Source organism: Oncorhynchus keta, chromosome 12 (genome assembly GCF_023373465.1).
Source record: "Oncorhynchus keta strain PuntledgeMale-10-30-2019 chromosome 12, Oket_V2, whole genome shotgun sequence".
In the NCBI taxonomy this organism is placed as follows: domain Eukaryota; kingdom Metazoa; phylum Chordata; class Actinopteri; order Salmoniformes; family Salmonidae; genus Oncorhynchus; species Oncorhynchus keta.
Genome location: NC_068432.1, coordinates 36,202,923 through 36,439,943, shown reverse-complemented (window position 1 = coordinate 36,439,943; position 237,021 = coordinate 36,202,923). Strand labels below are relative to the sequence as shown.

Below are 237,021 nucleotides of genomic sequence, written 5' to 3'. Positions count from 1 at the left end.
TTTGGGAAGCTTGTGGAAGGCTACCCAAAACATTTGACCCAAATTAAACAATTTAAAGGCAATGCTACCAAATAGTAATTGAGTGTATGTAAACTTCTGACCCACTGGGAATGTGATGAAAGAAATAAAAGCTGAAATAAATAATTATCTTGTCACGTTCTGACCTTTATTTCCTTTGTTTTGTCGTTATTTAGTATGGTCAGGGCGTGAGTTGGGGTGGGCAGTCTGTTTGTTTTTCTATGATTTTGGGATTTCTATGTTTCGGCCTAGTATGGTTCTCAATCAGAGGCAGGCGTCATTAGTTGTCTCTGATTGAGAATCATACTTAGGTAGCCTGGGTTTCACTGTTTGTTTGTGGGTGATTGTCTATGTTAGTTGCTTGTGTCAGCACCGTTCTCAGTATAGCTTCATGGTCGTTATTTCGTTTATTGTTTTGTATAGTTTGTATTCAGTGTTCAGTGCTTTCTTTTAATAAAAAATCATCATGAACACATACCACGCTGCATTTTGGTCCGCTTCATACGACGATCGTGAAATCTCTCTACTATTAATCTGACATTTCACATTCTTAAAATAAAGTGATGATCCTAACTGACCTAAAACAGGGAATTTTTACTAGGATTAAATGTCAATAATTGTGAAAAACTTACTTTAAATGTATTTGGCTAAGGTGTACGTAAACTTCCGACTTCAACTGTATTTACCTCAAATACCTCGTACCACTTCAGGTTTTCTCGGATACCAAAATTAAGATCTGAACCAAATTGGATATGTGAAATTCCCATCTGACACCCAAGGTTCCTGTAAATAAAATAAAAAATCAATACCGATCTGATTCGGTTCCGAGGTGGATCAGATCATGAACCAGATTGGACCCAAAATATATAAGAGATGAGGGAGAATCTGATCCAAATTGGGTCAGGTCTCTATCAGAACCAAATGGATCTGAAAGATTAAAAATGCAGCTTTATTGCTGTGTAAGCCATCAGAATTGTTTTGACTTGTCTGGCAGGCAGTGAACCTTTTCACATGCATTTTCTGTTGTAGGCCATTTTCAAATAATTGAGTTGTGGTCTACACTACAGCTTTGAATTTTCATAAATTACATGCCTAATTTAAAATGTCGGCACCATACGGGAAGGGGTGTGTCACGAAGATGGCACCTCTCTGCCAACAATGAGCTTTCTGTCTCCCGCTAATTCATGCACATTCATTGTGTCAATTGTTTGCCCTTTGTTAATGTTAATGTTTATTTTGATTGAGCAAGCATAGAAGTACCTGGCCTGAGCGCAAATGTAGGTCTATAAAAGTTCACATTTGGGGATGTCTAATAGTATTTCTGATTGCTGACTCAAAGTTTTTTTTCATCACCTCACACAGAAAGTCAACAGTGTTTCCATCCACTGCGAATAACACTAGTTATTCACTGTATTTGAAAAATCTTTCCAACACTTTCCTTCTTTATAGGCCTAACTAACCACCATGCCTCAGTGTGAAATAGAAAAATGCTGATCCCATATCTCCAGTGGAAATGTCAGAAAATGGGCTACCTGAACCCTTCTCCCTTGTGCAAATACAGCTGTGTCAATTCCAAGCTCATTTGCGTGGAAAAGGGTGAGGACCCAGTTGAAATAATGTTGCAAGTTCGCTATAGCTAGACAGAGAGAGAGGCAGACAGGCGGAAGATATATTTTAATGCTATTGCCTGAACCAACTGCGATGCTTAGCAAATGTGATGCGGAGGATATTTATTTTCGTCAGGATATTTTATTCTTCAAATGTAATTTCGGATCTGGATGGTATTTCACACATTTTCAGACATATCCCAGGTCCGTGGCTACAAAGCGTGATCCGACCCAGGATCTGAGGGTCAACTACAGAATTTTGGATCCAACCTGTTCAGATACTGAGTTGGATCTCGGGTAATCGGGTTCAGGTATATCAGTGAAGACATTTACACTGCGCATTGATCTGGTACTGGTACGCCCTGTATATATTCGGCGCATGTGACAAATAAAATGTGATTTGATTTGACAGAAACACAGAACCAAGCATAGTCTTGTTTAGACTGTGTTGGGAGCCATGTTAGTGTATGTACCCCATCAGCCTTTAACCCAAACCAGCAGCATACCACCTTGCATCCCACTGCTGGCTTACCTCTGAAGTTAAGCAGGGTTAGTTCTGGATGGGAGACCAGATGCTGCTGGATGTGGTGTAGGAGGCACTCTTTCCTAAGGTGTAAAATATGTCATAGGGCAGTGATTGGGAACATTTCCCTGTGTAGGGTGCTGTCTTTAGGATGGGATGTTGAACGCGTGTCCTGACTCTCCGTGGTCACTAAAGATCCCATGGCACTTATTGTAAGAATAGGGCTGTTAACCCTGGTGTCCTGGCAGAATTCCAAATCTGGCCACCTAATCACCCCCAGCTTCCAATTGGCTCATTCATCCTCCCTCTGACCTGTAACTATTCCATATGTTGTTGCTATAAATGAGAATGTGTTCTCAGTCAACTTACCTGGTTACATAAAAACCATGTGTATGGAGTTGTTAGATCCTCATTGAGTTTTCCTTGTGGACTGCCAATGCGTGTCCCAGAGAAGGCCACTACCACAGTAATGACACATTCTGCTTGACCAACTTAGCTCTGTGTGTTTGATGAATTCTAGAGAGTTGTAGAGGTGATTTTACTATTGATCTCAATATCTGATAAAGATTTACTGGGCATTTGAAATGGTGCACTGTTGTCAAACATCAAACATATTTTTTGTGAAACACAGAATGATCTTTCAATTTTTCAAAGTATCTTGGAACTAATGCTGATCTTACAGCACCAGACACTGACAGTCAGATCCAGGGCTTCCTTCACCAGCAACATCACTGCTGCTGATGATGAAAGGTCCTGTTTGTCAGGACTGTGGGAGAGGTTACACTGAAGCAGAGGGTGACAGCCCTACCACCTTGGGTTGCGGTTACACTGAAGCAGAGAGAGAGAGAGTCCTACCACCTTGGGCTGAAGTTACACTGAAGCAGAGGGAGACAGCCCTACCACCTTGGGCTGTTACACTGAAGCAGAGGGAGAGAGCCCTACCACATTGGGCTGGAGCAGAGCTCGCCTACGGGTCCACAGGCTTTATCTGAAGCACCCCAGTGAGGGATGAATAGCCCAGCAGATAGGGGAAGAGGATGGAGGAGAGGATGGGGAGGAGGGAAGATGGGAAAGGAAATGATAAGTGGGAGGAGGAGAGCAGGGGACAGCAAGAAGAGGAGTAGTGAGAGGTAAGTGGAGATGAAAGATGCGTTCTGAGTAAAATGCAGCAGTTTGCATGAGAAAGCAACCCTTTTGAGTTCTAGATAGCACCTTTTTTTCTTCTAAGAGTGTATAAGGAATAGCCTACTGTCCACTCTTACTCACTTCTGCTTTCTGAGCATCACTGAGGGCAGTCTCATTGGAATGAGTTAGGTACATAACATTCCCCAAATCATAGAGAGACTGTGTCAACTGAAACAGTGTAAAATTAATAGAAAAACAATAAATAGGAAGGGCTATCATCTCCCCTCACTGCCTCCTCCTCTCTCTCTCTCTCTGAGTTTTAAAGTCTCCTCCCTCTTCAGAGAATGGGAGTATGAGGGATTGCTTCAGTCGTCTTAAGAGAACATATACGCACATCTACCATTCTCTGTGTGCCCGTCTCTCTCACTCCATCTCTCCTCCCTTCTCTGACTTCTTGACGGACCCACTGCTGCTCCCTGCCTACCTGACCTGCCTGCCTGCCTGACCAGGCTGAGGATAACCCTGAGCATCGTCAGGAATAGGAGTTTGTCTAAAGAAGGAACATCTACACTGGTGAAGGTCAGTGTTCTGTTTTGCTTTTCCCTTTTTAGGATTTCTTGAAGTTCCTAACAACTGAGAGTTGTTGGTGGTGTTGAGCAAGGGAATGGCCAGGTCTGTGTGGACCTTGTGTTGTTGTATCTGTATATCAGGGGTACATACTGTTGATGTGGCCACTCATGAAAGGTCTCATCCTTTGTTCTGATTTTCATGACATTTTACACTATCCATAGTAACATGTCCACATCATTTACATTAATTGAAATGCAAACAGAATCTTTGTATATAAATGTGCAGTTTGTTCAGAGTGTTGCCAACTGGCATTTTCAATCAAACAACTGATTGACAAATTGTGCCTTTCCAACATAGAGCTAGCTGTAAGGTGCTTTCTGTTAAGTTTCTTTAATGCATGACGGGGCATCTATTAAATGTACGAGGGCACAAACACATTTCCTCTAAGAGTAATGTTTTTTTTAAAGAAAGCACAAAAATATTGTTTTTGTTATTCCATTATTCTGGTGTGCATGAGTTTTTGTATTTATAATCCTCCAGGATAGACTAATGATTTGCCATGATGTATTATGGATGCAGAGCTGCACCTGCAGGGTTCCATGCTTCCTGTGTTCAGTGTCTTCGATGCTTGTCATGGATGGATTCATAATGGAAAAAAATGCTGGCTTTTTTGTTATACTAAAATTACTTGCTCTCTTCTCAAGGTTCTGTGATTATTTTATCATATCAATTTATGTACTGTTATGTATTGTTATTTTGATTACACACCATATGGTCAAGATTTGCGATAAGAAAAAGAAGCTATCCTTTTTTTCTCTTATCAAGTGCATTGCAATATCAATGTGAACGTCTGCATGTGTCATTTCAACTGCATGTGTATTGCCATGTGTCATTTCATCTATCTCCAGTAGCTATCACCAAGGTAAGGTCCAGTCCGACCCATTGGTTCAGGTTCTCTGGGTGTTTAAGAGGTGTGTGAGACACCCCTAGTCCCGTCTGCAGTCATGACCAGTAATGAGGAAACTCTCCCGGCTTTGTATTTCCCCACTAGGATGCAGCGGATCCGGGAGGGCATCCACATAAGGACCATGAAGGCCAAAAGGAAAGTGGAGGATATCTCTAAAGAAGATGTCCAGGCATTCTTCAAGAAGCACGCCTTCGTGCTCTTTACTGTAGCTGCCGTCATTGTAGGTGAGTGAACCCCCCCCCCCCCGGTGGGGCCTACATACGGCAGGGTAGCCTAGCGTAGCCCATGCTCATCTATTGCAATCCAAAATCCAATAGGGAGACTCACCTACAAACCTCATTCTAGAGGTGATTGAGAGACAGACTGTTCTACATGCAGTTTCATGTTCATGTTTCAAGCCCACTAATCAGCCCTTCTGATTCTCCAGGTATAATCCTAGGCTTTGCACTGCGTCCCTATAAAATGACCTACCGAGAGGTGAAGTACTTCTCTTTCCCCGGAGAGCTGCTGATGAGGATGCTACAGATGCTGGTGCTTCCCCTGCTAGTATCCAGTCTAATCACAGGTACACCAAGTCACTATACGGATGCCCTCCACCAGAGGCAAGTTTAGATGTTTTGAGCATGCAGATGAGGGGTTGATTTAGTGGTGTATGAAAGACAGGTGTGGAGGCCCAAAGGAAAAAGGAGAATGCCAAAGGGGCTTGAGGCACAAGCACAGGTACTGTAACTTGTGCTTGATCCGTGTGAAATGTATTTTTCTCCAGATTCCCATTGGTCTCTAGGCTCTGGTATGGAGACAGTCACTTCATTGTACTCCTTTTCTATTAAAATGTGGTGTAGAGAATGAGGGAAGAGGGATGGAGGGAGTGGGGTTAGCTTCAGTAGAAAAGACACCCACTGCCTGTGGGTCTGAGAGGGTAGCTTTGGGATGGGTACCCCCTTTGAACCTCTTCCTCCAGCTTCACTTCACAAGGATAAAAGCACACAATGTGCCACTCCGCCACTTTCTACACAGCTGTATTGTTTTGTGGCATTCCATGACACCCAGCACCAAAATACAGAAAGTGGTTTGGAGGGTGGTGGGATAAGAGGTTACGACCTAGAAAAAAGAGGCCACTGCCCAGGTACACAAGCAGACATGTAACTACACCATCTAGTATCTTCCTGAGTCCTCAACAAGGTTAGGATCCATATGACCTAGCTTGGTATGACGTATAGTATAAATGACATCACTATGCTAACGCTAAGCTCTAGTCATTTCTCAAAGTAAGATTGAGCTGATCTGTATCTAATTTTCTTTTCAAACTAACCTCTTTTTAAACTAACCTAATTAGTGAATGTTCACACTGGCTTGAAAAAAGCAGTGAATGTTTACCAAGAATCCTTTCTCTGATCACATTTTAAACACTAAAAAACAGTAGAACTGTGGAGAGCGGCAGAAAAGGAGATGTGTGGGGTCAATTTTTGTTTCATCCTTCGTCTTTGTAGTAACCCCTGAAAAGAACCCACATAAGTCATTTCTTTAGTCCTGTGAAAGTGGTCACACAGTCTTGTTTGCAGTTTCCATGGCAATGTGGAGATGCAAAGTCGTTATGGGCGCATGGCAAGTGGACAAGTTTCTGAGGACTCAGAGAGAGGATGGAGGGAAGAGACAGAAAAAGAGAAAGGGAGAAACAGGGAGAGATAGTGAAATAAAGAGGCACAGAACAGAGAGAGACACAGAAAGGAGCAGAGGGGTGATTGTGGGAGAGGGAAGCGGGATGAAGGAGATTGAGAGTTGAACGAGGGTTAAATGGAGGGTGAGGAGGTTTAGTCTAATGGCAGTGCCCCTAACAGAATTAAAGCACAGACATCTCACTTACACAAAAAATGCTTACTCCATCAGCACACCAGAACGGCCCCTGACACCTTGTAAAATCCAAAGCAAACTTTATTGCAACGCTTTTTCAGGTAGAGGTCTTTCTCTATAATGGCTCTCTTACCCGTGGCCTTTTCGTAAGATTGAGAGATGTCAGTCGGGAGAAGCAAACCATAATCCTTATCTAATTTCAGATGGAGAACCTCAATACATTTGCTCGCCTGTATGTTTTGCTATTAACCTGATTTCTGTCAGATGACTGTCAGGCAGCCCATTAATCTGCACACCTGCCTCATTTACTGCCTTTTTTTATAAAAACATAGCTGATGTGGCTAACTTGCTTAAACAAATTTGGTTTCTAATGACAAATGAGATGTACAAACTATGGCATAAGGGGACGACAAGAGGATAAGACGCAATCCGTCATTTCGATTAAGACATTAACGAGCGAGCTAAGACGGACGTAGTCGATATAACTATTTGTTTAGCACTTTTGAAATGTACAGTGACAGAATTCAGAACATGGGTCGTTCTTACAGTGTTCTCCCTGTACACCAAGTCAGAACCGTAGGATAAATAAAGGGGGCATATAAGTAGACAGTGAAAGCTCTTACAATATTCAATGATGGCATTTATCTAAAACAGGCTATATAGGCTACATGTGCACCACCATGTCAGAACAGTAGGCAAAATTAAATAGACCAAATTATTAGTAAAGTAAATAGACCAAATTATTAGGGTGAGGCACATGGGTTACTAACATCTTACTACACAACATACCCATAGTCTAATCAAATGGCTACCCAGACTATTTGCATTGTTCCTCCCCTCTTTTACGCTGCTGCTATTCTGTGTTTATTATCTATGCATAGTCACTTTAACTCTATCTATATGTACATATTACCTCCATTTCCACGACCAACCAGTGCCCCACACATGGACTCTGTGCCGGTACCCCTGTATATAGCCTCGCTATTGTTATTTTACTGCTGCCCTATAATTATTTGTTACTTTTATTTCTTCTTCTTAAAACTGCATTGTTGGTTAAGGGCTTGTAAGTAAGCATTTCACTGTTAGGTCTACACATGTATTCGTTGTATGTGACAAATACATTTTGATTTGATTTTGAATTACTTTCTTAGCGACAGTAAACATATCTCCCTGGCATATTACATCATTTATGCAGCATCATACAATACATTTTTGGACTCACATTGTTGTGCTGTGTTCACTTGAACAGGAAGGTGGTCCTTCGTGGGCAAATTTTGTCATCAAAGTCTGGCATTCTCTGGATTTATGGTGCTTTCAAAACAACTCAGAAAAAAATAAGGTTGAATCTTGATAACTTCATTAATCTTTAGGTCGTAGCTCTAGAAAGAGGCCAGATTTACAATTCCGAGTTGGATGACCGTTTAAATCATTTTTTCCCAGTCGGAGCTTGTTTATTCCCGACTGCCCAGTTGTCTTGAACTCACTGAAGTCACGTTTTCGCAGTTCTGAGATAAGTTGTTTTGAGCGCAGCACAAATCATGCTTCTGTCACATGGGATGACACTGGAGAGACGAAGCAGGTACGGGGAGTAAAACATTTAATGTAGAACGGACATGGAACGAGACTGGAACAGCGTCAGGAAACGAGTAACACAAACAAAAGACACTCAATGCAGAAGCGGAGAACAGAGCTGGGGAACTGACAAATATAGGGGAGGTAATAACAGGTGATGAGTGAGTCCAGGGGAGTCCAATATCGCTGATGTGCGTGATGAGGGAAGGCAGGTGTGTATAATGGATGGAAGGAGTGCGTGATGCAGGGCAGGAAGAGCGGTGAGCATACGTGACAGCTTCATTGGCAGCATGGCCAATGTTGAATGTTTATCATTTTAAACTTGGAAAAGAGCCCCTTAACCGCAGATTTGGGACCACACAGCCAGTCACTGATTCCTTCCAAACCACTCATTGGTGAATTTGCGATTTCCAACTTGTTGTGTAATGTTTATGTCCAATGGACAATGAGCACCGATAAGTTTTATCTATAATCTCTTCATTATTTCTCTTCATATGACAAGGATTAAAAATGATTTGCCAGTAGATTGTTGACTTGATTCATAATGACTGGTAGCGAGGATTTTGAAAGTATGATGTTGACATGAACAGTCCAATCAAAGCTACTGTACATTCAGTTGAAGTCAGAAGTTTACATCCACTTAGGTTAACTCGTTTTCCAACCAGTCCACAAATTTCTTGTTAACCAACTATAGTTTTTGCATGTTGGTTAAGACATCTACTTTGTGCATGACACAAGTCATTTTTCCAACAATTGTTTACAGACATATTATTTAACTTATAATTCACTGTATCACAATTCCAGTGGGTCAGATGTTTACATACACTAAGTTCACATTTGCCTTTAAACAGCTTGGAAAATTCCAGAAAATTATGTCATGGCTTTAGAAGTTTCGGATAGGCTAATTGACATCATTGGAGGTGTACCTGTGGATGTATTTCAAGGCATACCTTCAAACTCAATCAGCCAAGACCTCAAAAATAATTGTAGACCACCACAAGTCTGGTTCATCCTTCGGAGCAATTTCCATAATGACCATCGTTATGTTTGGAGGAAAAAGGGGGGCGCTTGCAAGCCGAAGAACACCATCCCAACCGTGAAGCAAGGGGGTGGCAGCATCATGTTGTGGGGGTGCTTTGCTGCAGGAGGGACTGGTGCACTTCACAAAATAGATGGTATCATGAGGAGGTAAAATGATGTGGATATATTGAAGCAACATCTCAAGACATCAGTCAGGAAGTTAAAGTTTGGTTGCAAATGGGTTTTCCAAATGACAATGACCCCAAGCATACTTTCAAATTTGTTGCAAAATGGCTTAAGGACAACAAAGTCAAGGTATTGGAGTGGCCATCACAAAGCCCTGACCTCGATCCTATAGAACATTTGTGGGCAGAACTGAAAAAGCGTGTGCGAGCAAGGGGGCCTACAAACCTGGCTCAGTTACACCAGCTCTGTCAGGAGGAATGGGCCAAAATTCACCCAACTTATTGTGGGAAGCTTGTGAAAGCCAACCCAAAACATTTTACCCAAGTTAAACAATTTAAAGGCATTGCTACCAAATACGAATTTATTGTATGTAAACTTCTGACTCACTGGGAATGTGAAGAAAATAAATAAAAGCTCAAATAGATCACTCTCTACTATTATTATGACATTTCACATTCTTAACATAAAGTGGTGATCCTAACTGTCCTAAGACAGGGAATTTTTAAAAACTGACATTAAATGTATTTGGCTAAGGTGTATGTAAACTTCTGACTGCAACTGTATAACGTGATTTGACGTAATTATATCTGTGGCCAATGACCTTGAGCCTTCTTGGATGGGCACTTCTAATGTAACTCTATGGCAATACCCAAATGGCTAGAATTTTCGAGGTCTACCCATAGACTTGGTGGTGATGGGTAGCCTAGTGGTTAGAGCATTGGACTAGTAACTGGTAGGTTGCAAGTTCAAATCCCTGAGCTGACAAGGTACAAATCTGTTGTTCTGCAGTTAACCCACTGTTCCTAGGCTGTCATTGAAAATAAGAATTTGTTCTTAATGGACTTGCCTAGTTAAATAAAGAAAAAAGAAAATGTAGTGTCCCCATGAGAGCAGAGCTCTGTATTTTCTGCTGGCTTGCCCCACCACCACCACAGAAAGCACTAAGCTAGACTGAAACACCTGCAATTTGGAGCTGCCTTACTCAAGAAAATAAAGAAGAGACCATGTTTGTGTGCATCTTTATTTTTTTAAACATGATTTTGAACTGATATCTATTAATGCCAAAATAACATGCAAAACAGGCAAGCCCCCCCAAAAATAAAATATATTTTATAATTTTTTTGCTAAAAATATGGGGCTCAAAACAGAATGACGGGTCGCCAATGGTCTCTTGATGTTACAGCTGATAGCCCCAGTTCACTGAGTTCAACCTCATTTTCACCTATGATGAGATATCTGAGAACCCTGCTGTTCCAATACCAGCCAACAATTGCCTGTTATGGCATAGACACTTCTCAACAATTCTCAATCAATTCTCCTCAGTTCTCACAGTGTTCCTGTCTCTGCCTTAGGGCATTGGGTTTTTCTTGACCAGAGCAAGGACTCACCCTTCTGTCTCTCTGGCTCCAACACCATGCAACACATCAGCATAGCTTCAGGAGCTATACAGAATGCAGGCTAATATGGCTAGGCAATTGCTATTTCAAGTGTTTTCATGCCACTGCTATGAAGAAATGATAGAAATGTTGCACAATGGGATAATACTGTTCTTCTAAACAACATCTCCCCTGTCTCTCCCAACCAGGCATGGCAGCACTGGACAGCAAGGCTTCAGGAAAGATGGGCATGCGAGCTGTGGTGTATTACATGACCACCACCATTATCGCTGTCATCATCGGCATTATCGTGGTGCTCATCATCCACCCTGGGAAAGGATCTAAGGATGAGTTCATGAAACAGTCGAAGATAGAGGACATCAGCCCTGCCGACGCCTTCCTGGATCTGATCAGGTAGCTAGCTGCATACTAGAGTAGGAGGAGGGTCAGGGGTTTAGTGGAGGAAATATGAACTGTTTTTGTGCCATTGTACCCCTGTGTTCATTCATTGTGATGATCATGCTCTTTCATTTCAGAAACATGTTTCCACCAAACATGGTCCAGGCCTGCACACAGCAGGTAAAGCATTTAATGACTTTATTACTACAAACGGATGCTACAAATTTAACTATGGTTCTACGAATTCCTTGAAGACCGTCAGTACGGTTTAAATTGTGGATGATATCCCTCGCACTCCCCACAGGTCGAGTAATAACAACAACAAAGTCACGTCGGTGATGTGACAGCATGGTAGGAGGTGCCCCCGCAGTTCATATAAAACCATACATCAGACCACACACGGTCTCAGAAAATCTTCTTGCCCAAAGATTCAGTGTGACAGGAAAGTACTGACGGTCTTACAGATATTCGTAGAACCATAATTACAATCGTAACTTCTGTTCTACTTCATACCTTTCAGACGTCAGTACAGTTATAGTACTATTAACCTCTGAGTAATGCGACAATGTCACTGGGAAAATGGCAGGTCCCATGGTGTGGCAGGATGAGACGTTGACCTTGTAAAATCTTAAGAATGTGCAGGGCGACGACCAGGTAGCAGCTGCACATATCTCATTCATGGGGACGCCTTTTAGGGGAGCACTGGATGTGGTGACACTTCTGGTAGAGTGACATATCACATGTTCTGGAACAGGGAGCCCTACACCATTATAGGCCTGAGCGATGACATCCACAACCCAGTGTGAAAACCTCTGCTTGGACAATGCAAGGCCTTTTGACACAGGAACAGCTGGTCTGACTTCCTGTAGTGCTCCGAGGCTTGCATATAGAGTTTTGTGGCCTTACCCTCTCTTGGTGGCGCTGAGTGGGTACTGGCGAACAATGCTATGAAACCACACACTATTGCAGAGACTTTGATATTACTAGCCACAATTGATATGGTGAAAAAACAATGTGTGGGGAGACAGAGGCACAGAGACTCAAATTATCTGTGAAAACCAGGCCCTCAACTCTGGCTAGCTGCGCTTCCCTCACCTTTACAGGCATGATGGTGCAGTTAATGCTGTGGTCAGATAATGCATCTCGCAGGTGGCCAATGCCTAGGCAGGCGGGGAACAGGTCATGACCATCTTCCACTTGTAGTTCAAATCCAAATGAGGAGCAGCAATGCATGTCCAGCAATGGTGATGTGGTAGTCTCTCAGCTAAGAAAGTGAATAAAAAAAATATATATATATATATTCTCATGCAAATATACTAATTAATCAAATTAACTAATATAATAGTAACCAGAAGCTGTATAACAGAGCAGCTACCAGTAAAGGTAGAGGGCTACAATAATCTGGCAGGAGTTGTACAGCAACCTCAAAATAATTTATTGTGGGCCCAGACTGTCGCAGCCGGCCGCGACCGTGAGGTCCATGGGGCGACGAACAATTGACCTAGCGTTGTCTGGGTTCGGGAGGGTCCTTATCCTTATCTCATCGCGACTCCTGTGGAGGGCCGGGTGCAGTGCACGCTAACCAGGTCGCCAGGTGCACGTCGTTTCTTCCGACACATTGGTGCAGCTGGCTTCCGGGTTGGATGCGCTGTGTTAAGAAGCAGTGCCGCTTGGTTCGGTTGTGTTTCGGAGGACGCATGGCTTTCGACCTTCCTCTCTCCCGAGCCCGTACGGGAGTTGTAGCGATGAGACAAGATAGTAACTACTAACAATTGGATACCACGAAATTGGGGAGAAAAAGGGGGTTAAAAATAAATAAAATTATTTATTGTGAGCCAACTGCAGGAGAGATACCATGTTTAAATGTAGGCTTAATTTATGAAAAACACTCGTTTGGTAAGCAGCTAGGTTGAGTGTTTAGCTAGCTGAGAACACACAGTGGCAGCTAGGTTGAGTTGGTTAGCTAGATAGCTTGTAGTGTCCTAGAGGAGGAGAGGGATGCCTGGGGGAGGCAGTTCGAATCTTACTTCATATAGCTGGCGAGGCTAACAATCTTCCTAGACTGCCTGCACGCTATGAGACGTGGTTATCTAGGGAAAGGGACTTGTTTTGAGATTTAAACAGTCGAAGGATGACTAGTGCCCCGTGGTCTCGATAACATGCATGTCAGTGGAGGATATCTTGACACACACACACATACATACACACACTATCGTTCAAAAGTTTGGGGTCACTTAAAAACTGTATTGTTTTTGAAAGAAAAGCACATATTTTGTCAATTAAAACAATTGTACAGAAATACAGCGTAGACATTGTTAATGTTGTAAATGACTATTGTAGCTGGAAACGGCAGATTTTTTTATGGAATATCTACATAGGCATACAGAGGCCCATTATCAGCAACCATCACTCCTGTGTTCCAATAACACGTTGTGTTAGCTAATCCAAGCTTATCATTTTAAAAGGCCAATTGATCATTGGAAAACCCTTTTGCAATTATGTTAGCACAGCTGAAAACTGTTGTTCTGATTAAAGAAGCGATAAAACTGGCCTTCTTTAGACTAGTTGAGTATGTGGAGCATCAGCATTTGTGGGTTCGATTACAGGCTCAAAATGGCCAGAAACAAAGAACTTTCTATTCTTGTTCTGAGAAATGAAAGCTATTCCATGCGAGAAATTGCCAAGAAACTGAAGATCTCGTACAACGTTGTGTACTACTCCCTTCACAGAACTGCGCAAACTGGCCCTAACCAAAATAGAAAGAGGAGTGGGAGACCCCGGTGCACAACTGAGCAAGAGGACAAGTACATTAGAGTGTCTAGTTTGAGAAACAGATGCCTCACAAGTCATCAACCAGCAGCTTCATTAAATAGTGCCCGCGAAACACCAGTCTCAACATCAACAATGAAGAGGCGACTCAAGGATGCTTATCTTCTAGGCAGAGTTCCTCTGTCCAGTGTCTGTGTTTTGCCCATCTTAATCTTTTCTTTTATTGGCCAGTCTGAGATATTTATTTTTCCTTGCAACTCTGCCTAGAAGGCCAGCATCCTGGATTCACCTCTTCACTGTTGACGTTGAGACTGGTGTTTTGCAGGTATATTATAATATTGTCTTTGTATCTCAAAATCATTGTAATGTGATTAACCTTAAAAATCTAAATGAAAATGATTCTAATCTAAAAAATCAAATTGAACCAGAACGCCCTTAGATCATGGGAAAAGGCTGCACTTGCCCGTTGCATTTGAATCATTCCCACAGTGAATGACTAGGCCCGCTACGCTATGAATCCACAAACTATTGCAGAGACTTTGATATTACCGGCCACAATTGATATGGTGAAAAAAGAATGTGTGGGGAGGCAGAGACACCGAGACTCAAATCAATACCTTTGTGAGATAACACTGTTAAACGAACAATTTTTGCTATTGTTAGCAATCAAGAGGAAACTAATTGAATGACTCAAAACTCCCCAGCTTATGCTCTCCAAATGGAGAGATATACTGCAGCAGGTAACTTCGATTGTAAACTTTATCAAACCACATCCACTGTGAGCACGCCTGTTCGCAAAACTATGTGGAGGCATGACAATGTTCTATTTCATACTGAGGCTTGATGGTAATCGAGGGTTAGAACAATTTTTCACATTGAGAGAGGTACTGTTGTCATTCTCAATGTATGTAAAAGAAACTGACTTTTTGTGTAATGAAAAGAATGTGACAGACATATTTGGGAAACTGAACGAATTGAACACAAACATGCAGGGGAAATACAAAAACATTCTATGGGTGGCCTCCCAAGTGGCGTAGCGGTCTGAGGCAGTGCTAAAGGCGTCACTACAGACCCGGGTTCGATCCTAGGCTGTGTCGCAGCTTGCCGCGACCAGAAGAACCATGAGGTGGCACATGATCGGCCCAGCATCATCCAGGTTAGGGAAGGGTTTGGCCGGCCGGGATGTCCTTGTCCCATTGCGCTCTAGTGACTCCTTGTGGGGGGCTGGGCATGCATGCTGACTTTACTCGCCATCTGTACGTTATTTCTTCCGACACATTGTGTATACAACCTGCTTCCGGGGTAAGCAAGCAGTGCGGGTTGTGTTTTGGAGGATGCATGGCTCTCGACCTTTGCCTCTCCTCAGTCTATACGTGAGTTGCAGTGATGGAACAAGACTAACTGGAATACTAAAAAAACATTTTTTTTTTTTAAAACCACAACATTTTTAAAAATTTTACCTTTATTTAACCAGGCAAGTCAGTTATAGATATTCTTATTTTCAATGACGGCCTGGGAACAGTGGGTTAACTGCCTGTTCAGGGGCAGAACGACAGATTTGTCAGCTTGGGGGTTTGAACTCGCAACCTTACGGTTACTAGTCCAACGCTCTAACCACTAGGCTACGCTGGTGAGTGACCGAATCAGTGGATTCAGAGGAAATAATTCTTATTGGAGAGTCTTCCAAAAGCCATGCCCCCTTCCCTCGCCTGTGCATGTTACTGACAGAAAACAGCATCTGTAAGTGTCCAACATGAGTGATGATTGCTCACCTCCAATGCTTGGAAGAGCACTTTAGGACCTACTTCCCAATCTGTTTGACTGTGACCCTGGCTCAGTTGACATACCGGTAAGTGAAATCGAACAGCTAATCGAGCGGTCATGTGACTGAATGCATTCACGGGTCACTACGGAGCAGTTTTTGTTCCTGACTCAAAGGGAATAAATACCCTGCCGTCTCCCTCTAAGCATTTATGCCACATTCAAAACAACTGGGAACTTGTAAGTGGGAACTCGGAAATCTCCGACTTCAGTGCATTCAAGACAACTGGGAACTCTGAAAAAAACAAGCGCAGACTGGGAAAATCGTTTTAAAAAATCGTTTCTCGAGCTCCACCTTTCCGACCTGAAGATCACTGAAGCCATGATTTGAGCTCGTATTTTTCCAGAGTTCCCAGTTGTTTTGAAAGCACTATAAACCTCATGGTACCCTTCACCCTGCTCATATCTGTGTGAAGCTGGATTCAGTGCTATCGTCTGCATTAAAACCAAATATAGATCCAGGTTGGATGTGACAGCAAATATGAGGTGTGCGCTGTCGACCACACCCCCTGATTTTGAGAATCTCCGACGTGACATGCATCAAGCACACCCATTTTATTAGTGGTGATGAGATAAGAGACATTATGTCAAACTCATTTGGAATTGACTGTCACAGCCCCACATTAAAAGTATATGATGGTGAGTTGAGAAGCCAATCAGAAATACTGTTAGAATGTTTTTCAATTCTGCCAAAGCCCCAAATAAAAAAGTAAACATTTGCTGTTAATTACATCATTTTTTTTCACATGGTTGGGCTCGCAAGAATTTTCAGATATCAAAATGGGGTCTTGGTCCAAAAAAAGTTTGGGAACCCCTGCTTTACCAGGACCTGGGAAAATGTAATTTGAAAAATGGGAGCAGCGAAGCAGTCAACTTGAGCAATATGGCTAAAATAACTTTGCGAGAAGAAATAAGAGACAGTGCGTGGTCTGACGTATGGTTTGTTGTGAACCGTGGGCACGTCTTCTCAAGCTGTCACATCAACAGCGTGACTGTTTTAATTATTACCTGACCTGCGTGGAGCGCGAGGGATATAATCCATACTTTCAACTGTACTGACAGTCTGAAAGGTATAAAGTAAAACAGCTTTCCTCATTCAATAAGCAGATTAACCCCTAAGTAAAAGTTTGCCACGGAAAATGGTTCTGTTGAAATAATGATGGCAATAAAAAAGGATACGTTTTGCGAAATACTTTTTGTGAATGGACACATTATTGACACTTTCAGAAGAAGCTTTCTGGTTTTGGATTTTCTGAGTAGAGATAAATCATTACACAAGAGACATAAAATTAAAAAAACTGAGGGCGACTTTTATTTACACTGGAAGAAAAATTCCGACCACGCGGAACAAATGACAAAATCAGATTTGAATTTTTTTAAACATAAAAAAAAAAAAAAACTTTATTTAACTAGGCAAGTCAGTTAAGAACAAATTCTTATTTGCAATGACGGCCTATCCCGGCCAAACCCTAACCCGGGCGACGCTGGGCCAATTGTGCGCCGCCCTATGGGACTCCCAATCACGGCCGGTTGTGATACAGCCTGGACTTCTGCTGTAAATAAAAAATGATCACCAGCGGCAGATAAGAAAGAACCCACTTCCATTATTCATCTGAATGTTTTGGAGTTGTTGTGGTATGGTTGATGGACACAGTGGGGTCTGAACTGCAATGAAGCATTGGCAGTGTTGCAATAGTAGCATTGTGGGGGTTGTGGCGTACCGCAGTTTCGCAGGGCCCCGGGCAAGTCTGAGCTAATTTCCTGTCATTCTAAACCTTTTTCCCATGGCTTTTGGTGGTGGGGGGGGGCATGTCCATGGGGAGCTCAACACTTTGTGGTCTGGATCCTCTCCCCATACAGCAGTGGTCACCAAACTACGGCCCGCGGGCCGGATACGGCCCGTCAGCACATTTGGCCCGGCCCTCTGAACAATACCAGAGACGCTATCGAATTTTTTTCCTATTTGGCCTCCAGAAAAAAAATCCTAGGCCCGGCCCTGTCAAAGAGAGAACGGAATAATGTTTTTACGAGCTGCTACCCGAAATTAACGCATTTCTTCATTTAAAAGACAAAACGGTCCCAGAGCTGATCGACCCAGAATGGAAATGGCACCTCGCATTTTTAACAGACGTGACAGAAATACTTAACAGCCTTAACTTGCAGCTACAAGGCGAGGGGAAACTCATTTGCGACATGTATTCACACATAAAAGCATTTGAGGTGAAATTAGCGCTGCTTTTGGAACAAGTGAAAAAGCGCAACTTCGTCCATCTTCCTGCTACCCAAAACCTGTCGACAGAGAACCCAGCGGTCCCGTTCCCAGCTGAGAAGTGCGTGGAAGCACTGGAAATGCTGAAGGCGGAGTTCGGTGTGCGATTCAGTGAACTACATGTTCATGCAAAAGAAATCCGTCTTTTTCAGAACCCCTTTGTTGCCGACATTGATGAAGCCCAGCCTTCATATCAGTTTGAGTTGGCTGAGTTACAGAACTGTGATGTTCTGAAAGACGCATTCAAGCCCAACAGTCTCATTGACTTCTATGCCGCCCTCCCAAACGACACATATCCAAACATCAAAAAACACGCAATGAAAATGTCCACAGTTTTTGGCAGCACGTATATCTGCGAGAAAACCTTTTCTCGCATGAAACTGCTGAAAACCCCGATGAGATCAAGATTGACAGATGAACATTTGCATCAGTACTTGAGACTGGCTGTAACTAGAATGGAACCTGATATTCAACTTCTCACCAGCCAGATGCAGGCCCACAGTTCACACTGATGAACATACATAGGTAAGCTCACTTTTCTGACTTGAATGAGTCATTCTGAGCATAAACAAATATAATCATAATAAAATCTACTGGGATAAAATCCATCTTTACAACCATACTGGTAGTGAAATGTATTGTGCTGTGTAGGTGCTGTATCACTTAGTTCAGTTTCTCAACCTGCTTCTTTTGTGGTTTTCACAGGGAAGTTGATGAGAGAGAGCTGCAAACAGCGGTGTCTACAAGCCTACTGGAACCTACAAAAGGATTATAAGGAAGGAACACAAGAACTTTAAGAGACTGCTCATATGTGTCAGAGAGATTCTGCTCTGACAACTGAGCTGAACTTTTATCTGTTAAGATTGGCTTTTTTTTCTATGAAGAACTCAGAGAGGGTTATTTAGTTATTATTTATTTCATTAATAGTGTTATTATTTGTTTCCTGACTTTTTTTCTGTAAAGAACCTGGAAAGGGTTATTTGGTTATGTGTGGCTTTCTGGAAAACAATAAATTTTTTAAGCTCCCCTACGATCGTCACACTTTTTCTGTTACAAACTGACACCGGCCCCCCATCAGAGAAGGGAAAAGTTATGTGGCCCTCACAGGAAAAAGTTTGGGGACCCCTGCCATACAGGGTCATCATAGATCCAGCTGAACCTTACAGAATACTGCTCCAGCCATACAGAGGCCCATTGTTTAATTCACAAGGCTGTGATGAGTGGAGCAGGTGTCTTTAGAGTTTTTGCTCTCTAGTCTATCGAAAGGGCACAAGTCTGACAACCTTCCCTAGACACCTTATCTATGTTCAGTAGATGCACATCAAAATCCAACTTGAAGACTGTAGCACAGGCCAAAATGAAGAGGCTGAGTTAATATTCAGAAACATTACTTAAAAAATACTATTTCAGTAACACTTTCACTAAAGGAAATTACATGCTATCATCACTTTAACAAGACAATGATAACCCATCACTCACGTAACCGGCTCTTTCCCTCCAGTTCAAAACCAAATACGGGAAGCGAATTGTCCATGTAACGGTGACGGTGAATGACTCGGTCTTCAACCTGACCAACCTGACTGAGCAGATTACCCGGGAGGAGGTGATCCCTATCCCAGGCACGGTGAACGGGGTCAATGCCCTGGGGCTGGTGGTCTTCTCCATGTGCTTTGGCCTCATCATCGGCAACATGAAGGAGCAGGGCCAGCCCCTCAGGGATTTCTTCGACAGCCTCAATGAGGCTATCATGAGACTGGTGGCAATTATCATGTGGTGAGTAGTTGGTGTGTGTATAGGTGTTTATAAGGATGGTGTGTGTGTGTGTGTGTGTGTGTGTTATGATGATGGTCCAATAATCATTCATTAGGTGTGTGTGTGTGTGTTTATGCAAACCCCCTGCATTGCATGTGGTTCATGATTAGATCAGGCACAGAGAAATCTACACATCAATGCTTTGAAATGCTAAGTCTACCAATAGAGTGCCTGTAGAGTTGGGAGTTACTATGTGTATCTCTCCCTCTCAATTCAATCAAATGGCTTTATTTAGCCTCTTGCCTGAGGTATTGCTATGAATTATCTGGTAACTATAAACATGCATGATCTGATATAGGTCTTTAGGGTTACTGAGATAATTGCAGGACCGCAATCTCATAATTGGCCAACATAGAACCATCTCGGGGCATGTAGCTTCCTGATGCTAAATGATTCCACAGATGAATTACAAGGCTTTGTAACCAAGACCAGTGACATGTTCACTCAAATAAATCCAAAATATTCCCAGTCAGATATTTGACAGATTTAAACCAAGTTTTGTTTATCAATAAAGGTAATTTCATAGCCCGCGCTCTGCACTCTCAGAATGCACTGATGATTTCTCAAATGTCTGTCCGTGAGAGACTAAACATTTGACTTTTTCAGGCCTATAGTATTACACAGAAAAATAAGTCCCTTTTAACTATGTGACCATACCCTTCCCAAGCATAACCTCTTCTCCGTCCTCTGCTCTACAGGTATGCACCAATCGGCATCATGTTCCTCATATCGGGGAAGATCGTGGAGATGGATGACATCACTGAGATGGGTGGTCAGCTGGCCATGTACACCATCACAGTGATCATAGGCCTGTCCATCCACGCTTTCATCATCCTCCCCGGCCTGTACTTCGCCATCACACGGCTGAACCCCTTCATCTTCATCATGGGGCTGGTGGAGGCCCTCATCACAGCCCTGGGAACCTCCTCCAGGTTGGTCCCCTTACATTAATCTCCTCCCTGGCCTGCTCGGACTACGCCACACTGTAGCCTCGCCTGACTTGGCCCTGACTCATGACAAATCAAAACCTATTATAGTAGGGCCAGGAGTGTTCTTGATCAGATTGTGCCTATAAGACATCACCATCCTCGTTAGTAGTGTTACTAAAGTTTACCCCTGGAGAATATGATGAATAGATCTAATACAAAATATCTAAAACAACAACCACTCAAACACCATCTGTTTCTCTCTCCGTCTCTATCTCAGCTCAGCAACCCTTCCCATCACCTTCAAGTGTCTGGAGGTAAACAACAAGGTGGATAAGCGCATCACGCGGTTTGTGTTGCCGGTCGGCGCAACCATTAACATGGATGGAACAGCACTTTACGAGGCTCTGGCAGCTATCTTCATAGCTCAAGTTAACAACATGGACATGAACTTAGGTCAGATCATTACAATCAGGTAAGAATTAGTATCTAAGGTTAATAAGCTAAAGTTTATGTTTACAGAATCAAAAGATGTTGATATGATTACAATTACATTACATGATTTATCAAGATAAGAGTTTAAAATATATCATGTTGTGCTATAAAACAGCATCACAGCCACTGCAGCAAGTATTGGAGCTGCTGGGATACCACAGGCTGGACTTGTCACCATGGTGATTGTGTTGACCTCTGTTGGACTTCCCACTGATGACATCACCCTCATCATTGCAGTTGATTGGTTCCTGTGAGTAATTTTTCCCATTTTCAGATTGAGACATGAGAATAGATAAATTATATTTGAATAATGATAAATCTGTTATGGTGCAAATATACGCACACTACTTATTGTGTATAGTATACAAATTGTATAATGACTGGAACTGAAATGCAAACCATTTATCTTTCATTTTAAAGGTCGAACATCCTTTTTTTATCAACTACAACCCTAGTGACACACTTGTACTATCCCTCGGGTCTTGCTCCACTTTTCGGAATTGCATTTTTTTTTGTTTTAACATAGAAACATAATTAGGTTGCCCAAATTAATGATTTCAATTAGAATTCCCTTCCCAGAAATTACACAGCTAATTGGGTAGTGAGAAAAAATCCCATTCTCCATAAACTAGGAGGGATGGAATGTGCAGACAGAGTCAAAGCCTCATTTAATGAAAACATGGATGTTTCTCACAGTGATTAGAATATGAGATAGCCTATAGGGAGTGTTCTGACTACTCTTTAACAGGATATATTGGAATTGTCTCTGCTGATAATGCTGTGGACTATTTCCCCTCTGCATTCGTTTGACTATGAGTAATCTAAAGACGTTAGTTTACCTTTAATCAAAAGCAGGAAATAGGTAAATGTTTTGACCTGTTCAATATAACATGACCAAACGTCCCAGCGGACATAGGCTAGGGTTTTCTTTTAAAAACTGTATGTCCCGCCACCCCTCTCGATCTCTGTCCCTCCTCCCACTGTATATGACTCCTTCACCCTGGTTAAGCTTTTTCTTCTTACGTTATTCCTGGATTGTAGTGATCGGCTGCGTACCACAACCAACGTCTTGGGTGACTCCATTGGGGCTGGCATTGTGGAATTCCTATCTCGACAGGAGCTGCAGGCCAAGGATGTGGAGATGGGGAACATTGTGCTAGAGGAGAGGAAGAAACCATACCAGCTCATCTCTCAGGAAAACGACCACGAAAATGCCAAACGTCCGAAAACTGAAAGCAAGATGTAGATCAACGCTCAATAGTGCACACAAGCACACGCAAGCACACACACTGAATGTTTTGGTTCATTTTTGTTTTCAATCTGTCATATTTGTCCAGTTATTTTCACTCTACCATATTTCCTTTCCTTTGTTATTTTGTTATTCATAAAGTAACTATTCTATTTACTATCCAACTTTTTAAAATATGTTTCTTTCTCTGAAGTTGCCCAATCAAATTACTTACATCTGCCGCCTCTCTACGAGATAGATAGGCCACCTGTTTTATGGTTTGTCTGGTTATTTTTGTGTTGAGTTAAGTCATGGCCTAGAATATGTATATGGTATAATGGTATAAGTAATGAGGAAAGTGATATGGGGTGTTGATGTCCAAAAGGAATTTTGTAAAATTATGAAAGGACAACCTATGTTTGAATGACTTCATCCTCCAAAAAAAGCAAAAGAGAACACATTTGTATATAACTACCTTAATTTTGGTGGACCCCAGGAAGAGAAGCTGCTGCCTTGGCAGCAGCTAATGGGGATCCATAATAAATACAATTACATTTTATTTGCTACAACTAATGAAATTAGGCCCTATGAGCTGTTTCTGGTGAAAAACAACCAACTTCCTATCATAAGCAGTAATTTAAATAACAATCCCCAAGTGGTGTGTATTTTTTTTTTTTTTTGATTTGATTAACTTTTTTCATGCTGTCAATATTCCTGTTGCATATGACAACTCCAATTGTATTTTTACTTTATTTTGATTGATCAAATTCTTGAAGGTGGTGCTGTGATGCTGACAATATGGTTAAAACGAGATGTATCAAACAATCGTCATCACTATATATGTATCCAACAATTGTTATCACTATATATTCCCTATTTTGTAGCCAGCCCTAAGACAAACGAGTCTTTGAAATATCCTTCACTATTTAGTACATCATTATTTTATCATAGCAGGTGTTTAATATTTTTAAGGCTTTGTAGAGTGATTGTATGTCGATATATGTGTAAATTAACTATATAATATGGATAGTTGTTTACTTGAATATGTCTTCTTTAATCTCAATTCAGAAAGATATTTGTTTTCAGGGCCGAAATGCTACTCCAATGCCTTGGTTAGTGAAATCAAGGAACATAGTTCGTGATAATTACAGTATGTGTGAACTAACTCAAACGGATTTAGAAAATATGTTATTTTCTTTATTTTTTTCTTTAGGTTTTGAGATATGATGGTTCACTTTCTGTAAAGGCAACATTTGTGGTGAAAAGGAAATAAATGGACTGGTAGATTTGTCTTTGGTGAATAACATTTTGAATAAAATTTAAAAAGGAAGCAATGTTTGATTTTGGTGAGTAATAAACTGTTACATAACATGTGTTATAGCAATTATAACAAAGTAAGTATTACCCTACACAGCACACAATGAAAAGTAATACATGTGCAATAGGACAAAATGTGATAAAGGTAACCCAATTTAACAAATGTCTCAAAATGTGCCTTAAAGCCACACTGTTGTTTTATATGAGAACACAACCATAACAATTAAGTAATATGCCTAGGTCTTTATTTTATTATCTAGTTATGATAAGGTAATACAGACAGTTGTACTATTCATCTCACTATAGTATGAGCTACGAGTCACATTCTTCTAAATCAAGGGGCATATTTAATTAGTTGAAATTACTGGAAACGTATAGACTGTGGCTTTAAAAGGTAAATGTAATATCGTATGTATAGTAATGTAATGGTTTCAGACACTGAATAATCTACAATCGTGTAGTTATGTGCGAAGATCTTTGATGGATGTTAGGAAAAAAGTTGATTATTTATCTAAATGCGACATCCTAGTTAAATATGACGTTTGGAAGAGAAAGAAGCTACAGTAGTCCCCCTCTATTCTCACAATCAAGCTGTTCCGGGAACAGCAGGTTGCAATTAAATCGTTGGTGGACATTTGCTGCCATCTTGTGGTAAGACTTGAGCAGCACTATATGTGAGCTGATAAAGATACAGTATCTACCGACATGTGGGCTTTATCAACAGTATTTTATTAAAATGTTGACCCAACTCTGGTTGATACTCTAGCTGATAACCACCTGCAGAAACTAAAATCAGGTAAAACCATCTATACTTACATGAAACATCCATATTTACCATGCGCCGTTGCCGTTTTATTTTTCACTTTTCTTTCGCTGACCGACCCTACACTTGCAACTCACTCTGGGAGAGTGATGTCATGTGACTTGACGATCCTGGCGCGCGAAATATAATTTAAATATTTCTGTTTTTTAGCATCTTGTGGGACGTTGTCGTGAGGAAAACAAAACAAACATTGGCAAGCTACATAGCTATCTGCTTGCAAATATATATATATAAATATATATATATTTTTTTTTTTTGGGGGTAAATTACTTGCTCTCAAATGGTATTTACAATGTCCATTTGTTAGATGGTGTTAAAAAGAAAAGCCCGTTCTCTGCTTGATAGCTTAGCTTGTTAACGTTAGCGCTCAGCGGTTACCACACGGTAACGAACTTTACAAACTGAGGGGAAATTTAGTTTGCTAGCTACCTCAGCTTGCCAGCTCGCGAATTACTTGTATACACAGGAGCATCCCATGTTGATGGGATGACAAGAAACAGGAAGAAACACAAAAAAGGTAAGACAGAAAAATAGTGTGTTTTTCTACTGTTTGTAGATTTTCTGAACTCAGACCTGTTCAGTCAATGACGTCAGTTCGCGCACTTTCAAGTCCTTCCACAAGAGGGAGCTGTCGTAATGTTGTTTGGGCTACATTTATGCCCTAGCACAATTATTTATATATACACTAGATGACAGTTGGAGCGCTGTGTTGACGACACCGTGCCCCCATCTTGGCACTTCCCACCGTTGTAAAAAAATATTTGGAAGCTATAAAAATGCATTTATACTGAACAAAAATATAAACACAACATGCAACAATTTCAACGATTTTACTAAGTTACAGTTCATATAAGGAATTCAGTCAATTGAAATATATTCATTTGCCACTAATCTATGGATTTCACATGACTGGGCAGTGGCGCAGTCATGGGTGGACCTGGAAGGGCATAGGCCCGCCCACTTGGGAGCCAGGCCCACCTACTGGGGAGCCAGGCCCAGCCAATCAGAATGAGTTTTTCCCCACAAAAGGGCTTTATTACAGGCAGAAATACTCCTCAGTTCATCAGCTGTCCAGGTGACTGGCCTCAGATGATCCCGCAGGTGAAGAAGCCAGATGTGGGGGTCCTGGGCTGGCGTGGTTACACAAGGTCTGTGGTTGTGAGGCCGGTTGGACGTACTGCCTAATTCTCTAAAACAATATTGGAAGTGATTTATGGTAGAGAAATTAACATTCAATTCTCTTGCAACAGCTCTGGTGGACATTCCTGCAGTCAGCATGCCAATTGCATGCTCCCTAAAAACTTGAGACATCTGTGGCATTGTGTTGTGTGATAAAACTGCACATTTTAGAGTTGCCTTTTATTGTCCCCAGCACAAGGGTTACCTGTGTAATGATCATGCTGTTTAATCCGCTTCTTCATGTCACACCTGTTAAGTGGATGGATTATATTGGCAAAGGAGAAATGCTCACTAACAGAGATGTTAACAAATTTGTGTACAAAATTGGAGAGAAATACGTTTTTTGTGTGTATGGTACATTTCTGGAATCTTTTATGAAACAAGGGATCAACATTTTACATGTTGCGTTCATTTTTTTGTTCAGTATATTAATATCTAAATTTGTTTTTGCCACATTTATTACATTACAGATACCTTAATGCATACTTTTAAATTATATTATGTGAGCAAAACCTAAACAATTAAAATGACAAAATATATAACTTTTTCCTTAACTTAGAATTCCTAAAAGTATCATTTTTAGAGATTACTAATGCCACTGTCCCCTCTACAACAAATACTTAAAAACATGCAATTTTGTCATTTTAACATTTAATTGAAATACTGTAAAATTCCATTAATTCCTATGGAGGACTACTCCTACTGGGAGTGCAAATATGGCCGACTGGTGACTTCAAAGCCTCTCAATGGCCAATACATAGCATCAGAATTCCAGAGTTTATATACATATTACTCCTTTTCTATTAGTGTTATGCTGATGACATCTTTGATTAACTCGGGTATTGTTGATTCTTTATCATAGGCAGAATGCAGTGTTAGGTCTGACTTAAACTAACATTACCTGTCAATCAAAAGTAAAGTGTGAAAGCGTGTGCTTGTGGGTGCATGCAACAGGAGATAACACCAACATATCTGGAATTATTTGCTATCATGGTGGTCATCATATCTTTATTTCTAAGAACCTCCATAAAGTAACTGTTTTGTAAAGTGTGTGTGTGTGTGTGTGTGTGTGTGTGTGTGTGTGTGTGTGTGTGTGAGTGCCTGTTGATGATTGTTTATTTAATTGTCTCAAAACACTGATAGGTTTCATGCCAGTCCAAATTCCAAATGTTCTTGTACAGTAAATAATAGAATACACAACTACTATGCATGCACAGTCATGTGAAAAAGTAAGTACACCCCCTAGAAAGTTTTTTTTTATTTTTTAAATTTGGACAAATGGATATGTTATCTTCACTTCAACACTATTGACAGATAAAGGTAACCTAATGTAACAAATTAAACTGAAAGATGATACTTTTCAATCATTTATTAATCAAAAATCAACAGAAATGCAATTCCATAGTGCGGAACAAATAAATACACCCCAAGCTTCAATAGATGGTGTTGCCCACTTTGCCATTTCTTTTAACTGTCTATCAGTCTCTTATATCGAGATTTTTTTCCCACTCCTCTTTACAGTACTGTGTCGACTGTGTCAAGTTCGAGGGATTTCTTGCATGCACTGCCAGCTTCAAGTCCCCCCACAACATTTGGACAGGATTGAGATCTTGGCTTTGACTGAGCCATTCTATAAACATTGCTTATTGTTTGAGCCATTCTGTTGTATCTTAGCTTGTGTGTTTTGGATCATTGTCCCGTTGCAAGATCCATGTTTAGTTCAGCTTTAGCTTTTTGACAGATGGCCTCACATTCTCCTCAAGAATTCTGATACAATATGGAATTCATGGCTGACTAAATGATGGTAAGTTGGCCAGGCCCTCAGACAGCCCCAGACCATAATGCCACCGCCTCCATGCTTTATGGTACTTCTGTTCAAAGGCAGTGTTTTGTATTTGCCAAAGATGGCGTCTGGCATTGCAGCCGAACAACTCCACCTTTGACTCATCTGTCCAGAGCACATTGTTCCAGTAGTTTTGGTCCTGTCTTGATATTATTTTTCTTCCTTCCTGACTGCCCATGTAGGCCAACTTTGTGCAGTCTCTTTCTGACAGTTGACTCATGTACTTCGATATTGATTGTGGCACGAAAGGCCTGTAGATCCCTTGATGTTACCTTAGGGTTCTTAGAGACTTCTCTGAGCATCTTTCAGTCAGCTCTTGGGCTGAATTTGGTAGAATGACCTGTCCTAGGTAGATTGCCAGTGGTCTGGAATTTTCTTCATTTGTAGATGATCTGTTGGACAGTGGAACAATGTACTTTGAATTGCTTGGAAATGGATTTGTAACCTCTCACGGGCATCAACAATCTTTCTTCTGAGGGCCTCTGAGGTCTTTGCATGATGTGTTATCACACACCCATATGGTTATGACCAAACCAGACCAAGTTTGTAATCTTTATGGAATGCTGGACCCTCCCAAGGTTCTCTCCAATGATTTCATAATCATTTGCACCTGTTTTGATGCACCTGCTCCTGGTTTTAGCCATTTTAGGTGATGGTAAAGGGTAGGGGTGTCCACTTTTTTCTGCATAAGGAAATAGCATTTTTGTTTATTTTAATTGCATAACGTTTTCAAAGATTTTTTTTTTGTGTGATTTGTTAAATTGGGTTACCTTTATCAATGAATGTGGTTGGAATTTTGCTAAAATATCCGTGTCCAAATATGTAAAAAATAAAATAAATAATTATATATATATATAAATAATACTTTCCAAAGAGTGTACTTACTTTTTCACAAGACTATATTGGAAACGATGTATGTATTGGAATTATCATTATGCTAACGTTACTTATCTTATTTTATTAACTAGCAACAACTACTTACATTGGTTTTACTCGTTGCATACTCACAAGTGACCTCGACCTCTCCAAAAGATTTACTGTAGTTGTGTGGATGTTATTAGTGTACAGTAGAAATCCTAGCAAAGGGTAGCAAATGCAGAAAGCGGCGGAAGTAACTGTTACTGGCTATGATTGCTGCTGCTAGTTGGTTTGGCGCCGGTGGAGGGAGTTATTCCTGCAGCAGTTCTTCCGGTCGGCATTTTGTTCTGCGAGAGAAGGGGGATAGTCTGAGTGGATCCCTTTTATCACCGCGTCAATAGCGTTCCTGTTTTTCATATTGGATTGTTTTCCGAAACCAGTCGGAATTTGCACTCACTTTCTGCTGGGGTAGGGAAACCGGTGCAAGTACCGGTTATGGGAACGTTTGCCCCCTTTAAGCATAGATGTTTGCAGTGAGAAGGAAGACGAACGAACCCTCCCGACCCGGATTATTGTTGTTATATTATTACTGGTACTCGGAGGAGCTGTTAGAGCGATAGAACGGAGAGGGAGCTAGAGACACGGTTCGAACCACTTTGCAACCATTTCTTTTTATCAACACATCCAGAGGTAAATATGATTGTATAAAATAGATTTAGGAGCACCATCACAAAACAATTCGGATCGGCTACACGGGTGTTGTTAATATTCCGTGAACCAGGTTAGATGCTATGGAATGCACCGATAGGTCATTTCTCTTATTGCCTTGTATCCGCTCATAGGCGTCGGGTCGGGGTTACGCTTCCTCAGGCAAGTCCGAGGTTCAGTTAGCAAGCTAATAGGCCGACGTAGGCCATTGAGACGGTGAAAATAAAATCCTTATCTGCACGAGCAATCATGATAACAAACCAAAAGGGATGGCCTTACCGTGGCTAAGGAAAGACTGTGTGGGCGAGTCAAAGCAAGCATGGTTTCGGTTGCAGTCTCGATAGTTAGCTAACGTTAGCTAGCCACAGCTAACTTTTGTTAGCTATCTAGCGAGGTTTGGAATATTACAGCTAGCTAGGTGCGTAACCCAACGAGGTAGTTGTTGGCTATTTAGACAAAACTAACAAATGCAACTACACGATTTTCTCATTAGTTTAATGTTTGCTGACGTTTATGGTGGAGCCAGATGTGCTGAGAAATAGGCGTTTAGCTAGTTATCTAGTGACTAATGCTACACACTAGCTAGTGCTAGGAAATTTTTGCAAAGATGGCAACTAAACTGGTTGAAACGTTTGCCTAACAAGACGGGCAAGCTTCCTTTTCAGTTTAGAGGCTACCAAATTGTACACATTCAGCATAATTTACATTCACTTATACAATTATAGATGCAGCTTTATTTACCAAGTTATCTAGTTACAATTTATCAAATGGAATCATCACATACACCACAGATATTTAACATGTCTTGTCTCGTTGATAACATGTTAAATATACCTATAGCCATTCCCTCTGCACTGGATTGGTTACTTCAAACAAAGTTGATTAATTTGTTTCCATGGAAATTAGCAACATAATCTAACTTAATAAAGAACATACATATAGGTACATTGCTTGCAAAACGATCTTCAGGAAAAAGGATGTGCAACACTGGGTTCTTGTAAACACTAAGTTTGATGATGATAGAAAATAAAGTTGCTGAAATACGTTGGACCCTAATTGGTTTTGGGCTGTGCAATTAGTAACCTACTGGCTACTGTATCCGATTAATGTTACTGTGTTGCCAGAGAGGGAGAGAGACAGATGTGCTGCTATGTTGTCAACCCGAGCAGCAGAGTGTAAAATCAAGAGTCTGTCCGTAATCATGAATCCTGCTTTCCGTCAAACGGTTCTCAACCATCTGGGTGATCAAAGGAATGTCATATTGATCATGGCATCCAGGTATAGCTAGATGAGCTAACTATAACTATGCATCTAGCTGATGTTACTCAAGGAGTGAGTCTCAGTTGCTAACAATGGTTAGCCTCCTGGCTAGCAAATTATGCTTAGAAGGCCCTCCCTGGATCAATCCCAATACCCCCCCTTAGCCCTCCCCCTCGTTTGAGTGCCCCTTGTTAGGGGAGTGTCCCTCAAATAGAGCAACTAGTGGTAGGGAGAGATAAATAACCCTATGGCTTGAGACATCACTCACCAACAGCAGAAGCCACCGAAGGATAGCAGCCTACCACGCAGTTCATTGACGAGAAGCTTTGTGGTTTTCACAATGCCTGTACTTGCGGCAGTAATAGCTTAATTTATATTTCTCATGCAGCAAATACGTACTTAACATATGAGAACTGCAAAATAACAATGTGCCCGCAATGTACCCGTGCTCTGGCTGTAGTTCAATGTTGAATAGTACTGAAGCAGCAGGATTTAGGATTAAGGACACTTTATTGGTCACACAAGGGCCAACCAAAATGTTACTTGTGCTTTTAACACAACCCCTCCGAAAGGCACACATGCATACATATACTGTTTTTTTTTGTTGTAGTGGTGTGGGGGGCTGCCACACTGGGCGCTTGTTCCTTGCTCAAGGGCACAACAGCAGACAATGGTATCTTGGATTTGATACCAGCTGCTCTCTGGTTACCAGCTCACTTCCCACCAATTCTTCCAGTTGGACCCGGGATTCGAACTGGCAACCCTCCAATTGCTGGCACGCCTCTCTAACCTTTAGGCTACCTAACGCTCCTTTCCATAATAGCAGGTTGACATATAACGGTCAAATTTCCTTCACGCTGTCATTTTCTGCAATTTCTTGGCAATTCATGTTGAGTTAATTAGCTACGTTACTTCAGCTGCAATTGCATGACAAATAACTTCAATCTAACGTTACTACTACAATAAAGAACAATGACACGTCAGATTTATTTTTATGAACAGCAAGGCAAGCTTACAAAATGGTTTATTAAATTTGCAGTAAAGTTCAATGCTTATCCACTGGTTTTCACAAGATTACAGGTTGGTTTACTCAGTCCCTAAAGCATTAATCAACACGAATTACAATTCATACAAATGGCAAATGCCCATGTTAGTTGGTCAGATATCGTTTGAAATGGAAATGTACTTTTATTTTTTACTTAACACTTAACAAGTAAGCATTTCACTCTGGTAACGAATCCATCAGAACTAACTAACCTGCTCCGGGGCATGCTAACTCCACTTACCCTGAATGAAATGACTGAGCCACGAGTTGAGGACCAATGAAATCAGATCCCTCTTGTGTCATCATCCTGTTAATTTGAAGAGGTAAACAGATTAAATATTTAATTAATCAAGCGTTTTTGTGTGTGCAAAAATTGTAATGTTAAAATATATCACATGACAAATTTTGTAATGACAATGCATTTTAAACTTCACGCACAGTAACACTTTTGTATGACGTAATACACTTATTTTATCGATAGGAGTGGGGAAAAAGGTGGTTGTGCATTGATAAGCACACCAAAGTTGGAATTAATGATAAGTAATAAAATGAAGACGGCACTTCTAAAAGCCTATTTCACACCATAGCCTGCTGAATTTTCAAGATAACCTTTCTATCATTTTGATTTCGGAACAAATTAAAATGTGACACGGACTCGCCTTTGATGTTTCACCATTGTCTCAATGAAGAGTTCGGCGTTTGACAAGCCATGTGCCACATGCACGCACAGTTACAGGCATATATCCACCATCGTAGTACGGTTGAAGCCTGAGCTGGAATGTGAAGCTAACTGAAGCTGGTTAGCTTTGGAAAACCCTGAGTAGATCTAGCTTACCTTGTACGATACCCCTCTGGTATGACATCAACCCATACTTTGGTTTAGTTTACCTGGCCACTGTTTCAAGTGCTACCTTTAGCATTTATGTCACAAATCAAATGCAATTCTATATTAAAATGTTCACTCTTCATGTCCAAATCATCTTAAAGTATCTAAAAATTGATTGTGGAATGCAATGAATTGCAAAAATGCTAACCTAGGTACCATTGACTTGAATTGGATTTGTGCCACAAATGCAAAAAAAAAGTTAGCATTTAAAACACTGGCCAAGTAAACAACCAACCCATGGGGGGGGGGGGTTATATCACCTAATAGCAAGAACTGCACCATTTAGTGATCAGATACTCGTTGTTGCAGTGGGGGGTCCGTGGATGACTTTTGACCACATCTTTGGATTCTTCATGTCTTGCTCATTGTTTAAAAAAAGTTTGGTAATGCTTCCGGAATGCTTATCTGTTTCAAACAGAAACAATTTTAGAACAATCTGAGATGGTGGGTGTCATTGCATGCTGAAATGAAATGGAACGACCCAGCAACTCTCCAGGGTTGGGTCAGAGTTCAATGGAGTTTTGGGAATTGCTCAATAGAAAGCCTGCATCTCGATTCGCTTGGAGGACCAAATAGTGGGCTGAAAGGGCACTACACCTCGCTGAAAGTTGAATTGGAATACCACTACGACACGCAGGATCATGCTAACGGGGGGTATTGAGATTGAGCCACTATCTCATGTTAGGCATGAAAGAAATACCAAATATTTCTGTAGCTAGTGCTAGTTGGCTAATAAAGGTTGCGTGCACATGTTAGCTAAATTAACAACCTCATTATTAACTATGTTTATTGAGTAGCGTATGCAAATGATGGCAACGTTCACCCGTCTGTTACGCTGCCACGTATTTACAGGGAAGAGGACTAGTTTGACTGGCCTTTGCTAGTTAAATAGCCAGTGTAGCTACTTTTTCAATGTTATTTAATTCAGCTAGTACATTAGCTTCTTCTTGCATAACTAAGCTAAATGGCCCATTATACATTTACATTTAAGTCATTTAGCAGACGCTCTTATCCAGAGAGACTTACAAATTGGTGCATTCACCTTATGACATCCAGTAGAATAGTCACTTTACAATAGTGCATCTAAATCTTAAGGGGGGTGAGAAGGATTACTTATCCTATCCTAGGTATTCCTTAAAGAGGTGGGGTTTCAGGTGTCTCCGGAAGGTGGTGATTGACTCCGCTGTCCTGTCGTGGCTATCCCATATGACTGAATTAGTTTACCGTGTTGGATTGTCATTGACCAACACATTTTAGCCTACACATACAAGCTGCAGGTCTGCTATATTCATGGAAAATGTACTTGTATTAACATATCTATCAAAGTACAATGGCAATGTCTGAATGTTACTGCTTGAATGATGGTTATTGACCGGAAATAAACACCTTAAAGTAATAGTATAGCTATAGTAGCTACCTGCAAATGCAGTTAGGGAGCAATTCAAAGAAAGTGTTTTCAAGAAGACCCTGCTGCTCCAGAGGAATTGCCTTCTTTCAACCAGATAATCCTTTGTGCTGCTTGCTCACCCACCCTCTTACCCAACCAGCACAGCCCCAGAGTGACCATAAGCATTTGGGTCCAGAAAGGGGTGGCAGTTTTCATTTAAGCACACATGGGTGCACACCTCTTTCTAGGATTGTCAAGGAACTACCCCAGTAACCACTGATAACGGAGCTGTACCATGTCACGTCATCTAGGCCTATTCCTATGTGTTGCCGATCCTTGTCTCTACTGTCAATCTCGTGTTGATCATGCTATAGTGGGATAATTACTCCTCTGGTTGTCTTCTCCTCTGAAAGTGGCTTCAAGGAAAATAGTAGTGAATGATAATGAGGTGTTCAGTCCAAATGCAAAAGGTTTGGGAATTTTTTTTAAATGCACTGCAGTTCAATCCTGATGAAAAAAACATACATCTGCATGTATTTTGAATGGGTTGCTTTGATGACACCCCTGAAACTTTTCAGGGCAAGCACCACCAGTACTATGCACATGCATGTCTGCAAAAGTGTTGTACTAATAGTGTGTTTGCTCTGCCATTCATCGACCACTTTCCCCATGTGTACAACAAGTAGCCTTTTTTACTCAGTTTCTTTACTCTGTGAAATTCCCTCAGCCCTGGCTGAATTATAGTGTCTAATTAATGTAAACCCATTTGTTCATCTCTGTCTATTGATGATTCTTGCTCCTCTTGATTTTGTTTTTGCCAAGGCTTTGGTTTAAAGGAATAGTTCTGGATTTTGGCAATGAAGTCCATGATCTACTTTCTCTGAGTCCGACAAACTCATGGATACCATTTATATGTGTCTGTGTCCAGAATGAAGGAAGTTAAGAGGTAGTTTAGTGTGCCAATGCTAACTATCCCTTTAACATGCTTTAGCACCTCTGAGGACAGTGTTGCATATTGAGGAGCGTTGTGTGATATTGTGAATAGGGCATTGCCGGTGGCTGTTCTAATGAAGTCCTCTCTGTTCTGCAGCGGTCGGGAGATGTGAGGAACAGTTGGAGGGCGACGACATTGAGCAACCTGTGCATCGACACGACCCCCACACCCCTATCTTCAGCATGAATGGGGATATGCCTCATGTTCCCATCACTACTCTTGCTGGGATCGCTAGCCTTACTGACTGTAAGTATTACACTGCCACTCACACATTAACTGATATACAGTGCATTCGGAAAGTTAACTGATTTCCTTATATGAACTCAGTAAAATCTTGGAAATTGTTGCATGTTGTGTTTATTTTTGTTCAGTATATTATGAAAGGTACAGTGCATTCGGAAAGTATTCAGACTTTCAGTATTCCACATTTGGTTACGTTACATCCTTCTCCTGAAATGGATTACATGTGTCCCCCCCCCCATCAATCTACACACAATACCCCATAATGACAAAGCAAAAACAGGTCTTCAGAAATCTTTGCAAATGTATAGATAATAAACTGAAATATCACATTTACATAAGTATTCAGACCCTTTACTCAGTACTTTGTTGAAGCACCTTTGGTAGTGTTTACAGTCTTGAGTCTTTTTGGGTATGACGCTACATGCTTAGCACACCTGTATTTGGGGAGTTTCTCCCATTCTTCTTTGCAGATCCTCTCAAGCTCTGTCAAGTTGGATGGGGAGCGTCGCTGCACAGCTATTTTCAGGTCACTCCAGAGATGTTTGATTGGGTTCAAGTCTGGGCTCTGGCTGGGCCACTCAAGGACATTCAGAGACTTGTCCCGAAACCACTCCTGCGTTGTCTTGGCTGTGTGCTTAAGGTTGTTTTCCTGTTGTAAAGTGAACCTTCGTCCCAGTCTGAGGTCGGGAGCACTCTGGAGCAGGTTTTCATCAAGGATCTCTGTACTTTTCTCCGTTCATCTTGCCCTCGACCTTGACTAGTCTCCCAGTCCTTGCCGCTGAAAAACTTCCCCACAGCATGATGCTGCCACCACCATACTTCACTGTAAGGATGGTGCCAGGATTCCTCCAGATGTGACGATTGGCATTTAGGACAAAGTTTTTCATGGCCTGAGAGTCCTTGAGGCGCCTTTTGGCAAACTCCAAGCTGGGTGTCATGTGCCTTTTACTGAGGAGTGACTTCCGTCTTGCCATTCTACCATAACGCCCTGATTGGTGGAGTGCTGCAAAGATGGTGGTCCTTCTGGGAGGTTCTCCCATCTCCACAAAGGAACCCTGGAGTTCTGTCAGAGTGACCATCAGGTTCTTGATCACCTCCCTGACCAAGGCCCTTCTCCCCCGATTGCTCAGTTTGGCCGGGTGGCCAGCTCTAGGAAGAGTCTTGGTGGATCCAAACTTTTTCCATTTCAGAATGATGGAGGCCACTGTATTCTTGGGGATCTTCAATGCTGCAGACATTTCTTGGTACCCTTTCTCAGATCTGTGCCTCAACACAATCCTGTCTCTTCAGAGCTCTACGGACAATTCCTTCAACCTCATGGCTTTGTTTTTTCAATGACATGCACTGTCAACTGTGGGACCTTATAGACTGGTGTGTGCCTTTCCAAATGATGTCCAATCAATTGAATTGGAAACATCTCTCAGATGATCAATGGAACCAGGATTTACCTGAGCTCAATTTCGAGTCTCATATTTGCAAACATTGCTAAACCTGTTTTCGCTTTGTCATTATGGGTTATTTTGTGTAGATTGATGGGGGGGGAAAAAACATTTAATCAATTTTAGAATAAGGCAGCAACGTAATAACATTTGGAAAAGGGGAACGAACGGGTCTGAATATTTTCCAAATCAATGCAGCTAAATTTTTAACAAAGGCTCTACTTACGGGTACCTCGAAAGCAAGTGAAAAGATGTTAGCAGGGCCAGGTTATTTTTTCAGGACTGCGTCTACTGACATTTAGACCAGCTGCAAGCTTTGATGGTACATTGGTAAAGTACATTGGCTGTGGTATCAGACTATACCACGGGCATGACAAAATAGTTATTTTTACTGCTTTAATTATGTTCGTATCTAGTTTATAATAGCAATAAGGCTCCTCTGGGGTTTGTGACATATGGGCAATATACCATGGCTACGGGCTGTGTCCAGACTCTCAGCTTGCGTCATGCCTAAGAAGATGCCTTAGCTGTGGTATATTGGCCATATACCACATCTCAGGCCTTATTGTATAGCATGGCTTACACTACTTCAAAGGTAAAAAACTAAGACATATTTATCTACAACCTTGAGGCTAAACATAGTCAGGTTTCAGGGGAGATCTATTGACAGCATGGGAGTCAATTCAACCATTCTAGGAATATTTATAATGTTGTCAGAATTACACGGACAATGGTGAATAAGCTGGGAATCCCAGTTTTTCAACAGTCATATTTTTCTTATCTACCAATAGATAAGCATTTGAGAGGAGGTTTTACAAATGTATTTATCAATGGTTAATTAACGCATCCATTCATCAATTCACAAAGTTTTTTTTAGGACATCTGACATGACAATGACATTAATAGATGCTAAACGGTAGGCTGTCATTGTAAATAAGAATTTGTTCTTAACTGACTTGCCTAGTTAAATAAAGAATAATGGTTAAATAGGCCTACCAAGAAAACTAGTCAGGCTACATTATATGTTTTGCGTTGGCTACCTATTTTAGTTAGACAGACTATCATTATTTTATAGGCTAGGCTACCTGTTTCTACAGTGTCTCTCTTTCTCCTAGGCCTGGGCACGAACACAGATTCACAACTTTTCTGGGGTTTTCATTTTCGTGCGAACTCGAAAAATAAGCTAGAACTGGGAAAATAACTCCTTACTGTCACAGAATATCAATATATGGACTCACGGCTTTGCTTTTTGTGATCTGTTTTTTTTTTTTTACTTGTCTATTCGAACAATTTAAAATTATATTTTTTGTCTGACTTTTATTTTTTACTTGTCCAGCCCTGTATAGTTTGCAAAGTTATAGTATATACAAAGCTGTTTTTCAAATGTATACAATCCTCTAAAAAAAGTCAGGACCATTTTGCTTGCTTTATGGTCAGTGCTGCCAGCCGCAAAGTTCATTTCTTGGTATTTAGATAATTAATTTACCAAGTTGGCAAGATTGAATTTAGCTTGTTTTTATTGCACTCTTGTTTCCTGTTGTAATAAAACATGAATGTTCTCTACATGAATATTGCTGTCTTGATATTTAGGACACACTATTATTGATGGTACTTTTCAATAGCCTTTGCTTTAGAGTGACATGGGTAGTGTAATGTATAGTGCCGATAGATAGTATCCACCTGTGCACATTTTGTTGCCTTAGTGCTTGGACTTTCAATGCAATAAATTACACCGTGGCTAAGTGTCAAAGTCTGGATGGCAATTTCTCTTGACTACAATTCCAGGCAAATGTTCTGTGCTAGTTATCCAATCGCTTAGGAAGCTTGAATACAAATATGATCTCTGACAAAGAGCCATGAGGCTGAAACATTGGCACAAAATAAACAAGTGACTTTGCAAGTACTGTGTGTGAGAACATCTTTTCTTTTAATTATTCTTTGATGTTTCCTATCCACCTGCTAAGCAATCCCAAGAAGTGCATTTCAGTTTTACAGGGGTTGCATTAGAGTTCAGAAATCTGCATTTTCAAAAGGCTGACCGCCCTAAAAAAATATATAAAATGCCCATTTGTGAATTCTCATCCGTGTGAAGTGCAACTGAATCACAAAAATAGTATTATGCCGAGCAGAAATTATAATAAGCATTTTAGATCTGCGTTTACAAAAAGCAGCAATATATTTCTTTAGGTGTTTTTATTTTAAAAAACATGCATGGAAAAACGTAGAATTCTGCATTAACGCAACCCCTGCTTGTAGGTTATTGTTCTGCCAAAAGGTGCATTTCTCTCCAGGTGTTAGGTCTTTAGCAGACGGAAGCAGGATTTCCTCTATTGTTCATGCTTAAAACCTATGGATTGTTTTATGCAGTGATGTGTAGTGTTGGATTTACCCCTAACCTAATACTTTAACCTAAACAATATCGGGGAGTAGCTGGGATGTTAATCCATCCATGCACTATTTTTCCCATCTCAGGTGTTTTATTAGTCACCCAGACAGCTATCAGTCTAAAGTGCATATCAGAGTCCGTAATTCGCCACATTCAAATCAATCGGAGCTGCGTACGTGGAGCGGCATTGGTTGGGAATTTTAGGGGGGTGCGCGACGGGGGCTGTACACGGATGGTGGTCTCTAAGCTGCGTAGCTATATCACAATGTGGGGCTGTACCATCACAGCTCCGGCCTCTGAATTATGCGTAACCTGTCTGCTCTTCCTCTATGCAGTGTTAAACCAGCTGCCCCTGCCATCCCCTCTCCCCGCCACCACCACTAAGAGTCTGCTGTTCAATGGGAGGATTGCGGAGGAGGTCAACTGTCTGCTGGCCTGCCGGGATGAGAACCTGGTGTCCCAGCTGGCTCATAGCCTCAACCAGGTTTCCACAGAGCACATGTGAGTACCCTCATCACCGCACGCCTTTCAATGCTAGGGGTCACAACCGCTGATAAGAGTGTGAGCTGTAGTCTCTTATTATGAGCCACAGTTGCATTAGTTGATTCCCCCCTCCCATTGCAGAGAGCTGAAGGACAACCTGGGCAGTGATGACCCGGAGGGAGACGTGCCTGTGCTGCTGCAGACAGTGCTGTCTAGGAACCCCAACATCTTCAGGGAGAAAAGTAAGTTAGCCCAATACTGGGTTCAGGATGGTAAGGAGAGAGTGCCTCTGACTCTGCATTGGTGCACAGTGTATGGCCTAACACAGCGCTGACTGTGTCTCTGCCTCTTAGGGCCTTGATTTGTTGTCCTCAGTAACATTTTCTGGGTCTAATGTGTTTTGTGAGTCAAAACTGCTTCTTGAGGCGTTGCAAGGCAAGCTTTGCTGTCTTTATCATTTTTAGAGTTGGCGCCGTACTTGTAGCTTGAAGAGAGTTTGTAGTGGATTTAGTTGGCATCTTGATTGCCTTGAGTATACCTGATAGACATTTAATTGCTTTGTGAAATATAGCACTGTTGGACAGTAGGGTTGGACGATGTCAACCTTTAACCTATCGTGATTATGTACTCATAAAGCATTGTGATATACGGTGGTATGGCCCCTTATTGGCCAACCAAAATGTATATAAAATATAAAAGAAACATCTGATAAAACCACCATTGGGCTAATAGCACGAAATCGGATGGTACTATTTAGGGCTGGGAATTGCCAGGGACCTCACTATACGATTTTGTCATGATACTTAGGTGGCGATATGTATTGCAATTGTCACGATTCTAAACTCAGCAAAAAAAGAAACATCCCTTTTTTAGGACCCTGCCTTTCAAAGATAATTCGTAAAAATCCAAATAACTTCATAGATCTTCATTGTAAAGGGTTTAAACACGGTTTCCCATGCTTGTTCAATGAACCATAAACAATTAATGAACATGCACCTGTGGAACGGTTGTTAAAGACACTAACAGTTTACAGACAGTAGGCAATTAAGGTCACAGTTATGAAAGCTTAGGACACTAAAGAGGCCTTTCTACTGACTCTGAAAAACACCAAAAGCCCAGGGTCCCTGCTCATCTGCGTGAACATGCCTTAGGCATGCTGCAAGGAGGCATGAGGACTGCAGATGTGGTCAGGGCAAGAAATTGCAATGTCCGTACAGTGAGACGCCTAAGACAGCGCTACAGGGAGGCAGGAAGACAGCTGATCATCCTCGCAGTGGCAGACCACATGTAACAACACCTGCACAGGATCGGTACATCCGAACAGCACCTGCGGGACAGGTACAGGATGGCAACAACAACTACCCGAGTTACACTAGTGTAACAGTATAATTTTAAACCGTCCCCTCGCCCATACCCGGGCGCGAACCAGGGACCTTCTGCACACAACGACAACAGTCACCCTCGAAGCATCGTTACCCATCGCTCCACAAAAGCCGCGGCCCTTGCAGAGCAAGGGGAACTACTACTTCAAGGTCTCAGAGCAAGTGACGTAACCGATTGAAACGCTACTTAGCGCGCACCGCTAACTAAGCTCGCCGTTTCACATCCGTTACACTCACCCCCCTTTTGACCTCCCTCCTTTTTCCGCAGCAACCAGTAATCCGGGTCAACAGCATCAATGTAACAGTACAACTTTACGTCCGTCCCCTCGCCCATACCCAGGCGCGAATCAGGGACCTTCTGCACACAACGACAACAGTCACCCACGAAGCATCGTTACCCATCGCTCCACAAAAGCCGCGGCCCTTGCAGAGCAAGGGGAACTACTACTTCAAGGTCTCAGAGCAAGTGACGTAACCGATTGAAACGCTACTTAGCACGCACCGCTAACTAAGCTCGCCGTTTCACATCCGTTACACTAGGAACGCACAATCCATCCATCAGTGCTCAGACTGTCCGCAATAGGCTGAGAGGGGCTGGAAGGGGGCTTGTAGCCTTACCAGACATCACCGACAACAACGTCACCTATGGACACAAACCCACCGTTGCTGGACCAGACAGGACTGGCAAAAAGTTCTCTCACTGATGAGTCACGGTTTTGTCTCACCGGGAGTGGTGGTCGGATTCACGTTTATCGGCGACGGAATGAGCGTTACATCGAGGCCTGTACTCTGGAGTGGGATTGATTTGGAGGTGGAGGGTCCATCATGGTCTGGGGCGGTGTGTCAAAACATCATCACTGCTGTGCATTACAGGGAAGACACCCTCTTCCCTTATGTGGTATTCTTCCTGCAGGCTCAACCTGACACGACCCTCCAGCATGACAATGCCACCAGCCATACTGCTCATTCTGTGAGTGATTCCCTACAAGACAGGAATGTCAGTGTTCTGCCATGGCTAGCGAAGAGCCTGGATCTCAATCCCATTGAGCACATATGGGACCTGTTGGATTGGAGGATGAGGGCTAGGGCCATTCCCCCCAGAAATGTCTGGGAACTTGAAGGTGCCTTGGTGGAAGAGTGGGGTAACATTTCACAGCAAGGACAGGCAATTCTGGTGCAGTCCACAAAGAGGAGATGCACTGCAGTGCTTAATGCAGCTGGTGGCCACACCAGATACTGACTTACTTTTGATTTTGACCCCCCTTTTGTTCAGGGACACATTATTCAATTTATGTTCTTCACATGTCTGTGGAACTTGTTTAGTTTATGTCTCAGTTGTTGAATCTTATGTTCATACAAATATTTACACGTTCAATTTGCTGAAAATTAACGCAGTTGACAGTGAAAGGACGTTTATTTTTTTGCTGAGTTTATATCTATTGCGGTTTTTTAGTAATTTGATGTTCCAAACATTGCTAACGATATGTCTGCTGCAGAGATATGAGAGAGCATGAGAAAACTATATATATATATATATATACACTTTTTCCCCCCTTCAGTATCAATATATTATTTTTTACCTCTATCACTACAACAACTGGAAGAATCATGATGAAAGATAATGTTGTTGAAAGCCTAGGTAGGCAGAGCCACATGATGGAGCAAAGTAACAGTCAACAAACAGTACAGTAGTGAGTTAGGTTTTATATCTACCGTCTTCAGATCTAGATAATGGCTTCATTTGCCTCATCCTCCTGTCTTAAGGGTGTGTAGCATAAATGTAATCAAATTTAACATATGGATTTGCATTAGAATATGAATTAAAAGTCCCAATGGAAAGTTACCTCACTATTAATTTCTCGAGTTATGACATAAAACTGTTCAGAATTCCGAAGACTTGTCGGAAAATGTTTTCCCGAGGTCTGGTGTAATATGGAGGACCCGACAAGCCACCCTATTCCCTATAACGTAAACTCCAACAGCATTAACTTCAAATGAAACCAATTTTCAGCCAAGTTACCATCAAATACTTGAATTGATTGTAACAAATCAATTTGCAAGTTTGCTAGCCAACTAACGTTAGTCCTAGTAGTCTGCTAACGTTAGCCTGAGTCAGCCAGTTGCTATCAACACCTAGTTTACAGCTACATTCAAGTAAGCTAATGTTTTGTAAAAACATAACGTCATCTAACCAGTTATCAAAGATTTTTAGCTGGCTAAGATAAGTGCATATAGCTAACTAGCTATTAGCCTATCCAGCCACCAAGCCTGCTAACAACTGTAGACCAGATAGAACAACTAACATAACACAAACCAAACGGCAGATCAAAAGCAAAGAGAGAGCAGAGACTTAGAGATTGATGTATGGAGCCGAATCGAAGGTAAAACCTTTAAAATAGTGCAGGCTGAGTTGGCTACGAAAGCGAGGGGAGGCTGGCGCTTCACTGGGCCGAGGGAGAGTGAGGGAAATCATATAGCTATAATGAGAAAAATCCCAAGTAGATTTGTCAGTCATCTAGTGCGCTAGCACTAAGCCAAGGTGGAAAATGTTACAAAACTTGCATAGCCTACTTCACAGAGAACATGTAAAAGTTGACAAAACAAAAAGAACAGACAAGGTACTACATACACAATTAGAGCAAGCAGCTATGATTTTCTTTCGTTTTGAGCCCAACCTGTTAGCCTGCCGTGCTAACAGGTTCCCACTAGATAACACAGCCACAAAGTCTGTGAAACGCATGAAGATGCTAACGTTGGCCAGCTTGAGCTAGTTATCGAGCTAGCATATGAACTAACATATGACGTTGAGAAATAGCACTTTGTGGGTAGTTCAGAAGATATCCGGAAATAAGTTAAGAAATATCTAATAACCCCAAAACATAACTATGTTTGTAGTTATCAAATCCAATCAAATTGTATTTCTTACATGCTCTGATTACAACAATAGGGGGGTGTTCCCTTTGCTGTTTCCTGAAGTCCACAATCATCTCCTTAGTTTTGTTGACGTTGAGTGTGAGGTTATTTTCCTGACACCACACTCCGAGGGCCCTCACCTCCTCCCTGTAGGCCGTCTCGTCGTTGTTGGTAATCAAGCCTACCACTGTTGTGTCGCCCGCAAACTTGATGATTGAGTTGGAGGCGTGCGTGGCCACGCAGTCGTAGGTGAACAGGGAGTACAGGAGAGGGCTCAGAACGCACCCTTGTGGGGCCCCCGTGTTGAGGATCAGCGGGGAGGAGATGTTGTTGCCTACCCTCACCACCTGGGGGCGGCCCGTCAGGAAGTCCAGTACCCAGTTGCACAGGGTGGGGTTGAGACCCAGGGTCTCGAGCTTGATGACGAGCTTGGAGGGTACTATGGTGTTGAATGCCGAGCTGTAGTCGATGAACAGCATTCTCACGTAGTTATTCCTCTTGTCCAGGTGGGTTAGGGCAGTGTGCAGTGTGGTTGAGATTGCATCGTCTGTGGACCTATTTGGGCGGTAAGCAAATTGGAGTGGGTCTAGGGTGTCAGGTAGGGTGGAGGTGATATGGTCCTCGACTAGTCTCTCAACGCACTTCATGATGACGGAAGTGAGTGCTACGGGGCGGTAGTCGTTTAGCTCAGTTACCTTAGCTTTCTTGGGAACAGGAACAATGGTGGCCCTCTTGAAGCATGTGGGAACAGCAGACAGGTATAGGGATTGATTGAATATGTCCGTAAACACACTGGCCAGCTGGTCTGCGCATGCTCTGAGGGCGCGGCTGGGGATGCCGTCTGGGCCTGCAGCCTTGCGAGGGTTAACACGTTTAAATGTCTTACTCACCTCGGCTGCAGTGAAGGAGAGACCGCATGTTTTCGTTGCAGGCCGTGTCAGTGGCACTGTATTGTCCTCAAAGCGGGCAAAAAAGTTATTTAGTCTGCCTGGGAGCAAGACATCCTGGTCCGTGACTGGGCTGGGTTTCTTCTTGTAGTCCGTGATTGACTGTAGACCCTGCCACATGCCTCTTGTGTCTGAGCCGTTGAATTGAGATTCTACTTTGTCTCTGTACTGACGCTTAGCTTGTTTAATAGCCTTGCGGAGGGAATAGCTGCACTGTTTGTATTCGGTCATGTTACCAGACACCTTGCCCTGATTAAAAGCAGTGGTTCGCGCTTTCAGTTTCACGCGAATGCTGCCATCAATCCACTGTTTCTGGTTAGGGAATGTTTTTATCGTTGCTATGGGAACGACATCTTCAACGCACGTTCTAATGAACTCGCACACCGAATCAGCGTATTCGTCAATATTTTTATCTGACGCAATACGAAACATGTCCCAGTCCACGTGATGGAAGCAGTCTTGGAGTGTGGAGTCAGCTTGGTCGGACCAGCGTTGGACAGACCTCAGCGTGGGAGCCTCTTGTTTAAGTTTCTGTCTGTAGGCAGGGATCAAAATGGACAAAATGGAGTCGTGGTCAGCTTTTCCCAAAGGGGGGCGGGGCAGGGCCTTATATGCGTCGCGGAAGTTAGAGTAACAATGATCCAAGGTTTTACCACCCCTGGTTGCGCAATCGATATGCTGATAAAATTTAGGGAGTCTTGTTTTCAGATTAGCTTTGTTAAAATCCCCAGCTACAATGAATGCAGCCTCCGGATAAATGGTTTCCAGTTTGCAAAGAGTTAAATAAAGTTTGTTCAGAGCCATCGATGTGTCTGCTTGGGGGGGGATATATACGGCTGTGATTATAATCGAAGAGAATTCTCTTGGTAGATAACGCGGTCTACATTTGATTGTGAGGAATTCTAAATCAGGTGAACAGAAGGATTTGAGTTCCTGTATGTTTCTTTCATCACACCATGTCCCGTTAGTCATGAGGCATACGCCCCCGCCACTCTTCTTACCAGAAAGATGTTTGTTTCTGTCGGCGCGATGCGTGGAGAAACCCGTTGGCTGCACCGCCCCGGATTGCGTCTCTCCAGTGAGCCATGTTTCCGTGAAGCAGAGAACGTTACAGTCTCTGATGTCCCTCTGGAATGCTACCCTTGCTCGGATTTCATCAACCTTGTTGTCAAGAGACTGGACATTGGCAAGAAGAATGCTAGGGAGTGGTGCACGATGTGCCCGTGTCCTGAGTCTGACCAGAAGACCGCTACGTTTTCCTCTTTTACGAAGTCGTTTTTTGGGGTCGCTGCATGGAATCAATTCCGTTGACCTGTTTGTAAGGCAGAACACAGGATCCGCGTCGCGGAAAACATATTCTTGGTCGTACTGATGGTGAGTTGACGCTGATCTTATTCAGTAGTTCTTCTCGACTGTATGTAATAAAACCTAAGATGACCTGGGGTACTAGTGTAAGAAATAACACGTAAAAAAAACAAAAAAACTGCATAGTTTCCTAGGAACGCGAAGCGAGGCGGCCATCTCTGTCGGCGACGGAAGCAGAATTATGCATTTCTGTTTAGTGTTTAGACCCATGATGTACTGTTATTCCGTTACTGGATGTAAATCCACTTCACTTACTGTAGTTGAATAACAAAAATATATTTTTTAACTCAAGGTGTCATGTCATAGCTGACCCCATTCTTTCTGCAGACATCTTTGAATCTTAATTCGGAGTAGAGCTGGGCGGTATACAGTATTTGACCATATACTGGTATTTATGCACGGACCGGTTTGAGTTTTTACTTTACCTTCTATAACGGTATTTGGCTGTTTGGTTTGTTAAATGTGATACGCCGTGTGTAACTTTCCACACAGATCTAGTCCCGCCCGCTGTCACTCAAGGATTGCATTTGTTGTTGCTTGACCACGAGACACTTTCGTTCAGTCTTCATGGTCAATGCAGCACATGCAACAATGTGATGACAACAATGTTGTTTCCACTTTGATCTTAACATAAACCCACAAGCGTTCTATAATCACAATATTAGTTTGTGTTTCTCACATCTGCAAACAGCTAGTTTGTATTTTCTTAGCAAGTTAAACCAAATCGTGTTAGCCACTAATGCTAATCGCCAGTTAGCTGGCTCAAAGTACTGAGTCAGAGCAAACGTACCTAGCTAATACAGCCTTTGATACCAGTACTGGTGGAGGCTTAAATCAGCATGTTGTTTGTACAACAGTATCTTCTAAATCAAAGAGGAAAGGCAAAGCATGAATATGTTGGCTATATGAATAAATATTTAATGTAGCCAAAGATTATAGGGTCCCCTAGGAAACACTGAACATCACTTTTGTTCCTACCTGGTCACAATAACTTGTCCATGGCATTTTCATTCGTTGTCATGTCAAACAACACTGTATTCAAAGTGCCCACTATATTTATATTTTAACTATAGAATTATAATAAACATTTTATTTCCATGATTCCAAAGTTCACCTCCAGTGTTTTGATCTAAATCGCAATATTTGGTTAAAATAAGGCCTAGTATTTTTGCCCATATCATGGCAGTGTGGAAATGATCTCAAATGAGTGCAGGAAATGCAGAAATGTATGGAAATGCTGGAAATTGTTTTAGGTTGAAGTTGAATTGAACAGTATAAAACAATCCAAATGGAGAAAGACCCATTTCAAATCATTTAGAATATATGTATTGCCACCCTAGGGTCACGTACTACTCATAAAGCAAATGTAGAACTTTTATTAATCAAAAGCATAAAGTACCGTCAACCGTTTGAAAAATACCATATTTTGGACATATCGCCCTGCCCTAATTCGGAGCAGATATTTAAAGAGTTTTGGGGGAATGTTTTTTTCTGTTACCAAAGTTTGCATCTGCACAGTTCTTCCACTAAATTTGTTTTTGTAAATGTGTCTTGTGGAAATTGTTTAAAGTAGTCCTTGTGCATAGAGTTGTATGGTTTGTTGAACTTTGAAATCAATCTTTTTTTGTTTGGCATACATTTTAAAGTGGACAAAAACGGAGTCAAATCGTAATTCCGTTATCGTGGAATTGACCATAAACTTTTGCCCTCCTATCTGACATTTAGCTTTGGTGCTCTCCGCTCTGTCTACAATCTACATTGTTCTCTTGCATTATGTTAATAGTCTACCTACCACATATTTATTGAAATAGGCTATGGCAAATTGAAATAGGCCATATGGTATGTCGTCTGGCTCTGCGATGCCCTAACGTGCTAGCTTTACTGCACGGTATCAGTCAAGATCAAATAGGCTAAATTGTCATCTGTCACATCACAATGTCGTCACCATCGACAATGACTGTCAAGCATCGTTGATTTACGATTCTGTTGTAATATTGCCCAACCCTATTGGACAGTGCAATAAGTGATTTCAGACAGCGATACAAGTGGTCCTGAGAGCTGGAGAGAATCTGGTGACAAACTGGTGTCTTGTTGCTGGTGCTATGGGAGAATAGTGTTGTCTGCACTGGTTGCTGGTGGTGGGGGGGAATTGTGTATGCACAGACTGTTGAGGCTGGTGCTAGCAGTGTTTTCCATAAGCGCTGGCTGTCGATAAGACTCATTGTCAGCCAGCCACTTTTTCCACTTCAGAAAATAACAAGGCAACAGTAAACATGTTGTGCCCCACAAATTATGAAGCCCGTCCCCCTTGGGCCATTTAGTGGAATTTTTTAAATGCAGAATCTTTTTGGCAAGACTCATCGTTTACCCAAGTGTTGGCAAAATCGAGCCAGTGTTGTCTGAGATATTGTGTGGGTTAGCTACACTCATCCCTGAGTATGTGTGCCAAATGTAATCACCCTGAATGAACCTTTCTGGGATATGTGGGACTGTAGCGTCCCACCTCGCCAACAGCCAGTGATATTGCAGGGCGCCAAATTCAAAACAACAGAAATCTCATAATAAAAATTCCTCAAACATACAAGTATTTTACACAATTTTAAAGATAAACTTGTTGTAAATCCAGCCACAGTGTCTGATTTCAAAAAGGCTTTATGACGAAAGCACACCAAACGATTATGTTAGGTCAGAACCTAGTCACAGGAAAACACAGCCATTTTTTCAGCCAAAGAGAGGAGTCACAAAAAGCAGAAATAGAGATCAAAATTAATCACTAACCTTTGATGATCTTCATCAGATGACACTCATAGGACTTCATGTTACACAATACATGTATTGTGTTTTGTTCGATAAAGCTCATATTTATATCCAAAAATCTCAGTTTACATCGGCGCGTTACATTCAGTAATGTTTTGCTTCCAAAACATCCGGTGATTTTGCAGCGAGCCACATCAATTTACAGAAAATACTCATCATAAATGTTGATGAAACAAGTGTTATGCATGGAACTTAAAAAATTGCTTTACCGAAAAAGCACACCATGCAATAATCTGAGTACAGCGCTCAGACAACAAAACAAGCCATACAGATATCCGCCATGTTGTGGAGTCAACAGAAGTAAGAAATAGCATTATAAATATTCACTTACCTTTGATGATCTTCATCAGAATGCACTCCCAGGAATCCCAGTTCCACAATAAATGTTTGATTTGTTCGATAAAGTCCATAATTTATGTCCAAATACCTCCTTTTTGTTTGCGCGTTTAGTACACAATCCAAACTCACGAGGCGCGGGCAAGTCCAGGCGAAAGTTCAGACGAAAAGTCATATTACAGTTCGTAGAAACATGTCAAAGTATAGAATCAATCTTTAGGATGTTTTTATCATAAATCTTCAATAATGTTTCAACCGGAGAATTCCTTTGTCTGTAGAAATGCAATGGAACACAGGTCGCTCTCATGTGAGAGTGCGTGATCAGCTCATGGCACTCTGCCAGACTCCTGACTCAATCAGCTCTCATTCCCCCCTCCTTCACAGTAGAAGCCTCAAACAAGGTTCTAAAGACTGTTGACATCTAGTGAAAGCCTTAGGAAGTGCAACATGACCCCATAGACACTGTATATTCGATAGGCAATGACTTGAAAACTACAAACCTCAGATTTCTCACTTCCTGGTTGGATTTTTTCTCAGGTTTTTGCCTGCCATATGAGTTATGTTAAACTCACAGAAATCATTCAAACAGTTTTAGAAGCTCCAGAGTGTTTTCTATCCAAATATACTAATAATATGCATATATTAGCAACTGGGCCTGAGTAGCAGGCAGTTGACTCTGGGCACCTTATTCATCCAAGCTACTCAATACTGCCCCCCAGTCCCAAAGAAGTTAAACAGATCAAGAGATATAAACATGTACCATTATATCGCCACCGTGTGGACGATATGATTGTTCTTGCATATGTTGGGTCTTGACAGCGTTTGCAACTTGTGTACCAATGGTCGGTTACAAGAGACATGTCCTTGACTGATTTATGTGCTAGACCACGTGAATGTTTATTGGTCAATAGCAGCCTTATTGTTTTAGAAAATATTGCGTTGACAGAGTGCGAGACCTTTGGCCATAGATGCCACATAAGTTCCGTGCAGATCGGTCATTCAGTGCCAGAAGTGTAGCCTTTTAAGTGTTTTTCATAAAATTCAAAATGATGGGTCCCAGATGCAAATTTGTTCCTTGTGAGGACCTATGGTGCATTCGGAAAGTATTCAGACCCCTTGACCCTTTCCACATTTTTTTACGTTACAGCCTTATTCTAAAATGGATTACAAACATTTTTCCATCATCAATCTACGCACAATACCCCATAATGGCAAAGCAAAAGCACGTTTTTAGAATTTTTAGCAAATGTATTAATAAAAAAAACAACGGAAATATCACATTTACATAATTATTCAGACCCTTTACTCAGTACTTTGCTGAAGCACATTTGGCAGTGATTAAACCCTTGAGTCTTATTGGGTATGACGCTATAAGCTTGGCACACCTGTATTTGGGGAGTTTCTCCCATTCTTCTCTGCAGATCCTCTCAAGCTCTGTCAGGTTGGATGGGGAGCATCGCTGCACAGCTATTTTCAGGTCTCCAAGATGTTCGATTGGGTTCAAGTCTTGGCTCTGGCTGGACCACTCAAGGACATTCAGAGACTTGTCCCAAAGCCACTCCCGTGTTGTCTTGGCTGTGTGCTTAGGGTTGTTTTCCTGTTGGAAGGTGAACCTTCGCCCCATTCTGAGGTCTTGAGCACTCTGGAGCAGGTTTTCATCAAGGATCTCTCTGTGCTTTGCTCCATTAATCTTTCTTCCAAACCAGTGTTTCCTCTGGAAAATGTGTTAGGTGTGTGGTGAAAGTTGGCTCAAAACAAAATATGTGTAAGTACTGAAAGCCTTGGTTCTAGTGACTTAATAAAAATAAACCCTCTGAAATATAATTTCCATTCCCATAAATTAGCTCAATAACGTATTGGTAAAATTATTATGGTATACAGGATGCAATTTAAGGTTGAGTGCGGCAGCTATATAAAGAAACATATCAGATACCTTCTTTCTGAAATAAGAAAGTTTATCTTGACAAAATTTACAGAGGAACATTTGACTGAGCATGCGTTTATTTGATTTGAGTTAGAGCCAACTAATTCATGTTTATTACAAAAGGAGGGCGGTGGAAATATCTCCAGGTTCTGACAAAAACCTAGTTCTGACATAGGTTACAGCCTTTGTCAGAGCACTTTATTCTTCTGGGCTTTTGGGAAAAGGTTTCCAACTTCCTCCAGTAATTGAGCTCCTTGGCGGGGGGGGTTGACCTGAAATAACAGAAATAATAAGAGAAGGGGGGGGGTGACAAAGAGGATCTACTTTCACATTTAAATATAATTGTTTCCTCATGGCTTGTTTTTTTCTCTGACATGCACTGTCAACTGTGGGACCTTATATAGACAGGTGTGTGCCTTCCCAAACCACGTTCAATCAATTGAATTTACCACAGTTGGACTCCAAGTTCAAGGATGATCAATGGAACCAGGATGCATCTGAGCTCAAGTTTGAGTCTCATTGCTAAGAGTCTGAATACTTATGGAAATACGCTATTTCTGTTTTTTTAATTTTTTTATTTACATTATGGGGTATTGTGTGTAGATTTATGATAATTTTAAAATCCATTTTAGAATAAAAACGTGGAAAAGTGAAAGGGGTCTGAATACTTTCTGAATGCATTGTATGTACCGAATTTCATGGGTTTAGGTCAAACGGGGTGAGTGGCGTGACCTTTCAAAGTTTGCATTTTGTTATAGTGTTATAGCGCCACATCTGGCCAATCGCTGTAATTTAGTAAATGCTAGATCTCTATGGCAAGACTCAACATTCACCCAAGTTTCACTAAAATCGGGCCAGTGCTATCAGAGATTTCACGTGCATCTAATGCCCTGTACACATCGTGATGCATTTCATTATGCAATAAATAATTTTCACAGAGTCTTGCCCAGCTACTGAACGGACAAGTGTTTATTTATTTATTTTTATTATACCTTCATTTAAGCAGGTCGGTCAGTTGAGAACCAGTTTTCATTTACAACTGCGACCTGGCCAAGATAAAGCAAAGCAGTGCGACAAAAAACAACACAGAAGGATAAGCAAACGTACAGTCAATAACACAATAGAAAAATATATGTACAGTGTATGCAAATGTAGTAAGATTTAAGATTAGGGAGGTAAGGCCATAGTGGCGAAGTAATTACAATTTAGCATGAACACTGGAGTGATAGATGTGCAGATGATGATGTGCAAGTAGAGATACTGGGGTGCGAAAGAACAACAAAAAAAAAAATAACAATATAGGGATGAGGTAGTTGGCTGTGCTATTTACAAATGGGCTATGTACAGGTACGGTGATCGGTAGGCTGCTCTGACAGCTGATGCTTAAAGTTGGTGAGGGAGATATAAGTCTCCAGCTTCAGTGATTTTTACAATTCGTTCCAGTCATTGGCAGCAGAGAACTGTAAGGAAAGGCGGCCAAAGGGGGTGTTGGCTTTGGGGATGACCAGTGAAATATGCAGTTGAAGTCGGAAGTTTACATACACCTTAGCCAAATACATTTAAACTCAGCTTCACAATTCCTGACATGTAATCCTAGTTAAAGTTCCCTGTCTTAGGTCAGGTAGGATCACAGCTTTATTTTAAGAATGTGAAATGTCAGAATGATAGAGAGAGTGATTTATTTCAGCTTTTATTTCTTTACTTACATTCCCAGTGGGTCAGAAGTTTACAAACACTCAATTAGCATTTGGTAGCATTGTCTTTAAATTGTTTAACTTGGGTCAAGTGTCTTGGGTAGCCTTACACAATCTTCCCACAATAAGTTGGGTGAATTTTGTCCCATTCCTCCTGACAGAACTGGTGTAAATGAGTCAGGTTTGTAGGCCTCCTTGCTCGCACACACTTTTTCAGTTCTGCCCACAATTTTTCGATGGGATTGAGGTCAGGGCTTTGTGATGGTCACTCCAATACCTTGACTTTGTTGTCCTTAAGCCATTTTTCCACAACTTTGGAAGTATGCTTGGGGTCATTGTCCATTTGGAAGACACATTTGCGACCAAGCTTTAACTTCCTGACTGATGTCTTGTGATGTTGCTTCAATATATCTACATCATTTTCCTCCTCATGACGCCATCTATTTTGTGAAGTGCACCAGTCCCTCCTGCAGCAAAGCACCCCCACAACATGATGCTGCCACTCCCGTGCTTCACGGTTCAGATGGTGTTCTTCAGCTTGCAAGCTTCCACCTTTTTCCTCCAAACATAACGATGGTCATTATGGCCAAACAGTTCTATTTTTTGTTTCATCAGACCAGAGGACATTTCTCCAAAAAGTATGATCTTTGTCCCCATGTGCAGTTTGCAAACCGTAGTCTGGCTTTTTTATGGCGGTTTTGGAGCAGTGGCTTCTTCCTTGTTGAGAGGCCTTTCAGGTTCTGTCGATATAGGACTTGTTCTACTGTGGATATAGATATAGAGACTTTTGTACTGGTTTCCTCCAGCATCTTCACAAGGTCCTTTGCTGTTGTTCTGGGATTGATTTGCACTTTTCGCACCAAAGAACGTTCATCTCTAGGAGACTGAACGCGTCTCCTTCCTGAGCGCTATAATGGCTGCGTGGTCCCATGGTGTTTATACTTGCGTACTATGGTTTGTACAGATGAACATGGTACCTTCAGGCATTTGGAAATTCCTCCCAAGGATGAACCAGACTGGTGGAGGTCAACAAATCTTGGCTGATTTTTTTTTATTTTCCCATGATGTCAAGCAAAGAGGCACTGAGTTTGAAGGTAGGCCTTGAAATACATCCACAGGTACACCTCCAATTGACTAAAAGTATGTCAATTAGCATATCAGAAGCTTCTAAAGTCATCATTTTCTGGAATTTTCCTAGTTGTGTAAAGGCACAGTCAACTTAGTCTATGTAAACTTCTGACCGCTGCAATTGTGATACAGTGAATTATAAGTGAAATAATCTGTCTCTAAACAATTGTTGGAAAAATTACTTGTGTCATGCACAAGGTAGATGTCCTAACCGACTTGCCAAAACTATAGTTTGTTAACAACAAATTTGTGGAGTGGTTGAAAAACAAGTTTTATTGACTCCAACCAAAGTGTATGTAAACTTCCGACTTCAACCGTACCTGCTGGAGCTTGTGCTAAGGGTGGGTGTTGCCATGATGACCAGTGAGCTGAGATATTACATTTACATTTAAGTCATTTAGCAGACGCTCTTATCCAGAGCGACTTACAAATTGGTGCATTCACCTTATGACATCGAGTGGAAAAGCCACTTTACAATAGTGCATCTAAATCTTTTAGGGGGGGGGGTGAGAAGGATTACTTATCCTATCCTAGGTATTCCTTAAAGAGGTGGGGTTTCAGGTGTCTCCGGAAGGTGGTGATTGACTCTGCTGTCCTGGCGTCGTGAGGGAGTTTGTTCCACCATTGGGGGGCCAGAGCAGCGAACAGTTTTGACTGGGCTGAGCGGGAACTGTACTTCCTCAGTGGTAGGGAGGTGAGCAGGCCAGAGGTGGATGAACGCAGTGCCCTTGTTTGGGTGTAGGGCCTGATCAGAGCCTGGAGGTACTGAGGTGCCGTTCCCCTCACAGCTCCGTAGGCAAGCACCATGGTCTTGTAGCGGATGCGAGCTTCAACTGGAAGCCAGTGGAGAGAGCGGAGGAGCGGGGTGACGTGAGAGAACTTGGGAAGGTTGAACACCAGACGGGCTGCGGCGTTCTGGATGAGTTGTAGGGGTTTAATGGCACAGGCAGGGAGCCCAGCCAACAGCGAGTTGCAGTAATCCAGACGGGAGATGACAAGTGCCTGGATTAGGACCTGCGCCGCTTCCTGTGTGAGGCAGGGTCGTACTCTGCGGATGTTGTAGAGCATGAACCTACAGGAACGGGCCACTGCCTTGATGTTAGTTGAGAACGACAGGGTGTTGTCCAGGATCACGCCAAGGTTCTTAGCGCTCTGGGAGGAGGACACAATGGAGTTGTCAACCGTGATGGCGAGATCATGGAACGGGCAGTCCTTCCCCGGGAGGAAGAGCAGCTCCGTCTTGCCGAGGTTCAGCTTGAGGTGGTGATCCGTCATCCACACTGATATGTCTGCCAGACATGCAGAGATGCGATTCGCCACCTGGTCATCAGAAGGGGGAAAGGAGAAGATTAATTGTGTGTCGTCTGCATAGCAATGATAGGAGAGACCATGTGAGGTTATGACAGAGCCAAGTGACTTGGTGTATAGCGAGAATAGGAGAGGGCCTAGAACAGAGCCCTGGGGGACACCAGTGGTGAGAGCGCGTGGTGAGGAGACAGATTCTCGCCACGCCACCTGGTAGGAGCGACCTGTCAGGTAGGACGCAATCCAAGCGTGGGCCGCGCCGGAGATGCCCAACTCGGAGAGGGTGGAGAGGAGGATCTGATGGTTCACAGTATCGAAGGCAGCCGATAGGTCTAGAAGGATGAGAGCAGAGGAGAGAGAGTTATCTTTAGCAGTGCGGAGCGCCTCCGTGATGCAGAGAAGAGCAGTCTCAGTTGAATGACTAGTCTTGAAACCTGACTGATTTGGATCAGGAAGGTCATTCTGAGAGAGATAGCGGTAGAGCTGGCCAAGGACGGCACGTTCAAGAGTTTTGGAGAGAAAAGAAAGAAGGGATACTGGTCTGTAGTTGTTGACATCGGAGGGATCGAGTGTAGGTTTTTTCAGAAGGGGTGCAACTCTCGCTCTCTTGAGGACGGAAGGGACGTAGCCAGCGGTCAGGGATGAGCGAGGTGAGGTAAGGGAGAAGGTCTCTGGAAATGGTCTGGAGAAGAGAGGAGGGGATAGGGTCAAGCGGGCAGGTTGTTGGGCGGCCGGCCGTCACAAGACGCGAGATTTCATCTGGAGAGAGAGGGGAGAAAGAGGTCAGAGCACAGGGTAGGGCAGTGTGAGCAGAACCAGCGGTGTCGTTTGACTTAGCAAACGAGGATCGGATGTCGTCGACCTTCTTTTCAAAATGGTTGACGAAGTCATCTGCAGAGAGGGGGGAGGATTCAGGAGGGAGGAGAAGGTGGCAAAGAGCTTCCTAGGGTTAGAGGCAGATGCTTGGAATTTAGAGTGGTAGAAAGTGGCTTTAGCAGCAGAGACAGAGGAGGAAAATGTAGAGAGGAGGGAGTGAAAGGATGCCAGGTCCGCAGGGAGGCGAGTTTTCCTCCATTTCCGCTCGGCTGCCCGGAGCCCTGTTCTGTGAGCTCGCAATGAGTCGTCGAGCCACGGAGCGGGAGGGGAGGACCGAGCCGGCCTGGAGGATAGGGGACATAGAGAGTCAAAGGATGCAGAAAGGTAGGAGAGGAGGGTTGAGGAGGCAGAATCAGGAGATAGGTTGGAGAAGGTTTGAGCAGAGGGAAGAGATGATAGGATGGAAGAGGAGAGAGTAGCGGGGGAGAGAGAGCGAAGGTTGGGACGGCGCGATACCATCCGAGTAGGGGCAGTGTGGGAAGTGTTGGATGAGAGGGAAAAGGATACAAGGTAGTGGTCGGAGACTTGGAGGGGAGTTGCAATGGGGTTAGTTGAAGAACAGCATCTAGTAAAGATGAGGTTGAGCGTATTGCCTGCCTTGTGAGTAGGGGGGCAAGGTGAGAGGGTGAGGTCAAAAGAGGAGAGGAGTGGAAAGAAGGAGGCAGAGAGGAATGAGTCAAAGGTAGACGTGGGGAGGTTAAAGTCGCCCAGAACTGTGAGAGGTGAGCCGTCCTCAGGAAAGGAGCTTATCAAGGCATCAAGCTCATTGATGAACTCTCCGAGGGAACCTGGAGGGCGATAAATGATAAGGATGTTAAGCTTGAAAGGGCTGGTAACTGTGACAGCATGGAATTCAAAGGAGGCGATAGACAGATGGGTAAGGGGAGAAAGAGAGAATGACCACTTGGGAGAGATGAGGATCCCGGTGCCACCACCCCGCTGACCAGAAGCTCTCGGGGTGTGCGAGAACACGTGGGCGGACGAGGAGAGAGCAGTAGGAGTAGCAGTGTTATCTGTGGTGATACATGTTTCCGTCAGTGCCAAGAAGTCGAGAGACTGGAGGGAGGCATAGGCTGAGATGAACTCTGCCTTGTTGGCCGCAGATCGGCAGTTCCAGAGGCTACCGGAGACCTGGAACTCCACGTGGGTCGTGCGCGCTGGGACCACCAGATTAGGGTGGCCGCGGCCACGCTGTGTGGAGCGTTTGTATGGTCTGTGCAGAGAGGAGAGAACAGGGATAGACAGACACATAGTTGACAGGCTACAGAAGAGGCTACGCTAATGCAAGGAGATTGGAATGACAAGTGGACTACACGTCTCGAATGTTCAGAAAGTTACGCGTACGTAGCAAGAATCTTATTGACTAAAATGATTAAAATGATACAGTACTGCTGAAGTAGGCTAGCTGGCAGTGGCTGCGTTGTTGACACTACACTAATCAAGTCGTTCCGTTGAGTGTAATAGTTTCTACAGTGCTACTATTCGGGGGCTAGCTGGCTAGCTAGCAGTGTTTATTACGTTGCGTTAAAAGAACGACAATAGCTGGCTAGCTAACCTAGAAAATCGCTCTAGACTACACAATTATCTTTGATACAAGGACGGCTATGTAGCTAGCTATGTAGCTAGCTACGATCAAGCGAATCAAACCGTTGTGCTGTAATGAGATGAAATGAAAATGTGATACTACCTGTGGAGCGAAGCGGAATGCGACCGGGTTGTTGTTGGCTAGCTGTTAGCTGTTAGCTAGCTAGCAGTGTCTCCTACGTTAAGGACGACAAATAGCTGGCTAGCTAACCTCGGTAAATTAAGATAATCACTCTAAGACTACACACTCTAAACTACACAATTATCTTGGATACGAAGACAGCAAAGACAACTATGTAGCTAGCTAACACTACACTAATCGAGTCGTTCAGTTGAGTGTAATAGTTCCTACGGTGCTGCTATACGGTGGACGTTAGCTATGTGGCTAGCTGCAGTAGACTACGTTAGGACGACGAAATACGATAATTACGCAATTATCTTTGATACAAAGACGGCTATGTAGCTAGCTAAGAAGAAATTGCTAAGATTAGACAAATCAAACCGTTGTACTATAGTGAAATGTAATGAAAAGTAATGAAAAGTAATACTACCTGCGGACCGAAGTAATACTACCTGCGGACAAGGCTTTACCTAGCAAAGACTTATAGATGACCTGGAGCCAGTGGGTTTGGCGACGAATATGTAGCGAGGGCCAGCCAATGAGAGCATACAGGTCGCAGTGGTGGGTAGTATATGGGGCTTTGGTGACAAAACGGATGGCACTGTGATAGCCTACATCCATTTTGCTGAGTAGAGTGTTGGAGACTATTTTGTAAATGACATCACCGAAGTCAAGGATCGGTTGAATGGTCAGTTTTACGAGGCTATGTTTGGCAGCATGAGTGAAGGTGGCTTTGTTGCGAAATAGGAAGCCGATTCTAGATTTAATTTTGGATTGGAGATGCTTAATGTGAGTCTGGAAGGAGCTTGTGCTAAGTCTACAGTCTAACCAGACACCTAGGTATTTGTAGTTGTCCACATATTCTAAGTCAGAGCTGTCCAAATTAGGGATGCTAGTTGGGCGGTGTGGGTATGAGCAAGGAACTTAAACATGAGCTTTTTTTACATGGCAATTATTGCGCTTTTACTTTCTTCTCCATCTGCATTTTTTAAACCAAAGTGAACATGTTTCATTATTTGAGACTAAATGTATTTTATTTATCAGTTATATTAAGTTAAAATAAAAGTGTTCATTCGGTATTGTTGTAATTGTCATTATTACAAATATATATATAAAAATCGACTGATTAATTGGTATCGTCTTTTTTTGTCCTCCAATAATCGGTATCGGCGTTGAAAAATCATAATCGGTCGACCTCTAGTAGGGATAGCCAGGTGGAAAGCATTGGCTAGCCATAGAAAAATGCTTATTGAAATGATCAATTATTGTGGATTTATCGGGGGTGACAGTGTTTCCTAGCCACAGTGCAGTGGGCAGCTGGGAGGAGGAGCTCTTATTCTCCATGGACTTTACGGTGTCCCAAAACCTTTTAGAATTGATGCTATTTATTTTCTGTTTGAAAAAGCCATCCTTAGCTTTCCTAACTGACTGTGTATATTGGCTGCCGACTTCCCTGAAAAGTTGCACATCGCGGGGGCTATTCAATGCTAATGTAGTACGCCACAGGATGTTTTTGTGCTGGTCAAGGGCAGTCAAGTCTGGAGTGAACCAAGGGCTATATCTGTTCTTAGATCTACATTTTTTGAATGGGGCATGCTTATTTAAGATGGTGAGGAAAGCACTTTTAAAGAACAACCAGGCATCCTTTACTGACGGGATGAGGTCAGTATCCTTCCAGGATAGGTGTAGTGTTTGTAACGCAAGATGGAGGAGACCCTGTCTCACGTCAGATCACATTTTTTTGTGGGAGATTGCGAAATATGACATTTTCATTCAAGACAGGATAAATATATTGTTTCAGGTGATAATAAAACAGAGTGGACTAGATTTTATTTTTGCCACAATACATTAAGTCGAAAGAGTAGACTACTAGTTTTTCTGACTAGATTACTTATCTACAGCCTTCCCTCAAAGTCCCTCCCACAGTGATTGATTGACAGATCTGAAACCCTATCGACTCTGTGACTCACAAACATCCTGCTCAACCCCTGACAATCCCACCCACAATGATTGATTGACAGGCCAAAGTGTTAAAGGGATAATTCACCCAAATTACCCAGCTTGGAATTCATTACATTACATTACATTTAAGTCATTTAGCAGACGCTCTTATCCAGAGCGACTTACAAATTGGTGCATTCACCTTATGACATCCAGTGGAACAGCCACTTTACAATAGTGCATCTAAATCTTTTAAGGGGGGTGAGAAGGATTACTTTATCCTATCTTAGGTATTCCTTAAAGAGGTGGGGTTTCAGGTGTCTCCGGAAGGTGGTGATTGACTCCGCTGTCCTGGCGTCGTGAGGGAGTGTGTTCCACCATTGGGGAGCCAGAGCAGCGAACAGTTTTGACTGGGCTGAGCGGGAACTGTACTTCCTCAGTGGTAGGGAGGCGAGCAGGCCAGAGGTGGATGAACGCAGTGCCCTTGTTTGGGTGTAGGGCCTGATCAGAGCCTGGAGGTACTGAGGTGCCGTTCCCCTCACAGCTCCGTAGGCAAGCACCATGGTCTTGTAGCGGATTCCCTGGCTAACTACTTTTTCGATTTGGATGGCTCCTCCATGTACTCTGTACTGTACTGTGCTGAGATTGGGATACAGAGCCAGACTGAATCCTCTGAAGGTGTTAAAGCTTCTTGGAAGCTTCTTGGTTTGTCATCCACAGTCATGCATATTAGTTTTATAACCTCTGTTCTCGAGCTTCTGTTGCATTCGTCATCATCGGGATCATTTAAATAGCTTATCACTGTCTCTCTCATGATCTGTTTTTTTTAACGGTTATTTTTATGTACAGTGCCTTGCGAAAGTATTCGGCCCCCTTGAACTTTGCGACCTTTTGCCACATTTCAGGCTTCAAACATAAAGATACAAAACTGTATTTTTTGTGAAGAATCAACAACAAGTGGGACACAATCATGAAGTGGAACGACATTTATTGGATATTTCAAACTTTTTTAACAAATCAAAAACTGAAAAATTGGGCGTGCAAAATTATTCAGATAAACCACTCAGATAATTGAGTGAGGATCAGAAAGGATCTCATGCAGTGTCGCTGCTGGAATAACCTGTTAGTCGGGATGTAATGTATTTAGACACAGTTGGAGTCGGAAGTTTACATTCACTTAGGTTGGAGTCATTAAAATTAGTTTTTTCTTTTTTACCATTCCATACATTTCGTATTAACCTCTTGCGACGAGCAATCCGGGATCGTAATCATAGCCTCAAACGAATTAGCATAACGCAGCGGACATAAATACCCCTAGAAACTTTTCCTATTCATGAAAATCGCAAATTAAATTCATTAAATATATTCAAACACAAGCTTAGCCTTTTGTTAACAACACTGTCATCTCAGATTTTCAAAATATGCGTTACAGCCAACGCTAGTTTATAATGGCATAATGCTATGCTAGGCTCGGCTGGCAGCAGGCAACATTTTCACGAAAATAAGAAAAGCAACCAAATTAAATAATTTACCTTTGAAGAACTTCAGATGCTTTCACTCAGGAGACTCCCAGTTAGATAGAAAATGTTCCTTTTTTCCAAAAAATATTATTTTTGTAGGCGAAATAGCTCCCGTTTGTTCATCATGCTTGGCTGAGAAATCGACCGGAAAATGCTACCCCTACAACGCCGACATTTTTTCCAAATTTGCTCCATAATATTGACGGCAAACGTTGTTTAGGATCCATCCTCAAGGTGTTGTTAACCTCATAGTCCGCCCCATCTCGCATGCGGTCGCGTTACTACAGCCTCAAGCTCATTACCATAACGCAACGTTAGCGATTTCTAAAAATCGCAAATGAAATGAAATAAATATGCCTGCTCTCAAGCTTATCCTTTTCTTAACAATCCTGTCGTCTCAGATTTTCAAAATATGCTTTAGAACCAGAGAAAATCAATACTTTGTGTAAGAGTGGTGATAGCTAGCTTAGCATTTAGCGTTAGCATTTAGCACGCAACATATTCACAAAAACCAGCAAAGGGATCAAATAAAATAATTTACCTTTGAAGAACTTCAGATGTTTCAATGAGGAGACTCTCAGTTACATAGCAGATGTCCAGTTTTTCCTGAAAGATTCTTGTGTAGGACACAACGTTCCGTTTGTTACTATGCATTTGGCTACCGAAACTAACCGAAAATTCAGTCACCTACACGTCAAACTTTTTTCCGAATTAACTCCATAATATCGACTGAAACATGGAAAACGTTGTTTGAATCAATCCTCAAGGTGTTTTGTCATATATCTCTTCATTGAAATGCCGTCCCTGGAAGCCTGCATTCTTCTCTGATTCGGATGGAAAAATACTGGTAGCTGACTTTTGCGCACCAATTTCCACGCAGACACCGTGCGGGACACTTGGCAATTGTAGTCTCTTATGGTCAATCTTCCAATGATATGCCTACAAATACGTCACAATGCTGCAGACACCTTGGAGAAACGATAGAAAGTGTCCGTTCATTCCTGTCGCATTCACAGCCATATAAGGCGATCATGGAAAACGTAGCTTCAGAAATCCTGTTCATTTCCTTGGTTTTGCCTGAAGCTTTTGTTCAACGGCACTCACAGTGAAAATCTTTGCAGTTCTGGAAACGTCAGTGTCTTCTTTCCAAAACTATCAATTCCAAGCATAGTCGAGCATCTTTTCGTGACAAAATATTGCGCTTAAACCGGGCACGTCTTTTTATCCAAAAATGAAATAATGCCCCTAATGGACTAACAGGTTAACATATATATCCGTCGAGGCAATTGGTTTCTCATAAGAAGCGATTGGAAAAATGGCTACCCCAGTATTTTACTTAAGATTTTCTGCGGGAGACACAATGTGACCACTTGCTATATATGGTCCCTTACGGCTATTCTTCAATGGAAATGCTCTCAGCAAGGAAGAAGCCACTGCTCCAAAACCACCATTAAAAAAGCCAGACTACAGTTTGCAACTGCACATGGGGACAAAGATCATACTTTTTGGAGAAATGTCCTCTGGTCTGATGAAACAAAAATAGAACAGTTTGGCCATAATGACCATCGTTATGTTTGGAGGAAAGGGGGAGGCTTGCAGGCCGAATAACACCATCCCAACCGTGAAGCACGGGGGTGGCAGCATCATGTTGTGGGGTTGCTTTGCTGCAGGAGGGACTGGTGCACTTCACAAAATATATGGCGTCATGAGGAGGAAAATTATGTAGATATATTGAAGCAACATCACAAGACATCAGTCAGGAAGTTAAAGCTTGGTCGCAAATGTGTCTTTCAAATGGACAATGACCCCAAGCATACTTCCATGTTGTGGCAAAATGGCTTAAGGACAACAAAGTCAAGGTATTGGAGTGGCCATCACAAAGCCCCGACCTTAATCATATAGAAAAACTGTGGGCAGAACTGAAAAAGCGTGTGCAAGCAAGGTAGCCTAGAAACCTGACTCAGTTACACCAGCTCTGTCAGGAGGAATGGTCCAAAATTCACCCAACTTATTGTGGGAAGATTGTGGAAGGATACCCGAAACACTTGACCCAAGTTAAACAATTTAAAGACAATGCTATCAAATACTAATTGAGTGTATGTAAACTTCTGACCCACTGGGAATGTGATGAAAGAAATAAAATCTGAAAGAAATAATTCTCTCTACTACTATTCTGACATTTCACATTCTTAAAATAAAGTGGCGATCCTAACTGACCTAAGACAGGGAATTTGTACGGGGATTAAATGTCAGGAATTGTGAAAAACTTGAGTTTAAATGTATTTGGCTAAGGTATATGTAAACTTCCGACTTCAACTGTACCTATCAAATCGTCTTGAAAAGGAAATATGTACATCCCTACCTAATAGTTTTGAGTGAGGTCTTCTATCTCCCACTCATATAAATAGGACACCCCTCTGTCTTGTTCTTGAGGTTTCCTCAGTGCAGTTCCATGCTAGCGGAGTGACGCTGATAGTCAGATTTTTCGCTTTAAAATGTATGTCAAACAAAAACCAATGATGCAAAGTTAAACTATACTACTCTAAGCACAAGGGCTGGGGTTGGGCGATATGGCCAAAATATATCACAATATTTGTCAAATTCTAAGGTATTTTATGTTTAAAAAAAATATATATATATAAATTATAAATATGCTTCATGAGTAGTACATGACCATAGGGTGGATTATTTAAAAAAATATATTAAGTGGTTTTAATTTTTTTCAATGTTTTTTTCCCTTATCAGAATAACAATTCTTCTCTATAACTAGGTTTCCATCCAATTTGCCATAGATTTCTATGTGAATATTCTAAAATCTGCATAAAACAATATGCACATTTTCTGCGCATGATGACGTAGTGCACATAAAAAATTACGTGAGGTTAAATTCACATGTGCCGAATGGAAAAATGCAAGTTAAATGGGTTTCCATTGCATTTTCAACTCGACTAATGGTTTTGTCACAAACTGTTGCATTATATAGCAAACATGCTCACTCTGGTCTTGGCACATGCTCACTCTGGTCTTGGCACATGCACTCTAGCCAACGGCTTGGCACACAGTGAGGGTAGGCTACCTGCATTATGAGATTATTATGGATAAGAGCAATAACTTATGTATTTGTCAGACGGCAGCCGAGCATCATCATGTCACCAGAATAAGATATTTATTGGAAGGAAGCATCAAGCTCATGTGCACTTTCACCACCCTGTGAAGTTCATCAAAACTTATTTCATCTGTAGCCTAATAAACTGCGTGATTTACCGAGTTGTAGTGGAAGGACCAAGTTTACTTCGATATTATGGTTATTATATGAATATTTTCTGCAGAAAGGCGTTTCCACCATTTTTTTTCGCATTATTAATTTTACAGACACAAAAAAAAAACGCCATGTCGAACAAAGTAATTGTCTGTCGGCATTTATAAAATTGTATCGGCATATCCTGTTTCCATCAGCCCAGTCATGACTTTTTTCATGTGTCAGGTAATTCATCCACATGAAGTGGTTGGATGGAAACCTGGTTTATGACCATGTATTTTCAATGCATTTAATGGCAGTTCCTACTTTCGCCACAAGTAGCACTGTGCAGATTTCTAGGGTTCTTTTAGCACCCACATTGCCTCACAGGCAAGTTTCACGGCAAAAAAGTACATGTGCACTATTTTGGCTCCTGCACTGCCCCACAAGCATGATTCATGGCAAAAAAGTACCTAATATGCGCTCCAGAAGCTCTTGCTGGGAAGTTAACAGTTCTCCGCTGTTAGCAGTCTCTTACTGGCGGAAAGAACGGATGATTGCCATCAGTGTTCGAGTTTCATCACTCAATTATTACATTTAGCAAACCAAACGTTGAAATACCGTTATGTAAGGTAAAGTAAAAATCCAAACCGGTCCGTGCATCAAATATAGTTTACCGCCCGGCCCCAACAAGGACTACTTTTAACAATTTCCACAAACATTTACTCGAACAGTGCAAATGCAAAGTTTGGTAACAGAATGACAGTTTATGCTGGACTCCCATGGAGTGTTTAATTTTGCAATAATTGTTTTTTATTTGACATACATTTTGTGTGAAGAGTCTGTGTCCCTCTGTTACCGTGGAATTGCCCCTCAGTATTGGTGCTGTGCACTGGTCTTCTCTACTCCTCTTTAACCACATCTCTTATTTTCATCTGATAGATATAATGCAGCAGCCAATGATGCCGCAGTACAAGATGTCCCAGAATTCCATGCATGGGAGTCCGGCATCGACAAACTACCAGCAAACCACTATCTCACACAGCCCTTCTAGGTATGACAATAAATTGCTTGTTCAATTTTCTGTAATCTTACAGAGTCCTCTGCTAGTTTATTCAATACTTCTCTCAGATTCCCTTGGAATTGACATGTTCTTCTCATCCTCTTTCTCTACAGTCGCTTTGCCCCTCCACAGATGGGGTCGGATGCCAGGTTCACGCCCCAGCAGAACAGCCCTGTGCCCAGCCCCTATGCCCCCCAAAGCCCTGCTGCTTACATGCAGCAGTACCCTCACCCACCTAGCTACTCTCAGCACCAACAGATCCAGCAAGGTGGGGCTGCACTTCTGCTTTTGTTTCGAAGCATAATGCATGATGGGGAACCTACCAACTAATTCTCAAATAACCATACTGTAACTAACTATTATGCATGTCATTATGTTGATTGTTTGCTGAAGACCCTGTAGAATTTGTACATATGGACAGAAGTGCTCCATGCATTATAAACCAACACAGTTTACCCTGGTGTGTTGTGTTGGTGTTCTGTGGGCGATGAGCTTCATTCTTCCCCTCTCCTTTCACTTGCACCCTCATATACAGGAAGCCCCCAGAGGCCTGTGCAGCCCTGCCTTGAGGTGCAGACCCAGCCGCAGGCCTCCCCCCACCAGAACCCCTCCACCCCAACCTTAGGTATGGGAAAACCCTGGGGACATCATATCAAACATCCACAGTCGGGCCCCATCACCTCCAAGCTGTGACCCATCGGCTTGTGTCTCTGTGACGCATTATTTGCATCACAAAATAGCCATGCTCTGTCTATCCAATTGCAAACCGTATTTATAACAGAGGATGGAGTGTTGGTTAGCAATGTACACTTGCTCGCTGCAAGATTCCTGTAGATGGGCATCATTTTTCAGGTCTCCATTCTTTGGTGTTGTTATATTTCTTGTTTATCTGCATTCATTCTACCTGTTGAGTAAGATGATTAACAGTGTTTAGTATGGGTTTTGCGTAGCTGCAAGGTAATTGAATGAAGGTTGATTGATTGTATCTGGGATTTATTTTGGTGTTTGTTCAGTTGCCAGCCCCATGGTTCCTGGCGGCATGCGGAACATCCACGACAACAAGGTCTCCGGGCAAATTTCAAGCAACTCAGCCAATCACAATGCCAGACATGGCTCCAACGAAGACTACATGAACATAGTCCACAGATTAGGGAATGAGGTAAACATGAGAAATGATTCATACCAAGATGAAACTACCGAGCAAAGATACCATTTTTACATTAAATACAATTTCCTCTCTTGGATCCTCATTGCTGGTACACTGCCTGAATGTTTTTGTTGTGTGGAGTTGTATCCACCCTTGCTGCTTTAGCTATATACAGTACCAGTCAAAAGTTTGGACTTATCTACTTATTCAAGGGTTTTTCTTTATTTGTACTATTTTCGACATTGTAGAATAATAGTGAAGACATCAAAACTATGAAATAACACATATGGAATCATGTTGTAGCCAAAAAAGTGTGAAACAAATCAAAATATATTTTATATTTGAGATTCTTCAAAGTAGCCACCCTTTGCCTTGATGACAGCTTTGCAAACTCTTGGCATTCTCTCAACCAGCTTCATGAGGAATGCTTTTCCAGTAGTCTTGAAGGAGTTCCCACATATGCTGAGCACTTGTTGGCTGCTTTTCCTTCACTCTGTGGTCCAACCCAAACCATCTCTATCGGGTTGAGGCCGGGTGATTGTGGAGGCCAGGTCATCTGATGCAGCACTCCATCACGCTCCTTCTTGGTCAAATAGCCCTTAAACAGCCATGCTTCACAGTGGGAACCACCCATGTGGAGACCATCCGTTCACCTACTCTGCGTATCACGAAGACACGGCGGTTAGAACCAAAAATCTTGAATTTGGACTCATCAGACCAAAGGACAGATTTCCACCGGTCTCATGTCCATTGCTCGTGTTTCTTGGCCCAAGCAAGTCTCTTGTTATTGGTGTCCTTTAGTAGCGTTTTTTTTTTCTTTCAGCAATTCGACCATGAAGGCCTGATTCACGCAGTCTCCTCTGAACAGTTGATGTTGATGTGTCTGTTACTTGAAATCTGTGAAGCATTTCACAATCTGAGGTGCAGTTAACTAATGAACTTGTCCTCTGCAGCAGAGGTAACTCTGGGTCTTCCATTCCTGTGGCGGTCCTCATGCGAGACAGTTTCATCATAGCGCCGGATGGTTTTTGCGACGGCACTTGAAGAAACTTTCAAAGTTCTTGAAATGTTCTGCATTGACTGATCTTCATGTCTTAAAGTAATGATGGACTGTAATTTCTCTGCTTATTTGAGCTGTTCTTTCCATAATATGGACTTTGATCTTTTACCAAATAGGGCTATCTTCTGTATACCACCCCTACCTTGTCACAACGCAACTGATTGGCTGAAACGCATTATGAAGGAAAGAAATTCCACAAATTAACAAGGCACACCTGCTTATTGAAATGCATTCCAGGTGACTACCTCATGAAGCTCGTTGAGATAATGCCAGGAATGTGCAAAGCTGTCTTTGCGAAGGGTGGCTACTAAAGAATTTCAAATATAAAATATATAACACTTTTTTGGTTACTACTTGATTCCACATGTGTTATTTCATAGTTTTGATGTCTTCACCATTATTCTACGATGTTGAATATATTCAAAATAAAGAAAAACTCTGGATAAGAGCGTCTGCTAAATGACTTAAATGTAAATGTTAAATGTAATGAGTAGGTGTGTCCAAACATTTGACTGGTAATGAATATCTGATTCATATTTTTCCAAGGAGAGTGATCCTTCCATGAGAAATGCCTCCTTCCCACTCCGTTCGCCCCAGTCTGTTTGTTCCCCTGCTGACAGCGAAGGGAACCCAAAAGGTATACCAACCGAGACCGCTAATATGCATCATCATACTGTGGTCTGGAAATCATGAGTCAATCTACATATCAAGTGTTCATGCCTGAATCGATCAGTGTTCATATTTGTAAAAAATCACACACAATTTATTTGTATTTATTGTTTTGGTTTCAGCAGGATTACGACCTAGCCTCATCCTTCACTCCCCAAACCCTTACGCTTCCCCCCGTGACAGCGCTCCCGACCTCCTCCTGGACTCTCCTGACTGCAAGAAGAAGCAGAAGAAGCTAACTAAAGAGGAGAAGGAGCAGTTGGATAAAGCTGCTATGTACGATATTGTCAGCTCTCCCTCTAAAGACTCTACCAAGCTGACCCTCAAACTGTCCCGGGTGAAGTCCACTGAGATGGACCCGTCCAGAGAGCTCCTACCTGGGGCAGAGGACCAGGACACTGACCTGGCCTACAACAGCCTGCAGTTCTCCCGGACGCAGCAGGACCTTGCCCACAGGTTAGCCCCGGGCCAGGGGGAGCAGTCAGGCTACCAGCAGGTCCCTGTGCTCCAGAACACTAAGCAGGCTGGAGGGGTGATCAGTGGAGCTGTTTACGACGATGCTGAGATGGACGCGCTTGCTGAGATCGAGAGGATAGAACGGGAGACGCTCATAGAAAGGGAGCGTTGCTCCAAAGAGGTTCAGGATAAAGGTGAGTTTACATTCAATGTTGCACTTAAAAATCTATCCTAAAAAATATTTTTAGTGTGCTGAGAAATAGGAGAAATAACTTGCTGATAAAAATAAGTAATATGTCAGTATATTTTCTGAGCAATGGTTTCCTCACTGCAGACAAGCCACTGAAGAAGCGGAAGCAGGACTCGTATCCCCAAGAGCCTGGAGCTGGTGGTACAGCGGGGGCAACCCAACCTGGTGTGGGAGGGGGCAATGCTGGCAGCAAGCTGGCACCCCAGGAGGCTAGTGCTGCCAGTAATGGTGCGAGCCGGCCTGCCCTAATGGTCAGCATCGACCTGCAGCAAGCAGGTAGAGCTGACGGGCAGCCAGAGGTAAACATAGGCACCCACACCCCTGCCCTGAGGAGCTGGCCTGAGGAACGCCTGTGTCCTGGGGACGGCCCCGACTCCACTGGAGTCCTGCGGCTAAACTCCAAGACAGAAGGAGACACACTACAGACTGCAGACGTCCGGCCAGAGGTCATCAAGCAGCGTGCCGACACCCCCAAGAAGCTGGGGCCCGACGTCCGACCGGAGACCCCCAAACACAAGCACGAAAACAGACGAGACTCGTCCAAACATCGACACGATGGCAAACCTGACAATAGCAAGGTCCGCCCTGACGCCAGGATGCCTGACAAGCCACGACAACGGCACGAGGGTCGCTCAGACTCTGGTCACAGGGAGGACAGGTCCCGGGACAGTGACCCATCCCGCATCCGCAGGCCAGAGACCCCCAGCAAGTCTAGCAGAGGGGAACATGACTCCAAACATGGACGGGACAGAGACAGGGAGCGGGGGGATAAGGACAGGGAGAGGAAACACAGGACAGAGGCAGGGGATCCACGGGACCGACGATCTCCAGAGCAGCGCTCCAGGCCAGAGAGCCCGCGGGTTAAGCAGGAAGGGCGAGGGGGGGTGGACCACAGTGGGCGCCAGAGGACTGACCGGCCAGGCCCCAACCTCAAATCCCCCAATAAAGAGGAGAGGAGGAGCGGGGAGGAGAGGAGGAGTGGGGACGGCAGCAGGAACCGACAGGACTCTAAGCAACAACCTGCTGAAAACAAGCAGGAGTTCCCTGCTTACCTGCTGGGGGGCGTAAAGTCTGGAGGATTTAAAAACTTTGTGATTCCCAAAGTGAAGCGGGATAAGGATGGGCATGTGTTGGCAGCTGAGATGAGGACGCCTGGTCTGGGTTCAGTAGTGGAGGGCTGGAAGGAGCCCCGGGTCAAGCTGGAGCGACTGGGGCTGGTAGAGAAGATGAAGACAGCAGCCAAACCGGTTGTGGTGCTGCAGAAACTCAGCATCGACGAGGTGCAGAAAATCATCAGGGAGAGGAAAGATAGAAGCGCACGCAGCTCCAAGTCCTCCAAGAGCAGACCCTCTCATTGGATCTCTGAGAAAGGTAAGAGGAGACATCCTGATGTCTGCATGACAGACTGGGTCAGCTTGTTGTTTGGGTGAACTTAAGGTTTAGCTATGGTAACCTGTGTTGACATGTGTTTTTGACTTATTGATTTGAGAACTTTGAGAGTTCTAATTACTTTGCACATTGATCCACTAGCAGCACAGAATAACGTTCTGTATTTTACTCTCCTTGAAAGGATTCCGATTTATTGCGGGGTTTATTTGAAATGGTTATGAGGCCTTGCTAATGATCCTGAATAGAAGACACTATCTGTTTTAGTTGTGGCACAAATGTGTCATTGTTAGTGTAATTAGCCCTTTCGTACAAGGGCTAATAGATGACTGGGTGACCTCGCTCTGTGAGGTCTTGATGAATCAGTGTTGAAAGAACTGCCTCTTCATCTGATTGCTGAGATAGAGTCCACCATGCCACTGTGTGAGAGGGTGAAGATGAACAAACGCAAGCGCAGCACCATCAAGGAGAAGCCCAAGTACGCCGAGGTCAACTCCGATGATGACGATGACGACGACGACTCTGTGACGGAGTGTAAATACCAAACATATAGCTTTTTTTTTTGCACAGTCATATCCAAAACGGTGTTCATTCCAATCACAGTAGTTGGGGGCGGGCTAATGGTTGATAACAAACCCCTGGTGTTTATGATCAAAGCTTCATCCTTTAACTTGTTGCTCCTTCTCTCTCTTCCTGCAGCTACGCGGAAGCGTCACAAGAAGGAGCGGGAAAAGACATGGGAGCCTGATGAGAGGAGAGGCTCAGGGCGCAGGGGGTCCGGCAGCCGCCACCGTGAACGCAGCCCAGAGGATTCATACGATGAGTCCCCACCGCCCAGCATGAGTGACCGTAAGTCTGGCACTGTCTTTGACTGACCATCCATCATGAGCATCGATGGTTATCTTTTCCTCTCTCTCTCTCTCTCTTTCTCTCTCTCTCTCTCTCTCTCTCTCTCATATATACATATATACAGTGCATTTGGAAAGTATTCAGACCCCTTGACTTTTTCAACATTTTGTTATGTTACAGCCTTATTCTGAAATTGATTAAATAGTTTTTCCCCCGCTTCAATCTAGACACAATACCCAATAATGACAAAGCAAAAAAAGGTTTAGACATTCTTGCAAATGTATATAATATATATTTTTTTTAAACTGAAATTCACATTTCCGTAAGTAATCAGACCCTTTACTCAGTACTTTGTTGAAACACCTTTGGCAGAGATTACAGCTTCGAGTTTGGCACACTTGTATTTTGGGAGTTTTTCCGATTCTTCTCTGCAGATCCTCTCGAGCTTTGTCAGGTTGGCTGTGTGCTTAGGGCCGATGTCCCGTTGGAAGGGGAACCTTCGCCCCCAGTTTGATGTCCTGAGCGCTCTGGAGCAGGTTCATCAAGGATCCTTCTGTACTTTGCTCCGTTCGTCCTTCCCTCAATCCTGACTGGTCTCTCTGACCCTGCCGCTGAGAAACATCCCCACAGCCGGAATGCTGCCACCACCATGTTTCACCGTAGGAATGGTGCCAGGTTTTCTCCAGACGTGATGCTTGGCATTCAGGCCAAAGAGTTCAATGTTAGTTTCATCAGACCAGAGAATCTTGTTTCTCATGGTCTGAGAGTCCTTTAGGTGCCTTTTGGCAAACTCCAAGCGGGCTGTGCCTTTTACTGAGGAGTGGCTTCTGTATTGCCACTACCATAAAGGCCTGATTGGTGGAGTGCTGTAGAGATGGTTGTCCTTCTGGAAGGTCTTCCACTTCCACAGAGGGAAGTCTTGAGCTCTGTCAGAGTGATCATCAGGTTCTTGGTCCCCTCCCTGACCAAGGCCCTTCTCCCCCGATTGCTCAGTTTGGCCTGGCGACCAGCTCTAATAAGAGTCTTGATGGTTCCAAACTTCTTCCATTTAAGAATGACGGAGGCCACTGTGTTCTTGGGGACCTTCAATGCTGCAGAAATGTTTTGGTCCCTTTCCCCAGATTTGTGCCTTGACACAATCCTGTCTTGGAGCTCTACAGACAATTCATTGGTTCTTGCTCTGACATGCACTGTCAACTGTGGGATCTTATATAGGCAGGTGTGTGCTTTTTTCAAATCATGTCCAATCAAATGAATTTATCGCAGGTGGACTCCAATCAAGTTTTAAAAACAATTAAAACATGATGCACCTGAGTTCAATTTCGAGTTTCATAGCAAAGGGTCTGAATACTTATGTAAATAATGTATTTATGTATTTTGATTAAAAATACATTTTCCCCAAAAATATCAAAATAATAGCTTTGTCGTTATGGGGTATTGTGTGTAGATTGGTGAGGAAAATATTTAATTTAATCCATTTTAGAATAAGGCTGTAATGTAGCAATACATACATACAGTGCCTTAAATTAAGAAAGTATTCAAATGTAATTGTGTTACAGCCTGAATTTAAAATGGATTGAATTGAGATTGTGTGTCACTGGCCTATACATAATACCCCATCATGTCAAAGTAGGATTCTGTTTTAAGAATATTTTACAAATTCATAAAAATTGGAAAGCTGAAATGTCTTGAGTCAATGATGTATTTAACCCCTTTGTTATTGATGGAATGCCTAAATAAGTTCAGGAGTAAAAATGTTGCTTAACCTCTTGCTCCTACCTGGCACGCAGGCGTCCCATCTAGAGCTCTGGAAATGCAAATGCGCTACGCTAAATGCTAATAGTATTAGTTAAAACTCAAACGTTCATTAAAATACACATGCAGGGTATTGAATTAAAGCTACACTCGTTGTGAATCCAGGCAACAAGTCCGATTTTTAAAATGCTTTTCACTTTTGCACTCATACATTTACATTTACATTTAAGTCATTTAGCAGACGCACTCCCAATCTTTCCGTTTTTGATTTGTTAAATAAGTTTGAAATATCCAATAAATGTCGTTCCACTTCATGATTGTGTCCCACTTGTTGTTGATTCTTCACAAAAAAATACAGTTTTATATCTTTGTTTGAAGCCTGAAATGTGGCAAAAGGTCGCAAAGTTCAAGGGGGCCGAATACTTTCGCATGGCACTGTATGTAAATGAGATATTTCTGTGTTTCATTTTTTCTCTACATTTGCAAAAAGGTATTTGGTTAGAAAACAATTATATTTAATCCGTTTTGAGTTCAGGCTGTAACACAGCAAAATTTGGAATAACTCAAAGGGTATGAATACTTTCCGAAAGCACTAAATAGAACATACACCAGCATGGTATACCTGTGCATTAGATACAGGGTAAAATGCTGAGGATGAGTAGTAGTAATATTTCACTAGATAAGTGTTGCAGTCCAATGTCATTGTCCTAACATGTATCAATCCTGTCTAGTTGCCAGAAAGATGAAGAAGAAGGAGAAACAGAAGAAAAGAAAGGCATACGAGCCCAAGCTGACAGCAGAAGGTAATTTCACTCTAAATTCAGTAATGTCTTTGTTTTATGTCTTTGGTCTCATAAGCGCAGGTTATTCACTTTCTCTGTGTTGTTTACTCAACAGAACTGATGGACTCCTCCACGTTCAAGAGGTTCTCAGCCAGTGTGGACAACATTCTGGAGAGCTTGGAGGACATTGACTTCAATGCCATGGGTATGCATTATTCATTATCTACTTTACATATTTATTTATTTGAAGTTTTCTTCAGAGGTTTGAATGACATTTTTTACCAAGAATGGGAAAGATAACATTGTGATTGTTGGATTTCTTTTCAAATGTAATTTGATATCAGCCATAGTAAAGCTCAGTTATAAATGACGGTGACAGAACTGCCAACTGTAACTCCACAACTCTCGTCAACAGATGACGATGAGATCCCACAGGAGCTTCTGCTGGGGAAACACCAGCTGAGTGAACTGGCCAGTGAATCTGCTAAGATCAAGGCCATGGGCATCACCTTCAGGGTAAGAAAGGGGAACATTGGATGCAGGTTGATGTCAATCTTTTTGGCATTCTGTTATATTTTTCTCATCTGTCTCCATAGCTTTCATCTGGTAAGTTGGTGAAGGTCCTGAACATCCTGGAGAAAAACATTCAGGACGGGTCCAAACTCTCCACACTGATGAACCATGTAAGTTGTCCCCACATATGGTTTCTCAGACCCAGATTTAGTCTTCTGGCCTAAGAAGCATGTTCCATAGAGAGGTTCCACTTGTCTGAATGTCTTCTCTCTCTCTCCAACAGGACGCAGACGCAGAAGACGAGGAGCGACTGTGGCGTGACCTCATCATGGAGCGCGTGACAAAGTCAGCTGACGCCTGTCTGACTGCCCTCAACATCATGACGTCGGCCCGCATGCCCAAGGCGGTGTACATCGAGGACGTGATTGAGAGGGTGCTGCAGTACACCAAGTTTCACCTGCAAAACACCCTCTACCCTCAGTATGACCCTGTCTACAGAGTGGACCCTCACGGAGGTCAGCACCCTAACCCCACCTTACTATCAAAAGCATTTGGAACAAACCCATATAACATAATGTGGTGAGAACTGGCTACATAAATGTCCAGTCACAGTCTTCATGCACTCTGTTAAACTTTGAGTTTGACGGTGGTTTGTTCAAGACCAGAGCACCCAGAACATTTGAAAGAGAGTTTATGTGAAGTATATACACGGTGTGTACATAAAAGACAGTGTGGTCCACTCGGAACTACCTGGGCCTGTGTTATGTCTATCCCTGCCATGACTGACTGAGGAAAGGGTCTCTGGTCTGCATTTTTTTCTCTGGTCTGCATTTTTTAGGAACCTTTATTCATTGTCTCTCTTCTCCCCTCTCTCACCCAGGTGGCTTGCTGAGCTCCAGGGCTAAGAGAGCTAAAAGCTCCACACACAAGCAGAGGGTGATCATCATGCTCTACAACAAGGTCTGTGACATCGTCAGCAACATCTCTGAGCTCCTGGAGATACAGCTGTTGACTGACACCACCATCCTGCAGGTGAGACTCTGCTCCTAGTGCTTTCCCTGGGGGTCATGATTTCTGACCTCTGCTTGCTTACCTTATAACTCATCTCTCTCTCCTTCCCTCAGGTCTCCTCCATGGGCATCACTCCATTCTTTGTGGAGAGTGTCAGTGAGCTACAGCTGTGTGCCATCAAACTAGTGACTGCGGTAAGAATCCAAACCAGTGTTTCCACGGAGTTCTGCCGTTGTTCTAGAATATATTCCCTTTTATTGTGCTTCCATTACATACATCCCCTGTATAGCAGTGCCAGGGTTGCTCTTGATGTGGTGCCTCAAACCTGGGTTCCCATGGAGTTCTGGATTTGTTCTAGAATACACTATATTCCCTTTCATTGTGTACAGTCGTGGCCAAAAGTTTTGAGAATGACACAAATATTAATATTCACCAAGTCTGCTGCCTCAGTTTGTATGATGGCAATTTGCATATACTCCAGAATGTTATGAATAGTGATCAGATGAATTGCAATTAATTGCAAAGTCCCTCTTTGCCATGCAAATGAACTGAATCCCCCAAAAACATTTCCACTGCATTTCAGCCCTGCCACAAAAACACGAGCTGACATGTCAGTGATTCTCTCGTTAACACAGGTGTGAGTGTTGACGAGGACAAGTCTGGAGATTACTCTGTCATGCTAATTGAGTTTGAATAACAGACTGGAAGCTTCAAAAGGAGGGTGGTGCTTGCAATCATTGTTCTTCCTCTGTCAATCATGGTTACCTGCAAGGAAACACGTGCCGTCATTATTGCTTTGCATAAAAAGGGCTTCACAGGCAAGGATATTGCTGCCCATAAGATTGCACCTACAACCATTTATCGGATCATCAAGAACTTCAAGGAGAGCGGTTCAATTGTTGTGAAGAAGGCTTCAGAGCACCCAAGAAAGTCCAGCAAGCACCAGGACCATCTCCTAAAGTTGATTCAGCTGCGGGATCAGGGCACCACCAGTGCAGAGCTTGCTCAGGAATGGCAGCAGGCAGGTGTGAGTGCATCTGCACTCACAGTAAGGCAAAGACTTTTGGAGAATGGCCTGGTGTCAAGAAAGGCAGCAAAGAAGCCACTTCTCTCCAGGAAAAACATCAGGGACAGACTGATATTCTGCAAAAGGTACAGTGATTTGGGGTAAAGTCATTTTCTCTGATGAATTCCCTTTCCGATTGTTTGGGGCATCCGGAAAAAAGTTTGCCCGGAGAAGACAAGGTGAGCTCTAGCATCAGTCCTGTGTCATGCCAACAGTAAAGCATCCTGAGACCATTCATGTGTGGGGTTGCTTCTCAGCCAAGGGAGTGGGCTCACTCAGAATTTTGCCTAAGAACACAGCCATGAGTAAAGAATGGCACCAACACATCCATCGAGAGCAACTTCTCCCAACCATCCAGGAACAGTTTGGTGACGAACAATGCCTTTTTAAGCATGACTGAGCACCTTGCCATAAGGCAAAGTGATAGCTAAGTGGCTCGGGGAACAAAACCTCTATATTTTGGGTCCATGGCCAGGAAACTCCCCAGACCTTAATCCCATTGAGAACTTGTGGTCAATCCTCAAGAGGCGGGTGGACAAACAAAACCCCACAAATTCTGACAAACTCCAAGCATTGATTATGCAAGAATGGGCTGCCATCAGTCAGGATGTGGCCCAGAAGTTAATTGACAGCATGCCAGGGCAGATTTCAAAGGTCTTGGAAAAGAAGGGTCAACACTGCAAATATTGACTCTTTGCATCAACGTCATGTAATTGTCAATAAAAGCATTTGACACTTGCTTGTAATTATACTTGTAATGATTGTAATTACACTTCAGTATTCCATAGTGACAAAAATATCTGAAGACACTGAAGCAGCAAACTTTGTGGAAATTAATATTTGTGTCATTCTCAAAACTTTTGGCCACGACTGTATGTATTATGTATTGCAATGTCAGGGTAGCTCTAATGATGAGCCTTTCCTCCGGCACCCCCTCAGGTGTTCTCTCGCTATGAAAAACACAGGCAGCTCATCCTGGAAGAGATCTTCACCTCTCTGGCCAGACTACCCACCAGCAAACGCAGCCTCAGGAACTTCAGGTAACTGCACCGACAGAGAACATGTGCCATGAGAGACCACATAAATCAGGAGTTCTCAAGGAGAATTTCAGAAATGCTAACACTGAACCCAAACCAGCTGCGCGCGTGCGCCAACGTGCGCTGTCGTGCATAAATTTATTTTGCCCCCCCCCCCACACCAAATGCGATCACGACACGCAGGTTAAAATATCAACAAATGACATTAATTTGGGGACAGGTCGAAAATCATTAATGTATGGCAATTTAGGTAGTTAGCTAACGTTAATTTGTCCTATTTAGCTAGCTTGCTGTTGCTAGCTAATTTGTCCTGGGATATAAACATTGAAATGTTATTTTACCTGAAATGTACAAGGACCTCTACTCGGACAATTAATCCACACATAAAACGGCCAACCGAATCGTTTCTAGTCATCTCTCCTCCTTCCGGGCTTTTTCATCGTTTAACTTATATGGTGATTTGCATCTAAACTTTCATTGTATTATCACAACTACCGGCAAAACAGTTTGTCTTTCAGTCACCCACGTGGGTATAACCAATGAGGAGATGGCACGTGGGTATCTGCTTCTATAAACCAATGAGGAGATGGGAGAGGCAGGACTTTCAGCGCGATCTGCGTCAGAAATATGAGTTCTATTTTATCCGTTGTTGTCGCAGACACTCGTTGGCGCGCGCGAGCAGTGTGGGTGCAATAATTGAATAACATGGATTTCTAAATTTAATTTGCGACGCTCGCGCACGCGACGTGTCCGGTCTGGTCAGTATGTTATAATGTTATGAAACCATTTTCTTGTTCTTTTCAGAATGTTTATCTAGTTTCAGGTTTCAATGTCACCTACCCAAAAAGAGTGAAATGCCATTCTTGCTATCGCTAAACCGAACAATGCCGTAATCAATATCGATGTAGCACTAAAAATAACATAAGGTAGAACAAGAACGCGCTATATCTCACCCATCTACACACAATACCCCATAATGACAAAGTGAAATAAAAAAGAATTGGTGGAAATGTATTGAAAATGAAATACAGAAATATCTCATTTATGTAAGTATTCACACCCCTGAGACAGTACTTTGTAGAAGCACCTTTGGCAGCAATTACTTCTGAGTTTTTCCGGGTATGTCTCTAATAGCTTTCCACACCTGGATTGTGCAACATTTGCCCATTATTCTTTTCAAAATCTTCAAGCTCTGCCAAATTGGTTGTTAATCATTGCTAGACAGTCATGTTCAGGTCTTGGCATAGATGTTAATGTAGATTTAATTCAAAACTGTAACTCGTCCACTCTGGAACATTCACAGTCTTCTTGGTAAGCGACTTCTGTGTCGATTTAGCCTCGTTTTAGGTTATTTTCCTGCTGAAAGGTGACTTCATCTCCCAGTGTCTTGTGGAAAGCTGTTCTTAGCTCCATTCTATTTCTTTTTGCCCTGGAAAAACTCCCCACTACTTAACCTCTCTGGTACAAGTGGGATGCTAGCGTCCCACCTCGACAACAGCCAGTGAAATTGCAGGGCACCAAATTCAAAACAACAGAAATCCCATCATTAAAATTCCTCAAACATACAAGTATTATACAACGTTTTAAAGATAAACTTCTTGTAAATCCAACCACAGTGTCTGATTTCAAAAAGACATTACTGCGAAAGCACACCATGCAATTATGTTAGGTCAACACCTAATCACAGAAAACCATACAGCCATTTTCCAGCCAAGGAGAGGGCTCACAAGTCAGAAATAGCGATTCAATTCATCACTAACCTTTGATGATCTTCATCAGATGGCACTCATAGACTTCATGTTACACAATACATGTATGTTTTGTTCGATAAAGTTCATATATATATCCAAAAATCCCAGTTTACATTGGCGAGTTATGTTCAGAAATGCATTGTTTCAAACAAACATCCCGTGAAAGTGCAGAGAGCCACGTCAAATTACAGAAATATTCATAATAAACATTGATAAACGATACAAGTGTTAAACATACGAATAAAGATAAACTTCTCCTTAATGCAAGGCTTTACAGCGAAAGCACACTTTGCGATTATGTTAGGTCAGCACCTAGCCACAGAAACCCAAACAGCCATTTTCCAGCCAAGGAGAGAGTCACAAAAGTCAGAAATAGCATTAAGATTAATCACTTACCTTTGATGATCATCTGGTGGCACTCCCAGGTCTCCATGTTAGACAATAAATGTTTGTTTTGTTCGATAATGTCCCTCTTTATGACCAGAAACCTCCTTTTTGTTTGCACGTTTTGTCCAGTAATCTGAATGCTCAAGGCGCGTGCACTAAGCCCAGACGAAAAGTCCAATAAAAGTTAGTAGAAACATGCCAAACGATGTTTAAAATCAATTGTTCGGTTGTTTTTGTCATAAATAATCAATAATATTTCAACCGGACAAAAGCTTCATCAATAGAAAAAGAGAAACGATCAGACGCATGGCTGATGTCTGGAAATTTCCACTGGCCACAGATTGAAAGTGCTGTATCTCCCTCATTTTTAGAGTAAAAGCCTGAAACAATGCCTAAAGACTGGCCACATGTTGAAGAAGCCATGGAGCTCGTGAACTGGGTCCTAAAGTCTTTGTATGGTGGATAGGCTTTCAATGGAAAAACAGCCTTTCAGAATAATAGTACTTCCTGGTTGGATTTTCCTTGGATTTTCACCTGCCATATCAGACAGTTCATATCAGATATTATTTGAACGGTTTTGGAAACTTTAGAGTGTTTTCTATCCAAATCTACTAATTATATGCATATCCTATCTTCTGGGCCTGTGTAGCAGGCAGTTTAATTTGGGCACGCTTTTCATCCAAAATATGAATGCTGCCCCCTACCCTAGTGAAGTTAATGATTACATACCCATAATATGATGCAGCCACCACTATGCCACCATGTGGACTACAGGAAAAGGAAGTCCGAACACGCCCCCATTCACATCGACGGTGCTGTAGTGGAGCGGGTCGAGAGATTCAAGTTCCTCGGCGTCAACATCACCAACAAACTATCATGGTCCGAACACACCAAGAAAGTCGTAAAGAGGGCACGACAACTCCTTTTCCCCCTCAAGAGACTGAAAAGATTTGGCATGGGTCCCCAGATCCTCAAAAAGTTCTACAGCTGCACCATCAAGAGCATCCTGACCAGTTGCATCACCGCCTGGTATGGCAACTGCTCGGCCTCCAATCGTAAGTCGCGGCAGAGGGTAGTGCGTACGGCCCAGTACATCACTGGGGCCAAGCTTCCTGCCATCCAGGACCTATATACTAGGCAGTGTCAGAGGAAGGCCCAAGGGATTGTCAAAGACTCCACTCAACCATAGTCATAGACTGTTCTCTCTGCAACCGCATGGCAAGCAGTACCGGAGCGCCAAATCTAGGTCCAAAAGTATCCTTAACATCTTCTACCCCCAAACCATAAGACTGCTGAACAATTAATCAAATGGCCACCGGGACTATTTGAATTGATTACCCCCTACCTACATGTACAAATTACCTCGACTAACCTGTACCCCCGCACATTGACTCGATACTGGTACCCCCTGCATATAGCCTCATTATTGTTATTTTATAGTGTTACTTTTTAAAATGTCATTAAATATTTTACTTTAGTTTATTTAGTAAATGTTTTCTTAACTCTCTTCTTAAACCGCATTGTTGGTTAAGGGCTTGTAAGTAAGCATTTCACTGTTGTATTCGGCACATGTGACAAATACATTTGATTTGACTAAGCACTCACCCCTGTGGGGCCCCCGTGTTGAGGAACAGCGTGGCTTCCCTCACCACCTGGGGTCGGCCCATCAGGAAGTCCAGGATCCAGCTGCATAGGGAGGTGTTCAGTCCCAGGGTCCTAAGCTTGGTGACGAGCAGAGAGGAGACAATGGTGTTGAACGCTTAGCTGAATAGCATTCTCACACAGGTATTCCTCTTATCTAGGTGGGGGTGCAGTGTGGAGTGCAATTGAGGTTGTCTGTATGTGTATTTGTCTATATTGTGCGTCCCTAGGCTGAACAGCAGTGATAAGGATGGGGAGCCCATGTACATCCAGATGGTCACAGCTCTGGTGCTTCAGCTTATCCAATGTGTGGTGCACCTCCCAAACAACAGGGACAGTCACGACGAGTATGATAAGAAGGTAGGTTAGGGATGGCCGACTGGCCTAGGAATAATCTTATGGACATCTTCACCAAATACTTTTATTCACAATTGCTTGCTCTTTTCCCAGGTGGACCAAGATGTCCTGATCACGAACTCTTATGAGACGGCAATGCGAGCAGCTCAGAACTTCCTGTCCGTCTTCCTAAAGAAGTAAGATGATCTCTCTTAACAACCTTTCATTATTTCCACAATCAAACTAGATTAGAACTGTTAGAATAGAAAATGGTCTAAGATGTCTCTTTATGATACTGTTAGCTCTTTGACCAAGCCTCTGTGTTCCTCTGTCTGTGTTTCAGGTGTGGCAGTAAGCAGGGAGAGGAGGACTATCGCCCACTGTTTGAAAACTTTGTCCAGGACCTGCTGTCTACGGTGAACAAACCAGAGTGGCCAGCTGCTGAGCTTCTCCTCAGTCTGCTGGGTCGTCTACTGGTGAGTCCATCCGTCATAGCTAAACCGTTTAGTTATTGGTCAGCAGTAGAGCTGTTGATACAAGCACATGGGACTCCTCTGGTGAGTGGGGTTATTTGCTGTTGTGGAAGGAAAAGCAGCCTGAATGACACTCTTCTCCCTATCCTCTGTTCCAGGTGCATCAGTTTAGCAATAAGCAGACAGAGATGGCTCTGAGGGTGGCATCGCTAGACTACCTGGGCACCGTCGCTGCCCGCCTGCGCAAAGACGGCGTCACCAGCAAGACGGACCAGCGCTCCATCGACCGCATCCTCAGAGAGGTAGCTAGGCGTTCAGTCTGACCATAACAATCCTCAAAGTCAACTGTCATTCAAGATTTACACAGCAAAATGCTAACACAATGTTGTTGCTGTTTCGTTATCAACCTAGACTCAAGGCAATGATGAGACCCAGCAGCTGCAGAAGGCCCTGTTGGACTACATGGATGAGAACGCAGAGACGGATCCATCTCTAGTTGTTAGTGTATTTTTTGAACATACTGCAGTTATAGCTACACTATATTCAGTGGTGTAAAGTACTTAGCCAATGAAAAATACTTGAAAGTACTACTTACGTAGTTTTTTGGGGGTATCTGTAATTTACTATTTATATTTTTGACTACTTTTACTTCACTACATTCTTAAAGAAAAGAATGTACTTTTTTACTCTGACACCCCAAAGTACAGAAAAAGGGTCCATTCACACACTTATCAAGAGATCCCTGGTCATCCCTACTGCCTCTGATCTGGCGGACTCACTAAACACGCATGCTTTGTTTGTAAATGATGTCAGAGTGTTTTATCATGCCCCTGGCTATCCGTAAACTAAAATAAATGTAAAAAAATTGTGCTGTCTTGTTTGATTAATATTAGGATTTTGAAATTATTTATACTTTTACTTTTGATATCTAAGTATATTTTAGCAATTACGTTTACTTTTGATAAGTATATTTTAAACCAAAAACTTTCAGACTTTTAATCAAGTAGTATTTTACTGGGTGACTAACTTTTACTTGCGTTGTTTTCTATTAAGGTATCTTTACTGTTACTCAAGTATGACAATTGAGTACTTTTTCCACCATTGCCGTTATTCACATATCAGGTTTGAGATGTAACTGTTGATTTCTGCTTCTGCCTTCAGTTTGCCAGGAAGTTCTACATTGCCCAGTGGTTTAGGGACACTTTGACAGAGATGGAGAAGGCCATGAAGTCTCAGAACCAGCGAGGGGACGAGGACTCTTCTGAAGGCCAGCACCACGCCAAGGACATCGAGACCACCGGAGAGATCATGCAGAGAGCCGAGGCACGCAAGAAGTACCTCCGCAACATTATCAAGACCGCGCCCTCGCAGTTCAGCACACTGAGGTAGGACTCAATCCTCACTGTCCCACTGTCAGTGCTTCAACCTCAGTGTTTGCCTGTGTCTCTTTTTTTCAAATGCGTTCTTCTCTTCCTCTCTTCGCCCACAGGATGAACTCTGACACTGTGGACTATGATGACTCTTGCCTGATTGTCAGATATTTGGCCTCTATGAGGCCATTCGCTCAGAGCTTCGATATTTATTTAACACAGGTAAGAGTATGCGAGAGTGATTTGATTAAGTTCCTTCATGTGTGTTGTGAACCAGAGTGTGGTTAATTTGGTGCTCTAAGTGTGTATGGTTTGTAAATAATCCCTCTCGCTCCTCTTCAACAGATTCTGAGAGTGCTGGGGGAGAGTGCCATAGCTGTCAGAACTAAAGCCATGAAGTGTTTGTCTGAGGTGGTGGCTGTAGACCCCAGTATTCTGGCCAGGGTGAGTCTGCTCTACCCAACAATAAACCTGATGCACCTAAATATGCTCAGCCTTTTTGTCTGTGCATAAGTGTTTCCTCAGTCCTCATCATCTCCTTCTCTCATCAGTTGGACATGCAGCGCGGGGTCCATGGTCGTCTAATGGACAACTCCACCAGTGTACGCGAGGCTGCTGTGGAGCTGCTGGGGCGTTTTGTGCTGAGCAGACCCCAGCTCACAGAGCAGTACTACGACATGCTGATCGAGAGGATACTGGTAACGAACACACACCATAACAACACCTCAACAAGCAGGCTAACGCACATCTTTATACACAGAGACCGAGTCACAGCGGGACATTCACCCTAAACACAGCTGTGAAGTGCAACTCTTTGAGCAATACTCAAACAAGCTGTCAGATAGGATAACATGGCGCAGAACCCTTTCTGTGGGCTGTAGGAGGATGAGAAGGCATCCGCTCACACAGAGCAGTGAGAAATGGAACTGGGCCGATGACTCTTGCCACCTCTAGCTGAGGGTTCATTCCAAGTGTAAAAGTTCATTTAAGGTAATATCCTTTTCTCCACACTGCCACCTATGGCTCTGCTGGAGAACTGCAGGCTTCTCAAAGTAAATGAAGTGCCGATGAGAACCTATCATTTCTGCTCTACTCAACAAGAGTTACTCCGATTTTATCATTTTTTAAATATGAAATATATTTAATGTTTAACTTATTTTGGATAATATATATTTTGATCGCTTGTAATATAATTTAGAAAATACAGGGATAAGTAACCCTGGAGTGACATTGTGTAAATATGGTGGAAGTTGCCTTAGCATCAGCATCTGGGTCCTGTGTGGCTCAGTTGGTAATGCATGGAGCTGACAACGCCACGGTTGTGGTTTTGATTCCCATGGGGGATCAGTATGAAAAAGTACATCAAATGTATGCACTCACAACTGTAAGTCGCCATGGATAAGATCTGCTAAATTACTCAAATGTAAATGTATTAATTCTGCCCCTCTTTTTCCAGGATACGGGTATCAGTGTGAGGAAGAGGGTGATTAAGATCCTTAGAGACATCTGTCTGGAGCAACCTACCTTCAACAAGATCACTGAGATGTGTGTCAAGATGATCCGCAGGGTCAACGACGAGGAGGGCATCAAGGTGTGTATCTGTCTGCATCTGTAAATGCCTGTGTTTCATGTGTGAATGGATACGTCGCAGGGCTTCCAAAAGTTACCTGTCTTTGTTTGCATATTTCAAAATGTTGCACCGCTTTCTTCTTCAGAAACTTGTGAACGAGACCTTCCAGAAACTCTGGTTCACCCCTACACCCAATCACGATAAAGACGCCATGACCCGCAAGATCCTCAACATCACAGATGTGGTGAGTTCCAGGGCTCAAAGCTGAGCACAGAACTACCAAACAGACAAATAACTTTCCAATGTACATATCGGTCTGTGTTACTGTATTTTAGGCATGACTGTTCAACATGTCTTGACCTGATGACATCCATATTTCCTAGGTGTCTGCATGCAAAGATACAGGCTATGACTGGTTTGAGCAGCTGCTCCAAAATGTGAGTATTTTGAATTGTGTCTGTGTATTACATGGTAATAGTTGGCCTGGAGTTTTGTTCATAACTTTTTTTTATCATTGGCTCAGGTTTATTGATTATCACATGTAGGCCATATTTATGGTTATGGAGAGTATCAAGCACATGAAGTAATGCTGTTTACTTCAGGTCATCCTTGAAATGTCTGTACTGTGACTTATTTATCAGTTTTCTCTAATGAGAGCTGTTGCAAAGGAGTTCAAGACAGACTTGTGATGGTTGTGTGCCTCATCTCACAACCTCCCCCTACTTTATCCCTGTTTAGCTGCTGAAGACAGAGGAAGATGCCGCCTATAAGCCAGCCAGAAAGGCCTGCGTTCAGCTGGTGGACAATCTAGTGGAACACATCCTAAAATATGAAGAGTCTCTCACTGGTATGGAGCTCACTCACAGCTATCGTTGGTGTACTCACCGTTTTGATTTTAAATGGCCAGTTATACTGACACATGAATGTACTGTTGATTATGATATGATGAACTCTCATGGACTGTGAGAAAGTCCAGTTGAGTCTGAAGGAAGGATCTGTGTTTGTGTTTCAGACATTGAGAACAAGGGGGTGAATTCCAACCGTCTGGTGTCCTGCATCACCACCCTCTTTCTGTTCAGTAAAATCCGATCCCAGCTGATGGTCAAACATGCCATGACCATCCAGCCTTATCTCACCACCAAGTGCAACGTAAGGACACTTTCTCTCCTCAATTTGTATAAATTTACTGTAGTTATTGTGAAGTTTTTTTTCTTCTGAAATAAGTAATTGGATATTGTGCCAGGTGTAAAAGTTCAAGGCAAAAAACGTCCACTTGATTTTACAGAGAGCTCTAGGGCCATCTAGTGGTTGATCGTTGTAGGTACAAGTTTTATACAACAACATGACCAATGGGGTCAAGCTTCGACTCACAACATAAAAATCTCTCTAGCTGTATCAATTTATTTTCTTTCTTTAACCTTTATTTAACTAGGCAAGTAAGTTGAGAACAAATTATTATTTTACAATGACGGCCTATGCCGGCCAAACCCTATCAATATGGATTTCTCTTGTGTTTCCAGACCCAGAGTGACTTCATGGTGATCTGTAATGTGGCCAAGATCCTTGAGCTGGTGATCCCTCTGATGGAGCACCCCTCTGAGACCTTCCTCACCACCATAGAGGAAGACCTGATGAAGCTCATCATCAAATACGGCATGACGGTATGTCTCTTGTAAAAGCTACAGCTTGTACCCAGGTTCAATACTAAAATAACTGAAGGAACAAATAAAAGGTGTTAAAATGCTGTTTTTAGTTATTCAGTAATCTTGTTTCTCAGGTTGTACAACACTGTGTGAGCTGTCTTGGAGCTGTGGTGAACAGGGTCACTCGCAACTACAAGTTTGTGTGGGCTTGTTTCAACCGTTACTATGGTGCCCTGACCAAGCTGAAGACCCAGCACTCTGAGGACTCCAACAACCCTGTTCTGGCTGCTAACAAACCGGCCTTGCTGCGCTCGCTGTTCACTGTGGGGGCACTCTGTCGCCACTTTGACTTTGACGAGGAGGAATTCAAGGGCCCCACAAAGGTCGGTCCAGGAAGACTCATTTTTCTTAACATTGTAATGACCAACTGTTCTTTTTTTTAAAGAACATTTGTGTGTTGTAGGTTGTTATAAAGGAAAAAGTGATGGAGCTTTTGCTGTACTTCACTAAGCATGAAGATGAGGAAGTTCAGACCAAGGCCATCATTGGTCTAGGTAAAGCTCACCTCACCCTACCACAGACCATGTGTTGCTCTAACAATGACCCTTCTGTATTGGTTTTGCAGCACCTTTCACATTTCTGTCATTCATCACCAATGGCTTATTTCCCTGGTCCCTCGGTGTTGATATCCCTCTTTCTCCCTATCCACTTTTCTCCATTCTCCAGGCTTCCAGTTCATCCAGTACCCAGGGCTGATGTTCATGCAGGATGTGATGAGTCTGTACAATGGCATCCTGTCGGACAGGAAGAGCTCTGTCAACCTAAAGATCCAGGTGCTGAAGAACCTGCAAACATACCTGCAGGAGGAAGACTCGCGCATGCAGGAGGCCGACCAACAGTGTGAGTCTCACCTCTGTGTCCATTCAATATAATATAGATGCTATTTACTCCAAAGTGACTTACAAAATGAAGTGCAAACATTTTTGTATTTGTGGCCCTAGCTCATTCATTCATATCAATACAGGTAGAAAAGAAGTCCACACAAGCACAGAAATATCTTCAAGTTGATAGAATGGAGCTAAGGATATTGGATGTGTTAGTTAGGGCATGCCTCCGTGATGTTGTTGCCTAGTGGCTAGTTTCCTAAATGGCTCTTGTCTTTGTGCGTCTGCAGGGAAGAAGCTGTCGAAGCAGGAGGACCTGAAGGAGATGGGTGATATCTCGTCAGGTATGAGCAGCTCCATCATGCAGCTGTACCTGAAGCAGGTGCTGGAGGCCTTCTTCCACACACAGTCCACCGTACGACATTTTGCCCTCAACGTCATTGCCCTGACACTCAACCAGGGCCTCATCCATCCTGTACAGGTACGCTTCCACCTGACAGTACACACCACTGGGCTACTCTTCTCAAACAAGGCATGCACATCACTCTGGTCAGTTAAATAATTAGAAAAGGCTCTGGCCTAGGGTGGTGTAGCGGTCTAGGCCGCTGCCTCTGGTGCACATCACCAGGCGGTAAATTAATTAATAGACCAATAAGAAAGAGTTCCAAACCTCTCTGCCAATAACAGTTAGTTTTAACTGTCTACTCAGGCCACTCCCAGACAGTCCTAGCTAAATTATTGCTTGAAAAATGACTCTTTGCCAAGAAGCTATTTTTGTTTCTTTTTGACCATTTGAATTGAAAACCATGACAGGACGGTACTAAATTGTTACCCCAGAAATGATTTAATAAACAGTTGCATTGAACCTTTAATATGTGTAACTGGACATAATGCTGTGCACAGGGTTTTTACTTAATTTAGGACTGGAATAAATAAGTGTTATTATGGGTGAAGTACCAGTATACAACCACGTGCTTCCACAGCTTTGTAATCCCTGTTGACCCAACCTCCTGTTTTGTTTCAGTGTGTGCCCTACCTGATTGCCATGGGAACGGACCCAGAGCCCACCATGAGGAATAAGGCAGACCAGCAGCTGGTGGAGATTGATAAGAAATACAGCGGCTTCATCCATGTGAGTGTTTCTGTCTGTAGACTGGTCTCAGGGTAGGAAGAGTAGACTGGCCTCTCAACAGGCTGGTAATGTGATCATCTATTGTACAGTATGTTATCAATGTATAGAACGTGTTTGGTTGTGTGTGTGTGTCCAGATGAAGGCCGTGGCAGGGATGAAGATGTCTTACCAGGTGCAGCAGGCTATCTGGTCAGCTAAGGGTACGGTGATCCGGGGTTACCGGCAGGACGAGACCACCTCCGCCCTCTGCGCCCACCTCTTCTCCATGGTCCGATCCAACCGGCAGCACCGACGAGCCTTCCTCATCTCACTGCTCAACTTGTTTGATGACAGCTCGGTGAGTTCCTCCTTCCCCCTAGACACACACTAAGAATAATCAGTATTATAGCAGTAAACATTCATATACAATCCTTATTTTTATAGACAAAATTAACAGTTTTGTGAAGTAATGTTTGGTATTGTGACTTTCCCCCTGCAGAAGATTGAGGTCAACATGCTCCTGTACATGGCAGACAACCTAGCCTGTTTCCCCTACCAGATCCAGGAGGAGCCTCTCTTCATCATGCACCACATTGACATCACCCTGTCTGTGTCCGGCAGCAACCTGCTGCAGTCCTTCAAGGAGGTAGGTGATACACACGTCACTATGTAGTGTTTGTCAGCAGCCTTGCCATAAGTACTTCAAAGATCACACGTAGCCACAAGTGCACAGGCTTGTGAAAACACTAACTTTTATAGACTTTTACAAGCTGTCGTGGGTTTTATATCCTATAACAATCCCTAACAATAGCCTTTGTTTGGTTGTGAATGACTGACTCACTCCTCTGTCCTCTCTGCAGTCCCTTCTCAAAGAGCCAAGGCAGCGGGAGAAGAAGTCGAAAGAGAGGAAGTACCAGTCAGAGGAGGAGAACTCATCATCATCGTCGTCATCAGAGGAGGAACATCACCGTCACAGCATCAGCTCCAACAGTAGTGACGAGGACAACGAGGTGGTCCACAGGCCCAAGAAGCCCAAACACCGGGCCCAGGCCCCTGTGGAGTCAGACTCTGACTCTGACCTGGAAATGGAGGACTTGGACAAGGTGATGCAGCGTCTGCCTGACAACCCGATCCCCTTGTTGGACTTTGCCAACGCCTCACAGGGAATACTACTACTATTGGTTCTAAAGCAGCATCTCAAGAACCTCTACGGCTTCTCGGACAGGTACGTCAATGCCAGGAGGAACACAACCACATAACATCTCACCTTACCGCCTCACTGGACATGAAAGACAGAGCTAGGAAGATCACAATATACTGATATGTCTTGTCTTTTTATGTTGCCATGACAATTTCTCAGTTAAAGTTGCACTATGCAGAAAACGCTCCGCCATTTCCTGGTTGCTAAAACTCTAATGAACTCATCAAAAAAAGAAACGTCAACTGTGTTTATTTTTTCGCAAATATTTACATGTGTAAATATTTGTATGAACATACGTTTCAACAACTGAGACATAAACTGAACAAGTTCCACAGGCATGTGACTAACAGAAATGGAATAATGTGTCCCTGAACAAAAGGGGGGTCAAAATCAAAAGTAACAGTCAGTATCTGGTGTAGCCACCAGCTGCATTAAGTACTGCAGTACATCTCCTCCTCATGGACTGCACCAGATTTGTCAGTTCTTGCTGTGAAATGTTACCCCACTCTTCCACCAAGGCACCTGCAAGTTCTCTGACATTTCTGGGAGGAATGGCCCTAGCCCTCACCCTCCGATCCAACAGGTCCCAGATGTGCTCAATGGGATTGAGATCCGGGCTCTTCGCTGGCCATGGCAGAACACTGACATTCCCGTCTTGCAGGAAATCACGCACAGAACGAGCAGTATGGCTGGTGGCATTGTCATGCTGGAGCCTGCAGGAAGGGTACCACAGGGAGGAGGATGTCTTCCCTGTAACGCACAGCCTTGAGATTGCCTGCAATGACAACAAGCTCAGTCCAATGATGCTGTGACACACCGCGCCAGACCATGACGGACCCTCCACCTCCAAATTGATTTCGCTCCAGAGTACAGGCCTCGGTGTAACGCTCATTCCCTTGACGATAAACGCAAATCCGACCATCACCCCTGGTGTGACAAAACTGACTCATCAGTGAAGAGCACTTTTTGCCAGTCCTGTCTGGTCCTGCGACGGTGGGTTTGTGTCCATAGGCAACGTTGTTGCCGGTGATGTCTGGTGAGGACCTGCCTTACAACAGGCCTACAAGCCTACAGTCCAGCCTCTCTCAGCCTATTGCGGACAGTCTGAGCACTGATGGAGGGATTGTGCAACTCGGGCAGTTGTTGCCATCCAGTACCTGTCCCACAGGTGTGATGTTCGGATGTACCTATTCTGTGCAGGTGTTGTTACACGTGGTCTGCCACTGCGAGGACCATCAGCTGTCAGCGCTGTCTCACAGTACGGATATTGCAATTTCTTGCCCTGGCCACATCTGCAGTCCTCATGCCCCTTTTACAGCATGCCTAAGGCACGTTCACTCAGATAAGCAGGGACCCGGGCATCTTTCTTTTGGTGTTTTTCAGAGTCAGTAGAAAGGCCTCTGTAGTGTCCTAAGTTTTCATAACTGTGACCTTAATTGCATACCGTCTGTAAGCTGTTAGTGTCTTAACGATTGTTCCACAGGTGCATGTTCATTAATTGTTTATGGTTCATTGAACAAGCATGAGAAACAGCGTTTAAACACTTTACAATGAAGATCTGTGAAGTTATTTAGATTTTTATGAATTATCTTTGAAAGTCAGTGTCCTGAAAAGGGGACGTTTCTTTTAGTTTGCCAAATTTCAGTTTGTGACAAAATAAGCTAGTATAGTGTAAGGGAATCATTGTACCATCTAAACCGCTGTGAAATAACTTTTCCATAACCAAAAATATTGTTGTTTCATCTGTTTGAAGCTAATGTACAATAATAAAATTAAAAGACGCAAAAAACAAATTTGAGAACGGGAAGCATAGAGCAGGTCTACAGCCTCTTTACTTGCTTTCAATTTGAATGATCGATCTATAACTGACATTTCTATGTGAATTTGGTCAGGTCGCCCAAAAGGTTACATATTGCCACTTTAATGAGGAATTAACCTAAATCCAACTTCTCCCTCTGCCTACTGAAGTAAAATCCAAAAGTACTCTCCAACGGAATCGGCCAAGGTATACGAGAAGGCGGTGAACAGGAAGGGTCACGTGCACTTCAGCCCTCACCAGACACTGGACTTCCTGACCTCTGACCTGGCCAACGTAGAACTCACCTACGACATCAAGAGGAGGATCGTCAAACAGTACCTAGATGTAAGAGCTCACTCTGACCACATTTCCTTTTTTTAAAGTCTTGAGTCGTTTAGTTTAGGGTCCTGTAATGGAGTTAAGGAAAATATGGATTGGAATTCCAATTTACTTCCTGAATTTAAACAGAATTGAACCAGATTGAGTTCCTTTTTGTACTTTGTAAACGGTGTGCATTAAATTAAACTAGCCATGTCTGAGCACAGCAGACTGGTTAACATTCTGGTCTCTCTCAGTTCAAGTTACTGATGGAGCATTTAGACCCTGATGAAGAGGATGAGGAAGGTGAGGCGTCAGCCAGCGCTAACGCCAGAAACAAAGCCATCACTTCATTGCTGGGAGGGCCCAGCCACCAGGACCACAAAAACCACCACCAGGACCACAAGAACCACCACCAGGCTCCTATAGAGACGGACGACGACGAGAGCGACGGAGATGAGAAAACCCCAGTGGTGAGCCCTAAGCAGCCTGTTATTGCACTGTCATACAGCTGTTATTGTCCCTGTTAAGGATTTATTAGAAGACTGATAACTGCCATGTTGGCTTCTTAAACCTATGTGCTCTCTCCAGTTCGTTGGATGTTGTAGTAAATGAATGCTATGTGAGGTGTAACACTGCTGTTTCTCTCCCCAGTCATCACGGCGGTCGAGGAAGCACGGCGACTCTGCAGAGGCATCAGGTCACATGAATGAGACGTTGGCCGCCAGGGACGTCATCGCCCTCTGCTGCCCCAAGTACAAGGACCGGCCGCAGATCGCCCGCATCATCCAGAAGACCAACACGGGCTACAGAGTGCAATGGATGGCTGGCTCCTACTCTGGAGTCTGGGGCGAGGCTAAGAAACGGGACGGACGCAAAACGGTGCCTTGGGTGGACACTATCAAGGAGTCTGACATTATTTACAAGAAAATCGCCTTGACGAGTGCACACAAGCTGACGAACAGAGTGGTGCAGACTTTACGGTCACTGTACTCAGCGAAGGAGGGAACTTCCTAATCGACTATACGGTTATTCTCAGACAAACTCTTTGCAGCCAAACTCTACTATGAGGATACAACGTTTTTCTAATACAGAAAAGACAAATATACTACAGACATGCAAAACATAAATGTAAGCACGAGATAGCAGAGAGAGAGAGGAGAGCAGGTATTGTGAACTTTTGGTCTGTGATGAACATTTTAATCTGGATCCAGGATATGTTTAAGTTAAACAGAAAAAACACAAGAAGGAAATGTTTGGATAACATTGCGTGGAAGCTCCTTCGCTGTTGTACAGCAACTCGGTTGTTTGATTTTCCCACTGTATCAAAGTTTAACACACAAAAAAAACAATGTTTATCTCTGACAAATTCTGTTTAAAAAAAATAATAAACAAAGTGAATGTTGGAAATTAGTCTGTTAATGTTCTAAATAAAGTGTTCTTGGAGTTTAACCTAGCACCGGTTGGATTTCTTTAGCTTAGCTCAGTTTCCAGGGAAGCTACTTTTAAAACCTTTACCTTTTCTTTTATGTTTTATTCCCTTTATTTGTTTACCCATGCTGTACAATGGAGTCTCTTGGATATAATTTATTCTGTTGAAAGCGAAGCGTGCAGTATCTGTGGCCTACATGCAGGGGAGTTTTTTGTAAATGTAGAATTTGATGTATTAGGTCAAAGGTCACCCAAGAGAGAAAAGGGATCCCCCAGCACTTCTGGCGGAGCAAATATTGCAATAAATATTTTTTACTTCTCTTTGTTACTTGTCTCGTTTGCAATTGACTTTATTTTATTTTTTCATGGGGATGGTGCGCCACCATGCAGTATCTCTTGTCAACTTGTAATTTGTTTGTAATTTTTGTTTTATTTTTAGATGTTGGTAAAGGCGACAGTATTTTGAATCCCTAGTAGTAGAATTGCAATATGGTCAATTTTGTCTTAGGTTGAATGTGGTGGTGTAGTAGTGCACCATGTTTGATTACCTAGGTGTCTGCAACTCAGAAAAATTGTAAATGCATGACTCATCAACTGTTTCAGAGAGGGCCTTGCAAAATGCAGGGATGAACACCTTTTGTATCTTGTTTCTGTATGCCACTGACAGTTTCTGTCATGAACTGGGTTGAGTAAGGTAAAACCATATATTGTATGAACCTGATGAAGGATCCACACAGGAAAAAATATTCAGAAAAATTTAAATATATGGCTATATACCCACTGTTCCGTAAATAAAAGGTTTATGCTGCATCTGACAGATGCTAAAGGCCAATGTGGCTAGCTGCCCATTTGGTTTCAGGCTTAAACAAGATCCTGGGACTAACTCAGTACCAGGAAAGGAGAGGCTTTCTAACATTTGGCATATGAGCTGCACCAGAGATACACTATATAATATATAGTCTCCGCCTTAACAATGGCAGTCTTTGGGACGGCAGGCGAGGCGGTCTGCTTATTGCTTTATTCCCACGTGGACAGATTTTGACGCGAGTGGACCCTCTTGCCACAGAACAATGAGCCAGATGTTTCACCGGATGTATAAATATGAAGCATCTGGTTGGCATTTCCACTCACCAAATAAAATGAGAGGAAGCACAGTGGGAGAAGTTGAGATAGATGGATTTTTGTCGACATTCTGTTATTTTCTCATCAATGAAACATTTGATCTTAATATAATTTTCTGTTCACAAAATTACAGAGTGGACTACGTTTTACAAAAGTTTCCAAAAAATCGCAGTTTATAATGCGGCCATGGGTGAATTGCGTTATTGAACACGTACACGTCACATAGTAAGCGTTCCCTAACGGAAATATTGAAATACATGCTAGAATGCGCCAATAGGAAGGATATCGCCAGCTTGTGCTTGGCTCTGCCCACTTCCTTGCTTGTTCTGCCCACTATGATTAATTTGCTCCAATTGGAAACGACAGGCTGTGGTCTATCTTGCGTTCGTTAAAAATCTTTGCTCTCGCTTCGCCTCTTTCACTCTAGCTGCAAACTATTTACCATGTCCAAAAGTATAGCTAAGACTCTGTCGCCACTTTAGTGGACATAAATTGACATTACAGTGTCAGTGATGCGACTGAAAAGTAAAATACAATTCGGAGTCGTGTTCGTTTGCGGAAAGAAAGATTAGGAAGATTTTTAAAACATCGGTTAAAGAGCGTGGTGGAAATTCGCCTCTAACGGGTAGACAGCTCGCCAGTTTGTAGTAATAAAAAGTGTGTGGGGGGATTAATGGGGAAAGAACACTGAGGTACAGGGAAATAATAGGGTTTGGGGATAAACGCCGAAAATAAGGTCTGACAGGCTAGGCTTAACACAGGTTTAGGATAATTCATACGTTTTGTTCTTTGAGATAACAATAGTCAGTTAACATTAACTGTATGACATTTTGTATATATATATGTATATATATATATATATATATATGTAAAAGTATAACTTTAAACCGTCCCCTTCACATCCGTTACATATACATATACAAATATATATATTTAAATGTAACCAGTAAGTTAAGAACAAATTCTTATTTACAATGTGTGCCACCCTATGGACCTCATAATCACAGTCGGATGTGATGCGGCAAGGTGGCCTAGTGGTTAGTGTTACAGTAACCGAAAGGTTGCGGGATTGAATCCTGGGCTGACAAGGTAAAAAGCTGCCGCTGAAAACGGCAGTTAACCCACTGTTCCCCAGTAAGGCCTTCATTGTAAATAAGAATTTCTTCTTAACTGACTTGCCTAGTTAAATCGCTTCTTGCACTGAAAGCAGTGCCTTAGACTGCTGCGCCACTCGGGAGCCCCAATGATTTAGCCTTTGTGCTTTTTTGATTACATTATTATTATTTTTAAATCACAAGTGTTGTTACCAGATGAATATTATATTATAGAAAAAAAAACGTATACGATATTTTATTTATGTATCTAAAAACCCTACAAAAAAGGCAATTAATTTCCCCATAGGCTTTGTCCAACGAATCATGGCGGATTTTGTGCCTACAAAAAGATACTACTACTAACTCGCTTGAAAGTACACACCGGAGGTACTTCATAACCTTTCGCCCCTAGCTCTGTTCCAAAGTGGCATTGAGGCTGGCAGCAACGTTTGTTTACACTGAAGACTACGGGACCATATTTTGATTTCTGTAAGGTAAGATTACATTTTGTTGCGAGTATCAATAGTAAGGAACGTTATTCAATAAATCTAATTAGTTACCAAGTTAGCTAACATATACAGCAATTGACCCGCGTTTTTAGCTAGCTTACCAACAGGTGCTAGTGTCTTGCCGTTAGGTAACTAGCTAAGTTAGTAGGTGAACTGGTCCATTGTTTTCGCAAGCTAGCCACCACACGAACTTGTATCACTTCCAACCGACGTATTTTGATAAACAGAAAAGTTGTTAGTTAACTGACGTTACTGAATCACTGCAGACAGTCCATAGAGACGGGTTTGGACCAACCCTAGTTTGTCCTTGTAATATGGATATCTTCAAAGTTGAGTAAACAACCCTAGATAACTGGGGCTAGCTAGCTGGCCACTGTCTGTGTTTGCAATGGAATCAGCCTAGCCAATCAAATCAAACTTTATTTGTCACATGCGCCGAACACAACAAGTGTAAACTTTACCGTGAAATGAATACTTACAAACAAGCCATTAAATTAACCAACATTGCAGTTCAAGAAAAGTTAGGATAAATAAAAAGTAACACAATAAGAACAACAATAACGAGGCTATATACAGGGGGCACCAGTACCGAGTCAGTGTGCGGGGCTAGTTGAGGTAATCTGTACATGTAGGTGGGGGCAAAGTGACTATGCATTGGTAACAAACAAACAGCGAGTAGCAGAAGTGTACAAAAGGGAGGGGGGTAGACTTGTTCAGCAGTCTTATGGCTTGGGGGTAGAAGCTGTTGAGGAGCCTTTTGGTCCTAGACTTGGTGCTCTGGTACCGCATGCTGTGCAGAGTACACATGGAATAAACAAACATACAATCAATAATACAGTAGGATCTATATACAGCATGTGCAAATGAGGTAGGGTAAGAGAGGTAAGGCAATAAATAGGCCATGGTGGCAAAGTAATTACAATATAGCAAATAAACACTGGAATGGTAGGATGTACAGAGGATGAATGTTCAAGTTGAGATACTGGGGTGCAAAGGAGCAAGATAAATAAATACAGTATGGAGATGAGGTAGATTGGATGGGCTTTTTACAGATGAGCTATGTGCAGTGATCTGTGAGCTGTTCTGACAGCTGGTGCTTAAAGCTAGTGAGGGAGCTAAGTCTCCAGCTTCAGAGATGAGAGGTGAACAGGGAATACAGGAGGGGACTAAGTAGACTCCCCTGAGGGGCCCCAGTGTTAAGGATCAACGTGGCAGATGTGTTATTGCCTACTCTTACCACCTGGGTGCGGCCCGTCAGGAAGTCCAAGATCTAATTGCAGAGGGAGGTGTTTAGTCCCAGAGTCCTTAGCTTAGTAATGAGCTTTGTTAGCACTATGGTTTTGAACGCTAAGCTGTAGTCAGTGAACAGCATTCTCACATAGGTGTTCCTTTTGTCCAGGTGAGAAAGGGCAGAGTGGATTGAGTCATCTGTTGGAGCGGTATGCGAATTGGAGTGGGTCTTGGGTGTCTGGGAGGATGCTGTTGATGTGCGCCATGACCTGCCTTTCAAAGCACTTCATGGCTACCGACGTGAGTGCCACCAGGTGGTAATCATTTAGTCAGGTTACCTTTGCTTCCTTGGGCACAGGGACTATGGTGGTCTGCTTGAAACATGTGGGTATTATGTACTCGGTCAGGGAGAGGTTGAACATGTCAGTAGACACTTGACAGTTGGTCCGTGCATGCTTTGAGTACATGTCTTAGTAATCCGTCTGGCCCGGCAGCTTTGAATGTTGATCTGTTTTAAAAGTTTTGTTCACATCGGCTACCGAGAGTGTTATCACACAGTAATCCAGAACAGCTGGTGCTCTCGTGCATGCTTCAGTGTTGTTTGCCTCAAAGCGGGCTAAAAGGCATTTTGCTTGTCTGGTAGGCCTGCTTCTAGGTTTCCCTTTGTAGTCCATAATAGTTTTCAAGCCCTGCCACATCCGATGAGCGTCAGAGCCGGTGTAGTAGGATTCAATATTAATCCTGTATTGACGCTTTGCTTTTTTGATGCTTCGTTTAAGGGAATTGCAGGATTACTTAAGAGTCTGGATGAGTCTCACGCTCCTTGAACGCGGCAGCTCTAGCCTTCAGCCCGATGCAGATGTTGCCTGTAATCCCTGGCTTCTGGTTGAGATATGTACGTACAGTCACTGTGGGGACGACGCCATCGATGCACTTATTGATGAAGCCAATGATTGAGGTGGTGTTTTCCTCAATGCCATTGGATGAATCCTGGAACATATTCCAGTCTGTGCTAGCAAAACAGTCCTGTAGTGTAGCATCCGTGTCATCTGACCACTTCCGTATTGCGTGAGTCATTGGTACTTCCTGCTTTAGTTTTTGCTTGTAAGCAGGAATCAGAATGATACAATTATGGTCAGTTTTGCCAAATGGAAGGCGGGGGAGAGCTTTGTATGCATCTCTGCGTGGAGTCAAGGTGGTCTAGGATTTTTTTTTTCTGGTTGCACATGTGACATGCTGGTAAAAATTTGGTGAAACTAATTTTAAGTTAGCCAGCATTAAAGTCCCCAGCCACTAGGAGTGCTGCTTCTGGGTGAGCGTTTTCTTCTTTGCTTATGGCCTTAGAGTTGGTTGAGACTGGTCTTAGTGCCAGCTTCACTTTGTGGTGGTAAATAGACGGCTACGGGTAATACAGATAGTGTGGGCGACAGCTTATAAGTTACTCTACCTCAGGCGAGCAATATCTAGAGAATTCTTTAATATTAGACATCGCGCACCAGCTGTTATTGACAAAGGCACACATCCCCACCCCTCGTCTTACCAGAGGTAGTGTCTGTTCTGCCGGTGTATGGAATATCCCGCTCGCTCTATATTGTCCCAATAGAGCTAGCAATGTCATGTCTTGGTGACATGTAAGATGTTAGTTTTTAATGTCCTGTTGGTAGGATAATCTTTTTTATTTTACCCCTTTTTCTCCCCAATTTTGTGGTATACAATTGTTTTAGTAGCTACTATCTTGTCTCATCGCTACAACTCCCGTACGGGCTCGGGAGAGACGAAGGTTGAAAGTCATGCGTCCTCCGATACACAACCCAACCGCACTGCTTCTTAACACAGCGCGCATCCAACCCGGAAGCCAGCCGCACCAATGTGGCAGAGGAAACACCGTGCACCTGGCAACCTTCATTAGCACGCACTGCGCCCGGACTGCCACAGGAGTCGCTGGTGTGCGATGAGACAAGTATATATCCCTACCGGCCAAACCCTCCCTAACCCGGACGACGCTAGGCCAATTGTGCGTCGCCCCACGGACCTCCCGGTTGTGGCCGGGAGGTATGGTGTTCTTTGGATGCAACTCAGCATTCTTTGTCCTCCAAACACGACGAGTTGAGTTTTTACCAAAAAGTTATATTTTGGTTTCATCTGACCATATGACATTCTCCCAATCTTCTGGATCAACTAAATGCTCTCTAGCAAACTTCAGATGGGCCTGGACATGTACTGGCTTAAGCAGGGGGACACGTCTGACACTACAGGATTTGAGTCCCTGGCGGCGTAGTGTGTTACTGATGGTAGGCTTTGTTACTTTGGTCCCAGCTCTCTGCAGGCAGTTAGATTTTGGTATGTCTTCAGGCGGAAATTGAAAAAAGTAGGGGGTAGCTTTAAAAGGTTTTAAGAACAAATTCTTATTTACAATGATGGCCAAACGCCAACCCGGGACGACACTGGGCCAATTGTGCGCCGCCCTAAGGGACTCTCAATCACAGCTGGTTGTGATACAGCCTGGAAATGAACCAGGGTCTGTAGTGATGCCTCTAGCACTGAGATGCAGTGCCTTAGACCGCTGCGCCACTCGAGAGCAGTGTATGGCTGTGGTATTTCTGTGCATTTACCATTGATAAAATACAATTGTGTTCATTGACACCGGGATTCATCCGTGAAGAGCACACTTCTCCAGTGTGCCAGTGGCCATCGAAGGTGAGCATTTTCCCACTGAAGTCTGTTACCACACCGAACTTCAGTCAGGTCAAGACCCTGGTGAGGACAATGAGCTTGCAGATGAGCTTCCCTTAGACGGTCTCTCACAGTTTGTGCAGAAATTCTTTGATTGTGCAAACCCAAAGTTTTATCAGCTGTCCAGGTGGCTGTTCTCAGACAATCCCCCAGGTGGAGGTCCTGGGCTGGCGTGGTTACACGTGGTCTGCGTTTCTGGGCGGTTCGACATACTCCCAAGTTCTCTAAAACAAGCTTATCTTAGAGAAATTAACATTACAATTATCTGGCAAAAGCTCTAGTGGACATTCCTGCAGGTAGCATGCAAATTGCAAGCTCCTTCAACTTGACATCTGTGGCATTGTGTTGTGACAAAACTGTACATCTTGTCACCCGGCCCACTGTGCACCACATGTAATGATCATACTGTTTAATTAGCTTCTTGATATGCCACACCTGTCAGGTGGATGGATTATCTTGGCAAAAGAGAAACACTGACTAAAAGGAACCAGATATTTTTTTCAATTTAATTGTGCACATTGAACAGTTCTGGAATCTTTTACTTCAGCTCATGAAACATGGGGGCAACACATTGTTCCTTTTTTTTATTCAGTGTATCAAAAGCAATGTAAAAACATCATTTTACTCATTACTTCAATGCTTAAAGAGAGACTTCAGAATTTTGGCAATGAGGCTTTTTATCTACTTTCCCAGAGTCCGATCAAACTGCACGCGGAGACAAATTTTATCCACGAATTGAAGGAAGTTGCTAACTAGCATTAGCGCAATGCTAGACGATACCATAGACTTCCAGTAATTGCACTAACGCTAGGTGGCATTGGCTCACAAAACTACCTCTTAACGTCCATCATCCTGTACACCGAGACATACAAATGATATACTCAATTTCATCTGACTCATTGCCAAAATGCTGAAGTATCCCTTTAATTGTAATTTTTGTTTTCTGCCAACTTCACATTGACCTTTGAACAGGGAAGGCAGCCTGGTTCCAATACAAATGCAATCAACTGTCACCTGGTGCAAAACAAGCATACCTGATTAATAGAATCCCATCATTGATCGGTACCGATGCATCAAGTCTGAAAGCAACGGAACTCTGAGTAGCTTCTATCCTCAAGCCATAAGAGTTAAATAGTTAACCAATAGCCACCCAGGCTATTTAGCAATCTGCATTTACCCTTTTTTTGCATTACTTTTGATTCATCTCATACGCTGCTGTTACTGTTTATCTATCCTGTTGCATAGTTCCTTTATCCCTACTTATATCCACATATCTACCTTAATTACCTTGTATCCCTGCATATAGCCAAGTTATCGCTACTCATTGTCTTTATTCCTTTTTTTCCCTCTAAATTGTTGGGAAGGGCTGTACGTAAGCATTTCACTGTTAGCTTACACCTGTTGTTTACGAAGCATGTGACAAATAGGCATCTTTTCCCTTTCAAGACAATTCAATATGTCTACTAGGTACAAGGGATGCAATACAGGAACAATACGCTTAGTTGAAGCTATTCGGTTTGATTGAAGAACTAATCGATTTGATGCATTAACATTTGTTGCATAAATGATTTCATTTTCCATTCTGAATTACAATCTGCTGCTTATGGAGCTGGGCCTCACTGAGGTGACTTGTGTGTAAATAATGTATGTCTATGATGTACAGTTGAAGTCACTTAGGTTAGTCATTAACTTGTTTTTCAACCACTCCACAAATTTCTTGTTAACTAACTATAGTTTTGGCAAGTCGGTTAGGACATCTACTTTGTGTATGATACAAGTAATTTTTCCAACAATTGTTTACAGGCAGATTATTTCACTTATAATTCACTATCACAATTCCAGTGGGTCAAAAGTTTACATAAACTAAGTTGACTGTGCCTTTTAAACAGCTTGGAAAATTCCAGAAAGTGATGTCATGGTTTTAAAGCTTCTGATAGGCTAATTGACATCACTTGACTCAATTGGAGGTGTACCTGTGGATGTATTTCAAGGCCTACCTTCAAACTCAGTACCTCTTTGCTTGACATCATGGGAATATCAAAAGAAATCAGACAAGGTCTCAAAAAATGTTGACCTCAAGTCTGGTTCATCCTTGGGAGCAATTTCCAAATGCCTGAAGGTACCATGTTCATCTGTACAAACACCATAGGACTACGCAGCCATCATACTGCTCAGGAAGGAGATACATTCTGTCTCCTAGAGATGAATGTGCTTTGGTGCGAAAAGTGCAGATCAATCCCAGAATAACAGCAAAGGACCTTGTGAAGATGCTGGAGGAAACGGGTACAAAAGTATCTATATCCACAGTAAAATTAGTCCTATATCGACAACCTGAAAGGCCGTTCCGCAAGGAAGAAGCCAATGCTCCAAAACCGCCATTTTAAAAAAGCGAGACTACGGTTTGCAACTGCACATTGGGACAAAGATCCCACTTTTTGAAGAAATGTCCTCTGGTATTCAACTGTATGTCGGTACCTGAGCTGAGCCATAAGGGAGACTAGGCATCTACCGCCATCAAATTTGGGGGTGTGGGCAATGTAGCCCGTGTCTTTTGTCCTCTCACTTTGGTTCTGAAATCACCGTCGCCCACTAATAAACGTGTAATTTTTGCAGATTTAAGTGTTTGAACAATATTTTAGCGTTTATAAATTAGGTATTGCATAGACAATGAATATAGAACTTTGGATTTCAGCCCATCTCCAAGGCGACTGATTATGACTGTTTTTGAAGTTTTTATTTTGATCTTCTCTTTTCGCTTTGGCCATGGAGTGTGCAAAAGTGATTTTACTGTCCTCGTTATATATGTTAAAGCTGATAATTTCATATTTAAAAATGACCATTATACACAGATTGTTTAAAGCATAACTACCTAAACTATTTCCATTGGTTAACCTCAACAATCAATATAAATTCTATTGTTATCCCCATTCAGCAGGTATAGCCAGATGAGAGTTAAGTATTTTAATGCTGAAGGTGCCGTGCAGACGTGCAAGGTCTACCTCACATTGGTCAGCGCCCGCGACGCTGTGCCCAGCGTCTGGTTCAACTAGGCTACTGATTATTGCCTGGAGGAGTTCGGCATGCAAAATGACTGTCAACACAGTTACGTGCAGTTTGACACCTGAATGAGAGGACTCATAAGTTGTCACAAAAGACGAGGGTAGAAAGAATTTAATATGAGCAAAACATTTTAGTGAACTGGTGATTTCATAAAGTTTCAGTTAATTTTCTAACCGATGTATGCTTTATTTGGATCAGTTTGGGGTTCGCGGACCGATGCACATGTATATTAAACATTTTGAATTGGGGATGTATCGGTGAATTGTTACATTCCTAGTGTCCACCCCAAAGTGCCACATGTCATGACACACCTGTCTCAATGAGAGAAGATTTGAAATAGACAAGATGGTGGTGTACACAGTGTTCGATTACTTCATGGAGCAGAACATTTTATCTAAATTCAAGCAAACCTCCTGCAACTATAAATGGATGTTGAGAAGACTTTGGTTGTCTTCCAAGTCAGGAATTGAGGAAGTGTTGTCAAGGTTGGTCAATTTATCAATTTATCCATCTTCTCAGGTGAATCTCATCAGTCGCTCAGTGTCAGAGATGCTGTCCGCCTTAGGACCCAGCAGTCCTGCTGCTGCCCTTGCCGAAGCACTGGAGAGCTCTGGTCGGATCATAGACCGACACCTTCAGGAAGACCGCTGCTTCCCTGACCTCTCAGAGCTTCTTAATGTCCCCTGTCACAGTAGGTCAAGTGATCAATGGCGCAATTTTGTATGTTGTTCAAGTTTGTCAAATCGATATATCTCACAGGTCATTCTAGCCATAATACTTGGCTGTAACCTTCTTACTGTCTCTAGGGAGACTACAGCCACATTTCGGCGCTTACATCACTTTCCAAATTGTGCTACGGTGATTTTTATTTTATTTTTTCTCTCTCCCCTCTGTTGCAGACATGCCATCTTTGTCTGGGGGATCGGACATAGACTACCCTCTTCAGGAACCTGGGCTGCTCAGTTTGCCAAACCTCCCTGAGCTCAGTGCAGTCCACAGGGTTCCCCTACCACCTGAGCTGGTGGAGCAATTCAGCCGTATCCTTTTCAGAGAATATACAGAGGGAGCTGTGTCTTGGGAAAGATCTCAATTGCATAGTCCTTGCGTCCTCTCTCCTCATCTCCATCTCAAAACCCATTGGACTAGAAAGCCAGAGGTTCCTCTTCTCTGAACTTCTCCAATGGGTTTTGAGAATGGGGTGAGGATGTGATGAGTATGCAATTGAGATTCTCCCTAGGTCTCACCAGCTGAACTCAGAAGTGCCGGTGCAGGGTTAAATGAACTAATTACCACTTCAGACAAGTTGCCTAGCCCTTAACCTCCCCCTAACAGATATGCAGTGCAATTGTATGATGGGAGTTTTTCCTGAAATCTGTCGGGCGTGGCTCACCATTGACAACGATATCTTCATGTGGAATTATGAGGATGGGTGAGTACCAAGCACTCCTAAATAAAGTCACTTTATGCAGTAGAAGAAAACATAGAGACAGTGAAAATGGGTCCGTCTCTTGTCTATGCTACAGGGGGGGGGGGTGTTGCATATTTTGACGGGCTCAGTGAAACCATCCTATCCGTGGGGCTGGTCAAACCTAAAGCAGGTCAAATTGCATAACTCTTACCTGAGCTGTGTTTCCTGTATTCAAAGTCACAACAGCTTTGTAGGTGTTTGGCTTAACTTAACCCACAGGATAAAACATTTCCTGCTGGGTTTTTCCAGCCACACATCCACTTCCTGTTGGTCTTAGCCACTCCTGTGGATGTGGTGATCCTGGGGCTCAGCTTCCCTAAAGCTCAGGCAGGTGAGTAATGATGACCCTTATACCTGAACCACACACGCTAGACATAATACAATAACCCTCAATTCAGCAACAGTTATGAAATTTGTTGATTTGGTTTATATTGACATGGTTGTGTTGTTGGTATTCATATTGACCCACCATGGGCTACTTCAGAAATGTCTCATCTAATCTCTTTCCTCTCCCTCTGTGTTGAATGACAGCATGTCTGGAGGGATACAGTTGCTCCCAGACCCGCTGTACTCTATCCCCACAGACAACACCTACCACCTGGCCATCACCTCCACTGATCTGGGGCGCATCTTCCTGGCAGGGAAAGATGGCTGCCTATATGAGGTAGCCTACCAGGCCGAGGCAGGCTGGTTCAGCCAATGCTGCAGGAAGATTAACCACTCCAAAAGCAGCCTGTCCTTCCTCGTCCCCTCTCTGCTCCAGTTCTCCTTCTCTGAGGATGGTAAGGATAGTTTTCAGGCTCCTTGTGGAGTTGGAACGTTCTTGTGTTATGCTCTAGTTCTTAAATTAAATTTGACATCACATTTCTATCTTTGTGCTCCACAGACCCGCTAATGCAGATTGCCATTGGCAACTCCTGTAACACTCACTTCACCTGCTCAGAAAAGGGGGTTCTACAGGTATATAACCCATAAGAGTTTAACAATTTGAATGGTAGCACTGTAGTAAATATCTATATGTGTGAGTATTTGCACAATGGCATTGGTTAGAACTTTGTCAGACATTTGAAAAGCTTCTTCTGAATAGCACCTTGAGTATAAAGCTGCTGCTTGTTCCAGGTGTATGACCTGGGTGCAGGTGGGCAGGGTCTGAGACATGTGGCGGCCATGTCACAGAGCTCCATCGCGGCTGCAGCAGGAAACATTGCCAGGTCGGTCTGCTACTCCTCACCTCTGGATAATATCCGGAGGGCTAGTGAATGGTCAATCAATACAATGTACTTCAAGCCCTTTTTACATCAGCCAATGTCACAAAGTGATATACAGAAACGCAGCCTAAAACAGCAAGCAATGCAGATGTAGAAAAACTCCCTGGTCAAAGGTTATCACTGCTTAAGAACAGGTCAAATTAATTGTTTTATTTGATCTCTCTCTATAGGACCATTGATCGCTCTGTTTAAACCCATCGTACAGATCTCTGTGATAGACAGATTTGAGTCCTCCGACTGCCACCTGTTGGCTGTCACTCACACAGGTAAGGAGACGGACTGACATTGTAGACACTTATCCTGTAATGAAAACAAAGACCTTATGATGACCTTACTGTAGCTCTCTATCTGTGCTTCTAGGAGTGCGTCTTTACTTCAGCACTACTTCCTTTGCCCCCCTGCATGCCAAGCACCCAGCGGCACGTCCTAGTCTGCTAGCTCTGGTCCATGTCCGCCTGCCTCCAGGCTTCTCTGCCTCCTCCACCCTGCAGAAACCTGCTAAGGTCCACAAGGCTCTGTACATCAAAGGTAAAGCCACTGAAGTCTGTATGCTATCCTGCAGTGGAGTCTGGTGGGAGGAGCTATAGGAGGACTGGCTCATTGTTATGGCTGGAATGCTATCAAACCTATGGAAATCACACGTTTCAATCAGTTCTATTAATTCCATTCCAGCCATTTACAATGAGCCCATCCTCCTATAGCTCCTCCCACGAGCCTCCAATGCGATCCTTTTATAATTGATTCTCGAGCATCGCCCTAGTTAAATGGTCAATCTGCAGTTGCTATGTCAATTTTTTTTACTTACAGTGCCTTACAGGCCCCCTTGAACTTTGCAACCTTTTGCCACATTTCAGGCTTCAAACATAAAGATATAAAACTGTATTTTTTTGTGAAGAATCAACAACAAGTGGGACACAATCATGAAGTGGAACGACATTTATTGGATATTTCAAACTTTTTTAACAAATCAAAAACTGAAATTGGGCGTGCAACATTATTCAGCCCCCTTAAGTTAATACTTTGTAGCGCCACCTTTTGCTGCGATTACAGCTGGAAGTCGCTTGGGGTATGTCTCTATCAGTTTTGCACATTGAGAGACTGAACATTTTTCCCATTCCTCCTTGCAAAACAGCTCGAGCTCAGTGAGGTTGGATGAAGAGCATTTGAACAGCAGTTTTCAGTTTTTTCCACAGATTCTCGATTGGATTCAGGTCTGGACTTTGACTTGGCCATTCTAACATCTGGATATGTTTATTTTTGAACCATTCCATTGTAGATTTTGCTTTATGTTTTGGATCATTGTCTTGTTGGAAGACAAATCTCCGTCCCAGTCTCAGGTCTTTTGCAGACTCCATCAGGTTTTCTTCCAGAATGGTCCTGTATTTGGCTCCATCCATCTTCCCATCAATTTTAACCATCTTCACTGTCCCTGCTGAAGAAAAGCAGGCCCAAACCATGATGCTGCCACCACCATGTTTGACAGTGGGGATGATGTGTTCAGGGTGATGAGCTGTGTTGCTTTTACTCCAAACATAACGTTTTGCATTGTTGCCAAAAAGTTCAATTTTGGTTTCATCTGACCAGACCACCTTCTTCCACATGTTTGGTGTGTCTCCCAGGTGGCTCGTGGCAAACTTTAAATGACACTTTTTATGGATATCTTTAAGAAATGGCTTTCTTCTTGCCACTCTTCCATAAAGGCCAGATTTGTGCAATATATGACTGATTGTTGTCCTATAGACAGAGTCTTCCACCTCAGCTGTAGATCTCTGCAGTTCATCCAGAGTGATCATGGGCCTCTTGGCTGCATCTCTGATCAGTCTTCTCCTTGTATGAGCTGAAAGTTTAGAGGGACGGCCAGGTCTTGGTAGATTTGCAGTGGTCTGATACTCCTTCCATTTCAATATTATCGCTTGCACAGTGCTCCTTGGGATGTTTTAAAGCTTGGGAAATATTTTTTTATCCAAATCCGGCTTTAAACTTCTTCACAACAGTATCTCGGACCTGCCTGGTGTGTTCCTTGTTCTTCATGATGCTCTCTGCGCTTTTAACGGACCTCTGAGACTATCACAGTGCAGGTGCATTTATACGGAGACTTGATTACACACAGGTGGCTTGTATTTATCATCATTAGTAATTTAGGTCGACATTGGATCATTCAGAGATCCTCACTGAACTTCTGGAGAGAGTTTGCTGCACTGAAAGTAAAGGGGCTGAATAATTTTGCACGCCCAATTTTTCAGTTTTTGATTTGTTAAAAAAGTTTGAAATATCCAATAAATGTAGTTCCACTTCATGATTGTGTCCCACTTGTTGTTGATTCTTCACAAAAAAATACAGTTTTATATCTTTATGTTTGAAGCCTGAAATGTGGCAAAAGGTCGCAAAGTTCAATGGGGCCGAATACTTTCGCAAGGCACATGTAGAATATACCCATTTCGATTTTCGAAAAATACCACCTACAGTGCATTCGGAACGTATTCAGAATGCTTGACTTTTTCCACATTTTGTTACGTTACAGCCTTATTCCAAATATAAAATATATATATATCTCCATAAATCTGCACAAAATACCCCATAATGACAACACGAAAACAGGTTTTATTTTTGCCAATGTATTTGAAATCTAAACACCTTATTTACAGAAGTATTCAGACCCTTAGCTTTGAGACTTGAAATTGAGCTCAGGTGCATCCTGTTTCCATTGATCATCCTTGAGATGTTTCTACAACTTGATTGGAGTCCACCTGCGGTAAATTCAATTGATTGCACATGATTTGTGAAGGTACCACCTATCTATATAAGATCCCACAATTGACAGTGCATGTCAGAGCAAAAACCAAACCATGAGTTCGAAGGAATTGTCCGTAGAGCTCTGAAACAGAATTGTGTCCTAGCAAAGGTCTGGGGAAGGGTACCAAAAATGTCTGCAGCATTGAAGGTCCCCCAAGAACACGGTGGCCGCCATCATGCTTAAATGGAAGCTTTTTGGAACCACCAATACTCTTCCTTGAGCTGTCTGCCCGGCCAAATCGGGGGAGAAGGGCCTTGGTCATGGATGTGACCAAGAACCTGTTCACTCTGACAGAGCTCTGGAGTTCCTCTGTAGAGATGGTTGTGCTTCTGGAAGGTTCTCCCATCTCTGCAGCATTCCACCAATCAGGCCATTATGGTAGAGTGGCCAGACGGAAGCCACTCCTTAGTAAAAGGAATGACAGCCCGTTTGGAGTTTGCTAAGAGGCACCTAAAGGACTCAGACCATGAGAAACAAGATTTTCTGGTCTGATGAAACCAAGATTGAATTCTGTCCTGAATGACAAGCGTTATGTCTGGAGGAAACTTGGCACCATCCCAAGCCTGATGGTGGCAGTATCATGCTGTGGGGGTGTTTTTCAGAGGCAGGGACTGGGAGACTAGTCAGGATCGAGGGAAAGATGAACAGAGATCCTTGATGAAAATCTGCTCCAGAGTGCTAAGTACCTCAGACTGGGGCGACGGTTCACCTTCCAACAGGATAATGAGCCTGAGTACACAGCCAAGACAATGTATGCGTGGCTTCTGGACAAGTCTCCCAATGTCCTTGAGTGGCCCAGCCTGAGCCTAGACTTGAATCCAATCGAACATCTCTGGAGTGACCTGAAAATAGCTATGCAGCGATGCTCCCCATCCAACCTGACAAAGCTTGAGAGAATCCTCAGAGAAGAATGGGATAAACTCCCCAAATACAGGTGTGCCAAGGTTGTAGCTTCATACCCAAGACTCGAGGCTGTAAGCACTGCCAAAGGTGCTTCAACAAAGTACTGAGTAAAGGGTTTGAGTACTTTTTTTTATATATATATGTTTGCAAGAATGTCTAATCCTGTTTTTTGCTTTGTCATTATGGTGTAATGTGTGTAGATTGAGGGGGCGCAATTTTAATCCATTTTGGAATAAGGCTGTAACGTAGCAAAATGTGGATAAAGTCCAGGGATCTGAATACTTTCCGAATCCACTGTATAAATGCCCCATGAACTTAATTCAACTGTTCTATCCCATCAGAACCCAAAATATCGAAGGTTGTTTTTTTCCGCTGTTTATAAATAAACACTGTGTAGCCTCAAAACATGCGTAAAACTATAATTGTAATATTATGGATGGTCAGTCCTTCTATCCTTACCTCTGTCTATCCATCTCTCCAAGCCCATCCCTCAGAATTTTACCAAAACAGAGACAGGGTGGCTGCTTTGTTAGAGATTCAATAGCAGATTGCCCCCTTTAAAAAAAAAACTTTACTCGTGTCTCTCTGGTGTTGATCCCCACAGGAGTTCTCCTCATGGCAGCTTCTGAGACTGAGGACAGTGACATCCTGTGGTGTATCAACCATGACTCCTTCCCCTTTAAGAAACCTCTGATGGAGGCACAGGTGGGAGCTGACAGTTAGGGTTATACTAAGCAGTATTACACCAGATCCACACACACTTTGATGTCATGTCAAAACCGAGCTTACTTTGCGATTAGGGTTGCAAAGGTTCGTAAAATTTCAGGTAAATGTCCATGGGTAGTTATGCAAGGGAATTTTACTTAAATTCATCAAAAAAGTCAGCTTATAACAGTGATCCTTTTTTGTGAGGTACGCATAAGGCAATTCTAGGTCTTGTGGTATATTTTGGTTAAACTATCCCCAATTCAATGGAATTGCAACCCTCTGCATACACAGTGCACTCTTCCATCACATGTGCAGTGCATTCTTCCGTCACATGTACAGCTGATTCTCAAGATCTTGCACACTAATGAGATGCTATTGAGTCCACACTACTACACTGTCTGAGTCAAAGACTACATGCTTTCTGGTAAGTTTTGATTACAATACTGTGTGGGGTGAATATATTTTATATGACATGATTTCTGTTAACTAGTAAATAGTAGCCTACAGCGAAGTCTAACTTATCAACAATTTCTGCTAGTTAGTTTTTGCTATGTGGGTTTTAGCTTGCTTGAGTCTGCTAACTGAGGAATGTTAGTATACATGTTACATGTTTTAAAATGAATCTTACAAAGGAGTTGTTTAATCTAACTGCTTAACTATTTATCTGTACATGGAATTGTTTGTTTTTGTTTTACTTGGTTTTTTTTTCTAGTCTTTACAGGAAAGTGCTATGAGCACTGTCTGATGTGTGGAGACATTTCACTGCAGCTAATGTAGGAGGAAAAGCTGTGTACATTTGCAAATACTGTGCAAATCATAGAGAAAGCGGTCTGTATCGCAATCAGCTCTGATGGGTGGTCAAATGTTTGTGGGCAGAGAATAATTAACTAAATCTCCACCCCTCAACCAGTATTCTACAAGAGCACAGACACAATGGACAACAGACATACCAGTTCTCCACATTGCAGATGAGCTGAAGGCCGTCATCAATGATCTTTGACCACAGAAGGTATTTGCACTGGTGATAGACAATGCTGCGACCATGAAGGCTGCTTGGTCTAAAGGGGAGGATTCCTACCCTTACATCACAACCATTAGCTGTGCTGTTAATGCATTGAATCTGCTCCTTAAGGACATCATAGCACTGAAAACAATGGATACACTCTGCAAGAGAGCCAAGGAAATGGTTAGGTATGTGAAGGGTAATCAAGTTAAAGCAGCAATCTACCTCGCCAAGCAAAGTGAAGAAAAAGAGCACCACATTGAAGCTGCCTAACAACACCTGTTGGTGTGGTGTCATCATGTTTGGCAGTCTCCAGGAGGGGAAGGAGTCTCTCCAAGAAATGGCCATACCACACTCTGCCGACGTGGACAGCCCCATCAAGAGGATCCTCCTGGATGATGTTTTTTGGGAGAGAGTGGTAAGCAGCCTGAAACTCCTGAAACCTATAGCAGCCATTGCACGGATTGAGGGAGATGATGCCATCCTGTCTGATGTTCAGACTCTGCTTGTTTGGGAACACGCATACCAAAGCACACAATAGGCTGATCAATACAAGGGTGGAAAAATTGGTGGCCATCCGGGCAAATTTGAGGCTTTTTGAGCCTGACAACGAGCCATCCTCAACCAGGTTGGAAAGTGACGATGAGGCTTCAGAGTCTGATGTTCAAGAGGTGGACATTGAGGAGGTCCAGAGAGTCTCGAAAATAAAGCTTTGGTTGTCTTCTATCATTTTACAGATGTATGTTGAAAACATTTTTGGGAGATGCGATGGATCGTTCAATATTCAGTTTCTTTTGTTGTTCAGTGAAATCATCCCATGTGAAGTGAACTCATTTAATTAAAGTTCAATTCATAACTAAATTGTTTATTTCTATTGGAAGGATTTAATCCCTTACAATTATGTCTACTTATGGTAAGGTAAAGGTTTGTTTCTGTCTCCATATGGTAAATATATTGAATGCGAAAATCTACGCTTTAAATGGTATTCATATTAATTTGCATATTGCCGTTAATTCCCATATATTCCCAGGGAAAGTTTCCACCTCTGAACCCTATTTGCGATTCATATGCTATGATTTTGATTTTTTTGAAATGCATTTTGTAGCGCATATTGTCTATTTCATTTCAGATGTCCAATGTAGATGGCCACTCCTGGGCGCTATGTGCCATCGAGGAGGAGAAAGCACCTAAAATCTCTACCCCCCTGAATAAGGACCAGGTTCCCCTCACTGACACTCCTGTCGTGGTGCAGCAACACAATGTCCCTCCACAGAAGTTTGTCCTTATCTCTGCCAAGGTGCAGTCAAGATTTTACAGTTTATTTTATACCGTGAGAATGGCACTGTAAATTCACACAGTCGATGAAACTTGTTCAGTCCTGTCTGTAATTTTGTGAACAAAGGCAAAAATCTATAAACTTGTTGTTAATCATGGTCTTCCAGGGAAGTCACATATTCCACAAGTTGCGGCCGGTGGACCAGCTGCGCCACCTACTGGTGTGTGGTACTGGTGGAGAGAGTGAAGAAGTCGAACGCTTCTTCCTACTGCACAGGGTATGAATCTCATTACTCAATGTCTTGTTAGTGCAAGTACCCCTAAACACACTGTCTTTATTTATCTAATCAATCCTCTCTCCTCAGGAGGACCAGGCATGTGCCACTGCTTTGATTCTGTCCTGTTCCAGTGCTGCCTGTGACAGAGGTGTCTCAGTGGGCCACCAGAGCCTTCTTTAGGTATGGAGGAGAGGCTCAGATGAGGTTCCCCTCGGCTCATTCTGCTCCTAGCAGCATTGGAGCGCTGTTCGGCTCTCCTGTACCAGGTGAGAGGCATCTGAGGAGGGATTTCTACTTGTAGCACTTTAGCATTATATGAATTCCCATTTGTTGTAACATGGCATTGTCGTAGTGGAAACACCTTGTGTTAGTTGTACAGATTTGAATGAGAAGTTGACTGTCTGCATCACTTGTCTGACTCCCTGCCTGTTTTTATAGGATCCCATATGTCTGTTGGTAGCAGCCCCATTCCTAACCCTAGTTTCTTAACTACACCGGCTCCAGGTACACTACCCTCATTTTCCTCCATATGATTGCAGAGTGCCTTGCAGTCAATGGAATGGTATCAACCACATTTTTTGTGTTTGTTACCTTTCCATGCATTATTCCTCCCCTCAGCAGCCTCCACTGACACATTCACCCACTGAATATTGGCAACATTGAGTGAATTACTTAGGAACATTTGAGTGTTTTTAATGTGTGTGTGTGTTTTTTGACAACAATATCTCAGGTATGATGCCCCAGAGTGTGTCTACGCCCCATGTACCAGCCATGCCCTCCGCCCCCATCGCTGGCTTGTCCTCTGGGCCAGAGGTGGTCTTCTCAGGGAAACACAACGGCATCACTGTCTACTTCACACGTATACTGGGGTGAGTCACCTCACTAGTACTTTGCTCAGGTCTCCCCTCCATACTGGGGTGAGTCACCTCAGGTCTCACCTCCATACTGGGGTGAGTCACCTCAGCTGGACAACGTACTGTACGGTACTCGGGCCTCACCTCCATACTGGGGTGAGTCACCTCAGCTGGACAACGTACGGTACTCGGGCCTCACCTCCATACTGGGGTGAGTCACCTCAGCTGGACAACGTACTGTACGGTACTCGGGCCTCACCTCCATACTGGGGTGAGTCACCTCAGCTGGACAACGTACTGTACGGTACTCGGGCCTCACCTCCATACTGGGGTGAGTCACCTCAGCTGGACAACGTACTGTACGGTACTCGGGCCTCACCTCCATACTGGGGTGAGTCACCTCAGCTGGACAACGTACTGTACGGTACTCGGGCCTCACCTCCAGACTGGGGTGAGTCACCTCAGCTGGACAACGTACTGTACGGTACTCGGGCCTCACCTCCAGACTGGGGTGAGTCACCTCAGCTGGACAACGTACTGTACGGTACTCGGGCCTCACCTCCATACTGGGGTGAGTCACCTCAGCTGGACAACGTACTGTACGGTACTCGGGCCTCACCTCCATACTGGGGTGAGTCACCTCAGCTGGACAACGTACTGTACGGTACTCGGGCCTCACCTCCATACTGGGGTGAGTCACCTCAGCTGGACAACGTACTGTATGGTACTCGGGCCTCACCTCCAACTGGGGAAATACAATTTTCTGGCATGTTTAAACGGATAGTTCACCCAAATTACAAAATGATATGTTGGTGTCCTTACCCTGTAAGCAGTCTTTGGACTAGGTATGACATCAATCCATGCTTTGGTTTTTTTAGCATTTGTGGCACAAATCCTATTCAAGTCATGTTACAGATATTATCATTTTTATTTGGGTGAACTATCCCTTTACCTTTTTGTACTGGACTCAAACATTAATGTGTCACTTATGGCTTGAGTCACTTGATTAAGTTAACTTATTGATTAACAGTAATATCTGGGACTGGAGTCTTGCTATTGAGAAGATTGTTATGAAAGGAAAGCAGGCTGTCAGTATTCTGAGTATTGCATAAACCGCAAATTAGTCTTCCTTAGACAGTCATCATCAAATTAACTTGCAATCTCGCTCTCCCAGTTGGAGAGCACAGCCAGCTCATCTGATCTGGAGTCGGTTCTTTTGGAGCTCTGTGGTCTGAAGGACTTCCTGGATAAGAACTCTCAGTTCAGCCCCTCTTCTCTAGGTACAGCCAGGTAAGACAGACCCATGGGCCCTGCTTCTCCCTGTGGCCAAGCCCTGGGCTGGCTACTTTATAGAAAATATAGCTACACTTCTATGGTCATCGGGTGAAATAAATACGGTTTGAATGGCATCTTATGCTCTACAGTTTTTGCTCACCAGCCAATCTGCAGCAGCGGCTGCTAGGGTTCATGCGGCCTGATGGAGGAGCCAGTTCTCAAAGTTCAGCAGGCACTCCAGAGGAAGTACCACAGTAAGTAATGTGTGGGTGTTAAAGGTAAACTGCCATCCACATCAAGGAGCAACCAGAATTACAGCAGGGTCTGAGTATAATCCTAACACTATTAAGAACACACTGTTCTTGAATTATTTTATGGTCTCCGAATGTCTAATCCTTATTGTTATCCTTTCCCCGTCCCCAGCCGAGGCTCAGGTCAATGAGAGGATGCAGGGTATCCAGCAGCTGGTGCATCGCTCCTGTCAGACCCTGGCCCTGTGGAAGCTGCTGTGTGACCACTAGTTCAGCCTCATTGTCTCTGAACTACCCAAGGTAAGTTCTAGATCCATGATCTCACTGGAGACTGGTTCCCCAGACATAGATTAACCCTAGTCTACTCTCCATTGGGATAGATTAAAAATCAAAGACCAGGTTTAATCTGTGCCCGTGGAAACCAGCGCTGGATATTCAGGATGTGCAGGAATACATTGACAGCACAATCACTGACTGATTCATCCCATTGTTTAATCGTCCAAGTATTTAGTCAAGATGTCTCGTATCCTGTTTATAACCCCTGTGCCTTGCGTTCCAGGACCAGATGAAGGGGGTGAGTTTTTAAAGACGTGGTGATCCGGGGTCGGGTGCTGACCGGAGCCCTGATCACAGGCCTCATCAACGTCTACATCAAAGACTTTGCCTCTGCAGATGCCATAAGCACCCACCTCAGAGACATCTGCCCCCTACTGTACAGCAGTGACCACAGCATCTGCTCAAAGGTAGAGTATACTCACACCCGTTTTAATTTTTTTTTATTTTTATATATGACGGATGATGTACAACAGACATTGCATCAGATTTTAGTCTGTGGGCAGACTTTGGTAGCATCCACTGCCCTCGTTTCTCCCTGTATAACAGTACCTGAGAACTGAATGTCTCTCTCCCAGGCTAATGAGTTGCTGCAGGGCTCCAGACAGATCCAGACTAGGACAGATAAGGAGAGAACACTGAGAGAGTCACTACAGCTCTACCAGCTGATCAGCCATCACAGACCTGCCACTGGTCTGCTCCCAGTACAGACAGGGTAAGGCTGCCATCATACTGGCCCGGGGCCAGTAAAAACAGTCATGCTATTTCTATTTGAGCAATATGATTGGCTGTTCATTCAAGCACCATCACGCTCCTCCGAGTCACAACTTCTCGAGCCGTACATGAGTTGAGGCCATCAATCTACTCTCTCAGCTTATTTATTTTAGTTACGGAAAGGTATTTACAAAAGTAAACCTTCAATAGTGAACATGCTACTGTTGCTGGTCTGCAAATGAAAGCTGTAAAAAGACATCTAGCATTTGTCTCAGCTAGCCTACTGTAGCTAGGTCTAGCTCTTTTGGAACACATTTGTCTTAAAAGGGCAGTGTCCTAATATGAGATGTATAAAAAAAATATTCTTGAAATGAACACTTAAGAAACAAACTAATGCAATTCTAACAAATAGACTAATGCCTTCCATTGCACAATTATACTACACAGCTTTTTATACATATCATAATAACTAAATGTAGCCAATAATAGCTGCATATAGAGAGAGCATGTCAACCTAGAGACCCTGCATGACCCCAATGCATTTAGAAACTACACCATGTCCGGGCAAGTAGAAATTATTTTTGGTCCAGAATGACCAGACCAGTAAGAAAATAAGATGAAAGAAAATTGTAATGATTTTTCATCTCCATAGTCATAATCTCCAGGACCACCCAAACATAAACATGTGAAAATGGCATGTTTTGTCGTCATTGGTTGATGATGTCATTGGAAACAATTAGTAGACAATGCCTACACGTCATTGGTTAAAATCATACAACGTTTATCTTCCCCTCTCCAGTGGGTTAACTGCCTGTTCAGGAGCAGAACGACAGATTTGTACCTTGTCAGCTCGGGGATTTGAACTTGCAACCTTCCGGTTAATAGTCCAACACTCTACCCACCCCCTACCCTGCTGCTTACTGTGTGGATGGATGCTAACCATGTTTCTCTCCCTCTCAGTGTGTTTCTATGAGTGCTGGAGCTGTGCCTGACTGCAGCGGATAAGAAGGATCCTCAGAGGCTGGGACCTCACTTCTATAAGAAAGGAGAGCCAGAGGAGGATCAGACTGGAGCACTGGCCTTCCAGGAGAGGTAACCTACTACCTGTTCACATTGAATATGAAATACTGTGGTAATAGATATCTGTTAAGGGATATCCTGGCCCTTTATTTTCTCCTTTGTGCTGACATCGACTGACCACCCCCTCCTCTCCTCCTGTAGGTTGTCATGTTATAAGTGTATCACCGACACCATACAGGAGCTGGTGAACCAAAGTAAAGCTGCACCTCAGTCTCCCAGCGTCCCTAAGCAGCCAGGACCCCCTGTCATGACCTCTGACCCTAACATGCTGAGCAACGAGGATGCCACCGCCCATGTGAGTGCTGCTGGGAGGAGACTTTTCCCCCAATGGCAATAGCAAGATTTTGTTTACTTATTATTTTTTTATGTGAATGTGTGTTCCAAGATTTTGGCCTCAATTCATGAATAAGCTGATCATGATGTTCTTTCTCCCTGGTAGTTTGAGCAGATTATTTGTCTGGCCCAGAGGTCACAGGATGAACTCTTCCACATAGCCCTCTACAACTGGCTTATACAGGCTGACCTCACCGACAAGCTTCTGGAGGTAAGAACCTTCTGGCATTGTCCTGCAGTCACAGCCTGAGATGCCTAGTTCTGATTTTTTTTTGTATTTCATTTAACTGGTCTTTTATTGTGTGGCCTGGTGGTTTAATATTCTCCTCGCACTCTGTGTGGTCTATCCAGGTGAACTCTCCTTACCTGGAGGAACACCTGATGCACATGATCAAACAGGAGCAGAGTAAGGTGTGGAACTTCTGTAGCTCAGTTGGTAGAGCATGGCGCTTGTAACGCCAGGGTAGTGGGTTCGATCCCCGGGACCACCCATACGTAGAATGTATGCACACATGACTGTAAGTCGCTTTGGATAAAAGCGTCTGCTAAATGGCATTTATTATTATTATTATAACATGGACCTGCTGTGGAGATACTATGAGAAGAGTCGCAGCTTTGGGAAGGCAGCTCACGTCCTGGCCAGGCTTGCGGACATGCTCAGGTAAAAGGCCTAACAGGCTGAGTCTTTGTACACGATGGGCCATTTGCACACACTGGTCCTGTGTTGCTCAGTTGGTAGAGCACGGTGCTAACAAGGCTAAGGATCGATTCCCTCTGGGGACACCCATAAAATAAACATGTAGACACGTGATTTAAGTCCTTTGGATAAGTGTCGGCTAAATGGCTTTTATTTTTATCCTCTCCAACAGTCATGAAAATGTCCTCATTCTTGTTGATTCTGAGCAATGTTAAATGTGTTTCTGTTTGTTCAGTACTGAGATCTCGCTGAAGCAGAGGCTGGATTACATCTCCAGGGCCATCCTTTCAGCCAAGAGCTCCTCCTGCATCTCTGCCCAGGGAGCTGAGGGGGGAGTTCCTGCACCAACTGGAGGAGAAGATGGGAGGTACGGGGAGGGGAGATTCTAGCTCTATTCTTGAAGTTTATTAGGTTTTTAGATTTTTCACCCTTTGATACAGCTTAGATTTATTTATTTTTTTAACTCCAGCTGATATGGTTTCATCCCTCCCAGGTGGTCCGTGTTCAGGTCCAGATCCAGGATACTCTGAGCAGACAGTACCCCCAGCATCCCTCTGTACAGGGAGCCGTGTCACAACTGGATTCAGAGCTTATGGACATCACCAAGGTAACAGTGCATGAATATCTAACATTATCCTTGACTTTAATAGTTTTTTTTAATACTCTATCCTTTGTCCTCCAATCTAGCTATATGGGGAGTTTGCAGATCACTTCCGGTTGTCTGAATGCAAGCTGGCCATCATCCACTGTGCGGGTCACTCTGACCCCATCCTGGTGCAGTCTCTGTGGCAGGTCATGGAGAAAGGTGTGTAGAGACAAATACACATGGTAGCACCTGATGCCATCCCACTTGTTTGTCTCTGACACTTTGGTCTTTTAGAACCTTCTATTGCATTCTGAACTATTTCTTAAAGGGACAATTCAGGATTTTTGCATCGTGGATACTATTTTTGTCTATGCATGCAGTTTGAAGGAAGTTGCTAACTAACGTTAGTGCAATTGCAGAATGCTAGCTGTTCCTGTAAACCATAAAAAGTATATGCCAGCAGCATACCACCCTGCATACCACTGCTAACTTGCTTCTGAAGCTAAGCAGGGTTGGTCCTGGTCAGTCCCTGGATGGGAGACCAGATGCTGCTGGAAGTGGTGTTGGAGGGCCAGTAGGAGGCACTCTTTCCTCTGGTCTAAAAAAATATCCCAATGCCCCTGGCCAGTGATTGGGGACCCTGCCCTGTGTAGGGTGCTGTCTTTCGGATTGGATGTTAAACAGGTGTCCTGACTCTCTATGGACATTAAAGATACCATGGCACTTATCGTAAAAGTAGGCTGTTAACCCCGGTGTCCTGGCTAATTTCCCAATCTGACCCTCAAACCATCACGGTCACCTAATAATAATCCCCAGTTTACAATCGGCTCATTCATCCCCCTCCTCTCCCCTGTAACTATTCCCCAGGTCGTGGCTGCAAATGAGAATGTGTTCTCAGTCAACTTACCTGGTAAAATAACAGATAAATAAAAATAATAAATATCCATGAGATGATCTAACTCTGGGGAAGTAGGGCTTCCATTTCCAAATACCCAAAATTACTTTTTCTATTTGTTCCAGAGCTGGGTGACAGTTTGGCCATGAGTCCAGCTGACAGAATGAGAGCTCTGAATCTCAAACTGGTGTCTCTTGGAAAGATCTATGCTGGAACACCCAGATACTTCCCTCTAGGTAAAACCCCAGGTCTACTTTCCATCTATTTACTCCATGATTTCTCTACAGATTTTCCTGTATGTAAAACATCCCCACTTAGTGTAATTACATTAGCAATTCATGAAGTCAACATGCATAGCATGTCTCTACGGTGTGTCTCTGTAAGGACTGGAAGTGTAATCTGTGTTTTGCCTAATTGTCCACCAACGCTGTGGCCTGTCGTAGCTTGTCTGCGATTGGACTACAGAGATCTGTTGCATGTGCAAATTGTTTAATGTCGCTAGTCTGTCTTGTACATCCAGAATTCCTGGTGAAGTTTTTTGAACAGGAGGTGTGTCGTCTGAACTGGGACATGGGCTTGGTCACGTTCACCATGCAGGAGATAGGCTTACAGCTGCCCTGTCTGCTGGAGGTCTACGTTCACCATGCAGGAGATAGGCTTACAGCTGCCCTGTCTGCTGGAGGTCTACGACTAACTCTTCAAGACACGGGTATATCTCTCAATTCAATTTCAGAAACTTTATTCATCCCTTAGTGGCAATTACAGCTGGCAGGCATAGGATACGAACAGTGGCGTAGCGCAGTTTTGCGGTATACCCCGCAAGGGCTGAGCACGGCTCCCCCCAACTATTTTATTTATTGGATTATTTTGTCACCTTGGGGCAGAATTTTTTGATTGCTATTTCATAGCTAATTTCCTGCTATTCTACACATTTTGCCACGAGGCCAAGGGTCATTTCCTGTAATAAAATTTATATAAAATCAGGGCTTATGACATGTTCATATGCTACCCCCCCCCCCTCCCCCTTGATATGAGTAGATACCCTTAATAATAAAGGGTTAATAATGAATTTCAGATTTTGCATTATTTAATAAGGAATGGCGCTGTACACTTAATACTGGATGTCTCCAACTCTGGCTGTGTGTATCCCAGGATCCGTGTTGGCAGCGTCTAAAGAAGCCTCTAGCTGGTAGAGTGTATCCATGTGCTGCTGTCAGGATCCGTGTTGGCAGCGTCTAAAGCAGCCTCTCCACCTGGTAGAGTGTATCCATGTGCTGCTGTCAGGATCTGTGTTGGCAGCGTCTAAAGCAGCCTCTCCACCTGGTAGAGTGTATCCATGTGCTGCTGTCAGGATCCGTGTTGGCAGCGTCTAAAGCAGCCTCTCCACCTGGTAGAGTGTATCCATGTGCTGCTGTCAGGATCCGTGTTGGCAGCGTCTAAAGCAGCCTCTCCACCTGGTAGAGTGTATCCATGTGCTGCTGTCAGGATCCGTGTTGGCAGCGTCTAAAGAAGCCTCTAGCTGGTAGAGTGTATCCATGTGCTGCTGTCAGGATCCGTGTTGGCAGCGTCTAAAGCAGCCTCTCCACCTGGTAGAGTGTATCCATGTGCTGCTGTCAGGATATGTGGAGGATCCCAGCAAAGTACCAACAGCAAAGTAACTAACCCACCACCAAGTGTGGTCCTTCTGTAGCTCAGTTGGTAGAGCATGGCGCTTGTAACGCCAGGGTAGTGGGTTCGATTCCCGGGACCACCCATACGTAGAATGTATGCACACATGATTGTAAGTCGCTTTGGATAAAAGCGTCTGCTAAATGGCATATATTATTATATATATATTAAACCTTTTCTCCTGTCTCCATTATAAATGCTCCTTATTTGGAAACATATCAACCTGTTTACATAGTAATCAGAATGTAAGTGTTTGTGAAATGTGTTTTAATATGCACTGTCTTACTCATATTTCTCTCTGTCCCTTTCAGACGGCGGTTCACTAATGTGTGTCTGGATAACATCTGTGGTTACCTGGTGGAGCTGCAGTCCCTGAGTCCCAACGCTGCCCTGCAGCTCCCCATCGGCAACTTCAACGCCCTGCAGGCCAAGCTGGAGAAAGTTCACTAAGGAGGTCTCCAGGGGTCACAGGAGGATCCTCAATTAAAGGGACAGATTGAGACACTGCAACTTTTGGAGTGCTAAATACAGAGACCTCAAGATTGATAGAGGTTTACAGTTGTGAATAACATGATTTGAACGATTCCCTTCCTCTCTTTCTATATCTTCTGTTGTGGCTCATTTCTGATAGTGGCGTGACATTGAGAACAGTTTGGGCTCTGACTGCAGTTACATCTCGAAGGATTAACACCCCCACATTTCTCATGAAGAGGGGTGTATTGACCAGCTCGCTCTACACCCCTATCTTCAGATGTTTTACATCCTGTTTTAACTTATTTTATAAGTACAGTATGCATTTTGTTTTGAACAAAAAGCCTAGAAGTTATGTTAAGAGGTTAGGACAACCACTTATTGGTGGCTGAGGGAATTGTATTGTTCTCACAAAAAATGTATGTTGGGGAAACAACATGAACTGTTGTTCAGACACTGAATGAGAGTACAATACTTTACAAGGATGGGATCTTCATTTAAATCCACATGTAGTTACTGTTCTTCTCATGTGGGTAAAGTATTGAATGTACGTATGTTGAGAAATGCACTTACATGATTGCTCTCAGATGGCTTGGTCATTTTGTTTGAACTTAAATCCATATGCTGATGTCTTTCCCTCTACATGACATGATTGAGTCATAAGTATTGCCGTGTGTTACATGGACATTGTGATTTGAGGGTATTACATGGACATTGTGATTAAGACAGCATCCTCCACTCATGTAAGCCCCTTTTAATTCCCCCCCAGTTTAGATGTCAAGAAGACTTTGTTAAGCTGTTTGTATTTTGGTTTGTCTGTTCAAATCAACCTCTCTGTAATACAAAGGGGAATATTTGTACCCCAAATATTCCGCTCGGAAGGCCTTCTCTTCTCCCAAAGGCTTATAACAACAATGACAACTAAACCCTTCTTTTACATGTTTTGTTTGTATTTTCTCTTTTTCTAAATGACCAGACACCTTGAACAGTCTTGTTTGCTTTGGGCTGACTAGTTAAGTAGCATTTGAGTGTTTGTCTGATTTATGTGTCTTGTACTCAACTGAGATTTCGTGGTTATGCCAGAAGTCCTTGATCCATGCCTTGTATAATGATGCTGTTCAAATGGCTTTAGTCTGACAACTTGGGCATGCAAGTTTATATTTTACAAATTGAATCATTAAAATTTGTCAAGTTTCTTTGGTTGAAAGTTTTGTATAATAAAACCTGCAACCTGTTCAGTATAATAAAAATACACTTTTTGTACAAGTGAATCTTCAGAGATCCATTTTATGGTAACTGTAGTGATTCGACTGCAGGACCAACATTGTTGTCAATTAACAAGGTTCCCCAGCTTAAAGGTTCATACTTTGTGTCCCTGCTGTTTTTGTTGACATAATTACCCTTAATGGAGGATAATTGTACCTCAGGGCTGGTTGCTGTCACTGCAACGTAGTAATTATTGTTGGATGTTTTTCTCCCAAGTACTCAGGCACGGGCCTTTAATTTTAATTTGCTGGAAACAAAATCATTAAAGTAGCTTCTGCTCCAGAGATGCAGAATTGATTTCCCAACCTCATGAAGCACTTAAATTAAACTCACCTGAAGTTGAAATGCTGTTAACTTTTATAGTATGTAATATCTATAGTGTATTTTATGTAGCTTACATTCTGCAGGGTTGACAACATTAACATTCATGTGATTGTCACCATTGCCAAAAATAGGTTGTCACATGCCAGATAGGTGCAGTGAAATGTGTTTTATAGGGTTGTGTCTTGCTCAACGGCACACTGACAGATTTTTCACGCTGTCTGTTCAGATATTCAAACCAACGACCTTTCAGTTGCTGGGCCAATGTTCTAACTGCTAGGCTACCTGCCACCCTAGCTGGATCTTTCAGAGTAGTTATAGTTCGCTGATATTCACTTAGATGTGATAGTGTATATACATCAAAGATGGATAAATAATATAGTTCACTCAGGCTGTTTACCATTGAAAAGAATGGTCATGGTTCCTGTCTGCGTAAGTGTGTGTTCCCCGTTACGTGAGCATGCTTTCTCGTTCCTTCATGATCACTGGCATGCTCAATCGAGAGGGAACAGCCAGCTCTTATCTACTTATAGGGTGTGTTCGTCTACCCAGGCGTTGTCAGCCACCCCTCCGCTGGGCAGGGGCAATAAGTAGACCAGAGCAGCCCCGCCATGACCAAAAAAATGTGGATATACTGCCTGTTTACAGTAGTATAATTACACTAATGAAATCATGATTAGCCAATCTAATTTCAATTTATTTTCAGACAACACAGATGTCCTAAAGAGCAGCAGTTCTACGTAGCAGTGGGTCTGGGTTGATGCCAGTAAATTAGCAATGTGTGTATAACCATATCTATCTACCTTCTGCAGGAGCAAGACAGTTTCTTTACTCCATAGAGGAAGATGTAAGGTATGATGCAGGTGTAAGAGGATGCGATGTAGCTGGCCACCTCCACCACTACGGAGGACTTGTGGATGTTGCTGGATATCCTCAGTAAGAGGTGGGTCACCCAGCACACCACAAACACAGTGGCCACAGCCACCACGCTCTTGGCTGCCTTCACCTGCGTGCCTGGGCTGAGCTTAGCTGGAGGCTGGGAGGTCCTCTGGAGATCTGGTGAAGCTCTGACTCTGCTCTCACCAACCTCAACCTGGCAGAGGGGGGAACTGATTGAGCTGTGTACAACAGAGGGTCCTGCACAAGGTAGGACAGAGCAGGAGACACCAGGCAGGTTGGGGCGGATGTCTGAAATCCTCTGGCTTCTAGAACTCTGAGGGAAATCTGGAGAAGCAACTATTGGTAAATCTGCCTCTTTATCAGAAGTCTTGATGCCTGTTTCATCATATTTCTCTGAGATGTCCATCTTCTCCCGCTGGTTAGGTAGAGCATTATCTGTCCCCTTGTGATTGTCAGAAGTCAGGCCCTTGATACGCATCTGGTTCCTTAGCAGAGTGATCACAATCTGGATGCTGGAGAACACTATACCAGCGATGGGGAGGGCGTTAGCGAGGGTCAGATACAATGTCTCATAGGTCTGTCTTGCAGTTTGGGAGGGAAATACTTCTATACAGTCATTGTGGCTCTCATTCCCACTGTCCACCTGGACAAAGAAGAAGTGTGGAACACTGAAGACCCCAGCCACTGTCCAGCTGCCAGCCAGGAGACAGGCTACGAGACGGAGGCTGTCCAGCTGGACCGGAGCTCCTCCGCGTTTCAGAGAGCCCACCAGCTTCTGGTACCAGAACACACTAATAAACAAGGTAGAGAAGATACTGCTGGTCTCCGACAGGTCCGAGCAGAACCGGAACACACCGCAGTAGGCTTCCCCCAGGAACCAGCGGCCAGCAAAGTCAGCCATGGTATCAGGGAGGTCCACCAGGTAGTTGGTGATGAGGTTGGAGACGGCCAGGTTGATGAAGAGGAGCTCGTTGGTGCGGAGATGAGACTTAGGTCCAGGGAGAGAGCGGAGACCCAGCCAGTTGTTCCCCAGGATCCCTACTAGGCACATCAGCCCTCGGGTTAAGGCTTCGATCCAATCCTTTGCATCCATCACACCTGAGGCATCTATGTCTGAGCCTTATTTGATGGCTCAACATGTATAAGGGATGTTAATATCATGCTTCAGGTCCAACCCCACAACAAGTCCTTAGAGACTCAACCTCAGTGTATCAGTGTAAAGGAGTAACCTGACCACCATATACTGTACCAGGGTGTGAATAGCCTATGTCTAGGTTGTTAGCATTCAATTATGTACAAATGTTTAATATTCTATCTCTGACTATAGTGCAACATTATTGTCCATTATTGTTCTAATGACACAAATGCATTTCCATGGTAAAGCAAATTACATTTTTAATCAAGAGTATGATTAAAAAATGTAATTAATATGAAATGAAATAATTGTTGTATTTTTTTGGTTAACATACAGCACAACGTGGTCTAGCCTGCTATAGTGTAGTTTACGTAATTCATTCTTCCGCCCGGCGAAACCCCCACAAACAGAGCCCTGACCAGTAAGCTGCGCGGCTTCGCTAAGTTTTTCGGGACCAGTCGGGACTGTGGGATTTCCAAGACGGTCACAGTTCATTGGACTTTTTCCACCATGCATTCGTTTGCATTTGATCCATCGAAAACCAGGACAGAGATCAGGACATAGAAGAGTGGGAATACATCGTATCGTGGATCATTATTTTATATTGGTGTAATCGTTTCGTTAGAATAAACTGCTGATGTTTGTGGAAAGTAGGCTACAGAATGCCCACCAGCGGCGATGAGAGAATTAAAGCCAGCGCGTTTATTCCAGTGTCCACCGCTGCCGTACTCCTCGTTGGGTCCACCACTTTATTCTTCGTATTTACGTAAGTTGACCACTATGTCTCCTTCAGGAAAGGTAGTTAAAAACAGACACGAATGTAGGCCTACCCTTTCGAAACTACAGTATACTATTCCATACATGAAGTGGTCTGGAGATTTAAAGAGAATTCAATGGATAAGGCAATGAGCATGCACGTTTACTCCAAACTGTAGCTTTCTACAGGGAAATATTGTGATAAAATAGGTTATGTTGCTCACGCACTATGCAAACTAGTATAAACATTTTACACATTCACATTCGGAATTTAGAACATTCCCCAGTGTTTTTGTAGCGTTCAATCGGACAGAAGTGTAACGATGACACAATTTTTGTCGGTGAGAATAAGCAATTTACTAAAAAAGAAATCTGGTGTAATTTTATTTGCATATCAATATGCAATATTATTCATAAAACAGTTCAGCAATACTGTACCCAAAGCTGTCCATTAGTAGTTACCAGTGGTGGAAAAATTACCCATTTGTCATAACTTGAATAAAAGTAAAGATACCTTAAATAGAAAATGACTCAAGTAAGACTGAAAAGTCACCCAGTAAAATACTACTTGAGTAAAAGTCTAAAAGTATTTGGTTTTAAATATACCTAAGTATCAAAAGAAAATGTAATTGGTAAAATATACATAAGTATCAAAGTAAAAGTATATATAATTTCTAATTCTTTATATTAAGCAAGCCTGAAGGCACTATTTTCTCGTATTTTATTTGTTTACATATAACCAGGGGCACACTCCAACACTCAGACATAATTGACCAAAGAGTCATGTGAGTTTAGTAAGTCAGCCAGATCAGAGGCAGTAGGGATGACCAGGGAGGGATGTTCTCTTGATAAATGTGTGAATTGGACCATTTTCTTGTACAGCCAACATTCAAAGTGTAACTTTTGGGTGTCAGGGAAAATGTATGGAGTAAAAAGTACATTATTATTTTTAGGAATGTAATGAAGTAAAAGTACACTACTTGACCAAAAAGATGTGGACACTGCTCGTCGAACATCTCATTTCAACATCATGGGCATTAATATGGAGTTGGTGCCCCCTTTGCTGCTATAACTGCCTCTTCTGGGAAGGCTTTACACTAGATGTGGGAACATTGCTGCAGCCACAAGCGCTTTAGTGAGGTCGGGCACTAATGTTAGGCCATTAGGCCTGGCTCGCAGTCGGCGTTCCAATTCACCAAAAAGTTGTTAGATGGGGTTGAGGTCAGGGCTCTGTGCAGGCCAGTCAAGTTCTTCCATGCCAATGTCGATAAACCATTTCTGTATGGACATTGCTTTGTGCACAGGACATTGTCATGCTGATAAAGGAAAGGGCCTTCCACAAACTGTTGCCACAAAGTTGGAACCACAGAATCGTCTAAAATACCATTGTGTCATTTAGCGTTAAGACTTCTCTTCACTGGCAGTGTTCTGGCATCCACCAAACCCAGATTCATCGTCGGACTGCCAGATGGTGAAGCGTGATTCGTCACTCCAGAGAACACGTTTCCACTGCTCCAGAGTCCAATTGCGGCGAGCTTTACACCACTCCAGCCGATGCTTGGCATTGCGCATGGTGATCTAAGGTTGTGTGCGGCTGCTCAGCCATGGAAACCCATTTCATGACCGAAACAGTTCTTGTGCTGACGTTGCTTCCAGAGGCAGTTTGGAACTCGGTGGTGAGGGCTGCAACTGAGGACAGACGATTTTTTACGCGCTACACACTTCAGCACTCAGCTGTCCCATTCTGTGAGCTTGTGTGCCCTACCATTTCGCGGCTGAGCCGTTGTTGCTCCTGGATGTTTCCACTTCACACTTCACAGCACTTACAGTTGACCGGGGCAGCTCTTGCAGGGCAGTAATTTGACGAACTGACTTGTTGGAAAGGTCACATCCTATGACAGTGCCACGTTGAAAGTCACTGAGCTCTTCAGTAAGGCTATTGTACTGACAATGTTTGTCTAAGGAGATTGCATGGCGGTGTGCTCGATTTTATACACCTGTCAGCAACAGGTGTGGCTGAAACAGAAACATGCATTTGTATATATAGCGTATAAATTGTCCAAAATATAAATTGTAAAGTACAAGAACCCTCAAAAAAAGACTTAAGTAGTACTTTACATTTCATTGCCTAATATCATGTTGATCCTCTTAATCTGAGCTACTGTAGGCTATTTGAATTTGGTATAAAAACTATGTTAACTTCTTCCAGAGTGCAATGATGCTGAGAACTTAGAGTCAGGTATATTTCCTAGAAGTCAGACTGGGTCAGTTTAGAGCAAAACGGGTACCCGAATGAATCCCTTGTATTCTCAAAACTACCTTTTAGTAATGTGAGGATCACTGCCAACATTATCCCCTAGATTGCTAGTAGAGACTTGGTGAGTAGACCTAATACCATAACAGCTGTTAACTAAGTCCACTGAACCCTGACCCCTGTAGCCAGATATGTCCAAGTTTCCTCCTCTGTTGTTTTTCAAGCAAAGTTTCAATTGGGTCCTCTAGCACAGTGATATTCAAAAAAATTCAGCGTGGACCCATTTCTTTCACAATCATTTCTGGGATTCCTATCCCACCACAAATCTAATGACACAAGCTCAAATTACACTTTCATCTCTCTTATCAAAATAAAGGGAACCAATAAATACATTTACTCAATAAAAAAACATTTGTGTATTGTCCCATAAAAGAAACTACTCTTAATGTTTGGTTCCCTCCCGCAACCCCATATTTTAAATACCAGTGCTCTAGCATATGTGAAAACGAATAACGAGTAAAAAATAACATGGCTATATACAGGGAGTACCAGTACTCAGGCGATCTGTGTAGGGGTACGAGGTAATTGAGGTACCTACACCCTTAGAAAAAAGGATTTCAAAAGGGTTCTTCGGTTGTCCTCATAGGAGAACATTTTTTGGTTCCATGTACAACCCTGAAAACTGATTGGATTTGCTAAAAGTCATCAACGTAGGGGAATTGAATATTTTTCACCTATCTTAAATCCAATGACAGGGTGCAATTTTTGGTTGATTTAACATTGAAATCACTTTAGTTGACATCTCAATCAAATGTAAATCAAAAGCGGTGCGGGCGGGCTGCCTTAATTTATGTCATTATTGCCCGGGAGCAGATGTTTGGGGTTAACTGCCTTGCTCAAGGGCGAACGGCAGGTTTTTTCCAACTTGCCGGATTGGGATTCGAACCAGTGACCTTTCGGTTACTGGCCGGCCCAATGCTCTTAAACTCTGTGGTTATTATTGCATATTTCTCTGAAGATTGAAGATCACCAACAAGAGAGAATATAACTTTCTGAAAACGTTCCCAGTGAGAGATTTCACTATAATAAAGCATAGTGTCAACAGAAAGTATTCAGACCCATTCACTTTTTACACATTTTGTTACATTACAGCCTTATTCTAAAATGGATATAAAAAATCCTCAACAATCTACACACAATACCCCATAATGACAAAGTGAAAACAGGTTTTTATAAATGTTTGTAAATGTATTAAGGATAAAAAACAAAAGTACCTTATTTAAGTAAGTATTCAGACCGTTTGCTCTGAGAGTCCAACTGGGGTAAATTCAATTGATTGGACATGATTTGGAAAGGCACACACCTGTCTATATAAGGTCCCACAGTTAACAGTGCATGTCAGAGCAAAAACCAAGCCGTGAGGTTGAAGGAATTGTCCTTAAAGCTCAGAGACAGGATTGTGTCGAGGCACAGAACTGGTGAAGGGTACCAAAAAATGTCCGCGGTATTGATGGTCCCCAAGAACACAGTGGCCTCCATCATTCTTAAATGGATGAAGTTCGGAACCACCAAGACTCTTCCTAAAGCTGGCCGCCCAGCCAAACTGAGCAATCGGGGGAGGAGGGCCTTGGTCAGGGAGGTGACCAAGAACCCGATGGTCACTCTGACAGAGCTTTGGAGTTCCTCTGTGGAGATGGGAGAACCTTTCAGAAGGACTGATTGGTGCAGCACTCCACCAATCAGGCCTTTATGGTAGAGTGGCCAGACGGAAGCCACTCCTCAGTAATAGGCACATAACAGCCCACTTGCTGTTATGTGCCCAAAAGGCCCCTAAAGACTCTCAGACTATGAGAAACAAGGTTCTCTGGTTTGATGAAACCAAGATTGAACTCTTTGGCCTGAATGCCAAGCGTCACATCTGGAAGAAACCTGGCACCATCCCTAAAGTGAAACATGGTGGTGGCAGCAACATGCTGTGGGGATGTTTTCAGCGGCAGGGACTGGGAGACTAGTCAGGATTTAGGCAAAGAATAACGGGGCAAAGTACAGAGAAATCCTTGATAAAAACCTGCTCCAGAGTGCATCATACCCAAGAAGACTCAAGGCTATAATTGCTGCCAAAGGTGCTTCAACAAAGTACTGAGTAAAGAGTCTGAATACTTATGTAAATGTGATATACCCGTTTTTATTTTTTATAAATTAGCAAACATTTCTTAAAACCTGTTTCTGCTTTGTCATTATGGTATTGTGAGTAGATAGATGATGGGAAAAACAATTTAATACATTTTTTTGTTTTTTAGTTCCCTTAAAAGCAGGGATGGACAGATGACAGCTCCTGCCAGTGTCTTGACCAAATACAAGCCCACCTTAGTACCACTGAGGAAAAGGGACATTGGTTGTCTCCCGTCATAAAATCAACCTTGGTTCAGCCAAGGGGTGGGGAGGTGAGGGTGAGGGGGCAATTGGGCTCCTCGGAGTTTGTGGTATATGGCTAATATACCACGACTAAGGGCTGTATACAGGCACTCCGTGTTGCGTTGTGCATAAGAACACCCCTTAGCCATGGTATATTGGCCATATACCACACCCCCCTCTGGCCTTATTGTTTAATTACTCCACGCGAGATGGACATTTGACTTCTGCTTTTATCCTATTCACAAAAGGCATACAAAGGCCAAAGGGCATTGGATAAAGCTGCAGAATGTCATTTTGTATGTTTGATTGTTGGTGCAGTAGAATTAATGTAGTTTTTTATAAAGCTAGTTTTTTTTATAAAGCTACATTCATTGGACATTCAAGCATCACTAAACACTTATAGTGTTTGTTACTAAGGGTAGAACCACAAACAAGCAAAGATTCTTACAAATGGTAACGTCAAGGGCGTTTCCTAGTAACAATTTGTCAGTTAATCTCAACATTTAATGTAGCTGAGATGTTGCAGAGTTCTGTACGTAAAAGCCTTCTTGACCTTTCATTCTGAGTTAATTATGGGACCATGTGCAGAGGGGAGGAGGTCAGATGTGATACACACCCGTAGTGGGTCAGATATTTATAGAATTACACTCCTCTCTATCCCTCCCCACCCAAACAAACATTTTGGTTTTTTTCCCACCTACACATCGATCCCTACACATACAACATTATTATATGTAATAGAAATATGTCGTTGATATTCAAGCCATAGTTTTTATAGTTCAATGAAGTAGTCTCTCCAAACCATCTTATAACAGTGTTATGTGTTCATTCAGTGTAATCAATTGTGGCTAAAGCCAAGTCATACAGTACCTTCCATAGGTCTGATGAGCATATCTTATTCAACATGTCTAACATCCATGAAATGTTAAAGGATCTGTAGTTGTGAGAATCTCTAATGCTCTCCTCTGCTTGCTGCTTGACCGATGCGACAGTGGTGGTGTTGACTCACTGACCAACAGCTGGGCTCTTCTCAGGCATGGCAGTGTGCAGATTGGACAGTCTCAGCAGTAGTTTACCCTTCTGGATGATTTAATACAGCTCTGCTGTCTGTTTCATTAGGCGCAGGGCAGGGGCTTGTCTACCCGCCTGGCCACACTGCAGCGTGAGGAACTCTCCATGTGCAGTTGCTCCAGATGGTCACAAACCAATGATGGTCCAGGCAGCAGAGCCACTCATGCAAAGGCTTCCACAGAAATAATCCATTTGATAAGAAAACAATCAGTCGTGGGCCGACCCTCCGCACTCATCCCAAATGAGTTTGACTGATTTCTACTTATTTGGAATCCAATATCATTATCTTCCATACTGTGCTCATTTAGTATTTTTAGGTGATGTATCCATTATTTGACAGATGGGTGAAATGGTAGGGGAATCAACCAGATAAATCATTTGTTTTAAAAAGAGGAACAGTGCCAGTATACTTATTCCTAATTGCCTTTTTGGCTCCTTGTTTTCCCCACTACCCATTGGTCTTGCTGGTATAGGAGGGCATTGAAAGTGGTATGCAGGCACATGAACACCACTCCAGACTGACTGGGCTTGATCCCTACTATTTAGTGCTGCCCAGCTGGCAGCTACCCCTGAATCTGCCAACTTAATCCACATTTCCTATTTATACTGTAGGGTGGCTAGACTTGCAAGTACAGTATACTGTAGATATACTGGGACAAGTACAGTATACTGTAGATATACTGGGACAAGTACAGTATGGACTCTGTGTAGTACAAGGTACAGTATAATGCACATATCCATGTAATCTAGCTCTGTTATGACAATTTAAGTACATCTCAAACATGACAATATTTAGTGAAATGTTTATTCAGAGAAGATATAGATATGAATCCCCTCCTCCAGTTTTGGGAACCTACTGTTCTGTTCCCCTCATTAATCTGTCTTACTCAGTAGTACAATTAGGTGTTCATCTGTTTCAGTGCAGTCAAAAACATCTATATACAGTGGGGCAAAAAAGTATTTAGTCAGCCACCAATTGTGCAAGTTCTCCCACTTAAAAAGATGAGAGGCCTGTAATTTTCATCATAGGTACACTTCAACTATGACAGACAAAATGAGAAAAGAAATCCAGCAAATCACATTGTAGGATTTTAAATGTATTTATTTGCAAATTATGGTGGAAAATAAGTATTTGGTCGCCTACAAACAAGCAAGATTTCTGGCTCTCACAGACCTGTAAACTTCTTCTTTAAGAGGCTCCTCTGTCCTCCACTCGTTACCTGTATTAATGGCACCTGTTTGAACTTGTTATCAGTATAAAAGACACCTGTCCACAACCTTAAACAGTCACACTCCAAACTCCACTATGGCCAAGACCAAAGAGCTGTCAAAGGACACCAGAAACAAAATTGTTGACCTGCACCAGGTTGGGAAGACTGAATCTGCAATAGGTAAGCAGCTTGGTTTGAAGAAATCTACTGTGGGAGCAATTATTAGGAAATGGAAGACATACAAGACCACTGATAATCTCCCTCGATCTGGGGCTCCATGCAAGATCTCACCCCGTGGGGTCAAAATGATCACAAGAACAGTGAGCAAAAATCCCAGAACCACACGGGGGGACCTGCAGAGAGCTGGGACCAAAGTAACAAAGCCTACCATCAGTAACACACTACGCCGCCAGGGAACCAAATCCTGCAGTGCCAGGCGTGTCCCCCTGCTTAAGCCAGTACATGTCCAGGCCCGTCTGAAGTTTGCTAGAGAGCATTTGGATGATCCAGAAGAGATTGGGAGAATGTCATATGGTCAGATGAAACCAAAATATAACTTTTTGGTAAAAACTCAACTTGTCGTGTTTGGAGGACAAATAATGCTGAGTTGCAACCAAAGAACAGCATACCTACTGTGAAGCATGGGGGTGGAAACATCATGCTTTGGGGCTGTTTTTCTGCAAAGGGACCAGGACAACTGATCCGTGTAAAGGAAAGAATGAATGGGGCCATGTATCGTGAGATTTTGAGTGAAAACCTCCTTCCATCAGCAAGGGCATTGAATATGAAACGTGGCTGGGTCATTCAGCATGACAATGATCCCAAACACACTGCCCGGGCAACGAAGGAGTGGCTTCGTAAGAAGCATTTCAAGGTCCTGGAGTGGCCTAGCCAGTGTCCAGATCTCAACCCCATAGAAAATCTTTGGAGGGAGTTGAAAGTCCGTGTTGCCCAGCAACAGCCCCAAAACATCACTGCTCTAGAGGAGATCTGCATGGAGGAATGGGCCAAAATACCAGCAACAGTGTGTGAAAACCTTGTGAAGACTTACAGAAAACGTTTGACCTCTGTCATTGCCAACAAAGGGTATATAACAAAGTATTGAGATAAACTTTTGTTATTGACCAAATACTTATTTTCCACCATAATTTTCTGGATTTTTTTTCTTCTCATTTTGTCTGTCATAGTTGAAGTGTACCTATGATGAAAATTACAGGCCTCTCTCATCTTTTTAAGTGGGAGGACTTGCGCAATTGGTGGCTGACTAAATACTTTTATGCCCCACTTTATATTTACACACTATGAGGTTGGAATAATACTGTTAAATTGTGAAAATTATGATAATGCCTTTTTAGTGTAAGAGCTGTTTGCAAAGACCGACTAAAATGTCAGCCTGTTTTGGTGGAATGGATTTTTGGCCTGCCTTGTGCCATCACCAGGCGATAAATTAGTTTATAGACCAATAAGAAAGAGAGTTCCAAACATCTCTGCCAATAATGTCTAGTTTTCCGTTTTCCCCTACCCACTCAGACCACTCCTAGACAGTCCGAGCAGAATTCTTGCTTGTGAAATGTCTCTTTCCTAAAGGGCTCTTTTTTTTGTTTTGTTTTTTGACCATTTTAATTGAAAACAATTACAGTAAGGTACTTAGTTGCTACCCAGAGATAATTTGATATTGAGATAAAAACTGCTGCGTTGGGCCTTTAAGTAAATCCTTATAGAGGAGCATTACTCTGACAGATCTTCAGACACAGCTGTTTCTCCAGTACATAACTATACTGTACTTGCCTTTCAAGGCTGTTTGTCTTTAAAGGCAGGCATGTCTGTTGCAGCTGTATAGGTGATGGAGTATGTATGGTTTATTTTATTCTATATGCATGGAATGGGGTCTTTTGGGCTATGTGTGCTGCTGGCCGCTGACAGCAGGTTCTGTGTGTTTGGCGTCTGATGCGAGGATGCCACCATTGTGGGCTGGCAGAGTGGTCTGTAATCCAGAGTCCATAATCCTGGGATTATTGGGATTGCAGCTGGCATTTCATTACCAGGCATTCCTTCCGGGGTAACCACCTTCCCCCACACTCTCATCCTAACTGGGGCTGTTCTGTAGGGGTTGGGGATCTTGCATTACGCTGGGCTGGAGCTAGAGCTGGGAAAGCGACTCTAAATTTGGTCAAAATGTTGTCTGTTTCACAGTCACGGTCAGTCTAAAGACATTCCATTGGAGTTCAGTTCACACATACAGTGCATTCAGAAAGTATTCAGACCCCTTAACTTTTTCCAAATTTTGTTACGTTACACCCTTATTCTAAAATTGATCAAATAAAAACATGTCCCTCATTAATCTACACATAATACCCCATAATGTCAAAGCGAAAACAGGTTTTTATATATGTTTGCAAATATATTTGCTATATGACACGAAATTGAGCTCAGGTGCATCCTGTTTCCATTGATCATCCATGAGACGTCTCTACAACTTGATTGAAGTCCACATGTGGTAAATTCCATTGGTTGGACATGATTTGGAAAGGCACCCACCTGTCTATATAAGGTCCCACAGTTGACAGTGCATGTCAGAGCAAAAATCCAGCCATGAGGTCGAGGAACACTGTGGCCGCCATCGTTCTTAAATGGAAAAAGTTTAGAACCACCAAGACTTCTTAGAGCTGGCTGACCGGCCAAACTGAGCAATCGGAGGAGAAGGGCCAAGAACCCGATGATCACTCTGACAGAGCTCCAGAGTTCCTCTTTGGAGATGGGAGAACCTTCCAGAAGGACAACCATTTCTGCAGCACTCCATCAATCAGGCCTTTATGGTAGAGTGGCCAGACGGAAGCCACTCCTCAGTAAAAGGCACATGACAGCCCATTTGGAGTTTGCCAAAAGGCACCTAAAGGACTCTCAGACCATGAGAAACAATATTCTCTGCTCTAATGAAACCAAGATTGAACTCTGTAATGTGAATGTCAAGCATCACATGGAGGAAACCAGGCATTACTCATCACCTGGCCAATACCATCCCTATAGTGAAGCAAGGTGGTGGCAGCATCATGCTGTTGGGATGTTTTTCAGCGATAGAGACTGGAAGACTAGTCAGGATTGAGGGAAAGATTAATGGAACAAAGTACAGAGTCATACCCAATAAGACTCGAGGCTGTAATCGCTGCCAAAGGTGCTTCAACAAAGTACTGAGTAAAGGGTCTGAATACTTATGTAAATGTGATGTTTATTTTTATACATTTGCAAAAGTGTCTAAAAACCTGTTTTTGCTTTGTCATTATGGGGTATTGTGTGTAGATTGATGAGGGTGAAAAAAACGATTTAATCAATTTTAGAATAAGGCTTTAACGCAACAAAATGTGGAAAAGGGGAAGGGTTCTGAATACCTTCCAAATGCACTGTACATGTTCTGCCCTCGTCACATCCTGACCCTTGACATTTGCAGCTTTGGGTTTGTGGGGTGGAGGAACCGTCCAGTTTCTGTTTTCACACTGATCACGGTCCTGAACGGTCACTGTTACATTCATGGTCATTAATACACAGTCTGCACTTCAATGGCATACCACACTACTGCTGTTGTTATTGTCCCTAAAAATAAAATACCCACAGGAAGGAGATGCTAATACCAGTTATGATAATGTAAGAGACCCAAAGTTTTTCAAGATAAAATCTTCACAGCAGCATGGCTTTGAACTCAATTCCACTGTACAATACATTTGTTCTTAAAATGAAGATAATGCATAGGTTACTCATGCTGAAATGTAATCATTATACTGTAATTCACTGTGCCTTTTCTCTGTGTCTCCTTCAGGAACCCTGATTAATGTACAGAGCCTCTATTTCATCTCACACTGTAGATATATAATCATGGAATCCTCACAGCAAATCTAATTCTCTAGTTTTAAACTTATTTGCTTTATGGCAGTGCAAACGCCATGAAGTTCGAGATCAGACTGAATTTGGCATTGCCGAGTTCGGAAACTAGTGTATGTTTTGGACAGTAAAACAATATAAATGTATTAAATGACATTGTCCTGCTGATGCAACCAAATATGTATGATAATGACTGTTGATTTATTCTTACACTGAGCCAGAGAGCTATAGATTTATGCCCCTTTGAACACATTCAACCCAGGTATATTACCGTGTGTGTGCTGTGTGTATACTGTGAGTGTAATGTGTGTATACTGTGTGTGTGCTGTGTGTATACTGTGAGTGTAATGTGTGTGTACTGTGAGTGTAATGTGTGTGTACTGTGTGTGTGCTGTGTGTATACTGTGAGTGTAATGTGTGTGTACTGTGTGTGTGCTGTGTGTATACTGTGAGTGTAATGTGTGTATACTGTGAGTGTAATGTGTGTGTACTGTGAGTGTAATGTGTGTATACTGTGAGTGTAATGCGTGTATACTGTGAGTGTAATGTGTGTATACTGTGAGTGTAATGTGTGTATACTGTGAGTGTAATGTGTGTATACTGTGAGTGCAATGTGTGTGTACTGTGAGTGTAATGTGTGTACTGTGAGTGCAATGTGTGTGTACTGTGAGTGCAATGTGTGTGTACTGTGAGTGTAATGTGTGTGTACTGTGAGTGTTAAGTGTGTGTATTGTGAGTCCACTGATCTGCATCTTGTCTTTGTCCCAGGTGCCCGTGGCTGGCAGTGACAGTGTCAACCTACGTACCACCATGCAGTGCCATCCTGTTCTTCCTTGTCTTGGCCAACTTCACCATGGCAACCTTTATGGATGCAGGCGTTCTCCCCATGGGTGAATAACTACTATACTATGCACAAGTCTATTCAGTACTGTAAATTACAGTTGGTGGGCATGTAGTTGTTCAACTGTATTGAATTATTGTCTACTAGTTATAACATACTAGCTAGTGCATTGGATTTATTCTTGATTAGAATGATAAACTACACCAGATGTACACTACCATTCAAAAGTTTGGGGTCACATAGAAAAGTCCTTGTTGTTAAAAGAAAAGCACATTTTCTGTCCGTTAAAATAACATCATATTGATCAGAAATACAATGTAGACATTGTTAATGTTGTAAATGACTATTGTAGCTGGAAACGGCTGATTCTTTATGGAATATCTACATAGGTGTACAGAGGCCCATTATCAGCAACCATCACTTCTGTGTTCCAATGGCACATTTAGCACGTGTTAGCTAATCCAAGTTGATAATTTTAAAAGGCTAATTGATCGTTAGAAAACCCTTTTGCAATTATTTTAGCACAGCTGAAAACTGTTGTTCTGATTAAAGAAGCAATAAAACTGTCCTTCTTTAGACCAGTTGAGTATCTGGAGCATCAGCATTTGTGGATTCGATTACAGGCTCAAAATGGCCAGAAACAAAGCCCTGGACTGGAGACCCTCTCTGCATGCCCAGGACTGGGGACCCTCGCTGCAGGCACAGGACTCACCAGGCTGGGGAGACCAACTGGAGGCCTCGTCCGTGGAGCAGGCACAGGATGAACAAGGTGTGGATGAACAAGGCTTTGGCCCACTCTTCCAGGCTGAATGCCCACTTTAGCCCGGCACCTCCAGAGCGCAGGCACAGGTCGAACCTGGCTGTGGGGGAGCACTGGAGATCTGGTGCTTATAACTTGCACCACTCTTCGTGGCTGGAGGCCCACTTTTTAAATTTAAAAAAATTTTTTTTTTAACCTTTATTTAACTAGCTCAGAACAAATTCTTATTTTCAATGATGGCCTAGGAACAGTGGGTTAACTGCCTGTTCAGGGGCAGAACGACAGATTTGTACCTTGTCAGCTCGGGGGTTTGAACTTGCAACCTTCCGGTTACTAGTCCACCGCTCTAACCACTAGGCTACTCTGCCGCCCACTTTAGCCTGGCACGTGCGGAGCGCAGGCACAGGACTCACTGAGCTGTCACAGCGCACCGGAGACACAGTGCGCAGAGCCGGCGCAGGATACCCTGGCACGAACCGGAGACCAAGAGCGCTGAGCTGGCACAATCTGCCCTGGCTGGATCCCCACTCTAGCGTGGCACTTGCGGAGAGCTGGCTCCGAGCGCACCTGGCTGTGCATGCGCACTGGAGACACCGTGCGTGCACTTTACCGCAAAACACGGTGCCTGACCAGTACCACGCTACTTGCCGTGAGTTAGCTCCGCCAACCTCCCCTTGTGGCCCTCCCCCAATTTTTTGGGGGAGTGGCTTCTCTGACTTCCGTCGATGGCTTGCCTCCTCATATCGTCGCCGCTCCTCCTTCACTACCTCTATCTCTTTCTTTGGACGGCGATATTCTCCAGCCTGCGTCCAGGGTCCTTTACCGTCCAGGATCTCTTCCCACATCCACTCGTCCTGTCCAAGCTGCTTGGTCCTTCTTTGGTGGGATGTTCTGTTACGCTCGTAGAAATGATCGTACCGGCCTCCCGGGTGGCGCAGTGGTTAAGGGCGCTGTCCTGCAGCGCGAGCTGTGCCACCAGAGACTCTGAGTTCGCGCCCAGGCTCTGCCGTAACTGACCGCGACCGGGAGGTCCGTGGGGCGACGCACAATTGGCCTAGCGTCGTCCGGGTTAGGGAGGGTTTAGCCGGTAGGGAAATCCTTGTCTCATCGCGCACCAGTGACTCCTCTGGCGGGCCGGGCGCAGTGCGTGCTAACCAAGGTTGCCAGGTGCACGGTCTTTCCTCCGACACATTGGTGCGGCTGGCTTCCGGGTTGGATGGCGCTGTGTTAAGAAGCAGTGCAGCTTGGTTGGGTTGTGTATCGGAAGACGCATGACTTTCAATCTTTGTCTCTCCTGAGCCCGTACGGGAGTTGTAGCGATGAGACAAGATAGTAGCTACTGAAAACAATTGGATATCACGAAAAAGGGGTAAAATTAAAAAAATAATAATAATAATCGGACCAAGGTGGTCGGCATACATTTGATCTGAAGACCTAAAAACAACAAAAGGAAAACGAACGTAACATTCAGTAGGCTACACAGAGCACCCCTCACAGAACATCCCACAAGTATGATTCCCAATCAGAGACAACGATAGACAGCTGTCCCTGATTGAGAACCATACCCGGCCAAAATAAAGAACATAGAGTTTCCCACCCGAGTCACACCCTGACCAACCAAACATAGAGAATAAAAAGATCTCTGCGGTCAGGGCGTGACAAACGTCAACAGTGAAGAGGTGACTCTGGGATGCTGGCCTTGTAGGCAGAGTTACAAATGAAAAAGCCATTTGCCAATAAAAATAAAAGATTAAGATGGGCAAAAGAACACAGACACTGGACAGAGGAACTCTGCCTAGAAGGCCAGCATCCCGGAGTCGCCTCTTCACTGTTGACTTTGAGACTGGTGTTTTGCGGCTACTATTGAATGAATCCTGCCAGTTGAGGCCTTGTGAGGCATCTGTTTCTCAAACTAGACACTCTAATGTATTTGACCTCTTGCTCAGTTGTGCACCGGGGCCTCCCACTCTTCTTTCTATTCTCGTTAGAGCCAGTTTGCGCTGTTCTGTGAAGGGAGTAGTACACAGTGTTGTACGAAATCTTCCGTTCCTTGGCAATTTCTTGCATGGAATAGCCTTAATTTCTCAGAACAAGAATAGACTGACGAGTTTCAGAAGAAAGGGCTTTGTTTCTGGCCATTTTGAGTCTGTCATCGAACCGACAAATGCTGATGCTCCAGATACTCAACTTGTCTAAAGAGGGCCAGTTTTATTGCTTCTTTAATCAGAAAAACACATTTCAGCTGTGCTAACATAATTGCAAAGGGATTTTCTAATGATCAATGAGCCTTTTCAAATTATAAACTTGGATTAGCTAACACAACGTGACATTGGAACACAGGAGTTGCTGATAATGGGCCTCTGTACGCCTATGTAGATATTCCATAAAAGAATAATCAGTTTCCAACTACGATAGTCATTTACAACATTAACCATGTCTACATTGTATTTCTGATCAATTTGATGTTATTTTAATGGACAAAAATGTGCTTTTCCTTCAAAAACAAGGACATTTCTAATGACCCCAAACTTTTGAACGGTAGTGTATGTCTAGTGTTACCCCACTCCCAGTGTTGTGCCATTGATCTGAAGTTCATGTTGAGCTGTGTGTTTGTGATTCAGCTAATGAGGACGAGGACAAGGACAATGACCTCCGCGCTCCGCTCTACAAGAATGTGGATGTGAAGGGTGTCCAGGTCAGGCTGAAGTGGTGTGCCTCCTGCCACTTTTACAGACCTCCACGATGCTCCCACTGCAGTGTCTGTGACCACTGTGTAGAGGTGAGAGGGAGGTGAGAGAGGGAGGGAGAGAGAGGTGAGAGAGAGGTGAGAGAGGGAGGGAGAGGGAGGTGAGAGAGGGAGAGGGAAGGAGGAGAAAGGGAGGACGGGTTAGAAAGTGATAAAGGGAGAGAGGGAGGAAAGGGAGACAGAACAAGCAAGGGGTAGTGGAGAGGGGGAGGACGGGGTGGTGGGGAGAGAGAGGAAGGGGTGGTGGGGAGGAGAGGGGGAGAAAGGGGTGGTGGGGAGGAAGGGTTGGTGGAGAAGGGGAGGAAGGGTGGTGGCGAGGAATGGTTGGTGGAGAAGGGGAGGAAGGGGTGGTGTGGAGGAAGGGTTGGTGGAGAATGGGAGGAAGGGGTGGTGGGGAGGAAGGGTTGGTGGAGAAGGGGAGGAAGGGTTGGTGGAGAAGGGGAGAAAGGGGTGGTGTGGAGGAAGGGTTGGTGGAGAATGGGAGGAAGGGGTGGTGGGGAGGAAGGGTTGGTGGAGAAGGGGAGGAAGGGGTGGTGTGGAGGAAGGGTTGGTGGAGAAGGGGAGGAAGGGGTGGTGGGGAGGAAGGGTTGGTGGAGAAGGGGAGGAAGGGTTGGTGGAGAAGGGGAAGAAGGGGTGGTGGGGAGGAAGGGTTGGTGGAGAAGGGGAGGAAGGGGTGGTGCAGAGGAGAGGGGGAGAAAGGGGTGGTGGGGAGGAAGGGTTGGTGGAGAAGGGTAGGAAGGGGTGGAGGAGAGGGTGATGAGGGAAGGTGGACGGAGGGGAGGGAGGGTGTGCTGTAGTTGTTGAGGGGGAGGGTGGGTCTGAGTAGGGTCAATAGTCAAATCAAATCAAATTGATTTGTCACATACACATGGTGAGCAGATGTTAATGCGAGTGTAGCGAAATGCTTGTGCTTCTAGTTCCGACAATGCAGTAATAACCAACGAGTAATCCAACCTAACAATTTCACAACTACTACCTTATACACACACGTGTAAAGGGATAAAGAATATGTACATAAAGATATATGAATGAGTGATCGTACAGAACGGCATAGGCAAGATGTAGTAGATGGTATCGAGTACAGTATATACATATGAGATGAGTAATGTAGGGTATGTAAACAAAGTGGCATAGTTTAAAGTGGCTAGTGATACATGTATTACATAAAGATGCAGTAGATGATATAGAGTACAGTATATACATATACATATGAGATGAATAATGTAGGGTATGTAAACATTATATTAAGTAGCATTGTTTAAAGTGGCTAGTGATATATTTTACATCAATTTCCATCAATTCCCATTATTAAAGTGGCTGGAGTTGAGTCAGTGTGTTGGCAGCACTCGATGTTAGTGGTGGCTGTTTAACAGTCTGATGGCCTTGAGATAGAAGCTGTTTTTCAGTCTCTCGGTCCCTGCTTTGCACCTGTACTGACCACGCCTTCTGGATGATAGCAGGGTGAACAGGCAGTGGCTCGGGTGGTTGTTGTCCTTGATGATCTTTATGGCCTTCCTGTGACATCGGGTGGTTTAGGTGTCCTGGAGGGCAGGTAGTTTGCCCCTGGTGATGCGTTGTGCAGACCTCACTACCCTCTGGAGAGCCTTACGGTTGTGGGCGGAGCAGTTGCCGTACCAGGCGGTGATACAGCCCGACAGGATGCTCTCGATTGTGCATCTGTAGAAGTTTGTGAGTGCTTTTGGTGACAAGCCGTATTTCTTCAGCCCCCCCTCGGTTGAAGAGGCGCTGCTGCGCCTTCTTCACGATGCTGTCTGTGTGGGTGGACCAATTCAGTTTGTCTGTGATGTGTGTGTGGCTCTAGGGTAATGGTGGATGGGGGAGAGAGAATGATGGAGGGATAGAGGGGGAGGGGTGAGAGAGGGATCACATTAATCAGGTTAATCCCTTTCCCCCAATCCTTTATTGTCCCTGGAGCGGAGAGAGATATTTAAAAAGGGTTGGGACAATCTGTGTGTGTACACTGAGGTATATTAAGACAGCTAAGTGCATATCAAAATTTGTATGATATTTGACTTCTGATGATAATGTTTTTTCATTGTCCAATCATTATCAATACCATGTGTAAGTGGCTAGCTAGACCACTCCAAAATACTGTTTGTAGCATGGATACACAATGTTGGACAGAGTCATGTAAAGTAGGCTGCTACAATATGTTGTCATAATTCTCAGTGATTGAATGTTTTATCTAATGTTGTATTCCATTGTGTCATAATCGCATGCAGGACTTTGACCACCACTGTCCCTGGGTGAACAACTGTATCGGGAGGCGGAACTACCGCTACTTCTTCCTGTTTCTGCTGTCACTCACGATGCACATGGTGGGCGTGTTCTCCGGTGGCCTGCTCTACATTCTACACCATCAGGAAGACCTGTTGAAGCTGCACTGTACTGTCACGTATCCTTACTTACACACACTCTGTGTGCTCTGTGTGCTATGTGTGTGTGTGTGTGTGTGTGTGTGTGTGTGTGTGTGTGTGTGTGTGTGTGTGTGTGTGTGTGTGTGTGTGTGTGTGTGTGTGTGTGTGTGTGTGTGTGTGTGTGTGTGTGTGTGTGTGTGTGTGTTCATACAGTATGTGCAGTATGATCATGGTCATTCATTTGCAAAGCTTCCTAAAGAGAGCTGTTGAGTCTCCTTTACTGCTTCGTCCAGCTTGGTGGTGATAAGTGTATCAGGCCTGTTCTTCATTCCTGTCCTGGGCCTCACAGGGTTCCACCTCTATCTGGTATCTAGGGGCCGAACCACCAATGAACAGGTCAGACAAACCCTGGGCTGTACTTCATTCCATGTTACTCATGCTTTTAAATGACTAGATAAAATGTTTCTGTACTATATAATGGGGTGACTCCAGGTTGAGTCCTCACTTTAATTAGGAAATTGTTGGTTACTTTTTCACAGGTTACTGGGAAGTTTCAAGGAGGGGTCAACCCTTTCACTCTAGGTTGCTGTGGCAACTTGGAGTATCTCATATGTAGTCCCATCTCTCCAAAGTAAGAAACATTTCATGTTTTATGTAAACATCATATACAGTATAATATATTGTAAACGGACCCTAAATTGGAGCTCATTAACTCATCTATTTGCTTGGACCATACCAGGTATACAGCGAGGCCCATTAAGAAATCAGCAGTTCGCATCATGCCTCCTTTCCTGAAACCAGAGACTGACAGACAGATCCCAATTATTAGGGTCAGGGATAACGGTGTCCAGCGTCATGATCTCCAAAGTAAGGTAAGTCTGTCCACCCCAAATACCCTCAGTAGGGAAGATCCCCTATTCATACACACACACACACACACACACACACACACACACACACACACACACACACACACACACACACACACACACACACACACACACACACACACACACACACACACACACACAGCATCGTTATTAGACTTCATCAGCAGATCAGATATAATGAACTGTGTTTCCTTCTCTTCCTCTCTCAGCGCCCGTCTGCTGACGGAATGGACGAGCCAGATATTAAACGCCTGAACACCCCACCCCCACTGCACCCCAAACCAGACCCCAACCTGCTGAAGAGCCACCTAGCCGCCCTAGAGGGTAGGGTCACGTTACTAATCTGACAAACAAGCATACAGTACCTGTATTTATGCACCTCGTATTATAGATGACTTGAGGAAATTATCATGAAGAAACTTGAAACAGTCCAGAAACCCTTCAAACGGTCATCCACTGCTCTCAACACTGCATCATGGTGGTGACATTATTTAATATACCATGAAAGGCTTGTGTTAGATTCCACATACATTACTGTCTCTCTCTGGACTAGCTCAGTCCCACTAGATACGACTGTCATTTATTTCACATTTATTTTGGTGAATATTAATCCTCTTTCCTCTGTGTTTCAGTTCCAGAGAGTAGTCTTCATCCCAAACCATTGAGCCCTCCCCCTGGGCAGATCCTGCAGCAGCTCAGGCCAGCACCGCAGTCCCCCACCAAGCCAACACCCCCCTTATCTGTCCAACAGGTCAGTCATATCATTCGCAATAATGACATCAGATACGCTGTGCAGCCGTTTTCACAGATCGTGGTTGTGGTTTGAGAGCTCTCTGACGGTCTGTTATATGTTGTGGTTACATCTAGGTGGCACCAGAGCAACAGGGGGGCAGCAGTAGAGGTCATTACTTGTCATCAGAACCCATCCTGGCCAGAGTGGACCAGCAGCTAGCCTTCCAGTCGGGTCCCATGTCCTCTCCACACCAGCTCAACTCTCTCACCCTTAACTCCCGCTTCCTCACCCATAAACACGCCTATAGACATGGAAACAAGTTGCCGGTCTTGCACTCAGAGGGTCTGATCTCCCACCAGGTGTCTCCGGGCGGGTTCCCCCCTCACAACCCCCTGTCCAGCCGCAGCAGCTTCTCCTACAGCAACCTGGTGAACCCAGGTGACCCTAACTACCTGCCCCAGCGAGGGGGACCGCCACTTCACTACCACCCCCAATTCTTGACCCTGGGCCTCGATGGCAGTGTGCTGCAGGGGTCCCCTTCACATGCCTACAGCCCCGTGTTCATGGGGGTCAGCAGACAATCTCCACAGACAAGGGACACTTTACCCAGGGACCCCTCTCTATGGGACTTCACCCCTCAGGCCCTGATGCACAGGGACCTCTCCCCACAGACCTTGATCCATCGGGAGGCCTCTCCGATCCGCTACGATAACCTCTCCAAGTCCATCATGGCCTCCATTAAGGAGCGGCAGGAGATGGAGGCGAAGGACAGGATGCTGCGGATGCAGGCCAGGTCCCAGGCCCTATATGGCTGCCCAGACATGGGGGTCTACGACATCCCCAGCAGACGCAGCCTCCCTGCAGACAGCATGCGCCCCCCGGGTTCCCGCGCCCCCACCCCGCCCTCATACGGCTCCAGGGAGTTCATGATGAGCACAGATATTTTGGGGTACGCAGGTACGAGGTCGCCCCTCTCCAGCGCCTCATCATCCTCTCTGACCCGAGCCCCCAGGACTTCCAGCTCCCCACTGCAGAGCAACAGTAGCCTACAGAGTAATGGTCGTTCACCCTCCCCATCTTACCTCCCCCCAGACTGGCAGGCCAAGCCCTCACCCTCCTCCTCCACCCTTCCCCACACCTCCTCCTCTTCCTCTGCCCCATGCGTCCCCCCAAAACGCCCCTCACTCATATGCTCCATGGAGGGCAAGGACTCAGCACCCCTGGCTCTATCCAAGTAGGAAACACTAAGTCTTCTTGAGGGTGTATGCAGCCAGTCAGCCACACCACTCTGCAGTGTTAGCCTGTATATCCACAACTTCCCAGCACGGTGTAAGTGTGTCTGTGTGGGAGTCGAGAGGACATCAATATGCAGTTATGGGAATAATTTTGTACAGATATTTATACTTGGTCCTCTTGCTAGACAAGGGTGTGTTTTGAATAAAGACCAAGTGTTAACCAACACCATATGCAGATATCTGATTCTCAGGACAGTGGCCAATTGGCAGACAGTTGTGCCTCCTCATGTAGTCAAAGGAACCAATAAGCTCAAATAGAACAGAGTTCAGAATACTTATCTTTGATTATTGATATACAGTACCAGTCAAAAGTTTGGACACACCTACTCATTCAAGTGTTTTTCTTTATTTTGACTATTTTCTACATTGTAGAATAATAGTGAAGACATCGAAACTATGAAATAACACATATGCAATCATGTAGTAACCAAAAAAGTGTTAAACAAATATCTTTTATATTTGAGATTCTTCAAAGTAGTCACCCTTTGCCTTGATGACAGCTTTGCAGACTCTTGGCATTCTCTCAACCAGCTTCATGAGGTAGTCATGTCACGTCCTGACCTTAGTTCCTTTTTTATGTCTCTATTTTGGTTTGGTCAGGCCGTGAGTTGGGGTGGGCATTCTAGGTTTTGTTCTAGGTTTTGTACTTCTATGTGTTTGGCCTGGTATGGTTCCCAATCATCGTTGTCTCTGATTGAGAACCATACTTAGTTAGCCTGTTCCCACCTGTGTTGGTGGGTAGTTGTTTCCTGTTTTGTGTTGTTTCACCTGACAGGACTGTTTCGTTTCTTACATTCTCGTTGTTATTTTTGTTTCGTGTTCTGTTATATTAAAATATTAACATGGTTCATTTGTGGAATTTCTTTCCTTCATAATGTGTTTGAGCCAATTAGTTGTGTTGTGACAAGGGGTGGTATATAGAAGATAGCCCTATTTGGTAAAATACCAAGTCCATATTATGGCAAGAACAGCTCAAATAAGCAAAGAGAAATGACAGTCCATCATTACTTTAAGACATGAAGGTCAGTCAATACGGAGAATTTCAAGAACTTTGAACGTTTCTTCAACTGCAGTCGCAAAAACCATCAAGCGCTATGATGAAACTGGCTCTCATGAGGACCGCCACAGGAAAGGAAGACCCAGAGTTACCTCTGCTGCAGAGGATTCATTCATTAGTGTTAACTGCACCTCAGATTTCAGCCCAAATAAATGCTTCACAGAGTTCAAGTAACAGACAGATCTCAACATCAACTGTTCAGAGGAAACTGTGAATCAGGCCTTCATGGTTGAATTTCTGCAAACAAACCACTACTAAAGGACACCAATAATAAGAAGAGACTTGCTTGGGCCAAGAAACCCGAGCAATGGACATTAGACCGGTGGAAATCCGTCTAATTTGGTCTGATTTTTGGATCCAACCGTCGTGTCTTTGTGAGATGCAGAGTAGGTGAACGGATGATCTCCGCATGTGAGGTTCCCACCGTGAAGCATGGAGGAGAAGTTGTGATGGTGTGCGGGTGCTTTTCTGGTGAATGTTTGTGTTTTATTTAGAATTCAAGGCACATTTAACCAGCATGACTACCACAGCATTCTGCAGTGATACGCCATCCCATCTTGTTTGTTTTTCAAAAAGGCAATGAGTCAGGGCTATTTGACCAATAAGGAGTGACCTGGCCTCCACAATCACCCGACCTCAACCCAGTTGAAATGGTGTGGGATGAGTTGGACCACAGAGTGAAGGCAAGGCAGCCAACAAGTGCTCAGCATATGTGGGAGCTCCTTCAAGACTGCTGGAAAAGCATTCCTCGTGATGCTGGTTGAGAGAATGCCAAGAGTGTGCAATGCTGCCATCAAGGCAAAGGGGGGCTACTTTGAAGAATCTCAAATATAAAACATATTCTGATTTGTTTAACACTTTTTTGGTTACTACATGATTCCATATGTGTTATTTCATAATGTTGATGTCTTCACTATTATGTCGATAGTAGTCAAAATAAAGAAAAACCCTTGAATGAGTAGGTGTGTCCAAACTTTTGACTGGTACTGTATGTGTTTGGTATATGTGTTTTGAAATATGTGTTTTGATATATGTGTTTTGATAATGCATTTGAGAAATAATGTCATGTGATGATGATGAGACATTATTTTATTTTGTGTCTGTTGAAGTCATGCTTTATTAATATTTTGTAGTTGTTTTGACAAATAAAAAAGTGACTGTTTTGTTCCTTTTTTTGTATTAGTTGTTGTTTTTGCCACAAGCTTCATGTCCACATCCCAGTTCAACCCTAACCCAGGCATCATGGACACATCCCAGTTCTACCCTAACCCAGGCATCATGGACACATCCCAGTTCTACCCTAACCCAGGCATCATGGACACATCCCAGTTCTACCCTAACCCAGGCATCATGTACACATCCCAGTTCTACCCTAACCCAGGCATCATGGACACATCCCAGTTCTACCCTAACCCAGGCATCATGTACACATCCCAGTTCTACCCTAACCCAGGCATCATGTACACATCCCAGTTCAACCCTAACCCAGGCATCATGTACACATCCCAGTTCTACCCTAACCCAGGCATCATGTACACATCCCAGTTCAACCCTAACCCAGGCATCATGTACACATCCCAGTTCAAACCAAACCCTAGCTTCATATCCGCATCCCAGTTCAACGCTAACCCTAGCTTCATGTCCACATCCCAGTTCAACCCTAACCCTAGCTTCATGTCCACATCCCAGTTCAACCCTAACCCTAGCTTCATGTCCACATCCCAGTTCAAACCAAACCCTAGCTTCATATCCAAATCCCAGTTCAAACCTAACCCTAGCTTTATGTCAACATCCCAGTTCAACCCTAACCCTAACCCTAGCTTTATGTCAACATCCCAGTTCAACCCTAACCCTAGGTTTATGTCAACATCCCAGTTCAACCGTCGCTTCATGTCCACATCCCAGTTCAACCAGAACCCTACCTTCATGTCCACATCCTAGTTCAACCCTAACCCTACCTTCATGTCCACATCCCAGTTCAACCAGAACCCTACCTTCATGTACACATCCCAGTTCAACCCTAACCCTACCTTCATGTCCACATCCCAGTTCAACCCTAACCCTAGCTTCATGTACACATCCCAGTTCAACCAGAACCCTACCTTCATGTCCACATCCCAGTTCAACCCTAACCCTACCTTCATGTACACATCCCAGTTCAACCCTAACCCTACCTTCATGTCCACATCCCAGTTCAACCCTAACCCTACCTTCATGTACACATCCCAGTTCAACCAGAACCCTACCTTCATGTACACATCCCAGTTCAACCCTAACCCTACCTTCATGTCCACATCCCAGTTCAACCAGAACCCTACCTTCATGTCCACATCCCAGTTCAACCAGAACCCTACCTTCATGTCCACATCCCAGTTCAACCCTAACCCTACCTTCATGTCCACATCCCAGTTCAACCAGAACCCTACCTTCATGTCCACATCCTAGTTCAACCAGAACCCTACCTTCATGTCCACATCCTAGTTCAACCAGAACCCTACCTTCATGTCCACATCCCAGTTCAACCAGAACCCTACCTTCATGTCCACATCCCAGTTCAACCAGAACCCTACCTTCATGTACACATCCCAGTTCAACCCTAACCCTAGCTTCATGTCCACATCCCAGTTCAACCAGAACCCTACCTTCATGTCCACATCCCAGTTCAAACCTAACCCTAGCTTTATGTCAACATCCCAGTTCAACCCTAACCCTAACCCTAGCTTTATGTCAACATCACAGTTCAACCCTAACCCTAGGTTTATGTCAACATCCCAGTTCAACCGTCGCTTCATGTCCACATCCCAGTTCAACCAGAACCCTACCTTCATGTCCACATCCTAGTTCAACCAGAACCCTACCTTCATGTCCACATCCCAGTTAAACCAGAACCCTACCTTCATGTCCACATCCCAGTTCAACCAGAACCCTACCTTCATGTCCACATCCCAGTTCAACCAGAACCCTACCTTCATGTCCACATCCCAGTTCAACCCTAACCCTAGCTTCATGTCCACATCCCAGTTCAACCCTAACCCTAGCTTCATGTCCACATCCCAGTTCAACCATAACCCTACCTTCATGTCCACATCCCAGTTCAACCCTAACCCTACCTTCATGTCCACATCCCAGTTCAACCCTAACCCTAGCTTCATGTACACATCCCAGTTCAACCCAAACCCTAGCTTCATGTCCACATCCCAGTTCAACCCTAACATGAGCTTAATGTCTCCATCCCAGTTCAACCCTAACCCTAGCTTCATATCCACATTCCAGTTCAACGCTAACCCTAGCTTCATATCCACATCCCAGTTCAACGCTAACCCTAGCTTCATGTCCACATCCCAGTTCAACCCTAACCCTAGCTTCATGTCCACATCCCAGTTCAACCCTAACCCTAGCTTCATGTCCACATCCCAGTTCAACCCTAACCCTAGCTTCATGTCCACATCCCAGTTCAACCCTAACCCTAGCTTCATGTCTACATCCCAGTTCAAACCAAACCCTAGCTTCATATCCACATCCCAGTTCAAACCTAACCCTAGCTTTATGTCAACATCCCAGTTCAACCCTAACCCTAGCTTCATGTCCACATCCCAGTTCAACCCTAACCCTAGCTTCATGTCCACATCCCAGTTCAACCCTAACCCTAGCTTCATGTCCACATCTCAGTTCAACCCTAACCCTAGCTTCATGTACACATCCCAGTTCAACCCTAACCCTAGCTTCATGTCCACATCCCAGTTCAACCCTAACATTAGCTTAATGTACACATCCCAGTTCAACCTTAGCCATAACCCTAGCTTCATGTACACATCCCAGTTAAACCCCAACCCTAACCCTAGCTTCATGTCCCCATCCCAGTTCAACCCGAACCCTAGCTTCATAGCCACATCCCGGTTCAACGCTAACCCTAGCTTCATGTCCACATCCCAGTTCAACCCTAACCCTAGCTTCATGTCCACATCCCAGTTCAACCCTAACCCGAGCTTCATGTCCACATCCCAGTTCAACCCTAACCCTAGCTTCATATCCACATCCCAGTTCAAACCTAACCATAGCTTCATGTCCACATCCCAGTTCAACCAGAACCCTACCTTCATGTACACATCCCAGTTCAACCCTAACCCTACCTTCATGTCCACATCCCAGTTCAACCCTAACCCTAGCTTCATGTCTACATCCCAGTTCAACCCTAACCCTAGCTTCATGTCCACATCCCAGTTCAACCCTAACCCTAGCTTCATGTCCACATCCCAGTTCAACCCTAACCCTAGCTTCATGTCCACATCCCAGTTCAACCCTAACCCTAGCTTCATGTCCACATCCCAGTTCAACCCTAACCCTAGCTTCATTTCCACATCCCAGTTCAACCCTAACCCTAGCTTCATGTCCACATCCCAGTTCAACCCTAACCCTAGCTTCATGTCCACATCCCAGTTCAACCCTAACCCTAGCTTCATATCCACATCCCAGTTCAATGCTAACCCTAGCTTCATGTCCACATCCCAGTTCAACTCTAACTCTAGCCTCAACCAGAACCCTAACTCTTGCTTTATATCCACATTCCAGTTCAACCCTAACCCTAGCTTCATATCCACATCCCAGTTCAACCCTAACCCTAGCTTCATGTCCACATCCCAGTTCAACCCTAACCCGACCTTCATGTCCACATCCCAGTTTCGCTTCATGTCCACATCCCAGTTCAACCAGAACCCTACCTTCATGTCCACATCCCAGTTAAACCAGAACCCTACCTTCATGTACACATCCCAGTTCAACCCTAACTCTACCTTCATGTCCACATCCCAGTTCAACCCTTGCTTCATGTCCAATCCCAGTTACCTTCATGTCCACATCCCCCAGTTAACATCCCAGAACCCTACCTTCATGTACACATCCCAGTTCAACCCTAACCCTACCTTCATATCCACATCCCAGTTCAACCCTAACCCTTCCTTCATGTCCACATCCCAGTTCAACCCTAACCCGAGCTTCATATCCACATCCCAGTTCAACCCTAACCCTAGCTTCATATCCACATCCCAGTTCAACCCTAACCCTAGCTTCATATCCACATCCCAGTTCAACCCTAACCCTATCTTCATGTCCACATCCCAGTTCAACCCTAACCCTAGCTTCATATCCACATCCCAGTTCAACCCAAACCCTAGCTTCATGTCCACATCCCAGTTCAACCCTAACCCTAGCTTCATGTCCATATCCCAGTTCAACCCTAACCCTAGCTTCATGTACACGTCCCAGTTCAACCCTAACCCTAGCTTCATGTCCACATCCCAGTTCAACCCTAACCCTAGCTTCATGTCCACATCCCAGTTCAACCCTAACCCTAGCTTCATATCCACATCCCAGTTCAACCCTAACCCTAGCTTCATGTCCACATCCCAGTTCAACCCTAACCCTAGCTTCATGTCCACATCCCAGTTCAACCCTAACCCTAGCTTCATATCCACATCCCAGTTCAATGCTAACCCTAGCTTCATGTCCACATCCCAGTTCAACTCTAACTCTAGCCTCAACCAGAACCCTAACTCTTGCTTTATATCCACATTCCAGTTCAACCCTAACCCTAGCTTCATATCCACATCCCAGTTCAACCCTAACCCTAGCTTCATGTCCACATCCCAGTTCAACCCTAACCCGACCTTCATGTCCACATCCCAGTTCAGCCGTCGCTTCATGTCCACATCCCAGTTCAACCAGAACCCTACCTTCATGTCCACATCCCAGTTAAACCAGAACCCTACCTTCATGTACACATCCCAGTTCAACCCTAACCCTATCTTCATGTCCACATCCCAGTTCAACCCTAACCCTAACCCTAGCTTCATGTCCACATCCCAGTTCAGCCGTCGCTTCATGTCCACATCCCAGTTCAACCAGAACCCTACCTTCATGTCCACATCCCAGTTAAACCAGAACCCTACCTTCATGTACACATCCCAGTTCAACCCTAACCCTACCTTCATATCCACATCCCAGTTCAACCCTAACCCTTCCTTCATGTCCACATCCCAGTTCAACCCTAACCCGAGCTTCATATCCACATCCCAGTTCAACCCTAACCCTAGCTTCATTTCCACATCCCAGTTCAACCCTAACCCTAGCTTCATGTCCACATCCCAGTTCAACCCTAACCATAGCTTCATGTCCACATCCCAGTTCAACCCTAACCCTAGCTTCATATCCACATCCCAGTTCAACCCTAACCATAGCTTCATGTCCACATCCCAGTTCAACCCTAACTTCATGTCCACATCTCAGTTCAACCCTAACCCTAGCTTCATATCCACATCCCAGTTCAACCCTAACCCTAGCTTCATGTCCACATCCCAGTTCAACCCTAACCCTAGCTTCATGTCCACATCCCAGTTCAACCCTAACCCTAGCTTCATATCCACATCCCAGTTCAACCCTAACCCTAGCTTCATGTCCACATCCCAGTTCAACCCTAACCCTAGCTTCATGTCCACATCCCAGTTCAACCCTAACCCTAGCTTCATGTCCACATCCCAGTTCAACCCTAACCCTAGCTTCATGTCCACATCCCAGTTCAACCCTAACCCTAGCTTCATGTCCATATCCCAGTTCAACCCTAACCCTAGCTTCATGTACACGTCCCAGTTCAACCCTAACCCTAGCTTCATTTCCACATCCCAGTTCAACCCTAACCCTAGCTTCATGTCCACATCCCAGTTCAACCCTAACCCTAGCTTCATGTCCACATCTCAGTTCAACCCTAACCCTAGCTTCATTTCCACATCCCAGTTCAACCCTAACCATAGCTTCATTTCCACATCCCAGTTCAACCCTAACCCTAGCTTCATATCCACATCCCAGTTCAACCCTAACCCTAGCTTCATGTCCACATCCCAGTTCAACCCTAACCCGACCTTCATGTCCACATCCCAGTTCAGCCGTCGCTTCATGTCCACATCCCAGTTCAACCAGAACCCTACCTTCATGTCCACATCCCAGTTAAACCAGAACCCTACCTTCATGTACACATCCCAGTTCAACCCTAACCCTACCTTCATGTCCACATCCCAGTTCAACCCTAACCCTAGCTTCATGTCCACATCCCAGTTCAACCCTAACCCTTGCTTCATGTCCACATCCCAGTTCAACCCTAACCCGAGCTTCATATCCACATCCCAGTTCAACCCTAACCCTAGCTTCATATCCGCATCCCAGTTCAACCCCAACCCTAGCTTCATGTCCACATCCCAGTTCAACCCTAACCCTAGCTTCATATCCACATCCCAGTTCAACCCTAACCCTAGCTTCATGTACACATCCCAGTTCAACCCTAACCCTACCTTCATGTCCACATCCCAGTTCAACCCTAACCCTATCTTCATGTCCACATCCCAGTTCATCCCTAACCCTAGCTTCATATCCACATCCCAGTTCAACCCAAACCCTAGCTTCATGTCCACATCCCAGTTCAACCCTAACCCTAGCTTCATGTCCATATCCCAGTTCAACCCTAACCCTAGCTTCATGTCCATATCCCAGTTCAACCCTAACCCTAGCTTCATGTACACATCCCAGTTCAACCCTAACCCTAGCTTCATGTCCACATCCCTGTTCAACCCTAATCCTAGCTTCATGTCCACATCCCAGTTCAACCCTAACCCTAGCTTCATGTCCATATCCCAGTTCAACCCTAACCCTAGCTTCATGTACACGTCCCAGTTCAACCCTAACCCTAGCTTCATTTCCACATCCCAGTTCAACCCTAACCCTATCTTCATGTCCACATCCCAGTTCAACCCTAACCCTAGCTTCATGTCCACATCCCAGTTCAACCCTAACCCTATCTTCATGTCCACATCCCAGTTCAACCCTAACCCTAGCTTCATATCCACATCCCAGTTCAACCCTAACCCTAGCTTCATGTCCACATCCCAGTTCAACCCTAACCCTAGCTTCATGTCCACATCCCAGTTCAACCCTAACCCTAGCTTCATTTCCACATCCCAGTTCAACCCTAACCCTAGCTTCATGTCCACATCCCAGTTCAACCCTAACCCTATCTTCATGTCCACATCCCAGTTCAACCCTAACCCTAGCTTCATGTCCACATCCCAGTTCAACCCTAACCCTATCTTCATGTCCACATCCCAGTTCAACCCTAACCCTAGCTTCATATCCACATCCCAGTTCAACCCTAACCCTATCTTCATGTCCACATCCCAGTTCAACCCTAACCCTAGCTTCATTTCCACATCCCAGTTCAACCCTAACCCTAGCTTCATGTCCACATCCCAGTTCAACCCTAACCCTAGCTTCATTTCCACATCCCAGTTCAACTCTAACTCTAGCCTCAACCAGAACCCTAACTCTTGCTTTATATCCACATTCCAGTTCAACCCTAATTCTTGCCTCAACCACAACTCCAACCCTAACCTCTGTTTATCTTACTTTTTATCCTACATTTGTCTTTGGACCTGTAAGGTGCTGGAGCTCGGCTCCACCTGGCTCTCCCTTTGACACAAGGTGTTGGAATCCAGCTCAAATCAACATTTGTACAGATAGTACGACAAATTGGCACCCCCTACTGGATTTACCTGTGAGTAGAATATAGAAAAATTCCACAAGAGAATTTGAGTGGGAAAACCTATAGGTTCTACTCTTTTGATTGTCGACTTGCTGAGCTCAACTAAGGATTTCAGAGAAGTATGTATTGTATATCCTAAACAAATTAAGCCTTCAGGATTGAGATACTGTAATTCCACTGAGATTGTATTTTACACTAGAATTCTGATGCTGTGATATTTCTCTGACTGCCAGTGATGGTTGCCATAGCCACAGAGAGATTGAGGCAGTATTCCAGAACTGTAGGACTGCACTGAGAAGTACTGACAACATCATCAAGCGGTTACACAGGGTCAGGTGCTCATAATACAAAAGAAAGTGGAATGAACAGCCTTTTTTTAACAGTAGACTATCCCTGCTGCAATCTTACCGTTTCTACGGTTCTGCAGTTGGCAGCAGTCTTTTTTCTCATTCCTTTTATCACAGAACCGTGTGGCTTCACAGAACATGTGTTTTGTAGATGCATGTGTCTGGGAGTCCCAACCAATGCACTATTCATGACCATTCATCTCTTCATAGGGCTAGAAGATCACATGACAACAGCTCCTGGTCACCTCTGTTCCCCCCCTTCATTTTACCTATCAATTGTTGTATGTAAAATTCTACGGTTCTTCAGACTTTGGTTCATCCTTTAATTTTCTTCTTCTTCTCTTTGTTCTTCTCTGAATCCCCCCTGATTATGAGGTGGTGCTCACTGCAACCCTACTGTGTCTAATCACCAGTGTGAATGAGCGCTTTTGATCTTCACCAAGCTTGTAGGAATCATGATTGGCACATCAACTGTCTGAAGTCTAGCAATGGGATCACTTTAAAATCTGTTAATCAAATATTAATCTTGGTTTTCTGTTCACGTGTGTTTTTAGCATTGGCCCAGTTACAGATCTCTGAGCTTCTGGTTTTGATGTAGTTTTGATACTATTAAACCCCCCCACACACACACTCTCTCTCTCGTCTCTGTAGCCTGGGGTAATATGCTAATGGGGAAGGCTGCTGTGAAAAACAGGGTTTGAGGTTAGTTGACTGTGTGAAGTGAAGCAGATTCTGGTGTCAGCGTAGCACACCATCTTACACCATGTTATGGTTATGTTTCGGTGACCAATGGTGATAAAGTTATTTCAGAGGCGCACCACACACACACACACACACACCCTCCTCCTAATTGATATGCCAAATCGATCAGGTTCATTAGTGCCTTGCTGATTGCCAGGTTCAGATTACCGTGGCGCTGATGCGTTTAATTTTCTCCCTGGGTTGCTTATGATGAAGGGTTTCCTGTGGTGACACTTGACAGGAAGGATCAGTATAAATCCCAACACTCTGGGTAGTTCAGGTCTCTGGGGGGCCCTGGTTTACATCCATTATTTATCACAATTCAAGGAGACTTATATATCATGTATTAGCTATTATACAGGTATAGGATCTTAATTTGATCACCCTGTTGCAGGAGAACGTTCCTGCAATGCAGGAAAAGTCAAACTTGGAGTGTCACACCCTGATCTGTTTCACCTGTCCTCGTTATTGTCTCCACCCCCTCCAGGTGTTGCTTGTTTTCCTCAGTGTATTTATCCCTGTGTTTCATGTCTCTCTGTGCCAGTTTGCCTTGTATGTCCAAGCCTACCAGCAGTTTTTCACATTTTCCTGCTTTTCCTTGTCTCAGTTTTCTAGTCCTCCTGCTTTTGACCCTTGCCTGGACTCTGTACCCTCCTGCCTGACCATTCTACCTGCCCTGACCTCAAGCCTGCCTGCCATTCTGTACCTCCTGGATCCGGATCTGGTTTTGACCTTTTGCCTGTCCACGACCATTCTCTTGCCTATCCCCTTTTAATTTATTAAACATCTTAAATTCCAATCATCTGCCTCCTGTGTCTGCATTTGGGTCTCGCCTAGTGTCATATGTAGTGTATCGGAGGTTTAAAAAGGCTTCTCACATTAGAATTTATTTGATTTTCCTTTATGAAAAATGTATCAACCCCTGCTAAAATGTCCATTATTATCCACATAATACTTAACATTTTATGTTGATGCAGGATTCTTTTCCTGTTTTGGCACACTGGCTCAAATGAAAATCCTACATCTGTAGAACTTTAACATCCCATTGGTGCTTTGTTGGCCTGTCTGAATTTCCATTCCTTTTCCTTTTTTCCTTTTCCTGTTTTTTTGTGGATTATTCTGATTGGCAGGTACTGCTGTACTTCCAACTGTGTCGAGGACTAAATACAGAACATTATCCTGTGTTATAGCTCATTGTTGACCTTTATTGGTATTTCCAGATACAGCTTAATTTCAATGGACTACACTGCTGAGCCAACAAGATCTACCAATTCACTTTAATCTCCTTGGTCACAGTTTATAATTGTGTATTTTAGTCATCCTTAGACGCTAACTGCTCTGCTTATTAAACTAGCTGTGTTGTGAAGTCCTCCATGTTAATTCTACTATGTATGAGGGTTTAGTAGGCATGAACGGGAGGCATTGAATGTGTCTCTGTGAATGTGGGAATTTTATTTTTATTTATCCATTATTTTACCAGGTAAGTTGACTCAGAACACATTCTCATTTACAACAACGACCTGGGGAATAGCTACAGGGATGAATGAGCCAATTGTAAACTGAGATGGGATGAGGGCCAGATTGGAAATTTAACCAAGGCTCCAGGGTTAACACCCCTACTCTTACGATAAGTGCCATGGGATCTTAAATGACCTTAGAGAGTCAGGACACCTGTTTAACTTCCCATCCAAAAGACAGCACCCTGCACAGAGCAGGTTGTCCCCAATCACAGCCCTGTGACGTTGGAATATTTTTTTTAGACTAGAGAAAAGACTGCCTCCTACTGGCCCTTCAACACCAGTTCCAGCAGCATCTGGTCTCTCAGCCAGGGACTGACCAGGACCAACCCTGCTTAGCTTCAGAAGCAAGCCAGCAGTGTTATGCAGGGTGGTATGCTGCTGGCGTGAGTGGATGTGGAGGAATGCAATGATGAGGATGACAGGATGTGTGTCTATTTGAGCCAATGATTACTCTACTGTACTGTACAATGTCCATAACATACGTACAGTATTTCTGTGTGGGATCCCGGATGCATGAACATGCTCGTATGGGTAGGTCTATTGGCATGTTTCTTACTAGCTGTGCCCCTTGTTCTCGTGTATTACCATCTTTATATGTAGAGGCTGGCATTCTTATGCAACCTTTCAGGGAAGTTAGGAACCAATATACACAGGCAGTTAGGAAAGCAAAGGCTAGCTTTTTCAAACAGAAATTTGCATCCTGTAGCACAAACTCCAAAAGATTCTGGGACACTGTAAAGTCCATGGAGAATAAAAGCACCTCCTCCCAGCTGCCCACTGCTCTGAGTCTAGGAAACACTGTCCCCACCGATAAATCCACGATAATTGAGAATTTCAATAAGCATTTTTCTACGGCTGGCCATGCTTTCCACCTGGCTACCCCTACTCCGATCAACAGCCCTGCACCCCCGACAGCCCAAGCCTCCCCAAATCCAGACAGCTGATGTTCTGAAAGAGTTGCAAAATCTGGACCCATACAAATCAGCTGGGCTAGACAATCTGGACCCTCTCTTTCTAAAATTATCCACCGCAATTGTTGAAACCCCTATTACTAGCCTGTTCAACCTCTCTTTCGTATCATCTGAGTTCCCCAATGCTGCCGCGGTCATCACCCTCTTCAAAGGGGGTGACACTCTAGACCCAAACTTTTACAGACCTATATCCATCCTACCCTGCCTTTCTAAGGTCTTCGAAAGCCAAGCCAAACAGATCACCGACCATTTCGAATCCCACCGTACCTTCTCCACTATGCAATCTGGTTTCCGAGCTGGTCATGAGTGCACCTCAGCCATGCTCAAGGTCCTAAACGATATCAATAAAAGACAATACTGTGTAGCCGTATTCATCGACCTGGCCAAGGCTTTCGATTCTGTCAATCACCACATTCTTATCGGAAGACTCAAAAGCCTTGGTTTCTCAAATGACTGTCTCGCCTGGTTCACCAACTACTTCTCAGATAGAGTTCAGTGTGTCAAATCGGAGGGCCTGTTGTCCAGACCTCTGACAGTCTCTATGGGGGTGCCACAGGGTTTAATTCTCGGGCCGGCTCTTTTCTCTGTATACATCAATGAGGTCCCTCTTGCTGCTGATGATTCTCTGATCCACCTCTATGCAGACCACACCATTCTGTATACTTCTGGCCCTTCTTTGGACACTGTGTTAACTAACCTCCAGACGAGCTTCAATGCCATACAACTCTCCTCCCATGGCCTCTAACTGCTCTTAAATGCAAGTAAAACTAAATGCATGCTCTTCAACCGATCGCTGCCAGCACCTGCCCGCCCGTCCAACATCACTACTCTGGATGGTTCTGACTTAGAATATGTGGACAACTACAAATACCTAGGTGTCTGGTTAGACTGTAAACTCTCCTTCCAGACTCACATTAAGTATCTCCAATCCAAAATTAAATCTAGAATCGGCTTCCTATTTCACAACAAGGCCTCCCTCACTCATGCTGCCAAACATACCCCCGTAAAACTGACTATCCTACCGATCCGTGACTTCGGCGATGTCATTTACAAAATAGCCTCCAACACTCTACTCAGCAAATTGGATGCAGTCTATCACAGTGCCATCCGTTTTGTCACCAAAGCCCCATATATTACCCACCACTGCGACCTGTATGCTCTCGTTGGCTGGCCCTCGCTTCATATTCGTCGCCAGACCCACTGGCTCCAGGTCATCTATAAGTCTTTGCTAGGTAAAGCCACGTCTTATCTCAGCTCACTGGTCACTATAGCAGCACCCACCAATATCACGCGCTCCAGCAGGTATATCTCACTGGTCACCCCCAAAGCCAATTCTTACTTTGGCCGCCTTTCCTTCCAGTTCTCTGCTGCCAATGACTGGAACGAATTGCAAAAACCACTGAAGCTGGAGACTCATATCTCCCTCACTAACTTTAAGCATCATCTGTCAGAGCAGCTCACAGATCATTGCACCTGTACATAGCCCATCTGCAAATAGCTCATCCAACAACCTCATCCCCATATTGTTATTTATTTTTTGTTCCTTTGCACCCCAGTATCTCTTCTTCTGCACATCTTTCACTCCAGTGTTTAATTGCTAAATTGAAATTACTTCGCCACTACGGCCTATTTATTGCCTTACCTCTGTAAGGTCCTGGGTGTCATGAGGGTGAAATCAGGGGCAGGAAAGCAGAGTTCCATAAAGTGCTTTTTTTTTTAATGCACACACGGTGAACTACGGTCACCCAACTTACAGGTGCTCAAACCAAATGCCCCAGACACAGGGAAACGAAAACAGTCTAGCACTAAATACACAAACATGTACATCTAATGCAAACACCAGTGTAGCTCCCTTCAGTAACCACGAGCACAACCATTCCTTGATTTTAACTGGCGGCTTTATTCTGTAGTTTTAGTCAGAATTATCACATTCCGTGAGAACTATAAAGTAAATGAAAATTACAGTTAAGCACACTCTTACAACCTTATCTTACGAGTGACTTATTAGCTTGGTATAACTCTGAAGTGCTTACATACATAACAGTTTAACCGGCGTTATAACGGGTTCAGATTAAACACATGAATAAAGGAAAAAATACCTAATTGGCTGCTTATTACAGAAGGGAGGAAATCAAACTTCACACTTATTATTCCTGGCATGAATTCACACTTCATCCTAACATACACTCTTCAACCTTTATGAACTACACCCGATGACATGAAAACTTAGCTAACGCAGCGCAGGATTGCCTTCCCTCCAAAAGTGTGTTGCTACAATAAGGATCCCCGTTACAACAGTATTAGCTACATAGTTCCGCTTGTATTATCATTTCCCCCGCACAGCGGACACGTAAACAATTCAAACAAAAGACAACGACATAACCTGTACGTCTAACTGTCAGTTACAACCAGGGTTACAATAATCAATCCCGCACAAAGAACCAGGCGGGCCGGCTGACTAATAAAACCTCACTAATTATAACCAACTCAAAACAGGTCTACTCAATAAACACATAAGGAGGGGGAGAAAAGAATCAGTGGCCACCTTCGGTCGGAGTCGTGACAACCTCCCTAATCTTACCTCATTTGCACACACTGTGTATAGATTATTTTCTATTGTGTTATTGACTGTACGTTTGTTTATTCCATGTGTAACTCTATGCTGTTTGTGTTGCACTGCTTTGCTTTATCTTGGCCAGGTGGCAGTTGTAAATGAGAACTTGTTCTCAACTGGCCTACATGGTTAAATAAAGGTGAAATAACATTTTTTAAACAATTCTTAAAGGCCCAGTGCAGTCAAACAAGTGATTTTTCCTCTGTTTTATATATATTTCCACACTATGAGGTTGGAATATTACTGTGAAATTGTGAAAATGATGATAGTGCAAGGGCTGTATGAAAAGACTGCCGGATATATTCAGCCTGTTTTGGTTGAATGGAGTTTTGGCCTACTTGGTGACATCACCAGGCGATAAATTAGTTAATAGACCAATAAGAAAGAGAGCTCCAAACCTCTCTGCCAAAAACAACTAGTTGTCACTTTTCCCCTCCCCACTCAGACCACTCCTAGACAGTTCTAGCAAGATTCTAGCTTGAGAAATTGCTCTTTGCCAAGAAGCTATTATTGGCTATTTTTGACCATTTTAATTTAAAGCAATCACAGTAAGGTGCTTTAAAAATGTTTTTATTTTTTGTTGTGCTTTTTCATGATATCCAATTGGTAGTTACAATCTTGTCCTGTCACGATCGTTATAATGATTGGACCAAGGCGCAGCGTGCATAGAATTCCACATGATTAATAAAGGATAAACTCACCAAACAAAACAGAAGAAAAAACTAAACGTGACGTTCTGGGTTGCTCACAGGCAGCTACACAAAAACATAGTCAAGATGCCACAAATCACAATGGGGAAATGGCTACCTAAATATGATCCCCAATCAGAGACAAAGATAAACAGCTGCATCTGATTGGGAACCATACCAGGCCTACATAGATATCTAATTCCCCTAGATAACCCACCCTTAATCACACCCCGACCTAACCAACATAGAGAATAAACAGCTCTCTATGGTCAAGGCGTGACATGTCCCATCGCTGCAACTCCTGTATTGACTCAGGAGAGGCGATGGTTGAGAGCCATGTGTTCCCCAAAATCCAAGCTGCACTGCTTCTTGACACACTGCTCGCTTAGATCAGAAGCCAACTGCACCAATGTGTCAGAGGAAACACTGGACACCTGGCGACTGTGTATGTACCCGGCACGCCACAGGACTCATTAGAGCGCGATGGGACAAAGACACCCCAGCCAGCCAAACCCTCACCTAACCCAGATGACACTGGGCCAGTTGTGCGCTGCCTCATGCCTGGTATTGAACCTAGATCTGCAGTGACGCCGCTAGTGCTGCGATGCAGTGCCTTAGACCACTGCGCCACTCGGGAGGCCCAAAGTTTATCGTCGACTTTTTGAATTTTAAAAAATGACGTTACGTTATGAAACGCTATTTTTTTCCCGTTTATCACACAGTCTTCATAGATCGATATCTAGGCTATATATGGACCGATTTAATCGAAAAAAAGACCCAATAGTGATTATGGGACATCTAGGAGTGCCAACAAAGAAGATGGTCAAAGGTAATGAATGTTTTATATTTTATTTGTGCGGTTTGTGTAGCGACGACTATGCTAATTACTTTGTTTACGTCCCCTGCGGTTCTTTTGGGGTGTTACATGCTATCAGATAATAGCTTCTCATGCTTTCACCGAAAAGCATTTTAAAAATCTGACTAGCTTTAATTCAATACCCTGCATGTGTATTTTAATGAACGTTTGAGTTTTAACTAATACTATTAGCATTTAGCGTAGCGCATTTGCATTTCCAGATCTCTAGACCAAGAGGTTAATAGATATCAAGAAGTTATTTGATATTGAGATAAAAAATGGCTGCATTGGACCTTTAAGCCATCCTATTACTGCCTATTTAAATAAAGATTACATTTAAAGAATCATATTACTGTAATATTCAAATCAATGACAAACATATTTTGTTCACTATGTGTAGCTTTCTGTTTTGCATTTGCATTTCATTGACCATGAGTTGGAGCTTACATCACTCTATGGTGCAAGGTATGTTTTCACAGAGCACTATAGGATTTTAGTGTCTCTTTAGATGAGTGGGTTTAATATTCAAATGTAATGTTGTATCATTTAATTACATGCAAATGTCTAGTTTTACTGGAGGCTGTTATCTCAGTATGCGGGGCTCTCTTTTCCTGCTGTACCCAGAGTGTCCTTCCTCTCCTCCTCTCCTCCATTCCTCCATCCTTCTCTCCCTCCAGCCCCTTTTTCCCTATATCCCTCCCTCGGTCTGTCCTGCACATGGGTGACAGGGCTGGGCTAGTGCAGCCTTCTCCTTGCTCCAGCTGCATCTGTTTGTCAGCCCAGAGGGAAATGTGTGTGTGTGTGTGTTTCACTGTTTCTCTCTGCTTGGGCGAGAGAGTATACAGAGCATACAGATTACTGGTCTTTACAACTATGTAATCAGCGTTTATATAGCAGTATTTAGCAGTGTTTCTTTTGGTGTGATTTAACCACCATCTTGCTACTAACCCAGAACTTGGATACAGCTGTTTGTTTCTATGACAACAGAGAGGGTTGTGTAGTGATGAGGTTGCCTTTTTGTTGTTGATTCAGCATCTCTTTCACAAGGGAAAGTGCAGCATTCATCTGAGCCCACTGTGTGAATGTGTGAGAGAGTGTGTGCTAGTGTGTCCATATGTGTGTGTCTGTGTGTGTGTGAGAGAGAGAGAGAGAGAGAGAGCGTGTGCATGTGCCTGCGCGTGTATGTGCGTTATTGAGAGCCCGGGAGGAAGGATGGTTGCTCATGTCTGAACTGCCTCCACACTCGCAGGGAAAGTCAAGGCAGAAAATAGCAGAAGGGGGGAAACAGACGCAGTGGTCTCATCTCACAGAGGACTGATTCTGTCCATCATTTGTTGGGGAAGCTAATCAAAGGGATTTGGCAATGCCTGCAGAGGTGAAAGGGGTAAGTGTTTTGATTTAGTATTTGTTTTCTCCTCTCTAGCCTCCCTATTTTCCCTCTGATGCTTTCCCTACAGGAGCCCCATCCGCAGCTGCGCTGTATTCTGTATGCTATGCTTGTTTCATGAAGGGGAAAGCATTATTTTCTCCTCTCAGATCAGTGTGTTGCAGTTTCCCATTCCTCGTGTGTGCTCAGGGACATGCTGTTAACACCTCTGCTCAGTGTGTATACTGCAGGCCATATGGAGAGGCTGTTAATCATGGTAACATTATGAGAGGAGGCTGAGTGATAACCACCCACAGGGGAATGTGCTGCTGCTGCTTCATACGCTTTTACACCCAGCACACCGCCAGCCAACCACCCATCACACCGCCAGCCAGCCAGCCAACCACCCAGCACACCGCCAGCCAGCCAGCCAACCACCCAGCACACCGCCAGCCAGCCAGCCAACCACCCAACACACCACCAGCCAGCCAGCCAACCACCCAGCACACCGCCAGCCAGCCAGCCAGCCAACCACCCAGCACACCGCCAGCCCAACCTGGTCTCAGAGAATTTTGTATTATTCTGAATGTAAATTCGAGACACTCCATTTAATATGATATGTTACGTTTCGTATGGATGTCCATCACCTATTTCATATGATATGTTGTAAATTATTGGTATTACATGTTATGAATTTGTGAAACGTACAATATGTTACGAATTTGCAAAACGTATGATATGTTACGACTTTGTGATATGTTACGGATTCTAGCTAGCTCGTTAACGTTAGGGTTAAGATTAGGGTTAAGTTTAGCAGTTAGGTTAAGGGGTTAAAGTTATGGTTAGGGGAAGGTAAAAGGGTTAAGGTTAGCTAACATGCTATCTAGTTGTGAAGTTGCTAATTAGCTAAAGTTTGCCCGTGGTGAGATTTGAACTTATAACCTTTGTGTAACGGATGTAAAACGGCTAGCTTAGTTAGCGGTGTGCGCTAAATAGCGTTTCAATCGGTTACGTCACTTGCTCTGAGACCTTGAAGTAGTAGTTCCCCTTGCTCTGCAAGGGCCGTGGCTTTTGTGGAGCGATGGGTAACAATGCTTCGAGGGTGACTGTTGTCGTTGTGTGCAGAAGGTCCCTGGTTCGCGCCCGGGTATGGGCAAGGGGACGGTTTAAAATTATACTGTTACATTTGCTTGACATGGGTTGCTAGACATTTGTGTTATACACCCACCCATCCACCCCGGGTTGCTAGATGTTCAGGTTATATGTCCACCCATCCATCCATCCCGACCAACCAACCTACTTTTGGTATTGCCTTAAGTAGAAGGTCCCATGCAGCCGTTTTTATCTGTTTTATGTAACCATACCAAACATAACAGTGTCTTGGATTAACATACAGAATAATACAAAATGCTCTGAGACCAGGTTGGCCAGCCAGAAACTGCAAGTTAGAATGACATTAAATATGACCATGCAGTATTTAATTGTTTGTGCACCAGGGGGCTTCCTGCCACCTGCTTCCTGTTTCCTGCATCCTGCACAGACAAACACAAGGGATGAGAGGTGTCCTGTCCTCATTTTCAATGGTAATTAGTCTTGGCACCGCAGTGAATAAGATGGGAAATCCTAATGGCGGCAGATCACCTAGCAATTAAGTGTGTTGGGCTAGTAACCAAAAGATTGCTTGTTTGAATCTCCAATAATCTGTCATTGTACCCTTGAGCAAGGCACTTAACCCTAATTACTCTGGATAAGAGAATTTCATAAATGGCTTACGCATCGCTGTGCTGGGAGATTGGACAATGCTGTGTTTGTGTAATGTGGAGAGAAAATGTTTTCCTCCCGCAACTTGACTGCGTTACCGCACAAAAACAAGTAACTTCTTGCTCTGATCCTGTCTAATTATGAACCCTGGGAGTAGATCTATTATGACAGATGATTACTGTATCTACATACATTTTGAGCACACGTTCATTTGACATCAAGTACTGGAGCAATACACATTCCTCTCTCCTCTATCTGATGAACACAAATTGACTGCATTGTCAGTGTTAATTCCAACAGGATCACAGTTTCTCCTCTGATCTGCATTAATACCTGGATAGAGGGCAGCATGATTCATCTATCAAAATTAGCTTGTGAGTATTAAATGTGGCTTGCGTCTGAAGTGCCCTTGACCCGGCGACTAAATCTGAACTCACTTAGCAGAAGATCAGACTGTGGGCCTTTCCGCTATACTGTCGTGCAGTCAGCCCCCATTGGACAGCTGAATGTAACAAGACACTAATCGTGTCACTTTGTCCCCTGCTTCAGTGCCTCTAACATCTATCTAATTCATCTTATTGGTAAACAGCAAATACAGGCTGTAGATGAAGGAATATGAGGATATTTATTTGATGTGATGGAGGAAAAGATACGAGGGTAGTTGAACAGTGTTCTATGGATGGATGAGTGCTTTGAGTGTTTGATGATAAGTGATGGCTGGTCAAATGGAGGCATGGCTGCACAGTGTCTGAAAGACTTGTTGGAAGTCTAATCTAAAAACAGGGCCAGGTGTGATTATTTTTCACAAGTCCCTAACCTCACTATCTATCCCTCTATCCCGCTTTCAAACCCTATTACCATCGCTCAAGCCCTCCATCAAGCCTTCTTTTAGAGAACAGAGATACCCTGCCTATTCTAGCCACGCAGCTATTCATTTACCTCTGCTTTGCAATACCTCCAGTCATTCATCCCTCCAAGGCTGTTTAAGCCTGCATCATCTCCTGTCCTTTCCTCTCTTTCGCTCTCTCTCTCTTTCTCTCGCTCTCTCTTTCTCTCGCTCTCTCTTTCTTTCGCTCTCTCTTTCTTTCGCTCTCGCTCTCTCTTTCTCTCGCTCTCTCTTTCTCTCTCTGCTGTGTGACAACCATTGGGCTTTCATCTCTCCTTCTCTCTCTCTACTCTGACAAATGTATTTGCATGAAGATGAGGGCTCTCATGTTTGACATTGTATGTTTGGGAAATGGAGGCTGCGAGTGAATCGAGCTCTCCCATTGCATTAATGAGTTATCCATTATTATCATACCTCCTGCTCCACATTCTGTGGACTATTTTACATTCAGGCCCCTACTATTAAACCTTTGGATTTTATGTGGACTATTTTACATATTGCTCAATGAAGGTGGAATACCCCTGAATTCAGTTCTAGTATGTTTCAATAAGACAAGCAACCTGGTATTCTCATTTGTTTCTGCACAGTCGGATTGAGAGCACTTTCATTTAGTATGGTGAGATATGATGCAGTGAATTTTATGTTGACAGATTATCTGCTGGCTTGCAACAGATATTGGCACATGAATCTAAATTCTCCCCCATGGTGAATGCGGTTCTAATGATGATCCTATTGACTAAGATCTCAGATTCAGACACTCTTGGTCTTTAGTATGTGATCAAAACTGAATTGTCCTTGTCTAAAGAGTATTAAGCAAAAACATAGAAACATTTATTATGGATCATTATGTTCTTATTTTATGCCTCTTTAGTCTATTTATAGACACATTTTAAGTGTTTATGTTGTATATTTAATAAATCCTTGTTTTGGGGAAAACTACAATCCCACTGGGCACAGATGTCAATTCAACATCTATTCCACGTTGGTTCAACGTTATTTAGTTGAAATGACGTGGAAATAACGTTGTTAAACCAGTGTGTTAGCTTCTTCTTGAAGTAAATAAGCATACATAACTAAATGACCCTGTATGCCTGAGGCTAGCTGCTGGATGGAAAGGACTGATTAAAGGCAGGACATTGTTATATCTCAGTAATTATGCCAAAACATTTCTCCTCATTAATCTTTTAACACATCAACTCTATCAGCATCTGAAGCTCCACAATTACTACCCGGGCCAGCCCTAGGCACAAGTGACATAGGGGGTTGGCTAGGGCCCCCGGCTGCTAGGGGGCCCCCGACCAGTTTAGGAACTCAGTCGGGGACTCAACTTACTGTTGAGCGTTAGAATAGTAGAATATGGCCTACTGAGTGGCGCAGCGTTCTAAGGCACTGCATCACAGTGCTATAGGCGTCACTACAGATTTGGGTTCGATCTCGGACTGTGTCACAGCCGGCCGCAACCTGGAGACCCATGAAGTGGTGTACAATTGGCACAGAGTCGTCCGGGTTAGGGGAGGGTTTGGCCAGCCAGGATGTCCTTGTCCCATTGCGCTCTAGAAACTCCTTTTGGCAGGCCGGGTGCATGCACACTGATTCGTATCACCAGTTGCATGGTGATTCGTTTGACACATTGGTGGGGCTGGCTTCCGGGTTAAGCGAGCAGTGTGGCTTGGCAGGGTCATGTTTCGGAGGACGCATGGCAGTGAGTGGTGGGACAAGACTGTAACTACCAAATGGGGGTAAAAAAAGAATAATAGAATTCACAAGGTGCAATAAAAAAAATGGTTGTTCATCAGCAGTTCCTCTTGTTATGTCAGTCACTCAATTAGCTCATGTCAGCTATTTTTTGATTGGTAAGGTAGTCTACCCAACTATCTAAACTTGTAGTAATCATGGCACGAAGGGCATGTGTCCAGGGGCCCTGACCTCCAGGGGGCCCCATTGATTTTCTTAGTTACTCTCACTCAGATATCATATTAACATGGCATAAGTAATGGAGAAATGTAGCTTTATGGCAAAAATGTCTCTCCACTCCATGACAAAATGTGTAGAATTGCAGGAAATTAACTTGAAAATGTAATTTTTTTTACGTCAAGAGGGGGGCCACTAAAATGTTTTGCCCACGAGTTGGTGGGCTAGTGCCAACCCTGATTACTACAGCCTTCTCTACTCTTTTCCATTCCCCATACATGGCCACACATCAGTGTGGAAATTCTGAATAGTTTTATGGCCTTGCTCTATAGCCTATACAGTGAGGTGGGTGTTTGAAAGCGAGGGCTTAAAAATGAACAATTGCGAGCAGTCAGCAGGAGAAGTGAAAGGTCAGCAGAATGGCAGTAGCAGATTGGTCCACGGGGCCAGAGGGTCTCAGGAGAAATCAAACCACCACACTTTAATTAAACAGGTGGAGCTCATTCTCACATTTAGATAATACCCTCTCCGGCTCTCACCGGGCCTGTCACCTTTAGTTCATGTCTTTATTTCTCCCTCTCTTTACAAAGGGTACTGGGACCTTTCTCTCTCTCTCTCTGTGAAACTTTCTCTTCTGCACTTGGTCTGTAGGAGTAGGACATCTCTAACTAAATCTCTTCCCTTTGCTGTGCGTGCCATGTATGTTGTGTAGGAGTCTGAGTGTGTGGCTAACTCTTTCTCCTGTTGTGTAGGAGCAGATCCCAGAGGGGCCCTCCTCTCTGGGGGCCATGATCCTGGAGCCCAAGGAGCCCCCGGGGGAGCATCCATTGCCTGCAGATGATGACCTGGACACACCCACCTCCAACACCTCCGTGGTCACCTCCACCAATGGCAGTTCCACTACAGAGACACAATACTCAGAGGCAGAGGTCTTTATCCCCTATATAATGCTTAATATAATGACTTAATTTATCACCCATATCCCCTATATAGTGCTTACTTTAATAATGACTTAATTTATCACCCATATCCTTTATATAACGCTTACTCTAATTACTTAATTTATCACCCATATAATGCTTACTTTAATGACTTAATTTATCACCCATATCCTTTATATACGCTTACTCTAATGACTTAATTTATCACCCATATCCCCTATATAATGCTTACTTTAATGACTTAATTTATCACCCATATCCCCTATATAATGCTTACTTTAATGAGTTCATTTATCACCCATATCCCCTATATAATGCTTACTTTAATTTCTTCATTTATCACCCATATCCCCTATATAATGCTTACTTTAATTTCTTCATTTATCACCCATATCCCCTATATAATGCTTACTTTAATCACCTCATTTATCACCCATATCCCCTATACAGTGCTTGCTTTAATTACCTCATTTAGCAATCAGCCGTCCGTCTCCCCCAGGATCATACTGTAATCATTCTCTGCTCCACTGTAATCTGAAGCATGGATTACTCCTTCATCATATCTCCTATAAAACTCCCTATCTCTGTGCATTAAGATTTCGCCCAGAACAATGGGAAACAATAATAAACCATTTCCTGTTGGACTGTGTTTTTCATCTGCAGCCCTGGCGAGCCATGATTTTAATCTGAGCCATCCGCCAGAGACTAATTGCAATTCAACAGAATGTACATTTAATGACCATATCTTTTTGAACTGAAGGCTGGTGTGTGCCAGGCTGACAGACTTTTTCTTGGGGAAGTAGCAGCCAACAGAGAAGGACCCAAAGCTTATCCTAGTGTAGAGAATGGCTAGTGGATACTATTTCCACATTCATACACTACATGACCAAAAGTATGTGGACACCTGCTTGTAGAACATCTCATTCCAAAATCATGGGCATTAATATGGAGTTGGTCACCCCTTTGTCGCTATAACAGCCTCCACTCTTATATGAAGGCTTTCCACTAGATGTTGGAACATTGCTGCAAGGAATAGCTACTATTCAGCCACAAGAACATTAGTGAGGTTGGCCACTGCTGTTGGGCAATTAGGCCTGGCTCGCAGTCTGCATTCCAACTCCTCCCAAAGGTGTTTGATGGGGTTGAAGTCATGGCTCTGTGCAGGCCAGTCAAGTTCTTCCACACCGTTCCCGACGACATATGGACCTCACTATGTGCACGGGGCATTGTCATGCTGAAACAGGAAAGGGCCTTCCCCAAACTGTTGCCACAAAGTTGGAAGCATAGAATCGTCTTGAATGTCATTGAATGCTGTAGCATTAGGATTTTCCTTCACTGGAACTAAGGGGCCGAGCCCGAAACATGAAAAACAGCTCCAGACCATTATTCCTCCTACACCAAACTTTACAGTTGGCACTATACATTGGGGCAGGTAGCGTTCTCCTGGTGTCTGCCAAGACCAGATTTGTCCGTCGGACTGCCAGATGGTGAAGCGTGATCCATCACTCCAGAGAATGTGTTTCCACTGCTCCAGAGTCTAATGGCGGTGAGCTTTACACCCCTCCAGCCGACGCTTGGCATTGTGCATGGTGATCTTAGGCTTGTGTGCGGCTGCTCGGCCATGGAAACCCATTTCATGAAGCTCCCGATGAACAGTTCTTGTGCTGACGTTGCTTCCAGAGGGAGTTTGGAACTGGTAGTGAGTGTTGCAACCGAGCTACGCGCTTCAGCACTCAGCGGTCCAGTTCTGTGAGCTTGTGTGGACTACCACTTGGCAGCTGAGCCGTTGTTGCTCCTAGATGTTTACACTTCACAATGACAACACTTATAGTTGACCGGGATAGCTCTAGCAGGGCAGAAATGTTAAAAACGGACTTGTTGGAAAAGTGGCATCCTATGATGGTGCTATGTTGAAAGTCACTGAGCTCTTCAGTACGGGCCATTCTACTGCTAATGTTTGTCTATGGAGATTGCATGGCTGTGTGCTCAATTTTATACACCTGTTAGCAACGGGTGTGGCTGAAGTAGCCAAATCCACTCATTTGAAGCAGTGTCCATATACGTTTTGCCATGTGGTGTACTATACATCTGAGTCAGACTATTTGAGTCATCTGACTTCATACATATTTACATCATATTTGTAGTGGTGCAAGATAAAACACTGATTATATGTTGACCTTATTCTATCAAACAGGTCATTTACATTTTCTGCAGTTTACTGTAGCTCTCAACACTACTAGCTGGACCTCAGCTTGTTTCATCATGGTCCAATCTAAACTCTAGGGAAATACAATTTCACTGGCAGTCAAACAGAATTCTTTATTTACTGGCCCACCTCAAAGCCAGAAATCTGCTGGAATAAAAATGATGGATCATTCCTTTGAGACAAGAGCTGGTGGAGGATTTTTGTTTTGTTTAATGGAGAGTTAAATGTTTATCAAACTGTGCCATTTTGTGTTCTCTGCTGGTGGGAAAATAATTATAGTAGTAGTTTTGTTGGTAGATGTACTAGTGGTGTCGTAATAGTGATAAACATAGTTTAAGACACTGAGCACAGGTTGAGAATGAAGTCTCATTGGTTGGACTGGAGATGGCATTATTAGATGCTATATTGAGACTGAGTCTGACAGATGTACTGAGATGAACTGTTTTACTTCCTCTCTACAGGACCCCAAGGCTGTTAAACTGGGGAATGACCAAGCAGACACTCCAGACACCACCACCCTTCAGCTTCCCCCAGCCCCGCAGCCTCCCTCGGTTCCCCAGATCCCCTTGGTTTCAGACGACCCATCTCTGAAGCCCAGTCCTCTAACCAACGGCCAACACTCCTCTGAGTCCCTCACAACCCCTATCACAACCACTGTTACCACCAACACTCTCCCTCCTCCCTACAACAACACCAACAGTGAGCCCCAGACAGAGGAGCCTGAAGGGCAGAACAGCGCCTACACCCTCCCTGACCCTCCCTTTCCTGGCCTGGGTGGTGGCATGTGTGCTGGGTATGGCAGCCTGTCTCGTGGTGGTGTCCACCAGAGCTCCCTCCACACCTACTGGCCCTCCAGGAACTACCAGCCCCAGCCTGGGGGTCACTACACCCTGCCCCTCCCCAGGGACATCTACGGCAAGGTGGGCCTGACCAACCAAACCGAGAGGGAAGGACCAGGGGACGACACCCTGGGTGGAATTCACCAGCTCAGACCCATCACTACCATGGAGCTCCTGAGGGAACCTTCCAGAACCAGGTTAGGATATGGGCTAGCTAGTTAGGCACAAGCATGACAGCAGAACTCCATAGCAGCAGATCCAAGCTAATAAGACTGGTGAGTTACTTAAACTCAGAGGATGGACAATAGTAAAAGGACATTACATTTTTACCACACAAATATCAATACCCTCTCTGTAAATGAGCTTACCCTTAACAAAAGCTAATGCTTTCTTCAAGACAGGGCATTGATTTTCGCTGTGTGTATGTAGTCATTCGGAAAATGAGGGCATATTCTGTGTAATTTTTGCTACTGACAAATAGAAGAGGAGTCATGGACTCTATCATTATCTGCATAAATGCTGTTTTCAGTGAAGAGAGAACTCTTCATCATACATACTGACCCTCACAATCTGATTCAATTGGTTGTATGTAGTTTATGAACACATTTCCAAAAGAGGAGACTAGAGAATCACACCATACAACTCAACACATTATTTCAGCTCAATATGGATTAGAACCTGCCAATGTCCATATTGCATTCCATAGCAGTGTGCCCCAGTAGGAGCTGCTAGCTGCAGTAATCCCTGTGGTGTCAACATGGTGAGTAGGGCGAGACAGATGACCAGCGGTTTAGGAGCATGTGGTATCAATCAGGGGAAGCTGCCTGCCACCAGTCGATAAATAAGGTTTCACCTGTATTACTGACTGACAGCAGCACTTTCCTCAGCTCATAAGCTGTGAATGAGCTGTTTACAGAGGCTACTGGACACCCTCTCTCCTCCCTCTACCTCTGTCTCTCTTTCCATATCTTTTGCGCTCTCTCTTTCTCTCCATATACCAGGAACTCAGGCTGTGAAGATAAAATATCTGTTTGCACAACTGTTCAGAGAAAACACCTGAGCAAATAACAGTGATTGTTCAACAAATAAAATCTAATTGTTTTCTGTGCTTTCTGTCTGTCTCTCTCTACATATAGGCCTCTCTCTTTCCCTTGTCTCAGCCCCCCCTCCCCACTTAACCCCTCCATCCCTTTATATTTTTTCAGAGGTGGATACGAGGAGGCTCTCATGTCCCAGGTGGATGGGGATCCCATCTCCTTCTTCCAGGCCATGTCCAGGGCCCAGATGCTACAGTTCCCCCACAAGCGCAGTAGCATGGTCAGCCTGGACAGCATCCGTAAGGACCCCCGCTGGAGGGACCCCAACCTGAGTGAGGTCATCACCATGCTCAGCCACCCCATGGACCCGGTCAAGTCCAACGCCGCCGCCTACTTGCAGCACCTGTGCTACGAGAACGACCGCATAAAGCAGGACGTCAGGCAGCTAAAGGGGGTTCCAGTACTGGTGGGCCTCCTGGACCACCCTAAAGCCGAGGTCCACCGCAAGGCGTGTGGAGCCCTGAGGAACATCTCCTACGGGAAAGACCACCACAACAAGGTGGCCATCAAGAACTGTGACGGCATCCCGGCCCTGGTCAGACTGCTGAGGAAGTCCAGTAACATGGAGGTCACAGAGTTGGTCACAGGTACAGTGAGCCTATGACAGAATTCCTGTACGAACATCTCTGCAATGGTCATGAGTCACCCTGATTATTACCCAAACACCTCACTTGACTAACAGTAACTTACATATCCATATTACTTTACGCATAGGAACCCTGTGGAATCTGTCCTCCCATGAGCCTCTGAAGATGATGGTCATCAATCACGGGCTCCAGACGCTGACTGATGAGGTCATCATCCCCCACTCTGGCTGGAGGAGAGACCTCACTGAGCACTCAAGACCCCAGGAGACAGAGTGGACAACCGTGTTCAAGAACACCTCAGGGTGTCTCAGGTACAATATAGCAGCTACATAGATGACAAGGTCATGGAACCTTACACAAGAGTAATTGAGGGTTTATTGCTCCATTAATAGGACATTTCTAAATTGAATGTAATGGTAAATGAGTTACTGACAGCTTGCTAATAGTGACGCTATGCTAACTTAATCCGCTCCACTAATAGACCTGTGTTGTCCCAGGAATGTGAGCTCAGATGGGGCAGAGGCTCGCCAGAGGCTGAGGGAGTGTGAGGGGCTGGTGGACGCTCTCCTCCATGCCCTACAGTCAGCGGTTGCCAACAAGGAGACAGACAATAAGGTGACCGCAGACATGGTTGAGCACATGTAAATTCCAACTAAAACACTATGGGGGGAGTGCGAATCAGTAACTTAAACTCACCCCATTCTGTGCAAATGTGCGCAACCGCAACATTCAAACGAGGCTACAAAGAAAACTAATAGGACTGTGTTGACTTCAAAATCGGGGGTGTGAACTAGGTTTCTATTCAAGCGTTGATCGACATGGTAATGGCTCTATAGTATTGGAGAAAAGTTGAAAAAAACGGACCCTCCGTTACATTGTGACGTGTCGTGTCGTAACGTATAGCACGCATAAAGCAACTATTTCTGTCTTACAATCTCTCTCCACCAGGTGTAGCACTTCTATCATTCTTTAAAAACAAGAAAGGGACAGTGACGGGGGTAAGGGGGGGATACCAAGTAATTTTTTTGTCATCATTGCATGCAATCATCATTCTCATAGCCGCTGTTTACTTGTAAGATCACTTTAGCGCCGCCCTAAAAACCCGACTCAAATTCGACTCAAACCTTCAAATAGGTATGTAAATGACACATTATATAAACTCTTTATAGTGTTCTATTTACATTTTAGATGCGATAAGGTGATAAATTGGACAGATCGAGTGAAAAAAAGCTATTTTCCTACACGACATCTCTCCTTCTCACTATCACGCATTAGTTTCACTTCCCCACCCGCCAATTTTTTAAAATACCCTACGGGGCTCATTGCCTGCTTGAATTATGCAGAAACGGGCAGTGTTTAGGTCATGTAATTGATTCTGTTGGAAAGGGGAGAAATTGTGCTTTACAATGGTATTGACATTACAGTTGATCTGGAAGTATTATGTTTTTGGGGCGCTAAAATAAGGGCAATTGTACGGACCAAGGTGAGTTTACGTTACATTAACCAAAAGTATTCTGGACCACATGTGTGAATCAGATCCTCCCTATATTCTATGCATCTTCTGTCTTTGATAAGCATCTTTGTGTTGTTTGTGCTCCTCTCTCTCAGTCAGTAGAGAACTGCGTCTGTATCCTGAGAAACCTCTCCTACCATGTCCACAAAGAGGTGCCAGGAGCGGAGCGATTTCAGGAACCCGTAGCCAATCAGGTGCCACGGTCAGGATCAGGAGGGAAGAAGAAGAATGAGGGAGACTGTTTTGGAGGGAAAAAGCCCAAGGGTCAGTTAACGTTTTTTTTTCATTGACTTTGGCAAATTTTTCAGATGTAAGTTGTATATTAAAAAAACTCTGAGTACAAAACTCTTAACTGATAACACTTCATTCCCCCCATCTTATGTTCAGAATCTTTGATTGTGCATTCATTGGGATTTAGTCATTCATGCAATATCAAAGTTTTCTGTGAAATACCATGAGCACATTTTGTTTCATTAGATAATGTTAGGCTCAACAGTCAGTCATTTTAACTACATTTTAATCCAATAGCAAAAAATACAAGATACAGATTTCAAAACTGTGCTTTTTGAAGTACTAAATAGAAAGAATAGTAGATGGTGAATACAATTTCCCATGCAGTATTTGAATATATAAATTGACATGCATAAAACAATATAAAGAAATGATATCTACCCAATGGCAGGTTGTGAGCATGTTCAGAAATATTTCAGTCTTACAGTTTCATTATCCTTATACAGTACATAAGCAGGACAAATAATCAGAAATAGGGGTAATGTAAAGTAGTTGGCTACTGTAAAACGTACCTGTAACTATCGTCTTTGGAATGAGATGAGGACCAAAGCGCGGCGTGGTATGTGTTCATGATGATATTTATTTAAACTCAGAACACTAAACAAAATAACAAAGAGAAAGAAACGAAACCGAAACAGTTCTGTAAGGTGACAAAACACACTAGACAGAAAATAAACACCCACAAAACACAATCGAAAACAGGCTACCTAAATATGGTTCTCAATCAGGGACAACGATTGACAGCTGCCTCTGATTGAGAACCATACCAGGCCAAATACAGAAATAGAAAAACTAACATAGACAACCCACCCAAATCACACCCTGACCATACTAAAACAAAAGACAAAACAAAGGAACTAAGATCAGAACGTGACAGTACCCCCCACAAAGGTGCGGACTCCGGCCGCAAAACCTAAACCTATAGGGGAGGGTCTGGGTGTGTGTCTGTCCGCGGTGGCGGCTCTGGCGCATGGACCCCATTCCACCATAGTCCTTTTCCGCCTCTCTACCCGCCTCCGTGGCCTCTTTAACGCGGCGATCCTCGCAGCCGACCTCGGAACTCGGACCCAAGCCACATGTCCCGAATGGACGGCAGTACCGGACGGACGGGAGATTCCGGCAGCAATGGACAGGCGGGAGATTCCGGCAGCACCGGACAGGCGGGAGACTCCGGCAGCACCGGACAGGCGGGAGACTCCGGCAGCTCCGGAGTGAAGGGCGATTCCGGCAGCTCCTGGCAGACTGGAGACTCTGGCAGCTCAGGACAGACGGGAGACTCTGGCAGCTCAGGACAGACGGGAGACTCTGGCAGCTCAGGACAGACGGGAGACTCTGGCAGCTCAGGACAGACGGGAGACTCTGGCAGCTCAGGACAGACGGGAGACTCTGGCAGCTCAGGACAGACGGGAGACTCTGGCAGCTCAGGACAGACGGGAGACTCTGGCAGCTCAGGACAGACGGGAGACTCTGGCAGCGCTGGGCAGGAGGAAGGCTCTGCCAGCGCTGGACAGGCAGGAACACCTGTAGGAAGGAGATGGAGAGACAGCCTGGTGCGGGGGGCTGCCACCGGAGGGCTGGTGTGTGGCGGTGGCAGCGGATAGACCGGACCGTGAAGGCGCACAGGAGGTCTCGAGCACCGAGCCTGCCCAACCTTACCTGGTTGAATGCTCCCCGTAGCCAGGCCAGTGCGGCGAGGTGGAATAGCCGGCGCACCGGGGACACCATGCGTAAGGCTGGTGCCATGTACCCCGGCCCGAGGAGATGCACTGGAGACTAGATGCGCTGAGCCAGCTTCATGGCACCTGGCTCGATGCCCAACCTAGCCCAGCCGATACGAGGCGCTGCTCTGTACCACACCGGGCTATGCCTGCACACCGGGGATACCGTGCTCACGGCATAACACGGTGCCTGCCCGGTCCATCTCTCTCCACGGTAAACACGGGGAGTTGGCGCAGGTCTCCTACCTGACTTCGCCACACTCCCCGTGTGCCTCCTCCCCAATAATTTTTGGGGGCTGCCTCTCGGGCCTCCTTGATCGCCATGCCAACTCCATTCGCCGGTATCCCTCCTCACATTGTTCCAGAGAATCCCAGGCGGGCTCCGGCACTCTCCCTGGGTCAACCGACCACCTCTCTATTTCGTCCCATGTTGTAACATAGTCCAGATCTTGCTGCTGCTGCTGCTGCCCGTTACCACACTGCTTGGTCCTTTGGTGGTGGGTGGTTCTGTAACTATCGTCGTTGGAATGTGGTGAGGACCAAAGCGCGGCGTGGTATGTGTTCATGATGATATTTATTTAAACTCAGAACACTAAACAAAATAACAAAGAGAAAGAAACGAAACCGAAACAGTTCTGTAAGGTGACAAAACACACTAGACAGAAAATAAACACCCACAAAACACAATCGAAAACAGGCTACCTAAATATGGTTCTCAATCAGGGACAACGATTGACAGCTGCCTCTGATTGAAAACCATACCAGCCCAAACACAGAAATAGAAAATCATAGAAAAACTAACATAGACAACCCACCCAAATCACGCCCTGACCATACTAAAACAAAAGACAGAACGTGACAGTACCATGGTGTTGTATGCTATTTCTGCCCCATGCAACATTGTTCAAGCGCAATGGCAATTTTAGCATGTAAATCTTGGTGGGGCAAACTCAACCATTTTTTGGGGGGATGCATGCCAGCAAAGCCACTACACAATACAACACTAAACAATACATTAATTGCATTATAACGGTGACAAACGCGCCCACAAACTGTTAGGGCCTACATAAAGCTGTCCCAACAGCAGAACTTTCTTTTCAGCACCATGGAGGGAATCCTTACCACTGCGACACCCGGCTATCAGCGGAGCCTATTCTGGCAGCGAAACAGTTCATTCGGCCTAATTTACTGCCTTAAAAAAAAACATAGCTGATATGGCTGACTTGCTTAAACAAATGTGGTTTCTACTGACAATTAAGATATACAAACTATGGAATAAGGGAAATGAGCGGATAAGAGGCAATCTGTAATTTCGATTAAGTCATTAATGAGCGAGCTAAGATGGACTAAGTCAATATAATTATTTGTTCAGTACTTTTGAAATGTACAGCGACAGAATTCAGAACATGGACTGTTCTTACAGTATTCTCCCTGTACACCAAGTCATAACCGTAGGATAAATAAAGGGGGCATATAACATGAAAGCTCTTACAATATTCAATGATGACATTTCTCTAAAACAGGCTATAGGCTACATGTGCACCACCAAGTCAGAACAGTAGGCTAAGTTATTCTTAGGGCTAGTTAATCTAACTGCATCGTCCGATTTACAATAGGCTTTACAGCAAAAGCATGCCATGTGATTGTTTGAGGACGGCGCCCCACATCAAAATATTTTTCAACCAGCACAGGCTTCATAAAATCACAAATAGCGATTAAATATTTACTTACTTTCTGAAAATCTTCCTCTGATTTGCAATCCAAAGGGTCCCAGCTACAACATGCATGGTCGTTTTGTTAGATAAAATCCTTCTGTATATCCCAAAAAGTCTGTTTAGTTGGTGCCATCGATTTGCGTAATCCACTCAACATGCAGAGAAAGGAATCAAAAAAGCTACCTCTAAACTTTGTTAAAACAAGTCAAAATACGTTTCTATCTAATCCCCAGGTACCCTAAAATGTAATTAAACTATAATATTTCATACGGATAGATGTATGTTCAATAGGAAAGTAAAATTATTAGGTGCATGTCCTCTTCGTTGTGCATGCGCACAGACTGATTTCCAACTCTGACTCCCAGTACCAAAACTCAAAATTCTTCCTCGTTTGGGACGAAACAAGCCTGAAACCTTGAACAAAGACTGTTGACATCTAGTGGAAGCAATAGGAATAGCAATCTGGGAGTTGGAATTGCAAATGCCCCATAGTCCATGCTCCTACAGTGGAATGCTATAAAAAATGTAAAAATTCCGGTTGGTTTTGTCTTTGGATTTTTTCCTACCATATCAATTGTGTTATAGTCTCATACATTATTTTAACATTTTATAAAAGCTTCAAAGTGTTTTATATCCAATGGTACAAGTTATATGCATATCCTGGCTTCTGGGCCTCAGTAACAGGCAGAAAGAGGCCAGAGTTCCCAATTTAGATTTCTGAGTTGGATGACAGTTCAAAATGTATTTTCCCTGTCAGAGCTTGTTTCCCAGTAGTCTCAGTGAAGTCTGAGATTTCTCAGTTCCCAGTTTCCAGTTATTTTGAACGCGGCAGAAGTCATGCTGGATTGACAGCATGGACAATGTATTCAACCTTTTCTGGCCCATGGTGTTGCATGTTTATCCTTTTAAGCCTGGGAAAGAGACCCTTAAACCCAGACTTGGACCACACACCCACTCCACTGAATAGAAGGCTAGTGATTGCTTTGCAACGCTTGCTGATCTTTGCAACGCCACTGATCCCTTCCAAACTTGTTGTGTAATGTTTATTGACCTTTATTTAACTAGGCAAGTCAGTTAAGAACACATTCTTATTTTCAATGACAGCCTAGGAACAGTGGGTTAACTGCCTGTTCAGGAGCAGAACGACAGATTTTGTACCTTGTCAGCTCGGGGATTTGAACTTGCAACCTTTCGGTTACTAGCTCGGTTACTAGCTCTAACCACTAGGCTACCCTGCCGCCCCAATGTCCAATGGCCGATGAGCACCAATACAGCTGAAGTCGGAAGTGTACATACACTTAGGTTGGAGTCATTAAAACTCATTTTTCAACCACTCCACAAATATCTTGTTGACAAACTATAGTTTTGGCAAGTCTTTTAGGACATCTACTTTGTGCATAACACAAGTATTTTTTATAACAATTGCTAACAGACAGATTATTTCACTGTATCACAATTCTAGTGGGTCAGAAGTTTACATACACTAAGTTGACTGTGCCTTTAAACAGCTTGGAAAATTCCATAAAATGATGTAATGGCTTTAGAAGCTTCTGATAGGCTAATTGACATCACTTGAGTCAATTGGAGGTGTACCTGTGGATGTATTTCAAGGCCTACCTTCAAACTCAGTGCCTCTTTGCTTGACATCATGGGAAAATCCAAAGAAATCAGACAAGACTTCAGAAAAAATATTGTAGACCTCCACAAGTATGGTTTATCCTTGGGAGCAATTTTCAAATGCCTGAAGGTACCACGTTCATCTGTACAAACAATAGTACGCAAGTATAAACAACATGGGACCACGCAGCCGTCACACCGCTCAGGAAGGAGACGCATTCTGTCTCCGAGAGATGAGCGTACTTTGGTGTGAAAAGTGCAACTCAATCCAAGAACAACAGCAAAGGACCTTGTGAAGATGCTGGAGGAAACAGGTACAAAAGTATCTATGTCCACAGTAAAACAAGTCCTATATCGTCATAACCTGAAAGGCTGCTCAGCAAGGAAGAAGCTACTGCTCCAAAACTGCAATAAAAAGGCCAGACTACGGGTTGTAACTGTACATGGGGACAAAGATCGTACTTTTTGGAGAAATGTCCTCTGGTCTGATGAAATAAAAATTGTACTGTTTGGCCATAATGACCATTGTTATGGTTGGAGGGAAAAGGGGGAGGCTTGCAAGCCGAAGAACACCATCCCAACCATGAAGCACAGAGGATGGCAGCATCATGATGTGGGGTTGCTTTGCTGCAGGAGGGACCGATGCACTTCACAAAATAGATGGCTTCATGAGGGAGGAAAATTACGTGAAAATATTGAAGCAACATCTCAAGACATCAGTCAGGAAGTTAGAGCTTGGTTGCAAATTGGTCTTCCAAATGGACAATGACCCCAGGCATACTTCCAAAGTCGTGGAGAAATGGCTTAAGGACAACAAAGTCAAGGTATTGGATTGGCCATCACAAAGCCCTAACCTCAATCCCCATAGAACATTTGTGGGCAGAACTGAAAAAACGTGGGCGAGCAAGGAGGCATACAAACCTGACTCTACACCAGCTCTGTCAGGAGGAATGGGTCAAAATTCACCAAACTTATTGTGGGAAGCTTGTCGAAGGCTACCGAAACGTTTGACCCAAGTTAAACAATTTAAAGGCAATGCTACCAAATACTAATTGAGTGTATGTGAACTTCTAACCCACTGGGAATGTGATGAAAGAAATAAAAGCTGAAATATATCATTCTCTCTACTATTATTCTGACATTTCACATTCTTAAAATAAAGTGGTTATCCTAACTGACCTAAAACAGGGAATTGTTACTCTGATTATTTATTTATTTCACCTTTATTTAACCAGGTAGGCAAGTTGAGAACAAGTTCTCATTTACAATTGCGACCTGGCCAAGATAAAGCAAAGCAGGTCGACACATACAACAACACAGAGTCACACATGGAGTAAAACAAACATACAGTCAATAATACAGTAGAAAAATAAGTCTATATACAATGTGAGCAAGTGAGGTGAGATAAGGGAGGTAAAGGCAAAAAAGGCCATGGTGGCGAAGTAAATACAATATAGCAAGTAAAACACTGGAATGGTTGATTTGCAGTGAAAGAATGTGCAAAGTAGAGATATAAATAATGCGGTGCAAAGGAGCAAAATAAAGAAATAAATAAATACAGTAGGGAAAGAGGTAGTTGTTTGGGCTAAATTATAGATGGGCTATGTACAGGTGCAGTAATCTGTGAGCTGCTCTGACAGCTGGTGCTTAAAGCTTGTGAGGGAGATGTGTTTCCAGTTTCAGAGATTTTTGTAGTTCGTTCCAGTCATTGGCAGCAGAGAACTGGAAGGAGAGGCGGCCAAAGGAAGAATTGGTTTTGTGGGTGACCAGAGAGATATACCTGCTGGAGCGCGTGCTACAGGTGGGTGCTGCTATGGTGACCATTGAGCTGAGATAAGGGGGGACTTACCTAGCAGGGTCTTGTAGATGACCTGGAGCCAGTGGGTTTGGCGACGAGTATGAAGCGAGGGTCAGCCAACGAGAGTGTACAGGTCGCAGTGGTGGGTAATATATGGGGCTTTGGTGACAAAATGGATGGCACTGTAATAGACTGCATCCAATTTATTGAGTAGGGTATTGGAGGCTATTTTGTAAATGACATCGCCGAAGTCGAGGATTGGTAGGATGATCAGTTTTACAAGGGTATGTTTGGCAGCATGAGTGAATGATGCTTTATTGCGAAATAGGAAGCCAATTCTAGATTTAACTTTGAATTGGAGATGTTTGATGTGAGTCTGGAAGGAGAGTTTACAGTCTAACCAGACACCTAGGTATATTAAATGTCAGGAAGTGTGAAAAACTGAGTTTAAATGTATTTGGCTATGGTGTATGTAAACTTCCGACTTCAACTGTACTTTTTATCTATAATTTCTCTTCATATGACAAGGACTGAAAAGGATTTGCCACTAGATCGTTGACTTGATTCATGATGATGACTGTTAGCTAAGATTTTGAAAGTATGATGTTGACATGATCAGTCCAATCAAAGCTTCAGTAAATATAACGTGATTTGATGCCATTTTATCTGTGACCAATGACCTTAAGCCATCTTGGATGGGCACTTCTAATGTAACTCTGTGGCAGCACTCAAGGGGCTTGAATTTTCGAGCTCTCCTTGTAGACTTTGCAGTGACGTAGTGTCCTCATGAGTGCCAGAACACTGAGCCAATCACGGCGCAACTAGAGAACTTTACCAATGGCTACGCTCTGTATTTTCCGCCGGCTGCCCCACCACCACAGAAAGCACTGAGCTAGGCTGAAATACATGCATTTTGGAGCTGCCTTAGTCAAGAAAGCAAAAAAGAGACTATGTCTGTATGTGGCTTTATTAACTCAAATATATATTTTTTACATTGTTTGCAAACTGATTTGTGACACATTAATGTGTGTCACATATCATAAAAAACAGGTGGGGATGAACAGGTAGGGCTCAGAGCCCCACCTGCCATGAATGACAGTTCACCACTGTTCAAGATCACCTTTTCTATGTGACTTGTCAACTGATACAGTATTTACTGTCTCTCTGCTTACAGTTTATCAATGAAATCAGATAATGAATGGAAAACAGCATATTGTTATACATACAACCCAGGTATTTCAGCAGTGCATTGTTCCAAATGGTAGCACATGAGTGACTCTTTTCATTTTGTCCTATTGACGCACACTGGCTGATCAAGAATGATCATGCAGTAATTAAGGCCACACCCAGTTCATTGTATTGTTAACAAATTAAAAGAAAATCATATAAAAAGTTAAGTGAATATTGCATTTTGAAAAGCAGATAGATTAATAATATGTATCCAAATGAAAAGAACAAACGAACAAGTGCCTTTGTGAATTTGTTTGTTGTACTCGGTCAATTGAAAATGTGCTTAGAGTTTCTAAAAATGAGCCATTTTGATGGTCTGTTAAGATTTTTGTGCTTAGAGTTGTGAAATGTACCACATACTTTGGCAAGCATGTAATAGGTGTAGAATTGGGTGATTTCTGGTGTCGTTTTTATTGCTGTAATGCTATATTTGCCATTTGAAAATGTCTTCCTTATTTGTCTTTTGATTTGTTTCCTTCCATCATCATTCACAAGAGGAGTGGTTCAATCAAAGTAAGTCTGTCTAAATAAATGAATTATATTTGACAATCAAAAAATGTAGTTTAATTCCAAAACGCTATATATATATTTTCAAAAATGTTGGTAAAATAGCCTTTATTGTTTAAAGAAATTATGAAAGAGATTGGTGTGTTTTCTCACTATCTAACTATGGCATGGTATTGTTCAATGACAGACATGTAATTTGTTTAAAATCTATTACTTGGTTTCATTTCAGAGACAAATAATACTATATATCTGCCTCACTCTCAGAGAAATAAGTTGTATTGCTAGGTTTTACACAGTTAAATGTAATAAATAACTACATTTTTTAATGAAGAAATTTACAAATGATACATTTATCAAATCAAATGAAATTGTATTTGACACATGCACCGAATACAGCAAGTGTAGACCTTACAGTGAAATGCTGAATACAGCAAGTGTAGACCTTACAGTGAAATGCTGAATACAGCAAGTGTAGACCTTACAGTGAAATGCTGAATACAGCAAGTGTAGACCTTACAGTGAAATGCTTACTTACAAGGCCTTAACCAACAATGTAGTTTTCAGAAGAAATACCAAAACAATAAGAAATAAAAGTACAAATAATTAAAGAGCAAATAGGGGCAATGCAAATAGCCTGGGTAGCCATTTGATTAGATGTTCAGGAGTCTTATGGCTTGGGGGTAGAAGCTGTTTAGAAGCCTCTTGGACCTAGACTTGGCGCTCCGGTACCGCTTGCCTTGTGGTAGCAGAGAGAACAGTCTATGATTAGGGTGGCAGGAGTCTTTGACAATTTTTAGGGCCTTCCTCTGACACCGTAACTGGTGATAGAGATACCCTCTGGATGGCAGTAGCAGTTGCCCTTCCAGGCAGTGATGCAACCCCAGTGATAGGTTTTGTCCTGGGGGGATAGGTTTTGTTTGCCCTGTAGAACGTTTTGAGGATCTGTCTTCACGACTGTCTTGGTGTGCTTGGACCATGTTAGTTTGTTGGTGATGTTGAAGCCAAGGAACTTGAAGCTCTCAACCTGCTCCACTACAGCCACATCGATGAGAATGGGGGCATGCTCGGCCCTCCTTTTCCTGTAATCCACAATCATTTCCTTTGTCTTGATCACATTGAGGGAGAGGTTGTTATCCTTGCACCATCCTTCCTCCCTATAGGCTGTTTCGTCATTGTCGGTGATCAGGCCATCGGCAAACTTAATGACGGTGTTGGAGTTGTGCCTGGCCGTGCAGTCATGAGTGAACCGGGAGTACAGGAGGGGACTGAGCACGCACCCCTGAGGGGCCCCCATGTTGCGGATCAGCGTGGCTGATGTGTTGTTACCTACCCTTACCACCTAGGGGCGACCTATCAGGAAGTCTAGGATCCAGTTGCAGAGGGACGTGTTTAGCCCCAGGTTCTTAGCTTAGTGATGAGCTTTGAGGGCACGACTCCAACACCATCATTAAGTTTGCTGATGACACAACAGTGGTAGGTCTGATCACCGACAATGACGAGACAGGCTATAGGGAGGAGGTCAGAGACCTGACCGTGTGGTGACATCAATATAAGAATTTGTTTTAATTTCAATACAGTAATATGAAGCTCTTATCGACTGACTCTTTAGTCCAGGGGTTCCCAAACTGTTTCACTCAGGCCCCCCTTCCACCGTTGGGGAACATCCCTTGCCCACCCTGCACGCCACATCTATTTCTATGGGCACAAGCACTGTTCATGACATAAACTGTTCAGGTTTGAAGCATATTTGAAGCACTTTTACACTTTGTCATGTAGTGCAGAAGATATTGTGCAGTTTTAAAGCTAATGTTCTTGCAATTCTATGCATTTTCCCATTTCTAATGTGTATTCATGTGATGTTTGAGTGACTCAAAAAATACGACATGATTCAGGGATTCAGGATTCCCACAGATTGAGAACCACTGTTCTAGTTCATTATTGATGCTTTGCCTGTTTGATGGTTAGTCAGAAAGCTTAGCAGGATTTCTGTGGGGCCGACGTTGTCGATGCACTTATTAATGAAGCTGGTGACAGATGTGGGAAAATCGCTGAACGTATTCCATATTCCATAGAGCAGGGTTCCCAACTGGCAGCGATTTTATTTGTCCCCCCAAAGTTTTCAGAGCAAAAAAAAAAAGAAGTTTTTATTGTTGGACCTAAAATATTGTAAAAACTCTAGCATATCAGCTCTGAGTGATTTTCATTTAAGAAATATGTATTCCCACATATGTGCAACTATGGGGCTTCTTGTGGTTAATTTGCAGTCTACAAATTATTTGTAATTATATTCTGGCCCCCTAACCTTCCGTTCAAGAAAAAAAAAATCAGTCCGCAGCTGAATTTAGTTGATGATCCCAGCCATAGAGTTATGTTCGGATTTGCCAAATGGAGGGCGAGGGAGAGCTTTGTATGCATCTCTGTGTGTGGAGTAAAGATGATCTGCAGTTTTTTTTTGCCTCTAGCTGCACGGTGACATACTGGTAGAAATGAGGTACAACAGATTTCAGTTTTCAAAAACAACATTTTCATTCACATCTAAAATCAATGAATAAATCTTTTACACACGTATGAAGGTACTCATAAGCAATCAATTCTGATGAAAAAAAAAGACAAATGTAAAAAATTGGTGCATAAGGTGTTTTGGAAATAAACTCTTCAAATACATAATAATGTTCGGTCAACTATGAGACTCCAGGACCTCTTCTCTGTGGTTGCTTGCCCTGTTATTTACCTCAAGTCTTGAGCTTCAATGGAAGACCTTGGTATTTCTGACTCATTATCATCGTCATGTCTTTATACACTTCCCATGTTTTGATATTTCTTATTTACTGTTTGATATTTCCTATTTACAATTGACATTTCAATTGTGCTTTTTGCTAACCACGGTGTGTGTGTTTGTGTGTGTCTGTGTATGTGCGTGTGTGCGTGCCTGCGTGTATTTTGTCTAGGCTGGAGAAACGGACCAGGTGACAAAAAATATGGTACACTGGATTTACCCAAACGCACACAACCAACAAAAGGTAAATATGTAGCATCTTTAGTGATCTGTGGATCTGCATTCCAAAGACCTACAGTGTGGAAAGCCTTAACCTTGGCACGAGGCATCTATAGAATGTATTGTGCATGATGTAGAATAGTTCCCAATGTGTTATAATGTCAAGAAGTGACTGGATTGTATGGGGACCAATCAGACACAAAAGTAGACCGTCTGAATGCTTTGATAGAACAACATGGTCCATACAAATGCTGTATGTCAGTTACTGTATGAGTACAATACAATATGGAATAGCTTGATGTGGTTTCTGTGGTTGCAGTACCTTCAGGATGTATTCATACCCAAATCAAATCAAATTTGATTTGTCACATACACATGGTTAGCAGATGTTAATGCCAGCGTAGCGAAATGCTTGTGCATTTAGTTCCGACCATACAGTAATATCTAACCTAACAATTTCACAACAACTACCTTATACACACAAGTGTAAAGGAATGAATAAGAATACGTACATATATGAATATGCCAAATTTCTTCAGCCTCCTGAGGTTGAAGAGGCGCTGCTGCTCCTTCTTCACCACGCTGTCTGTGTGGGTGGACCAATTCAGTTTGTCTGTGATTTGTAAGCCGAGGAACTTAAAACTTTACACCCTCTCCACTATTGTCCCGTCGATGTGGATAGGGGGCTGCTCCCTCTATTGTTTCCTTAAGTCCACGATCATCTCCTTTGTTTTGTTGACATCGAGTATGAGGTTACTTTCCTGACAGCACACTCTGAGGGTCCTCACCTTCTCCCTGTAGGCCGTCTCGTCGTTGTTGGTAATCAAGCCTACCACGGTTGTGTCGTCTGCAAACTTGATGATTGAGTTGGAGGCATGCATGGCCACGCAGTCCTGGGTGAACAGGGAGTTCAGGAGAGGGCTGAGAACGCACCCTTGTGGGGCCCCAGTATTGAGGATCAGCGGGGTGGAGATGTTGTTACCTACCCTCACCACCTGGGGGAGGCCCGTCAGGAAGTCCAGTACCCAGTTGCACAGGGCGGGGTCGAGAACCAGGGTCTCGAGCTTAATGACGAGTTTGGAGGGTACTATGGTGTTAAATGCTGAGCTGCAGTTGATGAACAGCATTATTACATAGGTATTCCTCTTGTCCAGATGGGTTAGGGAAGTGTGCAGTGTGATGGCGATTGCGTCGTCTGTGGACCTATTGGGGTAGTAAGCAAATTGAAGTGGGTCTAGGGTGTCAGGTAGGGTGGAGGTGATATGGTCCTTGACTAGTCTCTCAAAGCACTTCATGATGACGGAAGTGAGTGCTACGGGGCGGTAGTCATTTAGCTCAGTTACCTTAGCTTTCTTGGGAGCAGGAACAATGGTGGCCCTCTTGAAGCATGTGGGAACAGCAGACTGGGATAAGGATTGATTGAATATGTCCGTAAACACACCAGCCAGCTGGTCTGCGCATGCTCTGAGGACGGGGCTGGGGATGCCGTCTGGGCCTGCAGCCTTGCGAGGGTTAACACGTTTAAATGTTTTACTCACGTTGGCTGCAGTGAAGGAGAGCCTGCAGGTTTTGGTAGCGGGCCGCATCAGTGGCACTATATTGTCCTCAAAGCGAGCAAAGAAGTTGTTTAGTTTGTCTGGGAGCAAGACATTGTGGTCTGCAACAGCAAGACATTGTGGTCCGAGACGGGGCTGGTTTTTCTTTTGTAGTCCGTGATTGACTGTAGACTCTGCCACATACATGTCTCTATACTGACGCTTAGCTTGTTTGATTGCCTTGCGGAGGGAATAGCTACACTGTTGGCATTCGGTCATGTTTCCGTTCACCTTGCCCTGATTAAAAGCAGTGGTTAGCACTTTCAGTTTTGCCCGAATGCTGCCATCAATCCACGTTTCTGGTTGAGGAATGTTTTAATAGACGCTGTGGGTACAACATCACCGATGCACTTGCTAATAAACTTGCTCACCGAATCAGCGTATTCATCAATGTTGTTGTTGGAAGCTATGCGGAACATAATCCAGTCCAAGTGATCGAAGCAATCTTGAAGCGTGGAATCCAATTGGTCGGACCAGCTTTGAACAGACCTGAGCGCAGGTGCTTTCTGTTTTAGTTTCTGTCTATAGGCTGGGAGCAACAAAATGGAGTCGTGGTCAGCTGTTGTGTTACAGCCTGAATTCAAAATTGATTAAATTGTTGTTGTTTTTCCCCTCACCCATCGACACACAGTACTCCATAATGACAAAGTGAAAACATGTTTTTAGAAATGTTTGCAAATGTATTCATTTACATAAGTATTCACACCCCTGAGTCAATATATGTTGGAATCACCTTTGGCAGCGATTACCAATGTAAGTCTTTCTGGGTAAATCTAAGAGCTTTGCATACCTGGATGAAACAATATTTGCACATTCTATTTAAAAGTCTTCAAGCTCTGTCAAGTTGGTTATTGATCAATGCTAGACAGCCATTTCCAAGTCTTTCCATAGATTTTCAAGCTGATTTTAAGTAAAAACTGTAACTATGCCACGCGGTAACATTCAAAGTAATCTTGGTAAGCAACTCCAGTGGCCTTGTGTTTTAGGTTATTGTCCTGCTGAAAGGTGAATTTATCTCCCAGTGTCTGTTGGAAAGCAGACTGAACCAGATTTTCCTCTAGAATTCTGCCTGTGCATAGCCCTATTCCGTTTATTTTTATCCTAAAAAACTCCCTAGTCCTTGCCGATGACAAGCTTACCCATAACATGATGCAACCACTACTTGAAAATATGAAGAGTGGTACTGTAATGTCTTGTGTTTGCCACTTTTATTGCAGTTTTACAGTATTGTAGTGTCTTATTGCAAACAGGATTCATTTTGGGAATATTTTTATTCTGTACAGGCTTCCTTCTTTTCACTCTGCCATTTGGGTTAGTATTGTGGAGTAACTACAATGTTGTTGATCCATTGACAGTTTTCTCCTATCACAGTCATTAAACTCTGTGACTGTTTTAAAAGTAACCATTGGCCTCATGGTGAAATCTCTGAGCAGTTTCCTTCCTCTCAGGCAACTGAGTTAGGAAGGATGCCTGTATCTTTGTAGTGACTGGGTGTATTGATAGACCATCCAAAGTGTAATAAATAACTTTGCATTGTTCAATGTCTGCTTTGTTTTACCCATCTACCAATAGGTGCCCTTCTTTGCGAGGCATTGGAAAACCTCCCTGGTCTTTGTGGTTGAATCTGATTTTGAAATTCACAGATAATTGTATGTGTGGGGTACAGAGATGAGGTAGTTATTCAAAAGTAATGTTAAACACTATTATTGCACACAGAGTGAGTCCATGCAACTTATTATGTGTTAAGCACATTTTTACTCCTGAACTTATTTAGGATTGCCATAACAAAGGGGTTGAATAGTTATTGACTCAAGACATTTTAACTTTTCATGTTTATTCATTTGTAACAGAATTCCACATTGACATTGTAGGGAATTGTGTGAAAGCCAGTGACACAAATCTCAATTTATCAATTTTAAATTCAGGCTGTAACACAAGGTCAAGGGGTGTGAATACTTTCTGATCACCGAGCTGACAAGGTACAAATCTGTCGTTCTGCCCCTGAACAGGCAGTTAACCCACTGTTCCTAGGCCGTCATTGAAAATAAGAATTTGTTCTTAACTGACTTGCCTAGTTAAATAAAGGTTAAAAAAATATATATATAGTGTTTGTATGTGCTTTTGTGTTTGAGGTGGGGGGAGGGAGCGGTGTGAACAGCTATTATAGGTTATATTCAGCATCAAATTAAGTGAGGATTTTAAGTATTTTGTGTCATGATGTGATTATAAGGCACTATGGCTTTGTTTTCTTTTTTTGTGTATGAAATATAATGTGTGATTTATGCAGGCATTGTGTGATATCCCAGACTGTTGATAAGATTCTATACTAGTCATTGACATTCAGAAGATCAGACAGAAGATGACACCTTAGGAAAGAAGAGAGAACTGAATTGATTATACAACTCTCTTCTTTATGACGTTGACATCATCGCAGCAGCTCTGCCGCTGTGGTTTGAATATGTTCAGATACATACATATTTATAAGTGAAACACAATGTAAGGCAAGATATTTAAAAAATATGAGCATTGTAGATGTCTTTTGATGTAGAAGTTGACAGGTTCAAATGGAAAGTTTGGTCATGGCCCACCAGAGCCCATCTGAGTGTGTATGAGGATTACTGATGACACTGGGTAGCCATCCAGGTAGCACAAGTCTATACCCTCAACAGAACCTGTGCGTCCAGATGTAGAGCCTTCCCGCGCTCCTGCCAGAGGATGCAATCCTTGTGATAATCAGGTTACAACCCATGTTGTTACAATTTGTAAGTCGCTCTGGATAAGAGCATCTGCTAAATGACTTAAATGTAAAATGTAATGTAAGGATTAGACGGCATGTAAGCCTCGCAGCCAGCAGCAGCTTCCCAGCAGCTTCAGCTGGCTGAATATGGATGGAAAACCTCTGGAAGACAGCTTGTAACAGAGTTCCTGTGTATTTTCACTCCTTATGTATTCTAGCCAGGCTGCTGGGGATGTGGGTATAGCTAGAAGCCTCTCACTCCAGTAAAATAGTAGTCTGTGAATGAATATGGCTGAAGTTGGTGGGGGATACCGTATGTACACAGATGGATTTGTTAGCGAGAAGAGCTCTGTGAGAGCTGATAAGATGTGGAGCCTACAGCATTCAGTTGTTAATAATAGAATAGACATCCATGTTTACATGCTGTGTGGGTGTTTGCACGTGTTTGTACAAAATGAAAGTTGGGAAAACATTTTGTAATTTCAAGCACAGTCCAAATCCCGTAGCCAGGCAGAACATTCCTTCAACATAAAACCAGTGTGAATATTGAATTTCCGCACACACAAGCATGGCTGAGCTTTTAATTGGGATTATTATCTATTTTGTGTACATTATATATTCTTTCTGAAATACTAATACAATGATAATTTTGTGCTTCATAGTCTGTCTATATTCTCTAGAGGAGGCATCTGATAGATGATAAATATTTGCTCCTTGTCTTGCAGTGATCTGTTCATGGTTCTAGACCATAAAACCATGACTATGAAAGAAGAGGTGTTTTGAGATTTTGTCTTTGATGTCATAGGAAACAACTATTGCATTTTTTATATCATCCTGCGCTAAATCATCACACTTCGGCCTAAAAACTCCAAGCTGTCAGAAAAAGTATACTCTACTACTTCATAAAAGAAACAGTAGGGTGCAAGTCGTCAGTTCCATCACATCGGTTTTTCACTATGAAGTCTGAACTGTGCTAGCTTTATAAGCGCTATATGTGCTGTTTGGTTGCTGATGGGTGGATTGAGAATCCACTGTGTCTCATCATATCAGTTCCAATGTGTATGAGAGTTCTCTACTGGTTGCAGATGTGCTGTTTCTCTCCCTCTTTCTCTGTAGGTCTGGAGCTGCTGTACCAGCCAGAGGTGGTGAGGCTGTACCTGTCTCTCCTCACTCGCAGTCAAAACCACAACACCCTGGAGGCAGCAGCCGGAGCTCTGCAGAACCTTGCTGCAGGTCACTGGGCTGTGAGTGAAGGGCAAAGGGGGAGAAGTTTATCTGAGGCTGTGGGAGAACAGAATATTTGTTTCTCATCCCCTCTCTACCCCCCCCCCCCTTTGTGATGGGTGTAATGAAATGTGGTTGAAAAGCTAGCATGTATATAAAAGTATGATGTGTGAATCCTCACAAGTAGCACAATAGGAGTGTGCAATTTATACATGACATCCTATTATTCTCTCTCTGTGCCTTTTCTCAGTGGTCCAGTTACATCCGGGCCACAGTTAGGAAGGAGAAAGGTCTGCCTGTCCTGGTGGAGCTACTGCGTTCAGATGGTGATAAAGTGGTCCGAGCTGTAGCTATTGCTCTACGCAACCTGGCCATAGATCGACGGAACAAAGACCTCATAGGTACATGCACATAAACACGTATGCACACATCAATGCATGCACATACACGCGAGTGCACACACACACACACACGATACATAATTTTACCCTTTGCCCCATAGGAAGCTATGCCATGAGGGACCTGGTCAGTAACCTGCCCAGTGGTCAGCAGCGACCAGCCAAGAACCTGGAAGGGGACACAGTGGTGGCCATTCTGAACACTATCCATGAGATCATCTCAGACAGCCCTGAGAATGCCCGTGGTCTCATACAGGGTCACGGCATCCAGAAACTGGTGGCCATCAACAAGACAAGGTAGATTATCATAGCATAGTATCTTTGGTGTTGGTTATGGGAGATGGTTTCAATTGGCTAGATGCTCAGTTCACCTTGTTGTACTCTCTCCTTTATGCTAGCTCTGGTTTATTCTGTTGTTTCTTTGCTAGCCAATCTGTGCGGGAGACCAAAGCAGCATCTCATGTCCTACAGACAGTGTGGGCCTACAAGGACCTGAGAAATAGCCTCTACAAGGGAGGCTGGAACAAGAGCCACTTTAAGGTTTCGCATGGCATGCTGTAGAAGGCTGTATTCCCCATTCACTACACAGTCCAAATGGGTGGCACAAACAGTCTGATATTGAGCACTATATGGGACACAATTAGTTCAGAATGGCATACTGAGTCTTCTTTTTTTTTAACCTTCAGTCAACCACTAGTGGAATACCCAAAAAAACTAAGACCGGAAAGGCAGCCTATGATGACATCACACTCCCTCTGATGGAGAAAAACCAAGGTCAGCATGAGACTGTAGCTTCAGCATAAGTGTGTGTGTGTGTGTGTAGGGAGATTGACATCGAAATTGGAAGTCTATCCATTCCTGAGGACATCGGGAAATGTTTTCAAAATCAGCCACTAGGGGCAACAGTGAGCGCTATTACTATCAAGTAGACTTGAGTAATCCCATGACTGGATCAGGTTAGTTGTTTGATCCCAGTCGTGGACACTGTTTTTTGTCATATCCCAAACAATAACCTTTACCTTAACCATTCGGAATGAGTGCCTACCTTTACCCTTAACTTCGGTTTGGAGAAATGGAACATACAGGGCAGCAGGAGTCAACCCACGGATTCAAAAACACTTCAATATTTGATCTTTGGAGCAAATTCAAACTTTTCCTAATTTAGAGAACGTGGATGAATGTCTAATTCTGCAGTGAGACTGTGAGAACTTGTTGAAAGTGTGTGTGTTCATGCAGATGTAGGATCTTCATTTGAGCCAGTTTTCTACAGTAGGAAAATAATCATGCACCCAGAGGACATTTGGATTATTATGTGGATTGCAATGAATAGACATTTTTGTCTGTGTTTCTTTAGGGCAAATCAATTCTGAAATTTCAAAGTGGAAATTACAAACTTACATTTTAGAAGCCTTTTTAAAACTCAAATACACTACAAGTTTACATTTCCTGCTGTGCAGGAAAATTGTCAGAAACAAAAGAGTGATTAAATGAAGATCCTACATCTGTGTGTGAGCCTGTTTCTTGTCATTTGAACACAAAATGACCTTTGTTTATTGTATACTGTCTGTTTTTCCCACAGATGGATACTCCACCGTGGAGCTGAGTGACAGAGTGGGTGATGGGTTACTCCAGGTCAGTAACACGGTACATATGAGCTCCTTACTATACCTAAGATCAGGAGTTTTTCAATGGTGACTCACAAGATTTTAAGGGCCAGCGCAGTGAAAAATGTGATTTTCTTGTGTTTTATATCTATTTCCACACTATGAGGTTGGAATAACACTGTTGTAGTGCCATTTTATTGTAAGAGCTGTTTTAAAAGACTGAACATTTCTACCAGTTTTGGTGGGATGGAGGTTTGGCTTGCCTAGTGACATCACCAGGCGGTAAATTAGTTGGACCAATAAGAAAGAGTTCTAAACCTCTCTGCTAATAACAGACCACTCAGACCACTCCCAGACAATCCTAGCAAAATTGTTCCTTGAGAAATGGCTCTTTACTAAGAAGCTATTTTTGTGTTTTTTTTTTTTTACAATTTTAATTGAAAACAATCATAGTGTGGTACTTACCTGTTACTCAGAAATGATTTGATATTGAGATACAAACAGCCGTATTGGACCTTTAACTAAATAATGGTTCTATTTTGTTGCAGAGTATCCCAGAGAGGAAGCACTTCATCCGGGCTGGAAGGCCTGCAGTGGGTCTGGTGGAACGCAAACCTCCACCCCTCGATTCCTGGGTCTGAGGTTGGCAGAAGGGATTATAGAGCAGGAAAATGACATTTCACTTAACCATTTTAGGATTGATGTTATACACATGTTCATTGCTTTTGCTATTGGGGGAGTCATAGATTACGAAAAAAATGGATCATTGTTCTTTTTCTTTTTTTGTTTACAGGAGACGTGGCAGTAAAAGAGCAAGTGGAACATCAACATTTGTGGAGGTCATTGTGGTGTTTATTCTTTAGACGGACTTTCTGTAGGTCAATTCACCATTCAGGACAACATGGTTATTCTCCCGCCAGATAATCAGAATGGAGTGAATATAGGATCTTACATTTACATGTTCAAAGTGTTATTCAAACTCTGGCTGCAGTTGAACATAACCTCTACTATATTTTATACATACTGGACAGTGGGATGAGTGGAGTGACACAGCTGAATGTAGTGCAGGATGAAAAACACAATACTAACACTTTCTATGAAATTAGGATTTGTCAAAACAATTTTTTTTCTTGACCTGCCTTTTCCTCCAGTATTTCCATACTGTGTTGTTTCACTTCTGCAAATTGTGCATTACTTTCATGTGAGAGACAAGTTGGAAATGGGATTGTAAATGTGTAATAAAAGATTCATATTCTAAATGAAGGCATTTATATTGTAATATTCATGTTATTTATTAACAGTTGTGAACGTTATCTTGTAACCAAAAATGGATTGGATACGTTAACATTATACACTAGTAATAGTGCCATTTTATCAGGAGCTGACATGATGAATTTGCTATATGCAGTGTTTGTTCTTGCATCGCGATGTTGAATTGAAAATGTAAGCAAATAAAATCCATAATTTGTCAATGTTGTATGGACTTAAATTTATCATCTTTGATCTTTGTTCTCATCTTTTTCTATTGGGACAAGGGCCAGGGGTGTATTCCACATACAGTTTAATAGCAGTGTGGTTATTTTACTTTCAGCATTATTTTACTTTCAGCAATGGACAGTTCCATATGATCGCAGTCTTGCTAAACTACAGTGCTTGGAACAGAGACGAGAAACACAAACGAAATGAAGGGTGTGTTCGGAGCATTGTCCGTTCATAAATTCAGAGCGTTCTGGCCGAGAAGTAGGGTTGAACGGCAGTCAAGCACGTCCGTCCCCTCACCCCGACCTGGACGCGAACCAGGGATGCTCTGCACACGTCAACGGTCACCCTCGAAGCATCGCTACCCATCGCTCCACAAATGCCGCGGCTCTTGCAGAGCACGGAGAACCATTCAAGGTCTCAGAGCAAGTGACGTCACCGATTGAAACGCTACTAGCACGCACCACCGCTAACTAGCTAGCCATTTCACTCCCAAGCTAACTGGCTAAAGTTGGCTAGCTTACTAGCCACTTACAGTCAAGCGAGAGAACACCTTACTCTGAACATTTTATGCCCTAGCAGAGATGGTGTTTTCATGTTATCTAGAGAGTTAGTGACTAACTGTGCTGCTGGCAACAATTTAATTACTCAACATTTACTGACACCAGTCATATTCAACGGGTGTTTCACGTTCATAAATTCATCAGTTATTCTGCGCTCTGTTACACTCAGGCGAGAGTGCTCTGAAATTGAAGTAGATCGCCAGAGTGAATTTACGAAACAAGTGTGCAGCAAGTTTGAAGGATAATGCATTTTTTTGTTTATTATACCGTTGATGATATCACTTCTTTGTTTACTTTAGCCAATGAATGACACATTTGTTACAAGATGAAACCAAAATATACTCAGCCAAAGGTGAAAAAAAGGTAGCTACGTTTGAATACACGACTCAAGTTCAGCACATCAGGTTTGCTAACAGCTTGCTAGCAACACATTGCTGTCCACCAAATTGGATGGTAGTTATCAATCTCATGTGGCTCGCTAAATTCATGTTATCTGAAATGCGCTAGCTAGCAGGCAAGAGCTAACTATGTTAGCTAAAGTTTGAATGCTGTCTTTCAATCATAAATATAAAAAAGAAAAGATTATCTAACTAATAATGCTGGAAAAAGTTTTAGAAAAACACTGCTTTTTTCTTAGGTCCCAGAAGGAGGGAGGAGTCAATGAAAGGAAATGTTCACATTTATCTGGTGAGGACTTTAAATAATCTATTGGCTAGCTACAGCAGCTAGACAATCTAACTTAATAGATGTCTATTTTTACATTTAAACCTGTTTATTCAATCATGCAGGAGAAGGGCCATCTACAGCCCCCCCTCAGACCACTGCCCTTGTCCCACCGGGCCTCGGTAGCAAGTACCCCCTGCTCTCTCAGCTAAGACAAAGATGTGGATGCCAGTGCAAGAGACCTGGAAAGGAGAACCTTATGATAAGCCTTTGCTCAAATACACCACAGACCTCCCTATTGGTAGGCGCCACTGTAGACTTTGTCCAATAAAACGACCCATCCCCAACCCGACTGATAAGAGTGGTTCAAACATCCAGAGGCCACACTCTGTTTAATCTCAGTGAGGCCAGACTTAGAGAAGCTCACCAGGTAGAAAACCCTCCCTGGTGGTCAGCTGGTTAGGCCAGTGACTCAGACCAGAGCCCACCAAGCAACCCCCCTCTGGAGACCAGAGCCCCCTTGACGTTTTCCTCTCACAGATCCCTTGTTAAGGTGCATGCTGCTGGAGGTGAGGACAGGGGAGGGAGAGGAGATGGTGGCTCCCTATCCCGTTCTCAGGGATCTTTGAGCCTCTGTTCTGATGCACCACCCCTGCTTTCCTCATCCACCGCTATCAGAATAGTTTGAAATGGTACCAGGCCGTGCGCAATGAGAAGACCAAACATCATGAGAAGAAGCTTGAGCAGCTTTGTGATAAAATAATCCGTATGCTCAGTATTGGCTCAATCCATCCATTTTAAAGGTGTTTTTAAAAAGTTCCAGGCTAACAGGGTATATGAGAGGAAGTGGGTTTGTCAACAAAATCAGAATATTGGCTCTCATAAGCAATATTACTGTTTTCTCTTACTTTTTCCCCCATTATGAGACATCAGAAGGGCCTCATGCTGAAAGAGGTAGGGACTTTATTCTAAATCATTTGAGACATAAAAAAAAGAATCATAGTCATTCTAATGCAATGTCAATAGTTACTGAATTTATTCCCTTCTATGAATGTGATTCTCTTTTGCAAGATACCCTCTACTAATGATTGTAATTACCTATTCCCTGTCCTACCATTTGTTAGCAGGACCCTCTGGTATCCAGGCAAGACCCACCACCACTCTTGATGCTGGGGATGGGATGTCTGTCTTTAAACCCTGCCCAGGAGTGAAGTTAAAATGGCGCCGGAAGAAGTTTTACGTGTGCTCCGGACATGTGCTGACCAACTGGCAGGTGTCTTCACTGACATTTTCAACATGTCCCTGATAGAGTCTAATACCAACATGTTTCAAGCAGACCACCATAGTCCCTGTGCCCAAGAACACAAAGGCAACCTGCTTAAATGACTACAGACCCGTAGCACTCAAGTCCGTAGCAATGAAGTGCTTTGAAAGGCTGGTAATGGCTCACATCAACACCATTATCCCATAAACCCTGGTCCCGCACCAATTTGCATACCACTCAAACAGACCCACGGATGATGCAATCTCTATTGCACTCCACACTGCCCTTTCTCACCTGGACAAAAGGAACACTTATGTGAGAATGCTATTCATCGACTACAGCTCAGCGTTCATCACCAAAGTGCGTTCAACACCATAGTAACCTCAAAGCTCTTCACTAAGCTAAGGATCCTGGGACTAAACACCTCCCTCTGCAACTGGATCCTGGACTTCCTGACGGGCCGCCCCCAGGTGGTGAGGGTGGGTAGCAACACATCTGCCATGCTGATCCTCAACACTGGAGCTCCACAGGGGTGCGTGCTCAGTCCCCTCCTGTACTCCCTGTTCACCCACGACTGCATGGCCAGGCACGACTCCAACACCATCATTAAGTTTGCAGACATCACAACAGTGTTAGGCCTGATCACAGACACTGAGACAGCCTATAGGGAGGTCAGAGACCTGGCCGTGTGGTGCCAGAATAACAACCTATCCCTCAACGTAGCCAAGACTAAGGAGATGATTGTGGACTACAGGAAAAGGTGGACCGAGCACGCCCCCATTGCTCGGCCTCTGACCGCAAGGCACTACAGAGGGTTGTGCGTACGGCCCAGTACATCACAGGACCTAAGCTGCCAGCCATCCAGGACCTCTATACCAGGCGGTGTCAGAGGAAGGCCCTAAAAATTGTCTAAGACCCCAGCCACCCCAGTCATAGACTGTTCTCTCTACTACCGCATGGCAAGCGGTACCGGAGTGCCAAGTCTAGGACAAAAAGACTTCTCAACAGTCACTAACTATACATTCATGTACATACTACCTCAATTGGGCCGACCAACCAGTGCTCCCGCACATTGGCTAACCTGGCTATCTGCATTGTGTCCCGCCACCCACCAACCCCTCTTTTACACTACTGCTACTCTCTGTTCATCATATATGCATAGTCACTTTAACCATATGTACATACTACCTCAATCAGCCTGACTAACCGGTGTCTGCATGTAGCCTCTACTTTTATAGCCTCGTTACTATATATAGCCTGTCTTTTTACTGTTGTTTTATTTCTTTACTTACCTATTGTTCCCCTAACACCTTTTTTTGCACCATTGGTTAGAGCCTGTAAGTAAGCATTTCACTGTAAGGTCTACTACACCTGTTGTATTCGGCGCACGTGACAAATAAACTTTGATTTGAAGAGGAAAAGGAGCCCGTCCCCTGTCACCCAGCTGGGCGAGGAGATGGGGCTGCCAGTCATGGCGCCGGCAGCAGTGCCTCAGACTCCCCAGCATCTAATGAGAGTGTCATGCTCAGCCCACCCTACACCCACTCCTCCCCCACAGATACCAGCGTTCCTCCTTACCCTGCTCCTCTTTCTAGCACATCTCTCAACACCCCAATACTTTCCCCTTCCTTCTCTCTCAGTATGTCTTCCAGTGCCCTTAGCACCCCATTACGCACACTGTTATTCAACTCAAAAGCCCCTTGTACCCCGACAACATGGGACTTTTCGCAGGGAGTCAATGCTCCACACCAGGAGCGACATCTCAGGAAATAGGACTACATGTTGTGGGCTGGAGAGCTGTCCACCAGCAGCTAAAGGGACAGTAACTGTGCCAAACCTAAAGACTCTGTAACCATCCCTAAAGCTAGATGTCAAGCAGCTAGATGTCACACTCCATGCCCAGACATGTTCAATATTATAGAGGATACAGTGAAGCTGATTCTGATATGATAAGGAGCAGTGAAATGAAGAAGACTTCAACACCAAAGAAAATAACTGAGAAATGTTCCTGCCATAGCTAAGACTTCCGTATCATCACATGCCAGTCCCACTGAAAGAATCTTAAGATTCCACCAGCTGACCCACGACTACAGAAACCAATGAAACCACCAGCCTCACCTGATGTTTCGTCAACTGAGCTAGACCTTGGGACACCAATCCCAGGCAGTAAGCCAACACTCACCTTCATTTTTTTGATTATTAACAAATGATATTAGGCCACTCTTGGTCATGATTACAGACACCTGTGTCTTTTGACACTATAAACGAGTCATCCCACAGTGTTTGTGATTATACCCTGATGAAGACAGCTTGCCTGTAGAAACGTTGGTAATTACATTTTAGCATCTGAGCTCCTAGTGTGCGGCTCTCTTTTATTTTCAAAAAGTCCTAAGTTGCCATGCAAGTCATCTCCTCAGTCAACTACAGATCAGCAGGAACACAAGTCTCCTCAAGATAAGAAAAGTCCTAAAACCAAGACCTCTGATTCACCTAAATTAACACCAGCACAATCTTCATCAGAGAAGCAGACAGACAAAACTGAGTGTCATTTCAATACATCACCTCAGAGTGTTGTCAGTAGGAAGGCAGGCTGGAGGGAGACGGTTGTTACGCACGCCTCTATGAAGAGGGAACGCAACACCCTGCTACAACTCAATTCTCTGTGAAATGAAAGAGGTATGGGACTGTAGATGTGAGTAAGGATGACAAAGGCAGAAAGAGTGGCACCGTTTACAAGGAATTTATTCCGTCACACGGTAATATGGGGAAAAGGGGCTGGACGGAACCAAAGCAAAGAAAATAAATCTCAAAGCCCCCTCTGCTACCTTACCTGCCTACCCACTACTTACCTAATTTAGCACCACCTGGTGCCCTAACCAAAATACAGGGGGTGTTCCGCCCAGCTCTTACCTAGTGTGCCTAGACTATACTATGGGTATATGTATGCCCGCGGGCCTCTTGCCTAAACACTCCCATGGTGCCTTCCCCTTCCCCCCTGAGAACAAATGAGACAGAATATTAAACAATTTCAAAAACTAAGAAACAAAAGGACACACAAATAAGCTCTATCTGATAATGCAACAAACTAACACAGTACATACCAACTGCCTGTATCACTCTCAGAAACAACAAACATAATATGACCATCAGCCATCAGCCTCCTCTCTCAGCCATCAGCCTCCTCTCTCAGCCATCAGCCTCCTCTCTCAGCCATCAGCCTCCTCTCTCAGCCATGATCTTTCTGCAATGATCTCTCTGCCATGATCTCTCTGCCATGATCTCTCTGCCATGATCTCTCTGCCATGATCTCTCTGCCATGATCTCTCTGCCATGATCTCTCTACTGAACAACAGAATACTGGCTTTTATAACTGGAGAAGGAGTCTAATGGGATACAGCTGTAATTTGACGAGGGGGCGGGGTCAGCTCCAATTAGTCGTGGAGTCGACCCATCAGCTGCTTGGGTTGAATTCAGGAAGCCGTCTCCTGAAACACACTCAAATACACAAGCTCCAACACAGAAACTGGGGAACTTAACAACGGTCAACCAACAAGAGTTTTCCTCCCAGTGACATTCGTCTTAATACTTAAGGTTCTACAATCACAGCTTGTGAGCCAAAGTCAAAGGAGGACAGTGGGAGGAAAGAGAGACCTTCCCTTCCTAGCCTTAGAGACATGAAGGAGACATGTATAGCCCTTTGACAGCCTGTAGTAGCTAAACTCTCCAGCGGATTGTCTAGGGCTCCGACTGACACACAGGCTGTTCCCCTTCCCCTCACCCAAGATTCAGAGTAGAGGTCTTCACGGATCTACCCAGGATCAGAGGATCCAAGAGCCGATCCAGGATCAGAGCTCGTCTATGCGGCCCACCTCCAGCACAACCAACAACCCAGAAAGGAGACCTGCAGCCTCAAACCTGTTCGGTGCAGCCCCAATCCTGTTCAGAGCAAAAAAATGGTTTCTAGACACCGGACAAACCCAGACCAAATAGCTACCCCCCTCAACAAAAAAAATCCCTGAATTATAGAGGTACTCCTTTCCGGAGAAGTGAGGGGAATTTAACAACTACCTCTAGGGGCCTGGCAATCTCCCATGATTGTCCATCTCAGAGTAAAGCCTCATATTCTGCCACACTACCACAGGGGGGAAAGAAAGAAAGAGAAAGAGAGAGAGAGAGAGGTGTCCACCCTCACCCAGAAGACTTTAGAAAGAAAACAAGACTGCTAGAGGACATGAGGACTTTAGAACTAAAGTCAAAATACAATGCACCAACTCAAAAACCCTCTAACTCTCACAAGGGTTGGACAAATGTACCCTCACCCTTCCAGAATCCTCCACCTTGCGAGAAATGGTTCTCAGTCACACTCCAAGAAGACCAAATGCACCCACTCACCCACAGCTCAGATTAACTGTAAATTAATATGGATTAAGTACAAGTGAAAGAGTAGACGCTTGTTGCTATGGAATAGTAGTCAGAGATGTTTTGCATTCTACAAGATCTGTGTGTGATGGGTTAGGACATGAATGGAAGTGAGTGTGCCAAAGGGCACTTGTTTATCTATGACTGTGTGTTCACTAGCTACTTATCTACAGTATATTTAGTGGGGGAAAAAAGTATTTAGTCAGCCACCAATTGTGCAAGTTCTCCCACTTAAAAAGATGAGAGAGGCCTGTAATTTCCATCATAGGTACACTTCAACTATGACAGACAAAATGAGAAAAAAAATCCAGAAAATCACATGGTAGGATGAAAATTACAGGCCTCTCTCATCTTTTTAAGTGGGAGAACTTGCACAATTGGTGGCTGACTAAATACTTTTTTGTCCCACTGTATGTCCTCTGTTCACTCCATTCTGTAGCTAAAGTACCAGGAGAGAAGACAGGCTTTCAGAATATCAGATCCCCCCCCCCTGCCCCACAGAAGATACCTTAGGAGCCAGTGTCCCCTCTCCTGTCCCCCTGCTACAGACCTAGCCTCAGTAGTCCAGAGCCCATGGCACTCAATGACATGGATAAGCTATCTGCTTGGTGTGCCACCCACCTCCACCCCTGGCCTCTGCCCTTCACCTGAAGACCCTGGTACATCCTCCACCCCTGGCCTCTGCCCTTCACCTGAAGACCCCGGTATATCCTCCACCCCTGGCCTCTGCCCTTCACCTGAAGACCCTGGTACATCCTCCACCCCTGGCCTCTGCCCTTCACCTGAAGACCCTGGTACATCCTCCACCCCTGGCCTCTGCCCTTCACCTGAAGACCCTGGTATATCCTCCACCCCTGGCCTCTGCCCTTCACCTGAAGACCCCGGTACACCCTCCACCCCTGGCCTCTGCCCTTCACCTGAAGACCCTGGTACATCCTCCACCCCTGGCCTCTGCCCTTCACCTGAATACCCTGGTACAGCCTCCACCCCTGGCCTCTGCCCTTCACCTGAAGATCCTGGTACATCCTCCACCCCTGGCCTCTGCCCTTCACCTGAATACCCTGGTACAGCCTCCACCCCTGGCCTCTGCCCTTCACCTGAATACCCTGGTACAGCACCCCTGGCCTCTGCCCTTCACCTGAAGACCCTGGTACAGCCTCCACCCCTGGCCTCTGCCCTTCACCTGAATACCCTGGTACAGCCTCCACCCCTGGCCTCTGCCCTTCACCTGAAGACCCTGGTACATCCTCCACCCCTGGCCTCTGCCCTTCACCTGAATACCCTGGTACAGCCTCCACCCCTGGCCTCTGCCCTTCACCTGAAGACCCTGGTACAGCCTCCACCCCTGGCCTCTGCCCTTCACCTGAATACCCTGGTACAGCCTCCACCCCTGGCCTCTGCCCTTCACCTGAAGACCCTGGTATATCCTCCACCCCTGGCCTCTGCCCTTCACCTGAATACCCTGGTACAGCCTCCACCCCTGGCCTCTGCCCTTCACCTGAATACCCTGGTACAGCCTCCACCCCTGGCCTCTGCCCTTCACCCGAAGACCCTGGTACAGCCTCCACCCCTGGCCTCTGCCCTTCACCTGAATACCCTGGTACAGCCTCCACCCCTGGCCTCTGCCCTTCACCTGAATACCCTGGTACAGCCTCCACCCCTGGCCTCTGCCCTTCACCTGAATACCCTGGTACAGCCTCCACCCCTGGCCTCTGCCCTTCACCTGAAGACCCTGGTACAGCCTCCACCCCTGGCCTCTGCCCTTCACCTGAAGACCCTGGTACAGCCTCCACCCCTGGCCTCTGCCCTTCACCTGAAGACCCTGGTACAGCCTCCACCCCTGGCCTCTGCCCTTCACCTGAAGACCCTGGTACAGCCTCCACCCCTGGCCTCTGCCCTTCACCTGAAGACCCTGGTATATCCTCCACCCCTGGCCTCTGCCCTTCACCTGAAGACCCTGGTACAGCCTCCACCCCTGGCCTCTGCCCTTCACCTGAATACCCTGGTACAGCCTCCACCCCTGGCCTCTGCCCTTCACCTGAAGACCCTGGTACAGCCTCCACCCCTGGCCTCTGCCCTTCACCTGAATACCCTGGTACAGCCTCCACCCCTGGCCTCTGCCCTTCACCTGAAGACCCTGGTACAGCCTCCACCCCTGGCCTCTGCCCTTCACCTGAAGACCCTGGTATATCCTCCACCCCTGGCCTCTGCCCTTCACCTGAAGACCCTGGTACAGCCTCCACCCCTGGCCTCTGCCCTTCACCTGAAGACCCTGGTACAGCCTCCACCCCTGGCCTCTGCCCTTCACCTGAAGACCCTGGTATATCCTCCACCCCTGGCCTCTGCCCTTCACCTGAAGACCCTGGTACAGCCTCCACCCCTGGCCTCTGCCCTTCACCTGAATACCCTGGTACAGCCTCCACCCCTGGCCTCTGCCCTTCACCTGAAGACCCTGGTACAGCCTCCACCCCTGGCCTCTGCCCTTCACCTGAATACCCTGGTACAGCCTCCACCCCTGGCCTCTGCCCTTCACCTGAAGACCCTGGTACAGCCTCCACCCCTGGCCTCTGCCCTTCACCTGAAGACCCTGGTACAGCCTCCACCCCTGGCCTCTGCCCTTCACCTGAAGACCCTGGTACAGCCTCCACCCCTGGCCTCTGCCCTTCACCTGAAGACCCTGGTACAGCCTCCACCCCTGGCCTCTGCCCTTCACCTGAAGACCCTGGTACAGCCTCCACCCCTGGCCTCTGCCCTTCACCTGAAGACCCTGGTACAGCCTCCACCCCTGGCCTCTGCCCTTCACCTGAAGACCCTGGTACAGCCTCCACCCCTGGCCTCTGCCCTTCACCTGAAGACCCTGGTATATCCTCCACCCCTGGCCTCTGCCCTTCACCTGAAGACCCTGGTACAGCCTCCACCCCTGGCCTCTGCCCTTCACCTGAAGACCCTGGTACAGCCTCCACCCCTGGCCTCTGCCCTTCACCTGAAGACCCTGGTACAGCCTCCACCCCTGGCCTCTGCCCTTCACCTGAAGACCCTGGTATATCCTCCACCCCTGGCCTCTGCCCTTCACCTGAATACCCTGGTACAGCCTCCACCCCTGGCCTCTGCCCTTCACCTGAAGACCCTGGTACAGCCTCCACCCCTGGCCTCTGCCCTTCACCTGAAGACCCTGGTACAGCCTCCACCCCTGGCCTCTGCCCTTCACCTGAATACCCTGGTACAGCCTCCACCCCTGGCCTCTGCCCTTCACCTGAAGACCCTGGTACAGCCTCCACCCCTGGCCTCTGCCCTTCACCTGAAGACCCTGGTACAGCCTCCACCCCTGGCCTCTGCCCTTCACCTGAAGACCCTGGTACAGCCTCCACCCCTGGCCTCTGCCCTTCACCTGAAGACCCTGGTACAGCCTCCACCCCTGGCCTCTGCCCTTCACCTGAAGACCCTGGTACAGCCTCCACCCCTGGCCTCTGCCCTTCACCTGAAGACCCTGGTACAGCCTCCACCCCTGGCCTCTGCCCTTCACCTGAAGACCCTGGTATATCCTCCACCCCTGGCCTCTGCCCTTCACCTGAAGACCCTGGTACAGCCTCCACCCCTGGCCTCTGCCCTTCACCTGAAGACCCTGGTACAGCCTCCACCCCTGGCCTCTGCCCTTCACCTGAAGACCCTGGTACAGCCTCCACCCCTGGCCTCTGCCCTTCACCTGAAGACCCTGGTACAGCCTCCACCCCTGGCCTCTGCCCTTCACCTGAAGACCCTGGTACAGCCTCCACCCCTGGCCTCCTCCACCCCTGGCCCTTCACCTGAAGACCCTGGTACAGCCTCCACCCCTGGCCTCTGCCCTTCACCTGAAGACCCTGGTACAGCCTCCACCCCTGGCCTCTGCCCTTCACCTGAATACCCTGGTACAGCCTCCACCCCTGGCCTCTGCCCTTCACCTGAAGACCCTGGTACAGCCTCCACCCCTGGCCTCTGCCCTTCACCTGAAGACCCTGGTACAGCCTCCACCCCTGGCCTCTGCCCTTCACCTGAAGACCCTGGTACAGCCTCCACCCCTGGCCTCTGCCCTTCACCTGAAGACCCTGGTACAGCCTCCACCCCTGGCCTCTGCCCTTCACCTGAAGACCCTGGTACAGCCTCCACCCCTGGCCTCTGCCCTTCACCTGAAGACCCTGGTATATCCTCCACCACTGACTCATCTTTTCATTTGGACCCTGGCCAGCCCCCATGGACTGAAGAACTACAACTCCTCCGGCAAAGACTCAGTAGGCCTAGGCCTAAGGGTTCAACCCTTAGTTTCCCAACCACACCCAGCTACCCTCCAGACTAGACGACACACACAGGACAGGTGAAAGAAGGCATATAGTGATCATGCTTGTTTCGCTCACTCTTTTTTCTGCTCTAATGTAGATTTTGTTTTAACACCGAGTGTCCTTATGTTGAAATGAATCATTTGACAGTGTGCTTTCACATTGATCCTCCTCTATTCAGAGGGAAGAGACATCTACACAATCAATGGCATCACCACTGAAACATAATACAAAGATGTGAGTCACACATGCTGCCTTTTAGCTGCACAAAACATGTTTACACACACACACACACGCACGCACGCACGCACGCACGCACACACACACACACACACACACACACACACACACACACACACACACACACACACACACACACACACACACACACACACACACACACACACACACACACACACACACACACAGCCACCCCTGGCTGTAAGATATTTCCCTGGTGTAGTACATGCAGACCCACACGGTATAGACTATGTGTTCACCATAGCTTTATTTAATCTTTTGGGGAGTATTGTCTTTGTGAATTCCCAGGTGAGAGAGGTTAGGTGAGAGAGGTTAGGATGAAAATAAGACTACAACATGCTGCACTGCGGAGCTGCAAGGAGTCAGAAAGCAGCTGTTCAGAGACAGGACTTGCCTGACTAACTGGTGGAAACAGAAGAAGTTCACTTCAACAGGCTGAACATCTGCTCATACAGCTGGGTTGTGTTTCTAACCTGTTCTCTGAGATGTATTTGGATAGAATAATTGAATAAGTACAGAGTCAAATATGTTTTGTAATTATATATTTTCCACTGGACTGGTTGTTTATCACCTTGAATGTATGCTTTTAATGCTTGTGATACTTGCTTTAGTTTGAGATCGGATTTGATCTTGCTTTCATTTTAACAAGCAGTCTGAAGAGTATACTGTTTTATTTCCTGTCCTCAAAATACAGTACACTGTGCATGCTGAATGTTGCACATGTGACCACACGAGGGCAGTCTCATGCCAACCTAAAGATGTCATGACCTAGTTAGTCATAATGAAACGGGAAAAAGGAAATCAGATGCACAAAACACTGATTTTTTATCATTTCTATGTGAATATTGAACATCAATGTGGTCCTTCTGTAGCTCAGTTGGTAGAGCATGGCGCTTGTAACGCCAGGGTAGTGGGTTCGATCCCCGGGACCACCCATACGTAGAATGTATGCACACATGACTGTAAGTCGCTTTGGATAAAAGCGTCTGCTAAATGGCATATATTATTATTATAATAAAACTTTTGACTTATTGAGGACCCTAAATCTATGCAACATTCTGTTTAGATTTCTTTGCTTGCATGATAAGTTACCACATGACAAGCTTCTGATGTGCTTACCCTACAGCACAGACAGACTCTTGTCAGAGGTTCCTTTATTAACCATTCAGTCATGAGTCCACTACATTTCCTTATGTCAGATAGCGCAATGGACACACACACACACACACACACACACACACACACACACACACACACACACACACACACCACGGGTTCTGCTTTGTCTTTATTGAATGTCCAAACCATTCCCTCTGGCCTCTTACAGTTTCTCTCAATCACTTTGGCACATTTTTCAGATGTCAGTGCTATATTTTCAAAACTCAACACAAAGCTCATTACTGATAATGAACCATGTATTTTGTTGAGCACCTTTGATTGTGCATACATTGGAGTTGAACACATCTTTCACCTCCGAGTCATTCAAGTTTGACATACCATGACAACATTTTGTTAGCAAGAAATCATTTTCATAATGGATCATTTTGAAGTGCTAAATAGGAATAATAAAGGGTAACTACAATTTTCCATACAGTATTTAGCCATGTACCGGTATGTACCAATTTTCAAGTTGATTGCAAACGAGTTCATTTGAATCCTAAAAGCCCAACAGGGGTACATTTTGACCTTCTGAAATTGTAGGAATTTGTCAAGCCACTAGTTACTGACAAGAAACAATTTCCGATGATTTTTGTGTTACTACGGAGGAATGAAAAATCACCTCTCTTGTATATATTAGTGGTGTGCTGCTAAGCGAGAAATGTTGACTCAATGGTTTACTTTGTGATAAAAGCACCACATTTTGCACAGAGGTAGATGTACAGTTGAAGTCGGAAGTTTACATACACCTTAGCCAAATACATTTAAACTCCGTTTTTTACAATTCCTGACATTTAATCAGAGTAAAAATTCCCTGTCTTTCAGGTTGTCGATATAGGCCTCGTTTTACTGTGGATATAGATACTTTTGTACCCGTTTCCTTCAGCATCTTCACAAGGTCCTTTGCTGTTGTTCTAGGATTGATTTGCACTTTTTGCACCAAAGTACATTCATCTCTAGGAGACAGAACGCGTCTCCTTCCTGAGCGGTATGACATCATGCATACTATTGTTTGTACAGATGAATGTGGTAGCTTCAGGCATTTGGAAATTGCTCCCAAGGATGAACCAGACTTGTGGTCTACGATTCTTTTCTGAGGTCTTGGCTGATTTCTTTGGATTTTCCCATGATGTCAAGCAAAGAGGCACTGAGTTTGAAGGTAGGCCTTGAAATACATCTACAGCTACACCTCCAATTGACTCAACTGAAGCTTCTAAAGCCAAGGCATAATTTTCTGGAATTTTCCAAGCTGTTTAAAGGCACAGTCAACTTAGTGTATGTAAACTTCTGACCCACTGGAATTGTGATACAGTGAATTATAAGTTTAATTATCTGTTTGTAAACAATTGTTGGAAAAATGACTTGTGTCATGCACAAAGTAGATGTCCTAACCGACTTGCAAAAACTATAGTTTGTTAACAAGGTATTTGTGGAGTGGTTGAAAAACAAGTTTTAATTAGTCTAACCTAAGTGTGTGTAAACTTCCGACTTCAACTGTATGTACCCTGAAAATATATTTATATGGAGCCACCCACGATTTGGGTGTAAATACATATTTAGATTCCAGTCAATGTCTCTATACCAAGTCTAGAGTCTAACATTTTCACTTAGGGGTGTACTCACTTTTGTTGCCAGTGATTTAGACATTAATGGCTGTGTGTTGAGTTATTTTGAGGGGTCAACACATTTGCACTGTTATTCAAGCTGTACATTCACTACTTTACATTGTAGCAAAGTGTCATTTCTTCAGTGTTGTCACATGAAAAGATACATTCAAATATTCACGAAAATGTGAGGGGTGTACTCACTTTTGTGATATACTGTATGTGTGCAAAGTTTTGACCATGTTGTGAAAAATGCTAGTCTTCTTTCTCTTGTTATTGTACTGCTAGATATTGCTGCGCTGTTAGAGCTAGAAACATAAGCGTTTTGCTGCACCTGCAAAACTGTGTAGGCAACCCATAAACTTTTATTATATTTGATTTAATAAATCAATAATTTATTTCCATACATATATGTTTCATATCAATATAATTAACTTTTTCTCATAATAGCAGAAACAAGTGTCATTAATATTAACAATGGACGATTCCACCCTTTCATTGAAAGTAATGCTGCAGCAATGAGGCACTTTCAGAGCAGGGAAGAGAAAACAAATAAGGAAGAAAAAAAAATGTCAGAAAAATGACCACAGTTAACACATTTCTTTTGTAAAAAGACAGGGCCGCTGATAATACTTCAATCATCAGCGAGGCAGAGGACATAAGTCATAAAGGCGACGAGGCCAGAGACAGTCCCAGGCCTAGCTAGAACTTCATCAACCACGACCATTTGCCTGGCTTGCACTTCAACCAGTAGCATGACGTGGCATATTCTAAGCAAGTGAGAGAGACTTTGTCATTTCTTCAAACAATTATCTTAATTTAATATTGATTATTTATTGCCATAATGAGACTGGTCGACCCCACACTCTTGAGTGTTGGACCGAGAGCCTAACCTTTACAGAAAATATTGGTTCTTATATAGCGGACACTAAAAATGCTTAGTTACGGCTGGTTCCACCCCACCCATGCAGATCGGGGGCATCATAAGCAACTTTGGGTTAATATTGTGGTTATCTGCACCTGGTGTTGTTTGAACTCCCACCCGGCTTAGTCTCCCAGATCCAAGGATGATTTTGAGACAATGAAGGATTTTTCTTCTCCTAAACTATCTCTAATAAAACCTATTGTTGACCATACGCCCAGATTAGCTGCAGGGAGCTAGAGTAGAGACCATAAAAACACAGCATTAGTAGAACAGAAATGTCTTACAATTGTTAAATGTATTATTGTTAAATATCAAACAAATCAGCGAAATATGTATTTTTTCTCTCACATTCATTAGTTCCTTTGTTGCATCATCATTAGTAGCGGCTAGCACTAGCAGCAGCGTGTTCAGTCAAGGTGGAGGGATGGAGAACTTTCAGCTAGATGGGGAGACACACCTGCATTGCCATGATGAACCAGGACCATTACCCAGTGAAATTGGGCATCAACTCAGACCTGAGCTCCACAGTAAGTACACAGTTATTTTGTTCCCACTACCTGGTATAAAAAGTTTTTTAAAAACTTAATATTTTTCATAAACATTCTTTCCAATTCATCTGCTCTCTCCTCTTCTCCATGTTCTCCCTGCCTCTTTCTTTCTTCCCTCTCTCTGCAGATTGTTCAGATGCAGTATGATTTCAGCATGTCTGTGTTCCTCCCTGATGAGGTCAGTGCCAACATGTCCCTAATGGAGGAGAGCCTGATGGCTGAAAGTTTGTCTAGGACCTCTCCCTCACATTGCCTTCCTAGAGTTGAGCTACTCTGCTTACCTCTGCTCACTGACCAGGGTGAGTATTCATTCATTCAAGCTCATCCTGTCTTCAAATGGTTGTCTTCCTCCTCCTCTACCCCTCTTTTCTAAACCCTTAGGACCAATACAACTTTAGAGTAAAGTAAAAAATAACTATTTCTTAAAAAAATACGATGGAAGATAATATGTGTAAGGTCAGGTGTATATAATGAGTTAATGTCAAAAGTGGAGGGAATCATCTCAGTTTCTAACCTGTCAAGTACATGGCGGACACAGACATGATGAAGATCACCAATCAGGCAGCAAAGCACAGCAATCTCATTCACAAGGTGGTACACACACACACACACACACACACACACACACACACACACACACACACACACACACACACACACACACACACACACACACACACACACACACACACACACACACACACACACACACACACACACACACACACACACACACACACACACACACACACACACACACATACACACACACACACACAGAGAGAGAGAGAGAGACTTAGCAGGTCCTAAGAGGGGACCAGCCAATATATATAATATTTATTAATCTAAAGCTATCCCTTTAAATATGGTGTACCTTTAATTAGAATTTTCTCGACAGACTCACTAGAATATATATCGAGAGACAGGTTCAGAATAGGCATCAAGGAAAGAAAGCCATCTAAATACGTGCATATTCGACTCAATTTCAGGACCAATTGGTAGATTACAAAACAATCTGATCTTGTAGATTACTTAGGGTTTAGAAAGTATGTACGAATCATACATGATCAGGGTGGGAGATCCTCTAAGAACAAAATGTATTGAAGGAATCAAAAAACACTGCGTTTTGATTCATCCCGAAAGTTGACATATTCAATTGTTCAAGCCATGAAATATTGGAAGGTGAGAAATGTGTACAATAGGGGTTGAATAATAGTCCTATATATATCTACCCTACTCCTCATTAATCACGGAACTGTGATGACAATGGTCCAGTTGTCATGAACCGTGCTCCAGGCTCAATGTTTAAACTGCTGCAGCATGTATGGTCTACCTTCCATAATGATTCAAATAGGCTACATGTCTCAAATGATTGGTCATCACTGCCGCAAAGTCATAATAATGGCTAAACCCAGCCTATTTCAGCAATTGTTCTTCTTAAAATCTGATTTTAAACCAAACCCTAACCTCAACCACACTGCTAACCGTATGCCTAACCCTAACCTAAATTAAGACCAACGAACACATTTAGGTTTTCATGAGTTGTTACGATATAGCTATTCAAGTCCATTTGAACCTCTAAATAGCCTAATATGATCTACTACTATTATGTCTAGTGACCACCAGGAACAACCACATGGACGTGACAGAGGAAAGAAAGGTAAACTAACGATGTAACGGAATGATCCAAAATGTAGGCTACAAACTGAAGTAAACTAAAAGTCACTGCACTAAAGTGAGTTATTATGTATGTGGGTATTACTGACGGTGGGTACCGATAGTGGGTTATTATGTATGTGGGTATTACTGACGGTGGGTACCGTTAGTGAGTTATTATGTATGTGGGTATTACTGACGGTGGGTACCGATAGTGAGTTATTATGTATGTGGGTATTACTGACGGTGGGTACCGATAGTGAGTTATTGTGTATGTGGGTATTACTGACGGTGGGTACCGATAGTGGCTAATATTTGACATGTTTTTTTTAAAGGAAAAGTCTGGTCATATAATTAAACATTATACAGAGCGTGAATAAACTCGGTAGGTTAGGTGCTACTATCAGTGCGCTACTATCAGTGCGCTACTATCAGTGCGTTACTATCAGTGCGCCACTATCAGTGCGCTACTATCAGTGCGTTACTATCAGTGCGCTACTATCAGTGCGCTACTATCAGTGCGCTACTATCAGTGCGTTACTATCAGTGCGCCACTATCAATCAGTGCGCAGGGATTTCCATAGGCTACAGCCTAGGCTTGTGTCTCCAAATGTCACCCCCGCAAATTATGAAACCGTAGTCTTACAATAAAGACACAGCTATTTATACTTCACTGTGGAAAAGAGACCGAAATACCTGTCATTTTGACATGCTCTTATCAAATTATAAATTACAGTGCATGGAGATTGGTGTTATTTTTATTTGGAAAAAAATCAGTTGAGCTTTTCCACAAGTTGAGCTTGACCCATTTCCCACTTATTCATGGTTTCCTGGGCTTAAATGTTATGGAATTCTGAGGGAATTAAGTCAAGGTCAAAATACAGTTTATCTGTAGACACATCTCTGCCACACCTCAATCGTAATGATCTCCACCCCAAACGAACGGCTGGCGTGTGCTTTACCACATGCTCAAATTGAAGATCAGAATAAGGGTAGAGAAAGGGTGCATAAGAAGGGAATTAAGTTGTGTGCATTACTCAGGTCTGAATTCCCCTTGAAGAATAGCCCACACAACTGTTTTTCTCATTTGGAAACTAATGGCTACATGTATTTGAACAGCTTTCATCACCCATTCATACTATGTATGGCAGTCCGTTCTTAAAACCGGCTGCGCGCATGCGCCATCGTGCGCTATCGCGCATACATTTATTTTGTCCCCCTACACCAAACGCGATCACCACACGTAGGTTAAAATATCAAAACAAACTCTGAACCAATTACATTAATTTGGGGACGAACAGTGTGGGTGCAATAATTGAATAACATGGATTTTTAAATGCATTTTGCGAGGTGTCCGGTCTCGTCAGCATGTTACTGTGCCTTTATGCGTGACGCCTACACTGAAGCTGTTTGTGCAATAGACATTGATATAGGCTATGAGTTGATGATAGGGCGGCAGGTAGCTTAGCAGTTAGAGTGCTGGGCCAGTAACCGAAGGGTTGCTGATTTGAATAACTGAAATAAGGTGAAGAATCTGTCTATGTGCCTTTGAGTAAGGCACTTAACCCACATTTGCGCCAGGGGTGCAGTACTATTATGTCTCACCCTATAAAACAGCACATTTCACTGCACAGATCTGGTGTATGTGACAATAATATATATATTTTTACATGCACAAAGTATGTAGACACACTATTTCAGCCACACCTGTTGCTAGCAGGTGTATACAATTAAACTCACTGCCATGCAATCTCCATAGACAAACATTGGCAGTAGAATGGCTTTACTGAAAAGCTCAGTGACTTTAAACGTAGCATTGTCATAGGATGCCACTTTTCCAACAAGTCAGTTAGTCAAATTTTTGCCCTGCTAAAGCTGCCCCGGTTAACTGTAAGTGCTGTTATTGTGAAGTGGAAACATCTAGGAGCAACGATGGTGAAGTGGTAGGCTACACAAGCTCACAGAACGGGACCTCTGAGTGTCCTCGTTTGCAACACTCACTATCGAGTTACAAACTGCCTCTGGAAACAACGTCAGCACAATAACTGTTTGTTGGGAGCTTCATGAAATGGGTTTCGTTACCTGCCCCAACGCATAGTGCAAACTGTAAAGTTTGGTGAAGGAGGAATAATGTCCTGTTTTTCATGGTTTGGGCTAGGCCCCTTAGTTCCAGTAAAGGGAAATCTTAATGCTAAGGCATACAATAACATTCTAGACAATTCTGTGCTTCCAACATTGTGGCAAAAGTTTGGGTGTCACGTTCGTCATAGTGAGGAGACCAAGGCGCAGCGTGATTAGAATACATAATTTTTTAAATAAACGAACAACGCTTGACAAACTATACAAAACAACAAAACTATCGTGCCGCTATGCACAACGAGTGCTGACACAGGCAACTTTATATAGACAATAACCCACAAACTATCCAAGGCATATGGCTACCTAAATATGGTCCCCAATCAGAGACAACGAAAAACAGCTGCCTCTGATTGAGAACCAATCTAGGCAAACATAGACATAAAAACACCTATACTGGAAAACACCCAGAAACATACTAGACAGGACAAAAACACATATATCACCCTCGTCACACCCTGACCTAACCAAAATAATAAAGAAAACAAAGATAACTAAGGTCAGGGCTTGACATTGGGGAAGGCCCTTTCACAAAGCGAGGTCCATATAGAAATGGTTTGTCGAGATCAGTGTGGAAGAACTTGACTGGCCTGCACATGGCCCTGACCTCAACCCCATCGAACACATTTGGAATGAATTGGAACGTCGATTGCGTGCCAGGCCTAATCGCCCAACATCAGTGCCTGACCTCACTAATGCTATTGTTGCTGAATGGAAGCAAGTCTCTGCAGTAATGTTCCAACATCTAGTGGAAATCATTCACATAAGAGTGGAGGCTGTTATAGCAGCAAAGGGGGGACCATCTCCATATTAATGCCTATGATTTGGAATAAGATGTTCGACGAGCAGCTGTCCACATACTTTTCATGTAGTGTATATACAGTGCCATCGGAAAGTAGTCAGATCCCTTGACTTTTTCTACATTTTGTTACTTTACAGCCTTATTCTAAAATGGATTAAATAAATAAAAAATCCTCAGCCATCTACACACAATACCCCATAAGTATTCAGACCCTGTGCTATGAGACTTGGAATTGAGTTCAGGTGCATCCTGTTTCCATTGATCATCCATGAGATGTCTCTACAACTTGATTGGAGTCCACCTGTGGTAAATTCAATTGATTGGACATGATTTGGAAAGGCACACATTTGTCTATATAAGGTCCCACAGTTGACAGTGCATGTCAGAGTAAAAATTGTCTGTAGAGCGCCGAGACAGGATTGTGTCGAATCTTTGCAAAATTGAAGGTCCCAAAGAACACAGTGGCCTCCATAATTCTTAAATGGTAAGAAGTTTGGAACCACCAAGCCTCTTCCTAGAGCTAGCCGCCCAGCCAAACTGAGCAATTGGGGGAGAAGGGCCTTGGTCAGGGAGGTGACCAAGAACCCGATGGTCACTCTGACAGAGCTCCAGAGATCTCCTCCTTCCAGGAGGACAACCATCTCTGCAGCACTCCACCAATCAGGCCTTTATGGTAGAGTGGCCAGACGGAAGCCACTCCTCAGTAAAAGGCACACGACAGGCTACTTGGAGTTTGCCATGAGGCACCTAAAGATTCTCAGACTATGAGAAACAAGATCCTCTGGTCTGATGAACCAAGATTGAACTCTTTGGCCTGATTGCCAAGTGTCACGTCTGGAGGAAACCTGGCACCATCCCTATGGTGAAGCATGGTGGTGGCATCATCATGCTGTGGGGATGTTTTTCAGTGGCAGGGACTGGGAGACTAGCCAGGATCGAGGGAAAGATGAACTGAGCAAAGTACAGAGAGATTCTTGATGAAAACCTGCTCCAGAGCGCGCAGGACCTCAAACTGGGGCAAACCTTCCGACCCTAAGCACACAGCCAAGACAATGCAGGTGTGATTTCGGACAAGTCTCTAAATGTCCTTGAGTGGCCCAGCCAAAGCCCAGACTTGAACCCGATCAAACATCCCTGAAGAGACCTGTAAATAGCTGTGCAGCAACACTCCCCATACAACCTGACAGAGCTTTAAAGGCTCTGCAGAGAAGAATGGGAGAAACTCCCCAAATATGGGTGTGCCAAGCTTGTAGCATCATACCCAAGAAAGACTTGAGGCTATAATCGCTGCCAAAGGTGCTTCAACAAAGTACTGAGTAAAGGGTCTGAATACTTATGTGAATGTGATATTTCAATTTTTAATAAATTAGCAAACATTTCCAAAAACCTGTTTCTGCTTTGTCGTTATGGGGTATTATGTGTATATTGATCAGAAATCAATTTTAGAATAAGGCTGTAACCTAACAAAATATGGAAAAAGTCAAGGGGCTGAATACTTTATGTATATATGATCTCATGGTAATCAATTGCCATGGGTTTCATGGGGAAAGGGGGATCTTAGTTGGATGTAGAAAGGGTTTTAGGCTAAGACTAGCTCTTAAAAGTGCAACCACAAGTAGCAGCAGACTATCACTTGTCATGGGTCATGGCTAGGGTCACAGCTAAGGTAAAAAAAAAAATATATAGTATCAGTGTTGACTTGTGACCCCTATTGATGCTGACAGTGGAGTAAACCCTTTATGCCTAACTAACACAATTCATTCCTTCTGTGAAGCAATCTTTATAGGCCTACAGTATTCTGACATGGTAGGCTGATTTCAGTGTTGGGATTTATTGGTATTGTCAAGTAAAGTAATAATCTAGATCCTAGATTTTCGAAAACACATATGAGTATGAGATCTCTAGAATGTCTCCATGTGGAGCACGCGCGACTGCCGCTGTAGCTAGAAAACCAGTTCATGCGCACGGTGCACGCCTCCTCATTCGCCGGATGCGTAGACCGGTATGGATCCGATGTGAGAATTAAACAAACAAGCTAAATAGTATTTGAAGGTCTTTTAGTGCATTGGGAAAAGTTCAGTCGCTCTCTCTGTATCTATTTCATAATTTCGTATGGGGACTATCTGAAATTTTGTTGTCTTTTTTCTTATTTCACCGCACACGTGGAGGTCTTTAAAAAGGCACGTAAGGTATGTTTTTTTTCTACAAATCTACGTATTACAATTTGTCTTTATAGGGATTTCTTTCTCAACTGAATGACATTGATAAGACAGAGAGATCGCCTTCACTTTATTTCGGGAAATGTAAGGTAAATGAAATAATAAGGAGTATGAAAGAACTCTGTAAGATTCTCGTTATTGGAATGTCAAATTTATATCCAAATAAAATGATTTAGGATGTTTAAAAAAAATCCCATTCCATTTAAAAGTTCAATTGAAATTGACTTGAGATTCATTTCTATCAGAACAGCTCTGTGAATACTTGTTTCGATAATGTGTTAATAAATAACCCCAAATAATGATATTGTATATCTTTTATGCATTTTTTAAATTATAACGTGAGAAATAATTAATTTGATAATTTATTGTTTGATTTAAATTAAATGCTTTTGCATGATAGTATAGGGTGTACAGAAAAAGTACAAAACCGCCCTATTTAATAAGGTTTAACATTGGCTGTGTATGTTTAGAAATCTTTATACACATTATAAGCATATCATAAACATGATAGTATAGTTATAAAGAGCATTATCAAAGCTGAATGAATAAGAGATATCATAACTAACTGGAGTTGTTGAATGTAAAACATCTTTGTTGACAGTGCTTTCAAAGAGGATGAAAGATGTTTGTGACAGTCATTGGTATTACTTATGACAATCTTTGGCATTGGGATATTATCATAATGCCAATGACTGTCACAAACATCTCTCATCCCATTTGAAAAACAGAATATATTCAGGCAAATAGAATGGTTGTTGAGCGCTCCAAGCTGAGTGGTTGTCATAGAGAAGTTCTGATATTCATTAATCGACATTCACCATCTTGCTATACTTACAACAACATTGTCACCTCACTACCCATAATTAATTGTAATGCTTCTTATGCATATCATTGTCGCTTCATGGAGACAGCTAACAAACATACCTTTTTTGGTGGATTACTGAAACATACTGTACACAGGATCATGAGGTTCCTACAGTGGATTGGCCTAAACCATACACTGCATTCTCAATTGATCACCTGGACAACCATATATATCTACCAGAAGTCGATAAAACAAGTCAACAAAAAATATAATTGACCAAAGTGACGAAAGACTAAATGTGATTTAGCTTCTTTTTTTTAAAGACGCCAAATATTTGTAATGATTTACTCCAGTGTAATAAATATGTTATTGTTTTTTGGGGTATTTTTAGCCTGACTGTCCTCCTGGTCTAATAAGAGGAGTTCAAGATGGAGGACACATTGGAACTTCAATTGACCACTACTCATTACATGACCTCTGACCTTATTCTCTCAACAAACCTCACCAACCTGACCGACTGCACCAACACCAACTCCAGCTGCACCGTCTCTAGCGTCAAGCTCTCCCCTTACTACCAACACTCTTTGGCTATAGCAGCCAGCTTTACCCTAGCCTACCTGTTCATCTTCATGCCATGCATGGTGGGTAATTGCCTGGTGTGCCTCATTGTGGTTAAGAACCGTCACATGCGGACAGTTACCAACCTCTTCATCCTCAACCTGGCTATCAGTGACCTGCTGGTGGGCATCTTCTGCATCCCGACTACGCTGGTGGACAACCTCATCACAGGTACAGTAATACCTTATAGAAGCATGGCAAATCTCTTGTACATCAAGCTGCCTCACACTACAGAGACAAGTACACCCACTGGACAGGAAGCTAGTATATCGCAGGGCCTTACCTCCAATCCATCTCATTAATGCTGAGTGTCAAGCAGAGAGGCATAGAGTCCTACCATTTTTAGAGTCTTTTTGGTATGACCTTCCAATCTCAGGGAGGAAACTCTAACCACAAAGCCACTGAGTTGGTTTCACCCTACTGCTATAATGATTCTGTAAATTAATAAAACACGATACTCTGTATTCATTGCTGTTAGCTTTGATGAAAAGAATGATGCAACCTTTAGAAAAAGACAGTTATTTCTATAACTGATTTTCCAGTTTCCTTTAGCTATTGATTACAAACAATTATTAGGATAAACTCATCTTTTGCCTTGAAAGAAACATAATTCTAGCTATCCCCAGTAGTCATTCACATGTATTGTATGACTCTGTTTCAGCAGGGGTCTTATATATGTCTGAAGTTGCACATGCCCCAGCCTAGCCAGCTCTGCAATGGTTTAGATAAGTTCAATTAATTCTCACAGTAATAACTCTTCACACATCTCACAAGCTGAACTGCCATCCTGTTATTGAATTGTATTATTTTAATTTGTACTATTATTAATAGCAAGCCTTTTTAACATTGTCTTGAAAAAAAAGCCTTTGGTGAACTAACAATCGCACATGACTCTTTTCAAACTTACTAGCTCGGACTTTGCTGATAGCTACTTTATTGAGGAAAATGTACTTACCATGACTGTGCTATGTGGTTGTCCCACCTAGTTATCTTAAGATGAATGCACTAACTGTAAGTCATTCTGGATAAGAGCATCTGCTAAATGACAAAAATGTAAATGTAAATTGGATATTGCAGATTCATGTTTGAATAGTTCAGAACTGAGAGAAAAATAGTAGGTCTGAACATGATGATTTCAGCTGTCTTTCATTTGACAGCCTGATGAATAGCTTTACATTTTTAGACAGTTCTTCACAATCTCTTCATCTCTTCAATACAGACATTAGTTGAGTCCAGGCAGTAAAAGTGCTTTTAGAAAACCCCAAATGTACAAAAGTGTGAAATAATCATTGCCATAAAATCACTCAGGCAGGAAGTCTTAACTTACAGTAATTACTTTTTCAAAACACACCTTTTGTTGACTACATATTCACGCTGGGTAGGTATAAATACTTGATCCACTCTTGTGCAAAAAGGTATTTTGGCATCTTTCATGCAGGTTTTAAATGTACAGTACTCCTGAAGTTGTTTATTATTTGTGACCAAATCATGTGTACCAAACTAACTCATGTGTACCAAACTAACTCATGTGTACCAAACTAACGCACGTGTACCAAACTAACTCATGTGTACCAAACTAACTCATGTGTACCAAACTAACTCATGTGTACCAAACTAACTCATGTGTACCAAACTAACGCACGTGTACCAAACTAACTCATGTGTACCAAACTAACTCATGTGTACCAAACTAACTCATGTGTACCAAACTAACGCACGTGTACCAAACTAACTCATGTGTACCAAAAATGCGCAAAACACCTGTTCACAGTATGGCTATTGACTCTCATTGACATGTCTGGCAGCTCACCAATAAAGTGTTATTGTTGCTATTGTTGTTTGGCAGGCTGGCCCTTTAGCAATGCAGTGTGTAAGTTAAGTGGCCTGGTACAGGGGATATCAGTGGCTGCATCTGTCTTCACCTTGGTTGCCATCGCCGTGGATAGGTAAGTCCAGCCACCTCTTCCCTCCCCCATTGTCTCCTTTAGGAATGCAGGGTACTTGTTAGTATCTGCACATGTGAATTGGAAGGGGAAAGAAATGCTTTCATGTATGCATGTTAAACACTTCGTGTTTTACAGTAAATTGTTTAATCTACAGATTTAGGATCTTAATTTGAGCCGGTTTGCTACAGCAGAAAAATAATCCTGCAGCAACAGGAAATATGAATTATAATTAATCAACATTTTTTTGTTGATAGATTTTTCATTAGGGAAAATCAAGTCTGAAATGTTAAAGTAGTAATTACAAACTTTAGAAGCCATTTAACCCTTGAATACACTACAAGTTTGCATTTCCTGCTCAGCAACAAAATAGTGATCAAATGAAGATCCTACATCTGTATGCGGCAAGACTCCTTAGTGAAATGAATCGCTTCATCACTTCTCACCTATCTCTCCTCTCTCTCTCTCTCTCTCTCTCCCATTAGATTCCGCTGTATTGTTTACCCCTTTAAGCCCAAGCTAACCCTTCTTGTTGCTAAGGCAACTATAGGGCTGGTGTGGGCTCTTGCACTGGTGATCATGCTTCCGTCGGCTGTGATGCTGACGGTGGATCAAGAGAAGGGTCACTTCATGGTATCCAGTGACAACAAAATCTACCCTCTCTACTACTGCTATGAGACCTGGCCTGACCCTGAGATGAGGAAAGTTTACACCATGGTCCTGTTTACACACATCTACCTGATGCCCTTAGCTCTTATCATGATCATGTATGGCTGCATCGGAGCCAAGCTTTCTGCGACAGCTATTCTATCCAACAGTGGGCACCCAGATATTAAGTCCCCTATCTCCCAGAGGAAGGTCAAGGTAGTTAAAATGCTAATCGTGGTGGCTCTCCTCTTCATGCTGTCCTGGCTGCCACTCTGGACCCTGATGCTCCTCACAGACTACGCCAGACCTGAAGGGGACCAGCTGGACCTTCTGACAGGCTACATCTTCCCTTTCTCCCACTGGCTGGCCTTCTCCAACTCCAGCATCAACCCCATCATCTATGGCTACTTCAATGAAAACTTTAAGAAGGGCTTCCAGGCTGCCTGTCGTCCTGGATCCTGTTGCAGTGTGGTCCCCCAGGAGCAGGCGGTGAGCAGGAATCATCAGGGGTGCAAGGCCAGAACCACCCGGGACACAGCCCTCAGTGCCAACCCTCTCACCATCCGGGGGGTGAGAAACCGCATCCACACTGACAGCGACCTGACGGGCTGCGTGTGTCTAGAGATGGAGCAGAGGAAGGCAGAGTGCTCGGCTGAGGCAGGAGGCTGGCGGGGCTCAGAGGCAGAGGGAAGTAACAGTAACGCTGGAGTGTCAATAAAAAGGGGTGTTCATACGGAGGATGTTGATGGACTCTCTCCAATGGGGGTTGCTGTGTGTCAGGCGTGGGAGCATTGAAAGGCAGTGGGGTGGACAACAACAGTGGGGTGGACAACAACAGTGGGGTGGACAACAACAGTGAGGTGGACAACAACAGTGGGGTGGACAACAACAGTGGGGTGGACAACAACAGTGAGATGGACAACAACAGTGAGGTGGACAACAACAGTGAGGTGGACAACAACAGTGAGGTGGACAACAACAGTGAGGTGGACAACAACAGTGAGGTGGACAACAACAGTGGGGTGGACAACAACAGTGAGGTGGACAACAACAGTGAGGTGGACAACAACAGTGAGGTGGACAACAACAGCGAGGTGGACAACAACAGTGAGGTGGACAACAACAGTGGGGTGGACAACAACAGTGAGGTGGACAACAACAGTGAGGTGGACAACAACAGTGAGATGGACAACAACAGTGGGGTTGACAACAACAGTGAGGTGGACAACAACAGTGAGGTGGACAACAACAGTGAGGTGGACAACAACAGTGAGATGGACAACAACAGTGAGGTGGACAACAACAGTGAGATGGACAACAACAGTGAGGTGGACAACAACAGTGAGGTGGACAACAACAGTGAGATGGACAACAACAGTGGGGTGGACAACAACAGTGAGATGGACAACAACAGTGGGGTTGACAACAACAGTGAGATGGACAACAACAGTGAGGTGGACAACAACAGTGAGGTGGACAACAACAGTGAGATGGACAACAACAGTGAGGTGGACAACAACAGTGGGGTGGACAACAACAGTGAGGTGGACAACAACAGTGAGATGGAGCACAACAGTGAGGTGGACAACAACAGTGAGGTGGACAACAACAGTGGGGTGGACAACAACAGTGAGATGGACAACAACAGTGAGGTGGACAACAACAGTGAGATGGACAACAACAGTGAGGTGGACAACAACAGTGAGGTGGACAACAACAGTGAGATGGACAACAACAGTGGGGTGGACAACAACAGTGAGGTGGACAACAACAGTGAGGTGGACAACAACAGTGAGGTGGACAACAACAGTGAGGTGGACAACAACAGTGAGGTGGACAACAACAGTGGGGTGGACAACAACAGTGAGGTGGACAACAACAGTGAGGTGGACAACAATAGTGAGATGGACAACAACAGTGGGGTTGACAACAACAGTGAGGTGGACAACAACAGTGAGGTGGACAACAACAGTGAGATGGACAACAACAGTGGGGTGGACAACAACAGTGAGATGGACAACAACAGTGGGGTGGACAACAACAGTGAGGTGGACAACAACAGTGGGGTGGACAACAACAGTGAGATGGACAACAACAGTGGGGTGGACAACAACAGTGAGATGGACAACAACAGTGAGGTGGACAACAACAGTGAGGTGGACAACAACAGTGGGGTTGACAACAACAGTGAGGTGGACAACAACAGTGGGGTTGACAACAACAGTGAGGTGGACAACAACAGTGGGGTTGACAACAACAGTGGGGTGGACAACAACAGTGGGGTGGACAACAACAGTGGGGTTGACAACAACAGTGGGGTGGACAACAACAGTGGGGTGGACAACAACAGTGAGGTGGACAACAACAGTGGGGTTGACAAAAACAGTGAGGTGGACAACAACAGTGGGGTTGACAACAACAGTGAGGTGGACAACAACAGTGGGGTTGACAACAACAGTGAGGTGGACAACAACAGTGGGGTTGACAACAACAGTGAGATGGACAACAACAGTGGGGTGGACAACAACAGTGGGGTGGACAACAACAGTGAGGTGGACAACAACAGTGGGGTGGACAACAACAGTGGGGTGGACAACAACAGTGAGGTGGACAACAACAGTGGGGTGGACAACAACAGTGGGGTGGACAACAACAGTGAGATGGACAACAACAGTGGGGTTGACAACAACAGTGGGGTGGACAACAACAGTGGGGTGGACAACAACAGTGGGGTGGACAACAACAGTGAGGTGGACAACAACAGTGGGGTGGACAACAACAGTGAGGTGGACAACAACAGTGGGGTGGACAACAACAGTGGGGTGGACAACAACAGTGGGGTGGACAACAACAGTGGGGTGGACAACAACAGTGGGGTGGACAACAACAGTGAGGTGGACAACAACAGTGGGGTGGACAACAACAGTGGGGTGGACAACAACAGTGAGGTGGACAACAACAGTGGGGTGGACAACAACAGTGAGGTGGACAACAACAGTGGGGTGGACAACAACAGTGGGGTGGACAACAACAGTGAGATGGACAACAACAGTGGGGTTGACAACAACAGTGGGGTGGACAACAACAGTGGGGTGGACAACAACAGTGGGGCGGACAACAACAGTGGGGTGGAGCAACAACAGTGGGGTGGACAACAACAGTGAGGTGGAGCAACAACAGTGGGGTGGACAACAACAGTGGGGTGGACAACAACAGTGGGGTGGACAACAACAGTGAGATGGACAACAACAGTGAGGTGGACAACAACAGTGGGGTGGACAACAACAGTGGGGTGGACAACAACAGTGGGGTGGACAACAACAGTTGGGTGGACAACAACAGTGAGGTGGACAACAACAGTGGGGTGGACAACAACAGTGAGATGGACAACAACAGTGAGGTGGACAACAACAGTGGGGTGGACAACAACAGTGGGGTGGACAACAACAGTGGGGTGGACAACAACAGTGGGGTGGACAACAACAGTGAGGTGGACAACAACAGTGAGGTGGACAACAACAGTGGGGTGGACAACAACAGTGAGGTGGACAACAACAGTGGGGTGGACAACAACAGTGGGGTGGACAACAACAGTGGGGTGGACAACAACAGTGGGGTGGACAACAACAGTGAGGTGGACAACAACAGTGAGGTGGACAACAACAGTGAGATGGACAACAACAGTGGGGTGGACAACAACAGTGGGGTGGACAACAACAGTGGGGTGGACAACAACAGTGGGGTGGACAACAACAGTGAGGTGGACAACAACAGTGGCGTGGACAACAGTGGGGTGGACAACAACAGTGGGGTGGACAACAACAGTGGGGTGGACAACAACAGTGGGGTGGACAACAACAGTGGGGTGGACAACAACAGTGGGGTGGACAACAACAGTGGGGTGGACAACAACAGTGGGGTGGACAACAACAGTGAGGTGGACAACAACAGTGAGGTGGACAACAACAGTGGGGTGGACAACAACAGTGGGGTGGACAACAACAGTGAGGTGGACAACAACAGTGGGGTGGACAACAACAGTGAGGTGGACAACAACAGTGGGGTGGACAACAACAGTGAGGTGGACAACAACAGTGGGGTGGACAACAACAGTGAGGTGGACAACAACAGTGAGATGGACAACAACAGTGGGGTGGACAACAACAGTGAGATGGACAACAACAGTGAGGTGGACAACAACAGTGAGATGGACAACAACAGTGAGATGGACAACAACAGTGAGGTGGACAACAACAGTGGGGTGGACAACAACAGTGGGGCGGACAACAACAGTGGCGTGGACAACAACAGTGGGGTGGACAACAACAGTGGGGTGGACAACAACAGTGGGGCGGACAACAACAGTGGGGTGGACAACAACAGTGAGGTGGACAACAACAGTGGGGCGGACAACAACAGTGGGGTGGACAACAGTGGGGTGGACAACAACAGTGGGGCGGACAACAACAGTGGCGTGGACAACAACAGTGGGGTGGACAACAACAGTGGGGTGGACAACAACAGTGAGGTGGACAACAACAGTGGGGTGGACAACAACAGTGAGGTGGACAACAACAGTGAGGTGGACAACAACAGTGAGGTGGACAACAACAGTGAGATGGACAACAACAGTGGGGCGGACAACAACAGTGAGGTGGACAACAACAGTGAGGTGGACAACAACAGTGGGGTGGACAACAACAGTGAGGTGGACAACAACAGTGAGGTGGACAACAACAGTGGGGTGGACAACAACAGTGGGGCGGACAACAACAGTGGGGTGGCCAACAACAGTGGGGCGGACAACAACAGTGGGGCGGACAACAACAGTGAGGTGGACAACAACAGTGAGGTGGACAACAACAGTGGGGTGGACAACAACAGTGGGGTGGACAACAACAGTGGGGCGGACAACAACAGTGAGGTGGACAACAACAGTGGGGTGGCCAACAACAGTGGGGTGGACAACAACAGTGAGGTGGACAACAACAGTGGGGTGGACAACAACAGTGGGGTGGACAACAACAGTGGGGCGGACAACAACAGTGAGGTGGACAACAACAGTGGGGTGGACAACAACAGTGGGGTGGACAACAACAGTGGCGTGGACAACAACAGTGGGGTGGACAATAACAGTGGGGTGGACAACAACAGTGGGGTGGACAACAACAGTGAGGTGGACAACAACAGTGGGGTGGACAACAACAGTGAGGTGGACAACAACAGTGGGGTGGACAACAACAGTGGGGTGGACAACAACAGTGAGGTGGACAACAACAGTGGGGTGGACAACAACAGTGGGGTGGACAACAACAGTGGGGCGGACAACAACAGTGGGGTGGACAACAACAGTGGGGTGGACAACAACAGTGGGGTGGACAACAACAGTGGGGTGGACAACAACAGTGGGGTGGACAACAACAGTGGGGTTGACAACAACAGTGGGGTGGACAACAACAGTGGGGTGGACAACAACAGTGGGGTGGACAACAACAGTGGGGTTGACAACAACAGTGAGGTGGACAACAACAGTGGGGTGGACAACAACAGTTGCGTGGACAACAACAGTGGGGTGGACAACAACAGTGGGGTTGACAACAACAGTGAGGTGGACAACAACAGTGGGGTGGACAACAACAGTGGGGTGGACAACAACAGTGGGGTGGACAACAACAGTGGGGTTGACAACAACAGTGGGGTGGACAACAACAGTGGGGTGGACAACAACAGTGGGGTGGACAACAACAGTGGGGTAGACAACAACAGTGGGGTGTATACATGGTGAGGTTGGATAATGAACAGGTTGGGGATAAGAGGGTTTTGTCATGACATTTGACTGTGAAAGAGCTCTTTCCACCTGACTGTAATGCTAGATGTGTCCTATACAGGAGCCCTCAAATCAACTGTCATTACAGAGACCCATTATAATATAATACATGTGAGGGAATAATAAAGTGAATCACCGCCATTTCTGTCCTCCAGCTCAGCTTACTGTCCTCCAGCTCAGTTTACTGTCCTCCAGCTCAGCTTACTGTCCTCCAGCTCAGCTGACTGTCCTCCAGCTCAGTTTACTGTCCTCCAGCTCAGCTTACTGTCTTCCAGCTCAGCTTACTGTCCTCCAGCTGCAGAGTTGTTCGCTACAGGTTGCTTAGATAAATAATGGTCGAAGGAAATCTTTAGGTAATGTAGGAGGACATTCATATGTTATTACTAACTGGGTATTACTGACATTCATTAACCATTTGAGTTGACCTTATGGCTGATATCCAATACACTACCCCAGAGAGCCAAGAAAGAGTTGGCCACAAAAAAAGACAATGGAGATCACGTTTTCACATGCAAATAGCACGTTGTTTGATTTCTTCTGGTCAAGGAATGACATTCCATGATAGCAACATTTCTTTGAGTTAAACTATACAAATTCTGTTCACAATGTTTGCTGTTACTTACTGCATGAATATTGATGTGTTGCGAACCATATATGAGCCTATTCCAGATGGTAGAATGCAGAGCAGATATGACGCCGAGAAAGTAACTGAAATCAACTGGCAACGGTAATGCAATTGTGTGTTTTCTTGGTGTAACCTTACATGCTCTAATACAGGGGTTCTCAAAGTGGGGGCCACAGGCAGTGGAGGCTGCTGAGGGGAGGACGGCTCATAATATTGGCTGGAATGGAGCAAATGGAATGGCATCAAACACATGAAAACCATGTATTTGATTCAATTCCACCAATTCCACTCCAGCCATTACCATGAGCCCGTCCTCCCCAATTAAGATGCCGCCAACCTCCTGTGCACAGAGGTACTGCAGGGGGTCCGTGACCAGATCAAATGTTTAGCATTTTATAGATTTTTATATGAATATTACCGACAGCAACAGATTAAACACATTTTAGGGATTAGTGGAATACGTTTAGAGCTTTAAAACGGCAACGTTTTCTCTCTGCCTCATGGCAACGTGTAGAAATTCAGGATATTAGCTTTAAAGCTGCAGCAACAATAAATCTCTCTGCCCATGGCTAAATGTGCAGAATTGCAGGAAATGTTTTGAAAACTGCTAAATGTTCTCTACAATGTCAAGAGGTGGGCCTTTCAAATGTTCCTTTACAGGGCCGGAGACTTGTTTATTTTCTTCCATGCACTGCCAAAGTCAGAGTAATTATTTACTTGAGTTGTATTCTGATTATGAGGGGTCCCTGATGAATTTTCTATCACAAAATGGGTCCCTGGAACCAAAAGGTTTGAGAACCCTTGCACTAACAGGTGGCTTGCAAACTTGAATTATAAAAAGGTTGATGTTGGTGTGGACTGTGTATGACTACAGATCAAAGTGTTGCGTTTACAATGTGAAAAAGTTATTTATCTGTGTTTGTGATTGTCAGTATATTTTTGTGTATTTATTTTTGCAGCTTCTACAGAATGTTGCTTTAACTATTGGAGTAGCAAAATAGGGTCACGCTTATTTGGATAGTCCGGATAGCATCTACAGATGGTGATATTATCAACAAACTATCTATTGATAAGCAGCTACTAGCTAAGGTTACGGTTGGTGTTAGGGTTCGTTTTAGAATAAGGGTAAGGGTTAAGGTTCGAGTGACTAGATACTTAGCTGAAATGTACTGATAGTCTGTAAAGCATCTACCGATGTACTATCCAAATAATGTGTAACCTAAAATAGTGCAAGACGATGATATGGTTTTCTATAGTATAGAAGTGATCTTGAGATACGTTTGCATTACCAGATTGCAGTTTGTCGATGGACTGTTCTAGATAAGTATGTTTCGTAGCTTTCAGTTTAAATAAGACTGATATCCACCTCACACAGAGTTTCGAGCTATTTGTAATAATTGTGTCATGTTACATATTGTTCTTAGGTGCTGCTTTGGTTGTTAAGTGGAAATTGTTGTTAAATGGTCTTCTTGTATAAAGTGTTATCAGGTGAAGCTTTGATGGAAATTTGAGTGAAACTATCCAAATGACAAAAACGACTCCCTTTTCTTCTATACTGTACTGCATGAGACAGGCTGTACTGCATGAGACAGGCTGTACTGCATGAGACAGGCTGTACTGCATGAGACAGGCTATACTGCATGAGACAGGCTGTACTGCATGTGGATGTTTTTGTTTCAGAATAGTCCCCATCCTCTCATCGTATTCATCCCATCATTATATTCCTGTTGATTGCTCGTTAGTGCATGTGGTATGGAGATAGCTCCAATTAGTTCCTTTTCACGTCACATCCCTAAATCAGACACAGAGGGTAATAACTCCCCTGATCAATAATGTATCATAATTGCTTGTTATCTTTGAATAAATTCCACTAAAACATGCACACCCCCATGTTGTGTCTTGTTACTGGGATTTAAAAAACAGTGCAGGTGTAATATCTTAATTTTTTTTACCAGTTTCTCACAGCAGGAAAATAATCCTACAGCAACAGGACATGTGGATTATTTTGTGGATTATAATTAATGGACATTTTTGCCTGACATTTTTAAGTGGAAATTACACATTTTAGAAACTTTTTTAAACCTTGAATACAATACAAGTTTGCATTTCCTGCTGTGCAGGGAAAATTCTCTGCGACAATAGTGATCAAATTAAGATAGCCATCTGTACATCAGTAGTCATCAGTAATAAAAACATTAGTTGTTAACGGGATTTACCATTTCGATCATGTCTATCTAATGTAATTTCTCGACATCTATAAAACATGATTCAGAACTTGTGCGTTTATGTTTAAACATAGATTAATGAGTGACAGTTTGTGTCATTTAAAGACATCCTCCAGCGATTTCTTAAAACCTTTACTGTTGAAAAGTGATATCACAAGTATAAATACAGTATATTAGTGGTACACACACGAAAGAGGGAAAAAAACAGTTTGGGGCAAAATCGACACAACTGCACATTTCAAGGAGAAGGGCATTCATGGAGTTGGTCTGATGGGGATTTGTGATGTCATCTGCCTCCCCCTGCATGAGGAACAATAAAAAATATAAAAAATGTATTTGTTACATGCGCCAAATACAACAGGTGTAGGTAGACCTTACAGTGAAATACTTACTCACAAGCCCTTAACCAACAATGCAGTTTTAAGCAAAATACCTGCTAAGTGAAAAGAGAGGCTTTTTACAGCTTGGCTATATACAGGGAGAACAGCACAGTACAGAGTCAATGTGCGGGGGCACAGGTTAGTCGAGGTATTTGAGGTAATATGTACATGTAGGTAGAGTTATAAAAGTAACTATGCATAGATAATAAACAGAGTAGCGGCAGCATAAAAGAGGGGGGCAAATTAAATAGTCTGGGTAGCCATTTAATTAGCTGTTCAGGAGTCTTATGACTTGGGGGTAGAAGCTGTTTAGAAGCCTCTTGGACCTTGACTTGGAGCTCCAGTACCGCTTGTCGTGCAGTATCAGAGAGAACAGTCTATGACTGGAGTGGCAGGAGTCTTTGAGTAAATTTTTGACAATTCCAGGTCCTGGATGGCAGGAAGCTTGGCCCCAGTGATGTACTGGGCTGTTTCCACTACCCTCTGTAGTGCCTTGATGTCGGAGGCCAAGCAGTTGCCATACCAGGCAGTGATGCAACCAGTCAGAATGCTCTCGATGGTGTAGCTGTAGAACCTTTTGAGGATCTGAGGATGCATGCCAAATCTTTTCAGTCTCCTGAAGGGGAATAGGTTTTGTCATGCCCCCTTCACAACTGTCTTGGTGTGCTTGGACCATGTTAGTTTGTTGTTGATGTGGACAACTAGGAACTTGAAGCTCTCAACCTGCTCCACTACAGCCCCGTCTATGAGAATGCTCGGTCCTCCTTTTCCTGTAGTCCACAATTATCTCCTTTGTCTTGATCACGTTGAGGGAGGTTGTTGTCCTGGCACCACATGGCCATTGTCAGGGATCCGTCCTACCACTGTTGTGTAATCGGCAAACTTAATGGTGTTGGAGTCATACCTGGCCATGAAGTCATGAGTGAACAGGGAGTACAGGAGGGGACTGAGCATGCACCCTTGAGGGCCCCCCGTGTTGAGGATCAGTGTGGCAGGTTTGTTGTTACCCACAGTACCCTTACCACCTGGGGGCGGCCCATCAGGAAGTCCAGGATCCAGTTGCAGAGGGAGGTATTTAGTCCTCAGAGGTACAATAGAGAACAAAAGTACTACGTCACAAGGATACCTGGGCCACCTATTGAGATGTGCCTTTTGTTAAGGAAATCAGGTAATAAATGAGCTGAAAAGGAGACTGAGTAGGACCTTAATAGTGACTGGCTGCCAGTCAGCAGATGATAAAATGCTAGCGGTGAGATACTCTGTGTATCTCTGTGCTTGCCATGTCATCAGGCCTCCCCTAATCACCATAATACATAACAAGGGATCTTGAGGATACCGTTAAATGGGGTACATGTTCCATATTTAGGAGGCAGTCCAGAGTGGATTTCATTTGACTGGTTGACTCTATAGCCATGCGGCCTAGATCCAGTAGATGCTATTTGTGCCGGTAGTTTACTTTGTAATGCGAGGTAGTTTACGTTGTAATGTGAGGTAGTTTACGTTGTAATGTGAGGTAGTTGTAACGTGAGGGACATAAGGTAGAGAAAGCTTTGTAATTACAGGCCTTGGAGTTTTGAACAAAGTGAGTTCTTTTAGTCAGACTTTAGCTAATGGCTGTCTGTTAGATCATAAGAATTGAAATGTTCCAACTGAGAAGTCCTGTATGTAGAAGGAGAGCATATTTCTTGACCTTAGAGATTATGGTCATAAAATCCATTAGTTTTGTTACAAAGCAAAATGTATGATTTCACTGAAATGTACTTTTGTTGACCATGTGTTTCTGAAAGGGTTTTAAACACAATACATACAACTGAACTTCCACCATACCACCTTGGATATACATTCAGCATTGGATAACAGAAACAGAGGCAGAGAGCAAAGTGACTTTAGATAATGGACGCTCTGCAATCCTGCCAAAGATAGTACTCTAATGGAAAATAGCCAGCCACTATGAAAATGAATCACTTACATAATGATGAAACAACACTTTTGTCATTACCTATAGCAACACTTCAAGCAGCCATTAACAGCATTGGATCAAAGGAATCAAAACAGGACTTACACAACTACTATTAATAGTATATTGTTATGTCATAAAAAATAATGAGGCTTTCATCTACAAACAGAATCCTTTACATCTGAGAGTGTGAAGATGGTTCAATCCTTTACCACATGCATTATGGAAGAACCATGGAAAACATGTTGGATTGGTTTATATCACTTAGAATGACTACAGTGCTTATTTATGGGGGATGATATATTATAAATGATTCTACCAATCTACTACCACTATAGCACAGTGTTTAAACTAAAGTATGCAATCTGTCATTCAATGAGAAATGTTCATACACTAAGAATACAAAACATTAGGAACATCCGCTCTTTCCATGACATACACTGACCAGGTGAATCCAGGTGAAAGCTATGATCCCTTATTGATGTCACTTGTTAAATCCACTTCAATCAGGGTAGATGAAGGGGAGGAGACGGGTTAAAAATAAGGATTTTTAAGCCTTGAGACATGGAATGTGTATGTGTACCATTCAGAGGGTGTAAGTGCCTTTGAACGGGGTATGGTAGTAGGTGCCAGGCACACCGGTTTGTGTCAAGAACTGCAATACTGCTGGGTTTTTCACGCTCAAAAGTTTCCTATGTGTCTCAAGAATGGTCCACCACCCAAAGGACATCCAGCCAACTTGACACAACTGTGAGAATCACCGAGTCAACATGGGCCAGCATCCCTGTGTCTGTGCACATAGAAAAGAGAGTTGCATGTCATGTAACTTCACCAAATAACTTGTTTTTTGACCCGCTTTTTATTTTATTCGGAGAAGCCCGGACATCTGAGGTCTCTGGTTCAACTGCAAAATGTATTGAAATAGGTGACGTTCTGCTGTAACAAAGTTATTCAGCTCAGTGGTCTTGAGAATCAAGACCCTCTATTAAAACTTGCGCCTGTCAATAGATTTCAACATCTGCAAAGGGCTACATCTACAGGGAATGACCTATGACCCTGAGGCTGTCCTGACTTACCATACAGAGACAATACGCAGTATAGACTTCAAAATAATTGGAAAAGCAGAATTGTCCCCTCAAAACACACTTCTCATATAAAATGAGATGAATACATGTTTCACTCGCATGTCATTT

General features: G+C 43.7%; 6 protein-coding genes, 2 long non-coding RNA genes and 1 pseudogene across 14 annotated transcripts; 6 read left to right on the top strand and 3 right to left on the bottom strand.

Moving 5' to 3' along the window:
* The first annotated feature begins 3,639 nt into the window (after positions 1–3,639).
* LOC118391432 (excitatory amino acid transporter 1-like) lies at positions 3,640–23,864 on the top strand. The gene is made up of 10 exons (XM_035782824.2): positions 3,640–3,852; positions 4,895–5,034; positions 5,238–5,375; positions 11,025–11,229; positions 11,352–11,394; positions 19,575–19,846; positions 20,584–20,817; positions 21,092–21,286; positions 21,422–21,556; positions 22,348–23,864. The coding sequence occupies exons 2-10, from the start codon at positions 4,896–4,898 to the stop codon at positions 22,550–22,552; spliced, it is 1,566 nt and encodes a 521-aa protein (XP_035638717.1). The 5' UTR covers positions 3,640–3,852; position 4,895; the 3' UTR covers positions 22,553–23,864.
* On the bottom strand, positions 21,408–24,930 carry LOC118391433 (uncharacterized). Its single transcript, XR_004827139.2, has 3 exons — positions 24,668–24,930; positions 22,330–22,462; positions 21,408–21,554 (listed from the first exon to the last, which is right to left on the bottom strand). It is a non-coding gene; the product is annotated as an uncharacterized LOC118391433 (long non-coding RNA).
* A 22-nt stretch (positions 24,931–24,952) lies between these two features.
* On the top strand, positions 24,953–93,762 carry LOC118391431 (nipped-B-like protein B). Of its 4 annotated transcripts, none has more exons than XM_035782820.2 (47): positions 24,953–25,191; positions 34,931–35,080; positions 39,238–39,403; positions 39,527–39,627; positions 65,419–65,530; positions 65,653–65,807; positions 66,075–66,164; positions 66,553–66,698; positions 68,293–68,383; positions 68,541–69,065; positions 69,206–70,492; positions 70,913–71,041; positions 71,207–71,356; positions 73,843–73,914; positions 74,009–74,098; positions 74,309–74,409; positions 74,490–74,576; positions 74,690–74,921; positions 75,287–75,438; positions 75,531–75,611; positions 77,423–77,523; positions 81,530–81,659; positions 81,750–81,832; positions 81,979–82,111; positions 82,267–82,410; positions 82,520–82,606; positions 83,270–83,493; positions 83,598–83,700; positions 83,824–83,922; positions 84,030–84,176; positions 84,935–85,069; positions 85,194–85,292; positions 85,432–85,485; positions 85,787–85,895; positions 86,061–86,197; positions 86,569–86,709; positions 86,826–87,074; positions 87,155–87,245; positions 87,418–87,591; positions 87,866–88,056; positions 88,600–88,707; positions 88,844–89,044; positions 89,186–89,332; positions 89,547–89,911; positions 91,856–92,030; positions 92,261–92,476; positions 92,658–93,762. In XM_035782820.2, exons 1-47 carry the CDS (start codon positions 25,161–25,163, stop codon positions 93,018–93,020), a joined length of 8,154 nt encoding a protein of 2,717 aa, XP_035638713.1. In that variant the 5' UTR covers positions 24,953–25,160; the 3' UTR covers positions 93,021–93,762. The 4 variants fall into 4 exon arrangements, with proteins under 4 accessions (XP_035638713.1, XP_035638712.1, XP_035638714.1 ...); XM_035782819.2 differs by having other exon boundaries at positions 68,538–69,065; XM_035782821.2 differs by lacking the exon at positions 24,953–25,191 and adding an exon at positions 28,921–29,244 and having other exon boundaries at positions 68,538–69,065.
* A 1,859-nt stretch (positions 93,763–95,621) lies between these two features.
* On the top strand, positions 95,622–123,302 carry LOC118391430 (nuclear pore complex protein Nup155-like; annotated as a pseudogene).
* LOC127906349 (uncharacterized) lies at positions 121,059–121,630 on the bottom strand. Its single transcript, XR_008060952.1, has 3 exons — positions 121,484–121,630; positions 121,218–121,351; positions 121,059–121,150 (listed from the first exon to the last, which is right to left on the bottom strand). It is a non-coding gene; the product is annotated as an uncharacterized LOC127906349 (long non-coding RNA).
* A 1,120-nt stretch (positions 123,303–124,422) lies between the features above and the next one.
* Positions 124,423–125,851, bottom strand: LOC118391720 (rhodopsin-like). Its single transcript, XM_035783220.2, has one exon. It carries the CDS (start codon positions 125,614–125,616, stop codon positions 124,423–124,425), a length of 1,194 nt encoding a protein of 397 aa, XP_035639113.1. The 5' UTR covers positions 125,617–125,851.
* A 266-nt stretch (positions 125,852–126,117) lies between these two features.
* LOC118391598 (palmitoyltransferase ZDHHC8B-like) lies at positions 126,118–149,105 on the top strand. 2 transcript variants are annotated; one of them, XM_052458148.1, is made up of 10 exons: positions 126,118–126,424; positions 138,007–138,128; positions 141,461–141,618; positions 143,829–144,001; positions 144,257–144,359; positions 144,503–144,594; positions 144,703–144,835; positions 145,063–145,177; positions 145,486–145,604; positions 145,721–149,105. In XM_052458148.1, exons 1-10 carry the CDS (start codon positions 126,321–126,323, stop codon positions 146,822–146,824), a joined length of 2,223 nt encoding a protein of 740 aa, XP_052314108.1. In that variant the 5' UTR covers positions 126,118–126,320; the 3' UTR covers positions 146,825–149,105. The 2 variants fall into 2 exon arrangements, with proteins under 2 accessions (XP_052314108.1, XP_052314109.1); XM_052458149.1 differs by lacking the exon at positions 126,118–126,424 and adding an exon at positions 138,703–138,848 and having other exon boundaries at positions 136,701–138,128.
* Positions 149,106–165,353: 16,248 nt separating this feature from the next.
* On the top strand, positions 165,354–198,259 carry LOC118391429 (splicing regulator ARVCF-like). 3 transcript variants are annotated; one of them, XM_035782816.2, is made up of 17 exons: positions 165,354–165,641; positions 170,934–171,110; positions 173,790–174,364; positions 175,373–175,851; positions 175,979–176,162; positions 176,349–176,466; positions 177,460–177,628; positions 186,229–186,246; positions 189,189–189,260; positions 194,684–194,811; positions 195,042–195,192; positions 195,294–195,486; positions 195,618–195,729; positions 195,876–195,963; positions 196,769–196,833; positions 197,342–197,435; positions 197,587–198,259. In XM_035782816.2, exons 1-16 carry the CDS (start codon positions 165,621–165,623, stop codon positions 197,432–197,434), a joined length of 2,643 nt encoding a protein of 880 aa, XP_035638709.1. In that variant the 5' UTR covers positions 165,354–165,620; the 3' UTR covers position 197,435; positions 197,587–198,259. The 3 variants fall into 3 exon arrangements, with proteins under 3 accessions (XP_035638709.1, XP_035638711.1, XP_035638710.1); XM_035782817.2 differs by having other exon boundaries at positions 165,355–165,641; positions 196,769–196,821; XM_035782818.2 differs by lacking the exon at positions 186,229–186,246.
* A 23,773-nt stretch (positions 198,260–222,032) lies between these two features.
* LOC118391719 (neuropeptide FF receptor 1-like) lies at positions 222,033–225,728 on the top strand. The gene is made up of 3 exons (XM_035783219.2): positions 222,033–222,394; positions 224,070–224,169; positions 224,652–225,728. Exons 1-3 carry the CDS (start codon positions 222,034–222,036, stop codon positions 225,607–225,609), a joined length of 1,419 nt encoding a protein of 472 aa, XP_035639112.1. The 5' UTR covers position 222,033; the 3' UTR covers positions 225,610–225,728.
* Positions 225,729–237,021: the final 11,293 nt, after the last annotated feature.

Bases quoted from the DNA above. Each gene is read 5' to 3' on its own strand.
- LOC118391432 (XM_035782824.2), top strand. From the start codon at position 4,896: ATGCAGCGGATCCGGGAGGGCATCCACATAAGGACCATGAAGGCCAAA. The intron at 21,287-21,421 runs GTAAGAATTAGT...GCTATAAAACAG, and splicing joins GGTCAGATCATTACAATCAG to CATCACAGCCACTGCAGCAA. The intron at 21,557-22,347 runs GTGAGTAATTTT...CCTGGATTGTAG, and splicing joins ATTGCAGTTGATTGGTTCCT to TGATCGGCTGCGTACCACAA.
- LOC118391431 (XM_035782819.2), top strand. From the start codon at position 25,161: ATGACAAGAAACAGGAAGAAACACAAAAAAG. The intron at 85,070-85,193 runs GTGTGTATCTGT...TTTCTTCTTCAG, and splicing joins ACGACGAGGAGGGCATCAAG to AAACTTGTGAACGAGACCTT. The intron at 85,896-86,060 runs GTATGGAGCTCA...TTTGTGTTTCAG, and splicing joins ATATGAAGAGTCTCTCACTG to ACATTGAGAACAAGGGGGTG.
- LOC118391720 (XM_035783220.2), bottom strand. From the start codon at position 125,616: ATGGATGCAAAGGATTGGATCGAAGCCTTAACCCGAGGGCTGATGTGC.
- LOC118391598 (XM_052458148.1), top strand. From the start codon at position 126,321: ATGCCCACCAGCGGCGATGAGAGAATTAAAGCCAGCGCGTTTATTCCA. The intron at 138,129-141,460 runs GTGAATAACTAC...TTTGTGATTCAG, and splicing joins TGCAGGCGTTCTCCCCATGG to CTAATGAGGACGAGGACAAG. The intron at 145,605-145,720 runs GTCAGTCATATC...GGTTACATCTAG, and splicing joins CCCCCTTATCTGTCCAACAG to GTGGCACCAGAGCAACAGGG.
- LOC118391429 (XM_035782816.2), top strand. From the start codon at position 165,621: ATGCCTGCAGAGGTGAAAGGG. The intron at 195,193-195,293 runs GTACATGCACAT...TTTGCCCCATAG, and splicing joins ACGGAACAAAGACCTCATAG to GAAGCTATGCCATGAGGGAC. The intron at 196,834-197,341 runs GTACATATGAGC...ATTTTGTTGCAG, and splicing joins TACTCCAGGTCAGTAACACG to AGTATCCCAGAGAGGAAGCA.
- LOC118391719 (XM_035783219.2), top strand. From the start codon at position 222,034: ATGGAGGACACATTGGAACTTCAATTGACCACTACTCATTACATGACC. The intron at 222,395-224,069 runs GTACAGTAATAC...GTTGTTTGGCAG, and splicing joins GGTGGACAACCTCATCACAG to GCTGGCCCTTTAGCAATGCA. The intron at 224,170-224,651 runs GTAAGTCCAGCC...CTCTCCCATTAG, and splicing joins GTTGCCATCGCCGTGGATAG to ATTCCGCTGTATTGTTTACC.